We start from the raw sequence: 286,389 nt of genomic DNA, 5'->3' as shown, positions 1-286,389 counted from the left end.
GGGGAGTTGTCACTGTCATCACGCCTCCAGAGCCCGCCTGGTCTGCCCACTTACCTCCCAGTTTGTCTCGGGCCTCATTGTACCTCCTTGGCTGCCCGGGCAGCACCAGCCCGCCTTCATTTCCCCAAGGCCACACCGCCCCTCCACAGTGCATGCTATTCCTTCTGCCTGGAGAGCTCTTCTCCACATGTCACCTGACAGCACCTGCTTATCCTCAGACCTCAGTCCAGGTGTCCTCAAACCCATTCAGTCTCAGTCCTTCAGGGGCCCTGCCCGGTAGCACCACGGACCTCCCCATCACGGTGGAGTCATGGTGCATGGTGTCTTTGTGGTTGTTTGGTTAATGCCTATCTTCTCCCTGAGAACAGAGGCCTTGTCTGCCTTTGCTCACTCTTGTATCCCCAGTGCCCGGTACCCGGTCTGGTGCAGAGCAAGAACCCCATCAATATTTGTAGAGTGGGGGAAGCAAGTCCTGAATCTTCCACGGGTGCCACAATCCCATGACGCAGAAGCTCCCGATGGAGTGCTCACAGAGCTCTGAGAAAAAGATGCAGTGTGGCTGAGCCGTGAGCAGTTTGGTCCATTTGTAAGTGTGGGAGAGACACGGATGTGCATCCCGTGCTTATATCCCAGAAAGCGCGCGCGCGCACGTGTGTGTGTGTGTGTGTGTGTGTCTGTGTCTGTGTTTGCATCCACTGCAGTTATGTGCAGGCATAATTCCATGGCCTGAAATCCCGTCAGAAGTCCCTTTTCCACATAGCTGACAAAGGGTCACTAGCATCAGGCTGGACATTCCAGTGACAGGGGAAAATAGTATTTAAAAACACAGACCGTGAGGCCAGGCAGGCCTGGGAAGGAATCCCAGCTTCAGCGCTGAACAAACCTTTTAACATTTTGCTGCCTCAGTTTCTTCCCTTGAAAGGCAGAGATGACCATTTCTATCTCATGGGATTATGGTCAGAATTAAATGTAATAATACCTTTAATGAACTCATAGCAATTCATATCACTAAAACCCGTATTTAGCTCTTTTGCTATGAGCAAGCTTTGGTTCTTGTCCCAGGTCATTGTTGATCAGAAATCAAGACTTTATCATGTCCCTCGAGAGCAAATTTCCTGCCCGGTGCACTAGCGAAAGCCATAAAGTTCAATGAAGATTTTGAAGAAGGATGAAGGCAAGGTGCGTGTTATGCTCCACAACAGAACAGTAAAAGCCCCCAGACGTCCTTCTCTTCAGGTTTGCTCTCCCCAAGGCTTCCCCTCCCCGCATGCTGCAGTGTTACGCTTCCTCTACCCTTTCTCCATACAGTTCTTTTTTAAAAGATTTTATTTATTTATTTTTAGAGAGATGGGGAGGGAGGGAGAGAAACATTGATGTGTGCGAGAGACATTGACTGGTTGCCTCACACACCCCCAATCAGGGACCTGGCCTGTAACCCAGGCACGTGCCCCGGCTAGGAATCAAACCGGTGACCCATTGGTTCACAGGCTGATGCTCAACCCACTGAGCCACACCAGCCAGGGCTCCATACAGTTCTTAAATACTCTTTCTAGCAGTTCTTCTCCGGCCCAAACTTGCATTGCCCATGGAGGGAAATAAAAACTCATGGCTTCCCAGACCTGCCTTCACCAGCAATTATTGAGCAACAGTGATCACATTTTTCTTATGGAAGTTTTCCTCATGGGGGTTTATTTCACTCTTAAGTCCAGCTTCTTGTCTTTATTGTTCTGTGGTAAATACAATTGTCTTTAATTTCTAAGCAAATCATGAGTTTATTTCACTTTACATTGGGTCTGTCATAAAGTTCTTTCTTATGCTTGAGCTGAAATCTGCCTCCGTAAATAACAACTACTCTCTGAAGCAGCTCTTCTGAAGTCCGCACTCTCCTTCACAGGACAAGTCCACAAATATCTACATCAATTTCCTTCAAGAAACATCCCTCAGTTTATTCTGGTCTTCAGCCTTGTTAAGAATTCTACATCATGCTCTTGCATTTGTTCTTGGATATGTCCTTTTCCAGTTGTGGCTCATAGAGTATCTGATGCTGCCATACTGGTTTTGTCAACCAACTTCCCTTAACCACCAGGTCCTATCTGACCACATTCAGCTAAATTTTCATTTGCCATAATAAACTCAAGACAAAGTCTCCTAAAGTGACAGCCACTTGCCCCTACATTGTCTAGGGAGATTATTAAAAATATAGATTCTGGGTTTCATCACAGACCTACTAAAACCCCGAGCCTTTGGAGATAGAGTCCAATAATGGCGTTTTTATTTTTAATCCTCAGCTGAGAACATTTTTATTGCTCTTAGAGAGGGAGGAAGGGAGAGAGAAAAGCAGAGATCAGTTATCTCCTGCAAACCCAGGTATATACTCTCTCTGACCAGGGGGCGAACCCACAACCTTTGGGTTCAGAGGACAACACTCCAAGCCACTGAGCAATCCCAGGCAGGGTTAGGAATGGTGTTTGTAAACAAATGCCACAGGTTAAAATGGCAAACCATGGCTCTAAGGGAACCCGAGATGCGCCTGGTAAAACTGAGATCCCTTGTATGTTCTATTGTTCTTACGCCCCAAGTGGATTTGTCTCAAAGAACAAATGATGGAATTCTTGATGGGAATTGGTGGTGGGGAGAAGAAAAGTGGGTTTATTTTCTTGATGAGAGGAGGCCGTTCCTTTCCTGGGACTGGAGTAACACCCTTTCTGGAGCCATTAGGGTTTCCAGAAGCTGATGAATTGAGCTACTTCTAAAGCCACTGGCCAGTTGCTCCACCATACTATGCATTTATCTGTGTTCAATAACATTTACTGAGTGCCTACCTCGTGTCTGGCACTGGGGATGACTTGGTGAACAAAGCAGACAGATATCTGGCCCTCGTAGAGCTTACTTTCTAGTGAGAAAACATTAGCCCACAAGGACGAAGAAGAAGGAAGGAGACAATAGCAGGAGATGAGTGCTGACAGCTCTCCTATCAGGGAGTAAACTACAATGATACGGGTGACCCATGAGGAAGTCACAGAGGTGATGTCTAAGGGTATAGAAGGGATGAGGGAAGTGGGGGCCTCTGATGGTGGTTAGGGACCATGACAAGATGAGGCTGGATCTTATGTCAGACCAGAGCGGGCAGGATCTGTGTAGCAGACCAACCGCCTATAGGTGGGTAGTGGCTGTAGGTGGGGGTGTGGGACTGATACGTAGGGAAGTGAGCTATAGAGTCATGCGTACAGGGAGATGAGGCAACCTGGACAGGACCGGGAAGCCTCTGAAGAGAAAATGTATAGGTCTGGCTCATCCTTCCATGGGTTTCATGCCTACAGAACATGGTGCGCCAGTCCTTCTTCTGACGAAAGGGATACGACAGAGTGGAGGAGGGCCTGGCTGCAGCACTCACCAGAGGTGCAAGTGAAATGTGTTCTGAACACCCGATGGGAAAGGGAGGGACATTACACACAGTCTCACATGCCCATGCAAATGCGCCTGTGCACACACGCACATGTGTAATGTGCACACAGTCACCCTCTTCCATTGTCATTCCAAGATTAAGCGTGGGGTGCATCTAGGGCCGCAGAGGCTGCTGGGCGGTTGGTTGAGACATCTGATGTGTGGAGGTCAGGGGAGGGAAGAGGCGTGCTGCTCGCTGGCGTCCGAGCAGAGACCAAGACAGTCCTGTTTCGGTCCAGCCCGCCTCTGCTCCGAGCCGGCAGTCAGACCTTTCACAGTGAGTTAGTAACAGTAGCATCAACACAGGAGAGAGAGAGATCTTCAAATAGCCCAGACTGGCATTTGTCCTCCTGAAGAGTGGAAAACACATTTTTGAGGTCAGATTTTTTTATAGTCGGGAATTCGTTTTAACCAAAGCAACTAGCCTCATGATGCATCATTTTGACAATACACAATTTTGCTCTTTATATTTCCGCAGTATAATCTTTCCTTCCATCCTTCAATAAATATTTATCTTGCCTCCCTATGTCTGAGGCACTGTCTTAGATGCCCAAGGGGAAAAAGACCAGCCCCAGCCCTCTTGGAGCTTATGTTCAGGAGTAAGATCAGCACAGGAGTGAGAGGCTTTGTGGTGACCAGAAGGGCTGAGAGTCCACCCTGAGCTACTGTGCACTTTGTAGAAGAGCAGCCTTCCCTCTGCCTCGGTCCTTCCCAGGAGACACTGCTGAGCCAGCACCATCATCACTCACAGAGAGTGAGGTCACGGGTGTGCAGGGATCGGGGAGGCCCCAGGGCTGCAGAGTGGGGAGCGGTGCAGCAGATATCCGAGTCTGCTGCTGTCTGTTCTCAAAGCCCAGACGATGCTCTTCCTCCTCGAGCCCTCTCTCCCCAGGAAAGTTCTCCCTGCTTTCCCACGGTGACTCCCCATTGTCCTGGGGGTGGAGTGGAGAGAGGTCCCCTGTGGATGTGATCAGCTTCCCATGGAGCCTCGGAAACCAAAGTCACACCAGTCTGGGAATGTATTTGAGGTGCTAAAGTCACCAGGCTTCTTCCGAACACAGCCTCCCTTCTCCCTGCCCCAGGTCCTTCTGGTTGCCTGGCTCCATCCTATACTGACTCCAGCTGTGTGCTGAGTAGTGTGCAGGGCACTGGGGACACAGACACAAATGAACCAATGTGCCCAGTCCCCATGAAACAGACACATGATGGTCTGATGGAGTAAGGGCAGGGGCAAGAGGAGGCCAAGGTCTAGAACACTTACCTCTGGGAGGGAGACGTGCCCAGACTTTAACTAATGTCATCTCTGTAAGGAAGCCCGCCCCCAGGACAGGCCCACTGTCATACACAGGTGCCTCGGATGGAGCCTAGCACATAGTAGATGCTCACTAATTCTTTGTTGAGTGAATGACTAAGTACAGTCAGGCAGTACATGCGAATAAAGCCACTGGTCTTGCTGCTCTCTGGTACCCTAGGTTATGTGACCAAGCTGTAGTTTTCCCTTCACAGGGAGCTCCAGAGAGGTGCCACAACTCCCACTGGTTCCCTGCTGGGGGCGCGGGAGAGGGTGTCTCATTACTAGTGACCTCAGAAGAGCAGATTGGCTTACGCACAAGCTGTGGTTCTGGACATGATGGACAGAGGTGCTCATGAGGCCCCAGCACCCCTCTCTTTCACAGGACCTTCCCAGGAGGTCTGTTCTCTGCTGGGGGTGCAGGCTGGCTGTTAACCGGTGCTCAGGCAGTGCCCGTGCCACCCCACAATCCATAGAGATCCCCACGCCCTTCCTCACCCAAGGGATGTCATTGAACACGTGGGCTCTGCTTTTAATGCCCATAGAGAAGACTCCGAAGGTGACACCACTACAATCAAGGCTTTACCATCACCCTGCTCCTCAGGTACCTGTCCAGAAGGTTGATGACATTTGGGCTGAGCTGGGCCTGGTGCCCAGGCATGACCCCCGCACACAGCAGCCGAACCAGACATTTCAGGGGAAGATTGTGTGCGTGTTATATTATCAGTAACACGAGCTGTGAGGTCGGCTATTCCAAACTATCAACAACACAAAACACATCTGATAATCCAGGCCAGAGGGCAGACTAAGTTCTTTCTTTGCACAAGAAAATAATATTATAAAATGCTTATTATGTCAAGCATGACCAAAGAGAATACCGTCAGAAATGTTAAGATATGGGGGGAAAGGATCAGTATTGTTCCGGTGTGTTAAGTTGTCAGTTATTATCGATAGAAAATATTATGTTCTTTAAAAATATTATGTTCTTCTGGATTTTGTGAGTTTTGTGCTACATTATTAAAACTTGCAACTTGCAGTTTCTAATTTACATAACTATTTACTTTTATTTCTGGTTTTATATTTGAATTTCTGTATATTTTTTTCCTTGAAGGGTCTCATCTCCCCAAATCATACGTTTCACACTCTGCCCAGTGTGAATACGTCTGTGTGGTCCCTGACATTTGCTACGTTGTCACTGCTGTAGAACAGCCAAGTTTTTGTGTGGGTACTCACTGATCACCCTTGAACTTCCCATCCAGGACCAAGAATGATAACACTGGTAGCTTATTCTTCCCGCCCCATCTTCCCGCCTCCCCCATGGACATAACCACTGTCTTGAATCTTATACTCACCATTTCCTTACTTTAAAAACATGTTTGACAAATTAGTATGTTGCATTGTAGTGTGGTTTTGTTTTTAATTTTTATAAAAGTAGTATTGTGTTGCTGTGTTTTTGTGTGTGTTTATGTTCATGGATTGAGGACTCCATGTGGTAAAGATGCCGATTCTTTTGAAATTAATATATAGGTTTAATGCAATTTCTATAAAAATCCCAGCAATATACTGTGCAGATATAGACAACATTATTCTGAAATTTATATAAAAATATGAGTGAACTAGAAAAGCTAAAATAATTTTGAAAAAGATGGATATTGGAAGACATCAGCTCACCCAGTTTCAAGACTTACTAAACAGCTACAGCAGTCAAGGTCATGAGGCGTTGACAGCAGGACAGACACACAGAACAATGTAATGGGACAGAGAACTCAGAAATGCACCAGCACAAAGACACCTGATTCATTTCTGACGAAGGTGCAAAAGCAGTTCAGTGAAGGCAGGATAGCATTTTCAACACGTGCTTCTGGAGTAACTGAACAGCCACAGGCAGGAAAATGAACCTTGCTCCAAACCTCACACCTTGGGCAAGAATTTTTACAGACTTAAATGTAAAGCGTAAAACTATAAAACTTTTAGAAAAAATAGAGGAAAGTCTTTGTGATCTAGGGTGAGACAAAGAATTCTTAGACTTGACACCAAAAGCATGATCCATAAAAGGAACAATTTATAAGTTGGACCTCGTCAAAATTAAGAGCTTTTACTCTGAAAAATATCTTGTTTCACCCTGTGGGAAAATATTTGCAAGCCACATAATTGACAAAGAACTAGGATTTAGAAAATCTAAAGAGTTATCAAAACTGAACAGCTAAAAGCTCAAACAATTCAGTTAAGAAAAGGGCAAAATCCCGCACAGACATTTCCCTGGAGGAGACACACTGGTGACAAATGAGCACACAGAGATGTTCACTCTCATCGGCCATTCAGGTCATGCAAATTAAAACTACAATGAGGTGTCGTTGCTCTCAGGATGGCGAAAATAAAAAAAACTGTGACAATGCAGGGACTGGGTTGCTCGTGTGGTGCTGGTGAAGACGGAGAATGGGAGAGCCACTCTGGAAAACAGTTCGCAGTTTCTTTAAAAACTAAACATGCGACCGTCGCAGGGCACCTCCGGTGGGCTCCTGGGCCCTTATTCCCGAGAGATGAAGAGTTGGGCTCACATAAAACATGTACAGTAATGTTAACAACAGCTTTGCTTGTAATAGCCAAAAACTGGAACCAACTAGCTGTCCTTTACAGGCGAATGGTCAAACGCACAGTGGACCTCCACGCCACAGAATGTCCCTTGGCGACAACAGGGGACAAGCCAGCTGTCCATGCAACAACTGGGCTGAGTCTCCAGGAAATCACACTGAGTGGACGAGGTCAGTCCCCAAACGTGTGCACGTTGTATGATTCCATGTGCACAACAGTCTTTAAATGGCAAGATTCTAGAAACAGAGGACAGGTTGCTCTCCAGTGGTTGCCGGAGTTAAAGAGGAGATGGGGGCGGGAAAAGAGCGTATGTGGCCAAGAAAGGACAGCATCTGACATCCCCGTGGCTAGAAATGCTCATGTCTCCTTGACTGTACCAATGCTAACATCTCGGTTATGATGCTGTGCTATAGTTTTATAAGGTGTCACTATTGAGGGAACCTGGGTAGAAGATACGTGGGATCTCTCTAAATTGTTTCTCACACATGCATATGAATCTGCAACTAATCTATGTGTCTCGTAGTTTTCTGGGAATGGGGGAGGAGAGAGTGCTGGTCAAAGTAATTTGAAAGGTTGGAGGTGCCCTATGGATTTAACAGCTGCCATGACTACTGATGTTGACCATGATGGTGTTTCTGGTGTTAGCTAAGTGCTATGGATCACAGCTGTGGTGTAGAGGAACTGACTCCTGGCATCAAGACAGCAGACCTAGGTTCAAGTCTCAACTTTACCATTTACTAAGTGCTTGACTTCTAGCAAGTCATTTGTGGTTTAGTCCCTTGGTCTGCCCGAATCCTCTCCTTCACTCCCTGTGGTTCAGGTGGGGCTGACCTTTCCAGGTGTGGGCACGATGCCACGGCCCAGCCAGTCAAGGACTCATCCATCTAGCCAAAATGATTGGTTCTGGTATTGGGCTATGATCAAGGCAGAACCAATCACAGTTTTCCCTAAGCCTCCTTTTCCTCCTCCTCCTTCTTCTCCTCCTATCAGAAAGGGCACTTTCTTTTCCTCTGGGACCATAATTCTAAGAATGACATGGGGACTACTGGGATCTTTTTTCCCAGCCACATGGAAGAAGCAATTACTTGATATTGTTAGAGTTCCTAGATCCAGCTGGGCCTGAAGCCAGCTACTGCAATAAATATCCTTTTTTACGTACGCTAATTTGAGCAAGCTTTCTGTCACCGGCAGTTCAAAAAGTATAGTGTGGTTAGGAGGATCAAATGGCTTGATGCATATCAAAGCATTTTGCACAAAATGTAAGAAAATAGTTATTATCTTACAAGGGGCTTGTGGTCTGGCAACAGAGATAAAAAACAGTCGAAGAATTATCTAGGCCGGGGTTCTTAAAATATAGTGTGTATGAGAATATCCTGGGGAGTAGGGCAAGCTGATGAAAATGTAGGTCTCCTCCTTCATCCCAGGTCATTGTGGTGTCACACTAGTGATCAGAAAAAAGGACAAGAGCATGTGCCAAGGGAGCACTTCAGCGCTTGCTACCGACAACCAGAGAAGAGTTTATCAGGAAAGTGCAGAAAAGGCAACTGGTCTGGAGTGGGGTTGGGCTCCTGGCAGAAGGCTTTGTATGTGGGGTTCTCCGAGAGGCAGGCCCGAGCCAAGGCATCAAGTGCAATGGACCGGCAAAGAGAGTGCTCCCACAGATGACTAGTTAGGGAAAGGATGAAGCAGGATAGGCTGGGGGAGAAGCCAAGCTAGGGGCAGTTACAGGTGGAGTCCACGCGCAGCCTGATCCCAGGGGTGTTCTGAAGTGAGAATTACACCTCAGGCTCCCACACCGATCAGTCACTGGCTATGGGACATGGGGGCGATGAGGGGTGAAAATCCGCTCCTGCACTATCTAGCCTTCCCTGCAGTGAGGCTGTTCTGTGTCCAAGAGCAATGTGCTGAAGGTCATGGGTGTTAGCCACTAGCAACGAAGCTCCAAAAAGCTGGAGAATGGAAGTTGAACGAACCTGGGTATGGCATCAACTCGTCTAGTCCTGAGACCTGGGGTAGCACCTTGAGGCTAGATGCACGGTCCAGGCGGAAGAAGGAGAGACCACTTCAGAATCCAATAAGCGCCAAGAAATGGATTCCGTGTGGCTGGAGCTGCCATTCCTGTGTTCTTATTTCTCGTATTCCCAGCAAAGCACTGAGAAAAATCCAGAGCATTTGGGAATGTGACCCACCTTCCCTCAGCCCCCGCCCCAGCCCCCCACCACACATGAAAATGGAATATTTTTAGCTGTGCTCATTTGCTGTCTGTGTCTCCAGACAGGGTTGCATAAGAAGAGGCTATTTTTCTCTCCATGGGATCGCAGCGGGGTGGTGGAGCTGCGCGTGGATGGTAAAGCCATTTACACTCGGAGAAGCAGCCAGCGTGGTTTTGCGGGGTTGGCAGGTCCCAAAGTTCTCGGCACATAAAGGGAAAACTTGACGAATGCCAGGGAGGCGAGGTGACTTCACACAGGGGCTGATTTGCTGCAAAGAATAATACACAAGCCGTCCCACTGCCCCTGCCTTTTTGGATTTTTGGAATCACAGAGTGTTACAGCTGCAAGGACTTTTCTAAATACACCGCCTGGCCTGAACTGATCACTGTGAAAATGAGAAAACTGAGGCCTTAAAGTGGGGAAGAGAAAGGGACTAATACTTGTGAAAAAGAGCCACTCCTGGGCCCAGACGCTGTGTTGGGCACTTTTCCATTGGAGCTTACCCTGGCCAATTTTATGCCCAGATGGGCATCTACCCATTTCAGTCCCACGACAGCATCATGGGGTGGTATTATAAACACCACTCTGTGAGCAGGGATACCAGCTCAGGGAGGTACCACAGCTTTCCAGAGGTCTTCCAGGTCTAAGCAGGAAGCTGAGGTTAGAACCCAGGCCACTCTGGTGTGCAGACAGAATCCTTGTTCGATTTTCTCAGTCTTCAGGGTAAGGTGGGGAATGACTTGCTAGCCAGCCATGAAAGAACACGGGCCTGCTTTTCATTAAAGTGACAACAACCAAGGGCGAGTCATCGTCTCTTTTGTTTACTTCTGTATCTCGGTGCCTACAACAGGGCCTGTAGGGGCTCAATGAACATTCGCTGAATGAATGAATGAATGAATGGATGAATGAATGAAGCAAGCAAGTATTTATTGCACCACCCCCTTCGTGCAGACACCATCCCATGAATGAAGAAACAGCACTGGCCAGAGGTGCTGGTGCTGGAGGTGATAGGACAAGAGGCACACGTGAAAAATACCAGGAAAGGGTCCCATGCGCTGGAGTTGTCCAGGTGGGTCTGGGTTCGGGGCAGTTTGGGGGGAGGGGTATTTCACCACTGCTCTGCCCTCCTCCACCCCACCTGTGCTCTGGTGAAAGGAACTACTTCTCATGCCTTCCCAACCAGACCCTTGGCCTGAAATGGGCTCCCTCTGATTCACTTCCCACGTCCAGGTCTCACTGTCCTTCAAGGCTTAGCGTGCGTGCCATATCCTTCAGGGAAGTTTTCCTGATCCCTTCGGATTGGGGATGGGGCGCTTCCTCCCTCCTCTGAGTTCCCAGACCACTTGACTGGTACCTCCCTCTCAGCACAGGCCTTATCTCCTATACTGATCCCCAAGACAAGGTCAAGTTCACCACTGTAGCTCCAAACACCGGACAAAGAACCTGCAAGCACAGGTGCTCTCCAGGTGTGTGATGAATGAGTGAAGGAAGGAGAGCTGGGTGCCCGCAGAGGGGGCTCCTGATGCTTTTTGGAGCAGGCGGTTGCCTTTGTGACATGACTTGAGGAACGCAGGATCCAGAACCTCTGAGTCAAACAATTCTCAGTGTGGTGTGGCCCTCACATCTACTACTAGCCATTTACTGCTTTGAATGGAGGCAGAGAAGTAAGAAGACTCTGTTCCCCAGTTTGGATGGAGAAGCCCTTGGCTTAATTTCAACTCATGTATGGAGCAAGTAGCAAAACGTGATGTCCCCGTTTGGCACTTACAATCATAAAAAAGGCAACGTCGCTATGAACCCCTTTGGTATAACAGCCTCGGAAGTGGTTCTCAAACTGTGCTGAGTCACTCCCAGTGTTCCAGGAACAACTTGCTTCTATCTTCCTTATCGGTTTTAGGTTTCTCCCATTCCACTTGCTTGAAAGAATTTCACATTAGGAAGTTTATGGATCTCTAATAGGGAAGCATCCATCATACTCTGCGGCCTGCCTGCCTGTCATTCTCTGTGTATCTGGGTCCCCTGCAGCCACCACGGGTGCCGGGACCCTCAGAGCATTCAACAAGCTGCCTCAAAACTCCCGCTTCCTTCTCACCGAATCGCCATCTCCAGGAAGGCAGGCACCCATGCACTGTGCCAGGCTCACTGCCGGCTCCGCAGCACCCAAAACCTTGTCTGCACCCAGTGGGTACTGAGTGTTTCTTCTTTAGTTTCTTCACCCAAGAGGGGGCAGTAGAATGGCTGGGTTAGGTGATTTGAGGAATTGGAGTATTCAGTAAATTGACTGATGAACATTTGACAGGTACTTTTGGACCACTCTGGGGAAGTGGTGTGCTAACACAGAACACTGAGTAAGGGGAGGGGTGGGGGGACTGGAAGAAAACCATTATCAAGACCAATCCTGCTGTTGGCAAGAGGACAAGTGTGCCAAGGTCTGCCCCCACATCCTGCCGCAAGATGGCCTTGTCCATGTGTGCAGATGTGCCAGCCTTCAGGTCCAAGTTCCATGTACACCTCTCCAAAAAGCATCCTCTGGGCCACCCGGGACCTAAGGCTGTGCACCCAGCAGTGGGGACCCTGCTTGGGAGAGATGGTTCCAGAGAAGACTCCCTGGATGTGGCTTGAGCCATTTGACCAAGGAATTCTGGGGTCCTAGGAGCCCGAAGCAAGGCCTAGAGAGGAGGGGTGTGGGTCTCAGGAAGGGACATCCCTTTGGCCCTGGAAACTGCTTGGTCCTTCCAGAGAAATGCAGTAGGAGCAGGGCCAGCGTGGGGCCCAGGGTGGAACCCGGGAGGCCCAGGTGTGAGGGACAGATCCAGGGGAGGCAGAGTTCTGTGCCGAAGGACGCAAACGCGGTCACGGGTGGACCCAGCGGGAACAGTTTCTACGGAGGTGGAATAATGTGAACACTGCCCACTGATGTAACGAAAGACTGCACTTGGGGAAACACGAGAGCAAGGGAAGTGGGGGAACCGCAGCTAAACGGGTTAAATCCCAAAATGCCATGACAAGAAGCCAAGAGACTCTGCTAAAACCAAACAATTCAAGAAATAGCAGTATAAACACATATATATTTCTTTTGAAAAATATAAACACCAGAAGGGCTAAAAAGAATGGAAAGTTGGTGCTGCGAGGGAGAGGAACCAGAGGCAGGGGCAGAGGGCTGCAGGGTTTCGTCAGTTTTTAGCACTATTTAAAAAAATAATGTGTATGTGCTACTTTGATTAGACACAAATTAAAAATGAACGATGGCTTCGGTAGCCATGTGGGGGAGGGGTGCTGGCAATGTGACTGGAGGCAGGGAGGCTGAGGGAGGCTGGGGGAGGCTGGGGGTGGGGGGCACAGGGCAGGGCCTGTGAAGGAAGCTTCCTGGGGGAGGGCCACCAAGGTAGGACCTGAGTAAAAAGGAGCAGGTCTCGGCCCCCAGAAGACTCGAGTGTTGGGGCCCATGGGGTCAGTTGAGGACAAGAACACAGGGCAGCCGAGGTCCTGGGCTGGCCTGGGAGTGAGGCATGGGGCAGGGAAGCCCAGTCCTGCTCTGGCTGTGGCTGCTGAGTGGCCTCTGAGCCCCTCTGTCCTCTCTCTGACTGTCAAGCAGGCACCTTCATGACAGCTTGGGAGGGGGGCCAGGGTTCCCATGGCAACAGGGCAAAGAATCTCAGGAAAAGAGGGGGGGGTGGAGATGATGAAATCGAATCTGGCCCTGAAATAAAAATAGCCAATAGTTGAGATTTTTAAGAAAGGGGAAAAACAAAAACAGCATTTGATACATGAGTCACACCAACTTCTCCCAATTACCAGTGTTTAGGCTCCAAAGAAAGCTTCCGACAGAGGAGCCTTGGAATGTCGGTGGTGGGAGGGCGCTGAGCTCCAGCCCCTCCTGCCAACCTCACGTTTGGCTCTTTCCAGTGGAAATCGTCAGCCTGTCTGCCCAGAGCTGAAGGCCTCCTCTGGCCGCTGAGTGCCAGAGAAATGCCAGCGGGCTGGGAGCCAGGAGAACTGGTGCAAGTCACACCCCTTTTTGGGCCTCAGTTTCCCCCTCTGCAAGTGAGGGGGCTGGACTGAACCGTCTCAGGCCCATCTGGCTTCTCTGGGGTCTGCTGTGCTTTGGTGGGGGAGGAGCTGCAGAGGTCACCACAGCCATCCCCCAGGGCACTTAGGCCATTTTGTTAGGTTTCGGGGCTTTGGGGTTTTTTGTCAACAAACTAATCGAAGGACACTGAGCCCTGGCAGGGGCTCCTGTTCAGAACAGTGAGTGGAACTCTCAGGGGAAATTCCTCCACTCTGTGCGTTTGGCGGAGGAAGGGGTGCTATGTACGGGAGCTTCCGGGCTAGCTGGGGAGGCTTCTGGCAGTGCTATGCTTGGAGAATCAGGTGGTGGCCGCCTGCTTGGGCTGGTTCAGGAAAGGGTGCTGAGGTACAGGGGGATGGTCCAGAGGACCTCTATGGAGCTCCCTGCCCACCCGTGGCTTACTAGTAAGGTTCCTCTCCTTTGGGTCTGCCCACCTTGCTGCATCTGCACATACCCTTCCCTAGAAAGGCTTCAGAACTTCCAAGATTTAAAGTATAATGCTCAAATGACTGTTGATAGGAGAGAATTTGCCTGATGTTGGGTGATTGTGGCTGCCCCCTCACACAAAGAACACTCGGGACAGAGCATGAGATGCATGGCAGTGATGTTCTGGACCCTCAGTCAGTCTCGTGGCTGTGAACTTCACCTGGTGCGAGCATCCTACCAAGCCCAGCACACCTGGTGTGGCACATTCCTCATTGACACTGACCTCAGGGCCCAGGCCAGTCGGACTCCATCCTACAGACCCTGTTGTGCAGCAGGGCAATGGGTTGCTGCCCTTTATTGACAAGAGGCTCCTGGTGGCCTGCAGCTGGACAGCCCGGGTTTGAGTCCTGGCTCTGCCTCTTACTAGATGCTGAACAGGATCCGGTAGGAAACAACTCCTTCGCAGGGTGTAAGTGAGCAGTTTGCAAAAGGGGCTATTCACAAGGGCACGCACGGGGGTGAGTGAATCACAAAGCATAGGGCAGCCTTAATGACCTCTATAGAGGCTATGTGCCACCTCTGGGATGAAAGGGGTGTGGGCAGGGAGTGTGAGATGGGGACTGGTGAGAGCTGTAGTCCTGGGAGAGAAGCTGAGGATGGGAGCTACGGCCAGAAGAGGAAGCAGTGTCCAGCAGGGAGGAAGCCAGGTGAATGCCCTGACCTCCCCCTCCTCCTGCCAGTGCCCCCATTGGCCGAAGCCAACTAGGAGCCAGAAGGCAAGGCAGAGGCAAGGTGACTATAGATCAGCCTCTGGGGCAAAGAGCAGAGGAGATAAATGTGAAGGGTGGGTCTCGAGGGGCAAAGGCCAGCATGTATGACCATTCCGTGCCTCAGTTCCCTCATTTGTAAAATGATGATGATATAACAATGCACCATGGGACTATTGTCAGAATTAAATGAATGTATGTCTCTCTATATATCTATATTAATTGCTTGGAATGGGGCCTGGCACTTAACACGTGATATGTCATGGTTGCTATTACCCGTATTATTACCACGCTCCCACACAAATTTGTTCCCACCCTCTAGGCGTCCAAGTTTCCTTTCTCCCTTTTATCCAAATCCCTGCCAGCTGGCTCCAGAGAGGGCCTATTAATCAGTTCATGCTAAGGTGTGTGTAAGTAACAAAAGCCTTAGGAGTGGCCTCTGCCTGGGAGCACTGGCGTTTTAACAGGAAACACAGCATCATCCTAAGAGTGTGAAGCTCTAAAGCTGGAACCTCGGGTCTTTTGTTGTTTTTGCAATCGCAGGTGAGTGGTCTCTCATCCTACACTGAATAACAATACGGCTCTGGAGCCATGAGGACAATGGAGCTTCCTGTGACCCCTGCCCCCAGACGAAGTGTGAACGCCTGGCAGAAGGAGGTGGCCAAGCTTCACTGGTTGACCACTTGCCGATCCCTGAGAAGCCAGCCCTAACCCTCAGCTGAGTGAGGGAGACGCTTCAAAGCTGGGAAGAGCACCTCAGTTCCCAGACAACCAGACGCCCAGAGAGGAGTGATCTATGCCCGTCACCCAGGAGCCTGATGGTGAAGCCAGGATTTGAACCAACAGTCCTGACCCCTAGGCTGAGGTCTTCCTTTACCCCCAACTGTTCACTCTCAAGTGCACGCCCTTGGGTGGCTGGAGACATCCCAAGGCAGCAGTCTGAACTCACCAGCTGGCCCAGGAGCAGCTTGGCCTTTCATCCAAAGGGGAATGTATGACCCAGGAAAGCCTCCAATGTGTGATTCAAGCTCTAAGTGTGGACTCTTCAGGTTGCTTACCCCCTCCTGTTCAAAGCTCCATCCAGCAGTTGTGACCCTCTGTCCTGGCAGGTGGCCTTGGCAATGATTGTTCCCACCTATGGAGGTGCCTCCCAAGTAATGTTTCCTTGACCTCAGAACATCCCTCTCTCCGCTCATGTTAGCCACCGGTCACATGCTCTGGGACAATGTGAGCGGACTGTTTATGCAGTGTTTGCTCACAATAGCAACAAGCACCCTTTCTTCTTCAGACCTCCGATGATAAGATGCTGTCACACTGGGAGGGGCTATAAAGTAGCTGGCAGAAGGAAGTATCCAAAAAACAAGTTCAGGCTCATGAAAGCATCTGGAAAACAAGTTCAGATATAAGGAAGCATCCCGAATAGTCAAGCTTGGGCTCAAGCTCTTTCCCCAGCTCCTGACTCATTTCCACAACCCTAGGTCTTGCTCCATGGTGACAGGGTCACTTTCTTTTTGCCAAATCTCAGTCTCATGAACCTTTGTGACCCCTGACCCAACATCACTCACATCCCGGTGCCCAAATTTTAAGGCTGAGAAGAGGAGGCCGTGGGCATCAAGGATCTTAGAAACACAGAGGAAATCTTATGGCATTAAAGTTGAAAGGTTCTTAACTTTGCATGAATGTGTGGATGTGATCCAAGCTTTTGTTAGATTCCCAAAGGGGCCCTGTATGAGTCAGGATAGACTAGGTAATGTTGTGGTAACAAATAATCCCCAAATCTCAGTGGCTGACGACACCAGTGGGTTTTCGAAGAGCTCCTGCTTGGAGTCTGCTTCCTGCCCCTACTGTCCTGCCCTGACACCACTGCCTCTCTGTATCAGAACAAACGAAGCAATGAAAGATAAAGGCGACCAAGTTGTTTTGTTAGATTACCCTTTGTGTGGCAGACACATAAAGAACCAGATGTTTCATAAAGTAAGGTCTCATTTGATCTTGTTATGCAAAGGAGGACCCTGAGGCTCACAGGGACACAACTCTACCTGGAAGGAATGACGCCTCCTGGGAGTTCAGGCTCCGTACAGGTTAGCCGGGGCTGTTGGGGAGCCTTCCATAGGCCCCTGCTTCCAGTGGGGGCCATGCAGCTGCCTGGGAGGAATTCTGGGCATGTTCCTGCATTACTGAGCTTCGGATGCTTTACTATTTTTTTTAAAGATTTTATTTGTTTATTTATTTTTAGAGAGGGCAAAGGAAGGAGAGAGGGAGAGAAACATCAATGTGTGGTTGCCTCTCACGTGCCCTCTATTGGGGACCTGGCCTGCAACCCAGACATGCCCTGACTGGGAATCGAACAGGTGAACTTTTGGTTTGCAGGCTGGCACTCAGGACACTGAGCCACACCAGCCAGGGCTGTTACTCTTATTATTTTTAACTGTGGAATCACATTAATCATTTTGTCTCCCACAGCATGGGATCTGGTTTAGAGAAGATGCCCCCAAATGTTTATCAAATGAATGAATTAACAAGTAAATAGATGAGTGGTGACTGGCAGTGAGCAAGCCCCTTCTATTCTCTGGGCCTCAATTCCCCCATCTGTCCACCGAGATGCTGTCCAAGGACCTCTTCACTGCTGACATCTGATGACTAATGTGACAGCAGGGTGCCTGTGTGTTTGGAAACCCTGCTTGCCATATCTGCCCAAATGGGGCCTGTGGGGCAGTCTCCAAAGCAGACTTCTGGGTTGGCTGAGAATTCACCCCAGAGACAAGTGCTCACATCGATAGTGTGGGAATTGGCATTGTGTGGAGTTGGTGAGGATTCTCCAGGACCAGGACTCAAATCCACTGTGGCCAGGCTTCATAGACAGATGGGCGGGACTCCAGAACACAGACAGAAAACGTCTTTCCCCAAACACCTCTTCTGCTGGTGCCTGAAATGCCACCATTTGCCATTTATTGCATTGGGTTTGGTGTTGTTCTTTTGTGTGTGTGCGAGAGAGAGGAGATGGTCCTCTTGCTAAATGCTAAAAACCTTGGCAGGAGGATGGAGCTTTTAAATTCAACTCAATTCTACACAATGGAATTCTGTGCAGCAAAGAGAAAGAAGGAACTTATACCCTTTGTGACAGCATGGATGGACCTGGAGAGCATTATGCTAAGTGAAATAAGCCAGGAGATGAGAAACAAATACCATATGATCTCACCTTTAACTGGAACATAATCAACAAAAGAAAAAAGCAAAACCAGAGACACTGAAATTAAGAACAATCTAACAATAGCCAGAGGGGAGGAGAGAGGGGATAGTGGGGAGAAGAGTTTTCAGGAACAACTATAAAGGGCACATGGACAAAACCAAGGGGGAAGGTGGAAGCAAGGGAGGAAGGTGGGTTTGGATGGAGTGCGGGGGGAGGGGTGGGGAGAAAATGCAGACAACTCTAACTGAGCAACAATAAAGTAATTTTAAAAAATAAAAATAAAAGAAAAGAAAATGACAAAAAATTTCAACTTAATTCTTGGCTGCCAACCTCTGTAGAGGGGCGAGCTGGGGTAGATACAAAGATAGTAATAGTGACATTATTATAACTAGTGTTTCTTGAGCATTTACTATGTGATGTGCTCTGCACATATTACTTAACCCCTTACCCAGTCCTGTGACTCTGAGTTTTTAGTCTCATTTTACAGATAACAGAACTGAGTCACAAAGAAGCTAAGACATCTGTGGAACGTAAAACCATTGGGTTGGTCGTATCTGTTTGAGTCTACTACAACACGCATGGCCTGTTGGGGGTGTTCTACGCAGTGGGAAGAAAGATACAGAAGTTGAGCAGCATCGATGTTAAGCAGAGGCAGAAACAGTGGGCCATGGAGGAGCCATGCATAGGTGATCAGAAAGGCTCAGGAGATTTTCTTCCAGCTGCTTCTTGAAGGGTAAGAAGAGTTTTCATAGCCCAAGAAAGGAAAGAGGGTAATAAAGCCTCGGAGAGTGTCCAAGCCACTTTGCTTGCCTGCTGAGCTGGGACATCAGTCTCCCGCCCTGAGGCCGAGACTACAGTTAGCTCTCCTGGCCCTCAGGCCTCTGGATGTGGACTGCCAAGCCACATCCAGAGCTGGCTGTTGTCGGTGTTGAGATGGCTGGAGAATGCAGTGGATGGAAAAAGAGGGTGAGTAGTGTGGACCAGGTCATGGCAGGCCATGGAGTTCGGCAGTGGGGAGGCACCTAAGGCTTTTGCAGAACGCGAGTCCATGAGGTCTGTTTTAAAATACTCTCTGCTGAGAAACTGTCACAGAACCGGAGGGGGCTAAGGAGACCTGACACCTAAATGCAATGAACACCTGTAACAGAAGAAGGACGTTTAGGGCAAAGCTAAGGAAACCCACACGGATGTGTGTGAATGGTGACGTACCAGTGCTGGTTCACTAGCTGTGACAAGAGTGATGGGTGTGTGGGAGCTCTATACACCATCTTTGCAACATTTCTGTTAATCTAAAACTATTTTCAAACAAAGATTTTATTTAAATAAATTTAAAGCAACTCCCTTTGCAGGCAGCGTAGGGGATGGAATGGAGCTGGGGGCGGGGGCAGGCACAGCATCCTCCCGGAGGGGAAGGCCTGTTCTCTGCTGGTGGCAGAGGGACCAGAGGGAATGGGCCAGAAACAAGGGACACACAGGCAGTGGGTGAGACAGGATTTGCCAACTGGTTGGATGCCAAGGGCTGGGCCATAGGCATGAGGCAAAGGTGACCGTCCAGTCCCGAGCCCAGTGCCAGGCACGAAGGAGGCCCCAGGAAAGAAAGAGGGAGGTTGCAATGGACCAACCTGTGCAGCTGGGACGGGGAGATGCCCCTCCAAGTGTCTCCCTGTTCCCGTCTCAAGGTCGTGAAGCGGGCAGCTGGCCTTTTCACGGCAGTGCTGCCCAAATTACAGGTGGTAAAGGACCATGTGCTTGGAACTTTGATTTTGTCTCTAAAATGTGTTTCTAATTCAATGAAGATCAATATTTTGGTCTACACCCTGTCCAGTGAGACAGTTCCCCTGATCTCGGGCTTGGATGTCGGGCAGTGTCAAAGTGCTATCAACGGTCCCGAGCGCTGACCCTCTGTTTCTGTTTTATTTCGCTGCAGAGGGGAGCTGAAAACACGGTTCACGGACAGGGACTGTCTGCATTGAACTTCACAACTCCTCAAGGGTCAGGGACAATGATTCTCAATTTACAGACGGGGAACTGAGACCCAGAGAGGTTTATAACCTGTCCGAGCTCACACAGAACTAGTAGGTTGCAGTTAGGAAAGCGGGGCTATAGTTAGTCTCTAAAAGCAATGTCCCCTCTCCTGTCAGCCCTCCTGTCCCAGACCTCCTGTCCTCGTGCCCTTCAGCTTGTTTTCAACACTCTTCTTTATTCCTCTTCCCTGGAGGCTAAATCATGGGTTACTTTGGCTCAGGAAAAGAAAGAGGTGGAGGGCAGTGCCTTTGCCAGAAGTGACCTCACAGCCTGTCTCCCCAGGGCCTGGCGGTGGAGCATGCAGAGAGCTCAGAGCCAGTGGAGACCTCTCCGAGGTAGCCGGGATCATGACCTTGACCTGATATCCTTCCCAGGGCTCTGAAGCCCTGAGCTGGGGAGGGAGAGAGGTGCCCTCAGCACCCCGCCTAAGGAAGACCCCAGGTGGCACTCAGCAGGAACTACTGGTGTCAGTGGGAAGCCTGGAGCGCTGTCACACGTCGGGCACAGGGTTAAGTGCAGAGACGCTCGTTTGTGTTTCCCTTTGCTCTGTGGCAGCACCAGGAGGATGAGACCTCCTAGGGTCTTCATTCTTCACATTGAGTTCTTTCCCACTCTGAGACTGAGGCTGGGTTTTTGAGCTCCCTCTCCTCAGGGACCATTGCAGGGATAAAAGAGAAGTGAATCTGAAACAATCTCCTTTTGAGCCTTCTGACAAAGGCTAAGCTGGTGGAGAAAAATCGGCAGAAGACGGGACAGGGCGTGACTGGGGTAGTCAGCGTGTGCACAGGTCTTCTTTCTCAATGTTCTGTCCCCTACAACAACGGACAGTGGAGATTCCCAGCCCTACAAACTAGGGCTGGAAGTCAGTGGGTTACGGATCCACTCCCTGTGGCAGTGGTCCAACTGTGGGCCTAGGGAGATGCATTCATTCATTCATCCATCAAATATTCACCCTAACCCATTGTGTGCCTGCACCCACCTAGGTAGGTTCTAGAGATACAGTGGTAAGACTGACTTTAATAAAATAACACATTTTTTTGCACATTCTGTTTTATAGAGTAAGAATGCCTTCTCCAGCTCTTGGCTGTACTCCTCCCCCATCCCTGAATTCTCCCCTCTGGCCTCTGCTCATCCTGTCCCTCAGCAGAGGGAAAACTCTCTTGCTCAAAACTTTGATATTCGGTAGCCCTGTTTCAGCAAAGGATGAAGTGCGCATCCTGATTGGGGCACGGAACACCGTGAGGATGGAGTAAGTCAGGCCCATGTGAGACCACCGCGTGCACTCGCTCCTTGGGATCTCCGTGTGCACCTTCCCCCACCGCCTCTGTGCCCAGGCTGGCTCCTCCCCTTCCGGCCTCATTCCCAGCACACCTTTCCCACAGGTTTCAGGCCCTGGCAACACACACCACTCCTTACCATGCACTTTTCAGGTCTTTGTTCCCTTCCTGATACTGTTTCCTCTGTCCCAAGTAACTTTTGGATTTTCTATTCTTTAGCGTATCAAATTATTCATCCCCCAAAGCCCAGTTCCCATGCCACCTCCACTGGGAAGGCTTCTCTGATTTCCACAATCAGACTGCATGCTGTCTATTCATAAAGGGTCTGACCGACACATACTCCTTACACCCTCCTCGCTGTCCACCAACACTGCACGCACCGCCGTGGGCCACTCTCACGTGGACACGGGTGTGCTGCTCCCAGCTGCACAGAGCTCGCTGACCAAGGCGGTCCTTCTCCAACCTGGTGGCCCCACTCGTTTTTGTCATTGCCCAGGGTGACCGATCCACACAGGCTGCATGGGTAGCTGGTTCAGATTGGAGCTGGAGGACAGATGCTCAAAAAGTCTAAGCTTTACAAGGTGGCTGGATTGAACATGGCAGGGAACTGTTGATGGTTCTGACTAAAAGTTTGGGGTGAATTTAATCCCAGGTTCATGGAAAGTCAACAAGTGCTAGGGGAAAGGCCGTTATTAACTCCTGAAAAAAACTGTTCAAAAAATAAGAAAATGGAATCATAGTTCACTATGTGTGCTGTGGTCATAAGTATGTTCATACTGAATGGAGATTTAGGTAAACATTGTGATATGACTACATTGAAAAGATGGGAGTTTGGGAAGTGTGTGTGTGTGTGTGTGCATGTGTCAGAGTTAGGAGAGAAGTGTAAGAGAACTCAGTTGTCATTTTTGACAGTGAATGGCTAATGTCTAAAACTGGAAAATCAAGAATCAGGATCATAAGCTCACGACGTAGAAGCCTGCAGGGAAGCACACTCCACGTGTTGAAAATGGTTGGCTCGCTTTCAAAATCAGGATACTGCTGTTTCGTTTTAACTATTACGGTGCTATTTGACTTTTTAAAACTAAACACACACATTGCTTCGATTAGAACTAAAATGTCAACGAACGCATTTTGATGGCAGGTAGAAGCCGAGTCGAGTGCCGCTCCTCCCTCTCGGCGGGCCTGGCTCCCCCGCCACCGCCAGGACACACGTGCCCGGGGAGCAAGCCCTCAGCCCTCTGGGCCACTCCTTTCCCACGGAGGTGCGGCAGGGGCCTCTCCAGGACTCAGCGGGTGCCCCTGGTCGGTTTTATTTTCGGGCCTCAGAAGCCCGGGGTGAACCAGCTCCTCATTAGACACAGGCCTCCTGGGAGGTGCAGGACGGGGCAGGCAGGAGGGGGCCTGGGTGTTTGTTTGCCTCCGAGACCCAGACACTTCTGGTAACCATTGTTCCCCAGTGCGGTTTTTTGAAAACTTATTGTTTTCAAATTCCACGGGCAGCCCAGACTGATTCGTCCGTCTAGGAATTTGAGGGGCAGAGAGCAGAAATAACATTTTATAGGAGAAAGGGGATCAAAGCCAACAGACTCTTTGCAGAACCCACCCAGGTCTTGTGCTTTCAGGATGGCACCTCATTAGCGGGAGGGGGAGAGCCTCTCCGGGCTGGTGTTTAACAAGCTGCCCTTGGCCTTCTCTGGCTTCTCTGTCCGTGTTTTCCAGGCAAACTGCTGGCACAGGCCCCCAGGGACCCCAAAGCAAGACCCGGGCCCTACCGTACAAGTGACAAGCTTTGCCTGTCAACACACGTAGGTCTTTTTTCTCAGTGGTCTTTCCCCTCGAAAGCAGCGGCTTGGATTTTTCTAACGCATTACAGTTCATAAAGTACCTCAGTCGACCTATGTAATATTAACACGGGATGGGCAAGAATTGTTGTTTCCATTTTGCAGGTGGGGAAAGTGAGGCTCAGAGTCATTAAGGGACATGTCCACGATCGTCACACAGCTAGGAAGAACAGAGTTGGAAATTGAAACCAGGTCTTCGGAAGGCCTCAGCCAGAACCCTGCACAGCACCAGGTAAGTCTGCAGTCGTCCCTCCCAGCCCCAGTGTGGTAGCCTGTGCACCCTCACCGCAGCATGGCCCCGGGCTAGCTCACCTGCCTCGGGTGGAGCCAGGTCTCCAGGCCTCTACCACGCCTACCCGTTCCCCAGCCTCTGCCTCTTTCCTAGACCCTGGGTTTCAGCTACCACCACCAGTTGGACAATCTGAAGCTGACTCACTCTAAAGTGTGAATGAAGGCCACCCAGCCCCTCCCAGGTCAGAGTAGACAGGGCCCAGGGCCTGTGTTAGGTATAAATCCCAGCTCTGCAACTTGCCTTTGGCAAACCTTACGTACCCAGGGCTTCAGTGTCCTCACCTCTGACATGCAGGCCATAATTCTGACCTGAGAGAGTTTTATAGACCAGACGACCAAGAGTATTTCTCCACTGTACAAAGGAAAGGGATTGATAATAACTAACTGCCTTAGGCCCTGTACCTGTACTATGAAGGATGTGTCATTCTCCCCACCTCACAGGTGGGGACACTAGCACTCAGGGAAGCATTTGACTTGTCCAAGGCAGAAGTTGCAGGTCTGGATCTTAGCTCTGGTCATTCCAAGTTTAATGTTCTTCCGCTCATCACAAGACAAATATTTTCATCCCCATGTAATAGATCTCCATCTTGTGACTGGGTCAGTTCACTGGTCTCTGCTTTCAGGGAGTAGCTAATAAATTCTTTCATTAAAAACTATTATGTGTGGCCCTGGCTGGTGTAGCTCAGTGGATTGAACATGGGCCTGTGAACCAGAGTTATCGTGGTTCGATTCCCAGTCAGGGCACATGCCCAGATTGCAGGCCAGTTCCCAGCAGGGGACACATGAGAGGCAACCACACATTGATATTTCTCTCCCTATCTCCTTCCTTTCCCCTCTAAAGATAAATAAATAAAATCTTTTAAAAAAACCTATTATGTGTATTAGGATGCTTTTGGCTGCAAATAACAATTCATAACTAAAACATGAGAAATGCATATGACTTTACATAATCAGCCTCCAGCAATCCTGGAGCTGATGAATTCAGGACTCAATGTCACTGCCATGGAGTGGCAGGGTAGGTGTGGCCATTCCAGGGGATTTGCACAGGCAGGGTGGAGTTCAGGGAAGGACATGAGCGCTGGCTGCTGACTGTCTCTGCTTATTAGTGAGGAAAATATTCCAGAAGCTACCTCTCCTTCCCAAGCATAATTCCCTTTCATCCTATTGGCCAGGGCTGTATCACAGGCCCAGACTAAAGCCATCACTGATAAGGGATCAGGAGTGACCACGAGTGGCTTAAACTAATCAACACCCACCCCTGGGGTAGCCTGATGCTGGGTGTTGCCTTCCAGAACACAGGCAAAGATAAATAGCTAAGCAGAATCGGGGCTCAGGCAAGACCGAAGAGCAGTGCTGTCCAGTAGAACTTTCTGCAGGGATGAAAGTGTTCCGTGTCTGGGCCGTCCAGGTCAGAACAGTATGCCCACCACTGCGGACTCGGCAGGTCTAGAGAGTGCATGTGTGCACCTGTGTCTGTCTGTCTGTCCACTGGATAGGTAACCGAGGGTCTGCCACAGAGGTAACGAGCTTCCCTGGGAATACTTACATTCTCTTTCCTTCAGAATGGAAAGAAAGGCTAACCGCAGCTCATAATATGGGGGGTGAAGGGGAGAGGTAAAAAGCTCCCAGAGCCCAAGGTCAAACAGCAGGTGGAGAGCACTTCTGGCCCAGAACCTGGGCAGAGAAAGCCCCACTGGGAGGTACTGGCTGTGCCCTGGGGCTTCCCACTAGGACACTCAGGACAGGGACAGGCCCAGGTCCTGAGAACCTGCTCCCCTCCTGTCCTTTCAGTCTCCTCCCCCTCCGGTCTCCCTCCCACTGCTCCCAACCGGCTCCCCCCGGCCCTCCTTCTTGGCCCCCCCCTCCTGTTCTCAGCCCCTCTGCCTTTCTTTCCTCCTGTCCCTTCACTTCTCCATCCCTTCTGTCCTGCACCCTTTCTTACTTCCACTTCCCTCTTTACTTCTCATCACCCTGCCAGATTTTAAACTCTGGTCAGACACATTCTGTAAGGCTCTTCTCTTTCCCAAGTTTGCCAAATTCTCCGAGGCTGCCTCCTTTGCCCAATTCCCTGCTCCTAACTCACCCCTCCCTTCCCTGGCACGTGATGCCTGCTTGGAAGGGGAGCTTCTGGAGACAGAGTCCCTGGACCTGAAGTTGTGAATCTGACTGTGGAAGTGCCTGGGCCCCAGAGCGGTGCTGTGGCGGGGGCTGGTGGAACCATTTGGGCAAGGAAAGAGGTTTCCTAGAGCCCCTCAGTCACACAGAGCAGCAGGGAGTGGGGACAGCTTGGGGCATGCCCTGGCAAGGACCAGGTTTTAGGGATCACTCATTTCTCTGCGTGGCCTAGATTCTTAGGCAGCCCACAGGGATGTGAGATGAGTAAAGACCTTAAACCCAGGCTTGGGCATCAAAGGGACAGCCACCATTCTCGGTAAGGACAGTGGAAGCAACTTGAAATTCTTTCCCTCCTCCCCCACCTTTGTTGGCCTGAAGGGGTTTCAGCAGAGGGTGCAATGTCAACCCAGGGCCCTAGAGCTCAGCTGGCCCATCTGCCCCCACCTCCTCCTGCGGCTGGAACACCAAGGCCAGACCAGAGTGAGACGGTGGGTCCCAGAACACGTGGGCAAGGGCCTGCAACTCCCTACTTCCAGCAGGCTGGCCTGGTGCCGGGGTACCGTGGGTCCCCTGCTCTGGGAGGCAGCTCTTCCCGACTGAGGACTTCCCGAGTTTCCGAAACCTGGGAGTCTTGTTAGGGCCGAAGCAGGTCTCTGGAAGAAGAAATAACGTCATCAGAGTTCTTTCCAGCTTCTGGTCTTCGTCGTATTTTTAAGGGCAAAATGCCATCCCCTAGACCCTTTCCAAAGCCCAAATGGCTTTCAAATAGGACAGAAAGGGGCTTCTGCTCTCCAGGAAAATCCTCCACCCCAAGTCATAAACAGCCTGGGTAACCCTCCCCCAGAGAGCTGAGCTATAAAGGCTCGCTTTGTTCAGGGAAGGCGCCTGGGACAGGCATGGAGTCTGAGAGGAATGATTGCTTTTCCTCCTGGGGTCTCTGTGAGCTGGCTGCCAGTGATCCTGTGCCAGCAGCACAGCCCACCCAGGTGGAGGTGGACCAGCCTGTGACCACCACCGGCCTTGAACACACAGAGATGGGGTGGCGGGGAGCATGGCCCGGCCTGCAGGACTTTATCATAAACATCCCTGTTCTGCTGCTACCTCTCGGAGCAAACACTTCCAAGTTCCTGTGGGCTCCTGCCCCACACTCTGGGGTCCTTTCCCATCCCTCCCTCCTTCTCTCTCTCTCTCTCCCTCCCTCTTTCCGTCCCAGCACTAACCCTCCAGTCACAGGCCAGCACCCCACACCCTCCTCACCTCCTTGCTTCTGTTTAAAATGTCTTCTCATCTGACTGTATGGCCCTGGGCTTCTGTCAAGAGCTAAGTCAAAAGCTGCCACTTCCTTGAAGTCCTTCCAGATTTCCACTCAGGCCTGAACAATATTCCCTCTGTCTCTGAGCACATGTCTGTAAGGTATGCTAGAACGAATCATAGTCATCTTGGTTTGCTGTATATATCTGTTATCCCACCCGTGATTCTGCTCTGCCCCTCTATCCTGCGCTCCTACCCAGCATGAAGAACAATGTCCTATTTGCACTGGTGGCTCAGCCACTTGTCCAAGATTTGACACTTTTCCAAGCATTTGCACAAGTGTAATACTAATAGCTAGAATCCACTTACTATGTATCCTAACAGCGCTTTGAAGTAGATGCTATGTTATCCTATTTTACAAACAGGAAAGCTGAGGCACAGAGACACTGAGTAACCTGCTTAGAGTCACGCAGACAGTAAGTAGCAAAGCATGGGTTTAACTCCGGGCAGTCTTGGTCCAGAGTCTGTGCCTTTTAACCCACTACTTTCCTTCTCTAAGTGGTTGTGAACACGGGGTCTAACTGGGAGGGGAGTTAAATCTGGGCTACCCCTTCCCTAACTGTGTGACCTTGATGAGGTCACTTATTTAAACCCACGTGTGAAAGAGGGGCAACAACAGTACCTGTCACAGCATTGTTACGAGAGTTCAGTGAAAGAACGTGTGCAAAAAAGCCGTGCACTGTACCTGGCACAGACAGAACACGTGCATAAAACGCACTGTGCTGACCATTCCCACCGTGACCCCTGGGCTCAGAGCACGAATTCAACCACCAGCTCTCAGGCCCAGCACTGACCAAGGGCTCCCACCAGGTGAGCCCAAGTATAGGGGCCACCCCATCCAGGACTCTGGTGAGGCCCGTCTGTGTGGCTTGGGGACGGTGGAGGTCAGGGCCAGTGCTACCAGCTGGCACTTCCCAGTCTTACATGCCCAGCATCCCGGAAACAACCCACAGAGTTGCAGGGCAAAACCCAGCATCGTAAAACCAACCAACCAGCCAACCAGCCAAAAAACACTCAGAACTACAGGATTGTGGGCAGATGGCCAGAGTGAGAAGATGCCTTTATGTCTTATAAGGATGGAATCAGCGGCGCCATGTCCAGCCTAACCACTGGAGAGGGACACAGGGGAGCTGCCCTGTGGCCACACCTGCCTCCAAGGTGCCAGCCCGGAGGTGATGAGCTAGAATGAAAAGAACGGTTGTGTTGGGTGTGGCATAGAGGGCGCTCTGTGTGTGTTTCCTGAACATTCTTTAATGGTGTGAGTATGTCCCTTTGCCCCATCGGAAAACACTGGAAGTAAGCAATGCTGCTTCAGGCACATTCACTGTGTTTGGCTGGGCTGCACCCACTTTCCTGTCTTCTGGGCAAATGTCTTCTCTTACGACTCTCAGGCCAAGTGGTTCTGCTGTTCTGACTCCGGGTCTGCCTCCCAGGTGGAGCCTTTGACCAGCTGGTGTTTTTTAGAGCATCAAATGCCCTGGGCCACAGAGGGTGACTTGAGGGTGAGCCTGAGACCCCAGGTACTCCAGCGAGACTCGTTTCTGGGACTTTTGTTTGAACAGCTGGGGCTGGTGTGAGCCTTGTGCCGCTGGTGGCCACATGCAGAGGCCCGGGGCGATGAAAGTCAGCACCAAGAGCTGGCTTTGAGATGACGAGGAGAGTGGGATCCTGGTGAAATTGTTTGAGCTTCGGGTGCAGGGATATCCGAAGGCACATGTCTTCTGAGATTTCCCTCTGAGCGGGGGCTTAGGACGTGGCTCTGGAGCCAGCCTGCCCAGGCCAAATCTTGGCTTCCCCACATGCCCCCGGTGGGATGTTGGGTGAGTCTGCTCTCTGCCTTCTATCCCTCATCTGTCAATGGGATGAGAATACCGATATCCAGGGTGTGGGGAGGTTTGAGTGAAAACTCATAGAGCAGATGCAAGCTCCGAATAAGTGTTGCTTACTGTCCACATCCATCTGGGTCTCTGCCTTGCAGATGAGAGAGTCTTCCCTGCTCCTGGTGCCGTGTTTGGAGTGCTTCCCGAGGCTGCCACAGAGGAAGACCGAACAATTGCCGTGCCGTGGCAGAACTGTCCATAGGGCTGAAGGCTCAGGCTATCAGTCCCACCTCTGCTTGACCGCAGCCCCTCAGGCCCTTCACCCACACCATGAGCCAGTTCTGGCCAGGCAGCGTGTCTTCTAGGATCCTCACCCCTGCTGGGTGAGGACTGGAACTAGTTGCTCTGGGCATGCGGGGGCCTGGGAGCCTGCTGTGCCCGCTGACCCGGCCACAGCTTCTTCCTTTCCTGACCCATTGGTCCCACTTGGAAACAGGCCATCGACTCACTGTCCTGGTTGTCCTGGTTGTCCCCGCAGTGTCCTGTGCAACCAACACATGCCCCATTCAGCCTGTGACAGCCTCGTCCCCAGGGATGCACTTTGTCCATCCATACTAGGCTTGCTCCAAACAGCTGAACCTTCTAGAACTTGCAAAAGCCTGACATCTTCTTACCAGAGGAAATCCCCTGAAGGGCCAAAACCAAGAGCAGGGCCCAGTCAGTTGCAGCCACGGCCACCGTGTATTAAACACGGGACAGGGTTTCTTGACCACGGAGGAGTGACACGAAGCTGTGCCCTGGCCAGGGACATGCCCCACCCACTCAGCTGGGGCCGTCCATCTATAGGGGCCACCGCCACGAGTCAGAAACAAGCCCAGGCTTGGGCTTCTTTCTCCTGGCTGTGCCTCCAGCGGAAGTAAAACCTGCCCCTCACCCTGCTGCCCCAGCTGGCAGTGCAGTGGCTGAGCCTGGGCCCCCTACCCCACCCAAGAGTCCCTGTATCAGCTATCTATGGCCGCATACCAAATCGCTCCCAAGCTCGGCAGTTTAAAATAACAAACACTTATTGTCTCACACGGTTTTCAGATGGCAGGAACTGGGGAGTGGCTTTGCTACGTGACTCTGCTCAGGGCCTCTGATGAGGTGACAGTCACACTATCAGCCCAGGCTGCAGGTGTCTGAAGGCTTGGCTGGGGCAGGAGGACCTGCTTCCAGTCTCATTCATGGGGCTATTGGCAGGAGGCCTCGGACCCTTAGAGCTTCTCTCGGCACACAGCTGGCTTTCCCCAGAGTGAGTGATGAGGAAGAGATACGGGGGACGGAGAGGAGTGAAGGGGAGAGAGAGAGAGAGAGAGAACCCCTGAGACAGAAGCTGCAGCGTCTTCTATAACCGAATCTCGGAAGTCTCACACCCTCACTTCTGCCGTACCTTACTGCTCACTCAGAGCGACCTGGCACCGGGTGGCGGAGATGACACAGGGTGTGAACACCAGCAGGTGGGTCACGGGGGCCATCTTGGAGGGGCGCTACCACAGCCTCTCCCCCGCAGGAGTGTTTGGAGTCAGAAAAGGGGGACACGGGAAGAGTGCAATCCAGAGTGGAAGAGAAGTTAGAACTGTGAACGGTGACAGCAATATTTCAGTTTGACTACTCACCCAAGACTTAGACTTTAATGAAATGATTAGATCCCAGAGCCCTTTGAACTGGGAAAACATTTTGGCAGGAACAGGATGAAGAGTGTGATTCTGCTCTGAGCAGATGGAGGGCATAGGGTGTCTGGGGATGTGAACAGACAGCCTCTGTAGATTGAAAACAGGGTGGGTTTGCACCTGAGCCTGCTTGTCGGGCTGGGCAGGTGTTTCCTGGGCTGCGCTCAGAGCTGTGGGCTGTTTGAGCCTGTGGTGACTGCACGGGGAGGTCGTGGGGATGTCTAAGGGCACGACAGGTCTCTTAGCGAAGGAGAAGCTCTTGAGCAGTACCTTAAAGGAGGGGGATCTGTCAGACAGAGTCAGTGAAGTGTCCTTACCTTTTCCAGGTAGATGTTAATGTCCGCTCTGAGCCCTGGAGCCCGTCCAGGCCCCGGAGGTTGCTCCCCAACCCCCGTCCTGCTCACTGTCTTTGAACCACGATCTCACTACCTCTCGTGTTCATTCAGCTGGCCCACATCTGGCCTGGTTCTGCTGGAAACTTCACCCCTGAGCAGGCAGGGGGAGTGGGCTACGCCTGAGCCAACAGCAAATTCCTGAAGCGTTAACAGGTTGGTTTTCATCAAAAGACTTGAAAGTTCTGAACAGTCAGGCACGTCTCTTTGGAGTAATGACATTTGCAGGCCCCAGGGCCGGTCTTCCAGCTCCCGCGCATGGCAGCTCATGGCCTCCTAACAGCCATCACACTGGGTTGCAGAATCCCTGAGCCAGGCTCCCTGAAGCCTTCTCCACCCTCCTGGAAACTTCCAGGGCTTGGGGTCTTACTGGATGGGACAGAGTCCAATGATTATAAACTAGGCCTCCAGCCAGAAGGTACCAGCCAGTGCAGGCTCAGGGCCCTGCCAGTGCGGCCCAGCCTCCAGCCTAAACTTCGGCAGGGCCGGCCTCTCCCTTCCCATGATTCCTGTCCTCTTGCCTTCCAAGGCCACTGAACAAATGAACTGATGCAGCATAACTGTATCAGATGCTGCTGCCTCAACCATCTGCAGAAGTTCGTGCTTCTTTGCTTTGAGGTTCCCCATACACTATTCGAGCCACCCCCTCAGCACCTCCCACCAGGTAATTTAAAGGGAGCGATGGTTCTGGATCCAGACGGGTTACCTGCTCTGACATCTGCAGTGTCACAGCAGAGTCCCAATCCCCTCATGCCAACCCAGGTAGCAGGTTAACGAGGGGCCCCGGCAGGCTTCTCCCTCGTTCTGGAATGTCAGTTTCACTCTCACTGGTGACATCAGTGAGAACGACTCACGGTTTCTAAATGAGAACCAGGCCAAAGGGGTTCACTTTTGCCCACGTTTCCCCCCCACCTCCTTCCACCGGCCCCACCTCCGACTCCGGTGGGGAAGCGCTCAGATGAGGAATCAGATGATGGTTTTGGGGTGCTGTCTGTGCGACATGACCCTGCCCTCTGAAAGGAGAGCCTGTGCAGCCGTGGTCACTGGGGCTGGGCCAGCAGCCCTGGCTGCAGCCTCCAAGTGAATTTGCAGGTGGCCCAGGTGGGGGTCAGGTATGTGCCCTGTGCACCTGTGTTGCTGCCGGGCAAGACCAGTTTGAGGTCACAGGAGTGGCTCACTGGACAGGTCACTGTCCATCCCCTTCAAACTAAGACTCCTCCATGGTGCTAAATGGGTGTGATGTGGCAGATACAATCAGATTCAAACCAGCCCGTCAGGCAAGAAGGAGCCAGTGAGCACAGTAGATGCAGGGATCCATTCACTTATTATGTCAGTGCTCAGTCACTCAAAAACGGTTCTATGCACTGTGTACCAGGTCTAGAGGTAATGGTGAGCGTAACCATTATGGCTCTGGCGTCACAGAGCTCATGTGCCGGTGGGGAAGTAGGCAGATAGACCAGCAATTGCCATGCAGCATGACAAGCTCTGCCGTGCTGTGGGGCAGGGACACTGCTATGGCTTGAATTATGTCCCCCTGAAAGATACTTTGAGGTCCTCCCACCTGGTACCTATGCCTGTGACCTTGCTTGGGAATAGGACCTTTGCAGATGTAACAAGTAAAGGGGAGGGCATTAGGGCAGGCCCTCATCTGTTATGGCTGATGTCCTAACAGAAGAGGAGGAGACACAGGCTCAGGGAGGAAGGCATGTGATCAGGGAGGCAGGGATCGGAGTGATGCTTCTATAAACCAAGAAGAGCCGGCAACCCCAGAAGCTAAGAGAAAGGCATGGAATAGATTTTCCCCCAGAACCTTCAGAGGGAGCACGGCCCTGCTGACACCTTGATTTTGGACTTCAGCCCTCCAGAACTGTGAGAGAATAAATTTTGGTCTTTAGTCAATTTGAAGGACTTTGTGACAGCAGCCCTAGGAAAGTAAGACAGGCACATCACCTGTCTGAAATCATTTGCCTGGAAAGCACCCTGAGGGAAATGAGAAAACGGCCTTGGACAGAACCCTGGATGCATCCAGCTGTACTGCATGATTGGAGGAAAGAAATCTGCAGAGAAGACTGGGAAGCAGTGGCTAGAGAGGGAGGAGGGCACCCATAGGAGGAGTTTCATGGAGCCATGCAGAGTATTTGACAAGGTGGAAATGGCCAGCAGTGTCAAATGCTGTCTTGAAGGCAAGAAAGCGAGGAAAGAAATATATGTCCCAATTTCTCAACAAGTAGGTCATTAGCAATCTTGGCAAAGGTCATTTCATTACTAGGGGTGGGGCCAAAGGCCAAATTGCAGTGGGGAGTGTGGGGTGAGCACCGTGTGCATGTATGGACAGCTCTGCAGAAACTGGGCTGGAGAAGGAAGGAGAGAGAAAGAGGGTTCTGAGATGGGGCAAGGAACGAGGCTTGAGGGAGATGTGTGTGTTTCCTGTCTCTGCTGTGGGAATGATGCGAATGGGTTGTGTCCCCAGGGTAATAAGGAGGAGAGGCTGAGAGCGGGAAAGGAGATGAACGAAGAAGCTGAGAGGTGCTGTGACCCGGAGCCCGCAGAGAGGGGAGCCCAAGGAGGAAGAAGGGAGGGAGGTGAGGTGGGCGAGGCTGCTCTTCTGGTAACAGTGCACAGCTGGGCAGGGGGCCAGGGCAGGGGGCCGCGGGGCACACAGAGGTCTAGAAAGAAGCTCAATGCCAGCATCCTCCAGACCTTCCTCTTGGCCCTGCTGAATGTCCTTCAGAGATCTGCTCAGACATCATATCTTCAGGAAAGCCATCCAAGCCTTCCAAGAAGGGACACAGTGCCAGCAACATCTACTCTCCCAGCAATCCACATTTCTTCCAAGCACTTTCCTGTAAAATATGAATCACAGAGAGTTGAGAAAATGATTCTCTTTGATTCATGTGATTCCAACATCACCTATCCATGCAAAGTCCCTGTGGTAGGCAGCGTAATGGCCACCCAAGGATGTTTGTGCTCCAGTCCCAGGACTGGTGACTATGTCACCTTACACGGAGAAACAGAGTTTGCCCATGTGACTAACATAAGGACCGTGAAGTGGGGAGATTGTCCTGGATGATTGGGGTGGGTCCAGTGTGGTCACAGGGGCCCTGTAAGAGGGAGGCTGAGGGTCAGGATCAGAGAGGGCGATGGGGTGGTGGGAGCAGAGTCAGTGAAGGGGATGGAAAGGTGCTGCACTGCTGGCTTCAGAGAAGGAGGGAGGAGCCGTGAGCCCAGGAGCGCAGGCTGTCCCTACAAGCAGAGGTGAAGAAGAGAAAACAGGCTTTCCCCCGGCGGCCTCCAAAAGGAACCGGTCCTGCTGACACCGTGACCTTGGCCCCGTGAGACTGATTTTGGACCTCTGACCTCCAGAACTGTAAAGTAATAAATTTATGTCGTTTTAAGCCACTAGGTTTGTACAAATGTGTTGCCAGCAATAGAAAATTAATATACCCCCTGTCTTGTCCTGTTTTATCCCCCAAACTAGTCTAGCTCCCCACCTTCCCACTGGCCCCCACTTCAGGATATGTCCAATATGTCTTTACATATGTGTGTCTCTTGCGGAAATGTATCAGGCTTTTTTATGTGTATATGTTTGAATTCACGTAAGTGTTATTGTGCTTTAGTTCTCATACTTCCTTATACTTTTTTCTGTCAATGCGAAGTCTTAGAAGCCCTGTCCTCACCACTCTGTGTACGTGCAGTGTGTGCATCCGCCTGTCTCTCGGGCTGCCCGGCACATGCCGCCCACGTCCAACTCAGAACATGAAGCTCTCTGCCGGTGCTCAGTGGCCACCAGCGCTTCTGGGGTGAACATCCTCACACGTCTTCTTCACGTACCTGTGAGGTAATTTCTCTGGATTGTCCACCCAGTGGTGTGACTGTTGGCCTGTGCACACTGAGTGTAGTTAATTCTTTCAAACACACGCTCCCACGTGAGTGAGTCCTTATACCCACTTCTCTAACAATGTTTCATATTATTCAACTTTCTATTTTTGCCCAAATTATGGGTATAGGGGGACATGTCATAGTTATCTGAGTTTGAATTTCTCTGAGGGCCATGAGCTTGCATGGATTCACACACTTCTCAGCTGTTTGGCATTTTTTTCCCTGTGAATAACATTTCTCTTCTTTGTCAATTTGTCCATTGGCATTGCAGTGTGTGTCTTAACTGGTTGATTGGCATGTGTTCCCTATGTGTCTTTCTCCCTCCATACTCCATTTTACTCCCTGAAAATATTTCCTCCCAGGCTGCCACTTGTTTAACTTTGTACATTGCATTATTTATTGAACAAAAATGGTTACTTCTGATGTAGACAAATCAGCACTTTTCCCTTTTAAGGTTTGTATATTTGGGGCTTTGTGTAAAAAATCATTCTCTACCCCCAGAGGAAAGCTATTCTTTTAGTATGTCTATGCGTTTTTCAGATTTACATTTCACATCCAGCTGGTGTTCAGCTTTGTTATAAAAATTTACAATTTTATCCACAAAGGATCTTATTAATTTTTCACTTGCTTAGTCCCTAGGTGATTTGTAAATTTGCTGCTGTTATAAATAGAAGTTTATTTTCTACTATATTTTATCGTTGACTATTGGTATTTTAGAGGAATGCTAATAAATTTGGTAGATTGATCCAACCATCTTGAAGAACAATCGATTTTAGTTCTATTCATTTGTTTGCTGCATGTTAGCTTTTATTTGAGGATAATAATATTATCTATGATTGATAGTTTTATATCATCCTTTACAACAGTTGTATTATGATCTTCATTTCTTTTTCTTATGTCATTGCATAGGCCAGAACCTCCAGTGCTATTCTGAATAGCAGCAGTCATGGTGGACAGCACTGTCCTAAACCTTAACATAAGAAGGTATCAATGAATTTAAAAAAAAAAGAAGAATGTATCTAACCTTAAAATTCCTTATCAAATATATTCACTGTAGAATTTTAAAAGAGAACCATTCTAAAGTTAAAGAAGTTCCCTTCTAGTTTTAGTCTCTAAGAGTTTTTTATACAAAAAGATAAACTTTTAAAATAACTTTATGCATCTGTTGAGACGTCATGTGATTTTCCTCCCTGAGTTTATGAATGTGTTGAAATACATGGATAGATTTCTTGATACTGGACCATCCCTACATTCCTGGCATCAACCCTTCTGAGTCATGATGTGCTGTTTTTAAAACAATATGCTGATGTTTTATGAAGAATTACAACTATAGCAATAAGTGAAATAGTCTGTAAATTTCTTTTTATGTCCTCTTCTTATTAAGTCTTAAAAGCAATGTCATAAAAAAGAAAGTTAGGCAGATTTCTCTGTTTTGGTCAGGATATCTGTTAGGTGATCTCCAGTGCTGTTGGGCCTGGAGGAGGCGGCTGAGACCATCTCACCATGTGATTTCCTCTGATCGAGGATGTTCCTCAGGGAATCCTGGTCACTGATGTGTTTGAGAGGTGATGCTGTCCCTTAGCCCCAGCCTTCTGGGGCTCAGTGCAGATGTGCTCGGTAAACCCGCCTGCACCTCCCTCCTGCTTGTCTGACCAGTGACAAATGCTTTAGGTCTGGCTGCTCCAGGGTCAGACTGGCCAGGGTGCAATAGTTCAGTCTGGAGCTGGGGTTAGAAGTCAGCCTGTGGTTAGTGTGTGGCTAATCCGTGGCAGTTAGGGGCAACCCTGGAGGACTGGGGTCAAATATGGTTTGTGCTCAGACGCTGTCTCTAAGTCAGCGTCTAGGTGGGGTAACTTGGTGGCGTGGTCAGCCCATGACTGAGGTTTGGAGTCAGTTTGTATCGAGTTTTAAGGGTCTCTGTGTGGCCAGAGTTGAGTTCAATCCTGCCTAGGGGTTGAAGTCAGAGTGTGGCCGGAGCCATGGACAAGAGAGCAGCCTCCATGGGGCCTGCACTGGCTCTGGCCTCATGGGCAGCTCTCAGTGGCCTACCCACTGCAGAGAGCCCCAGGCTGACCGCTTTGGCCAGGCTGCCTCTGCTCTTGTCCTCTGTGCATCGATGTGTTCTGGCCCGATCCTTCTTAGCAACTTGGCCCCCTGTAACCCACGGCCCCGCCTGCTCACAGGGCTGCTCCCCAACCTGGGGGTGGCCTGCCACTTTGCTTCCAACACACCCAGCTAACACTGCTGTGAGACGGCACTGCCCTGCTCCTCCGGAGCCAACCCAGGAAGATAGGAACATGGAGGAAAGTGTGGCTGCTTTAAGGCAACAGGCAGAGGGTGCTACTCAGCAGCTCTGCTGTGTGGAGGGAGGGTCCTGACTGTCCCACCACGGAGTTTACAATCTTGGGTAAATCATCATTTTCCCTGAATTTAGGTTTTCTTATTTGTAAAGTGGGAATCAGAGTTTCTGTGCGGATGAAATAAGATAGGCTGTTGAAATTTATAGTTAAAACTATAAGGCATTATTTAAAAAGTAGGGGATGGTGGTGATGATGATGGAGGGTGATAATTTTATTCTCCTGGAGTCTCCTGGTGGGGCTGCTGCAGGTACAGAGGGATGAGCTCCAGCTCTGAGGTCACACGCTCCCCAAGCCCAGGCTCGACCTCTCACTAGACCTGTGTCCACAGGCAAAGCACGTCACCTCTGAGCCTCATCATCTGTAAAGGGAAACACTCAGAATGGCCAGTATTTTAGGCATATTAGTTACATGCTATGTGCTTTACATGGAAGAACTCTTTTAAACCCTCACAAGCTTGTGCAGATGAGGATACTGAGGCACAGAGAGGTCAAGTAAATGGTCCAAAGTCACACGATAAATACAGAGTCAGGAGCCACACACCAGCCAGGTGGCCCCTGAGTCCTCACTCACAGCTACCACGCTTTGCTCACCCTAATCCAAGGGGCGCCCTGCACCTCCAGGGGCTGGATGGAGACTCCATCCCCAGGCCCTCTGGCTCTAAAGCTGGCCCTCATCCCCGCTGTGCTGTACTGAACGGTGGTGGCCAGGCTAGGAGTCAGACCTCTGCCTCTGGACCTTACATGGCCTGCCAGAAACACCTCTGTGTCACTTTGAACTCAACTAGCTTTCTCATTTGGAGAAAACGAGAACTTGCATTAGGCCGACCTCCTGCGGGGGGCGGGGTGGTAGTTGAGGGTCAAATGTGTGGAAGAGTATAGTTAAAAGGTCAAAGTGTTGCATAATTGGAAGAGCTGTTTGATGCCCTCCAAACTCTTTTGCTTTTCTCTACTTCTCCCTGCTTTCCTTGCTCCTCCTCAGACACAGAGTTAGGACAAAAGTGATGGTTATGTGAGGGGTACAGGCAGGTCTGTCCCTTGGAGACAGGAGCAGGTCTGCCTCTCTGTCTAGTCTCCTGGGGGTTTTCTAGTTTTCAGGCTGCTCTCGATGACCCCGAGAAGACTGCCACCGTTTCCCCTGCAGCGATGGAAATGATTAGCTTCTTTCTTCTATTTGGATGGCCACGCCTCGCCGGGCTTTTAAATATGACCTTTGTGTGCTGTGCATTTTCAACCCCGAGCAGGCTCTATTTTTACTTCTCTTGCTAGTGGAGCTCCAGGAAGACGATTCCAGCACAAAAGAGCCCTAATTAATTTCCCCTGCCTTTAAATATTTCTTTCAAAGTATGTGTTTGAAAAGAACATTTAAAAAGCTTCATGACTGTGGAGGCGGATTCCAACATATTTCTCGCTGCTTTCCACTTGGAAAGCCACCTCCCCTGCCAGTGGTGGCCTGGCTTGGCGGTCTGTTTTGCAGCTCGTGGCCCCGTTCCTCCTCCCTCTCGACCGGATGGACTGCCTTCTCCTGTGTCTCTCAGACAGCTGAGAGCTGCCTCTCGGGCCATGAGGAGGAGGGGATGGTCCTGGCTAAGGGCTGGGCAGAGGTAAAGGGAGCTTCCGAAGGCCAGAATCACAAAAGCATGGGACTGGGCCTTTGGAAAATCCATTAGGGCAGATTCCTTTGCCCTGAGTCCCCATTCCCAGAAGGACCACTGAGCCAAGCCATACATGGTGAGAGTGATTTATCATCAGTCTGGCTGCCCAGCTTTGAAATGATATTCCTCACACTGCCTGGGTCCTCACAAGGCCATGGGTGCCTGGGCACGTGGTCCCAGGGTGAGAGAGAGTCTCCTGAGAGCTAGAACAAGGGCTGGGGGAGGCAGTTTTCATCCTTTGAGAATGATTCTGGTTTTCAAGCTCCTCACTGAAAAGAAGTTGTTTTCAAAGAGCACAGGCTTTTTGAAAACACACATTTTCAGTTCTCCCATTCTCCCATTGTAGCTCTCGGTTGCCAGGGTTAGGCTCCAGCTTCCTGGGATGAATCCTAAACCAAGGCAGGGAACTTAAGGTCCCGGAGACTGAGGGGAGTCTCGGGCATTTGAGAGCCCTGTGCCTGAAATCCCCCACTAATTCTTGCTGTTTTAAGATAGGAGGCACCATCTCCAGCAACATGCAAACACTTCTGAGCCAGCATGTGAAAGGCGTGCGTGGCAGTGGCCTAGGGCAGGCCCCCTCCTCTCTGCCTTCTTCGGCTCCCTCATCTCATTCCCCCACCTCTGTCTTCCCAAGTCTGCTCCCTCCCAGTATCCTAGTCAGTCTTTTCTCTCTTCTCCTCTCTTCTCTCTCCTCCTGCCTTGGGGCTGTCTTGCCCTTGCCCCCAGCAAGCTGTGTGGGGTCCCTTTTTTCCACACAGTCTTACTTCTGGAATTCGGAACAATTGTAGCTGGAGACACACTTCGGGCTGCTTGCCATCCTAGGGTTTCCCAGGGGCTCCCTGGTAACCCAGTGATGACCTGTCTCGCTTTTTTTTTTTTGATGGGAGACTGGGTGGGGATTGGCTGGAGAAAAGAGAGGTCTTTTCCTTACAGCTGTAAATGCAGAGAGGTCAGGGGCCCCTACGGACACAAAGCAAGCCAGATGTGCTTAATCCTCAGGCTCTGGGTCTCCAGACCCTTGGTTCTGCGCCCCAGAATGACCTCAAGTCCAGGAGGAGAGGGCTGGGCCTTTGCTCTCCTGTCACTGATTTCAGACAGCACGCACGGCGGTCCAGCTCCAGGCCCCAACAGAAACGAAGGCAGTGCATACAGGGCCCTGGGGAGACCTTCACACTTGTGTGCACGGGAACCATGGCTATGGGGTTGTGACCCAATCCATCCCCACCCCAGGAAAAAAGTGTCCTGCAGGGGACTCCCAGGGAGAACCCAGTCCCAGTAGCCTGCAGAAAATATAGCCAGGGCAGAGGAGGCCACGGAGATCTGACTGCTCACGAAGTGTGAAAACCCGAACACGGTACATCCACAGACGCGTGTGAGAGGAGTCCCAAGAGGAGACAAATGAGGAAAAGGGGCAAAAGCCAGGTTTGAAAAGATGATGGCCCAGAATTTCCCAAAACTATCAGGCAGATTGAGTCTACCATATTAGCTTTACATTGTTAATTCCATGCTATTTTCTTTTTCCAGCTTTACTAAATATAATGACATACCCAGCGCATAACATTTTGTAAGTTTAAGATGTAGAAGGTGTTGATTTGATAAAATTACACATCATAAACTGATCGCCATCACAGGACTATCTAACACTTGCATCATGTCATATGATCACTATTTCTTTTGTGGTAACAACACTTACAATCTACTCTCTTAGCAACTTTCGGGCATGGAACACAGGATTATTAACTATAGTCGCTATTCAGTGTGTGAAGTCCCCAGAACTTACTCATCTTCCGACTGGAAGTTTGTGCTCTTTGACCCACCACCTCCTATTTCCCCAACCCCGCATCCCCCAGCAACCACCATTCTCCACTCTGTTTCTATGAGTCTGACTTTTTTAGATTCCACGTATAAGTGGTATCACACAGTATTTGTCTTCCTGTGTCTGATTAATTAATAGTTCACTTAGCATACTGCCCTCAAGGTCCATCCATGTCGTCACAAGTGGCAGGATATCCCTTCTTCTCATCTATGCTATTATACAGTCATAGACATATTGTAATATATCTGTGAAATATATTCTATTGTGTGTACACCGCATCTTCTTTATCCATTCATCCATTGACGGACAGCTCGGTTGTTTCCATGTCTTGGCCATTGTGAGTGACATTAGTTCTGTTTTGAACCTCAGAGACCTGTGCAGTCTGGTGCTGGAGACTGCGTTCTGAAGCAGCCTGCCAACTGGCCCGTATGAATTCACTGCGAATATTCACCAGCAGTGAAAATACTGGCAATGGCCATTTGAGCCTCTCTCTGTTCCTTGATCTGTCTTTCTAGAGGTTTATCAATTTCATTAGTCTTTCAAACAGCCAACTTTCGACTTCGCTGATTTTCCTTTGTCGTTTTGTATTCTATTCCATTAATATCTTAATGTTCTATCTGTTCTTTCCTTCCTACTATTGTCTTTGGGTATAATTTGTTATTCTTTTTCTAGTTTCTTGAGATAAATACTTATATAACTGGCTTTTAGCTTTTCTTCTTTTTAAAAAATATTTCACTGTTCACGCTAGTCCAGTTGCCCCAGTCGTCCTTTGCCCCCGCCCCCCAGTTTAAGCCTGTCCCTGTCTGAGTACGGCTTCAGATGTACCTTCAGATGAACATCAGATAAAGTGATTTCAGCTTTTGTTTTCTAACCCAGGCATAGTTACGTGGATAAAATTTCCCCTGAGCATTGCTTTAGCTTCATAAATTTTGATATGTCATATTTATCATATCACCCAGTTCAAACTATTCTCCAATTTCTATTGTAATTTTTAAAAAGCCATATATTTGAAGCATAATGCTGTATTTTCAAACATCTGGGAATTTTGTAGTTTTTTTCTTATTGTCCTAGATTTAGTTCACTGTAATCGAAGAACATATTTTTAATTATTCTGACCATTTGAAATGTGTTGAGATCCGTGTTAGGGGGGGCAGCATGCGATCAGTGTTGAGAAATGTTTCACGCACATGTGGTGTGTTCTCTGTCGATGTCAGGTGCAGGCCATTTCTTCCTGTTTGCCCTTTTTAAAATTTTTCCCACTTGGGGGTATTTTACTTCTGCCTGAATAATTCACTTTAGTTTTTATTTTTAGTGCAGACCTCCTGGCACTGAATTCTCTTGGTTCTCGTCTGTCTAGAAATAACTTTATGTTGCCTGTACTTTTGGAAGATTTTTTTCCCTGGGTATATAACTCTAGTTTGATGATGATGATGATGATAATGACAATTATTTTAGCAGTTTGAAGAAATTATTCCATTTTCTGTGGCCTGCATCTTACTGTGCTTTTGAAGGTGTGCGTCTTTTATCCTGAACACTTTAAGGCAGGTGGATCTTGTCACCACACCATTCAGATCTGCCTCCTTATAGATTTTCTGTTGCTTGTTTCATTAGTTACTAAGAGAGACATTAGAGTGCCTCTTATTTGCAACCTTTGTCTATTTATCCTGTTACTTCTGTTAACTTTTGCTTTCTATATTTTGAAGCTATGCACAAAAAATTTTGGAGAGTTGTATCTTCCTAATAGACTAGCACTTTTATCATTAAGAAATGCCTCTCTTTGCCTTGGCTGGTGTAGCTCAGTGGATTGAGCTTGAGCTGGGAACCAAAGGGTCGGAGGTTCAATTCCCAGTCAGAGCACATGCCTAGGTTGTGGGCTTGGTTCACAGTGGGGGCCACGTGAGAAGCAACCACACATTGATGTTTCTCTCCTTTTTTTTTCTCCCTCCCTTCCCCTTACCTAAAAATTAAAAATAAATAAATAAATGAATGAAAAGAAATGTGTCTCTTTGACTCTAGTAATTCTTGCCTTAAAAATGTACTTTTTATTGGTTCCTGGATGCACAGTATATTTTTTTTATCCCTTTACCTCCAGTTTTACTGTGCCATGATTTTTGGTTGAATCATATGAAATCACCATTTTTGTGGATTGAAAATGGTTGAATATTGGCATTTTCATATGGTTCGATTTAATGTTTAAGGTGTTTCCTATAAGCAGCATATATACATTCTTAAATCTAGTCTGAAAATCTTTGGCTTTTAAATGGAGTATTTGGTCCATGCTCTGTATGTCTTTATCTCTTCTCAGTATGTCCCCTTTTTACATTTAATCAGAGTACTTTGGTCCTTGGCCAACACATTTGGTTTTATATCCACCATCTTGACTATTTGTTTCTTAATTTTTCTATGTGTTTTATGTTACTTTTTCTTTTCTTACATTCTTTTGCATTAATAAAATATTTCTCACTATTCCATCTACTTTATCAGCTTGTCAGTTTTACATTCTTTTACTGTTATTTTACAGATTGCTCTTGGGTTTGTAATTTATTAGAGTCTAATATAAAGTAATGCTTTTGTAAATTCTTAGATAATGCTAGAAGCTTGGAACACTTTAACTCCATTTATTTTCCTCCTTTGTTCTGGGTTATTGTCATACATTTTAATCCCGTGTATATTTGAAACTTCATATTTCATTATCTTGTAAAGTTTATATCTACTTAGACTTGCCCACGCCCACACATTTAACCTTCCTGTTGTCCTTCATTTCTTCCTATTTGCCCTTTTTAAAAAGTTTTCCCATTTAGGGGTATTTTACTTCTGCCTGAAAGATTCACTTTAGTTTTTATTTTTAGTGCAGACCTCCTGGCACTGAATTCTCTTGGTTCTCGTCTGTCTAGAAATAACTTTATTTTGCCTGTACTTTTGGAAGATTTTTTCACTGGGTATATAACTCTAGTTTGATGATGATGATGATGATTATAATGACAATTATTTTAGCAGTTTGAAGAAATTATTCCATTTTCTGTGGCCTGCATCTTATTGCGTTTTTGAAAGTGTGTATTTTATACCCTGAACACTTTTAAGAATATTCTCAAAGATTGGTGTTCAAAGATTCACTATGATGTCCCTAAGTGAGATTTTCTGTATATTTAATCTGTTTGGACTTTATAACACTTCTTGAATCTCTAGCTTGATGTCTTGTCATTGCTGGAAGATTCTTGGTCATCATTTCTTTATACACCACCTCGCTATTCTTCTCTCTTCCCCTCCGTGTCTCCGATTCTATGAGTATTAGAATGTATATTTAAACTCTCCATCATGTCCTATGTGTGTCTTATCCTATATTCAGTATTTGTTTTGTTTTGAACTTCAACTTGTATATATTCTGATGACTTAACTATGCCTTAGTTAATCCCCTTCCTCTCTTCCAATCTGCTATTGAGCCATCTATTGAATTCTTAATTTTATGAGTTACATTCTCTTTCAGATTTAGAATTTCTGCTTGATTCTTTTTTTAAATGAATTACATTTCCCAAGTAAAATTCTCCATCTTGTCATATATTTTTATGGATCTTGATCACAGTTATTTTGAAGTTAATGTCTGATCACCTTAACATCTGTTATCTGTGTTTCCTTTTCTCTTGTCTGTTTTTGTCTCTGTCATCTCTTGGTCCTGTGACTTAGTACACTTAGCATCTTTGATCCAGTACAGGAGAGCTTACATGGAAACATGTGGAGTTTGCATGATGTCCTCCACAGAGGATGCCCCTATCCTCTGGCAGGGCCGTCTGTCCAGGCCTTCAGCCAAGGGCTGCACTGATGTGAGGCCTGGTTTCGGCCTTTGTGAGTTTGTTTTTCCCCTGGTCGATCTCTGCTCCGGGCCATGGCCCCGCAGGGGACCCAGCTGAGTAACTGGGTAATTCCTGGATCCTTTCACCTTTGGCGTAATCTCATTCAAATTTGTCTCTCTTCCGGATAGTGGAATTTTTTCCAGCCACCTTTTATTCATCCTCTTAGCCTCTTATCTTGCATAGCTAAGAACTGGAAGTAGCCTCAAGGAGCGAAGTGCTGACTTCCGGGCTAGCTTCTCCAGACCTCCCTGGTCTGTCGGATCCTGACTCCTCAAGTCCCGGCTGCCTTGGGAGCGCAGGCCTGTGTGTGCGGCTTCCCTTCTCTGTGAGCTGCAGCTCTGCTGGCCTCTCTGCCTCTTTGTGGGTGACCTCTCCCAGCCCCCCCCCACCTCTCACCCTACTCCAAATGTCCCAAGGGGAAAAGTGATGACCAGATGTTGGGATCTTTCAGAGAGCTTTCTTTTTTTTCATTTCTCCTTGGCCCTTTGAAGAGTGGCTGCCTTGGAAGGCCTATAATTCTTTAAAATTTTTTAAAAATTTTATCCAGCTATTTCAATTGATCCCAATGAAAATTTTGATCTGACACAAGCTTCTTCATTTTTGAAGTCTTTTCGTGATTTACAAGTTAATTGAAACTGTTGCTTCCCCGAAGCCCTCTTTGTTGTTCCATGAGAGCATAAACAAATGAATCGTAAATACGTTCCTGCATTTTTTGCTGTGTCATCTTGAGCTGAGCTCCCCAATCACATTCTAATAAATGATCTTTACAATTTATTGCATTTATATTTTGTAACCCCACATCCTAAGCATTATCTTCTTTGAACCTCAACCCAATTGTTCAAATGGAGATCAGTTTTCTTGTTTTAGAAATCATGACACTGAAGCTCATTAAACTTTACTTAACAAAGAAGTTAGATGAATCCTCGAATGAGCTGCGCTAACAAAGGAGATGAATCCTAACTAAAATTGAGTCACTGAGCTCAAAGTCCAGCCACCATGCAGGCTTCTTCTCTGAGTGTAGGCTTTCTGAAGCTACAGCCTGCTGAATGTGCCAACGGGCTCACCAAAGGCCCGAGTGCATGACGGAAGAGCGCGCAGTGCTCGCTGGGTGGATGTCTGTTCTGTTGCTGCAGCTCCTCAGAGGTGGAAGCTCCCGACCTGACCCGGGCCCCTAACTATTGCATCAGATTTTGTTTAAAAGGAATTGTGAACAACAAATTAAATTCTGGTGCCAAAAAAACCCCACAGGAATTTATGAGGAATACAATATAAATGCACTGCAACTCTTACTCAGTTTGTCTTATGTTTAGGCACATCTGGATGTAACTAAATCGGACAAATCTGCCCCTCTCAGACAGGCAGCCTAACCTAGCAAAACCCCCACCGACACGCAAATGAAAAGAAAACTGACATCGCTTAATAGTTAACAAGGCCGTTTATGATCTAAAATGACAGGCATGTGAATTGGAGTCATTTCTGAAATAAGTCATTCAAGATGCCAGGGGTGGGGAGGGGCTGGGGTGACACGCGTTCTTTTCAAAGTAATTTCTGAAGCATTTTGAAATGAAACGCTATCTGTGGAACATTGCTGGAAAAGTCAGCAAGGCCTACAAAAGGTTTAAAGCAAATTACTAGTGAGCTTGTCAAAATTTGGAAAAGGTTAGTGTCCCCTCCTTCCGGGTCATGGGAGGGTTCACCAAGGCTGTCCGGTCACCAAGCTGAGACAAACTCAGCCCTTGACAGAGCCTTTTGTGGGGTGTGGGGCAAACATTTTTTCATTCATTAAAAAGTAGAAACTCAATTTCTGTTACTTGTTCATTCAGTGAAGATCTCCAAACTCCTGTCTTTCAAGTTCAGTCTAATTCACATTTGTCCCCAGTGCAGATTGCAGCCACAACTCATGGTGAAGGTCAAAGTTGTCCACGTCGTTTACAGAATGGGCTGCTGAGCAGACAGTCAAGCTTAGTTTGCTGGGTTTTTCATATTATTTTAATCAACTTTATCGAGGTGTTTTATATATATATATACACACACACTTGTATATGTGTGCATGTGTGTGCATACACAGTAAAATGCACCCATTTCAAGTGTTACCATTCATGTGAACAACGTCAAGATACCGAACACCCCCTCACCCCCCAGAAGCAAGCTCGTGCCCTGCCCCGGGAAACGACTCTTCCAGTCAGCCTTAGGAAGCCACCAGCAGCTTCCCATCACCGCAGCATACATTTCTGAAAGTTTCTAAAGTAGCTGTTTCTAAAGTTTCTCAGGTTCCAAATGAAGGACACCCTAAGCATAGCTTTCTTTGTGCAGCATAATTATTTTGAGATTCAACCCTGTGGTTGCATATATCAATAGTCATTCCTTTTCGTTGCCAAGTAGTATTCCATGGCATAGATGTACTGGAATTTTTTAATCTACTCACTAGTTTATGAATGTTTTTTTAATTTTTAGTTTGCGGCTTTTCCTAAGCTGCTAATAAACATTTGTGTGTAGGTCTTTTGTGTACATATATTTTCATTTCTCTTGGGTATAAAAATAGAATGTCTGGGTCATATGTTAAATGTATATTTAACTTTATAAAAACTGTCACAATTTTCTGAAGGGGTCAGACCACTTTGTGCTGTCACCAACAATGTTCCACATCCTCCCAAATCTAGGAATTGTCAGTTTTTAACCTTAATCAGACCAATGCAATGAATATCTTATTGTGGTTTTTAACTTTCATTTCTGTGATGACTAATGATGTTGGCCATTCTGACATCTCCTTTTGTGAAGTATCTTTTGAATATACTGAACAGTTTAGTTGGGTTTTCTATTATTAAATTCTGAGAGTTCTTCATAGATCCAGGATATAGTCCTTTGTCAGATATCTGTAAAGTGAATATTTTCTTCCAGCCTGTGGCTTGTTTTTCAATTATTAAAGATGTTTTTCAAAGAGCACGGTTTTTTTTAAAGAAAGATTTTATTTATTTAGTTTTAGAGAGAGGGGAAGAGAGAGGGGAAAAGAGGGAGAGAAACATCAATGGGTTGTCGCTGGCATGCCCTTAACAGAGAGACCTGGCCCACAAACCAGGCATGTGCCTGACTGGGAACCAAACTGATGACCTTTTGGTTTCCAGGCTGGCACTTAACCCACTGAGCCACACTAGCCAGGGCTCAAGGAGCAGAATTTTTTAATTTTGATAAAGAGCGTTGTATACTAAATTATGTACCTGCTAAAATTTATATGTTAAAGCACTAACCACCCAGGGACTGTATTTGGAGATTAGGCCTTTAAGGTGGTAGTTAAGGTTAAACAAGGTCATAGGGCGATGCCCTAATCCAAAGCACTTGCGTCCTTATAAGAAGAGGCAGAGACACCCGGGATGTGCATTTGCACAGGGAGGCCATGGGAGGACACAGCGAAAGGCAGACACCTGCAAGCCAAGGAAAGGCCTCATCAGAAACCAACCAACTGGCACCTTGATCTTGGACTCCTGGTCTCCAGAACTGAGAAAATAAATTGCTCTCCGTGGTGTCTTGTTCTCAAATAGTTGTTAGTTGTTCTTCTTGTGAGGGAGAGTAAGGCCAAGAATGACCCATGTAGCCATTTCTGTGATGTCACTCCCTAAAAAGTACTCTCAAATTTACTAATTTATTAAGGTATTTGCTATTTTTATGCTCTTTGTTCCTTCCAATAGGTCCAAGTTTTCATCGAGTGTTGATTTTTAAAGTTTTCTTTATTAAGCTTTCTTATACTGTAGGTCTGTCAGTAATGCGTTCTATTGGCCTTGTATAACTGAAAAAGTCTTCAGTTTGTCTTCATTTTTAAAGAATATTTTTATGAGTACAGAATTTTTTTTAAGTTAACAGTAAGTTTTTTAAGATGCCTTTCACTGTTTTCTGGTGGCAAAAAAAGTCTGTGGTGTCTTTATCTTTTATTCTCTGAAATAGAGTGTCTTTTTTTCTGTAGATGCTTTTTAATAGTTTAATTATTGATTTTCAACAATCGTATCATAATGTGCCTTTTTCTGGTTTTGTTTACGTTCTGCTTGAGCCTTATTGAGGTTCCGGGTTCTATGGGTTTACATTTTCCATCACATTTGAAAAATACTTTTCCCAATACATCTTTACATATTTTTCTGTCCTTGCTCCTCTCCTCTGGGACTTCGGCAACATATGCATTAGACTGCTTCCTCCTGCCCCGTAGGTTTTTGTGGCTCTGCTTATTGTTCAGCCTTTTTTATTTCTGTGCTTCAGTTTAGGTGGTTTCTATTGCTAAGTCTTAAATTTCACTGATGCTTTCTTCTAATCTGCTCTTAACCCCATCCAGGGAATTTCTCATTTCACATGTTCTATTTTTGCCTCCAAAAATTCTGTGGTTCTTTTTTGGTTCTTGTTTTTTTCGTGTCTTCTATTTTTTATTATTGTGTCCATATTTTCCTTTAAGTTCTTGAATGTGTGGAGTATATTTCTGATAGCTAGTTTAAAGATCTTGTTTGCTAATTCTGTCATCTCTGTAATTTCTGTCTCTGCTTCTACTGACTTGATTGTTTTCTGGTTTCGAGTCACATTACCTTGTTTCTTGGCATGTTTAGTAATTTTAATTACATTTTTGTTTAAATGGGAATATTATGCAGTTGTGTATTTTCTTGTCTTCCTGTAAACGGTGTTGTGCCTTTTAGATCAGGAAGTTAAATTTGCCAAAAGACTAACTTGCTCCTTTCAAGGCTCACATAACCCTTTGACAGGGCAGGTTGGGAGCTGAACGTTCTGGGTGATCAATAAGAACTGCGCTCTGTTGAGTCGAAGCCGGAACATCTCCTCCTCTGTACAAACCCTGGAAACTTTCAACTCACAAATCCACAGTTATTCTTTGTGTGGATTCATGGACTTTCAGCTACTGTGTACATGACCTGGAATTCAGCAAACATTCAAGGGAACCCCTGTGCAATTTTTTAGATTTTTTTCTGCATAGCTCCCTTCTCCCTAGAACTGGAGCCACATTTCTGGCTACTTCGACATCCCTGAAATTTGATCTCTGTCTTCAACACAATGAGGCCACTGTGCTCTGCCTCAGATTTCCTTCCTGCATCACAGTCCAAAATGTGCCTCTAGACGTAAATCTGTGGACATCATTGGGTTCATCTCATCTGTTTCCCTTCTCTGGGGGATCATACTCCCATGCTGCCTGTTAACTGTTGTCTGAAAAAAATGTCTGACAGGCTTTGATCAGTTTACTAGTTTATAATGGCAGGAAGGGAAGCCTGAACTCTGCTGCCCTATCCTGGTCAGGTGTAGAAACCCTGCATGCTGAACTTTAATTCAGACACTCTCAGCTAGGCTGAGGGAGGCAGAGATGGATTAGAAAATTTGTCTATTAAACGGATATGTGATACATGGGCAGAAATATCGGTGAATGCCTAAACTGATAAACAGATCCACCTCTCCAAGGGGAAGCCGGTGGGGCTGAAGCACTGAGAATTGGCTGATGTGGGGGGGGGGTACTGCCCCTCCTTCGTGGGAAGAGGAGGGAAGTCCAACCTGAGCTGGTCCTCCCCTGGGCAGGGTCCGCGATAGAATGAGACCGGGAAGGCAACAGCCGTGGCTCCCCAAGCACGGTCTCAAAAAGCAGCGTCTTCCCAACATTTTCAAAGATTACATTTGACATGACAGTTGTTAAGATAATAATAAAAATTTGTTAGGGTAAGCAGTATGAAATATCTGTGCCCCCAAATCTGAGAGCTCGTGAAGGCAATCAAAGGGTGGGGACCTCATCGCGATTGTTTGCTCACCACACCCCACATGCTTGTGCGGAGCGCCCCACCTCAGGACCTCACGTGCCATAGCTTGCTGTTGCCATCGTAGGCCCGGCAGGACTCAGTCTGGCCCTGATCTCCCTGCTCCCTAAGCTTCCCACAATGAGCTCTGTGTCCGTGGCAGGCAGGAGTCCTCGTGGTTCCCCATCACATGCTTTGCTCCAAGGACACAGGTGTCCTTTCCCCTGGGGCACCCGTGTGTCTTGCGGGTCCTCTGGACGGAGGGCTCCCACACTTCTGCAGTGTCGCCCCACGCAGCAGACTTCTTCTGTCTTCACAGATGCGGCTCACCGTCTCCCTCTCCGTGAAGCCTGCTTCTCTACTCACCTCTCTCTGCATGCAAGGAGGGCTCGCGCGCACACACATGCGTGCCGGCCTCCCACGACTGCACGTAAGCTTGGTTGTGGTTCGCCTACCTGTTCATCCAGGTGAAGTGGGACTTCTTAAAGACAAATACACCTGGCTGGTATAGCTCAGTGGATTGAGCCCGGGCCTGCGAACCAGACAATCGCGGTTCGATTCCCAGTCAGGGCACGTACCGGGGTTGCAGGCCAGTACCCTGCAGGCCAGTTCCCAGCAGGGGACGCACGGAAGGCAACCATACATTGATGTTTCTCTCCCTCTCTCTTTCCCTTCCCCTCTAAAGATAAATAAATAAAATCTAAAAAAAAAAAAAAAAAAAGACAAATACAGGGTCCGGCAGAAGTGATGCCTGCTTGAGTGTGGTTGATAGGGTAATAATATGAGTGTAATAATTTACCATTTTAACTCGAACATTTCACCTAAAATGCCGGATGGTGTGCTTGAGTGTGATATTGTTATGTTCCACAATTATAGGCTTATAATTTTGTTATAAAAGATTTCGTCATTAAAAAGGTGCGGTATTTGTGCTGGACCCTGTATTTTTGCCTTATACATTTTAATAGTATTTTCTCTCCAAACCAAGGAACATGATAGAAGCTTAACAAATGACTGCTGAGTGATGTACTCACTTCCACCTTAGGAATTTGCCTGCCAACCAGAGTACGCATGTTGGCCAACCCAGGCATCCTTTTTCTCTACTCACAGGGGATAAAAAACTGCTAAATTACCCTTTGAAAATGCGCTGGCGGTTACAGCCCCTTTGCCAATGCCTCTGTTCTTCCGCATGTGCCAGCCCCGTGAGTCTAGTCACGTGGTGCTTCCTGACCTGGGAATGCACTCCAGGCTGCCCAGCCACCTGCTTAAGATTTGCGCCTCCCCAGATCTGCTTGGCTCCAGGCTTCCTACTCCCTCCCAGAAAGGATCGTTTCTGTAGATGGCTCCTTTTATCACTTTCCTGTTGAAAGTTAGTAGTGTTTGATCTCGGGAGTGGGATGGTCTTTTCCTTATGCTTTGCTCCAAAACTGGCGGCATCTCCCAGCAGTCCTGGAGCAAACAACCAGGCTTATGATTTTTAATCTACCATTTTATCATGGTATGATCTTAGGCAGTTACTCAACTTTTCTGGAACTGAGCTTGATCATGTAAAAATGACAGCATTGATGATAATTATTAATGATGTTAATTATACTGATACTTCAAAGGGTGGCTGGGATAATTAAATAGATAAAATATGTCAAGAACTAGTATGATACATATAGTATGGTGCTCTGATTATTATTCACCCTTCATACACTGATGATGCCACCTCTCTGCTCCTCCTGCCTCTCACAAATATATAAACACTTCAAGAATCTGTTACGGGTTACACGGCAGCTGGAAAGGCCTGCTCCTGGCATCGGACGGGGGAATGTTTTGCGATTCCTAACTTGAAAGCAGACATAGTCAACTTCAGTGGCAGCTTAGTGGTCTGCTTAGGAGCTGGAGACCAGGAATGTCACCTGTAGGAACCTGAGGTTCCAGAACTCAGGTGAAGAGCACTGTATGACTCCGGAAACTTGGTCTTTGAGAACCGAATGGGTTTACGGAACCTCAGGCTTCAGGAATGCTGTGTGATCCTAGATCCAACGGCCCAAAGAGCCTTTGGGTGACTCTGAAACATTGGCCTGTAAGAAGGCTCTGTGATTTGCAGTATTGGCTTACAACAGTATTATGCCACTTCATAAGCTTGTGTGATTCTGGAAATCTGACACGTAATAAACTTACATGATTTTGGAAACTTGATTGACTGAAACATTCTGTGATTCTGAACACTTGGCCTGAAAGAAATATGCTTGAATCTAGGCTCCTGGCTATCAGAATATTATGTAATAACACTGTGTTATTTCAGAAACTTGCTCAAAAAGATTATTGTGTGATTCTGGGATCCTAGTCTGTATGAAATTCAGGGTAATTATGGAATTTGGATGTTCATGTACCTTGGCCACTAGGAATCTTTCATAAGTTCAAAAGCTTGTTCTGTAGGAATCTTATGTAAATCTGGATATGTTGATGGTTTGGAAAACTATTAATTATTTTAATTGATTACATCACATAATGGCAGTCATACTTTCATGTTGCAGTTTTTGTGCCTAAACTTAAACACTTGTATGTGCTTTGTATGTGCATTATATATGAATTGTATCGTGCTATTTAATTATAGGTTTCTACAACATAGGAAATGGCTCAGGGGGCAATAAGAAAGTTTAGTCACCATAGAACAGAACTGGGAACTCTAGAAGCCGGAACTGTAGGAGCCTGCCAAGGGAGCACACTGAACCGGAGGAAGACCCCTTCCTGCTGAAATGTCTCTCTAGCACCCTCTACTGGCAAACATTGTGCCAGCTGGCAAAGAAAAAAAATATTTAAAAGGCCCAGCTCCATTTTTGCAGAGCTGGCAGTGAAGAACTTAGAATCAGTAAACTGCTAACAGGTACATAAGGTAAGCTACAATTACCTTGTTGAAAAAACTGAGAAATCTTTGAAGCTTTTATTTATTTAAAAATAACAACAATAGACCCATTTTTATCAAAATAACTATTTTCCAAAATAAATTAAATTGTGAAAAGAGTAAGATTGTTTTAGACTTCTGGAAATCTTTTTGATGTTTGACTTAATAGAAGACAGCTGGATTCTCACATCTGCTTCTGCAATCAGTCTGTTATGATATGTTGTTTTGGTTGAGGTATACAAAGAAAATCTGCTTCTCACCACGCACATATGTACACGCACACACACAGTGGTAACCGTGTGAGGTGATGATGTGTTAATTAGATTGATGGTGGTGATCTTTTCACAATGAATAAAACAAAACATCAAATTGCATACCTTAAATATATACAATTTTTATGTCAATGATATATCAGCAAAGCTGTTTTTTTTAAGATTTTATTTATTCGTTTTTAGAGAGGGGAAGGAAGGGAGAGAGGGAGAGAAACGTCAGTGTGTGGCTACCTCTCACACGCCCCCTACTGGGGACCTGGCCACAACCCAGGCATGTGCCCTGCCTAGGAATTGAACTGGTGACCCGTTGGTTCACAGGCCAGCACCTGATCCACTGAGCCACACCAGCCAGGGCAGTAAAGCTGTTTTTATGAGCTTTTTAAAAGCAAATCTGGCTTCACACAGCTATGGAGTTGGAAAACAGAGGAGTATTTCAACTGTTTTTAAAGTTGATTGTGACTGCTCTTCTTGGACAGTGTGCCAAAGCTCAACAAGTGGTAGCTCCTTAAAGGTGGGCTGCACTGAGGAATCTGAAATCACAGCAGCGAACTTTTGTGCTCTGTCACATCCTAATCCACTTGTCAGCCTTGCGCTTTAAAGGGACCTTGTCTATGCATGCTCCTAAAATATTATTCATTGATCATGTGCAAAATGTTGATTCATTGAATTGTTATGTAGAGCTTCCAAATGTGGATACCTTTCATTATACAATGTTAAAAAAAATCCTAAATATCACGACCAATCACAATGTATTGAAAAACTGTCATCCTTACAATGGCAAATGCAAGTTTTCCAAAATTCTAACTTGTACTTGAAAGCTTGACTTTTCTAATTGGCAACAAGTATTTAATTATTTTTCCTTGAAGAGGTAAGCTCTTCATTCATTTTCAGAATTGTGTCTGCCAAACACCTAACTCTGAGCAGCTGCACTTTGTCTGTCTGCGGTAAGAACCCTAGTACCCAACACAAGAGCCGGGGGCTCACAGCTCGGCCAGGCGCCGGAGGCCTCGTCTCCAGGCCTCGCCCCCACCCACGCAGGTGGCAGAGCTGCTCCACGCATTTTCCCACTACCTCACACAGAGCCAGAGTATTAAATAGACATGCACTCAGGGTTCAGTATTTAATAAAATAAAAAATTTCTGCTGCTTCATCAGAGACATTCTTAAGCCAAACTGGCTTTTCTTTTTTTGGTCTGCAAGCGCATGGCGATGAGAAACATAATCAGTGGTTGCTTGCACAGGTGGCGCCGCTACGTCCCTCGTGCTGAAGCGCCAGCAGTTCTACCCACCTTGGCTTTCTCACCATCAGTGCAGATTTGAACGTGGAGAAAGGTAAAAGCACTGTCTGTGTGTTATTATGAACATGGTTTTCACTCTGTAGACCCCCAAAGGGTCTCAGGAACCGCCAAGATTCTGTGGCCAACAGTTTGAACATTGTAGATCTATTTAAACATTTTATAACTAAGGACATTTATGTGATTTTGGGGCCCTATTTGAATTGAGAATCCTGTTGGAGCCCAGTAGTACCATGTTGCCTTTAAGGGAAGGTGAGACTAGGAGTGGGTATCCCACACTGATGATGAGTTCTTACCGGGGGACATCAAACTATGGGAAGAAAGATTACATAGTACAGGGTTGGCCAAAAAGTCTGTTTACTTTTTTCTGTAAAATATAAGGCAACATTTTTCATTTTCACTGATAACTTCATTGATTTGGATATTTTGAGTATGTCAGTGACTCCTGTGTGGTAAAACATTGATTGTTACCAATTAATGTCTTGATTTGATCGCTATCAACTCCACCTGGTCTACCCAACTGTAGAGCATCATCTAGCAGCTAATCTCCAGCACAAGACTTCACGAACCACTTTTAACACGTTTGATCAACTACAGCACCTTCTCTGTACACTGCGCAAATCTTTTTCTGTCTGTTTCAGTTGTGTTTTTACCTTTCTTGAAATATTAAAGCATAATATGACAAAAAATGTTGCATATTTTCTTCCATCTTCAATATTACAATAGCTACACAAAAATTCACCAATGTTGATGTTCTTTTTAAAATGCATGCTGATATGACAGCTGTCACAATACGACCTAACAAAATTGTTTTGAATGAAGTTAAAGACAACTAAGCGCTCCTAGAGACATCTTACAGAAAAGCCAAATGAACTTCTAGGGCCAACCCAGTGGTGAGTGAGTGGGGTCATCACAGGATAATAGGATGCTGACCCCAGAGGAATCTATACCACCGAGGTCAGTGCCACAATCATAGTGCCAGTGGCGATGTAGTTTCACCCAAATGATGTCACTGAGAGCTGATTATGCCCCACTGAAGCAAGACCCTCCTGAGTGCTTTGCCCGGTGCCCTGTGAATTATGACCCAGTTCAGTCGGCTTGGAGAACAAGCATCATTCCCGGCCCCGTGTGAGCTTCTTCTGCTACTGTTCCCTCAAATTCTTTCAGGCGGTTCTTCCCCCCGCCCCCTGCCCGCGCGGTTCCAACGGGTGTCTCAGTGCCCTGCTGAAGTCTGGAGAGAGACCCCTGTGGATCTCTGGAGTGCTTTCTCTGTGTGGCCCCTTCCTCTCCAGTATGTGCCCTGTGACTTCCAGCTGCCGTGGTCTCCCCAGAGTCAGTTCCGCCTTCTCCACTTGAGAGCCTTCTGGGATCGGCCTCTGTCCCTTCCCCCTGCACTGTGGCCCGGACACACTCTCACGGCGGCGGGATGGGAACTTGTCTCATTTGTTTGCTGTGTTTTAGGCATCCTTGTCCTCTGTTGCTGGGGTTCCAATGTATTGAAAACCACTGTTTCACATTTTTAGTTGTTTCGGGTAGGCCGGTCAACCCAGTTTCTTACTTCTTGGCTGGCACTGGAAGCCCCTAAGTGTTCCAGATATTATCCCACGGTGCACCCATGAATTAGGCTGACCCACGCTTAACCACGCAATTTCTGAGCTCATCACTTTTTTGCATTGCCTCGCCAAATGCAGCCAACACTGAGCACATCACTTTTAACTTTCCGTCTTCAAACTTCTTTCCCTAGAGTGCATTCCAAGCAACCATAGGCAATAGTTTTACCAAATGCTTCTCCACGGCAGGATCGCTGTCTTCCCAGCCTCCAAAGCCAGTCTCCTGCCTGCCTGCCGTTGAACCTCTAAGAGAATGCTGCCTCTTTTAGTTGTTTCCACTGCATCCCACTTCCGAAGATAAGTTTCTGTGTCAGTCAGAATAAGATAGGCCAAGCTATTGCTAACACTCCCCAAATGAATAGGAGTTCACATCTGGCTCACACTGTATGTCTGATGTGGACCACAAAGAAGGGACTTCACTCCTGGGAGTCACTCAGCAACCAGGCCATTGGAGGTTCCGTCTCAAGTCCTGATTCCATAGTTGCTGAGCAAGAAGGGGACACGGACAAAATTGTACACTGGCTCTTAAGGCTTCCCCACATGGTCGTATGTCACTTATGCTCACATTTTATAGGTGGGCTAAAGTCATATGGCCTTACTTAGCTTCCAAAGAGAGCAGAGATGTCCAATCTTACCACGTGCCAAGGAGGGAAACAGGGAAATTTTCAACCAGCCCCAATGCCTACTTGATAATCAGCAGTCAATATGTGATTTGTTGAGTCATGCTTTGCATTTAACAAATTTAACAACAAAAAAGTGCCTTGTCCCAAACTTCTCCTGGATCGTCAGGGTTTATTGTCAAACAAAAGAAACTCTAGGAAAGCATCAGACTGGCCCGGAGGCAACAACTCAGGAAGGCTTCCAGCAGGGGGCAGCACTAGGAATCAAAAATGCCCACAATCCCAGTGACCCGGGCCTAGGTCTCACAGAGGTGCTCTCCAACACTGGCTCTGCCACTGCCAGATGATCTGGAACAAGTCATGTCTCCTCTGCGGGCCTCAGCTTTCTCCCCTCTAAAAGAGGGACAATGCGAGTGGAAATTTCCAGAACAGTGGCTGGCTTGTTCCCTTCCCCTGGCTAGGAAATGTCTGTCCTGGACCAGAGCCTGGTGCTGATTCACAGTCACTATCAGCATCATTCTCAGGCCTGTGCCAGGTCAACAAGTTGTTTATCTTGGTGTCTGAGCCCATTCCTGACTCTGCAGACACACAGAGAGTAAAAGCGTCTCAGGGGCTGCTGCACCCCCGCCCCCACCTTTTCACTGTCTCCCCTCCTTCCTCTATCACCCCAGGGGCTTGTGGGAATGACAGCAATTCAACTCTAAGGCCAACAAGGCCAATTTCCCAGAGGCGAACTCGACAGTTCCCATACAGACCCTCCCGTTTGCTCCCAAGGACCCTTCCCTTGTAAGGACTCTTGTGCCTTTTTTCCAGCCCCCCTGCCTGCCTCTGGGCTCAGGGCTTCCACTCCTCCCCTCAAGACAGCGATAGAAATCTCTGGTCTGTCTGCTTCCTGCCCTGGTCTCTCCCTCCACCCTCCTCATCCCTCCTGCTTGTGAATGCCAGTCCAGTCTCCCCAGCTTACCTTGCGGTCTCCTGCCCAGCAGCCTCCAGCAGCTGCCCGGGTGAGGGGATGATGCCCAGTGCAACCTCGGATCCTCTCTTTACCCCCCCCCAGTCAGAACCAACAGTCTGCTGGACCAATTGTGTGCTTTCTTCCTGGGTGTTCTCCCACCCCTTTCTCTGATTGTCAAAAGGCCGACCTGGTGACCACCAGCCCAGCCCACGCTCTACGGCCCCCATTGTAGACAGCCAACTGGAAGGGGAGTGTTTGAGAGCTGAGGTGCCAGCCCCCAACTGCCGTGTCCACACCCAGACTCCACCCCTCCCTGAGCAAGTGGCTTTCTCTCTGTGGCTCAGTTTCCCCATCTGCAAAAGGGAGACGACGACGGTACTTTCCTCAGAAGGCTGCTGGGGGCAGTAATTGAGACAACATGTAACAAGCACTGTGTGCGTGCTACTAGTGACCTCACCAGTCATCATTTAATCCATCTATTGACCCATCCATCTGGCACATGTGTCCTGAGCCCCCATTTCTGCCAGGCTCTGAGCTAGGAATGCCTATGGCTGGGCCTGTGCCCTCAAGGGGCCTCCTTTAACGAGGGGAGAGCTAGGTACACAGAGTCTGGACACCGTGTGACGCACATCTGCAGAACTGCGCCTGTGCAGTGGGAGCAGACCTTTCTGCCTGGGGGAGGACACCTGAGCTGAGTTCCCAACAATGGACAAAGGGGAGGGCACCACACCCCAACTTGACCCTAAACTCTTAAGAGGATGGGGCCTACTTCGCAGACATTGCTGTGCTTGGGTACAGGGCATTGCACACTGCAGGGCTAAGGAACCTACTGCTTTTGTAACTTTTCTGTGCCGCATTTTCTGCAGCTATAAAATGGTGGAACTAATCCTTCCTTCTTTGTGGGGTTGCGAGGATCGAAGGAGTTCTGATAAATAAAAGTGATGATGCCCGGCTCGTACGGAGTGCTCAGTACAAGAGGAAGGTACAAATAAGTGAAAACTGCCACTAAGCATCCATGGTTTCTTCTCTAACTCCTCCACCTTTCGAAAAAGCAAAGTTATTTCCACTTTTCCACTGAACTGATGTGGAAAGGCATTTGCTGCTGTAAATGTTAGGTCTCAGGTTTATCTGACTCCAAAGTTTGGGGCCTTCCTACCCTACACGCTGCAGTCCTGGAAACATTAGGTGGGGAATGCAATCCTTTGAATCAATCGTGGATTGTGTTGCATCTCCTGCGTGGGTGTGGCTGCTCTTCACATATTAAAGTTCTTGAGATAGAGAGTGGGGTTTCCCCACTGGCCTTTCTCACTACCCAGAAGCCCCTGAGGGGAAGCCCAGCCTGAAGGGGAAGGGGGGTAATACGGGGAGAGGGATCAGGGCGGCAGCTGGGGTGGCATCTGAAGGGCCAAAGAGGCTTCCCCTTCCTTAGGCACTGGAGGAAACACCCCTTTCTGGGGAGAGAAAGGTCCCGCCCTCCCGTTCACTGGCAGTAAAGAGCCAGGGTAAATGGAGCCTGTCTCAGAGGCTGGGACACCCCCGAGGGTGTGACAGGAGCTGAGGTCATTTCCTGGGCTCCGACCCAGACGTCCCCAGTCCCCGGCCCCAACGTTGTGGTTAGGAAAGGGGCACATAGCTGTTCCAGAGCCCGGAAAGTCTGCCACGGCCACTGGCCACCCAGGGAGTTGGCATTTCCTCCGACAAAAGTTCTCATTTCCTCCACACGGGGTCTCCTAAACCCCCAGGCCTCCCCCACTCTGCTCTCCCTCTTTGGCCAACTCGTGTCACCCATTCTCCAGAGCAAAATGCCAACTGGGATTTGTGCTTGCCACCCTCCGATCTCTGGGCAGTGAACGGACTGACTGAAGGCTCTTTTCCGAATATATTGTTGGTGGTCCATTAAGTTCCTGTGCCCTCCACCCTCACATTTCCTGCCAGGAGGGTGACCAGACAAGGAACTGCCATGTTCCTCCTGCAAAAGAGGACACCCGGCTCAGAGACACTGCGGGGTTTGCCACCGGGCCTCCCAGTGCTGGGTTTAGGGTTCTGCCATCCCGTTTACACTTGTTTTGTTTCTCCGCCTTCCTAATACTATGCACCAATTTGGGTGTGCGGAATGAGTTTCTGTACATTGAGCCCTAACTCAGCTACCCCAAGGGCTTCCAACGTTTCCATGGAACCGGCAGGGAGTCCTGTCTAAGTGGGAGCAATTGGCCACTTGCAGCCCAGATTCTCTGGCTGCTCTGTGTCAGTGTCCCAAGCTGGGTTGTGGTTCCTCTAGAGCCAGAGGTGCCTAGATGGACCCCCAGGAGCTGCTACCAGCCTCCTGCCTGACCCGCCCTCTTTGCCCAGTACAGTGCATTTTCTTCTTCCCTGGTGCACAATACTCACTGAATGAATGAATGAATGAGTGAATGAGAAGGAAAGAGGAAAGGGAGGGAGGACGAACCAAACTGCCCCGTTCTGCTCTTGATCCTGCCTTGTTTCTGCCTTTCTCTGGTCTTATGCTGACTTTCCTCCACTGACCTTGGCCTTGACCTTAGCTGACTAGTGTTTGCCCCCTGTCCACTCCATTACCTGGTCCTTTAGGTCGGAACAAAAAAGAAAACACAAAACTACAAAAAAACCCTACAAATATTAGCTAACATTTTAAGTAAGCACTCGGGATATTTTCTTCCTCTCTTATTGGATCACATCTTATCTACCTGGTGGATCTGAAAAAATAAATTAACTTACAACCAGATTCATTCCAGAAAAGACTCAAATCAGTTTATAAGTTTAAATATAACACAAATGAAGTATTATAGAACAAACAGGTACAAAAATTACAGCAAATGGAAAGCGATGCTAAAAAATAAAGTTAAACATAAAGAATGTCATAAATGCAAACTTGGAGTTCCAGTATAATTTCTGGAGATAGGGCAGACACCTGCCCCTGAGCTTCCTAACAGCCAGTGCAAAGGGGACGACCTATGACATGCACTTAGGGAATGTCCTAGTGTCCCGAGTAAAGACGTGTTAGAGACTCCCAGCTGCACCTGGAGTTACGCTTCCTCATTAAGAGAGTCCATGTGAATTAACTGCATCCATATTTGTGGCCTCGAGGACCGGAAGTAGAGCCAGAAAGTTCACAGCGCTACCGCCTTTATTTTAAAAGGGGGGGATGAAAAAAAAAAAAAAAAAAAAAAAAAAAAAAAAAAAAAAAGAAGGAGGAGCTGGGGGGGGGCAAAAAGGGGGAAAAAGGGAAAAAGGGGGGGGAAAGGGGGGGGGAGGGGGGAAAAGTGGGGGGGGGGGGGGGGGGGGGGGGGGGGGGGGTGGGGTTTTCCTGCCGAGAAAAAAAAAAAAAAAAAAAAGAAAGGAGAGAAAGGAGAAAGGGGAAAAGGGTTTGGCGGCGCAGCAGGGATATGGGGATGGAGGAGGCTCGGAACTGCTGTTCTGGGCTCCACTGGGTGGAATAACATCTCCCAATTTTTAGGCCAAAGGGCTTAAAAATTATATTACTAAACTCTAAAAACATAACACTGCCATTTGATTATTGGCCAAGAGGGAGGCGAGAGCCCTGTGGCAAGCCCCTGCGTGTGGCTGTCCCTGCTCCACAAGGCTTTGCGGTGACGGACAGCAGAGGCCACATTCTTTCCCAGATCTCATCCCCCATCCACCACCCAAATCATGGATTTCTAGAGTCCTGGGAACCACACGGCCCTAGATGGGGCATGGCCTGATCCAAGCATTCCAAGACACATAAAGAAAGAGCAGAGGGTTGTCCAAAGAAAATGGAGATTAAGGAAATCGTCCGATCAGACCTGCAAACAGATGAGTGCCCAGGAGCACAAGCACCAGTCCCTGGTCACGCACAGCCCAGCCCACACTTGGCCTCTAGGCTTCCCCTGGGGGCAATTAAGTGAGTGAATGAATCAGAGAGGTAGCGTCATTCTTGATCTTGGACAATAGTTGCTTGCAGGCTTTGATTACTCATCCAAGTGATGCTTTTAAAAACTCTATCAACAGGACGTTAAATTTCTGTTTCCTGAACATATTACCCTGAAGCACCCTAGTCCCACTTGCTTTAGACTCTCGAGCTGCTCCTGATCGTAGGACTGGAGGGTCCCTTCGGCAGCGCTGGGATTCCCAGGGGGGTCATCAGCCTTGGAAGACTTACCTGAGCAGAGGAGGGAGGCTCCGTGTAGGGCGAAGGATCAGTCCCACTAATGCTCCAAACCCTTGGTAAACCAGGGAGATAACTTAAGCTTAACCTAGTGCTACCTGCAAAACTGTGATACCTCAACACAGAATTTTCTTTTCCACCTTGAAAAGAAAATAATAGCAAATATATGGAAAGTGGAGAAATCATCACAAATACATGCCACCCCTCCATTTACAATGACAACATTTTACAATGTAGAATGTTTTTATATTGTAAATGTAAAAATATTTACAATATTTTACAATGTACACCATTTACAATGTTAATATTTTGTCAGCATTACTTTACTTATTTTTTTTAAGATTTTATTTCTTTATCTTTAGAGGGTAAGGGAAGGAGAGACATATCAATGTGTGGTTGCCTCTGGTACATCCCCTGCTGGGAACTGACCTGCAACCCAGGCATGTGCCCTGGCTGGGAATCAAACCAAGATCCTCTGGTTCACAGGCCTGCACTCAGTCCACTGAGCTACACCAGCTAGGGCTGTCAGCATTACTTTAAAAAAGAAAAGAAATAGAACACCTCAGATAAAGTCCTTTATCTTTTTTTCTCACCTTCCTCTCTCCACAGGAACTACCATGATACATTTGGTGTTTATCCTTCCAGTCAATTTAAAATACAGAAATATATTTCATATACTATATTGTTGTTTTTAGTCTACATAGCCATATCCTACTGAATATTTCATTGTCACTTTTTAGCTTAACAGTATATTTTTTGGATCAGTCAATGTCAACATAAATCTAATTCTTTTAATTTCTGTATACTAGTCCATGGAATAAACAGGGCACATTTTATTAACCTATTCTCCTAGAAGAACATGTAGATGAGCCAATATCAGAGCTGCAAAGAGGGTACCTGCAGTGGTATGCAGGTTAATGTTTAACCATTAGCTCTCTGGGGGAGGAAAGCACCCTGGTGTGTAGGGTTTGCTAATTTCCATGGTGTAAATTCTCCCACCTTAACTGATTCCAGGACACCAACATAACATCACTGAATGCAGAGTTGGGGGGAGTCGAACAAAATCAGGGCTTGAGAACTGGTCCAAGGCAGCTCTGGGGCACCACAGCACACTTACCTCCCCCGGCTGTCTGGAAGCATTTCTCTAGGGATATGGCTTAAAGTGAAGCTGCTGTTGGCATTCTCAGCTTTACCACTCATTGCCAAGTTGCTCTCCAAAGTGGCCTTTCTCAGTCACACTCCTTCCGGCAGCACGTGGGAGAATTCGTGTCTCCACACCCTCACCAGCACGGGGCACAGCGGACTCCCATTTTTGCCAATATGGTGACTAAGGAATGAATGGTAAGACGCAGTGAGACTGCACACCTTTTCATGTGTTTGTTGATGACTTGGATCTCCTCTTCTGCGAATTGCCCATTCACATCTTTAGCCCACTTTATCTCAAAATTTTTTTTATCATTTTCTTAATGATTCATAGGAGCTCTTCCTACTTCATATCTTCATCCCTTGTCTGCTTTATGAAGAGAAAATATTTTTAGTCTTACTTTCTAATCTTTTCTCTATTGATTTATGCTTTTTTTATTTTAAGAAATTCTTCCTCCTCTTCCCCAAATCATAAAGATACTCTCCTCCTTGCTTCTTTTTTTTACAAATTACTTTTTGTCTTATTACAGGAGCAATACAGTCTTTGCAGAAAAAATTAGAAACTACATATAATCAATAAGAAGGAAAAGCAATGAACAACACTGCTACCCAGAAATGAGCACTGTCGGTACCTTGGTATATGACCTTCCTCTCCTTTATGTACATAAGGCTGTTTAGACTGACCCTCCGCGTGGGCCAGTGATGTCAGCCCCGCAAGGCATCTTGCTGTGGAGTACTTAGCCCTCTGAGAATGTGGTTTAGCAACTATTGATCTGTCAACATTCCTCCCTGGCATTTTAGATCTGGACCTTTTTTTTGCTTTCTGATTGGTTGTTTTAATGCGTCTGCTCTTGTGGCACCAAAACCTCCTGCTGTTTTGGGCAGTCTTCCAGCCCTTTCCCTCCTCCTCCTGCGCTGCCCTCAGCTCCGCCGAATCAGCTCAGGCCTTCTGTGGCGCAGGGTGAAGGGGCCACAAGGAGAATGAAATGGGAAAAGCCCTGAGCTGGTGATTGGCTCACGCCGTTGTAGTCCCAGCTCCTCCAAAACAGCCGGTGAGCAAGGGCGACTCACTGCGCTCTTCTCAGTCTCCGTGAGCTCCTTGATTCCGGCTTCCTGGAGGCCGCAAACCACCTGTGGTGGGTTTTCCAGACCTAGAAATAGGTAGAGTCCACCAAAGAGGGGACAGGGGAGATGCCGGGCCCCAGGTGTGCCGGAAGCTGAGGGTTCTCCGGGGAGAAACCTACGTGCCTGAGGCTGATTTGGAGCTACTCCTTTCTTGCCAGCATGAAAATTAGGAGTTTCTCAGACAAGTCCCCAAAGCAAGCTGGGAGGAGCCCCTGGGGTGTGACGCACCTTCTCTGATTTAGGTTCTTCCCCAACTTTGTCATTGACTTGCCACGTGGCCTCGGCAAGCCAGTCGGCCTGGGCCTCAGGACCCCTTCTGGAAACAACCCCTCACGGGGTTGGGTGGTGGTGCGAGGGGCTGTGGAGTCAGAAGGCCAGCGCTGAAGTTTAGCCCCGCCCCTTACCAATTTAGGCAGGTTATTCAACCTCTCTAGACCTCAGTTTAATAGTGTACAAGATTATAAAGCAATATCGCCTACTTCACATTATAGTTACTGTAAAATTTTAATGAAATAATCCAGGTGCAAAGTAAGACTCAACGGGTACATTCTGACAGCCTCCTTACCCGTACAGCAAGTTTCAGGGATTCCGGAGCACCTGGAAAGGATGGGCGTCTTTTCCAGAATGGCCAGCAGGTGGTGCTGTCTCAGAGCAAATCTTCCAGCTGCTTAGCAGAAAGGTTTTCTCCAGCAGGCAGGGGGGGCCTTGGACCCAGAGTAAGGCCGAGATGGAAAGGGCTCTGGAGAGTGCAGCTCCCTCGTTTTCCAGAGAGGGGCCCTGAGACTAAAGTGGGAATGCTGTCTTCCTGCAGTCACGACAGGACTTGAACACAGGCCACATGCTTCCCAGAAAGAGATATTTTTCTCTCCCCACACCTCCAATCTCCCCCCACTTGCCAGCTGACTGCTTCCCATGGGTGGGGGTTGTTGGGTGGGTGAAGCGTGCTGGGTGTGTGTCTGGGTGGAGGGACAGATGGTTCCTGACTCTCCAGGGGAAAGGGGACCAGGTCTCCACCCCTTGGATGACCCTGAGCAGAGTTCCTCACTCAGCAGCCCCCAGCCACCGTCAGCCACAGTGGGCAGAGAGTGTGCAGTTGGGAGAACCTAAGGCCTGATGTGGAGGAGGCGGATCAGAGGGCACAGAGCCAGGATGCTCTCAGGGACCGATTCTGTGTGTCCAACCCCAGCCCAGCCCAGCCAGTTCCTCACTGTCAGTGTATGACCCCCAGAGGTTCTCTACAGGCTTAGGGTGCAGCACTAGAGGTAGCTCTTTGTGTCTTAGAGATTCGTAGCCCCAGGTCCCCTCAAGGGCTGTGCACAAGGAGGCGTCACTCTTGTTCCCAGGAGGACAGGGAGCAGAGATATGGGGGGCGGGGGCCAGGGCCCTCCTTCAGCTCTGCCTCCCCAGCCTCTTTTACACACCTCAACACTTGCCCCCCCTACTGCAGCCCTCCCTAAGACCTAGAACTTAACCACTCCCTCTGCCAGTCCAGGTGGTCTCCAGGCAGCCCCCATGAGGGACACTGAGTGGCCCCCACCCTCCTTTCCTGGAGCCGGTGGGGTCAGGGCCCTCACAGACAGATGGGGGCTGGGCCACTTCCACACCATTAGCTCAAGGTACATTTGAAAAATGAAGAATGGCAACTAGACTTACAAAGACCACAGCTTATTTTAAATGCTAGTGATTACAGATTAATGCTTTTTGCTTATAAAACATGACAGTGACTGTAACTTTGTTTGAAATGACATCTAAGGTCCAGATTTTGGGCCCTTGGTGAATGGAAGGCCCAGAGGGAAATGGCCCTTTCCCTTCCCCCAACGGGCCATGGCCAGACGCTGCAGGCCTGGCGGGGTGGGGGGTGGGGGGGTGCTTCTGTGAAGAGACCTGGCTGGGACTCGAAGCCCCGCTTCCCCTCCATCTTGGTCCTGAGGTTCCGTAATCACAGAGGGGGCCATGGTGGTCAGCTTGCCCCAGCTCTCCCCTCACAGATGGGGAAACTGAGGGTCAGAGAGAAGTCCTTTGCTGGTAATGCTCAGCAAGTGAGAGGCAGACCTGGCACCCGCTCTCCTGACTCCCAGGTGGCTGTGGTTCCTGCTTCACCTCAGTAAGAACAGAAAAGGGAAAACGCCCAGCATAAACAAAGGCTGAACCACCACTTACTCCCTTTTCCTCACCTAGACCACTGAGGCCCTCCTTTCTCTGGATGCTGAGTCGGCGGCCCCAGCCAGCACAATCACAGAAAGAAACAGGGTTCCTTTACCCTGCTACCCTCGGTATTTGGACACAGAAGGAATGTGGTTCCAGCTACACATGGGAGCGATCCAGGAAGGGCACAAGACTCCCGAGGGGCAGAAATGGCCCTGGGAGGGATGGAGGAGGCAGGGTCTCGTTGCTGGGCAACCAGATTCATTTGTTGCCTCGGTGACAGCCCCATTAGGGGGAGGCTGTGTGCAGAGTGTGTGCCTGTGAGTCTCCAGGTTTTTCAGCACCAGCTGGTTGGAATGACCTCCTCCCCGCATACACACACACACACCTCAGACTAACCCCTGCCCACACTGGACTCCCCCACCACCCCGAACATGAACAGGACTCTTCCTGCCTCATTTCCTGCCTTCTCCCCTGTTTCCTTCTCACAGTCTCTCCAAAGAGAACATCCTTGATCTTGAACAGATCTTTGCCTCCTCCCTCAGGCAGCCCTCCAGCTCAGACCCCTTCTTTGCAGATCTAGCAGGAAAAGCAAACCAGTTCTAAGACCCCCCCTCCCGAGACTACCATTGCTCAGGCTGGGGCATTTGACTAGATTCCTGGCAACATGACCCTGCCCTTTTGCCCCCCTTTAAACCACTTGCAGAGACAACCCCGCTCCCTCCTGGTGGGAAGGAGACCCATGAGAATCTTCTCCCCCCTCCTTTCTTCTCAGACCCAGTCCCGCGCAGCTTCCTCTCAAGGACCGTGGGTATAAGCACTTCCAGCTTTGGAAACAAAACCCCGAAGGCAGATGTGGCTGCTGCTGGCAACTCCTACCTTGGTCTGCCCCTGACTGTCCCCTGGGGCAGGAATGCCAAGTCTAACTGCCTCACGGAAGTGCAGGGGTGGGAATACACGGCTTGACACATGATCTTGACCCACTGACGTTTTCTCCAACGCTCTGAATTGGGTGCACAGAGACTTATAAGTACAGTGTAATCCTGACTGAAACCAGGAAGGGCTCCCAGTGAGGAAGCTAGAGTTCAGGGCTAATCCACCCAAGAGCACCCGGGGGATGGCGATGCAGGTGGGGAACCCAGGTCATGCTCATCTTTGCAGAAGCGGGGCAACACCTTTGCCAGAAGAGCATCATCTCCAATCGATCACTGCAGGCTGGGCACTGGTCTGAGCACTTGACATGCTACCCTGTAAGGTAGGTGCCACAATTTTCACCATCACTGGAGGTGCAGAGAGGTTAAGTAAGTGGCCCAGGTCATGGAGCTGGTGGGTAGCAAAGCTGGGACTTGAACCCAGGCAGCCAATATCAGAGTCTGCACTACCCACCAGGATTCCATCAGCCCGAGTCATGGCATTCCAGCAGTATAGCAAGGACAGGGGTGCAGTGAATGACGGATGGACAGTGGTATTGCACACCTCCCAGGTAACGTGTTACCTCTGTCCAGTTGGACTGAGCACGTATCTGGGAAGCCCTGAAGACATGCTTCCAGTGGTGGGCATTTGGACACTATGAGAGGCCTTTGTGGGGTGTCCTGGCAGTTGAGGGATGTCTTAACTCAGTGGCTAAGAGGGCAGCCAGACAGGTACTTGCTGGCACCTCCTTGAAAGGAATGGCAGTGTGGGCACAGGGGCTTCTTCAGGGGCAGGTCAGTGGTGGGGGAGGGGCCAGCACCAGGGGGAGGGCAGACAAGAAGCAGCTGCTGGGTGAGGCTGGCTCCCTGTCCTCCGTGGGGATACACTGTGGGGGTCCGTGGAGACCCCCATGCATAATGCATTTCTGGGCTAAAAGCCCAGCTTCTCCGGAAGCTGTCTCCTGTGGCCACTGCTTGCAGGGCCCGGGGATCCTGCTGGAGCTCCGCATGGCTGGGAGGGTGGGGGTGGGGAGGAGAAAGCAAACTCACTTCCCCTGGACTCCAGACAGGATGCGGTCTGCAAGATAAAAGGGGGAGGAGGATGTGGAACCACTGACCTCCTTCCTAACTCCTTGTCAGTGGCTGTAGGAAAGATGCCAGGAGACACATGGATCTCAGAGCAAATCTCTGCTCTGCTTTGACTTGCTGTGTGACATTTGACAAGTTAATTCCCCTCTCTGAGCCTTAGCCCCTTATCTGCAGGTCCTGGTACTCACCCTACATAGGAGTTGTGAGGAATAAAATAACAGAGGAGGAAGTGACCTGTGTAGGCCACAGAGGAGTGAGCACGTTTCTCTTTTGCTGCTGTATCATCTTCAGTTTTATTAAGTAAATAACACTGACCACGTGTTACTTGCTGGACGCCATTTTACGTGCTAAGAAGAGGGGAGTGGGTAGACGTGCGTGGGAAGTGGCTGTTCTTACCAGGATGGTACACCAGAGGGGCAAGGGGCACCCCTGCTAGTTAAAAGTGGCATTGTGTTTTATTAATACTTTAATGTACAAATTACTCTGTGCTTTGTTTTGCTGAAAGCATTTGCATAAGAAAAAATAATAAATGAATGAATCTCCCTGCTCACTGGCAGGAGGAGTGGCGGTCTCTGAGGGAGGCCGTGGCTTCCTTGCCCAGGGGGCATGGAAAGCTTTTGATGAACTTCCACACATGTGTTTACTTTAGAAGTTCAAGGCTTTCTTTGTCACAGTGTCGCCAAAAGAACCCCCAACCCCCAGATCTGACGGACCCAAAACCCTTAGTTAAGCAGATTCCCAGCCCCCACTTCTACTCTACTGAAGCAGCATCTCCGGGGACAGGGCCCAGGAATCTGTATTTTAGCAAGCTGCCCACGAGATTTAGAGCATATGGAGGTCTGAGACTCGTTGCTAGGCCGCTGGCGGGACTGGGCTGGGCTGCACCAAATGTGGGATCGGCACTGTGGGCGCTGAGGGCTGGTGTAGGCAGTGGCCCTGCCTGGGGAGGTCAGACTCCAGGCCAAACACGGCCCCAGCGCCTCAGAGGGGCAGCCTTGGTGAGCTGGGGGACTCGCAGCTGGCTGGGGGGTATCCCAGGAATGGGACCATGGCTCAGAGGGGTGGCTCTGCTCTCTGCAGCCCCTCTCAGGGAGCGGTGTGCCCAGCAGGAAGGCAGGGGCAGCAGCAGACAGTCATCTTGAAACAGCAGAGGAACTCTGTCCTGGGGAACAGGAAATATCAGGAGGCCAGGAAGTGAAGACCAGCTGGCTAGGAGGAATGCAAAAACGTCAGCAGCCCTCCATGCCCCACTCGAAAACGCTGAGGTAGTTGATTTTTATCTCCCTTCTAACCACTTGCTGAAACTACTGACCCGCATGCCCAGTCGACCAAGGTTTGCCTGCAGCCCGACTTGCCTGTGGTGGTGGTAATGGGCGGTCCACCCTCTCACCTCTGCAAGCTCAGGCGCCAGCAGTTAGCGGGCAACACAGCTGGAAAGGAAGCCACCCAGACCCTGAAATGGAAAATTCCGCAAGCCTGAGGCTCAGAGACTGAGGGAGAGTGGAGGGCTTGGAGTGGGCACGGGAGTTCTCAGCCCTTGCCCTAGACCTTGCCCTGTGCATCTCTTCTGTCTGGCTGTTCCAAGGTCATGTGTTTCTATACTAGACTGGTAAGCATCAGTAAACATTTCTCAGTTCTGTGAGCTGCTCTAGCCAGTGGATCACAGCCAAGGAGGGGTCCTAGGAACCTCCTATTTATAGCTGGCAGGTCAAAAGCACAGGTGACAAGCTGGGACTTTTGATGGGTGTTGGTAGGGTGGGGGGAAGTCTTGTAGGACGGAGACCTTAACCTGTGGGATCTGATTCTATCTCTAAGTAGATAGTGTCAGAATTGAGTTGAATGTGTAGGACACTCGGTCAGTGTCTGCTGAGAATCAGCAAATTGCTTGGTGACGTGGGAAAAAACAGTCCACACTGGAATGCCTCGGGAGGTCGGTTGGGCTTAAGACGATAAAGACCTGTCTCCTTTTTAACGGGGTGAAAGCAGGGACTGAGCCTTACCTACTGAGCAGTGGCCTGAATAGTGCGGCTGAATAATGAACCTCTGGAAGGGAGCAGCCCTGCCGACACCTTGACTTTGGCCCAGTGAGACTGATTTTAGACTTCTGACCTCCAGAACTGTAAGAAAATAAACTTGAGTTGTTGTTAAGCTACTAGATTTGTGGTAATTTGTTACAGCAGAAACAAGAAAGGATTACACCTGCCACTGGGGTAAAGATCAGCCCACAGTGGTCAGGGAGAGGGGACGAGGAGGAGGGGTATCAGGCGGGCTCTGAGACGGGCCGTGGGTGCAGCGAACTCAGTCCACATGGAGGGAACAGCCTCAGCTGGGCTGGGGGACATGGGACCTCTGCAGGTCCTGGGTGCTCGGTGACAACTGAACCAGAGTGAGGAATGAGCCAGAGGGAGGTGGTGCCACAGCGCAGGGCCCCTTGAATCCGGGGTGCGGTGGTGAGCGTTAGGCTAGAAAGGAATGGAGTCTGACTTGTACTCAGGAATGTCGCCTGGCTGCAGAGAGGTGGATGGGGCAAAGGGGCCTTTGGGGAAGCAGTCACTGTGGCCCCAGGGAGTGGGCGTGAAGGCCAGAGTAAGGAGGGGTGCAGGGTGGGGCTGGCTATGGATGCAGGGGAAGAGGGCGGAGCTGATATGGGCCCATAAGACAGGAAGAAGGAACAAGATGGGGGGCAGAGGAACAACGTTGTTGGTAACAAGATGTCCCCCAAATGTGTCTTTAATCCTTTCCCTCTATGGGTCTCAGTTTCCCCGTTGCTACAGTGATCCCTGAAGTTCTGTTAGAGAACAGTTTGAGCCAGTGGCTGCAATGAAACCATTTCATGTTCCCAGGGGCCTCCCGTTGGGGAAGTGAGGTTGCAAGGAATTTCCAGCAGGGGGCGGGTGGCCCATGTACTTAGGACCTTGAGGGCTGGGAGGAACACCATTAACACGTCTCTGTCTCTCAGTCTCTGTCTTTCTCACACACAAATACACACACGTTGGCATCTCGGTCAGTTTGGGTCCTCTGATAAGCAGACACTGAAACAGAGTTTGGCGTGCACGTTGAGATTAAACTTGTGAGAGATACGGAGGAAGGCTGCGGGACTGGCAGGGGGAAGCATTTGTCAAATGCAAATCTGACCGAGTCCCCGCCAGCCCCTACCCAACAGGGAGCTCTGAGCCCAGGCTGCCTGCGTGAGGGGTCCTGGACAGGACCAGCAGGTCCCTGACACTCGTTGCTCTCAGTCATTGGCTGAGGGCCACGTGGGGAGATGGGGCTTCACATTCAGGGACAGAAAGTGCTGGAGGTTGTCCGATAACTGCACATTGCAAGGCTGATAGACAGGTTCTTTCTCAAAGAGGATTGGAGCAGCGGGCAGCCGCCCGCTGTTCAGATCATGGCCCTCCACAAACGGTCCCTTTTCTTCATCTCTTCCCCTGGCTGGTCGGGGCCCCTCTCTAGCTGCCCTCCCTAAACCTTCCCTTCCCAGTCCGGCTTTGAGGACCTCCAGGGCAGCGTGCCAGGCGTAAACAGGCCTTATACTAATGCACTTGGTATGGGGCACCCAGAGGAGCCCACGCCAAGCCCTCCTCACCCTGTTGTGAGGTTTGCACAAATTAGCACCGACTCCTCCGGATTTTCCATGGCACAGAGTGATCTTCTCCACCAGCCTCCAGGAATAAGATCCAAAACGGGAGGGTGGGAGGGGCCACACTTCCTCCTGTAGAACTGAACACAAAAGGTACAAGAGCCTGGAGGGTTTTAAGGGGTTTGTGCCCCTCCCCTCACCACCAACCCAACTTCACCTCTGAGTGCTGGTTGGGTTCCAAGGAAGGGAGCTTTGAGAGGGTTTTCCAGAATCTGTTAGATCTGAGGATGCTCTGGGAGATTAGGTGAGGGGTGGAGTGGGGGCTTTCCTGCGTAGGCCACACTGGGGGACCCCCTCCCAAGCCCCTCAGGCACCAGATGCCCATATGCCATTTTGGAGTCCTCGGGCAATGCCCGCAGCTCCACTCTCCCAGGTCCAGATGGTCATCCCATCCTGTCCTCTCCCCTCCCCACCCCTGTCCTCCCCCCAGTCCCACTCAGCAAGGGCCTGAGCAAAAGCCAGCACTGCCTCCTCCCAGAGTCGAGGGGCCTTGGTTGGCATAAAGAAAAGGCCTGCCCTTTTCTGCAGGGAGGGCTGCAGGCAGCTGGGGTGGGGGAGTGAAGGACAGACAGATATCCAGATAGAGAGGACAGGAGAAAGTGCATACACACACACACACACACACACACACACACACACACACACACACATCTGGAACCTGAGAAAGGACAGGCAGAGCATATGGGGCTGGTTGCGACTGCGATCTGTTACTGGCATGCAGGGCCGAGTTTGCCAATGTGCTCAGGGCTGTGTGTCTGTGGGAGTGGAGCGTGTTTCAGTGGGGCTGGGCGTACGGGCCTGTGTTTATCCTGCTAGTGGGCCTGTGTGTATCAGTCTGTCGGAAAATGTCCAGCCGTTGTTAATGTAATGGGAATGTTACATTTTTTAATGCAATCTTTATTGTATTTTTCCATTATTATTTAGTTCCCTTCAGCCTCCCCCCTCTCCCCAGCAATCACCACCCTGTTGTCCATGAGTCCTTTTTCCTTTTGGTTCAACCCCTCCACCCTCTAAGCTCACCCCCACCTTTGCTGTCAGTCTGCTCTCTATCTATGAGTCTGTCTCTGTTTTGCTTGTTAGTTCAGTTTGTTCATTAGATTCCACATGTGAGTGAAACATAATGTATTTTTCTTCCTCTGACTGGCTTATTTCATTTAGCCTAATATTCTCCAGGTCCATCCATACTGACACAAAGTATAAAAAAATTTTTTTTATACACAAGTAGTATTCCTTGTGTCCCATAGTTGTTTTATCCACTTATCTACCGATGGACACTTGGGCTGCTTCTATATCTTGGTGATTATAAATAACACAGCAGCGAACAAGGGGTATTTATGTTCTTTTGAATTAGTGTTTTAGGTTCCTTCAGATGTATTCTCAGGAGTGGAATCACTGGGTGAAAAGGCAGATTCATGTTTAATTTTTTGAGGTATCTCCATACTGCTTTCCAAAGTGGCTGTTCCAGTCGCATTCCCACCAACAGTGCAGAAGGGTTCCCTTTCCCCACATCCTTGCCAGCACTTGCTCTTTGTTGATTTATTGATGATAGCTATTCTGACAGTGTGAGATGATATCTCATTGTGGTTTTAATTTGCATTTCTCTGATAATTAATGACCGTGAGCATCATTTCATATGTCTACCGGCCATCTGTATGTCCTCTTTGGAGAAGTGTTTATTCAGGTCCTTTGCACAACATCGATGTAACCTGGCAGCCAGGGAGAGTGGACTGGAATGCACAGGCATGAACAACAACAACCTCACTGTACTAGTCGGAGGGGGTGGTAGACGCCATTGACTGAGCATGTGTGCTGTGTGGCCATCACATTCAAAATGACTGAGTGAGTAGAGCAACAAATTCTGCATCAGATTTTGCATTAAGCTTAAACTTTCCTCCATGGAAACTTATTCCGATGACCGAGAAGGCCACAGCTATGGGCAACTGTGACTGGCAGCTTCATCACGGCCATGTGCTCACTATGCAACACATCTCGTGCAGATTTTTTGCAAAACATCAAATCACCCAGGTGACTCAGCCCCCCTAGAGCCCAGATTTGGTGCCTTGTGACTTCTGGCTTTTCCAAAAACTAAAGTCACCTTTGAAAGGGAAGGGATTTCAGACCATTGATAAGATTCAGGAAAATACGATGGGGCAGCTGATCGCGATTGGGAGAATTCTGTGAGATCCCAAGGTGCCTACTTTAAAGGGAACTGAGATGTCATTGTCCTGTGCACAATGTTTCTTGTATCTTGTATCTTCTTCAGTAAATGTCTCTATTTTTTCATTGTACATGGCTGGTTACCTTCTGGACAGGCCTCAAGTGCTGATGTGTGGGAATGTGTGTATAGTAAACATGTCCCTGGGAGCGTGACATGAGTGTCATGTGAGTTTGTGCACATACAGATGAATGTGGATGGGTTGGGGGGAGTGCCTTGTTCTTCCACAGATCTTGCTCCCCAATGCAAACTGGCTGAGACTCCCCAGCTCCTACCTACTGGATGAAGAAGTGGACTTTGGGTGTTAGACACTGAGCGGACAATGAGGTGTGGGCAGGGAAACCTTGAGAGACCCAAGAAGGGGCCCTGCTAGGAAGGCCTTGCTAATGCCTCTCACCTTCCTGGTAAGATTGTGCCGTGTCTCTCCTTCTCCTCAGGTCGTCAGCTCCCTGTGCAAGACGTGTATGTCCCTCTTAAATTGGGACACTCTCCAGGGTAGGCTCTGGTTGTCACCCCTAGATAAGAAGTTCCCAGAGTGCAGGGCCTGTGTCTGCCTGTACATTCTTATTAGAATAGGGTACCCAGTCAAATTTAAATGTCAGATTAAAAAGTGAATGATTTCTTTTGGGGATAAATGAATGTCAAAAATTACTTGGGATATACTTATACTAAAAACTTACTCATTGTGCTTGAAATTCAAATTTAACTGGGCATCCTGTATTTTTATTTGCTAAATCTGGCAACCTTACATGGTAGCTCTCCAAAGACTCAAACAGGCTGAAAGTGAGAGGGTGAAAAAAGATATTCCGTGCAAATAATAATAAAAATAGAGCTGGGCTGGCTGTACTAATATCAGACAAAATAGGTTTTGAGCCAGAAATTATTATAAGAGACAAAGAAGAACATTATATATTTATAAAAGATCAATTCATCAAGAAGATATAACAATTACAAACAAATATGTACCTAATATCAGAGTCCCAAAATACATAAAGACAGAAGTGAAGGGAGAAATAGTTAAACAAATAGCTGGAGATTTTAATACTCTGCTCTCCATGATGCATGGAACAACTAGAAAATAAGATCAATAAGAAAATAGAGAACTTGAATGGAGCTATAAACCAAACAGATCTGACAGGCATGTACAGAATGCTCCGTTGCTAACAGACAAAATATACATTCTTCTTGAGTGCATGGGAAACATTCTCCAGGATCGACCAGCTGTTGGGTCACAAAACAAGTCTCCATGAATTTTTAAAGTGCAAATCATCTGAAGTATCTTCTCTGCCCCCAGTGGAATAAAACTGAAAACTAGCAACAGAAGGGCAACTGGAAAATTCACAAATATATGCAAATTAAACAGTGCACTTTTAAACAACCAATAGGTCAAAGAAGAAATCACAAGGGAAATTAGAAAACACTTTGAGACAATGAAAACAAAAACACAGCATACCAAAATTTCTAAGATTCAGCCAAAGCAGCATTTAGAGGGAAATTTATAGCTGTAAATGCCTACCTTATAAAAGAAGAAAGATCTCAAATCAATAACCTAAATTTAAAACATAAGGACCAGAAAAAGATGAGCAAACTGAACCAAAGCCATAGAAGGAATAAAATAATAAAAACTGGAGAACAGATAAATAAAATATAGACTAGAAAAATAATAGAGAAGTCAATGAAACCAAAAGTTGGTTCTCTGAAAAGATCCACAAAATTGACACTCTGTTAATTAGAATGACTAAGAAAAACAAGATAAGACTTAAGTTACTAAAATCAGAAATTAAATTAGAAACAGTACTACTCACTTTACAATAATAAAAAAGAAGATAAGAGAATATGAACAATTATATGCCCCCAAATTGGATAACCTAAACGAAGTGGACACATTTCTAAAAGACACAAACTATATACAAAACTGACTCAAGAAGAAGTAAAAAAAAAAAAAATCTGATTAGACATATAAGAAGTAAAGAGACTGAATCAATAATGAAACCTCCCAACAAAGAAAAGTCTATGATCAGATGGCTTCACTGGTAAATTCTACTAATAATTTAAAGAGGAATCAACACCAACTTTCTCAAATTCTTTCAAAGAATAAAAGAGGAAGGAACACTTCCTAACTAATTCTATGACGGCAATATTACCCATGTACCAAATATAGACAGAGATGTTACAAGGAAAAAAAACCCAACTATTGGCCAAATCCCTTAGATACATGAGCTGATCTCCATTCTAGTAACTGGTCTGTTTCTGGTTGAATGTGTAAGGGAGGAGTGCTTTGTGAGACAGCATGTTTTATGACTTACCCTTTAATAAGCATTGTTTTGAACGTCTAATTCGATTAAGAGAACCCCAGTTGTATGGGGAGGGGGCACACTTCACTAAGCTTCGACATGGAATTGGTGAGAAAACAATGTCATTGTAGTGAGATCTGTCGAACGTTCTTCTGGCTCAGTTTTGGGTCTCGGTAGATTCAGAATCACCGATGAGCAGTGTCATGTAGTCTGTTGCCCTTCCGGAGCAGGGGGTCAAATCACCAAATCACATCCGTGTTCTCTGTCAGCCATTTTCTGTAACTTTTTGAGAAAAAAATAGTTTCAAAAGATTTTACCAAATGGAGTGAAAAAATTTTCTGGTCAAGATATTTTACTGGAAATTCCTGACTACAAGAAACATTTGAAAACCACTGTAATCAATACCAAAGAAAGACAAAAGCCATATTGCAATTTCTAGAATTTTTTGTGACATGAAAGTTTTAGAATCTCTACCAAATCTATCCTTATATTTAAGACTTTTCCTAACTACTTATTTATCAGTTGCTTCATGTGAAAGTAAGTTTTCAGTTAATAAAAGTGTTCTTTAGTGAATGATGAGTAAGGATAGATGGGCAAACACAGCTTTACTGTCCATTGAACATGAACTTGAGAAGGCCAGTTTGGACACCAGTCACAGGTAGGCAGAAGTGGTAATGTTATTTGCTACGGTGACAGACTAATAGAGTAATATGTTTCCCCCTGTTTTCCAAAACACCTTGGGGTAATTAAAACTATTAATCCATTACTATTTTCTCTTTTCATACTTTTATTGGCATGAACATATATATAAAGTTTTAAAAAAATGTCACTGTCTGCATTTCTTTTCCAGCCATTTTTATGACTTCCTTCATTGTGAGATCATAACTGAAAGCATTTGTTGTATGGGGTTAGGGTTGGGGTGACGGATGGTCCCCACTCTGGGGCTGGGACGCACTAGGAGGGCCCCTGACTGGGACAAGCATTTGTCCGTGGTCCTGAGGAGCAGGACCTTCTGTGCTTCATGGTGGCTGCACCTCTCCCTGGGCATCCAGGAATACTACCTGCTTGGGCTCAGTGGGTGGCTCCACCATATGCCCCTCTCCTCAAGCCTGGCTGCTTCCTCTGCCACGTAGTCCCAGGCCCCCAGCCCGCAGGGAGGCAGGCCAGGGTGAGAGCAGAAGGAGCCTCCCTGTGTTAATTGGTGCTAACGAATTAACCTGCAGCCCCATCTCTCCCCCACGGCTGTGGGAAAACGGCTGAGAGCGATGCCAGCTTTGCACTTTGCATCCTGCAGTGGGGCAGCCCCCTTGCCCAGGCCCTAGGTGCCCTGCCTGGACTAGGAGGAGAGGCGAGGAGAGAGGATATTAATAATAAAAGGGTCAGCGGTTCTCTGTGCCAGGATCCTTCTGAAGCATTTTTCATGTCTGTTACTCATTTAACCTTCACAACAAGGCAGGAACAAATAGAAATCCATTCTACCACTGAGGCAGCTAATAATGTTCTGAGTCCTTACTCCGTGGCAGCCCTGACCCAGGCCAGGTACAGACTTTGCCTTGTGGGGTGGCTGCCACCATTACCGGCATTTGATAGAGGAGGGAACTGGGGCTCTCTCACTCAGGCTACGGAATTCAAACAAGGTCACCCAGCCAGGGAACAGCAGAGACGGGATTTGGACTCAGATCTGGCTGATTCTACGGCCTTGTACAAAACGTCCTCTGAGGAACTCCCACTCAAAACCAGGTCTCGGATCCGTGGGGACCAAGAGGAGGCTCCTCCTGTCCCCTCCAGACCGCCGAGTCTCGACACTAAGTGGATTTGCCTCCAGGCCTTACAGGCGTTGCTCCCCTGCCCCCTCCCCTGCTGTGGCTCCTTCCTGCTCCACAGGCCTCCTCCACCGTTAAGGGGCAAATTAGTCTCCATGCTCTCGACTTCCCTTTCCTGCCTGGCCTGTGGGGACAAAATGTCATTCTGGGGGTGGGGAGGAAGCCCGTGCTGCGGGGTACTCCTGGGGCCACTGCAGCAGGAGACAGGGCTCCGGAGGCCCAGGTGTGGCCTCTGACTGCTGGTTAGGTGGGTCTCGAAGGAAGCAACGCAGCCGCAGCACAGCGCGGTGTGTGTCACACACACACACACACACACACACACACACACACACACACACCCCTCGGGCCTTGCTTTAGCTGCAGAACCTGAGGACACCCCGGGGGAGGCAGACTGTCCCACAAAAGCCTGGGAGCGGCTGAGCCCCACGCTCCCTCTTGGGTCTGACGTCTTCTGTTCTTTGAGTCCTACACGTCATTTTTCTCATCTGTAAACGCACGCAATAACAGTACCGACCTCTGGGAGTTATTGTAAGAGTTCAATGAAGCGGTGCGCTGATACAGGCTGTCCCGGCTCACAGGAAGTCCTACAGAAAGGTCGGCTACGATCATCGTTTGTTATTACGAAGCCAGTGTCCAGTGATGAGGCAATGGGCCGTCCCTGTGTGCCTCTGGGTCAGCTGGGCAGTGTGGGGGTGAAGCTGGAGGTTGAGTACAAGCATTGAGTCTTCAGAACCCGCCAGGCCACTGACTAGCTCTGTGACTTGGGCGAGTTGCCTGCCCCCCACCCCCTCCTCTTCCCCCTCTTCTCCCAGCTCCATGCCCCATCTGTAAAATCAGTTGTAGGGATTAAACGGAATAATGTGTACAGAGTGCTTATCACAGTGCCCTGCCATAAACGGCGACTATCGTCATCATTACCACTCCTTGCCACTTACATTCTGAGAGGTTATCATGGGGATGGGAACAAAAAATGAGTATTATAGTCTTTGTTTGTAGCCGAGGACGTTGGGACCCAAACAGTTAAAATGACCCTTGTGAACTCCCACTGACGTTTTCTGGCACAGCCGGGGCTTAAAAACTGAACGGTGCCAATCCCTTGTAACAAAACCAAACCAACAAAGGGACCGGCTTGCCCTCCCCCACAGCTGTTTCTGTGGGCATTAGCTTGTTTCTCCAGGCCTGAGACCTGGTGGTTTTGCCCCAGTTTTAAAACTAGATTTTTATTTTTTAGATCGGCTTTGGGTTCACAGCAAAACGGAGCAGAAAATACAGTCCCCATGTACCCCTCCCCCCACGTGGACATGGCCTCCCCCACTAGCAACATCCCTACCTGAGTGGGACGTTTTTATAGCCTATGCACGTCACGATGACCTGAAGTCCGTAGTTTACACTGGGGTTCACTTTTGGTTCTGTGGGTTTTGGCAAATGTACAACGGTGTGTATCTGCCCTCACAGTGCATGCACAACGGTTTCACCGCCCAGAAACTCCTCTGTTCTACTCACTCAGCCCTCCCTCCCCACCACCCTGGGCGGTTTCTGAGCTCCTTACTGTCTCCATAGTGTCGCTTTTTCCAGAATGTCGTGTAGACAGAGTCATAGAGTATGTAGCCTTTTCAGATTGGCTTCTTTGACTTCATGCTATGCATTTAAATATCCTCTGTCTTTTCATGGCTTGACAGTTCATTTCTTTTTAGTGCTAAATAATATCCCATTGTTTGGATGTACCACAGTTGATTTATCCATTTACCTGCTGAAGGACATCTTGTTTGCTTCCAAGTTTGGGCAGTTATGAATAAAGCTGCCTACTACTATAAACCCATGTGTAGGTTTTTGTGTGGATATAAGTTTTCAACTCCTTTGGGTAAATGCCAAGGAGTGCAATTGGTGGATTGTATGGTGAGTGTATGTTTAGTTTTATAAGAAACTGCCAAACTGTCTTCCGAAGTGGCTGTGCTATTTTGCATTCTCACCAAGAGTGAAAGAGAGAGCTCCTCATTCTTGCCAGCATTTGCTGTTGCCAGTGTTTTGGGGCTTTGCCCCCATCTGGCAGACGAGGGGACCGTGGCACAGAGAGGTAAAGGCTTTGCCCAGGAAGCAACGCGTTGCCCTCCCTCTACACCTTCTTCCTACACACATAACCCTCCCAGTGTGCAGGCTGATGTGTGTTCTTTGGTTAAGGAGTCACTTCCCTGGAAGGGGGGGGGGTCTGTGCCCTTCCCTGCAGGCCTGGGGAAGGGTCTCACCTGCAGGGAGAGGCTGCTCTGGTGAGTCACCTGACCAAACAGTTGGGCAGAGCTGGTACTGGAACAAAAGGGCAGATCTGCAGGGTCAGCTGTTTCTCTTTCCCTGAGTGGACGGCTGGGTGGTGTGGCAGGAGGAGCTGGGCTGGGAGTTGGAATCGTGGCTCTGCCACTCACTGCCTTCGAGTCCCTTAGCCTCCAAGTCTTAGTTTTCCCTCCTGAAAAATGAGTTAACTTCATGGGGGTGTTGGGAGGATCAACAGAGACTAGGCATATAAAGTGCCTCAGGTAACTCAGCAATGATTTAGAACTAGACCATCCGTATTTGTAAGGGGTGTTGGTCTGAAGTTTTCTTTTCCTGTAATGTCCTTGTCTATATTTGGTATCAGGGTAATTCTGGCCTCATAGCTAGAATCAGTAAGGTTGTATTGTGGGTCTTTTTTTCAAGTATATTTTATTGATTATGCTATTACAATTGTCCCATTTTTTTCTCCCCTGCATCCCTTCTCCCTCCAGCAATCCCCCTCCCTCAGTTCATGTCCATGGGCCGTACATAAAGTTCTTTGGCTCCTCCATTTCCTATACTGTTCTTAACACCCACCCTCCCCCCGTCTTTTTGGTTTTTGTGCCTACAAATTTTGCATCTTCTTTTTACACTAATTTTTAAAATTTCTTTATTTTAGACAGGGAGGGAGAAGGAGGGAGAGAAACATCAGTGTGTGGTTGCCTTTCACATGCCCCCCACTGGGAACCTGACCTGGCCCGAAACCCAGGCATGTACCCTGACTGGGAATCAAACCAGTGACCCTTTGGTTCACAGGCCAATGCTCAACTCACTGAGCTGCACCAGCCAGCCAGGGCCAAATATGCTTCTTACTCTCTCCACTTTTTCCCCTCATTCTTGCCCTCCCCTTCCCCACTGATAACCCTCCATAGGATCTCAATTTCTGTGATTCTGTTCCTGTTCTAGTTGTTTGCTTAATCTGTTTTTGTTTTTTTAGGTTCTGTTGTTGATAGTAGTGAGTTTGTTGTCATTTTACTGTTCATAGTTTTTTATCTTCTTTTTCTTAGATAAATCTCTTTAACATTTCATATAATAAGGGCTTGGTGATGATAAACTTGTTTAACTTGACCTTATCTGGGAAGCACTTTATCCGCCCTTCCATTCTAAATGATAGCTTTGCTAGATAGAGTAATCTTGGATGTAGGTCCTTGTCTTTCATGACTTTGAATACTTCTTTCCAGCCCCTTCTTGCCTGCAAAGTTTCTTTTGAGAAATCAGGTGATAGTTTTATGGGCACTCCTTTGTAGGTAACTCTTTCATTTCTCTTGCTGCTTTTAAGAATCTCTCCTTATCTTTAATCTTGAGTAGTGTAATTATGATGTGTCTTGGTGTCTTTCTTCTTGGATTCAACTTGTTTTAGACTCTCTGAGCTTCCTGGACTTGCATGTCTATTTCCTTTGCCAGATTGGGAGAGTTATCCTTCATTATTTTTTCAAATAAGTTTTCAATTTCTTGGTCTTCCTCTTCTCTTTCTGGAACCCCTATGAGTAGGATGTTGGGACGTTTAAAGTTGTCCTGGATGTTCATAAGCTTCTCCTCATTTTTTTGACGTCTTGTTTCTTCATTCTGTTTGGGTTGGAGCTTACTTCTTCCTTTTGTTCCAAATCACTGATCTGAGTCCTGTCTCCTTCCCTTCACTGTTGATTCCCTGCATATTTTCCTTTAATTCACTTTGCATAGCCTTCACTTCTTCCTTTATTTTTCCGACCGTACTCAATCATTTCTATGAGCATCCTGATTACCAGTGTTTTAAACTCTGCACCTGATAAGTTGTCTATCTCCTTGTTTCTTAGTTCTTTTTCTGGAGCTTTGATCTGTTCTTTCATTTTGGCCATATTTCTTTGTCTTGGCACAACTGTTATATTGTAAGGGGTGGAGCCTTAGGTGTTTGCTGGGGTGGGGCAACCCAAATTGCTATGTTGTGATGCTGTGTGTGGGGGAGAGGTCAGAGAGGAAATAATGTTCCTTGCTAGCTTCCTCTGCTTTTGCCCCACTCTCTGTCACTTTCCTCACTTCCCACAAGCGAATTGTGCCCTTTCAGGTGCTGATTCCTGGGTGGGTGGGCTTTTGTATGTTCTAGAATCCCACGGGCCTCTCCAAGAGACTGTACTGTGAGATTGGGAGTTTCTCCCACTGCTGTAACCCCCACAGATTTTTGCACCCAGAGGTTTTGAGGCTTTATTTCCCCATGCTGGAATCCTGGTTTGTGTGGTTTGTCTCACTTCCCACTTGTTCCTCCACATCTGAATGTGGGACTACCCAGTCTGCTAGCCACCACCTCACCCTCCCTGGTCCACCCAGCAGCTGCCTTGTTGTGCTTCCCATCTCTGCTCCTCTTACCAGGCTGGATGGATATTTCTTCTTCAACTCCTTGGTTGTCAGACTTCCATACAGTTTGATTTTCTGGCAGTTCTTGTTTTTTGATTTTAAATTGGTCGTTATCCTTCTTTTGGTTGTGCAAGGAAGCAAAGAGTATCTACCTATACCTCCATCTTAGCTGGAACCTAAATAATGAATCCCTATTGTGGGCCTTGATCATGAAACTCTAAGACATCAGGGGAAACTTCTAGGTGGTGAATAAGTCAGTGTCCTCTCGCTGAGATAGGACCAGGGACTAAGATGACGAGAAGAAGCAATGTGCCCACAGAGGTGGGCTGGTCCAAGGCCCTGAGGAACCCAAAGTGGGAAAGTAGAGGTACTTTCAAGCTCCCCTTCTGTTCCCCCCTGGGGTTCAGACCGTGGAAGCTAGGCCTGTCCCAGCTCTGCTGAGGGAAACACCAGGGAAGGATCTGTGTCCTTACAGGCAGAGCCCCGCATGGTGCAGCAGCAAGAGCCCAGGGTGGAGCCAGGCTGACCCACAGTCCCATCTTGCGGGCATCACTGCCTCTTAGGATGGCCTGTAGCTCCAAATCTCTGAGTCTCAACGTTCTCATCTGTAGAACAAGAGGAACCCCCTCCAGGATTACAATGAAGACAGACTGAGACAATACACCTGGTGCATGGAAGTTTCCCGGAACTGGTCCCTTTTTGATTCTTGGTCTTGGGTCCCCATTTCTGAAGATGGAAGAATGCATTAATCTTCCCACTTCAAGGGGACCCTAGCAGGATTTTGTCCTTGTGGAAGGAAGTTTCCGGGGAAGATGAAGAGAGGTAATGAGTAGTCAACATCTAAAAGCTGGGCCCCACGCTGTGGTAGAGTTTGGGGATAGAGACCTGATGGTGAACATCTATTTAAAAGCTGCCCTAGAACATTTACCTGGCTTCTTTGTAAGCTCCTGATGGGTTGCCCGGCAACATCGCTGAATCCTTCTCTCCCATTCTGTCCAGCCACATGGGCCTCCTGGGCTTCCTGTTCCCAGACATTCGCAGGACTGCTATCCTGGCCTCCTTGGGGATCTACTCAAGTGTCACATATTAATGAGGCCTCCCCTGACCATTCCAGAAATACCCCCACCCTACTCCCTGTACCCCTTATCTTGTATCATACTTAGTTCGCCCTGATATGTCCTTACTTAGTAATTTGCACATTGCCCCCAACACACCCACAGGAAAAGAAAAGCTTACAGAGGGGCAAGGATTTGGCTTTGTTCCCACCAGCATCCCTAGGTCCCAGCACGGTGACTGGTACAGATTAGATGTCTGTTAAATATTTGTCAAATGAATCTTCTAATGAATGCCATTATCCTGGTGGAAATAGCAATAATAGGAGGGAGGCATCTCATGGGGAAGGCAAGATTTTGAGGCAAAGTCTAGCCCACACAGTCCAGCCTCAGCCCTCTCCTGTAATGGTCCCTCCCAGGTTAACGGTGGGGTGGACTCTTGTTAGGCTCATGTGCAGAGTAAGATAGAATAAGGCTCAGGTCCTCTGACCCCTAGACCAACATCCTCTCCATCACCCAAGCCACCTGCACAGTTGTCTTTGAAAGTAGGTGTTGCCATCTCAGAGGTAGACCCGGACCTGGGAGCTTTGCTGCTCACAGTGTGGCCTGCAGACCAGCAACAGCACCTGGGAGCTTTTAGCGATGCAGAGTGATACAGTCCAGCTCGGGACCTACTGAATCACAATGTGCACGCTAACAAGATAGGAGGCCCAGGGGATTCATTAAAGTTTGAGAAGCCCTGCTTTACAGAATGTTTTACAGAGAGACTCTCCAGCTAGCCTTTCCCTGGCTGGCCCAGCCAACCCACAAATAGTCACAGAGCACAGAAGAAAGCCAGGATGGAGAGGGATGGGAAAAAGTAGAAAGCAGCCCTCCCTGGGAGGGCAAAACATCTGCCAGGGGCCCTTCTGCTGACCCCTCAGGGGTCCCTACAGTGGAATGCCTTCTTTTTAAGTTCCCTTCTGGTACTTGAGGTCAGCTGGGGCCTGTAATGCCACTTATACAAGGTGCCTGGGAGTGTATCTGAACCCCACCTGGGCCTCAGCCCCCCATTTCTCTCCTTTGGATACTTTCTGACCTTGACCCCAGGCATGGGGTTGGCTTGGTAATTCCTCACCAGGAGCTCTGGGACTCACACTTGGAGAGCTTCCCTAGAATCCTGTGTCCAGGCTGCAGTTCCAAGAGGGTGGTCTGGTGAGCAGGCTGTTCCCACAGTCTGGCTGGTGCCACAGGGCCTTTGCGGATCGAGGTCATGAGAGATTGGGCCACTAGAATGGTGCCGGCATGCTGATTTCAGTGATTACCACATCAGAATCACGGCAAAGTCAGACCTCTGGGCGACCATCAGTCTAGGGGCTGTGAGGTGGCTCTTGCCCCTCTGTGTTTCAACCATGGTGTCACCTCTCGCCAACAGCACCAAGAAGGGCAGGGGTGGTGGCAAGCACCCTTCTACCCGGTGCCAACCTCCACAAGCACCCGTTGCTGTCTTCTACGGCTACAGGGTTTGTCAGGTATACTCTTACATTTCATGGTCAATTCATGACCAGGAAGCCAGTGTTTCTTCTCATCTCCTGCACGTTGGGTAAGACCTGCATTTACGGCCATCCGCAATGAAGCAGACGAAGAGCATTTGAGAGAGTCATTGGAATCCAGTATTCACGAGCAACACAGTGGCTGATCCAGTGTCATGAGTGATAGTGCAACCAGCATTTAATAAACAGTAGCAGGGAGCTGCAGGAGCGAGAAGACCCAAATTGTTTCAATGCAAACAGGTTCCTAAGAGTCATGGTGTCATGAATAGAAACAGCATTGTCACCTTTTTCTTGTGCTGAGAGATAAGATATTAGCCAGGAATGACATATTTGACAATAAAGAACATGAAGAGCTGGTCCCTGGACCTGAAAAGGAATGGATGATTCTTGGACCCAGCAGAGAGTCTTCCCATGCACTGATTGGACAATGCACAGATATACTAGTACCTGTTCTGTATCCATTATTCTATGTCTTCATCAGTAAATCACAATACTGCATATAGGCCAGGGGTTTTGTATTATATTTTAAAATCAAATTATTTATATAGACGTGGGTCCTGTCCCCCACACACGAATTTGCCCAAGGCTCTGAACATGCTAAGGGCAGCCTTGCCCGGGGGTGAAATAAGCCTTGTTCTTGTGACCCAGAGTTCAGAACATCTTGCATCACACAGAGGAGACCTCAGCAACCATATGGTCCAAAGCCTGCTCTTTATAAATGATAAGGAACTGAGATTCAGTAATGACAGGTACCTCAGGGGTATTTAACAAGGACAAGCTGTAAGCACTGGGAACCCAGTGAAGAGAGAGGCCTGGGTAGTGGTAGGGGGTCTCCCTGGAATGAGAGGGCTTTCTGCTGAGCCCTGAAGTGTAGCCAGATCAAAAGCCTGGAGAAGACAGGAGGAGAACATACTGGGGCCAGCTGTACAGGGGTGGGGAGGGACCTGCAGGACACTGCCAGGGACTGGTCTGGCTGCAGGGCATCTAGCGAGGGGCTGCTGGAATGTAAGGGGGTCTCAGAGACCTTCCTCCCAGTCTCTGAGGCCTCACCTCTGCTCTCCAAACCCAGAAGGGTGTCTCCCACGAGGCAGCCAGGACACTGCCATTCCCATTCCTGGGGGCACCATCATGTCCAGCCTCAGAGGGGCATCTGCAGCTCAACCCAGAGCCCTAAGTTTGCACGCAATTTCGAGCCAGAGAGCAAGCTACCAAAGCTCTGGCCCCTGCTGGAGTCGTTTCCGGCCTCCTCCCCTCACCTTTCTGCTCCCTGCCATGCTTGGAATCTCCTCGTCTTCTTCAGTGGGGAGATTTTTAAAGGCTGGACATCTAAGTCCCAAGGACTACAGACAAGGGTCAACTTATGCCCTCTGTTGGTGGTTGGCAGCATCGCCATCTTCTCTCTCTCCTCCCTAACATTTTTCATCTTAAAATGTTTGCTAGTTGATAGTTCTTAAGTGGATGGATTTCTGTAATTCTGTCCTACAAATGAGTGAGCCATGACTTGGCTACGCTGTGGGGCTTTGGTAAGCCACATGCTCGTATGTGGCAAAGCCAGACAATAGATAACTCTCAGGGCCTTGGGTTCCCTCCCCTGTGCCTCCCCAAAGAGCCCTCCTCCACCGGTGGCCCAGGCTGTGGGAAGGGCAGCAAAGGTGCAGCCAGACCTGGGCCCTGGGCCCCTTCTGCTGTTGGCTGAAGCACACCTGAAAGTGTGTGCTGCACACTTTCTGCAGCACACCTGTCTCGGAGCTGCACATGCAGGGTCTGACAGGGAGCCCAGCTGGAGAGAGTCATTGTCCTCTCTGGGCCTGAAAGTGCCTTTTTGCCATCGGGGTCCAAAAGGAAGCTGGGAGGGCAGACCTCTGAGCAAGGCTGGGCCCCGGGTTCCCTCACTGAGCTCACTTCTGCGGCTCCTCCCTTCATCGTCCGTTTCCATACACCCCACAGGTGCGTACATACAACTATGCATACGTGCAATCCCATACATGCCACACAGGCTCACAGAGTGGGTAAAGGACAAAGGTCCTGGCGTTTGGGTGAGGGCATTCACAGTCAAGGACGTAGCCTTCAGAGGCCCCCAAAGTACACGCTTTTAGGTGGCTCACCCATCATCACCCCTCAGATACGCGGTGGAAGTTGACAGCCCCAGGGCTGGGCCCGCCTGCCCCAGCACACCCCCAAGCCAAAGTCAGCATTATGTGTGCTGTCTAGAGGCCAAGGAGAAAGGTGGGGGTGGGGGAGACAAAGAAAGAGAGGGTGAGACAGAGGAGAGAGACAGAGACACGTCCACGGAGACAGGGAGATGGACACAGAAACACACAGAGATGAGAAGGGCAGGGGGACGAAAACAAGCAGATGGGATGGGAGAACAGAGCTGGGGAGGGACAAGGGGAAAAGAGAAAACACAAAGTCCAAGAGAGGGAAGGAGACCCCATACCAAGGCATGAAGAGCAGTGGGGGGGCGGGTATGGGCAGATGAAGAGGGCAGAGTGGGAAAGGCAGGCATTAGGGGCATCTGCGGGGCATGTCTGTCTCCAAGACAGACATGGAGATTTGAAGCATGGAAAGGTAGATGCAACAGAGAAACAGGTGAGGAGAACCTGGGGGTGGAGACATGTAGAGGGGGAGGGGGTTGAGAAGACAATAAAAAAGAAGAGACAGAAAGGGAGAAAGGGGAACCAGGAGATTACATAGAGGGAAGGGGACTGGGCAAGGCCCACGCGCTGGAGTGACCAAGCTAAAGAGCCAGTCCCTGTCTTCAAGCAGCTCATCCTCTGCAGGAAGTCAAACACACAAACGGGAGATTATGAAACAATGCACAAGTGCAGAGAGAAGGAAGCTCAGGGAATTACGGAAATTACAATAGTACAAAGACTGGTCATGGTCCAGGAAGGCTTCCTGGAGGGAGTGACATCTGAAGAAAGAATGAGGAAGACTCTGGTAGGTGCTGAGAGAGATAGAGGCAAGAGTGTGATGGGACAAGGAATATGGAGAAGCGAGGGCTGGACGGGACTCTGAAGACCCTGTTTGGGTCTCATCCTGAAGACAGCAGGTGCCCCTGATGGGTTTCAAGGATGCAGGTCTCTGTGTGTGTGATCGCAAGTGAAATCAAATGCTGCACTAGGGCAGTATTAGCAGAGATGGAGAGGAGGGGACAGATTTGAGGGGCAGTGAGATCTGCAGGGCCTGAAGGCTGAACACCTGAGAGCAGGTGGAATGTAGATGTGTGTCCCGGGGTGGCAGGAACGAGGCAGCCGTCTAGGATTGCAGGGTCTCCACAGCCTTGGGAATCTCCCTCTGGCCCCTGCTGAAGGGCAGCACCCACCATGGTCTGAATGCGTGCCATGCCTGTGGGTCTTTCCTAGGAGACCAAAAACGTTTTGCAGGCAAGGACAAAGCCCTCTTCACTTTGTGCAGTGGCGCCCGCTGTTACGGGGCCTGGGCAAGTGAACGTGGTGGGCAGGGCAGGACCTGAGGTCAAGATGCCTGAGGCCTCCCTGGGGGGTCTGGGACTTGAGACAATGGATTATTAAGACAGAAGCTAAAGGTGCCCGTGGCAGCCTTATTTGATTGGACAGCTATCTAGCATCTCCTATGTGCCAGCTACTCCTTGCAGTGAGAGAGAGGGAGGGAAGGAGAGAGAGAGAGAGTGAGAGAGAACACCTGGTCACAGGCCATCAGAAAATACAGGACAAGTATATTTAATTTTGATAATGATAATATGGGATGAGTCAGGCCCCCCTGGAAGTAGTATCAGGAGAGCTGTGTAGAGGAGATGCCCCTGAGCTGGGCTTTGAGAGACGACTAGGAGTTTGCTGCACAGAGAAAGAGGGGTAAAGGCACTGGAGGCTGGGGAGGGGGCCTAGGCAAAGCCTGGGGCCATGGGAGTGTCCAGAGCAGACCAGAGCTACTACTGCCCACTCTTGTCTACTCCACAGTTTGTTAACACATGTCCTCCGCCTCCCTCTGGTTTCACCTGCAGCTCAGGGGATGGTTGGAGGACACTCAGACTTGAGCTGACAGCATCCCACCTCAGGTAAAACCCTCAGGGGCAGCCCTCAAACTTCGGGGAAGAGAAGCCAGTGGATGAATGCCCATCACTGACTCCCAAGGCCAATCCTGGACTCATCCCAGAGGTCTCTGGGGAACTGGGCCCTGTCTTCCAGCAGTGACCTTGGAGCCAGTCTTTATATTGGCTCTTCCTCCTGCCCAGTCTCACTACCCACCCCCCGCCCACTCTTCCACTCCTGCTTCCTGGGACACCTGCCAATTAAACCACTGCATCCAACCCCTTTCTCAGGCTCTGCTTTGGGGAGAGTCCAAGCTAAGATGGGCCACATTGCTGGAGACCCAGAGTGGGAGGTGTTGTAGTATGCACACCACACCACACCATTTCTGAGGATCTTCTGCGGACCAAGCCCTGAACTCGACAAGGTGACACAGTCTTTGAGAGGGCCTCTCCTCTTCCAGACCTCCGTTCTGACTGGGGAGACATGATAAGAGGGGTGAGTCAGCAACATGTAAGAGATCAGAAACGTTTTCTTTCTGCCTTTGGAGCATGTCATGTGGGTTGTGGGCAGCAGATTGATGTTCCTAATTACATTTGGCTCGAGCTGATATTAAGTATTTGTCTCATCCCCCAGAGCTACAACGCTGGCAGTTGATGGGGAAGGCGCCAGGAGACGTGCTGGGCAGCTGAGGGTGACAATCTGGGATTTTAAATCTCCATGGGAGATAAAAGTAGACAAGTCACAGCCATGGGGGAGGAAAACTAGTGTCCTTGAGGTGCCCTTTAATGGCTTCCAAGTGTCCTGGAAGGACCTTTAGGGACATCCTCCTGTCTTGAGGCTGACCTACCCAAGACAGTCCAGACTGGGGCTGTGCCCAGTTTTGAGGCTGGACAACATGCTTTTGAGGGTCCAATCTAAATTTCTTCTGCCGCAGGTTGGAGGTTTATTTGGATTGACTTGTTTTTGGTGGTCGTTAATATTTGCTGAGCACCTACTGAGTGCCCAGGGCTACAGGGTAGGAGGAGATATGTCCTTGTGCTCAGGACGCTTCCCAGCTCAAGGTCTATACTAACAGGAAGCTTGTGAAAATAAGCCCAGACACCCAAATGCAACAGGTGGATCCAGGGGGCTGGAGTGGTCAGGAGCAGGACAGGAGATGGGATAGTGACAGGTGAAGTGTTTGGATTAATGCAGAAGGATGAGGAGGGCACTCTGGGCAGGTGAACGAGGTGGTCGAAGGCATGAGGTCCAGCATGGGAACACACCTAGGAAGAGTCTGCACAAATGAGATGCCTGAGGCCTGGGGCAACATCTGCTCCCCTTTGAGTATGAGACTCAAAGCCTCATATAGGAAACCAGGACCAGCAGCCATCCAACCAGCTCCCAGGACAGGCGGGAAGCTCCAACGAGGCAGCAGGTCCCCGCTGCCCTGGACTGCTCAGGTCCAAAGCACAAAAGCTTTCTGCTCATGTCATGACTGTGTGATCTTGGGCAGGTCCGCTCCCCCCTTGTTCACTCAACCTCAAAACAAGGGCGGTCATTCTTCCACACACTGTTGCATTTAGGATTCCAACAGGAAATGCAAATAAAAATAGTGCGATGATACACAAAGCACTCTACAGATGCTGTTATTTCTGTACTATGAAGTGTTCTTCTTGAAGGCAGGCATCATTTTGTTTCTGTTCCCTGGTACCTTGCACACACAAGTGTTCATCCACCGCGTCATGGACGACGTCGGGATATACTTAGTTTCACTGTAAAATCTCCGTGTAGCAGGAAGCCAGCACCTCCGGACTTGCAGGGAGGTGGTGATGCACAAAACAGCCCCGTGCCCTCCATCTCCGCTAACCCCTCCCCTGCTCAGTCTACGAGGCTCAGTGTCGGCAGAAACCGGTTCTGCTCAGGTATGCAGGACGAAGCCTTCCCACTGAAGAGTGGCAGGGTCACCGTCGGGTGACTGTCGCAAGTCCCTGCAGCAGCTCCAGGATATGGTGTGACCCAGGTCAGGGTTAGTTCACCGCACAGGACACACCTGCATTTCCCTGATGAGCGTCGCACGAAAGGCGGTGCAGACACACCTGCGGCAGGGCCCGTCCTGTCTCTAGAATGCACCTTTTGTCACCAGGGCTGCGGTGGAGAGTTTGCGCGCCGCGAAAATCTGCGGGCGTCCGGAGAAACGCCGGGGGGCAGTCCGGCCGGCCGCGAGCCCTTGTCTAAGTCACTTTCCACTCTAGGACTCTGTTTCTTCTTGCATAAAATTTCCTACGATCCCTCCGGGCCAACTAATCGCTCAAAGAATCAGATTCAAACGATCGCTTAAGCAACCGCATTCCGCGACCCTGCGCCTCGAGTTTGCGGGAGCCCGGGCGGCGGCCACGCCCCTCTCCGTCCGCCCCGCCGCGCTCCAGGCCCGCGGGCGGGCTTTGCGCACCTCCAGGGGTCGAGCCCGGCGGTCTTCTCGGCCGGCGCCGCGGCTGCCTAGCGCGTGATTTCACCAGCGTCCCGGCCAGTGGGGCACCAAGAAGCCTGGTCGCCGCCCACTGCCCAGCCGGCAGGTGCCAGGACCCCGCTTCGCCCAGCCGCCGGGCGTCCGCGGGCCTGAAGAGGTTAAGGCCGCCGGCCTGGACGCCCGGCCCGGGCCCCCCGAGCGGCGGTGCCCGGAGGCCAGCGATCCAGCCCGGAGGCGCGGGACTCGGCAGCGGGCGGGCCGGCGCTTCCTCCTCCTCCTCCCTCCGCCTCCTCCTTTGTAGCGAGTTCCCGGCCCCTCTTCCTCCCCCCGCCCCCCAGCCCAGGCCCGCTCCCTCGCTCCCTTTCTTCCTGCCTCGCCTTCCTGCGGCGAAAGAGGCTCATCTATTATAAATGCACATTCGGGGCTGACATCAGCGAAGAGCGGCGGGCGAGCGCCGACGAGCCGTCCCTGCGCTCTGCCCGTCCGGAGCGCGGGCCCCCCGGCTCGGCTGAGCCTCCCGCGGGGCGCGCGGAGCGCGCCCAGAGCCGCCCGGGCCGCCAGCGCTCGGAGACGCGCGGGACCCCTTCCCGCCGCCGCCCGGGCCCCCCATCAGACCCTGCCGCCGCCCCCGCACGCCGCGCCCGCGCCTCCGCAGCGCCCGGGAGTTCCTGCATGACTGTCACAAAGGTAAGCGCCGCGGACCCTCTGGCGTCCGCAGCCCTCCGCCTCCGCTGCGAGGGGCGCAGGGGTGGGGTGTGGGAGGGGGCACTGGTGCGGGGAAGGTGCGGCGTGCGCCTCCTTAGCTCCCCCAGTCGCTGGAGTGGCTCCGGCCCCAGAGGACCGCTGAAGGATGGGGGAGGATGCCTCTTTGGCAGCCGCTGTGGTTTGGACAGCATCCCTCCGCACCAGCCCAACCCCAGGACTGCATTTTTAACCCTTGTTTGGGGTGCTGCATTTTTAACCCTGGAGAGCAGAGTTGGGCAGCTCCTCGGTGTCCCCTACTGGAGCGCGCTTCTGGGGGAGCCTATGGCAGGGGCTGGTGCTGGGCAGTGTGGTGTGGGAATGGGCTTGTCGCCGGGAGGAGGCCACCGAAGGGGAAAGCCCACCACACCTGCTGGCCTCTGCAGCCAATCCCAGGGACTCTGGCCCTCTGCCAATGCCACGCACTGGAAGAGGGGCTCCCTCGTCCCGGGAATTGCTACTGGGGATAGGAAAGGTTCTGAGGTGATCAGGTGATCGGCTTGAAGATATGGGAACATTCTTAGACCTTGCCACCGGGGTCCAGGTTTACTGGAGCACTTTGGGGCTTCTCTGTTGTGAGGAGGAAGGAGTTAAGAGCAAAGCAGACAGGGTAGTGGAAGGTGCCCAGAATTAGGAGGCTAGGGAGACCTGAGTTCGCTTCCCAGCTCTACCCTAACTCCTGGGTGATCTGGACTGGGCCCTTCTGCTGTGGGCCTCAGTTTCCTTTTGTGGAGTGCGAGAATGATCAATCCTTGGATCCTGGAGGGCAAGCTGGGCAGTTGAAGAACCAGCAAGATCAAAGGTGTGAAGGTAGTTTTGAGAGAGCTCTGTCACCGTAAGGAGCTCACAGCCTGGCCTTGGCCTTGGTTTTGGCCATCCATGCACCAAAGGGCAGAGTCCACTAGCGGTCCACCTGGCTCTCAGAACTGAGGTGTTGGGGGCCAAAGTGGAAAGGGCAGTTTGCTTGTGGTCAGCTGTGAAGCAATGAGAGGGATGGTTCTGACTCCTTCTGATGAGCCAGCGGCTACTGGTGCCCCCTTGAATCTGCTACAAGACAACATACTCATTCAGGGTCTTTGGGCTCATTGTAGGAAGATGAACTTGGGGCTGCAGGGGCTACCTTACCTCTGGCTCCTCCTGGTGGGGCTGTTGTGACCCACAGGGGATAGGATGCTTTGTGTTTTAAAATGCTACAGATGCTTTTCAGCTGGGAAGCATTATTATTATTAAGGTTATTAATGTCAAGACACAAGTCGGCCAGGGAAGAAGAGTAATGGATGGGCCTGGATGAGAGGTAAAGGGTGTGAAATTTGTAACAATGGCACTGGGATTTGAATTCAGTGCTTCCCCTGTGTCTCTTTATGCACATGAGCTGAGGCTTCCTACCTACCCAGGAGGCCTACAAGGAAGGTGTGCTTAGCACCCTTTACAGAGGAAGAAACAGGCTCAGAGCCACGAGATGCTTTGGCTAAGGTCATACAGTGAGGAAGCAGCAGAGCTAGGGTTTGCCTTGAGGGCTGTCATAATCTGTGGCCTGCGACCTTCCCATTGCTGAGCAGCCTGGAGATTGTATTATTTCCATGGTAGAGGGTCACTACTTGGAGGCCTGGCCGCTGAGGTAGGGGGTCCATGAAGGTGGGTACTTGTTTGTTAAAACCCATTGGCAGGCCTGGCCTCTTCATATCTAGTGATTATTCACTAATGCCACACCCCCTCCACATACCCCACCGTTCCCCACCTGCTCTAACCAGTGTGGCATCAGTTTAAGCCAGCTCAGGGGATTAAATAAAATCCCCACCTTAACCCTATCTTCTCTCCCCTGGCCAGCCCTCTACGGACTAGCAGTGCTCCTGTGTAGGGCTGGCAGAGCAGAGGGATGCAGGAGACAGGCCTGGGTACAGTGGGGCTGCTGGAAAGCCTGCTGGAAGAGGGGCCTCCTGGGGTCCTAGAAGAGACCACAGTGCTCTGGGAGTCTGGAGGCCTGGCGTCTAGTCCTAAATCAGCCACTGACAGACTGTGGGACCTTGGGCCAGTCAGCTCCATCTCTAGGCCTCTGTTTTCCCATCTGTGAAATGCAGGAATTGCTTTTGATGATGTCTACGGTCCCTCCTGCTGGGCTTTGGGTCATCTTCAGCTTCGGCAAAGAAGCCAGCTGTCATGGAGATTGGGGGCACTCTGTTCTCTTGGTGGTCTGGGTAGAAGACAGTTATGAAGAAGAACCCTAAAGGACATCTGGGAGGTGGGATCAATGACCACAGCCCTTGCTCTTCCTCCTGCAGGTGCAAGGTCATGCCTTTTGAGGGAGCCTGGTTTCCTGCACCTTGCACTGAACCTTTGTGTCAGGCCTCCCTAGGACAGGGTCCCGGGGCCAGGGTTGGTGGGGATTGCAAGAGGTCATCCTGTTAGCCCAGAGAGCCTGGAAAGTGGAGGAGAGGAAATCAGAGGAGCAAGCTGCTGGATGATCAGTTGTGCTTTCCGAATGGAGGCAGGCCTCTGTTTTCCACCGACCACCCTGCTTCTCATACACATCCCCATTCTCCTTCATTGTAGGGTATACAGTTGGTGCAGCTGCATAGAAATCCTGGGGAAGGGGGACCTAAAGGGTCTCCCGCCCTAATCAGTCCTACAAGTAGCGAGCCCTGCAGATTGTGACCTTCTAGCCTGAAGGCATTGTTCCTGGTTGTGATGTTTTCAACTCTGTTTTTATTGTGTGTTTTAATAAGCTACCTAAGTTGCTTTAGGTAGTGAGGAGGAGGAGAGAGGAAGAGAGAGACAGACAGTAGGGGAAGGGGCCAGAAGCAGCTTCCCAGCCTGTGATCATCCATAGGAGATAAAGACCCCCCCCTCCTCTCAGTTTTAGTCCACTTTCCTTCCGTAGGGACCAGTCAGGGGTGAGAGAAGGGTGGCTACTTTCCTAGTAACAAGAGGATTTTATTCCAGATAATTTTATTTTGAGTTCTTGTGCTGCTTTTTATAATTTTTCTATCTCTATTCCATTGCAGTCATATGCCAGACTCACAGTGCGTCTCCAGTTTTAAATATCTGTCTCTAAACTGCCATCAGCTGGGAAACCGGAACAAATGCGTTAGCACTGTGCGCAAAGCACAAGCCAGTGGGCTGTAAGAAAGGCCTGCAGGCTGTAATGTAGGACTTTTCCACCTCCTTTTTCCTGCTCAGAGGTCCTTAGATGTGATTTCCTGGCTTTTGTCTGTGATGTGAGCAGAAATGGGGCTTCTAGGTGCTAAAGGTGGTGACATGAAATGACAGCTCCCTTGCTCCCAGGTGTGCCTTGCTGGGTTACATGCCGGTGAGCTCAGTGCTTTCCAAGTTCACGAGGCTAGTTTAGTGGGTCTGCTGTCCAGGAATAAAATTGCCTGAGCAGCAGAAATACCTGCTGCCTTTCAGAAGGACTAAGCAGGAGGAACGTGAGCAAAGAGAAGACCCTGGGGGCCAGCTCCCTCTGTAAGCAATCCGTTTCAGGTCTGCAAGCAGCGTGTCAGCCAGAGCCCTGTCCCTGTTTCTGCAGGTCAGCCTTCCTCCTGCCCCTGACCCAGCAGAGCTCAGCTCACTGCTGGGAGCCCTTGGGCCCTGCTGATTGGGATAGGACTGAGGATGGTGTTGCTCTCCCAGGTAACTAATAACAGTTAATTGTTTGACAAAGACCACATGTCTCTCCCTGTGGTCTGATCATTTGACCCTTTGCCTTGACAGATGAAGGTGCTGAGGTCCAGGGAGCAGAACTGTGACCTGTCTAGAGTCACTCAGCAAGTATGAGGCTAAAGGTTCTGGAACCTGGCTCCTCCTGACTGCTGGTCAGTGCTCCATATGCCTGGCTGCCCTGTGAGGGCGATTCCAGGCAGCCCAGCCAGGGGCAGGTGTCTTGGCCCCACTCCAGTTACCCCATCGTGTGGGCCCGACCTGGACTGCTGGTATCTGGCTTCCCCTCTGCTGGACAGCCTCTTCCCTGGGAAGCAGACATTGGGATTCAAAGTATATGGGAGCCCTTGCTACACCTAGGATCGTGATGGGGAGGGAGGGATGGCAAGGCCCTTCTGCCTCCAAATCCTTGACCCAGAATCTAGCCTACGACCCCATCCCCCTACCCTAGACATCCCCTCTGCCAGCACCTCTTTCCTGTCTGGCTCTTACTGGGAGAAGAGATGTGAGTGCAGCATGTCCCACAGCCTCAGGGAAAAGGCACACACCCAACTCCCAGACACTTGGGCTGGAGTGGAGGTTCCGCCTGCTCTGCTCCATGCAGTCATTATACCTCTCCTCCCCGCCAGTTCTTCCAGATCCCTAGCACCCTCATGCAGAAGATGTGAGGCCAACATCACTCATTTGTTTAGCCAGCACCCTCCAGAGCCCCTACTCTGGGCTGCACCCTGTGTTAGGTTTTAGGGTGACAGAATGCATAAGCCATTGCCCCTGCTGTCCTGGACCCTTGAGGAGATGGATATGGAAAGAGATGTGTCCAAGTCCCGAGTTAGGAGTCTCGAGGACCTGGGGACATGAGCCAGGAGAGAGTCTGTCTTGCCTACATTCTGTAAGTGCTCAGTAAATGCAGGCTTTTTCCTTCTGGGCAATGAAACTCGCCCTCCAGGAGCGCTCTGGTGAGTTATTTGAGGGTGCCCACCTTGGCATCTATGGCAGCACTTCGGGGCATGTGGGAGGGATTCTGAGGCTCCCCAGGGCCCCAGGATCACCCCACAGTTGGTCTGCCTTGGGGAGTCAGCATAGACTTGAGCTTAGGAGTGTGGACGCTGGCTGGACCAGTGGTCTGGCAGCATCAGGCCCTGGCAGCTCAGTGATGGAGTGAGTTTTTCCATTTCTTTCCTGGGCTGGCTAGTCTGGAGCAGACATGGCCTCAGCCGCTGGCGGCTCCTGGCACTGGGGCGTCCCAGATTCTGATTTGGATATGCTGGCCACAGAATTTGTCTGGTGTCCAGGAGATGAGACATTCCCTCTGTGCACCACCCTCTCCTTTTCTCTTCTCCCGGTCAGCTCGTTCTGTCCCCCTTCCTTTCCCTGACTGTAGACCTGAAGGCTCAGGCCCAGCCCTGGCAGCCTACAAACTCAGAGCAGCTGGCGCGGAATAGGCCCTGCCAGGGAAGGACAGATGCAAATCCAGTGGCTTCTGCATGAAAAGAAGCTGTTTCAAATGAGCCTCTCCTTTGTGGGCCTGGAGTGTGAGACCAACTGTGAAGGAGCACAGGCGGGGAGGAGGGTGGGAAGGAGGGGAGGGGCTGGCACCCACCCTCCCTTGCCCTCTCCTCTCTGCTCCCCCGCAGAGGCCCCTGGAGGGACTTCGTAATTGGTTTCTGGCTGGCACCCTCCTTCCAATTAACTGACACAGCAATGGGAGGCACCCAGGTTTGCTCAGAACTGTCTGGTTTGCATACTTTATCGGGGGTTATGTACTGAATCCCTGACGGTCCCATGGCGTGGGCTCCCCCATTTACCGATGAGGAAGCGGAGTATGAGCGCAGAGGTGGCCACACGCGGGTTGCAGAGCTAATGTGGGCACAACTGGGGTGCAAACCCAGGCTTTCTGACTGTAAGTCAGAGCAACGTCAGTCCAGTTGCGTAGTGGTCTACACCGTGCGGAGAGCCATCACCCTCATCACGAGAACAACTGCTACTAAGCAGGCAAGGAGCTCACATGATCGTACCTACTCTGCACGGCCATGTGGTTGATTCTGTCACCGGATGATGGCATTGTCCAGAGGGGGAAGTTGAGGCTCAGCGAGGGTGGGTGAGCCACTCTCAGGTGTCAGGTTCAATGGGCAGGAGAGGAGCAGCCTGAGCCTGGGCCGTCTGACCCCAGAGCACACACTCACCCGCACGCGCTCCAGGCCTCTTCTGCTGGCGGTGCTCTACCCTCCACTCCCACCACCCCAAGGTGCAGGGCTCTCATTGGTGCGTCTGTGGTCCGGGCAGTGCTGTGGGCTTGGTAAACGCTGCTCGCCTTGATGGTGATACCCGTGGATGCGTCCTGCTTAGACTTCCTGTGGCCTTCCTAAATGACTTGGGGAGGGGTGCTGGGTGAGGAGGGCATCCGCACATGGCATCTGGCCTCAGGTAGGGCTGCTCGGGCATGGTGGCCGGCTGGGGGGCAGACCAAGGTGTGACTGAGGCAGGACCACCTCTCCATTTCCAGGAAGCTCGCTTTTACGTAGGGAATGCAGGTCTGTGGCCCAGGCCTGCAGGTCACCGGGAGATGATACCCTTCCCTTGGTATGGCCCTTGATTCCCAGGGGGTGGTGACTCCAAAAAATGCCAGCTCTAGAATCAGATGGGTAGCATTGTATCATTTACTTGCTGTGTGTTTTTCAGTAAGTTGCCTAACCTCTCTTAACATCTGTTTCCCCATCCGTTAATTGGGATTGATAATAGTAGTACTTAAAAGAATTGTTATAAAGATTAAATGAACTGATCTGCATGAGGCACTTAACACATGCCTGGCGATTCGCATCCAGAAGAAAGAAAATGAAAGAAATGCTGACCGTGAGCATCCTGGGGATTACGAAATGAGAATACAGGGAACTTGAGGAATACTAGCAGGGTCCTGACCTGGTCAGGGGAATCAGGAAGTGACTTTACGCTGAATCACGACAGACAGGTGAGTAGGAGGTGGCAGGTGAGAGGAGGGAGTTGAGGAGAAGATAACGGGCTGAGGGAACAGCCCGGGCCATGGCTGGAGTCCAAACCAGCAAGCACACCCGGACCGCTTCCTGCAGCTCTGTGCGGGCTCGGGACGTGCGTGAGCTCGTTACCCTCAGAACCACTTCATGGCATTTGTTACTGTTGCTGTCCCCACGTCACTCAGGAGGAAACAGGCACAGAGAGGACAAGTAGGCCCCCACAAGTCACCCAGTGAGGCGGAACGGAGGCTGGTCCCCACCCGGGGCCTTCTCTGTCTGGCGCTCCGTCCTTCCTCCTCCCTGCGGTTTGGTGGTCACAGGGAGGGTGGTCTGTAGCTGGGACACTTAAACTGACCTGGGAGGAGGGGCGCAGAAGTGCCACGTCCAGCTGTCCAACCGTCTGCCACCCTTCACGAAGCCTCCCCGGGCTGGGTGAGGGAGGGCAGGGGCCCTCCTGCGTCACAGGCAGCTCTGGGGAGGGGTCATTTATTTTTCCAAAAGGAAATTTTGCTCTGGCAGGAAAATTTCCATGTTATATTTTTATGGGGCCCAATTATGACCATTTTTATCCTTTAAGTTTTTCTGATGATCTGGTTTGGGCCTTGGTCTTTAAAGTAAAACTGCAGGGATATATATATATAAAATCTTTTAATGTTAAAAGTCCATTAGGTACCTGCATTTGGTTTCTGCCCTGCCTGAGCTCAGGGAAGTTGGACATTTGACATAGAGTTTCTGCCACGGACTTAAATGCACGGTAAGACCCTTGGAGGCCCTGGCTGCCTGGAGAGAGGGTGCGGGAGGCTCTGGCTGAGCAGGTGCTCACACAGGTCCTTGGGAGAAGCCCCCGTGCTCAGTGCTTCATCCAGGGCCAGCTGAGGTCATCAGGTCCAGTCCACTGCCTCCATGCTTTCTAGGAACATGAGAGTGACTCTTCATCTAATTTAGATCCATTTAATCAATACTAATTTACGGGTAAGCAGTTCGAGCCTTTTACCAGGTGTTAGGTTTCTGCTTTTAAGGAACTGTCAGTGAAATAAACAATAACGACAGGAGTAGCTAGCCTTTCTAGAGTGCTTAGTTTGTGGCAGGCATATAAAAAGTGTTTCGTATGTGTTTACTCATTTAATCTTCATGACAACTCCTGAGGTCTGTGCTGTTCTTGGTCCACTTTCTACAGTTGCCACAACAGATACCTAGAGAAGGAAGGGAGGTGACAGTTACTGGGATTTACGAAGCTGGTGAGGGGCTGAGCCAGCCCCCAGGACTTCTGCCTTGCCACTGTCTGTCTGGAATGACCCTGAAACATGTGGCCAGAGCTGGGGATCTGGTGGCTCTTGACTCTGTTCCTTACTGTGTGGCATTGGGCTAGTCCCTCAACGTCTCTGAGCCTCTTTTTTCTCACCCACAAAAATGGAGTTAGTACTCAGCCTCACTAGGATGCTGTAGTATGGAAACGTGTGAGTAGGGTGCTGTAGATGTCATGGAAGGGGGTGGTTTATTGCAGGGTCGAATTTGCAGCCCCTCCTGCCCGCTCCCCTCCCAGTGTTCCCTGGCCTTCCCCGCTAGGCAGTCGGTCCAGCAGCTGGTCCACTTCTCCCCTGCTGCAGTCCTGACCTTGGAACTGGTTCACACTCTGCTGGTGGAAGAGACAACTTTGTCTCTTCTGAACAGCCTCTATGTATTTTTCCTCTGACAGGCGAGTTTGGTGCAGATGAAAAGGTGCTTTCCCTGTTTCCTCTTCTGGCTGTTTTAATATCTGGGACAAATAATCTGGCTATACAAACTGGGTGTCCTGCTTTTGTTTGAAAAGGGAGCCAAATAAAGCCTTACTCCTTGATCTGAATCATCCTGGCCCTGTGGAAGGTGGCGTGGAGACAGGCTCCAGGGTGCCTCAGTCTTGCTCAGGTCTCTGGGCAGAGAGACCCAGTCCCCACTGGCACATGACCCTGACCTTTGCTCCAGACCCATTCTGACACCCTGGGGGCTTGGATCTACTTTTTTGGGGCGTTATAAAAGGGATATCTGCGACCACCTGAGGCATTGGCAGCAAGCCCTATAAACACCTGAGTGTGATTTCAGAATAATAAATAGCTTTATGATCTGGGGCCCAGGGGAATTTCCAGGATATGGAACAGTTGGAAAAAAGGGTGTTGGTGAAAGGGGACGAAACAAGTTAATTTCTGAGTTTTTCTGTTCAACTGCATGAAGAAAGTGCTGTTTACGCTTTCCCTGCCAACCTCCAGGTAAAAGGTCGGTTTGCAAGAATGCAGGGGAAATTTTGGATTCCCAGAAATATGGGATTCTGGGAAAGGGGATTTCTATGTACCTCATAGCATTTTATTATCACAAATTTGTCCTTCCAAGGCCCTGGGCCTGCCTTCCTGCCATGTCATCGGACTATCTGAGAACAAGTTCAAGTTGTTGTGGATTGAGACTATTTCAGGGTCTGAACAGGGTCCGGTAATTCCTCTGCCTCAGAGCTCAAGCAGCACCCCGGTCTCCCCGACGCCCGTGCAGCCGAAGGCCTACGGTGTTATGTTGTTTGCTGATTGTTTTATGAGCCTGAACCGTGACTCCTCAACTTAGCTGTGAGCTTGATGAGGCCTGGGGATCATGCCGGTCCTTTTTGGGACCTATCACAGCACTTGGCAAGGGTGTGGTCCGGATTTAGGGGGCCAGGTGGGAAGATACAAGATTGGGCAGAATTGCAGCAGGCCTGACCGCTTCCTTGACATGGCTGCTTGGGCAAAGTCCTTCTTCTTACAGATCCATGGATTGCTAGAGCCGGAAGGGACCCTATGGAGATGTTATGGAATCCCCCACTTTGCAGAGGCCTCAGAAGCTGTACCCAAGTGGGCACAAGTGGCCACGCGAGACCTGGAGCTCCCTTGGGTGGGTTCATAGAGGGCTCAGGTTTTATGAGATTCAGTGTAGGGGTTTTTTCTGGGCTGATTTCTAGGAGAAATCAGGCCAAGGATTGATTCAGAAGTGTGTGGTGGGGGAAAGTTGCAGAAAGGAGACTTTGAGAACTTAGCACAGGGGGCACCTGAATGGAGAGGCTTGATCCCCCAAGTCATTAGCCAGGAGTGGCCCACTCTGTGGCCTGGCCATGGCGGTGGCAGAGGCAGGAGCAACTTCTGAGGTTCTTCCTGCCCAGGCGGGGGTGGGGTGGGGCTGTGATTACTGAGAGCTGGCAGTGACATGTTTTGCGTGCCAGGCCACCACCCTGGCCTCCAAGGCAGCCTGTGAACCCCTCTCTCCCTCCTGGAAGCTGGGGGAGAGCCGGCCCTCTTGGCACCCTGGGCTGAAGGCGATCTTTCCCTCCTTTGTTTCTCTGAAACCATTAGAAGGGCCTCTGGGTTGGGAGCAGGGTTGCTAAGAGCTTTCCCTGGCCAGACCTTATCACGGGCTTGAGAAGTCTCCAGGCAAAGTTTTCCCTGGAACTCTGGCTTGGAGGGAGGGAGGGAGAGAGGGAGGAAGAGTGGGCGGAGGGAGATAGAGGAGGGGCTCAAGAGCCACAAACAAAGCACCATCCTTGTGTCCCTGGAGAAGCAGGCAGGAGCTGGCTGTGGGAGCTGCAAGCTCTGTGGCCGGTACAGCTAGCTCTCCTGAGTTGCGTGCCAAGCGGGACACATAAGTCATCTCATGTAACCCCACAACTCTGCTGCTGTCCCCACTTTACAGAGGGGAACCTGAACCTCAGAGAGGGTGGCACTTGCCCTGGCTCTCACAGAAGGGAAGGGTGGCCGAGGAGGACCAGCCCTGGTGGGTCTGGTCGCACAGCCCCGTGGACGCGCAGCAGCCCGCTGGCCCGGCAGAGCCGACTGGTTGCACTGTGCCTGCTTTGTCCAAAACGCTGTCCCAGTCATTGCGCCCAGGAACCACTACTGTAGAGCTCCATTCCTGTGGGCTTTTTGGATGTTATTAAAATGTGAGTCTCCCTGGGAGAGATAATACCTTAAATGGGTGCCATGGGCTGATAGATAGCAGGACCCTAAGTGATGAGAATCAGGAGAGGTTCCCGAGGAGGACAGTGAGGCAGGAGGGGACAGCTGGTGACCAGGAGCAGGGAAATGGGGCTGGAGAGGATGGCCATTATTTTGTGTACTTCTCTAGCCTGGCTGCCCTGCTCCCGGACCTCTGAGCACCCTCCCAAGCCCTCACCCCTAGTCGAATAAAAATGAGTCCCCCAGACTCATTAAAAAATCATTCGCTGAGCCTTTGTGTGCCAGGCCCAAAGCACGTGGCGTGGAACGTGCATGGATGAACCCAAGCCGTCCCTTCCTCAGGGATCCCAGTCTAGTCGGGGAGACAGGCCTCTCAGGAGGAAACACGGCTGCAGGAATGGAGGGGTAGGGAGCTGGAGAGCAGGGGTGTGGGGCGACAGTGACAAAGATGTGTGCGCAGAACTCTGGAGTCTCGGGGGACCAGATGGGGAGGCCAGGGAAGGTTTCTGGAGGCAGAGATGTGAGCTCGCGTCTTCAAGGATGAGTAGGCAGAGGCAGATGAAGGGTACTCCGTGTAGAGGGGGTGGCACGAACAAAGGCGTGGAAGGGGCATGGGTGTGGCTTATTCCTGGAGAGACAAGAGTTGGGTGCTGCTGGTGGAAAGGGTGGGACCCTGTGGTGAAACAGGCTGGAGAAGCAGGTAGGAGCCAGGGCGGCTTGGGCTCACCCTGTGGTGCTGGGGGAGCCGTGGGGGGGTCTTAAGCAGAGGAATGACATGATCCCACTTGTAATTTTGGTGTTCTGCACCAGCCCGTGTGGCCCTGGAAGCGGAAAGGTGAGTGGTCATTGTCAAATCCCGTGTGCAGTGAGGTGGGGGTGTGGTTCTGGCCCCCAACCCAAATTTCCGCAGGCATCTCCCTGTGCCTGGGAATGGGAGCTGCACATGTCTCTCTCCATCAGGGAGACAGCTGTGGCTGGGATGACTTCAAGGCACTGGCCTCTCCCACGGTTGGACCTTGGGGTTGAGAAAACAGGAGGAGATAAGGGCCGTAAGTCCTCTTCCAAGAAGACTTGGTTATGGCATGGTGAGGGACTGGTGCAGTGGGATTTTGGAGGCTCCTGCCTGGACCCCAGCTCTGGCACTGTGGCCACATGATCTTGGATAGGTTGCTTCTTAGTCTGGTTGGGACTCAGTTTCCCCAACTATCTGAGACTGACATCACCTGGTTCAAGTCTGGGTGCAGGAGTGAGCTTGTGGATGTGCTTATGCCCAGAGCTTACGCCCTGTGGCTGCCCAGCCTCTGGCCCAGCCCCGTCCTCCTCCCTCCCCCGGCTTCCCCAGGCCCTGCAGCCAGAGTCTCCTCCTGAGCTGTGTCCTCCAGCACATGCCTGTGCACACACAGGCTCGTTCAGACTGCGGAGGACTGTGGAAGTTCACAAAACTCGGGAGTTGAGGACCAGAGTTCGAGTCCTGACTCTGCCACGGGCTTGCCCATAACTTAGAGCAAGTCATTCAGCCTGTGTGAACCTCCCATTCAGTGTAAATATCAGCCCTTCGCACATATAAGGGGATTTTACATCAGCCTCCTTCAGCTGGACGTCCTTCCCTGATGAAAATTCTATCCAGTTTTCACTGGTGACTCGGGTCAGGGGTTGGGTATGGTATTAACTGAGACAGGGCTCGGGAGAACCTTCTGGAGCGACGGTGGTGAGGGGAATGTACGCATGTGTAAAAAGTTTTCAAGCTGAACACAGTAGGCCTCTTGGATATATTTCAGTATTTGAATGTTAATATTTTATTACATAGAGCAATTATATTTATATATAATAAAATAATATACTTGTATTTAATTAAAAACCAAACAGACCTAAGGTCCTTCCCAGCTGCCTCTCCATCCATCCCGTACTCGTTCACTGTACCCACGGCCGTCTGTGCCCCCGGCAGTCCAGGCACACGCAGGTGAGGGAGACGCAGACGCGTGGGCTGTCGTGGGAGCTGAGGTGCAGACCCTGAAGTGGCTCCCCGTAGCCATTATTAGTGGCTGTCAGTGCTGGCTGCAAATCACCTGGGGACGTGTCAGTGTTTGTCCCCAGGGCTAGCTTCCTGAGTGTGCAAACTATGGGCAGCTCATTCTGATACTGTCTTGAAATTCATTTTTTTCATTTATTAATTTTAGAGAGTGAGGAGGGAGAAAACATCAGTTTGTTGTTGTTCTTATTTATTTATTCATGGGTTGATTCTTAGATTCTTGTATGTGCCCCGATCAGGGATTGAATTCGCAACCTTGGCATGTCAGGACAGCGCAGCGACCAACTGAACTAGGACCTTGGAATTTTTTCTAATTGTTGTGTTGGTCAAGGGGACCTACAGATTATGTAGTTGGTCCTTTCTTCCCCACTTCCCCCAGAACAAAGGAGTCAGAACCTCTGGGAGGTGAGGCCTGGGCACCAGGGTTTCTTTAAAGCTGAGTTTCCTTCCACGTGCAGCCCTTACGCTCAGACACTCGGCTGAAGCAGAAGCTGGAGCCTAGCTCTGTAGACACTTGTAACCAAGTTGGAATGACAAGACTTCATACGCAAGAGTGTCTCAGGAGCAGTTCCCAGTGGCAGTGGTGGCAGCGATCCATGAGGGAGCTCGGGGTGGGGGGGGATCATTGTTGTGGGGTGCAGTGGTCAAGGAAGGCTTCATGGAGGAGGTGGCACATGTGCCATCCTGAGAAGGGCAAGAGAAAAGAAAGGGAGAGAAGAAAAGGCAAAGGCAGAACAGCACTTAGGAAAGGGAAGGACTCATCTGAGGGAAGGGAGGAGCCAGGCTAACTGGAGTGGGAGTGGGACTTGAGGGGAGATGCGGTTGGGAAGCTGGGGCGGGACAAGGTTGGGAGGCGCAGGAAATGACAGTCTGGGAAGTCAGAATCCTGTCGGCAGTGGGGAGCCGCTGAATGTTCCGGGTCCAATAATAATGTGCTCCATGAACGAACATTCGAATGAACAAACAAAAGGAATGTTTGGGGGAGACTTACAGGGGACCAGCCCACTAAGTCCCCAAGGTTTCCAGCCAGAACTGCAGCCCACCCACTCTTGGAGGTGGAGGCTCTGCACCCTGTTCCCCGTGGGCAGTGCCTGTCTGTGCAGGAACCTCGTGTCCCCTGCTGTCCCCAAGAACAGACGTGGAGAATACCATGTCCTCTCATTTCCAGGAACAACAAGCAGTGGGTGGTGCGGTGTGGGGGGTGCGCTTCTGGCAGAAACGGGACTCTGCTCTCTAGCCCACACTGTGCTCCCCCACGAGGTGAGCGGCCCCTGCATAAAGGGGGCTGTCCCTGCCACCTCGTACTTCCCATGGCTCGGTGGACACTCAGGTGCCTGGAGCGGGTGAGGGCCCTGCAGGGGATGGAGCAGCCCCCATTTCTGAGTGGCCAGAAGCAGATCACACGCAGATCTGTTTGTTTCTTCATCTCCTGAAATATTTATGCAGGAAGATGAGAAAGGGGTTCTGTTTATTGAACGCATCCTCTGGGGAAGAAGCCACAGGGAACGGGCTGCTTCCCGTGTCTGCAAGCCAGTGAGCAGAGATGGAATCTCTTTGAGTTTAAAGCCAGACGGAGCCTGTTGTACTTGCAGAAGGAAGGGGGTGGGGTGGGATTTCTGGAGGGGACGGAAAGCCCTCTCAACCTCCTGCCTCTAGTCCCAGAAAGGCCTTTTAGCACATGCTTTCCTGGTGACTCCAAATAACTGAAATCTCAGCCTCATTTCCATTCTGGGCGCTGTCTCTAACATGCTGTGCGACCTTGGGCAAGGAGCTTAACCTCTCTGGGTCTTTGTTTCCAACTCTGAAAAGAGGGAGGTATCGATCCAGTTCTTCGTGCCCCTTGATAGTGTTTAGAGAGTCAGATGAGCTGCAGAGTGGCTTTGCTCTGAGGCCGTGAAGGGGTGGGAGGGGATGTAGGAAGCAGTGGACCATGCAGAAGTCCCAGCTGCGCAGCCTTCAAGGACAGAGAACTGACTGGGAGCAAGACTGTGTGGCCAGCCCAGCTGGCAGTCTCAGCTGTGGCCGAGGGGGTCAGCCCTAGACCCTGGCCTACCCTGGGGCCCCTTCCCTTCTTCCTCTTCCAACTGAGCCCTGCTGTCCCATGTCCCTGAGAATTCTGGCAGGATTTCCTCCCAGGAAGGAGATGCGAGTATCCGGTTTACACCCCCTGGGAGTTGCAGGCACCAAGGAGAAAGGCAGCACTTGCTTCTGACAATGGGACTGGCCTTGTCTTCAGATGTGAAAGCCCATGGCTCTGTGCCCCAAGCCGTGTGGATCACAGCTGTCCTCACTCAGGGCATGGAGACCTCCTGCCCAAAGCGTGGCCCGTGGTGCAGAGCTTCAGGGCTTCTCCCAGGGTGGGGGCTCCCAGCTCTACAGCTGGCTTGCTGCTCTTGTCTCTCCTGGTAGGCCTTGTTAGAGGTAATAGTTAATAGCAATTATTAGCATTCGAATAACCTGAATCTTAATAGGAACTACCATCTCCTGGGCCCCTGCTCCCCGCCAGCCACTGTGCTGGCTCAGAGGACACGGCAGGACTGATTTCCCTGACCTTTAGGGAACTGAGTTCTGCTCGGGAGGCAGGCTCAGGCCCATGCTGTGGGCGCTGGGTGACTGGACAAGACCCCCAGGAGGAGGTGGGGTCTCGGTCTGACTTTGAAGAGTACGTGGCGTTTGGGGAAGGGCAGGACAGGGCGAGTGCAGCATCAGTAAAGGCAAGGGCAGCGGTGGCCCTTGGGTTTTCCGGAGCTTGGGGGTCATCCAGGGAGGTTCGAATGTGAGGGCTCAGGGGCCCCCTGGGAAGGTAGGGAGTGGGCTTGAGGAGCAGGCAGAGGGAAGGGGAGGGTGGAGGCTGGGGCTAGGGGTGCATAAGTCAGTAAAGAGTTTTTTATGAGAAAGAGACATGATCGAGTCATTAAATTCCACCATAATAAATTCTCATTAAGCACGTCCTGTGCCACTACCCTTCTAGGTGATGGGACACATCAACATCAGTAAACAAAACAGAAAATGTCCCTGCCCTCGGGGGACTGGCCCTGGAGGGTGGGGAGACCATGCAGAACACAAGTACACGAATGTTAGGATGTCCGGCGGTGGCGAGCTGTGTTCAGACACACACAGTGGGGTCAGGGGACAGAGCAATGGGAAACTTAGACAGGATGGCCGTGAAAAGGGGACACTGGGGCCCAGAGGGGAGTGAGGGAGGCGTGGAGCAGAATCTGGGGAGGTCTTTCTGGCTGAGAGAGCAGCACCCTCACGGGCTTTGAGGAGGAGGCCGCCTGCCCCTGAAGGTGCAGCCGCCACCTCTGGGGAGCACCAGGGAGAGGGCTCGGAAGGAGCTGAAGCTGAATCTGGTCACAGGCGGTCCTGCCTCTCACAGGCTGGCACTTGCTTCCTGCGCATGTGTTTACTGACTGACTATTTGAGAGTGGCTTCTTAGGGGAGGAAGGACAGGAGCAAGGAGAGGCTGCAGAACAGGATCCTGGCAGCCACTTTGACCCAATGAGGGTCTGAGCGAGGGATCACAGAGCAAGTGGCATGCAGAAGAGAGATCTGCAGGCTTTGATGATGGGGTGGGGGAAGGAAAACAATAGCCAGGTGGTACTGGAGCTTCCCAGAGATCTGGGTCTGTGAGTCCAGGAGGGGTGACCACAGCAGGAATCCCACACCCCCTCCGATGGGGCCCCTCGGCCTGCTGACCTGCGCTTGTGGAGTGAGCCAGAGCCTTTCTCTGGAGTCTCTGCCCTCTAGAGAATGCTCCAAACTGGGCTGCGTCCTCCTGCAGGGCCGCCAGGATGCAAGGAAGTCCTCAGGGGCTGCCCTCCCCTGCCAGCCTCATCTTGCATCCAACCTCATTAGTATTTTGAGCAGAAGCATATTTATTTTTTTCCTGCAGGGAATTGGTGTCCTGCTCGTTTCAAATTGAGTAAAACCAAAGAGCAATTAAGAGGCACAGTCTTCTTGGGTCAAGGAGAAGTGACAGAGGGAGGCGGCGGTGCTGGCAGCTGGGCACATCTGCTCTGGGCCGGCTTGGGTTTGGAGCGGCACGGAGGGAGGAACCGTAGGGTTTGTGTTCACCGGTAACGAAGTACGAATGGTTGATGTTTAGGTGCCGACCACGTTCCAGGCAGGGACGGTGCTGTTTTACATGCATCCTTCCACCCTTTCGGCAGCCTATGAGGCACAGGGTGGGTGACACTGTTATGTCCATTTTGTGGATGAAGAAACTGAGGCTCAGAGGAGTTAAATAACTCAGCCAAGGTCACACAGCCAGTAAACTGAGACAGAGCCAGGGTGTGATTGTATCCCTGTGATTGTTGCTTTCGGAGCTATGCCCTTTAACTACTTGGCTGTTTGCTTCTCCAAAGCATTGCACTTAGCCAATAGCTTCTCCCTAATATCTGTTTCCCTCTCATTAAAAAAAAGAAAAGAAAAGAACGAACAAAAAGCCCCCATTGCTACAGATGCAGAGGCTTCAGTAGAGTCGCTGAGGTAAAGCAGGACAGAGAGGAGCCACTGGCTGTGCTGTGGCTCTGTCCCTGCCCCTGCCCGGGACCTGCACAGTCGGACCCACTGCCCTCGGCCAGCCTAGCAGCAGCAGACCTGCTAGGAGACCACTGTGGTGGTCTAGGCGAGGCCTAAACCAGCCTGGTGGGAGAAGCAAGGGCCGGAGAGGACACAGGACACAGGGTGGTGTTCGGAGGTTAAGGAGTCAGTGGATGAGGTAGAAATCAGTGGATGACCGGGGCTCCTGGCCTTGCTGTTGAAGGAGATGGAGAACCTCCGAGGAAGAAGTGGGTCTGGTCAGGGGCCTGAGCTCCACACCCAGCTCCGCCCCACGTGACCGGGGGGACCATCTACCTGGAGCCACAGAGCTGGTAGCTTTTCAAGCATTTTCAGTTTCAGAAAATGAGATCCTGCAGAGGCCGGAGCCCGGTGCCTCCGGCTCGGCAGGCAGCATCCGGGGAAGGTGGCTGGCAGCTGGCTGCAGTCCGTGTGCCCTGCTCCCGAGGAACGGAGCCGGGTTTCTGGAGAGTGAGAGGCAGGGGCAGAAAACAAACAGGAAGCTTTGTCATTTCGGCCCCTGTGTCATGCAGGGTCAGTGATTTTTGCTAATGACCCCCTGGAAAGAAATTGATCCCAGGACAGAAATCTCGTTTTCTCAGAAGAGTGGGCCTGCTTTCTAAAACAGCCTGGACTTTAGAGAAGCAGGGGGTTCAGGGCCCCAGAGAGGCAAGTCCCTGCCTGGTGAGCTTCTCCCCGGGGCTGTCAGACCTGGGTTGTGCCTCTGGAGCAGCCCACTGTTTCCAACTTCTCGATCCTCCTTTTAACTCTGCGACAGACCCACCTCGCTCCCTCCCTCTGCTCTCTGTGTTGGGCACTGAGGGGCTGATCTGTAAACTGGTCTGCATTTAGGACACTGGGGTTTGTACGCAGCCTTGCTGGGAGAAAGTTTCTACTCTGACCGGAACTTCTAGAAGAGCGACACTGCTTGAAAGAAGCTAGTGTGCATGGGAACAGGGGCGGCCATGCTGTGAGCCTGTGCTGGGACCGGGGCGGCCCTGGAGCAGGGGGAGGGGAGGGGACCTACCAGCCTGTGCTGCTGGAGCCCGTTGCCCACCTGAGTGGCAGCATTCTTTGGCCCGCCACTGCCAGGCACTCAGAGCCTTGCCTGCTCTGGCTTCCCACCGTTTACCTCCTTGGCCCCTGCCCAGAGCCTGCCCTCCAGCCACCCTTGTCTGCTTGCTGCCCCCAAACCTGTACTTTTCTGTTCTGTCTACTGGAAAGGTCTCTTGATCCCTGCTTTTCAGGCCAAGGAAAAATGCCACTTCCTCCACGGAGCCTTCTCTGATCTCTCCTCACAACACACTCTGTCCTTCTCATGTCACAGCTGTGTGGAGATGGCTGTGGCTGCCCACACCCTGTCTCCCCAGCCAGAGGACAAGGCCAGTGACCTGCGCGGGAGGGAGCATGCGATGCCACGGATCTCAGGGCATGTTCCCTCGTGTTTGGCTCATAGATGTTCCGGCAAGAGACTTTCGAATGACATATTTGTCTTTTTTGCACGGACAGAAGAATCCATTCTGTGCGTGCAGTGTAGCTTCAGCCGTGTGAGATGCATTTGCTGGCAGATCCATCAGAGGATGCAGAAGAAAGGTTCCCGCAGGGCCGGGGACCTATACAGGGGACCTATTCTTCCTTTCTCCCATCCCCCCAGCTCTGCGCACAAAGAGTCTGTGCTGCCCTTGAAGAATTCTAAAGGAGGGAAAGTGCTCCCCAGTGCCTCCCAGACCTCCTGCCCAAGACAGGCTGTGGCCTGGTGACCTTGTGACAGCAGTGTACTCTCCTGGGGCTCTGCCCTCCCCTGGGCGGTTGCCATATGCTTTCCGGACGTCCGGGTCTCATTAAGCTCCAACTCAAAAATTCATCTCGTCTAATTGTGCTTGAGGCCTGAGTGAATTCAGGGGCTATTAGCTGGGCTCTGTGGGCCTGGAATCTCCATGGCAACAGAGGATGCACCCTAATGAACTTCGTCCTTGAAGACTGGTTCAAGGGTCCCTGCCCACCCTTCCGTGTGGACTGCTGCTTAGTGGAGGCCCTCTAGAGGGGGCCTGGGCTAGGAGAGGGGATGGAGGCAGCCTGTGTAGCAGCCACTGAGACGCCTGTGCTTAACCACAGTTCCTGCCAGCACTGCAGAGATAAAAGACACTCACAGCTGATCCCAACAGCCTTGTTGCCGGCCAGAGTTTCCCTCACACACAGCCCTTCATCTAACACAGGCACGTGCATGCACACACACAGCAAAAACCAGTGATTTGAGAGCCATTCGTTCTGTAAATCTTTAGAATGTGGAAGTTGCACTCCTCCTTGGGGGCCAGGCCCGAGAGCCGCCTCATTCAGGAAGCCTTCCTGGAGTGTCTGTCTCTCTCTCTCAGCCCCACTCTGCCACTGTGCCCGGTTTGTGCCTCAGCGACGTTCTCAGCACATTCTGCCCAGAAGTGTTTCGCCGAGTGCGCTTCAGGCTCTTTGCACCAGGTGACAAGCCCTAGCATGTAAGCCCCGCCTTCCTCTCTGGAACCCCAGACCCAGACCTCCGTGGGGCTCCGTCAGAAAGAGAAGGGGGTCTTTGCTAACCTCTCTGTGCTTTCAGTCCCACCCCAGGGCCCAGGCTTGGCAGTTTCTCTGTTGATGTGGCTCAGCGGCCTGCAGAGACCCTCCTGCCCCCTGTGACTGTGGCTCGTGCCAGGAGGCCAGTGCTTGGCCTTCCTCCCTGGAGAAAGAAGGGAACACCCTAAAACCGGGACTTTGGGGAAGGAGTGCGAAAGGAAACGAGACTTGAAGTGAAAACAGTAAGCTGGGGGCAGCTCTGGCCCAGTCCCCGGCTTCCTGGTCACTGGGCCCCGCCACGGCCCCTTGCCTGTGGTCCCCTCAGCCCAGTCACCCACAGGAAGACTGTGCAGTGTGGGAGGAGGGCTGGTAGGCAGAGATGCAAGCCCAGCGATTTCTCTACACCCACCGCACCTCCCTCTCAGCTGTCCTGCTGACCCTCAGCTCCAGAAATGACCTGGGGAGACAGGAATGAGTGGGGAGGAAGCCGCCTCTTTGACTTTTAATTAAAAAGGACAGGACAGCCTCTTGCTTTAAGGTAGCGGCACTCCCTGAGGTGTTGTGTGTCTTCGTCAAGGGGGACAGGTGGTGTGCAGGTGTGTGAGTTTGTGAACAGCTGACAGACCCAAGTGGAGATTGAAAATCTATCCAGAAAGCTGAGTTTTTTTGTTCATTTCTCCACAGCCCCTTCCCTTAATACAGCAAACATTTCTTGAGCACCTGCTATGTGCCAAGCCCTGCACCAGGTCCTGGAGAAGTAGAAATGGACGAGATGCTGCCCTTGGCCTCCTGGGCTGTGGGGAAGGCCAGCATCAAGAGGGGCCTGCCCGTCACTAGGCCTTGGTTCCGCCAGCATCCCCTGAGCGCTCCTGTGTGTGCGGAGGGTAAAGTGATAAATGTGGCCGAGGTTCCAGGCGCTGGGGAGCTTACAGTCAAGGGCACTGTGGGCAGGGGTGGGGTGGGGCACAGGGTCTGAGCAGGCAACTGTCACAGCACTGTGTGCTGAAGGCTAGGAGCGGGGAATTACATGAGAACTCAGAGGAGGAGCAGCTGACACAGGCTGGGGGGGGAGGGGGATCGGAAGGCCAGCCTGAGGAAATGGCTCTGAAGAGGAGACCCAAAGGAGGAGGGTGTGGCCACGGGAAGAGTAGCTGAAAAATGATCAAAGTAGAGGGAACAACAGCAGGTGTAAAGGCCCGGAGGAGAGACACACAGGCTTTGAGGAACGGGAGGAAGTCGAGTGCTGGAGGAGCACAGAAGGGCCGGGGCGGCCCCCAGGCTAAGGAGGGCTGACGTAATCCAATCTACAAGGACCATGGACTTGACCCCGAGGGTCAGGGAGGGAACTGTTCGGGGGAGTCATAGCAGATTAATGTTTTAGAAGGTCACTTTAGCATGTATTTTTTAGGATAAAAGTTAAAATATTCTCAGTTTTTCATTCAAGGCCGCACTTGGTGTCTTGGACGGGAACAGGTAGGAGTAAGGCAGGTGCTGCAGGGTTGGGATATTTGGCCGGTTAGAGGCTGACCTTGACATGCACATTGTCCCTAGATGTTTTCATTCACTTTGCTGTAGAAATTTCAGGCCACTAAGAGAGAGACAAGCCAAAAGAGGCCCGACTGCTCTTTATAATGCGTGACTCTAACCCATCTATCCCTGTCATGTACAGAGTGAAGCAGGATCCAGCTTATCTCCCTGGCTCCCAGGGCTCTGGTTGGTGGGGTCCCATGGTTCTGCCTGCTCCGGGGCGAGGATGGTAGGTGTGAGTTTCGTGGTTTTCTGCATCAGTGAAGGGAGGTCCAGGAGGACCAGCCACCTGGGTGCACTGAAGGTGAGCCCTTTCCATTTTCTAAGAGAAACATGTCCTGGCAGCATGCGTATGTCCTGAGTGACGAGAGACTGCTTGTGTCTGTCTTGCAGGCACACATTTATTTCCTTTCTTGGGACAGGTGTAATTTTATTCCCAGAAGGGGATGTACAGCTTTGCAACCCCTTGCCTAGAAACAGATGCCCCATAAGATTAACACCATCTGCTTCCCCCGAGGAGGAGGGTGTTAAAAAGCCTTCTGCCTGCTCGTTTGTCAAGGGAGTGTTAGGATAGGAGGCGAGAGATGTCCGGTGGACTGGGCCCAGGAAGCACAGCGGGGAGAGAGCAGTGGGCAGGCTGGCCGAGTTCGGTTGCAGAAGTGTCGCTGTATCTTGTGCACCTTTGGAGTCTCAGGCCTGACACAGCGCCTGGCTCCAAGGAGGTACCTATGAATCTAGTTGCTGGATGGCTGAGTGGCTGACCAAATGAATGGATAAGCTGAATCAGTGAATGGAAGGGTATGTACGGGTGGGTAAAAGTTGGCCTGTAACCTCCAAATAACTAAAATCTACTTTAGAAGAAAGCATGCTTGTCATTAATGCTAACATGAGACATGATGACAAAGGAGACTTTATGGAGGAGGAGCTGCAGGGACAGTGCAAGGTCACCTGGAAGATGTACGAGTCTGAGTTTCTCAGAGCAGAGTTCGGTTGATGTGATATTACGGACTGAATTGTGTCTCTCCCAAATTCATATATTGAAGCCCTAACCCCCAATGTGACTGTATTTAGAAATAGGTCCTATAAGGAGGTGATTGGGGTTAAACCAGCTCATAAGGGTAGGCTCCTAACCCCGTAGGTCCTCATAAGAAGAGGAAGAGACACCAGGAGTGTGTGGTACATGGGGAAAGGCCTTGTGGGCACCCGATGAGAAGGTGGCCATCTGCAAGCCAGGAGGACAGAGGCCTCCCCAGAAACCGACCTGCTGGCACCTTGGTCTCAGACTCCAGCCTCCACAACTGTGAGGTTGTTTAAGCCATCTTGGCTTTGACACTCTGCAATGGCAGCCCTAATAGACTAATACAGGTGGGGACCATGGACCTGAGTGTGGAAGTCAAGGTGGGAAGAACCCAGAAACACCAGGCTGTGTCACAGAATTCAGAAGGGCACCTGGTGTCCTTCGGAAGCTCCCACAGAACGTGCACACCCAGGAGATTCAGAGTAACGGCCCTGGCTGTGGAGGCAGCTGGCCGGGGCCCAAGTGCTGGCCCTTTCCACCGTCCAGGTGTGAGGTCCGGGACAGGTTTTCAACCCTCAGCTTTCTCATTTCTACATGGGAATAATAATTATAATTACTGTGATAACTCCTTGTACAAGTAGCATTGTGAGCCTGAAACTTCTCTTCCATATGCAAAACAGCACAGAGCCAGGCTCGGCGAGTCCTCAGTAAACCCGAGCCGCCCCTCTTCACCCTGGCAGCGTCTGCTCCTCAGTGGTGCCGCCCTGGGTGCCCCCTTCTGTCAACACATTCCAAGGGCAGCGGCCACAGTTCAGAATGTTTAGGGACCTCCTTTCAGTACCCAGCTTCTAACGTGGAGAACTCAGTCTGGCACTTCATGGCCAGCCTCCCCCTGCCCCTCAACCATCTTCCCCACCTTGAAAGGACCAAGCTTATGTCTGAAAGATTCTGTCCAGACTGTGCCTAAGGAGAGGAGCATTGTTACTGAAGGACAAAGACGCCCTCACTGAGGGTGTCCCTAAGAATAACTTGCCAGTCCTAAGCGGGATTTCACGGCAGGAGTTTAAAGGTTATTTTTTTAATGTGATGGTGAAGGGGTGGTGTTTGATCTCCGTGGTGTGACTGGAGTGCGTGCACGTCCTTTCCAGGGGGCGTCTGTGGAAAGGCAGGGTCTGCTCGTGCCCGAGTGTGTGCCGTGGTCAAAGACCACGGGCAGCCTCCGGCTCAGCCCGAGTGCGTCATCCCAGCAGCTGACGCTCCGAAGTCCTGTCTCCTAAGAATCTCTGGAAAGGCAGAATTACAGCTGCTTTTGTTTTATTTGGTCACACAATCCCATGTTTGGCTTTTTTTATTGTGCATTTATTACATTGATAATTAGGACAAAGTTAGTCTACGGCCATACCACCCTGAATGTCCCCAATCTTGTTTGATAATTAGGGCAACATTAAGCCAACATTAAAACATTTTTTAATTTATTGATTTGAGAGAGAGAGAGAATTTGTTGTTCTACTTATCCATGCACTCATTGGTTGATTCTTGCATGTGCCCTGAGCAGGGGTCAAACCTGCAACCTTGCCTGTATGGGACGATGCTCTAACCAACTGAGCTACCTACCCAGTTGGGCCTTAAGCAAACTTTTAAAAATCTCTTTTAAAAAAAGGGAAGGACTCCAAACTCCCAGGTGCCCAGGACTCTCCCAGAAATCGTAGGTGGCATATTCCAACGTTGTGTAAGCCATTATCAAAGGAATATCACCTTTTAGAGAGCAATTTGGCAACATGCATCACAAGCTATAAAAGTGTCCGTCTGCTGTGACCTGTCACCCCACTGCTGGGAGGGTGTCCAAAGAAACAATCTAAAGGCAGGAAAGGCTCTGTGTAGCAGGATGCTCATCATGCTGTTATTTGTAGCAATTGAAATGTGGAAGCAGAATACAGGCCTCGCAACGTGGGACTGGCTAGGTAAGTGAGGCAGCTTTCATTTGGTGGAACACTGTAGCCCTGAAAACCTCTGATAGCAAATGTCACTGCCGTGTGAGATGTGTGTGTTAAGTGGGAAAGGTGGCCTACGAACTCTCACGCACACTGTGATTATACCTGTGTCCAAGTTCTTTGGCAAATATAATTGCTCTTAGAAAAGTGAAGGGAGACTTTGACAGCCTGGGGGTGGGCCCAGGAAAAAGGGGGTTCACACACGTCTCTCAGGTTTGGGTGATGAGCGTCTGAGTAGGTGAAAGTCCCATTCATTAGGAGTCATGGTGGCAGAGGAGGAACACATTGGGGTGGGGAAAAGATCAGTAATTAGTTGCTGACGTGTTAGGTCAGAGATGTCAGGGAGAATTCAAATGAATGGATCTGAAGCTCAGGAACAAGGCCCAGGCTGGGGGTGGAAACTCGGGACCATCAGCTCGTAGGCAGCATTTAGATACCTGATTGCAGATGATTTCAGCAAGGAAGAGGTGGGGCAGTGTGTCCCACCCACAGTTACTGTTGGGACCCCTCCAGGCAAGTGAATCAGAACCTCCGGCGGGGGGGGGGGGCAGATTGGGGTGGGTGCTAAAGTGAGAGGGGGTGGTTGGGTAGGAGCCAGGAGCTCCTGATGGCAAGCCTTCGGGGAAGGGGTGGCCAAGGACGAGGGATTGGTCACCTGCACCAGCTGCCATCCAGAGAGCAAGCTCGGGCCTCAGACTCTGGACTCAGCCGTGTGGCTGAGGCCCTTCCAGCTCTGGGATCCCATGGATCTGGGTGCCGCAGAGCCCAGCGCCAGGCCTTACATGCAGGCGGCAGGCTGGAAGCGTCCATTCTGTTGAACTGAACAGAACAGCTGTTCGTCGGTTGCTTTCTGTAAAGTAAACATTTTCCATACCCCAGATTCTGGCACACGGTCTGTGGGATTTTTGCGCTGCTTCTGGGTGGAAGAGGCCATGTAGAAAATGCAGTTTGGATACAAAAGCAGTGAAATGGCAGGGATGTTTTGATGGCTCATGAGTACAGTGTGGCAGAGTGTTTGGAACTGGGACAGATGCAGGAAAGTCTGAGCAAAACTGAACATGGAGTGACATTTCCCCCAATGTCTCTGATCGGCCTCCAGCCTGGCTCCAGATAGAGAGCAAGTTTCTGGAGCACAGAGGGGTGGGTCTGGAAGACATTCTTGGCATCCCCTGGAACTGCTGGCACAGAGCGGGGACTTTGTGGGTGCTCAGTATGTCTTCCATCAGCTAGGATTAATTCAGAGCCACAGAAAGGGCACCACACGCAGGGGCCTGCCCCAAACGTCCCAAGCCCCTCCTGGAGTTCCCTCGGCTTGCCAGGCTGGAGACAGAGACTGGGGCTTTGGAACAGGTAGAGGGGTTGGCAAGGGGCCACGTGGCTTGTGGGTCAGGCATCCAGAGAGGGCACCCAGGGGACAGCTTGTCTCTGTTTCACAATGTCTGGGGTCTTGGCTAGGAAAATGCAAATGACTAGGGACTGGCTTGAACGTCTGGGAGGCTGGGATCATCTGGAAGTTTCTTTACTCTCACATCTAGTGCTGGGACCGAGATGACTCAAAGGCCGGGCGCAGCTGGAGCCGTGGGGCAGAGCATCTACACAAGCCATCTCTGTGTGGCACGGCAGCCTCGGGGCAGCCGGACTTCCTGCATGGTGACTCGGGGGGCCAGGGTCCCACAGAACAAGGCAGGAGCGGCATGACCTCAGACGACCCAGTCCCAGAATCACATGGTGTCATTCCCACACTAGAGAGGGGACGTGGCAGCCACCTCGGAGTCCTCTTCAAACAGCACATCTCTGGCTGTCACCTCAGCCTCTCCCTAAGGGCGATCAGACTCAGTTTCTAGGAACAGACATGATGTTCATGTCCCTGTCTTCCTGAGACCTCAGGGTCTTTATCATCTTTCAGTCAAAACCAGAGGCCTTCTGGCCTAGCATTTCATGCAAGAGGGGCGTGGAAGTGAAGGACCCTGGGTCCACAGAGGCCATCCTGGGGCTCAGCTGCAGCTACCGGCCTACAACTTGGGAAAGGTGGTGTAGACTGTGCAATACTGCCCTCGCCAGAGGACTTGTCACACTCTGCCTGCACCCTGCCTCGGGGCCAGTGTTTCCATTCCCTTGGACCGAGGCAACCAAAACCAGACCAGGCGGCCTCCTCCCGACCACTGCAGACCCAGCTCGGGCAGCCAGCGGCTAGGCAGTGCTCGGAGAGAAGTGACCACTTTCTGGCCTCCTACAGCTGGCTGCCCATGACCAAACCTGACGGGTAGTAGTCACAGTTTGCAGGCTCCTGGGAAAAGGGCCAGCAAGGCAGATTCTTCCTCCCCGACGCTCTGGTTCCTGGAAGACTTCAGCTTTGGGGACAGGTCCCCTAGCCAGGCCAGTCTGGATGTGCTGGCTGAGGGCAGGTAGGGGGTGCCTAGCTCTCTCTACGTGTGTGTGTATGAGTTGGTGCATTTTTGTTTTTCAAGGACTTGGCTCTTTGTGCAGTGAAGGGATTTTTGCAGAAGGATATGAGAATCAAAGGTGTGGGGACATCTCTCTTTTTCCCAGTTCCTCCTCTCCCAGAGAGGGAATGCCCCCAGAAACCAGAATTTTTGAATCCTGAATGGGCGGAGCCTCGAGGCTTTGTTCTTGGAACCTCTTTGTTCCTGTCCAGACTCCCAAATGCCCTATTTGAAACTTCCCACAGCTGGAGGGATGGGGCTCCGGGGGAGACCTTGGAATTCTTCATCCTCATCCTCATCCTCTGCCTCCCCTGAATCACCATTCTAGCCCTCCATCTATCCATTCAGTAAGTATTGCAGCCAGTATTTATTTGCTGAAACTCCTGTTCAGCGCCAGGCATGGAGAGAGAACTCAAACTCAGGCCCTGTCCTCAAGGCAAGAGAAGAAATGGACTTGCAGTGCCAGTGGGAAATGCCAGCCCCAGGGTGTGAGCGCACCTTGCTGGAGAAATAAGGCAGGGCTTGAGGAGAAGCAACATTTGAACTGGGCCCTGGGGTGGTTGGGATCTGGCCCCAGCGGATAGGGCAGCGAGAGGGAAAAGGAACGAGGGTGGCAGGAAGGACCTACATGTGGGGCCTGGTCAGGACTGGGGTGCAGCTGCCCTGCAGGGCACAGGTGCTACGTCAGGGGACCTTGTTTTCATCCTCCAGTGCTCCCTGTCTTGAGTCCTTGCTTATCGAGGGGAAAGAGGATCTGGGGGGTCACAGAGACCCTTAGGAACAGTCTTCCTTCCTTCTCCCACAGCCCGTATTTCAGAAGAGTGCCCTGACTGTGTGAGCTTTGGGACAGAGGACCCATTTGTGGTCTACTATGGGCTTCTAGGCATGAGGTAATGAGCCCAAACCAGAGTGGGTCAATGGAGAGGAAAAGGAAAGGAGATCTCTGAACTCCGGGGCCAGGCCTTACCTTCCCCCTGCAGATCCTTAACTCAGAGAACCAAACTTTTTGATGGCAGATTTCCCTGGAGATGGGGAGTAGGTGCAGAGGCTGGGAGTACCTGGGGTCTCCATCTTCCCTTAGCTGCTGTCCTCCCAGCTCTCTCTAGTGCCAGGCCTGAGCCTGCTGGCCTGGCCATTCTCTCTCTCTCTACTTTGTCCAGAGTGTTCTGTGTGACTTAACCAAAGGCATGAAAGCTACTGGGGGAAGGCTGCTGCTCTGGCCTCCCAGGAGTCAGCTGAGGTCAGTCAGTGAGGACATGGGATTGGAGAGCTGTCTTCCACCACACGCCATGAGGACGGGCCTTTTGGGCCTTGTCACTGGCAATAATGGCAGACAGGGTGGAATGGGGTGGGGGAGTGTGAAGAGGCCCCATTCGGAACATTGGCGGGACCTGGAATCTGTATGAGTCATCCAGATTGGCCAGCCTGCCTGTCCCCGAGGGCCCTGTAATCGTGCAACCAGCCTCTCCCTTCCACCCCCCAGTTTTCTTGGTAGAAACCAGGCCAGAGACTCAGGCACAGAGAGCAGATGTGGTGATGATTTCATTTGCTCTTCAAAATTAACTAGTGGAATAATTATTGAGCACCTCTTACTGGGTATTGAATTTCTGTCCGAAATGAGCAAAACCAGTGCTGCCCCCAAGGAGCCTGCCGTCCTCTGGCCACGGCACCAGTAGGCCACAGTAAACGTGGATGGATGCGGCTTGAAAGAGGAGCTAGGCCTCCGCAGCATAGCAGGGGTCTCCAGTGCCTGGTTTACAAAGCGAGTGCTGAGCCACTGCCTACCCTGAAGTTCTGCATCTTACCTCTGACCCTGAGGAGGAAGGGGTGGGGGCTGGCTTAGGTCCCGGTGCACCCCTTCACTGCTGCTCTTAATTTGACTTCCAAGACCCCTTGCCACCTGGCCCTGCCCATCTTCCAGGGCTTGTTTCCCACACTGATTTCCAGACTCCCTCATTCCGGCAACAACAGACTCCTTGCTCTTTCCCAAATGGCCCATGAACTTTACCCTCTCCCCATTCATGCCTTTGTTTGTGCTGTTTCCTCCCGTCCCTCACCCCTGGTTCTGCGCTCAAATCTGGAATCTGAGTCAAGCTTCAGGCAGACTCCCAGGCCAGACTCCCCTCAACTCCGTCCCCATCTCTCTGTCAGGGTCAATCAGGCATTGTTCTGACGCTTGCGCAGCACTGCCCGTAGTTATCTGGCGCAGACGCTCACTGGTGTGTGGGCCCTTTGAAGGCACAACTGGTGCTCTTTTTTCTGAGAGGGAAGATGAGGTGCAGTGAGCTAACTTGGGTTAGCCTCTCAACTCAACCATTAACCATTCTGTTAGGGCAGGTGACCTAACAGGTCTGAGCCTCAGTGTCATTGCCTGTCAGATGGGGAAAATAATACCTGCTGCCTAGGATTGTCACTAATGACAGGGTAGCTCCGTGCCTGACAGTATTAAGTATTCTGTAAGAGTGGTTCCCTTCACCCATTCCCCTGTGCAGCTCCTGTGGTCCTCACTGCACAGGTGACATGTTCGGTAATTGATGAGTAAAATGAGTGACCTGAGCTCAGAAATACACTGAAGCATATATGGTCAATTGATTTTCTGTGAGGGCCCCCAGAATATGCCAAGGGGAAAGGATACAGTCTCTCCAGTAAATGTTGCTGGGATAACTGGACATCTACAAGCAAAAGAATGAAATTAAATGCTTATCTTACAGCATACAAAAAACTAACTCAAAATTAATTAAAGACTTAAATATAAGACATGAAAACAAAACTTCTAGAAGAAAATATAGATAGTAAGCTCCTTGACGCTGACCTTGACAATGACTTTTTGGATCATACCAAAAGCTTAGGCAACAAAAGCAAAAGTAAACAAATGGACTGCCTCCCATCCCTCCACCTGTCCAAACTCAAAAGTTCTGCACAGCAAAGGAAGCCATCAGCAAAATAAAGGGGCAACCTAGAGAAAAGATATTTCCAAACCATATATCCAATAAAGAGTTAATATCCAAAATATAAAAGGAATTCACAGAACTCAAGAGCAAAAAAAGAAAAGAAAACCTAATTAAAGATTGGACAAAACATCTGACTAGATATATTTTCCAAAGATATACAAACATCCAACAGGCATATGAAAAGGTGCTCATCACTGCTAATCATCAGGGAAATGCAAATCAAAACTGCGGTGAGATACCTCCTTGCACCTGTCAGGATGGCGATCATAAAAAAAAAAATAAGTGTTTGCAAGGACTCGGAGAAAAAGGAACCCTTGTGCACTGTTGGTGGGAATGCAAATGTGTGCAGCCACTATGGAAAACAGTATGGAAGTTCCTCAAAAAACTAAAATTAGAGCTACCAGATAGATGACAGATACATGATCCAGCAATTCCATTTCTGGGTGTATCTAAAGGAAGTGAAATCAGTATCTGAAAGAGCTATTTGCATCCCCCATGTTCACTGCAGCATTATTCAAAATAGCCAAGACACGGAAACAACATAAGTGTCTGTCAGTGGATAAATGGGTAAAGATCTTGCACTTGCGACGACATGGACGGAACTGGAGGATATTATGCTCAGTGAAATGAGCCAGACACAGACAAAAGCTTCAGGATTTCACTGTAAAAAAGCCAAATATCCAGGTGCTGAACGGTGGTTACCAGGAGCAGGGCTAGGGGTGCGGGTGGCGGAAATGGGGAGACGTTTGTCAGGTGTACAGAGCGTACTTGCGCAGAGTGAATACGTCAGAGACCTGATGTAGAGCACGAGGGCCGTGGTTAATGTGCTGTATCGAGTCCTGGGGATTCACTGAGTGTAGATTTTAGGTCTCTCACCACACACAAAAAATGGTAACTTGAGAGATGATATATTAATGACTTTGACTGTAATAATCATTTCACTGTTTTATGTAGATGAAATCATTTTTACACCTTAACTATATAAAATTTATTATTAAAAATAAATTTTTAAAAAACCAATGACTGTCATCTCTTCTAGATCCATAAGATGTCCAGATAAGAAGGGACTCTACAGGTCACTTGGTTTATGTTCTCTGTTTCATATTTCCTGAAACCGAGCACTGAGGGCACAGAGGTGCCGAAAGTCACTGGGAAGAGTCGCGATCCAAACCTGGGTTGGCTTTACCTAGTCCAAAGTTCCGACAGTTCCTGAAGGTCTGGCCGGTCCAACCCTGGGGTTGCTGGGCATCAGCAGCTCCGGGCACATCCTGACGTGGATATGGATTCTTTGTGAGCATCCTCCATGTTCCTACCCCGCATAACTCCCACCTCCTCCTGGATTTCTTCCTGCTGGTCCAGATGCCTCCAGGGAGCTTGGTGTGGCAGCCAAAGGTGGTGGAGACAGCACTTCTCTGGCCCTGCAGGAAGGCAGTCCGCAATTCTAGCTTGCTGCTCGATGTTGCTTTGGAGACGCTCGTCTCCTGCGCCCCAGGTCTCCTCCCCTGTGCCCTTTCCTTTGGTGTCATGTCCCTCTGCGTTTCCCTCACCCCCTCCCTTCTAACATCTCCTCCTTCTCTCCCATCCCTCCTCCTCCTTCCCCACAAGCACCCTGTTTGCGGATACCCAGTTTCAGACTAGCTTCTACGTCCATTTCTGTCCTGAGGGTACACACCTCTCCCAGCGTCCCATCTCAGAGAACTAAGGTTTTTGTTCTGGTTAAAATGGCTTATCACCTTGCAAAGTACAACACTCAACTTACCAGTCAAAAAAATTCAGGCACCGTGAGGGGGGTCTGGAGGCTAACAGGGCCTCGGGTTGGTCCGGAATGTTCTCACACGGAAACGGAACACCAGAGTGAAAAGGGGCCTCGGAACTGGCCTGTCCCCGGACTCCAGTGCACAGGGACACCACCTAACACCCGGGGACATCAGGTTGCACCTTCTATTCTATGCCCTGAAAGCGGCCAAGGAAATGCACCCCCCAAAAAAAAATAAAAGGTGCATTTTGTACAGAGATTCACTTGTCTTAGCAGAAAATTGGGAAGCATTCCATGTCCTGAACAACAGCTAGGTGAAGCCAACTGTGGCTTTTCAGCGCTGAGAGTCCATCCCCGCCAGAGCACGGCTCCTGGGAACCGGCTCCCTGCAGACATGCTCTTGCGGACTGCAGTTTTACCTGTTCATTCTAGATGCTGGGAGAATCAAAAAAGTGTAAAGATGGACATAAAATATCAGCCTTTATCCTGCCCTCCCAAGACCACTGGTGGGCGGCAAGGCTCTCCCTGAAGGATTGAGAACAGACACAGGATTGTAAGCACTTCCTCGGGTTTTTAAGAGACAATGTAACACAATTTCACAGATTTTTATTTTAATACACAGCCAAAGGCTGCTTAGAAATATCCTCCTGTATCCTCCTAAAGAAGGATTAGCAAACCATGGCATTCATAAACCCAAGTCAGTGGTCTGTGGAATTTGTTGGGGCCCTGAAATCAGCATTCTACAAAGGTAGCTGGTGCCTTTGCCACGTGGCATGTGCACGGATTGCTGGCTCTCCCAAAATTCCCAGTGAGGACACTGTGCCCTCAGTGTCGTCTTGAGTTGGTTCCCATATTCAGTGACTGCCATTCCTGCTCTTTTGTGATAAATAGGTACGAGTTTAGGCCCTTCAGTATTGACTTGGTTTTTGTGGCTTGTTTAGTGCTGGGGTACTTATTTGCATATTTGAAACATACGATTTTTCTTTGACCACTGCGTCTTAAAGTATCATCCGCGCACCACCCACACTGGGATCTCTTATGGCGCGGGTGGCAAACACAAGGCCCGTGGGCCAAATCCGGCCCTCCACCTTGTTTTACCTGGCCTGGCACCTTGTTTCTACCTGGCCGCAACCCCCAGCTCTCATTTCACTGTTAAGGAAGAGTTGCATTTATATAGTCCTAAAATTACTTTCGGCCCTTTGAAGGCAACCTTAAGGTTGATGCGGCCCCCAGGGAAAATTAGTTTGACACCCTGTTGCCTTAGGTGCTTGTTAAAAATGCGGATTCCTGGGCTCTTGCCCAGACCCCTGGAATCATAATCCCCGGGAGAGGGCCCCAGCACCAGCATATCTGTGCCAGCAAGAACCCCTGACCATGTCTGTCTCTAGTGTGTTTGCATGGAGGTTCAAAATGAAGTCACCCAGCCCTATTGCTAAAGTAACTGTGCTTATAATTCCCCAATTCTGCTTATATAGAAATGGGTTGCATGTGGATTTATTCTACTTAAATATCCTGCCAGAGAAAAGGTGTTGTCTTATCACATAAAATTGTGCGTAGCTTATTTTAGGGAGTATGTAGTAGGTGATTTGTAACGCCCCTCTCTTAATCTGTGCTAAATCCCCATGTTATTTTTCCCACTGAAACATAAGCATGGGTAGATCAGGGGCCTGTGGTCCAGCCAAGATTAAGGAGCCAAGACCCCAGCGGGGCAACACTTGGCTGGAAAAGCTCTTAAAGAAGGAACATGGGGACCAAGACAGGGAGGGGTTCTGGGGACTCCCCACGGGTCACAGGGCGAAGCAGCTGAGCCTGAGAGTCAAGGATGTGGCTTGAGGCTGCACTGGAAAGTGGCTGGGAGGATTTCAGGACACCACCACCCACCCCTCCTCAAGGGGGGCGCCCTCTGGGTCCTGCCTTCCTCTCTGCCTTGCCCCCTACTGTGCCCTGGGGGAGGGGCTGGTTCCAGGGTCCCCGCAGGCCCTTTATCCACTGCCCTTAGTTCTGACTGGAGCACATTGTGTCCTGGCTGTGCCCCTCACAGCCTCTTAGTGACGGGCCTGGATGGGCGCGCGGCTGGCCCGGGCCTGTGCCCATGTATTATGCATCAGCAGCTCAGACAAAGCTTCTGTGTATGGGAACTGGGTGGGGTGAGGGCTTGGCCCCCCACAGAGTTTTATTTACCAGGCACTGGATGCCCAGAGGGTGGGATGGTGGGGGGTGCTGCACACAGGAGATGGGCTTTGCAGTGGTGCCTCTGAGAGGAGAGGGGTGAGGTGTCATGGTGCCGCTACAGGCCTTCCTGCAGGAATTCTCTGGGGTACCTTCGGAGTGGCCTGCGGGTCTCAGGTATCCGTGAGACAAGCCTAATTCTGACCTTCCTAATCAAATCACAAGCTGCCATCAGAGAATCAGTCACTCCCTCTGGACGAGGAGCCTCTTGAGGGGTGCAGGCGGGTCTTGCTCCTCTCTCTAGCTCCTAACTTGGGGGCCTGGTGCAGGGCAGCCACACAGCAGATGCGTGCACAATGAGAAAGGGTTCCCAAGCCTTTCTGGCTGATTCCTGAGCCAGAAGCCGTGGCCCGGGCTTAGAGGAGAAGCAGAAGGAAGATGCACAGCCCTCTGTCCTGGGCACTTATGGCCTGAAGGAAGACTGAACTTCACCCAGATGAGGAGGGGAGGGGGGCTGCCCTTTGTAGAGCCATGACCATGGGCCAGACCCACCAGTCAGTTGAAAAATAAAGGTCAGTTGACAGGCAGGGCTCACTTTCTCCTCCCGGCAGCCCTGTCCCAGGAGCCCTTTCTCCATTCTGCATGGCCAGAACCCTTTCTCCACTGCCCTTCGCTCTGTCTGGAGCACAGTGTTCTGGCTCGGGTTGGCTGGGCACCGTGTCCTTGGGCTGCCTGTGGGCTAGTACAGCCCGTGATCTGGTCGTGAGCAGTGACGTGGTGGGCATAACTGGGTTGCTGTGTGTCCATGAGTAATCAGCATTACCTCGGGGGCCTTTTCCACTCCGACCTTCCTTTACTACCCCAAGTCCTGGTACACGGGAACCGGGGGAGGAGGGCTCAGAACCTCGAGCAGGGTCCATGTAGCTTGATAAACTCTCTAGCTGTCCTAGTTTCTCTCAGACAAGTATTTAGCCATATTTGTAGTGTTATTTATAGGTTTCAGAATTTTGCTAGGAGTCCAACAGAATGGGAAGAGTTTGCTCAAGGTCACTCATGCTGCCTGGCCCACCGGCCTTGCTGCCCAGCTGCACTCCCTTAAATCAGGTGGCCACCCTGCAGCCAAGGTCAGACTGCCTGCTGGACGCCCAGGCAGCCGTGCGAGTCTTCCAGGCTGCAGCTTGTGTGACTCTGATAGGCCATGTGTTCAGCTGTCTGCACGTGGACCGGGACACGCTCAGGGAATCCCACCGTGCAGTCATCCGTGAGATCCCCATGTGCAGGGGCTGGCCTCACCCAAGGGCCCACGGTCTGCAGCTCGCCTCCCAGGGGCTCACGGTCTCAGGGGAAAGACAGGCAGGCACACAGGGAGCGGAGGGCGTTTGGGTCCGGAGCCCAACTCACGCAGGCAGACTGGCTCCAACCCCACAGATCTGCTTTCGGGGCAGGGTTTTGAAAGGAGGATGCGGGACCGGCAAGTCAGAGGGGAGAGCGCTGTGTGTGTTCGTTCTCTGCAGACTCTGTGATCCCAGGTGACAGGTGACTGCCATCTCACTGATGGACAAAAGGGCTAAAGAGAGAAAGAAAGACGATCCAATCCATGAAGGATTTTGAGTGTTGGGTGGGGGAGTTTGGACTTCGTTCTCTTAGTGAGGGGACAGTGAAGGTGTTAAAGCAGAAGGAGGTGGTCGGAGGTGTCTAGTTTTTATCTGGGAGAAATTCCTGAGGCTGAAACAACAGGTTTCAGGGCAGAGGCGGAGGGAAGGAAGTGACACACACACTTACCGGGTCCGTATTTCACCTTGTCTCACTCAGTCCTCCCATGAACTGTGGACGTGGAGAGAAGTAGCCTTGGCTACCCGATGAGGGCCCAGGGCTGGGAGGGTTGAGGAAATGGTTCTTAGATTGTTGGGACGAGGCGACAGCGGGTCTGTCTGTCTCCAAGGCCGTGCTTCCACATGACATAGGTTCCCTCCAGCTTTACAAGTCTGGCCAGAGCCCAGAGGCAGCTTGGGGGTTTGTAGTTGAAACTTGGGCACCTGGAGCACCCCAGTAAGAACTCTATTCCAGACTGCTGGATTTTCAGTCACTTAAATAAGTGTTTATTGAGGATCTACAATACTACGTGCCAGGCTCTGTGCGAAGGGCTAGGGACACAGAAGTCAGCCTGGCTCCATCCCTGCCCTCCAGGAAGCCTCGGTCAGCGCTGTGGCTTTCCCGTGTGTTTGCGGTACACCTCTTAGAAAATGAGGTTCTGTTGTGACCGAGACCAAGAGCACGTGCACACACATACACATGCATAGACGTTATATATGTAAAACCAAAATCCTGCCGGGCACTCCGATATTTTATACTCTGTTTCATTTTTTTAAGGCTGACAGCAACCTACCACTTTGGTTTCATAGCCTGCTAACAGGAGGTGACCCTCCAGTGTGAGAAACACTGGTGGAGTGTTGTACACTGTATTGCATTTATTGTCTTGCACATACATAGTGCGATGTGGGAAAAGAGAGCTAGGAGTGGGTTCTTTTGATTGGGAAAATCAGGGAAGGCGCCCAGTTCAAGTGGCACTGGAGCTGGATCAGGATGAATGATAGGATTTCAGTCAACAGACAAGGGGAAAGGCAGCCAGGTTGAAGCAACCGCGCGATTACGGCCAGGAGATAGGAGAGTGCACCACGCAGGAGCCCACACCCACATGTCTGGCGTGTGAGCAGCGCTTTTCCTGGGTTACCACATTCAGCCCTCATAATAATCCTGTGAAACAAGAACTTTTAAAAAATACATATTTTATTGATCATGCTATTACAGTTGTCCCATTTCCCCCCTCACTGCCCTCAGCCATGCACACCCCCTCCCACCCACATTCCCCCCCTTTAGTTCATGTCCATGGGTTGTACATATAAGTTCTTTCACTTCCGCATTTCCTATACTAGTTTTACCCTCCCCCTTTCTATTCTCTACCTACCGTCTATGCTACTGAGACAAGAACTCTTCATGGTACAGATGTGGAAGCGGAGACTTGGAGAAGTTGTGTTACTTGCCCAGGGTCATGCGGCTACTAAATGGTGAGCCAAGATTGGAACTCAGACAATTCCACTGAGATCTAAATGTGAGCTTCCTAAATATGTGACCCTAAACATATTGGGTGAATTCATGGGGATGCATGAAAACAGCCTGGAAATACTTAATTTCATTTTGGAGATAAGAGAAAAACACACATTTTTGAGAAAGGGAAGTGACAATATCAAAACTTTAATTGGGGAAGATCGCAGTGGCATTAGCATAGAAGACTCGGGCTCAAGGTCGGGGCACCTGTCAGGAGCTGGGAACAGCAACTTGCTGTCCAGGTTAGCATCCTCAGAGACCATTATGTCATACTTGTCATAGGGATGCATTTGAGGACATTAGCACATGCTGATGAGAATGAAAGTATAACTCATGTTTCCCTTTTTACTTTGGCTGCTAGGAAGCTCAGGGCTCCGATATGTAGTACTCTTCCAGGGAGCCTTTTATGTACTTATGTTTTTTCTTGCCTTAGTTCTCCTACCATGAATTTTCTTTCATCTGAATCCCACCACTTACTAAATTTTTCATCCCATTGAATGTATGCATTTTGGTAAAATGCCTTAGAGTATACTTCAAATAAAACATGAAGTCAAACACACTGAAGCAACAAGAGAGCATTTTTTTTTCTGCAGACAATATTGGAAGGTCCTGGAGAGTGGTGGTGGCTATCTTACCATCTTCTGGGACTTCTGTCCCAGGGCTGGGTGCCAGGTGGTAGGCGTAAACCTTGCAACTGTTGGAGCTGGAAAGGGCCCAGAGGATCCTGTCCCTCTCTCTCTGTTTCTCGAAGAGCACACATGGACCACCAGTGGTGCGTGAGGCAATTTCAGTGGGGCCTGGATGCATGGGGTTTGGTGTAGTTGCCACATATTTATTTAATGTGTGCTGGAAAATTGCTTAGAATGAGGCTCAGGCAGATATTTAAGTTTTATAAAGAGTCAATTTAAACCAAATTCTTAAATAAATATGATTCAGGTAATTTGTAGAGATGACAAAAGTGTGTTGGTACACAAATTATGAAGTTTGGAGACACTGATTCAGTTCAACCCCTCGCCTGGAAAGTGATGAAACCTTCGCCTAGAAAGGCCCTTGTCTGTGGGTCTTGTAGGTTATTTTAAGCCATAGGAGTAAAGAGTGCCTTTCCCTTCCAGCCTCATCTGGCCCTGCATCTTGCTTTGAATCGTTTTTATATTTCCCAGTGCCTTCTGTCTTTCACTGCCTCGCTTCCCTGTCACCCCAGTCCTACAAGGCAGACACGGCAGGGGTTCCTGCGCCTCCTGTTTTCTTGAACAGACGGAGCCCCAGAGAGAGGGTGGGCCCGCCGTCACCCAGCCAGCCGTGGCGGAGCCAGGCCTTCCTGCCACGTGTGTCAGGCAGAGTCGGGAGGGGAGCCAGTTTCTGTGACGAAATCCCCCAACGCATGCTAGGGAGTGGGCTGGGTGAAAGCAGGGCAGGCTGCTGGCCGGGCTCCACTCGGGAGCGTTGCAGCCCGTCCCGCGGGCTCCCCGCTGCTCCCCTCCAGGAAGCTATGGTTTCTGAAGGAGCCCAGACGGTCTCCTTGCCTGCTTGCTGATGGACTTGTCACTGAGCTCGGTGTGGACGGATGATGTCAGCGGTGAACATTCTCAGCTATGTGACCACTGTGAACCCTGCCAGTGCCCTGTGTGGACTAGAAGTAATGAAACCACAGCATTTACTGAGCGCCTTTACGGTGCTCACAGATGGACTCTCACCCTGAATCAGACACTGTTCTGACCCCAAGGGACCCAGTCTGGTGAGGCAGGCAGACACATAAACAACTAGCCAGAGAACAATGCAGTAAGTGCTGGAACGGAGCAATGGACCGAGTGTTATGGAGGGAGCACAGGGGAGGGAGGGAGCGGCGCTTCTTCCTGCAGGGATCAGATCCTTCACAGAGAGGGCAATGTCTGAGCTGTGCCTGTGACTTCGCACAGGCTTTGTCGAGAGGAGAAGGCGCTCCTGACCTGAAGGTGACCAGGAAGGGTCCAGTTTGGCCGCGATGCAGGGCTGAGGGAGGCAGTAGCGAAGACAAGCTACAGAGGTGGGTTAGAACCATCCTCAAGGAGTCCACAGCTGGCTGGGGTTCACACTTGCATGAACGTAGTAAGACCTAACCCTAATGTGCGCCTGAGGTGAGAACGTGCCCTTGACCTCACAACTTTGCCTTTCCCAGTGGGCAGGCTGCCCAACTGGTTCCACCATCCCTGCAGACTGGGACGATGGCTGGGCTGGGAGCAGCCTTGTGAGAAGCAGTTGGGTGGGCTTTGGTGTGGTTGTTGGTTTGTGTTTCGGAGGAAGTGTGGCTCAGGAGGAAGGGCTTTGGAGTGAAACAGGGCTGGTTCAAAGCCCATCTCTGCTCCGGCCAGCCATGTAACCTTGGGCAAGTCGTTTTACCTTCTGACCCTTGGTTTTCCATCTTTAAAATGGGGATAATGAGCCCTCCCCCTTAGGAGTAAGAATTCATTGAGACCAAGTAGGAGGGGGACTTAGCCCACAGCCTCGCTTGTTGTGAGAGCTCCTACGTTAGCTGTTACCGTTTCAGTGATCATGGCGTGGCAACTGCCCGGTGAGTGTCTGCGTGTGCAAACTGGAGTGCGTGAGTGTGGACAGGAGGATGTTGCTGAGACCGGCCCTCTCGGTGGAGAATGGGACCACCGTATGAGGATGTGACAGTTGGTTTTACGTTCACCTGAGTGTGAGTTGACTAAACAAGACTTGACTGAGGGCTGTTGTGGTCTGGAAGGATCCTCTCTGAGCTGGAGAATCTCTCTGAGCTGGAGAGATGACACCTCACTCTTGAGGTGTCATCCAGTCCAACCCGCTGAACCTGTTGTGTGCATCCTATCTCTGGCACCTGTGCCAAGAGACCTTCTGATTTCTTTCGTTGCCTCCAGAGATAGGAAGCTCACCACTTCCAACACAATCCATTTTGTTGTTGCGCATCACCGACCACTCATTAGAAACAAAAGCAGCCCACCGCCATGGAGTGCCTTCAGAGTCCCAACATGTATCCCCACACCCTGTACACCCACCCACCCACCCACCCATCCATCCATTCGTTTGTGTTTGCTGAGCACCTACTATTTGTAAACACCATTCTGAATCTTGGGGATGCATCAAGGAAACAAGGCAGACACAGGCCTTGCCCTCCTGGAGCTTGCAGTTTTGTTCACCGTCTCTCACAGCACCCCTCTGAGGTAGGCAGGGCAGGGGTTAAGATTATTCCCATTTAACAGACCGAAAAACTGAGGATGGTCATGGTCACCATGATAGCTAAAGTTTACAGAGTCCAAGAATGTGTTGGGTGCTGTGTTTCTTTATGGAATCTAAACTTCACAGAACCCTATGTGGTGAGCACTGTTCGTGTCATCCTTATGTTATCGATGAAGAAACTGAGGCTCAGAGAGGTGATGTTACTTGCTTGGGGTCACCCAAGCAAGGAGATGGCCCAGCTTTTTAAACCTCCACCCGAGGCCCTGAGCCTTGCCAGAGCAGCAGCACTGGGGCCAGAACTAGAGCAGCAGGAGTAAGACTGCGGGCCCTTGGCACATTGTTGGAAGGTCACGTGGGAAGCTGGGAGTATCTAACATGTACAAGCAGACGCGAGTGACCTCCAGCCCTCCCCGACCACAGCCTTCCTCCTCAGCCCCACCTTGTCCCATCCCAAAGGAAAAGAAGGGGGTGAGGCCAGCCTCTCCCAGCTGCGATGTGGACTGAGGCCATCTGGGATGACGTCCAGGAGTTGTCTCAGGCAGTGAGTGGGGCAGACTCCTGGTGGGAAGGGCAGCCTGCAGGTTCCTTGGCTCCAGAAATCCTGCTGGGCTTCTCCATCCGGCACCCAGGAGGTGGGGGCGGTAACTGCATCTGGCTCATAGCTCCGGTGACCCCAGTTCGTGCCACTTGCTGAATGAGATTGGAGGCAGAGCCTTGAGCAGCCCCACCCCTCACTGCCTACGTCGCAGATCCAGCACTCACTCTGCTATTGGACTCAGGGGGCACAAATGGGTTTCTTGGTGGCCGACCGAGAGGAACCCCTTTCTGATTCTTCCCACTCTGCCCTGCCCTCTTTAGTTCTGCCTCTAGCAGGAAGGAGGATTTTGAGCTCGTGGGGCGGGGTGATAGAAGAGAGGAAAGATGGACTCAAAGGACCAGGGTCGCAGGTCCTGCCCCCGCCCCATCTTGGCAGGCTACGTAACCCCTCTCTGGTGCTGTTTGCCCATTCAATAAATGGGGGTGAAAAGAGCCAGGTGCCTGGCCCAGAAGACGGAATCCATGTCAGGGTGCTGTGTAAGCTTGAAGGACCCTACCAAGGTAAGACAGAACTGAGAGCAAACACAGTTTCTAACACAAATAATAATAATGAGGCACAGACGCTCAGAGTCTCGGGAAGGCAGTGTCTTGCTTGGCCTGGAGCTCGTGAGAAGAACTGCTGTCTCTGGGGCCTAAAACCAACATGGGATGCGTTTCAAATACTGGTTGTGCTTCGGAATCACCTGAGGCTTCTCACACGTCAGACGGCGGAGGTTCTAGTTCAGTGGATCTGGGGTGGGGCCAGGAGTTTCTCTTTTTAACTTCAATGCCGGCGACTGAAGGTCACACCTGCCCAGAGTAGGGACACTATAGGACAAGTGGCAGCCTTCCCAGGAACCCTCACTCTGCACCCCACTGAGGCCCCTTGCGGTGGCTTTCAGAGAGTGCCACTGGGCGGGTGGAGGGACCCAGGCCTCCTCAGGCCACCAAACGGGGTTTAGGAGTCTCTAAACTGGAAACTTCCCACAGTTTGTTTTATGAGAAGCTCTTTATCGAGGATCAGCACAAACATTTTTTTAGGGAATTTTTAAGTCAGGTTTATCATATAATTTACATGCAGTAAGAGCCATCCTTTTGCATGTGCAATTCTGTGTGTTTCAACAACTGTGATTGTGTAACCAACCACCCATCATGACCTAAACCTTTCTGAGGGGCAGTCACCACATGCTCCCGGAGTCACCACGTGCCAGGGACAGCGAGACAGGTCTGCCTGCAGCTTAAAGAGGGAGTAGGGGAGGGTCCCTGGGACGATGGTTTGGCAGGAGGCACCGTGAGAAGCTGGGCTTTTCCCTGCTGGGCAGTGGAAGGAAAAGGGGCCTGGACAGACCTGGTCTGGGACCTTACTGCGGGGGTGACTGGGTGCTGAGCGGACCCAGGACCGGGGACGGACGGACGGGTGGGCAGTGATGCTGCCCTCCTGCTGCAGAGGCAGAGCCTCGTCATAAGTGGAAAGGCGTGGCAGCCTCTCCCACTGTCCCGTGGCTTTCGGTGGGACCCTCCCTCCCTGCACCTCCCAGGCCAGCTCTGAGGGCTCACCAACCACATGGCTGCTCTGCCGTGATGAGGTTCCAGGAAATAGAGTCCCAAAGCAGGTGGGACCTGTGTGTCATTCTTTCACTAATCACTCAGCATTCATTAAGCCTCGACTGTACATACAGACATTACAGACCTGGTCCCTGCTCTCCAGAAGCCTACAGTCAAAAAGACATTCAAGCTCTTTATGCTGTGAATCTGAAACAGAGCAGATATCATATGGACAGGGCAAGGCTGGGCTTGAAATATAAAGTTTTCTGAGAGCAGAGGGGAGGAAGGAGTTGATTCTACTGGGACATCTAGAAGGGCTTCCTGGAGGAAGTGGCATTTGTAGTAGGCCTCAGGAATTACATTAGGTAGTTTACTTATCATTTGATGAGTTGAGTCTTGAAGAGGCAGCCTGATCTTCCATCTGCTTCCCTTCAGGGGACCCCCCCCAGACTTCCAGGCTCCTAGGGATGGCTTCCTTTCTGCCCCAGACCTGGCTACTTACCCCCAGATTCCAACCCTCTCTTGTAGCCAACATGATTTGCTCTGTGCTAAGGTACCGCCAGTTTGATGAGGCTCTGGGCTGAGGGTGTTTATTTGCCTTCTCCTCTGTACCCCAAATCTTCTCTCCCCACCCCCTAACTGGAAACCCAGCCAAGACCCTCACCCACCACCAAAACAGCCATATCGGCGCCGGAGGGAGGGAAGAAGGGGCAGCTCAGTTTCGGTGGGCACTTTGCACAATGAGTAATAAAGTGAAACGTTTAACAATAATGACACTTTAACATAATGACCATGTGTTGAGTGCCCTCTGTGTGCCAAGCATGCTTTATCTCATTTCATTCCCACAATAGCCCCATAGCTTACTTGTTAAGCGATCAGTGGAGCTGGAAGGCCTGGGTTCAAATCACTGCTTTGCCTCTTCCCTAGGTGGCTTTGGGCAAGTTACTTAATCTTTGTGCCTCAGTTTCCTCCCCTATAATTAGGTGAAGATAATTACACCTACCTCATCAGGTTGCTCTGAGGACTGAGACCTCTCACCAGAGAGGAACAAGAACCTGGGGTGGGGAGACCCCATGTCTCTGGGGACAGCTGTGAGAGTCACCTCCAGCCAGGGCAGGGAGGAATGAGCTGGAATTGGGAGGCGCTGTGACTTTAACTAGTGTTAGCAGAGGAGAACCTAGGAGGTGAGTCTTGCACGGAGGTACCCGCTGAGCCATTGGATTGTGCTGGGGAGTACGGAGGAGGTTGTGGTGCTTTGGAAGGCTGTTGCCCCCTGAGCTGGGCTGGTGCACGTTGGAAGTTCTGTAGTCAATGTCTGAGACTGGCATTCAGGTCAGAAACCCTGGAAGGTGTAACTAGAAAGACTCCATGCATGGCTGCCCCATACAGGTGTGGAGCTGTGCCTGCACGAGGGCAGCTGGGAGAGGAGCAAGGGGAGGCCGACCTCCGCCCATGTTCTACGGGCTCACTGAGCTGTGGGCTCTGGCCCCACACTGCATCTGCCGACAGGAAGGGGCACCTTTTGCTGACTTCATAAACGTGCCCTACAGACTGGGGTGGTCCTGGCTCCAGAGGAGGGGTGATAGAGAGACTCTGTCTGTAGAGGTGTCTGCAGAGGCTGGATGATGCCAGTTTGATTTGCATGGTGACCAGGAGGGCCCGAAGGAGAACACAGTCTGGGGCCAAGACTGGGAGGAAATGATGTGTATGGAAAGGCTGAGCAACGAGCAACTTCAAGGGCTTCATAATGTGCCCATGAGGTGGGCAGGAGACCAGCAGAAGGGCAGGAGCCAGGAGTGCATGTGTATGTGTGTGTGTGCGTGTGTGTGTGTGTGTGCGTGTGTGTGTGTGTGTGTGTGTATGCCATGAGGGAAAGGAGAAAGAGTACTTCAGAAAGCAAGAATCCCAGCAGGACGGACACACCACCCCCTCTAGGGGCTGCCCAACGGCTGTGTTTTGTCACCCACATGGCCACCATGTTGGAAGGGGATGGGAACGGTGCTGGTGTTTGCTCATTGCCCCCCAGGCCCACACGACCTCATTTTCAGCTCTGCTCCTCCTCATGGCTTCTGTCGTAATGACAACACTCTGAGAAATAAAGGAAAAAAGTCGGGGGAGATCTCCTTTCAGTTCTCAATCGTGTTGCTGGGCCCGGGAGGTGCCGTGTGGGTGGCTGTGCAGCACCGGGCAGTATGAATCGGATTAGTTCTCCCCCGCACACCCCCACTGCCACCAGGGCCATCACCGATACCCCGGAGCTGTGAGCTGTGCATCTCTTCCACAGCTGCATGGGCTCACCCAGTGGAGCTCTGCTGAGACATGAGCGGAAAACCAGAAAGGGAATGGAGGGGTGCGGGTTTCCTTTGACCTGCTGGGCATGGGCAGGGCTGTGGGGTATCTGAGACTCCTGATAATTTCTAGCTTATTGGCTGTGGGGGCAGAGCCTCTGAGACAGAGACCTCAAGGAGATAGGTCAGAGGGAGTGAGTGTCCAAGCACTCAGACATCTGCCACCTCCTGCCCTTTCTTCTTCATCCTTTATCCTTTAGGCTATAAGTAACAACAACAAAAAAAACCAAACAAGAATAACTCAAGTTATGTGCATATTTATGTTTTACTGAACAAGAAGCCTGGACAGAGGCGTCCCTGGGGCTGGTTTTGTGGCTCAACAGTGTCATTAAGGGCCCAGACTTTTTCTATCCTTCTGGTCTGCCTCTTCAGCATGTTGGCTTTGGATCCTGGGCTATCACCTCATGGGCCCAAGATGGCTGCCACTGCCCCAGGCTTTACAGTCTCCAATACAAACAAAGGCAGGAAGTAGTGTATCAGCCAGTGCGTCAAGAAAGAGACTTTCTTATGTGTTTTCTTTTATTAATACGAAAAAAAACTTTCCCAGGAGTCCCCCAGCACAGAACTGGACCACAGGGACTCTCCTAAATGTGAGAGTCCTCCTTCAGTGAATGGGACAGTGAAAAGCCCTCCTTCAGTGAATGTAGATGGAAATGGCTGCTATGTAGCCTGTCAGCAGCGTCTGCCACACCTCCCTTATCCGGGAATAACTTGTTCCACGGCTCCAAGGGAACACCCACATGGCGGGGTCTGAAACAGCTCTGAAGTTGATGCTTGACTTCAAAAAAGCCAATCGAGTCTTACCCAACAATTGGTAATTGACAGTGTGTGTGGGACACTCCAAGGGAGACAAGGGGGTGGAAACTGCCCCAAGGAGCAGGCATTGTTATTCTCCATTTTTACAGATGAGAATGCAAGTTCCAAAAAACAATGGAACTTGTCCAAAGTAGGTAGGGTACATAACTAGTAAGTGATGATATTAGAGTTTTGACCCAGGCCTGTCTAATTTTAGAGTCCCTGCTCTTTCCAGCCTTCAATGCTGGCATGTGGGCCCAGCTTATGGACTTCTAGAGCTTTCTCTCTCACTTGTAAAGAGAACCGATCAGACCATCAAGGATATGCCGAGTGCCCCTGGGAGCTGCAGCCAGGAAGCACTACAGCTACTCGAGAAGGGCAAGTCTCCAGGAACAAGGTGCTCAGAGATGCCCCCGGGCCAGCGTATTAGCCCTTTGACACCAACAGACACACTGGAGACAGTCCTGACATACCTGTGCAAGGAGAGCTCTTCATCTTGAGTTGTCAGGGATGAGTCGCTTCCACTTGCTAGTGTAGACACTTGCCAGTGTACACTGGAGGTTGGAATGGCCCAGGGCAGCTGCCCCAGGATGGCCGCATGTCCCTTCCCATGACTCAAGTGGGTTCCCTTGGTTACTAGAAACAGACTTCCTCTGCCGACCGTTAGGAAGGGGGTGACCCGCAGGCCTCCCAGACTCCCAGGGGCGGCAGTATGACTAGGCGTTAGAAGGCTGGAATGGAGTTTCAGAGCTACCAGTGTTCAGGGTCCCCCAGTTACCTTGTCTGCGCAAGCCTGGCCTGTGGGATGGCGGTGAAGCTTTCTGACTCTGCCTCCTGCTTCTGCAGCCACTTCATCGTGAAAGGACTTGCAGCCTCCTCCCCGCTCCCAGGTTGCATAGCTCCAGGGGCACAATTCACATGGTCGAGCCATGTAGGGCACAGCCTTCCTGGCCTTGTGGGGAGGCCCTGACCACTCAAATGTGCAAAGGAGATACGGATTCTTTACTTCCTCTGAAGCTAATCTGGTCTCATTCAGGAGTCTTACCTCTCAGGGTCTCGGTGACAAAACACATTCAGCCTCATCCAATGGTGTCAGTCTGAGTCGGTAATTTAACTAGTCCTGTAATGTAAAGGCTCAGCCTCTGCAGTAATTTGGCTTCTGCTTGGATGACTCCAAAGGGTTCATCTTTCAGAGCTGCTCCTCCTCCCCTGGCTTTTTTCCAAAATGGCATCTGGGAATATAATAGATGGGGGTGGCTTAAGTGACTTCAGGTACCAGGGGCAGGGGACCTCTGACTCTGTGCTGGTTCTTGGACGTGTCCTAGCTGACACCCAACTGAGCTGTGGCTGGCCCGTCCCATCCCAGGGTATTCTCTGGGCATTTGCTGCTGAAGTCTGCAGCTGACAAACTCATGGCCCACTTTTTCTTGGCCCAGGCGTCTCCTTCACGGCCTCTGATGCCATTGGCTTGCCCCTCACCATGGCAGCTGTCGGTGGCCTGTGCTTCTTGGATCATCTCTGGGCTGAGCAGGGGCGGCTGGGTTCTCTCCACCAGCCAAAGTGTGGAGGGGGCTCAGAGTGCATGCCCGGCCCTCTCTGTCGGGCCAGCTCCCTTGGCCGTCTTAATTCTGCGGGGCTACCTTTTATGTGGCCCAGGGCCATTTTGAATAGTGGCCTGTCTCCTAGAATCCCAGCAAAGAAGTTGGAGAGAAACTCTACTGTCAGTGCCACTTACCCAGCACAGGTCCACCAAAGATTTGGGCCCAAAGTCTGGAAAATCAGGACGCACATCTGAACGTGCACTTCCCTTCTGCTTCCCTCTCATCCTCTTTCTGCCCTCCGTCTTCCTGCCCTCCGTCTTCCTGCCCTCCGTCTTCCTGCCCTCCGTCTTCCTGCCCTCCGTCTTTCTGCCCTCCGTCTTTCTGCCCTCCAAGAGCGTGCTCCCCTTCCTCCAGGGTCCAGCTGGGCCTCTCTGCCAGCCGTCCAGCCATTCAGGCCAGACGCCTCGTTTGCTGTCAGAGGCAGATGGGAGTCGGGAAAAGCCTCTCCAGCCTGGCTCCTGAGATGGTTGTGGAGCTGCAAAATCCTGTGTTGGATGTCAGGACCTGAATTCTTTTTGGTTCCTGTTCTTACAGTCCTAAACCCTCTCTGGGTAAACAGATGCTATTTAGAGGAGGGAAGGCCACAATTAGTGAGCGCAAGGGTAAAGCACACAGACGTGTCTGAAAAGCAAAAAATGACGCTCCTCCCAGCTTGTTCTCTCCTCCGGCCCAGGCCCCTCTTTCAGCCATGGCTCCTGCTTCAGCCGTGGCCAATGCAGCTCACATTTAGACCCTCCGAGGGAGGTGCTGTGTGGTTGAGCTGCAGGGGCCACTGAGTGTGGGTGCCTCCTATGGGAACCGAGCTGGAGGTCATGTGGGACACAACATGGCCACCTAGAGAAGTCAGCACCCCTTGTGAGTTCGGGGAACAGGAGAGGCTGTCAGAGGGAAATTGTTGGCCAAAGGTGCAGGTAGATTCCCCTTTCCTTGCCAGTCCTAAATTAACTGATAGATTCTTTTGTTTTTGTTTTCTTTTAAAAAATTACTTAATGACTTTTAAATAGGGAGAGGGAGAGAGACATCCACTTGTTGTTCCACTTACTGATGCACTCATTGGCTGATTCCTGTGTGTGTCCTGACCAGGAATCCAACCTGAGACCTTGGCAAATCAGGAGGTTGCTCCAGCCAACTGGACTACCCAGCCAGGGCCTAGGAGATTCTTTTTACAAGGCAGTGAGTGAAAGGTAGAGAAGAACATCATGAGATATCATCAGTCAGAGGGTTTTCCAAACAAAAGCCACTTTATTTTCTCAGTAACATGCAGTTTAATCAAAAAGTGTCTGCTGCAGTTTTTAAATACTCAGCTGATGAGAGCCCTGGAATTGTTATCAAAGTCCAGGAGAAATGGTGACTCCTACATACGCACACAGTGTATACCACACACCACACACATCACACACACACACACCCCGTGGCAACAGTGTGAGGTGGGCCTTGCAACTTGTCTCCAAATAAGCCCTGTGCATGTGGCTGGCATCTGCTTCTCTGCTTCTCTACGAAAGAGCGCTTCTCTGCCCTCTTTCATACTCAAGATGCCTAACAGTAATGCAAAAATTTCCGTTTTTTCTTTCTCATCTGGGGCACTGAAGGACGGGCTGGCTTCCTCTGAGTTCCAGCGGACACACTATAACACAGCACGCAGGCCACCCTCCTCCTCTGTGCCCTCCCCGGCTGCAATTTAGATAAATTATCTCTTGGGAGCAGAAAGGCCCAAGCCGAGCTACTGTGTTCTCCAGGGACAGTTTATCAACCCTTCTTTTTCCTGCATTGCCAGGTGACATGGAGCCAAAGTCCTGGTCCGTGAGTTAGCGGTCTGAGAGACCCCAGCTACAGGGACCGATAATTAGAAGGGCCCCTCAGCAGGATACAGCTGCGATTGCCCCCTTCCTGGGCAACACACTGGGCATGTTGTTTCAGGGGGTGTCAGGGAGCCTTATCAACCCATGTGAGGTCCGCATGGCTATAAACACAGGAGCCCTGGCATGCCCTGGCTGAGGGGTGCCTGCGTGATAGGACTGCCTGGAGCTGGCAGGGAGGAGGACCGCTGCAAAGAGCGCGCACACACCATGTGTCAGGGCTGGGCCAGGCATGCACTCTGAACTCAGGGTCCCAAGTCATCCTGAGAGTCAGGCAGGCCCTTCCCCGGTGATGAGCCTGCAGGGTGGTGGCTATGCCTGGATCTACTCGGCTCAGCCTTTGGACTCAGCTATCAAACAATCTTTGTTAAAAAATTTGCTTCACCTTACCTTACGGAGAAAGATTGCAGTGGAAAGAGAATTGGGCTGAGAAGCAGGAGTCTTGGGTCGAATTCCACTAGCCCTTATTGAGTACTACGTGCCCGGTCTTGTGCTCGGCAGCCTAGGAATGCAGAATAAAGCTCTCCCGCCGACTTGCTGTAAGGCAAGGAGACTGTCAAGGCCAAATAAGATCACCTGAAGTCTCTTTGAATTGGTTAATTAAGCAGGTTGATTTATAGAATAATATTTGTATTGTAGTTTACAGAGTACTTTCAAACACGTTGTTATTGCACTGGAGCCTCACAACTATCCCAGAAGGGTATGAATTATATGTCCATTTTACAGATGGGGAAATTGAGACTCAGAGAGCTAGAAGGACTGAGGAAAAGCTGCAGAGATAGCGCTTCAGAGGGCCCCATGCTCCCTGTAGGTCAGGGACTGAAGGGGCTTCAGAGTCACCTGGCAGTCTATAAGAAATTAGCATTCTCAGGCCCCACCCCACAATGATCTGTTTTAACAGCCTCCCCAGATGATTGTGATGTGTGCCCATGTTTGAGAAGCCCGGGTGGATGTCTGCGATCCCTGGGGATCTTGTCAAACTGTGGACTCTGCTTCCGTCCCAGGCGGGTCCCAGGATTGTGCATTGCTAACCTGCAGCTGAGCAACGCCAGTGCTGTTGGTCTGCAGACAGTACACTGGGGAGTTTGGGGGAAATGCACATTCCTCGTCACAGCCCCAGAGTGTGACCCTGCAGGTCTGAAGTGAGGCCCGGGAACCTGAATTTCTGCAAACATCCCAGAAGACTCCAAGCAGGATTCCTTCCCCAGGGTCCAAGCTTGCAGGTATCCACCCCGGGCTCATTTCCCAAGGTTTTCCTCCTCCACTCCCTCTCTCCACTGGCCCCAAACCATCCATCTGATCTTCTGCCAAACTGTGGGTTAAGGGGTATGAGTGGGAAGTAATCCCTGAGGCAGCGGGGCCCTCAGCTCCTCAAAATAGGTCAAAAGTCTGGCAAGACCAGGCTCAATGACTGCAATAGAAACCATCTGTTGGGCCTGTTCTCTGAGCTCCACCAGCCCTCCTTTGGTGAGCAGAGGAATGCAGAGCTCATAACCCCAGTGGACAGTGGATGCAGGGAGAGGGGGGCCTGCCAGACCCAGATACTCCCTCTGGGTCTGTCTGCTAAGCTGCGGCAGCACCATGCCCTCCCCCTCCACCTCCTCACCCTGCCTTCCACTTCTGGAGGGTTACGGTGTGTATTGGGCATTCAATGACACTTTGCTGTGTGACCTTGGACAAGTCACTTCCTCCTCTGGGCCTCAGTCTGTGAAATAAGAGGCTGAATTTTAGTGGACCCCAGGGTCCTTTTCTGCCCCGGCAGGCTATGCTTCCACAAAAGCCTTTCTGTGTGTGTCAGGAAGGAAAAGTTGGGCCCACAGGGAGGCAGACATTTCTGTCCCGGCTTTCCACCCAGGTTGGATCTCGATAGGTGGGAGCTCATCCTGCAGACCCCATGAGGCGGTGGACGAGGTTTGTGATCTGGAAATACCAAGGGGGCTTTTGAAGGATTTGGGGGGAAGCGACAGTCACTCTTTCTCATTCCTGTCCTTTTATTCCTTCTCTCATTCATGTAGTTAATGAGTATGGATCAATGATGTATTAAACCTAATGAGAGGCCCTGGAGAAATGAGGAAGGATGAGACGCAATCTGCCCTGGAGAACATCCAGTGTGGCGGTCAGCATGCGAAGCAGAGATCCTGATGTCAGACCTGAGTTTAGATGCCAGTTCCTCACTGAAGTGGCTTTGGGCAAGCCCAGATGCATCTGAAAATGGGGATAATGGTTGTAGCTCTTCCTTGGGGTTGTTATAAGGATTATAGGATGTAATGGATGTAAAATGCTTGGCTCATAGCCAGCACTTAATAAATGTTGGCTATTGTTGTTAGTGTGATGAGCCAGGAAAAGCATCAATGAGATGAAGAGACAGGGCAGAATCTGGGGGCTTCAGGAAAGACTTCCCAGCTCGGGGACTGTCTCGGGGAGGTGAGAAGCTCCCCTGAAGAGCTTGGAGGAGATGAGGCCGGCAGCCCCCCCTCACGTGTCCAGTCCTGCTCAGCAGAACAGGAAGACTGCAGGGATTCGGAACGGAAGCCTGCTCCAGGAATAGACTTCGTGTCTGGCTGGACTTGTGTTGGGTGATGGGCAGAACACAGCATCCATGGATGCTGGATCCGCATCTTCCCACCTGCAGACTGTTGAGAAGGCACCACCCCAACATGTTCAGTTCTGCTTGACTTTGATCTGCTCCCTGATAGCATGAGGGAGGCAGGGTGGAGCCAGGCAGAGGTGGGGAATCCCGGTGTCACAGTTAAGAAGACTGAGGGGCTTGTCCATGAGGCTCTGTGTTGATGCAAACACTGGCCCGGAACCCAGGCATTCGGTATGTGCTCGGGTGGCTACAGACTATGACCTTGCACGGTCCCCATGTGTCCCAGCCAGGAACTCCTAGGTATGGGGTTCAGTATGATTCCTTTCTTATAGGGCACGACTTTTGGGACTAATTGATATTCTTCCATTGTTGCCCAACAGAATTTTTTTGCACGATGGAAGTGATCTGTAACCTATGTAGTTCACTGTGGCAGCCACCAGCTACATGTGGCTGGGGAGCACTCAGAATGTGGTTAGTCTAATTGAGGAACTGAATTTTTTTTCTGAAGAGGTATTTTATCATTAAGACATAGTTTACCTAACGTGCAACACACAGATCTTAAATATCCAATCAGTTCTGACAAATGCTTATGCCTGTGTAACCTATACTTTTATCAAGACATAGAACATAAAGGCACTGAATTTTTTATTTGATTTAATTTTAGTTCATCTGAATGTAAACAGCCACTATGACCAGTAGCCATTATACGAGACAGTGCAGCCCAGGCCTGTTCTTAGGCACATAAGCTAGAGCGGGTTCCCTCGAACGCCGGGGTCTGCAGGCACCTGCCTTTACAACGTGCTCCTTGGATGACTCCGTTGCACAGCCTGGTGAGAGGACCCCCAGAGCAGGGGTCTGGGAGATGCAATACCGAGGGGAATGTAAAGACCGCAGAGTCAGTGCAGCCTCCCGCTGCACTCTGTCTGCCCGCCGTGGTGGACTCCGCCTCCTCTCTGGTCGTCCCGTTTCCATTGCAGTTTAACTGTGACCTAACCGCACACTCAGTGCTGCCGTGTCAGTACCTTGAAGTCAGCCATGGTGGCAGTTGGCAGACACTGCAAACCAGGGCTCCCTCCCCTCCCTCAGGGAGCTGGTTGTTTGGCCTGTGCCAGCCCACCACTGCCCTTGACCTGCTGGCGGCAGGCCAAGGGCACACTCTTCAAGTGTTCACCGTGTTCTACGGACCGTTGTGGGCACTGCTGACGTAGCAGTGAACAGGGGAGACAAACCCCTGCCCTCCTGCAGCTGACGGTCTAGTGGAGGAGAAGGTACACACCGCACAAGTAAAATACGTGGCATGGTTGATACGTAACCTGTGCTTGGGGAAGGTCTCCTTGAGAGGTCGCCTTTGAGAAAAGACCTGAAGGAGGTGAGAAGGGGGAAGAGCATCCTCACAAGGTCATGTCACAGATAAAGGGAGGTGCATTGCAGAGGGGTTTGGCCACTCGTCCAGGTTGGCCTGGGTGAGGCGGAGCCGGGATTCAAAGGCAGGCGTAGCCCTCCCTGCCATCCACTGCAGTGCACTGAGCTGTGAGTACCGGCCCACTGGTGGGACTGGGCAGCAAGTCAGCCCTCTGTCCTGTGCCCCTGCTGCCGTTGGCCTTGCTGCAGAGGCCAAAGAATTCAGAGGCAGACCCTGCAGGAATTCCTGGGTCCCTGGAGGCCCAAGCCCAGTGGGCCCAGCCATCAGAGAGCACCTAAGAGAGAAGATGTGTGGTCCAGCTTCTCTGTGCTGGGAATTTCTTGAATGGCTACAACATCTTCTCAGAAGTCCTGGAAATGAGTGAGAACTCAGTGTCCTGGGCTAGAACATGAAACGGCAGAGCTAGATGGTGGGCCTTCTGGCCCAAACACCCCCCCGTGGGAGGGGGAGGGGTCTGCCTGAGGGTCCCCAGTGAGTTCGTAGCTGAGCTGGCCAGAACGCAGATTCCCGACATCTTCCCTGACACCAGAGGGTGTCACGTCAGGTTTCCCAGTGCAGCCCCAGGACTGTGGCTTGAAGACCCTCCTGGTTTCCTTATGACTTGAACGCAGACAGCTCTGAGTTGGTCCGTTTCACATTTGGAGTTCTGAGTAATACTTCATTGGGAGAAAGAGTTCTCCTGCCACAAGGAAATGATCCTAAGCCTTCGTTTTATGGAAAAGGAAGCTGAAAGGTAGAGCCTGTCAGTAATTACTGCCCATCCTGGCAAGCTTCTCAGGACCCTGAGCTGGTTCATGTCTGCTCCCTCGTTTGGGACCGTGGACTGTGTCCCTCCGTGTGCCCGGACCTGGGCTTGGGAAGCAGAGCTGGCTCAGCAATGGCGGGGGCCGGGTGGTCAGCCATTGCTCACGGACCCAGAACATTATGGGCGAATGCAACAGACGTACTGATGGGAGTGTCTGGCGCTCAGCAGGGAGGTGTGCCATCTGCAAAGCCCCTGTGCTCTGTGTTCTCTTGTCCTTGTCCTCACAAAGATTCTAGGACGAAAGTGCCGTCGACGGCGCCTTGTCCCAGGCCACACAGCTAGTGACCCAAAGGAGACTGCCAGTGCCGCCTTCCTGCGGCGGCACACAGGCAGGGGCGGCTGTGGCAGAGGTGTCCTGGGCGCCCCGCTGACAGCTCTCCGGGACGGAGTCGCGAGCTCCCCTCTCACCTGAGCCGGAGAAAAGAAAACACTCCCTCGGACATTTCTGTGTTCCAGCTAAGTGACTGGAGTTTAGTCGTCATCACCTAGAAAATGCTCCCGCTGGCCACAATAAATCATTTTTGGCATCGGAGGACAGGATACCATTTTCTTCCATGTGGGGTGTACGCAGTGATTATCTCAGAGGAGAGAAAAGCCAGCCTTAGTTTCTCAAGAGGCTATAAAGGCCATTCAGCTGCGAAATGAATACTTCCTTCCGGGCCCTCCCCTTCTCAGAGGGAGACTAGGATGGCCCTGGGCCCGGGAGTGGGCCCAGCTGCTGTGCACATCTGGAGGCCAGAGCCTCTCCCTCCCTGCCGCTGACCCTTGGCCCAGCCCAGGCCCCGCCGCCCCCTGGCAGAGCCTGGCCTCCCCAAGTAAACACTCAATTGAGGTCAGAGCCTCTCCCTTACAGGAGAAAGGAAGAGGGTAGAACTAGTGTAAGGCAAGCAGCCACCCTGTGCCAGACACTTTGCCAGGCGCTTGCATTCTGTCACTTCAGTGCATTCAGTGAGCCTGGTGACATTATTCCATTTTACAGTGAAAGAAACTGATGCTCAGAGAGGCTGAGTAACTAGTCTAAAGTCACAGCTAACAAATGGCAGAGGCAAGACAGAAACCTTTGAAGTCTTTCTGACTCAAAACCCTCCCTGCTGTACAGTTTTTTACACTGTTGTGTACTGCCCTGCGTTATATGGAGCAACGTGGGGGGCGGGGTATGGGTTTGGGCGGAGAGGCTGAAGGAGGAGAGCTGAAGACCAATAGTCAGAGTTCTTGGCTGAAGTCTCAGCTCTGCAACTTGCATAGCTTGTAACTTTAGGCTACACTCTTACACCCTTTGAGTCTCTAATTAGTAACATAAGCCGTATGTTTTCAGTGGGACCATAGTGTCTGCCCAGCTCTGCCCCCTGGTCAGCTGGGGGTAGTGGAGAACAAGGAGGTGTCTAGAGAGGGTCATGGCTGGGGCTGTGGGTGCCTTTGCAGGCAGGTCCTCAGATGCTTGTCCCCTTGCTGATACTGAACTCACTAATCTCCAGCCTGCGAGCTGTGCTGAGTTCCCGGGCCTTGGTGTCCTGGTGACAAGTTGTTCATGGGAGATGGGGCTGCATGACCACAGGGACAAACACTGCAGAGAAAGGTCTTGGACCCCAAAGTGGTAATGGGGGGATGGTCAGGACCAGACCCTCGTCTTGTGTGCAGAGGTGGAGCATCGTCCTGACAATGAAACTCAAACCCTCAGCAAACTGAAGTCACAGCCCTGAGGGGAGGCTCTGAGGGAGACCGCACCCACAGCGTCCAAGGAACAGCGCTGGTGCCTGACCTCGTCCTGCCCTCCCACCGCACTGAGAGATTACTCAGTCAGAGTCACTAGCAGGCTCCTGCCAGACAGGAGTCCTGGACCGGGCTTGGGGTGGGCTGGGGCTGGACAGGGGCCAGGAGGAGGCAGATGATCAGATAACTTACAATCTAGTAGCAGAAGAGAGAGCCTGGTGCCCAGGGAGCCTGGTGTCAGGGAGTCAAACAACACACTCACTGGGCATGTTGTTTCAGGGGGTGTCAGGGAGCCTTATCAACCCATGTGAGGTCCGCATGGCTATAAACACAGGAGCCCTGGCATGCCCTGGCTGAGGGGTGCCTGCGTGATAGGACTGCCTGGAAGTCCACATCTACCGCTTAAAAGAAGTGGCCAAGCATTAATCAGCTCTGGGGGATGCCCTGGGAGGAGATAGCATTTGCCATGACAGCTGTGTCATTCGGGGTCATAGCAGCCCAGCTGGGGAGGCATCGCGATCCCTGTTTTGTGGAAGACGATGGTCCCTGGCCAGGGTGGCCAGACCAGGGCTCCTGCTGGGCACTCCGACCTCTGTGCCCCTCTCTGTCTCCACACAGTGTTGTTGTTCATGAAGTAGAGGAGTGCTGTTTCTCTGGCTGGAAGGCCGTCTAGTTCCATCCATTTTTACACGTGACCTTCAACTAGAGGTCAGCCACCTGAGTCTTGGCCCTCCCAGGGACGGGAAGCTCACTAGCTACCAAGGCAGTGCTAACCATTAAAAAAGTCTTTTCTTTTGGGAAGCTCAGTATGTCTCAGTTTTGCCCTGAAAGGTTCAGAGAGTGTGATCTGCCCTCACTAGAACTAGTTGGGGCAATTCACCAGGATTTGGGCTGGGTTTTTGGGGCAAGGGACAAAGGGCAAAGGGCCAGATTTTCGGATCACCTCTTGGCTCTCCCCACCAATTACCCTCTGAGGTCTGGCAGCTCCTCCAGTCCCAACCTCGGCAGAGTGGGGAGGAGCCTTTTCTGTTCCCTGCCTGCACACCCATGTGTCTGACCTCAGAATGAAGTCAGTCCCTTAGTAACTGCGGGCGGGAAGGTCAGACCTCCCTGTGGACGCCCCACTCTGGCCACATTTTGCACCAGGGCCTGATCTGACCTCGCAGGTCTTCCAGCTTTCAACCCACCATCCTCCCAAACAACCCTCGATACTGTTCAGCCGACCCCCTCGCTGCCAGTGGACATGTACATGCTCACACGTCTGCTCTGCCCCCACTGCCAGCTTCACCCCCAGCAAAGCCAGGTAATAACAGGAGGGTCTTCAACATGCATTGGATCGAGGCTTTGCACCCAACTCCTGAAGTTTTCTAGGGAATACAGGAATGGTTTTGAAGATACCACAAAACAACATGAGACAGATCACTGAAACAATTAATTTATAAGATAACTGACTTAGTGTCTTTAAAAGCCTGTGTCACTTAAAAACTTTTTTTCAAAAAACATGATGGGACTGTTCTAGATTTAAAGGAGGCAACAGAGAGATCACGACCAAATGGATCACATGGAAGCGGGGGCGGGGGGGGGCGGTGGTTTGGGGGGGACCCCACCCTGGCTCACAACATGGGGGAGGAATCACGGTGAAAGGCGTTTTGGAGAATCTTGAATAAGGGCTGGGTGTCAGATGGTATCAACGAATTGTTAATTTTCTTAGATGTGCTAATCATGATGTGCTAATTAGGGAATTGTCCTTCTCTGTAGGAAATGCATTCTGTGCAACAGGGGCTGGAGGCGTGAGGTTTGCAACTTCCTTTCAAAGGACTTGACAAAAGAAAAAAAGTATACACACACACACACACAAAGAAGTATGGCAAAACAATGATTCATCTAGATGGTCATTGATTGTTGTACCGTTCTCTTGACTATTTTTGTATGCTGAAATATTTTATAATGAAAAGTCAGAGAAAACAATATGGACTTCAGAGTCAGAAAGAACAGGTTTGAATCAACCTTGTGCTTGCTGTCTGGACTTTGGCTGAGTTCAGACTCTTCCTGATGGTGGGTTATGAGACCAACCAATGTGTGCACAGTGGCTGGTGCTCCCTCAAGTTCAGGCAGATGGACCCCTCCTCCACGAAGCCTGCCGTGATTACTCCAGCCTTCCCTGGCCTCTCATTCCTGTAGTACTTACAGTCCCTCCCTACAGTTTGTTTGCCACCAAATGTCTGTTGAATTTGCGTTGGTTTTATTTCCTTCCCTGGCTTGTAATATAATACATTTGAAAGCAGGGTCTGTATCTGGTGCTTTCCAGGTCACCCCTCAAATAGAAAGGGCCCTCAGGAGCAGCAGTGATAGTCTATCTTGAATGGGACCTTGCACCTACATCATCTTACCTTGATTCTTCAAACAACCACATGCAGTGAGAAATTATGGGTCTCATTTTAGAAATGGAGCACCTGATACTCAGAGACATGAAGGGTCTTCTACGGGGTTAGTAGGAGTGGAATGGGGAGTGGAAACACAGGACTGTGAAGTCCCTCAGGACTCTGCCATGCACACCTGCTCCGGGTTCCTGTGGGATGAAGTGCGGGCTCAGGGAGGAAGAACCACTGGTGAACAAAGGCCCAGCCTCCCCCAGCAGCCCTTCCAAAGGCCTAGCACAGAGAATCTCTATGGAGATCCAGCCCCGGTCTATCAGCCAATGGGGAGAGGCCAGCACCAGGCTTGGAGGGAACAAAGCCCTTAAAAAGACACACCCCATTTTCTCCTGAAATGATACAGCCTGCATCATTCCAGAGCCTGCTGGGGGTGGTATGGAGGGGAGGTGTATGGTAGGGGTTGCATGGCTACCCCAGGAGAGGTACTCGCTGAAAAAACATGTCAACTGAGTGCAGTCCCTGAGGGCTCTGGCCCCCCAGGATGCAACATCCAGTTCAGAAATGCTAGCTGGGCTGTGAGGGGCAATGTGGAATATGTTCAGGAAGAATGCAAGTGTGTCCACTAGGAGCCTTTCCACAGTGGGACACTGTGGAAAGAACAAAGAAAAGAGGAAGGAGACTGGTGGAAGAGAGGTGGAGGAGGAAGAAATGAAGTCCACGATAAACCAGCAAAGGAGCGAGCATTGAGACAGACCGCGCAGGCCCCAGCAGCGGGAAGCAGCAGAGGGGACAGCTATAGCCCCGCTCTGACCCCGCCCCCACATACAGCGTCACAACCCAGCGACCTGGGTGGCCCCGCCCTGGTGAACGCCTGGGGCTCTGCTCCTCATACGTAACAGGCACGAACAGACCAAACGTGGCTCAAGAACTCAAAGTCCCAGAGCCCATAATTCTAAGCAACCAAGAAATAGACAAACTTTCAGATGCACAGTTCAAAACACTGGTGATCAGGATGCTCACAGAACTGGTTGATTTTAGTCACAAATTAGAGGAACATATGAAGGCTAAATTAGTTGAAATGAAGGGCAATGCACAGGAAACCAATAGTGATGGAAAGGAAACTGGGACTCAAATCAAGGGAGTGGACCAGAAGGAAGAAAAAAATGACCAAACAGAAAAGGATGAAGAAACAAGAATTCAAAAAAATGAGGAGAGGCTTAGGAACCTCCAGGACATCTTTAAACGCTCCAACACCCAAATTATAGGGGTACCAGAAAGGGAAGAGGAACAGCCACAAGTGGAAACCTTATTTGAACAAATAATAAAGGAGAATTTCTCCAATCTGGCAAAGGCAATAGACTTCCAGGAAATCCAGGAAGCTCAGAGAGTCCCAAAGAAGTTGGACCCAAGAATGAACACACCAAGGCACATCATAATTATATTAGCCAAGATTAAAATGAAGGGGAGAATCCTAGAAGCAGCAAGAGATAAGGGGACAGTCACCTACAAAGGAGTTCCCATCAGACTGTCAGCAGATTTCTCAAAAGAGACCTTACAGGCAAAAAGGGGCTGGAAAGAGGTATTCTAAGTCATGAAATCCAAAGACCTACAACCAAGATTGCTCTATCCAGCAAAGCTTTCATTTAGAATGGAAGGACAGATAAAGTGGTTCTCAGATAAGATCAAATTCAAGGAGTTCATCATCACCAAGCCCTTATTATATGAAATGTTAAAGGGACTTATCTAAGAAAAAGATTAAAAAGATGAACAGTGAAAGGACAGCAAATTCACAGTTATTAACAACCACACCTAAAACAATAGCAAACTAAGAGGACAGCTAGATCAGGAGCAGAACCATAGAAATGAAGATCACATGGAGGGTTAGCAACAGGGGAGTGGGAGGAGGTGAAGGAGGGGAAAAGGTACAGAAAATAAGTGGCATAAATGGTAGGTAGAAAATAGATAGGGGGAGGGCAAGAATAGTATGGGAAATATAGAATCTAAAGAACTTGAGACACGTGGTCATAAACTAAAGGGGGGAACGATGGGGGAGGGGTATGCAGAGTGGAGGGGAATGAAGGGGGATATAGAACAACTGTAATGGCATAATCAATACAATTTTTAAAAATTTAAAAAAAAAGAAACGAAGTCCAGTGGGATAACAGACCTGGAGATGCCGGCAACTGCAAGCTTCCCCAGGGAACTTGGCATGTGGTGTGGAGGGTCATCTTGTCTGGATATTCCAGGAGCTCTGGGATGCTACATTTCCCAGTAGGCCCAAGTTCAGTCCCTTCCCTGAACTCAGCCCGAGTTCAGTCCCAGCCCCTTAGCCTGCAGGGCTCTGGAGTGTTTGGATTGGACCGGGTGTGGGGAGGGCGGCACAGTGCCCAGCCTGTCCTATTCTGCCCTATTAAATGAGTGTCCAGAGGGGTGCCAGACATCACGGCAACTTGGCACTGACTCTTCCACACACTTGGAGGCTGTGGAGATCATTAGCCTCCTTTTCAGTAACTGGAGGCAGCACAGAGCGGTTCAGTGGCCTGCCCAAGTCACACAGCTGGACAGTGCAGAGGCTGCACTTGCATCCAGATGTGTGTGGCTCTCAGTCTGGGTCTTTTTACCTTGCTTCTCACTGTTGCCCATGAGACCCTGCAAGGAAGTCAGCACAGGCCTTGTTCAGCCTGTCCCAGGTGCTGGCCATGGGCTGTGCTGCAGGTGGAGAAAGAACTCATGGTCCTGCTCACCAGACTTGGGTAGGCAGTGGCTCCAAACCTTGTCTACTGGTGGAGGCTGAACTGCACCCGCCCGTCTCCCCACCAGGCTGGGTTCCCTTCGAGCAGCCTGTCATGGGGCCAGGTGCCCAGCAGGTTTCCCCACGGTATCCATGACCCACCTGGGCCCCCAGAAAAGCAGAGTCTTCAGTCCTGCTCAGAAGCTGTGGGGTCATTGCCATCGCAGAGCTGAGACCAGCCCCTCAGGACAAGAGAGCCTGGGACAGGCATAGGCTGGGAGCTGAGGAAGAGGTGCTGGTTGTCCAACGGCTCCCAGGGGGCCACTATGGGCTGTGGAGTCAGGGTGAGCTGGGCAGGCTAATGCTGTGCTGGGCAGAGAAGAGGGGTGAAGGCACTGCAGGCCAGAACTGCACCAGCAAGGAACAGGAGGTTGGAGTGAGCATGCTCGCCACCTCCTTTCTCTCCCACGGAAACTCTGGAATCGCACGGTCTACCGGGAAAAGGCAGAGCAACTGCCAGCACTTCGATCAGACTGAATCTTTGCTAGGTCCATGGACCACCCATACTATAATTTTCATACAATTTGTTTCTTCGAATTGATTCATTATTTTTAACTTAGCCTTATTAGCAATAATATCCGCAACATCATGGATTTGGCATGCCAGTTATATTTTTTAATGGAAATTAAAATAAACAGATAATGACCGTAATTATAAACTTCATCTCTGCACCGTGTGAAGGGACTGTAGGTGTCCAGCTGAGGCCCGTCCTGGGAAGCGCTGATGGAATCCTGCCGAGGAATCAGATGCTGAGAGAGTGGCAGGGGCTTGCAGGAGGCCGCGCAGCCGAGAGCGGGCAACCGGGCAGCTGTCCCGTGGGCTTGGTCACCAGGACTTCGATCTGAATGGTCTTGGGCAGAATTCCACAGAGAGAGGAGAAGGCAGGCAGCGATGGGCTACAGAGAGGGCAAGGGCTGGGGGGATGGGAGGAGTGGAGAGTAGGGAGACTGGCCCTGTGGGGCGGAGGGGGATGGGGCGGGGGGAGTGGAGAAGGGGTGGGGAGTAAAGGCGAGGAGCCTTCCCCGTGATTCTCCTCCTGGGCTCTGAAATTCTTCCTCCAGTAAAGACTTGTGGGTGAGCTCCTGGCTTTATTTAAATCAAATGCAAAGCCTTGTTTTCAGTCAAATTCCCAGAGTTGGTTTCCTGATTCTGTGGCTGGGTTTCCTTCTGTTTTCCTCCCCTCGGAAAGTTCATGTGAAGAAATGAGCCTGCTGCTTTCTGTCCCGAGATAGGTTGGGAGACGCAAGACACATCAGGAGGTGTGACAGGAAGGGGAGGTGATGGGTAATGGCAAAGTCAGGTGAACAGCATATTCATTCTGCAAAGCATTTATTGAGCTCCTGCTGTATGTCAGGCCCTGGGCCGGTGCTCGTTTATGGCTCACCTCGCCGGATGTGTGTCTGCCAGCCCCCCCCCCCCCCCCCGCCCGTGATGGCATCCATTTGTAGTGTTCCCCGCGGGGTGCCGTCCCACAGGGAAGCTGGCTCCGTTGTGGGCTGCCCGTCCAGGCCCCGCCCAGCCTCTGTGCACACAGGGGATGGCCTGCAGGAGGAACCAGCTGGTCGGTCAGCTGGCCGCTTGGTTGGAGCCTGTGTCATGGATACTGGACAGAGAGGGGTGGGGACAGGCACCACTGCACTCTCCAGAACACAGACTCTTAAACTTCAGTCTCACTGCAGGGCATTGGAGCTGACTAAAATGCTAGTTTCTGGGCTCCATCCTCCAAATATTGAATTCAGTAGGTCTTGACTGGATCCCAGGATCTGCATTTCCAACAGATGATGTGGGAGGGAAGATCGGAAATCCCCCACCCCCGCCAAATGAATGATTCTGGTACAGGTGACTGGTGGGTCACACACTGGGAAGCCCTTCTCCGAAGGGTGGCCTGGCGTGGGAACACTTCTCAGATTTTCAGCCTAAAGCACGTGTTCCTGGTCTGAGCCATTAGCTGTGCAACTTTGGACGAGTCCCTTCACTGCTTTGTACCTGACAACAGTGACGGTGACACGCAGACTAAACGATTTCTGAGGGTGCACTTGTGGGTTAGAAGGCCGAGAGAATCAGAGGAGGAGATGGCGAGGGGTGGTTGTTTGCATGTAGAGGGGACATTGTCCTCCCGCCCCTGGCCATCAGCCATGTTCTGTCTGTGAACGCCCGGCCTCCTCTGTCTGCACCTCCTGTGCTGAACTGAGTGGTTTCTGGCTTGTGGGAGGCAGCCCATTCGGGTTGCTGGGGGTGTGATCTGCTCGGTCACATGGCGTGATCCTTGGCAGTGAAAGGACCCTGCGTCCTTTCTGGAAGGTGGGATGGGCATGTGTACCAAAAGCAGGAAATGTGTGAATGCCCCCAGCCAGTCTTCGCCCCTGTAGGACTTTACTGAAAGACTAACAGTCCTCGGCACAGGTTGGCACGCAACTCTTGGAGGTTCCTTCCCTTCTCCCTGTGTTCTGAGGGTGGTGCCAGGGCTGGCCCACCCCCTGCCTTCCTGGGGAGCAGCTTCCCTCCCCTGCTGCCCAGCCCAAGGCAGTGACCAGCCTGACCGTTGTCTCCTCTGGCCCCTCACAGATGTCCTGGCGTCCGCAGTACCGAAGCTCCAAGTTCCGGAACGTATACGGAAAGGTGGCCAACCGAGAGCACTGCTTTGATGGGATCCCCATCACCAAGAACGTGCATGATAACCACTTTTGTGCCGTCAACGCCCGCTTCCTGGCCATCGTCACTGAGAGCGCGGGAGGAGGGTCCTTCCTAGTCATCCCCCTGGAGCAGGTAGGTGCCCGCCGCTCCCTATCCCTGGTGGCAGCCCCAGGGCTGAGAGAAGCCCTCCTTGGTCACTCTTGGGTGATTGCCTCTATTTCTCTCTGCACCCCCACAACCGCCTTTTACTTCCTCATCCTGTGTCCAGTGTTGGTACCTTCCCAAGGTTTTCCTGGGATTCACAAGAACAAGTGCAGGCTGTGGTCCAGAGACCTGAGATCTGGTCCCAGAACTTCCCCAAAGGTGTGCTTATGGAGAAGTCACTTTCCTTAGGGTACCTGGGGTTCTCATTAACCCGAGGGATTGGAACATCTGATCTCCAAGCCCAGCTCTACTATTCTGTGTCCTGGACGTTCTTTTAGTTTGGAGCTGGAAAGGAGCTGGAAAGGAGGAAGACCTGGCCATAGGTACATTGGGCATCTGCAAAAATGGCACACATGTAAAAAAAAGAAAGAAAAGAAAACCATTGCCAGCTCTCTACTGAGAGACTGGCAGTCATTTACCTTCTCCCTCATCCCCCACCTTCTACCTAAAGGTTTCCCTCCTCCGTGACTGCCTTTGTGAATTTAGCAAATTCAACCTGCAAAGCCTGGATCATGACATTTTGAGGCTCTGCCATTCAGGCAGAGTCCCCAGAGGCCTGTGGGAGGTCATGCGCCTCAGGAAAAGCACTCGCTGTCAGTCCTGCTTGTTTATGGCTGAGCTCTTCTTCTGACTCATCTCCACTCCCACCTCCTGCCAAACTGCTCGGGGGAGGAGGAGGTACATAAGGAGGAAGGCCTGGTTCTTGAAATCCACTGTCAGCTGGTGGTGGAGGATGGCTTTTTCCAGTCTCTCCTGCCCACAGTGGGGGAGCGCAGATTTGGGAAAGACTTGGGCCAGATCCTCCCTTCCACCAAAGGGGGCAGCTGAGGTGATACTGAGGACAGAGCCCAAGGCGCCGATAGGTCCAAGGAGCCCCGGCCTTGGCAGCAAGAGGTCTGGGTTCTGGCTGGGCCGTGCCACTTACCGGCTGTGTGACCTTGGGCATATCACTTAACCGCTCTGCACTTCAGTTTTCTGTGATGACACGATGGGGATTCAAAGTCCTCTTCTGCCTATGTCCGATGTCGGCATTGAGTGGGATAATGGACGTGAAAACTTCTGAACCACACGACATGTTTAAGATGTTTTACTCTTTTCTTGGGGGAATCATCAGCTCTGCTCCTCAACTTTGCAGATGCCCTCAGTGGCTCTAACACATTCGAAAGGATTCCGAAATGTAGCTTGTCTCCCCTTTCAAACCAGATGGGCTCAGATACGTGTCTAACTAGCTCAGCTCCAGCCTGCAGGTCCCTAGCAACATCCCTACTAGGCTCAGGCCTGTTGCCAGGCCCCTGCCATACTGCCCTTGCTGGCTTGCAAAGGTGCCTCACATCACAACAAAAGTTATTTCCGGCTGGGTTAAACATTAAAAGAAAACAAAAAGAAAAGCTGCAAGTATGTTGGAGGAAAATGAAGAGCATTTTTTTAATCGTGCAATAAGGAAGGGCTTTCTACAGCAAGACAAGAATCTCCAAGCCATAAAGTAAATGATTAATAGATTAATTCTTTTCAGAAGGGTGAAATGTACTGCAATGAGACATGTAAGCAAAATGAAAGGCAAACCACGTAATTGAGTACAATAGTTAAAATATACAACAGACAAAAGATTCGTGTCAGAATATATAAGGGCTCCAGAGGAACCAATAAGAAAAAGAACCTAGTAGAAAGTGGGCTGAGGAGATGAGTAAGCAATTCTCAGAAGACAAAATGTATCTGTTAACTCATTACTGGGCAAAGAGTTAACAGAGCAATACTCCTCGGTATTGCCGAAGTTGTGAGAGGGTAGGCGCTCAGGCACGCTCTCCGCACGCTGCGTGGTGAGGTGTCAGTGGAGGCGGCCCGGCGAGGTCCACCCACAAGCGAGGGTGCACGTTGTCACCGCCCGGCTGCTCCGCCTCCAGGGCCCGTCCCACAGAAATAGTCTCCAGGAATGTGTGCAGCATTTCCTAGTACTCGATTTTTGTTTACAAACATCATCTTTTTCTTTCCAACAAAAACAAAGTTTATCAAATTACATAAAAGCTTCTAAACTCTTCCTGTCGATTTCTGTAATGGTACCAGTGTTTCATGCTCTCGGTAGCCCTGGTCTCGAATATGACCAAGTTCTGTCAGCACTTCAAGGACAACAGAAAAGTGAGTGCTCCTCACAGGGTAAGTGTCTCCATGCAGAAACATGTAAGGTTTCTCTCTGTGCACACACATGTAGAGTCTGGTCCATGCACACACAGCTTTCCAACTTTATCTCTTCGCCTTCTCCCGTACATTTTGTTTAATTTGATTGATAGTGGACGGGGAGGGATGGTGCACACAGCCCAGCCACCAGCTGGGTTCTGTTGCTTTCTCTCAGCTCACAAAATGTTCTCTTTCCGTGAGTATGTGCTGATGTACCCGGCACTTCTCGAACAGTGAAAGCTGGACACAGCCCACAGGCTCATCAGCGAGGAAATGGGCGGACAAATTAGGGGACCGTGGCACAAGGGGACCCCGTGCAGTCATCAAAACCGATGATGTAGCGCAGTCCTCAAGTGTCAACCTCAGAGTCACCTGCCTCTCAGAAATTATTTCGGACCCCAAAGAGCCTTTGCTTGTACGGGCTGTATCTATCAATGGTTAGCATGTTTAAAATAAAACAAAGGAATTTCAAAAATATGTATGTTAATTTACTTAAAATAACAATAATAAAATTAAGTCATGTTCTCCAACAAACCTGTTTTTATGAAAAAAATAATTGTCTTCCAAAACAAAAAAACAAACGAGAAGAATGGCATTGTTTTCAGGGCTTGCACCCCTGTTGTCAGTCTGTGCAGCGTCTGCTTTGCATCCAGCCTGCTATGACGTCCCGCGTCAGGCAGCCTCCGGAAGACTCCGCCGCGCACTCCGGAGAGAATGGGCTGAGAAGGCAAACGGTGGCTCCGTGTGATTAGGGAAATGGCTTTAAACCAGCAGACCCCCTGAAACAGCCCTGGGGATCCCCCGAGGTCCCAGGTCATACTTGGAGAACCACTGGTGCAGGAGAATATTTAATGAGGGAAAACTGTTTATAACATACTGTTAAGTGGAAAAAACTATCCCGTTTAAAAATACCTATGTATCTATCTACCTGTCTGGGAAGGACCGAGAGAATAGATACCTAATATTACAAGGGGTCATCCTCAAGTACTGGGGTCATGTGTGCCCTTTCATCGTCTGCATTGTCCTTGACAATATTTTTTCATTTTTTGAATAAACATTAATGTTTTGAACTTTAGGGGGAAAAAGTCTCATAAAAGTAATTTGCTGCTGTGAAGAGGGAGCCGCTGAGGTTTCCCAGGCCACACAACCCAAAGCTGGTTCCCGTCAGTGCCCCTTTATGTGCCCTGCAAACGTTTTCTCCCAAATAACACACACTTATGAGCTTGTTGTAGAAAACGCAAACTGAATCTATAGTGAGGGCAGGGGGTGGGGGTGGGGGTGAGGGTGAGGGTGAAGGGGTGGCTGGGAGGGTGAGGCAGCTCCTAGGTGGTTCATTTATTAGTTTGAGCTAAGATTCCGATCGTACTGGAGCAGGGTCCCGCCCCTAGAGGCCTTGGGGATCAGGGCCAGCTCCTCCCTTCCCCTGCTGCCAGGGCCTAGTCTGTCAGTCTCCTGCCCCCTGTGGTCAGAGCTGGGTCTGCAGGCAAGCGCCCGGCTGGCGGGGGCGGGGAGGTTGGTCTAGTAAACAACAATAACAATAGTGGCGAATTCAGAAACCCCTCATTATCTCCGCAGAGATGAGCTGTTCCATGCTGGTCGATTTTCTGGGAAGGTTATATTATTTCCACTCTAGGTTTCCCACCTCAGTTTGATAGAAACCTCTCTAAAAACAGTTTCCTGTGTTGTTCAATATAAACAGAAAAGATCTGGGCCTTTTCTTGGTGAATCCTATTCATTGCTTTGAGTGTTAATTATGAGCTATGAACTCAGGCGGCACACTTTTGTCCCTCCTCTACATTGTCCCACAGTGGCTCCAGACCGTTGTCCTGAGCAAGCAGAAGGTCACAGAACATTGTCCTCGTTCATCTTTTCCAAATTGTTTTCCATCTGCTGTCTGTGTCCTCCTCACTTCTTTCTTGCTTCTCCAAGAGGTTTGGGCTGGATGAGCCCAGGACCCCCAAATCCTGAGCCTTTGGAGCAAGGCTTCGGGAAGTGAAGCTTCTCTCCCTTTGTGCCGTGTCCTCAAAGCCAGTTGGCCTGTGGATTTCAATGTTTGTGAGTAAAAACTCGTCTGTAGTGTAGGAGCCGTGTCCCCAGCAACCCCAAACAACCAGGGCGATATCTCAGCCTCCTACAGTGCTCTGCAGTGATCAGTCCTCTGAGGGGGGGGGGTAGGGCCACCCCCTGGTCACAGCTGGGGGAACAGAGATGAGCACACAGCTGGTCAGCGCAGAGCTGGACCTGAAACCAGCTCTCTCATTTCTGAACCCAAGACTCCTTCCACGGCCCACGACGCTGGTGAACAGCTACGTTCTGGCTGGTTGGCAGATCTCGAAGGAGTGGATTTGTCCTCCCGGGGGCTCTTGTTCAGACTGTTGTGAAGGCCAGGGCCTGGTTTTCCCTAGTTAACATTCAGCAGCCAGCTTTCTCCTCTCTGGAGTGGAATGTTAAGCTGCAGATGGGGGAGCAATCAGCACCCTGATTGCCTGGCACAGCTGGAGGGGCCTTATGAATATTCCAGAGACCAGGCACTGCGCCCAGGCCTGATTAACCACTTGGGCCCCCCCAGGTGCACCACCTCTTTCCTGCCGCACTCCACCAGGGCTGCCCGATCCGGGCCCAAGAAGGCCAAAGCTGTAAGCACAGTCCTGCAGGCCTAAGCTTTAGCCAGCTACCTAGTACCCCAGCTGGCACCTGGGAAAAAGGAGAGAAGCCTGGCCTGGAAATCCGGAGCCTGGGTTCTCCCCAGCGGTTCTGAGCCCCGGCTGCACTCTGGAGTCACCTAGGGGGCTTTTGGGGGTCTAACACATTTGGGCTCTCTCACTCTCACCTCTAGTTGCATGGTGAAAGCACAGTTATTCTCGTTTTACAGATGAAGAAACAGAGGTTTGAGGGAGTCAAGCGACACCTTCAGGATTGCGCAGCACACAAAGGGCAGAATTTCAGCCCAGGGCCCTCCCAACCACACGCCTGCCCACCTCACCGAGAGTGGGGGAGGCGGGTCTGCAGATGTGCTTGGTGTTATTACGCCGTCATTTGCGCGTCTCCAAGGACTTCCTTGAACATTAACTCAAAACGAGTACTATGTGAGCTTCTCTGACGTGCTGACACCACCGGTGTCCCCCTCTTCTGGAAGCCAGCAGAGTAGGCATTTTCTAGACTCTGTGGGCAGCCCTTTCTCTGAAGGACTGAAGCCACAATTTCAGTCAGCAAGGAGAGGTGGAGAGAGGTGGCCAGACAAGAGAGCATCATTCCTTGGGTCCTGGGACGTGGGCTGAACACTCAGCCCATGCCAGGTCCTGAGGACCCAAGTAATAGCAGGCCCGGTGTTGGAGGCCTGGGCACGCCCCACTGGCAGGCGAGACAGGCAGGAATTCCTTGCAAGGGTCCTGCCCATGTTTTGCTCAAGGAACCAACTCTGTCTCGTGGAGGGAGCTACTGAACTGTTCCTCTTACCTGCTCCAGGCAGTTCAAAGTGATGGGACATTATCGCATTCTCTAGAAACTGGAATCCCCAGTTCATTCATGTTCAGTTTAACTGTATTTTATGAAAATAAGCCAGTCCTGGAATTGGGGCGCTGGGCTTGGTCCTCAGTTGAGGGTCACTCCTACCCCCCGTATAAGCCCTGTGGCCTCCGCATCCCCACACCTGCTCGGTCTCAACCTGGTCGCAGAACATTTCCTCCTCAGTCTCAGGGATGGGGCGCTGCATTCTCTTCTCACACCCAATCCGTGTGCTCATTGTTCCGTGCCCAGTGTTCTTGGCGGGGAGGCCTAACGAGGACTGGGCAATGGCTCCCGGTCTCCGCGGCCATGCAGGGGTGTGTGCATGTGTGGTGGAGGTGGGCTGGGCCAGAAATGGTAGCAAAAACCCACGGGAAGAGCAGAGTCCTGGAACAGGAAAGCAGCAAGGGACAAGGGCTAAGAAATCAAGCTCTAGAAGCAGACAGACCTTGTTTGAATCTCTGCCTTGCCACGTAGTTTCTGTGTGACCTTCGGTGAATCACTTGACCTCCCTGTGCACTGCTTTTCCCTTGTGTAAAATGATAGGGTTGGACCACATGAGCGCTAGAGTTCACTTTAGTTCTTACACTCTCTTCCCTTCTAACACCATTTTAGTGAGATATGTCCTCACCAGTGTGCTGGGAGTTACTGTGCAGAATACAAGAATGGCTTCTCATTTCTCAGGGCCCAGCTCAAATGCAGTGAGCTTCATGAAGCTTTTCCCACCCCAATACCCCTCCTGACGCATGTTGTATCTGTCGTTGTTAGAGTACTTTTTATATGCTTCTTTATTCTCCTAGGTGGTCAGTCCATCCATCCACCCATCCACCCACCCACCCATCCATCCAACAAATGTATGTGTTCTGGTCACAGGTCCAGGATCCATGCTGCAGCCGTAAACAAGACCAAGTCCCTGTGGGCATGGGGTGTGTAGTCCTGGTAGCTGCCTTGACTGGACTGACAGCCCCAGAGTGTGGGGAACGCGTCTGACTTGCACTGGGCCTGTGTGCAGTAGGCATCCAGCAAGGTGTGCTGGCCTGAGGCCAGGTCCTTGGGGGCACATCTCCCCAGCTGGGTTTTTCCCTTCGTGGGTCCTGGGGTCCCCTCCCCTCCAGGCCCCAGGGACACTGTGGTACCTGCAGGGGCTCCCCAGACTGCAGGGGGGCTGCATCCTACTACCCTTGAAGCCCTTAGAACAGCATTGCCCCACCCAGCCACGCTCACTCTGGAACGGAACCCAGTAGCTGGCAAACCAGTTAGCTCCATGACTCACAGTATGTTGGAGGCCTGATATTTTAAAAAGGGTGTGGGGGGAGCAGAAAGTGCCCAGCTCAGTACCGAACACTGTAATACAATCAGACCTTTTTGTTCCTCTGAAGCCTATGCTTCCATTCCAGATTCCTCTCCCTCTCCGTCACTCCCCACGGTCACGGGGCTCCTCGGGCTTCTCCGGCCCGTGAAATCGCCCCAGATCTTCATCACTGCTCCCCTCCGCGGGCATGTCTCCCCATCTCCCGGGGAGATTCAGAGAGCCTTTTCCAAATCCATTTTTCCATCTTTCCTCAATGGGTCTTTGTTCTTCAAGCTGCCTTCTGTTTGCTGTGATTTGCATCTCAAAGGCTGTGACAGCCCAAAGTACAGTAAGTGACTTTGGGAAAGGGGGAGAAGGCGCAACTTTATTCCATTTGTCTGAGGCCCGAGATTGACAGCCTTGCTTTGTGTTTTTCCCTTTTTTGGAAGAATGGCTGCTTATTTTTGAGAAAAGTGAAGGCAGGGCCTTCAGCAGAGGTGGAAATGTGGCTTCCTTGCTTTTTTTCATGGTGGGGCATCCTTTGGATTCCAGGCACAGGGCGGGGGGGGGGGAGGACCAGGGACACAGCCTGGCTGATGGGTGGGCTGGGAGGTCAAAGAATCCACCCCTCTGCCTGAGGCCAGGGCCTCCACTAGCTGCTCCTTAGCTTCATTCCTCTGATCCTAGCGGGGCCAGGGAGACAGGGCTGGTCCCAGTGAACGGCAGGGCTGGTTCACTAGGACCCTGCGAACTCGGGCTGTGAGCCCTGACTCTGCCCAGGGACACTGGCCTGGACCCAAATCAATTTGGCAGTTAGCTTCTCTGCTCCCCATTTTCTTCAAAGGCCTGGAGACTCCCACACCTTTAGAAACCATAGTTCTGTCCCTCACCTCTGAACCCCTGAGCACGGACCCTCTCAGTGCCTCCCTTTCTCTGTTTCTGGAATGACAATGATGGCACTTGTTTCTCAGGGTGCCGTGATGATGACGTAAGGCACTGGCTCAAGCCCTCAGCACCCAGCCTGGCATGTGATGTGTGCTCAGTCAGGAGGGGCTATGTGATGCTGGTGGACGTCCCCATCCCCTCCCCTTTCTTATCCACCCAGGCCCAGAAATAGCTTATGGGCTGCCCAGCCTGCAGCCAGTGAGGGGGAGGCTTATTTTTGGCCCTCTTGCTGCAGTCTCTCGTGTCTGGTACAGCCCCTGAGCTTCCTAGCAGTGAGCCCCACCCTGCCTAGAGAGGAAGGCACCCCCAGCCCACAGTCCCTGTCATCTGTGCTCAGAATCAAGGGGTGGTGGTCATTGTCTCCAGGGAAGCCTGACTGGTGGGACTGTACCAGGCTGAGTGCCGGGAGGAAGGAGAGTTTGAAGGGGAGGAGGGCTCGGCTCGCTTTGGTGCTGACCATGCACCTCTGAGGTCAGCGGGCCTGCTTATCCACAGTCTGCCTGCCGGCCAGGGTTAAGTGAGATAAGGCATGCAAAGATTAACCACAGTGTTTGGTACACAGCAGGTGCTCAATAAAAACTACACTGCTGTTATTTCTGTTATTGTACCTACTAGGACAAGCTCCTGGTTAGTGCAGGAAAGAGGGTGCTGGAAATGAGGAGCAGGGGCTTTCTGGATCTGCCTGGCTCATCGGGTGGGTCGGCCTGAAGCCACGTGATGCCCAGAGTTCACACCCCCATCCCCGGGCCCCAGCTCCTGTCTTACGCTGACACAGTTGCTACACGGGGCGACTCCAGCAGTCACATGTCCCGAGTGACACCCATGAGAAATGCTGGCCCCAGAGACGAGTGTTCCTCCGAGGCCACACAGCCTGCCTGGACACCCTGGGTGCCCTTTCCCAGGAATTCTTGTCCTTGGCCACTTCTCAGAGTCCAAAACTCAGACCTGCTATGGTGTCAGTGATAACGGTGGCTTCCCTTCATAAGGAATTTGCATTTGGTTAAGGTTAGGGTGAGATTTAAGGAGACCCAAAGGGATGTGTTGCTAATAGAGGAATTCCAGCCTCGGAAGCTCCCTCCTCCTGTGTCCATGGGCCCCTAGCACTTCAGGGAGCAAAAGTGATCCAGGGTGTGTGGGGGCACTGTGAGTGGAACTAAAGTGACCGGCTTGAAACAGCATCTCCCCAGGGGCCACTGGGGCCCTGAGGCCTTGGCCAAGACCCCTACTAATTGACCCTTCCCATGGCAGCTTCCAGAACAATGAGTATGTGTTTGCCTTGCCTGAGAAACTCCAGGCCTGGTTTAGTCCTAAGGGCAGTTTCCTTTTCAGGATAGCCTTCCTCCTCTCCCTGACCTCACCCCCATCCCAAGGCTCTTAAAGGGCCAGGTCACTTTAATGGAGGTGGGGGTGTAGATCTCAGCACTTACATCCTCAAAACGAGAGAGGGCTCTGTGGCATCAGCGAGGCACGGTGCTAGCCCATCCTCCACCTTTTCCATTCCACTCAGCCAAGACCTTGATTCTGGTTGCTAAACAACCTGTAGCTAAGTCTTTAAGTGGGTTGTCCCTCAGGGGAACACGGGAGGGGAAAGCAGAGGTGACGCTCACTTTTACAGGTGGAGACAATGAAGCCCAGAAAGGGCAAGGGACTTGGTCACGTTTGCACAGCTAGTTCGTGTCCCATGTGTCAGACGATCAGCTGGGGCAGCAACCCCTTCAGAATCCTATTTCCCACTCCCCCACCCCACCCCCACCCAGAAAAGCACTCAGGCAGCATCCACACCTTAGGGACCCTCCATGGGAGACTTCCATCTACCCAGACAGGGAGGCAGGATGCCCAGTGATGAGGCACAAAGGCTCTGGGGTCAGTCGGCCTGGATTCAAATCCCAGCCCCATCAGTCATCAGACACCTAACTGTCTGTCTCCGCTTCCTCGGCTGCAAGATGGGAGAAATGCTAGGCGCAGCCCAAGACTGCTCTAAGGATCCGATGAGGCGTTAAAGCCTGGGAGGGTGCCCGGCACAGGGCGTGCACCCGGGCTCCTCACCTAGGGCCCCTGCACCCCTACCTGCTCCCCCCACCCCACCCCCATTACTTCTGTGAAGGCAGTTCGGCCTCATTCTTACCAGTCTTATGAGGTTACAGGTGTCAGATAAAAGTTTTCAAACTTTTAACATTGGAACATTGTGTCCAAAAAAATATAATAATACATTTTTCACTTTGGAAGTGGTACATAGATGCCTTTGGCTGTCTGTAAAAGTCCATGAACTTCTTCCCAGAGTAAAATTTTTAAGTACATAAATAAAATAAATAAGATAAGAAAGGAAAGAAATTATATTGAAATGTAGTTATCCAAATGCATACCACAATTGTAATATAGAGGAATGTGTGCTTTTATACCCATATATTAAATAGCACCATCGAGCAGAGAACCTAATAAGTACCGTACCTCCTGAGCAGTGGTGAGTGCAGACAGCCTTTAAGAGAGCGGCAACAGGGCCACGTGACCTGAAAATATCTGTGCTGTCTGTTGGTGGAAACGTTACGGGTTCAGCTAATCCTGCCGAGGTTTGTTGCCTACATTTATAAGCAAAAGGAATATTAAATTTTATTTAGAGGCTAGTAAAAATACAAATGCAGTTTTTCTGGTATCCCAGGTTAAAGACAGACCTCTGCACGTAAGGGCAGAAGGGAAATCGTTGTGTAAAGTAAAGATGAACAGCTGCCCTGGCTGAAGCTTGGTGGGGCACTGGAGCCGGCCTGAGCGCCACTCGCCCTGTGGAGTGCCCCCCACGTCCTAAGCTTTGCTGGCAGTGAGGAAGCCTGACTTTTCTGCTTGGTTCTTTGTGATCGTGGGCAGGTCCCTTAGCCCTCCTGGGCTCAGTTTCCCCATCTGTAAGAGGTGATGTTGGACCCGGTGTCCCCTGACGTCCTGTTCAACTCTGCTGTGCTGGGACTTGGTGTCTCTCCCCCACTCCCCAGTGGCCAAGGCCTCAGAAGTGTGGGTCTGCGAGAGCCCTGGACCAGGGAGAGGGAACAGCTGGGGCCAGGCTGGCTGGCTCCCAACTGTTCAAAGCAGTGGGAGGAGGAGGTGCACGGTGCTCTCCAACTCGACAGCTGGGTGAGCCTGGCTGGGGGCCTCACCCTCGCCTGCCATCTGTGCCTCCTTCCTGCAGTCGCCGGCTGGGGGTGGGTAGGGGGTGCTGATGGGGCCCAAGGCCAGATAGCAACCTGGGTGCGAGGGGGAGGGGCTGCCCCAGAGAAAGCTGTGGAAGTGCCTGGTTGCTTACTCTTGGGTGCTTAACTCTTTCCACCCTCCCTTTTCTCACCCTGGTTTCCTAGTGTTCTGGAGAGGGGAGGATACACAGCCCTGGGACTAGGTAAGCCACTGTGACTTTCAGCAAGTCACTTAACCTCTCTGAGCTTCACTTTCCTCCTCTGTCCAATAGACAGCATTTCTAAGACTGCCCTTTGGGATCAGAATGAAGTTTAAATGACACAGGGTAGATGAAGTGTCCCCAACACTTTTCTGCAGGCTCAGCGCTACAGGCCATCCAAGACGGCATACCTCCGGGGACGGGGACGATGAAAGCCCCTGGAACTGAAGCCCAGGCCGAGATGAGAGCCTGGGCGGAGGACTGTGAAGGGCTCCTTCAGCCCCAGGCCCCCGAGTACGCAGGCGGCTTTGCCTTGTCCCTTCCCACCGCCCTCACTCACCAGGATCCACTCACGGAAAATCTTGCCCATGCAGAGTAACATCTATGTATAAATAAGTATTTATCTGAGATAGTAGAACCTTCAGATGGTTTAAACTTCCAAAGCAGTCAAGGAACACACAGTTAAAAGTCTGTCACATCACAGTTCCAGTCACTCGGCTCCTCTCCTCTCCTCTCCAGGAGGCAGCCAGTGTTAACACTTTCTCAATTGTCTTCCCTGAAATTATTCATATGTATATCTTTTTATACAGGAAGATAGCACACTACTTACATTGTTCTCTCTGTGTCTTGCCAGTTTCCCATGTAATTATACATCTTGGAGATCTTTCCACATTAAATGTAGAAAGTTTCCTCGTCCATTTTTAAACATTAAAAAAAATTTTTTATTGATTGTAGAGAGGGGAAGGGAGGGAGGAAGAGGGAAAGAAACATCGATGTAAGAGAGAAACATTCGTTGGTTGCCTCTCGTATGCACCCCGACTGGGGACCCACACCCCAGGCATGTGCCCTGACCAGGAATCAAACTGGTGACCTTTTGGTTTGTAGGATGACACCCAGCCACATGAGTCACACTGGCCAGGCCTCCTCACCCATTTTACGTTACACATATTCCACTGTTTGGATGTACCCTCTTTTGTTGAGCCATAGATACAGCCTACTGATGGCTACTAGATTATGTCCATGGTTTCGCTGTCACAAACAGTGCTGCACAGAATAATTAAGGACACCCCTTGTTGCACACAGTGGTGGACTAAATGCCTAGACATTGCGTTGGTGGTTTAAGAGGGATGGACTTTGTCCCGGGGAACACTTCACACAATCACACACGCGGAGGAGAATTTCTTCCTGACATTGCAGTAGGCAAAGATTGTCTCACGGGACACAGAAAACAGTAATTACAAAAATACCTGATAAATTGGACTTTATCAAAATAAAAAATTTGCTCATCAAAATATACCATTAAGAAAGAGAAAAGGCAAACCATAGACATGAGAGCAGTATTTGCAAGGCATATATCTGAAAAAGGACTGGTGTCTGTAATATATGGCTGGGTTTTAAAGTGGACAAAAACATTTTAAGACAAAACTTAAATGGAAAGCGAATACCCAAATGGCCAAGAAGGCTGTGAAGCAGGGCCACTTCATCGAAGCAGTTTCAATCAGCACTTTCGTTAAGACTGAGGCTGCAAATCTCTTTGTATGTTTAAGACCTGTTTGCACTTCCCTTTGTGGGAGTTGTTTATCTCTGTGTTGTGGCCATTACTCACTAGGAAAATGCAAATTAAAATCATGAGTTACTACTATATACCCACCAGAATGGCCAAAATGAGAAAGACTGACAATATTAAGTGTTGATGAGATTGAGGAGCAACTGGAACTCTCATACTTTGCTGATGGGGTATAAAATGTTACAGATACTTTGGAAAACTGTTCTGAGATGTCTAATAAAGTTAAATAAGTGTATACTCTCAGACCAATCAATTTCACACATTGGTTTACACCAAAAAAAAACAACGGGTACACGTATTCACAAAGAAGGCTTGTATAAATATGTTCATGGCAGCTTTATTCATAATAGCCACTAACTAGGAACAATGTAAACATCCATCAGCAGAACAAATCATGGTAGTAGACTCATAAATGGAATAGCACACAGCAGTAAAAAAGTAACTGTACATACCCACAGCGGTGTGGTGAATCTTTAAAACTTGTTGGACAGATGCCAGACACAAAACACTACCTACTGTATGATTAGACTTATGTGTACTTATTGTACACTAGCAGGCAAAACCGGCCTGTGGTGACTGGAGTCAGGACAATGGCTGCATTTTGTGCTGGCATGAGGGCACTTTTAGAGTGATGGAAATGGTATTTGTCGTGACTGAGGTGGTGGTCATGGAGTGTGCGCAGCATGAGAACGTGGAGAGCTGGACAGCTAAGATCTCTGTATTTCATTGGAGGTCAACATACCTTATGAATTTCAGGAGAGGCAGGGGATAGTACACGCCTTTGAACTTTGGGTAGACATTGACAAAATTGTCTTCCCAAAGGCCGCAACGATTTACGTTCTCACTAGAAGAGTGTAAATGGGCCTGTTTCCTGACCCTGTTGGAAATGGAGTGCCACCGTACTGTCTGCGTTTCTGCCAGGACACGTTCTCAGAGTAGGCTCAAGTAGAATTCCTATTTAAAGTGAGGTCGAATATCTTTATATGCTTGAAATGTATTTCCATCTCCTTTTTGTGAGAATTGTCTGTTCATATCCTTCATTTGCATAGGGTCATTGGTTCTTTTCTTAGTGATTTAATAAGTTCTTGTATATGAGGAGAAATTAGCCCTTGGTTTGCAAATATACCTTTCAAAGGTTGTTGTTTGTTTTTGGTTTTATTTTGCAGTGCAGTTTTCTCCTTTTAAATCTCAAGACTTCTAACTTACCGGTCTTTTCCTTCATGGCTTCTGGATCTGGGGCCTTGGTTGGACTAGCCTTCCCTTCTCCATTGTTATAAAGTTGTTTTCTGACAGGCCTTCCAGTACTTTTATAATTTTGTTTTTATGTTTAAATCTTTGATACCTTTGAAATTTATCTTGATATTAAAAGTATGAGGTATATATTCAACCTAATTTTTTTCCACCCAGTTGTCTTGATACCACTTAGTGAGTGATAGGTCTTCCTTGCACTGTTTGAGGTGAAGTCTTTGTGACACACTACATTTCTGTATGTGTTCGGGTTTATTGACGGGCTGTCCATTGCAAATCTCTATTAACATATTAGTACCACAATGCTGTGTTACTGGGGCTCTATAATACATTTTAATATTAATACTAAAAAAGGGAAAAACAAAACCAAAAATATCAATAAGGTTACTCATCACTCATCATGATCTTTTCTCAGAAGTTAACTGCCTCTTCTGGCTTATTTATTTTAATACTTAATTTTAGAATCTGCTTATATAGATACACAATATCTCTTATTTTCATTGGGATTATGTTAAATTCACAGAGCAAATTAAAGGAAGTGGACAACTTTGTGATACTGAGTTGAACTATCTAAGAACCTTGATTACTTATTCTAGTCTCTTGTGCCTGTTGTGGTGTATTGATTTTTATCTGCACATAAACCCTATACATTTCCTGTTACAAATAGTTACCATTTTGTTGGTATTATATATATAATATATAAATATAAGCAGGGCCTGTTTTCCATTGTATCTTCTGTTTGGTGATTGTATATTTGAAAGCCATTGGTTTCTGTATGTTAATTTTTTATGATGCCGTGTTTACTAAATTCACTAATTATATATACTGCAGTTGTTTTTTTCAGTGTTTTCTCTTAGGTTCTCTAGGATACTCTCTTTACTGTTTTAAGCAAAGTAATAATTTTACCTCTTTGTAATTTTTATACCTCTACTATCTTTTTCTTTTCTAATTGCATTGGATAGTTCCTCCAGGAAAGTGTTAAATGATAGTAGTGTCTTATTCCTAACTTTGATGGCAATACATCAGATGTTTACCCACTAAATATTTTGGGTAGATAAGGATATCTTTTGCCTCATTTTTTTATTACAAAACTTTTCAAACATACCTGAAAGTTTAAACAGTTTTGCAGGGGACACCCCCTAGATTCTGCCCTAACAGCTGACTGCACTTACCACTGCTGCTGCCCTGTTTGAGGTGGGGAGGCAGCTCAGAGAATTCCTTGGGACATTCTGTGTAGCTGGCCCAGCATCTGACCACAAGATGCTAAGTCATCAGATGGTGCTCAGATGTACATTTTAGCACATGGGTAGGGTGATGCCCAGGTGAAAGGAGGCAAAGGATGACAGCCTCCCCCACCTGCACTGTTCCAAACTTCTACAGGACCCAGAGAGGAGGATAGCATTTCCAGGAGAGAGTCTTTCCTGGCAACCAGTGGGAGTTTCCTTTCTTCCTTTCTCTGTCTCCTGCTTGAGTCCAGCTGACCCCTCTTGGCATAGCCCCAGACAAAGAAAAGGAAGTGGCTTGAGAAGGTGCTTCCCTCCTCCCCTGAATGAGCTCTTCCTGGACAGCTGGAGCTGCAAGCACAGTGGGGTGTGGGGGCTGGGGGTTGGGGACCAGTAAGGAAGGGGTCAGGGTAGCTTTGTATCTCTCTCAACCCTGCGGTAGACAGGAGGCCTCTGCATTGTCATTTTTAAAAATTTGTACTGTTGTAATCACACCTTGAGTTAAAAAAAAACAGATACAAAAGAAAGTACACTGTTTTATCATGAGGTAAATTTGGGTTCAAATCTTGGAACCGTCAACTAGCTGCATGACCTTGGGTGGATGGGCCATGGCTCTCAGCTCCTCTGGATGGTACCAACAGTCGCAATGGAAGTGCCAGTCTGCACCTGTAGCAGGAAGGTCCTTGGCAAACGAGCACTGAGTTTCCTCTCCCAGCCTCTTCTCTCCCAGATCTTCCCTCACTCTCCTAGGCCCTCCCCTTCCTTTCTGGGTTAAGTCCATCCCTACCCTGACTCCAGTGAATCTCCCACCTCTCCTTCAGGACCCACACTGCCCTCCACCCCAACCCTGAGCCTGTGCTGGTCCTCCCCACTTCCATGCCCTGCTCTGTCATCATTCTTGTGGACAATTCCTGCCTATCCTTCCTGCAGAGCTCCAAGCCACCAGCTTGGAGAAGCCCTCCAGAACCACCATGCTTCTTCCTCTGGTCTGCCACCAGGTTCTGCTAATACGCGTGAGAGGAGGGTGGAGGGCTCAGTCTGTTTTCACACCTGTTCCTGCTTTTACCCACTGGGCTTCCTGAGGCTGGGAAACGGTGCTCACTCATCCTGTTCCCAACATCCAGGGTTCTGCCAGGATCCTGGACCAGATCTTTTCAGGCAGGATAACATTTTGAGGTTTGGGGTAGTAACAGGTGTTGGCCAAACCCCCAAGTCTCCCAGACTACAGCACTTTGGCCTTGAGTGAGGGGTGTGACGGGTGAGGCCCTGTGGACAAGACAGAGGCTTCTGGCAGATTCCAGCCAGTGGCCCGCAGTCATTTTCCCGCTTGGAGAAGCAGCCTGCTTGGGTGTCTGGAAGGATTTCCAGTGAAGCAGGTTTGCTGTGGGATTCTCAGCCTCAGTTTGCCCCACCTGTGAGATGGGAGAGAGCATTGAAGATGGGGTAGTGTGGGCCTTGCCTCATGCTGCATGAATGCAGAAAAAACTACTTCTGTGTGTGGGGCAAGGGAGTTGCTGGAAAGGGGAGAGACTTCAGGCCGGTTTGCTCCCCTGGAAAGCAGAACCAGAACGTGCGGCTGTGACGTCATGGTTCAGGGCTCAGAATCCGGCTCAGTTACTTCCTAGCTGAGCTACTAGCACCTAAATCCTTGGCTTTCTCACTTATAAATGGGAGGTAGTAAATCCTACCTGGCAGGGTTGTCATGAAAACAATCAGTCACACCTGTCGAGCACATAAACGGGCCAGAGACTGTTCCTTGTCTTACTGAGTACTCACAACAACCCCATGAAACAGGGGTTGTCCTGTGTTACAAATGAGGAAACCGAGGCACAGGAAAGTCAGGTAACTCACCCAAAGTCACACAGCTTGAAAGTGATAGAACCAAAAGAAAAAAGAATGATGCAGCCTAGAGGTCGGCAGGACCTGGCAGGTAGGAGCCTCAGTCAACAAGATGGCCTGGGGCATCTGCCCCGCCCCCAGTACCCAGGCTTGGCAATTCGCAGGCACAGCTTGGGGGCTGGGTGTGGGGGAGGGAGAGCAGCAAGGGGAGCTACAGAAGATCAGAGAGCTTTCTGGATCATGCAAACAATATAGATAAGGGATATAGGCAAGCTTCCTGTTCTTGGGAGCTATGTGGGCCAGTCCAGGAGACAATAAACAAGTAAACAAACCAGTCATTATGATTATTATATCAGAGATGTGGGGAAAAAAACTCAACTCGGTAATGTGATAGAGACTTGGGAAGAATATATTAGACAAAAGTGTCATAAAAGACCTCTCTGAAAACTTGGATGGGAAGGAGCCAGTCATGTGAAGACCATAGGGGAGTGTCTTAACAAGAGTGAATAGCATATGCTAAGGCCCAAGGCAAAAAAAAAAAGATCAGTGTAGGCGGGGCATCACGGGTGAGCAAGAGAGCAGTGGGAGGTTCAGCTGGAGCCATGGGAAGGGGTTAGATGACCCAGCATCCTGGAGATCACACAAAGGAGTTTGGATTTTCACCTTGTGCAGTGGGAAGCCGTTGGAGGATTTCCCACTTGAGCTAAGCAAAGAAATACACATAATAATACATTCCTTAGAAAGTTTGAAATAGGACTTGACCTTGAGAAGCAGAGCTCCTTGTTCACAGTTGGGCCATGGCTTATTTGCATCTGGGTGTTTGAAATCTACATGGGCAGCTTTGCAACCTGCAGATGGGCAGAGTCCCTAATGGGAACCATCCAGGGCCTTTCTCCAGCCAGGGCGAAGTGGGTGTGGGTGAGAGGAGCGTGGTAGGTTTTCCTGGACCAGTGTGTGGGATGTGATCTCTGAACGAAACCGCACTGCCTTGCACAAATACCTAGTGGACCAGGGCCAGGAGTGCTGACAAGAGGAACCATTTCTGTGGCTGCCCCTGCCTCGTGGCCCTGTCCTATCGGAGAGCAGTGAGGGAGGCCACCTCTGAGCCCGCTATGATTTCATGCCTTTGAGGTCCAGGAATCAGCCTGAACTGGCTGGTGAGGTCATTCCAAAGGTGGTATGAGAACTCCACAAAGAAACTTCTCTAATAAAAGGTTGTTTACAGGTCACCAACTAGGGAGGGCACTGAATAGGGACCAAGAAGCCAAGTAGAAATATTCAGAATCATTAGGTTTTGTAGAAGGATCAAAAAGGAAAATAAATGTGATGAGGAATTAATACAAAGTTAATATCTCTAATATACAGAGCTCTTATCAATCAAGAAATAGATAAACATTTCATCAGAAAAATAATGGAATGCCTCATATGCGTGTAACAAGGGAATTCACAAGCAAGGAGGTGCGAATGTCCAATGAGCAGTGAAGACACAATTGGCCTTACGGGACACCCAGGCCTTCCACATGAAAACAATGAAATCTTATTTTTCATCTAAATACACGCAATTTAAAGATATTCTAATATCCTGTGCTGTCAGGGGTATAGGGAAATGGTCATTCTCTTGAGTCGCTCATGGGAATACAAATTAGTATAAGCTTTTTGAAGGGTGTGGAGTGTCCCCTCTTCTGCCCTTTCAGTGGTGAAAGAGACATTGTTCAGGGTGTCAAAACTGAAAGGAGGCTTAGAATTAATTCATCCGGGTCCATTTCTTATAGGTAAGGAATAAAGACACAGAGAAGGAAAGCGTCTTGCCCAAAGTCACACAGCACTGTGGGTGGCCAACTAGGAAAGGGACTTCAATTCCCAAGAGCTGGCAAAGCAAGAAGTGCTTGACTTTTTCTGCGTGGCCCCAGAAGCAAAGCCAGGCAATTAAGGCAAGAATTACAAGGAGGTGGACTTTCATTTCAATTTAAAGAAGAATTTTCTAGTCAACTGAGCACTGGGAGCATTCAAGGCAAGGTGGGGAATGTCTCAGTCCCCCCCCCCCCCCCCGCCCGTCTTGGAAGAGCTGGTGGCCAAGTTTCTTTCCACACAGTCCAAACTTCTGAATGCTGCTGAGAGCAGTGCAGCTACCGCCCTCTGCTGGTAGAATCTCAGTAGCGCGGCTTCCTCTGCTTGGTCACTGTGTTGCCCTCTAGCCAGGGAAAGATTTCTAGACAGGAAGCAACCTTTTGGGGTCTGAGAGCTTCATGCTGGAGGGCTTCAGGAAGTGGGTGGGGTTATGCCCCCCCCCCAGATGTGGCAGGAAGGCAGATGAGACCAGCGGCGTGCTGCACAGGTGTCTGTAACATGGCAGTGAAGCCAGTGAGCCACAGCGCCTCTAGACCTGACAGGGTTGGGACTGGACACTTACCTGAGTGTCTGCAGACCTGGGTGTGGCCCTGGACATAGCCATTGCCTACTTACTCACAGGGCGACCTAGAGCAAGTGCCCTTCTCTCTGGGCCTCCTGCTGATGGTGGGGTGAGGAGCAGGGACTCTGACCTCCAGCAAGCTCACAGGTAGGGGCTCCTCTGTGAGACACAGCCTGAAAAACACCGAGTTCAGTGATGCCCAGTGGCCTTATCAGGCAAGATCTGCAGTTAAAGTTTGCATTGACCCCATGCAGCTTTTCTTCCTTCCTTCCTTCCTTCCTTTCTTTCTCTCTTTCTTTCTACCTCTCTCCACATTTTCCACTAGTGTCTTCATGCTCCTTTCCCTCATATCTGCCTCTAGATAGATCCCCAATTTCATTCAGAATGACCAGCATTTCCCATCACTATGCCCTTCTCAGTGGTTTCCATATGTTAAGAGCATCAAGGTGTAGCACCAAAGGAATAAATCCCTAATTGTGGAACTTCAGATATGAGTCAACTGGGGAGTCAGAGATTCTTCTGTAAATCAGCAAAATCTTAGAGTCAAGAGAGAAAGAAGAAACTTCCCCCCTCCTTCTGCACCGGTCAGACCACGGGCTGGAAGTACAGTGTTGTTCTTAGCTCCGTGAGCCATCCTTTAATTGGGAAATAGAGCGGAAGGTAATCCAAAGAGGGCAGCCATGATGGCGAAAATGCTTCTAATCCAGCATGAATTGGAGTGTTTGTACCCTCTTCCGTGTGCTCAGGAGTGCCGCTTTCAGCATCCGCCTTCTGCCTGGCTGTCAGCCCTTTGTGAGGGTTTTGCAGTGACTGAGGGGAAACAAGCTTATATTCATTCCCCTCCTCAGTCAGGTCAGTCTCCACGTGGGCCTGCAGACCTGTCCCGTCCTCTTCCCAGGGAAAATGTAAGCTGCTGAGGGCAAGAATGGCACTTTCTAGATACATGGAGGGTGGCCTTGTGTCTGGAAAGAATTGGGAACTTTGGAGGATATGAAGTCCTAGGTTCTAGTTTCAGCTCTGCTGCTTTATTTTTTTGCTACATGACCTTGAGCAAGTCAAGTACTGGTAAGTCTTTTGAGACTCAGTTCTCTCATCTCTAAAATTAGGGAAATAACACCTCCCCAGGGGAGTGGTAAGACTCACATAAGGTGTTTGTAAACATGTTTGTAAACCATAAAACCAAGGTCAGTAGTAGAATAATGCAATACACACACATAACACTTCCAGCCCTTGCAGGATGGCTTTGAACTCTGCCTCTCCTCCTATGCGACCTTAGACAAGTCCTCTGTAAAGTGGAGGTAACAGCAAGTGATGCATATTTAAAGTGCTTAGAAGGCACTAACACATAGTAGGCAATCAGTTATGTCAGCCATTATCACATTCCCTGGGAGAGAATTCGTTCACTTAGCTGATTTTTACTGAGCACCTACTATGTGCAGGCACTGTTGGAAGCACTGTAGACCCAGAAGAGAACAGAGGAGACAAAAGTCTGGACTTTGTGGTGCCTACAGTCTAGTGAGGGAGATATAATTAAGTAAATCATTGGGATAATAGAAGGTAATTAGTGTTAGGAAGAGAAATAAATTGGGGAAGGGGACGGGGGTGGGCGGTGGAAGGTGGATGCAACTTCAGACAGTGTGGTCAGGGAATATAATTGTCTTGCACTTGAAATAGGTGTTCATTCCGAGCCAATCCATTTGGCACATGTGGCACTGGGGGGTGGCTGAGGTGGCTCTGAGCCTTGGCACCTGTGGGTGAGGGCCATAGTTTGGGAGCCATTATGAGCTGGCACTCTAAGGGAGGGCCCCAACTTCATGCAGTACCTCCCTCTGGCCCACCCTGGCCTTGGACTTCCTAGGACCAATCTACTGAAGGTCATTGTCCTCAGTTGTCAGCACTGAGATGACAGAAGGTGAGGGGCTGCTGTAACAGCAAGGATAACTGCCCCTCACTGAGCCCACCAAGTGCCAGACACCTCCACACACTCTCTCTGCTCCCCTGTGGGGCAGGGCGATGATTTCCAAAAAGCCACAGAGGCAGGACTTGAACCCGGGTCCACGAGACTCCCAGGCTGGGGCTGGGGCTTCGGCTGCTGCAGCACTGGCTCCCAGATGCCTGTTGGTCCGGGCACCTCTGAACCCCTGGGGGAGCACATCTGAAGTGCTTGTCCCCCAGAAACTGATTCAGTAGGTTTGGAGGTGACCCAAGATCTGTTTAGTGGCACGGTGGGGCTTGTGGTCCTCCGGGCCACCTGTCGGTGACCCGCCCCTCAGCCCTCCCTGCACGTCCTTCCCGTCCAGCTGAACTCCGCTCACTGCCTGCCCCAGTGAGCCTGAGTGGGGTCCCGGAGTGGGAAACCTTCAGAACCTCAGCGGTGGCCCAGCACGACCCCTACTGTACAGGTGGTGTGAGTGAGGCCCAGACCAGGACAGGGCGGCCCAGTGCTGCACAGCGGGTGGTGGCACTGAGACCCTCCCCTTACCAGGTGTGGCTGAAGAGCACAGGCCCCTTTCTAGCGAACTTCCTTGGGCAGCCGGGAGGGGGCTCTTCTAGGCAGGGCCAGGCAGGGAGGGATGACTAAGCTGTGGCCCAGTGGGGTTTGAGGGTTTGCTTCGAGAGGCAAAGATTATCTGGGAGAAGAACACAGAGGAATAGCTGTTCTTGCCCCAGGCCTCGGCGACTGTGTGTTGGGAGGAGTCGGGCAGAGTGGCCCAGAGCTCCGCGAGGTTCCATAGCACAGAATGTGGGCTCTGGAGGACCAGGGAGCCCCACTTTTCGTGCAGATGGGGGTCCTCTCCACCCTCCTCACACAGAGCCCACAGAAGGCGGCCACCGGGCCACGGGCGACCGTGGGAAGCGCAGCAGCTCCTGACAGTGTCCCGGGGGTGGGCAGGTGGGCGGCCAGAGCCAGGCTCAGAGGAGCTGCCCACACTGCCTCCCGTGGGAGCCCCCTGCATGAGGGCCTGCGTGCCCAGCCCCCGCCCCGCACCGCAGCTGCGACTCCCGGAGCTCGGCGCTAGCCAGGCCTGCTTTGTCTCCCCTGTATCGTTTGAGAATTAGAATGGCCCCAGGTGACTGGAAAGCTAATGGATCTGACTAGAAGCCAGGTGACAGGCATGAGAGAGCTGCGGTCCCCTCCTGGCAGCCTGGCTGTGCGTGACAGTGGGAGCTGGCCCTGCCCTGGCGTTCTGGAAGGGTCACCTGCTTCCCACCCAGGGATCCACTCAGTAAATATTACTGAGAGTGAGTCCACTGGGTGCCTGGTGTTGTGCTGGGTGTTGGGAATATAGTAGTGACCCAAACAGGCAGATTGTCACGAGTGGACATTCAAAGGACAAGTTTCGCCCTGGCTGGGAGGAGAGGCTGGAGCTATTAGTAGGGTTGCAAGCGGTCTGAGGAGTTCTAGCAGGGGAAACTAGAGGAAATACATTGATGTTTCTCTCCCTCTCTCCTTCCCCTTTAAAGATAAATAAATAAATATTTAAAAAAAAAAAAAAAAAGGACGAGTTTCATCTCTAGGTGGCCTGCGTGAAACCCAGGGGGCCCTGCTCAGTGTTTGATGAGTGGATGCGGGGACGCTCGGTTTCTGACCGAGACCCTCAGTGCTACACGGCCCCCATGTTTCACTGCTCAGCCGACGCTGCTGAGCATGTGTGTTCGGGGCTGGCTGCACAAGGACAGGTAAGACATGTGTCTACCCTCAGAGCGCTCACTATCAGGTGGCGGAGACAGAACCGTGAGACCCTGAGCACAGCACGGGGCGGGGGAGTGTGCAGAGCACAAGGGCTGAGGGGAGACACAAACCCTCATTTTGCAGATGATAATGATCAATAGTATTTGCTGAGTGACTATTTGGTGCCTGGCACTGTGCTGGGAGGAGCTTCTGTTCGTTGTCTCATGAGGGAACTGCAGCCCAGGGAGGAAGGAGCTTGCTCATCACTCATTGGCGTGGGGAGAGCCAAACTAGACCCGGTTCCTAGGAACTTGGAGTGCAGTCTGTCCCTCCTCCCACCACCCGCCAGAGGACCACCTGACCTCATTGGACACAGCAGGGGAAGGCTTGGGACCAGGTGGGTACCTTAGGATTGGGCTACTCAGTTTCCATTTAAAGGGCATTTTCAAAGCCACCAAGGTCCCAAGGCCAGTGGTGCAGCCTTTTCTTTGACCTCTTGGAGGCCCTTGCTGGAGCAAGGCGGAGGGTTTGAGCCAGAGGTCTCCTGTCCTGCCCACAGATTCCACAGGGTCCGTGTGGGCAGGGACGGCCCAGGGCTTAGTCTCAGTGGTGTCCAGGCGAGGAAGATGGTGTGCAAGCCATGCTGAGGCCCCATGCTCCTGACTCGTGCTGGGTCACTCAGTGGATGGTCCCAGAGGCCAGACAGACGAATGGTTCAGCCAGGGGGACTGTGGATGGCGCACGCTGATACAATCCCACCGCCGACAAGGGCAGCATCTGTGCAACTGGCAACATGTGGCTGGGGAACCATTTGATCTGAATATAGACTGGCGTTGTGTTTGGGGCCAGAGAACCTCAGAAGCATGTCTCATGCTTCTTTGGATTCACTTGTGTCCCACGCCCTCCTAGGAACCCCTCCATGATTATCTTAGTTCAGATGAAAGTGCTAATAATCTCTCGTGGAAGGTAACCCACACCCATGATATAAAGCAAACAACAGGAGGCAGTGCTAAATTGGGAGCCAGGGCAGCATCGTGGGTCAGTCCAGGGCAGCAAAGGAGGCCGAATACCAGGTGACTGGCTGGTAAGCCTTTTGAATTGTGCAATGCACAACCTTGTCACTGTGCAGAGGAGCCCGGTTAGATCCACAGTTTATGGCATTGTTGATTCAACACAGACTTCATGAGAGCTACCATTGTTCCAGACACTGGGGTTACAGTGTGGAGCACTGCCTTTGTTCCACAGCCCCGTTTCTAGATAAGGAGTCTAGCAATAGGGAGCCATGGGAAACTCCGGATCAGGGGCACATGGCAGCGCCGCCGCTGCCCTCTGCAAATGAGGCAGGTGTGTGACATGGATCGGAGAGAGAGCTGATGAGGGCAGACCCTGGAGGCAGGGAGACAAAGCAGTGGACCCAAGAAGTCCCCAGGACAGTCCTTCAAGGTCCAGGGTACACACAGATCTCCCCCCAAAATAGATCTCTCGGCAGACTGCCCAACAGGCAGGAAACCTGGGAGGGTCCAGCTCTGGGTGAAACCGCTGACTGAGTGGCTCCTGTCGATATGCACACACGCGACCTGCAAGGAGAACGGGCTGACTCCTTCCCCCCAGTGCCCCCTTACTAGGCTTTTGCTTATTAGATTAGCTGGCTGAAGAGAAAATGGCCCTGAAGTGTAGGTCGCGTGACCAGCATGTTCTGTTTCAGACGCAGGAAATGAAAGAGCAGCGTCCAAGGCCTGGGCAGAAGTGGCCGTGGAGAGGAGCTTGTGTGGGAGTGTGTGTATAACTGTGCAAGTATGTGTGTGTGCATGTACGTGTCTGCATGTGTGTTGGGGACAGTCACTGGCAAATCGGGCACACCCTGGGGTGGGAGCACCCACCCTTCAGATGGAGGGCACACAATATTTAGGAATGTGAGACACCCCGTCACCTCTGCTGAGAAGGCCACGGGGGTGCCCAGAGCTCGGAACCTGCACAAGCCCCCTTTGGCTCTCATTGCCAGCTGGGGCAGCCGGGGGTAAGTCCCCTCAGGTATTGAGTCGCACCTTCCCTGGACAATCATGAATTGAGACCTTGTAAGTGCAAGTGCTTCGAGTAGGGGGCAAGACCTCCTTCAGACCCCAGAGGCTAGGACACAGAGGGCCTGACCTTTGCCCCCGGTTGGGGGGGAGAACTATGGTGACTCACTCTCATTTAATACCAGCTTCCATCCAGAGGAGAGAAAGCAGAGAAGACTGTGAGCATTCTGACCAGATGGTCCGGGATGCACGGGGTGGCTCATGGAGGAGGGAACTCAATGACCAGCGGGGCCTCTCCAAACTCATCTGCCACCTGGCAGCTTGGGGTTCCACCATTAGGTCACCCATCACCTGGGTTTGGCTTTATCCGTTACCCTGCGTCCTCCTGATGCGACTGTCATCCTCCTCTTTGCTTTCTCTGCAGTTTCTGCAAACAAGTCTGTGTTAAGCGTGCAGTGATGTTCTTTGATTTCCCACCTCTGTACCCACACTGGGCCACACTGAGGCAGGCAGCCGCTGAGCCTGTCTTAAAATGTGTGAGTGTTGCAGGGGCTTCCCTGAGGCCCCAGCAGAACAGGGAGCCTCTGGGGCAGGTAGTGGTTCCCAAGCTTTGCTGCCCTTTGGAATCACTGGCAGATCTTTAAAAAATACTGATGCCCGGCTCCTATTCCCAGACCTTGTGATTAAAATGATACAGGGTACAACCTGGGCACTGGGATTTTTTGATCTTAGCCAAACATTCAGGGAGCAATGGGCACTGAGATTTTTTTTTAACTTCCCAAGTAATTCCAAAATGTAGCAAAGTTTGGGAACCTCTGGGGGGAAGGATGAGCATGAGTGAGAAAGGAGGAGGGGAGGGAGAGTCTCCAAGAGCAAGTTTAAGGGGCACACAGAGTTGCCAGCCAGCCCCTTCTTAGAACCCCTCTTTCCCCACTAACTTATCAAGTGTCTCACCCACCCACACTCCGAAATAGAAGGCAGCAACGCCGAGGTACCTCAGAGCCAGACAGTGCCAAGTGCACATTGTAGCTCCTCAGTTCCCAGCAGCGTCACCTTCGGCAGGTCCCATCCCAGAACTCAGTCTTCTCATCCAGAAAAAGGGTTGCTATGGGAGGGTTAAAAGGGTTTTGTGAAATTATGTGAGGTTGTTAAAAGAATTAAATAAAATGATGTATATAAGTTGCTTAGTCCTCTTTATAAGTGCTTGTCTAATTGTCTGTTATTACAGTGATTTTTATTAGCACTGCCAGCCTGCATCTTTCTGACAACAGGCTTGGTGTGGCTCTCTGTTACCAAAGCCCTCTGGCCGCAGGGGCGCCTTGCTTCATACAGTAAGAAGGGCAGCCGTCAAGCAGAAAGGGCATTAGCCCAGGGTCTGGGACTCTGGGAAGCCCAGAGAGGCCGGGGTCATATTCAAGGTCATTCAGCTAGTGAGGTGGGTGTGGAACTGTGTCTAGAAACCCTACCTCCTGTTCAGAGTCTGTTCTTTCTGCCTTGCTAAGCTGATTCCCCAGGTAAGAAAGCATTTTGCTTCTGTGTACGAAATTCAGCTTTGCAGAGATGCAGGATTCTAGAACGCTGAAGCTGCAATGCAGGTTGTTGGGAAAATATCTCATCTTCAGTCAGTTCACTGGGTTCAGATAAAGCCTGAACTGAGGCCCACAGCACCCGCCGCTCCCCTGGGCAGCCTGCGGGGTGAGACACCCCAGCGACCTTCCCAAGGGGGGCCTGGCCTTGGCTGTCCCCGCACACACACACACCACACGCTCTCGCGATGCACACATACACGCTGAGACCCCGCTTTCAATTAGTTATATAATTGTATTCGATTTAAAGGATGTTCTTTCCCCGCCCAAACCGTTCTTGTGGTAACGAGGGAGGAGAGAAGCCTGCCTGAGCAAACACATCAACGCTCCACAAAAGCCCCTGCAACACGGAGATCTGGTGGGCTCCAGCCCGCGCCTCGTTTCTCTAAAAGCTGTTTGACCCAAACCAGAGAAGAATATTTTTCAGTCAAAGCCATAAGGGGTGTGTGTGTATGTGTTAAATGACATCTGTCTTGCTAATAAAAGCTTTAAATGTCCATTGTGGAAAAATTGAAAAGCTCGAATGCCCACCGAGCAGGGATCGCCACGACTAACAGTTTGATGTGTCTCCTTAACTGTGCGTGTTTTTAATAGGTAGACGTCGTTTTACGTATAAACTTGATCTGACGGTTTTACCACCCAGTGGATCTTGAGCAAGTCCTGTGTCATTACACGGTCGGTGAAAACACGGTTTTAAATGCACTTGCAAGGTTCCATTATACTGGTGTGCTGTGACTCACTGCGGTGACGTCCTCGTTGTTGGGCATTTTAGAAATTGTTCCCTATTTATTTATTTTTTTAACATAACAAGGCACACAAGGTTATGTGCCACTTTGTTTGTTTCGAAATTTTATTTATCTTTAGAAGGGAAGAGAAGGAGAGAAATATCAATGTATGGTTGCTTCTGGTGCATCCCCTGCTGGGAACTGGCCCCTGCTGGGAACTGGCCTGCAACCCAGGCATGTGCCCTGACGGGGAATCGAACCGAGATCTTTTGGTTCGCAGGCCCGTGCTCAATCCACTGAGCTACACCAGCCAGGGCTTTGTTCCTTATTTTAAATGAGAAGCAGTGGATGTCTCAGTATGTTTCTTTGTTGATTTCTCTGGGATAAATCCCCAAAGCGGAATCATTGGTCAAAGCCTACGAACCTTTTAAAAGTCTCTGAGAACCTGTCAAATGGACCTGTGGCAGGTTACACATCCCTTCAGCCCCCGCCCACCCTGTAGAGAGGCGGGTCCTGCCCCCCCAACTCTGGCTTTGGCAGGTGGGGTACATTTGAAACACAGCCTGATCCCCAGCACTGGGCTCCTCCCTGAGATGCAACAGCTGCCAACAGTTGACCTTGAAGGTCTGGCCCACAGAAGAGAGACCGAATTTGTCCTTTTTGTTTAGGGTGGGGGGATTTGTCCCTTGAGGCCTTTAGGATGTGGCCCACCAGCAGTGTGAAGACCTCCCTGGTGATCCCAGATGCCACACCACGGCTCCCCCACCCCACCCCTGCAGCAAGGACTCCGCCGTGACTCTGCTGAGGCTGAAGCTCTGAGGTTCAAGGACCAGGTGGCAGATGAGACCCAGGACCCCTGAGAACCCTACCACTGGGACAGTTCTGTGAGCTGACCATCTAAACAGTGATTCTAAGTTATGAAACATTGGAAAGTCTTGACTCCACTCATCAAACCTCTGTTTTCTCAGCAGTAAGGTAGGGTTAGGAGGATTAAATGTGACTGTATTAATATAATAAAGTAACGGTAGCCATGAGTGTTGGTGTGACCGGGGGTATGTGTACAGGTGTGAGGAGGTAGCATTATGGAGCAGTGAAGAGCCAGGTCCGCTTTTCTCTCTGGTCCCACCGCCACACAAACCGGAGCAGAGCTCAAAGGCATTGGAGGGGGAAGGTTCTGGGAGAGGATTGTTCACATTTTTCTCCACCTTTTTTTTTGATTGTTCACATTTAAAAAATTTCAAACCAAGCTTCCTTTAGAACACCTAGTACATACACTTTACTTGTTTGCGCTTTAGTTTTTCCGTCTTGCAGAGTAACGATTACACAGGGTTCCTAAAGTCTAACAGGACGGCAAGGCCCAAAGCACCGCAAGTGATGTGCTGGCGTCCGCCTGCACGGGCTTGTGACAGCATATTGGTAAAATTTTAGGAGTTCTGCAAGCTGGTTGTTAAATACAGCCATTATTAAACATTAAATTATGCAAACTTTCAATTAAGTAAATTCTATTAAAAACAGACGTACTTCTTATTAAAGTCAGTACATTCTAATTATTTTACTACAGTTTGCGCTCTTGAAATGATTTGCATCTATCACGCACTCGACGTCTGGTAGGAGGGGGCTCCGCATCCACAGACGCGACCAACCGCCGATCTGAGGCGTTTGGAAAACTGTTACGTTGTTGCTGACGTGAACTGTGTAGTTAGGTTTGTGGTGGTTACGTCTGTACGCAACCACCTGCAATAACACCTGCAGACTTTTTCTTGTCTTTATTTCCTAAACATGGCAGTATAACAAGTATTTACACGGCATTACGTCATATGAGGTATTATAAGTAAGTAATCTAGAGCTGATTTAAAGTAGACAGGAGGATGTGTGTGTATGATAATCAAGAACTACGCCACTTTATATAAGGCACTTGCACAACTGCGGATTTGGTATCCACAGGGGTCCTGGCCAATTCCCCACAGATACTTAAGGATGGCTGTATCTATAAGACAGAAATATTATATAACACGTGCTATCGTGAGTCTCTTCTAACTCCGCTTTTGGTGAGATCTCCCCACAAGTTGGAATTAGCCGCAGCGGGACTATTTACACCACTCAAATGGGCAAATGCTACAACCCGGGGCCTCTTTCCTACTGGGGAGCTGGTGGTCGGACACCTACCAGCACCCCACGGCCTCTGCCCTCCACCCCGTCCCACTTCACCGTACCTCTCATTTCCCAGTGCCTAAAGGTGGCTGCTTTTGTTGCTTTTAGCTGTTTTTCTTTTTGCACTTATCCTCATATTTCTTAATTACCTGCTTTTACGGCCACGTCTCGATTTTTTAGACATTATCTATTGACTTCCCATTATGGAAGATGTGGACCTGGCTGTCTTCCCGCTCTGCCTCCCTCTCACTCACACACACACACACACTCCCTGCCTCTGTCCTCCTAGCATATTAAAGCACAACTCGTTTAAATAAATATTTGGGTTTTCCATTATTATAACTATGTAAATATTGTACAAATCACCATGCATTATGATTGCACTAGCTTTCTTATACATCTTTTTCTCCTGGAATTAATCGTTGTATTTTTAATTTGCTTGATTTCTCTGTGGAACACTGGTTTTTAAACTTTTCTTCTCAGCAATATAATTGTTTTTCTAGCAAACATTTCTGTGAAATTCTACTGTATAAAACAGGAAACCCAGACCTGCCAGGTTGAAAGCCTTCTCTTCAGGGCAGCCACAGAGGTTGTTTACTACAGAACTCTAGGGGCCATTCACGTAAACAACAGCGCGATTAAGTCATGATGGTTATAATTACCTGCCCCATTGGGGGATGCAGCCATTGTACAAAGAGAGGTCCGCCCAGACACGTACACTACATCAGGATTATTCTGTTTTCAAAAGACTTACTCCCTTCCCAACACAGGGCTCTGACCTCTCCCCATTCTGAATAGGTTCCAGGGATGTTGCTTCACTGGTCCCTCTAGTGCATCACCCACAGGCTGCTGGCCAGAGCTGCTGTTAGCTGATGGCCACCTATTGACTGATTCAGTGCCCCTCAGATTTGCCTGGCCTGGGCTGGGTGCCAAAAGCTTAATGCAAACAGCTTTGCTCAGGGATCATTCCAACGCAGCCTCTGGGATTCGATGTCAGAAATGGCTCTGTCAGAGACAGTGCAGGGCCCGTCTGCCCAGGGCCATCGGAGCTGGAGGAGGGGAGCTGGCCAGCCGTGAGCAGTGGGGTTCAAAAAGCTCAACCTTGATGGTCTCCCCTAGGTAGGAGTCAAATTCACAGGGTTGTCATAAGAGTTAAATAAGGTAAGGTGCAACCCTCATAAATCCCAGGGCCATGTATGGCTCAGTCTCTGCTCAAAGTCTCACCTAAAGAAACGTCGTTCAACAGTCTGAAAGTAATTGCAAAGACGTTCCAATTTGAACTGCATCCCTCGTGTGATGTCAGAGGGGATCCCATTCTTTACTGATACCCATCGTCCCCAAATCCTTTTCCTCCACTCTCTGGTTTCCCCGCCATGTCCGCACCAGTAAAGCTTTCTGGAGGGCAACCCCTGAGGCTTTTTCCCACTCTTTCTCTGCCTCCTTCCTCACCCACCACCCCACTGCCGTCTCCTCCTAGGGCTCTTTTTCCTCCACCCCTGCTGTCATCGCCAGGTCACCAAAAAATAAATAAATAAAAAACAAAGGATCTGGAATTGAGCCAACAGAGATGCAAGCAGGAAGTGGGGGTGGGGTGCGGAGAGGTGACGGCAGGACCCACTCTGGTGAAGCAGAGGGCACCGTGGCAGGGCCACGGCAGAAACTGGTTCTCTTTTCCAGTCCGGGCACCTGAAGGGGCGTGAGGAGTAACCCACCCAAGGTGCCTCTGACCACCTAACCACCATTAGCAGGGGGGCGGTGATCAGAAGAACTCTCTCCATGTCCTCCGACTCCCCCAAAAACTAGTATTAAAAAGGCGGAGACACAGTTTCTGCCTTGTTTCCCTTCCCTGCCCTGCCTCCTTTTATAGACACTAAGCATGGACCTACCCTTCCTGTATCCTCCACCGCCACATCCCTTGTTCCATCTTTTGTGGACTCGACTCTGCTCATAGGATGTCTTTCGGGTCATGTACTGAGCACCTACTATGTGCCGGGCTTGGTAAGAGCTGGAGAGTCAGAGACAAGGAAGACATCGCCCTGCCCTCAGTTGCTCACAAATAGAAACAGACCACAATTCTATGCGATGACGTTATGATGAAGAGAAACCCAGAACGCCGCAAGTGCACAGAGGAGGAGCTCGTGACCCACTGAGAAAGGTCAAGGAAGACTTCCTGGAGGAGGCGTCCTCTAATCTGTCCAGTAATAATAACTACTATCATATATTGAGCAATCTTTATGATGATACTCTCCACACTCAGCATTTTGCTAAGCACATTAGCTCATTTCATCTTTACAACAATGCTAAGAGGTAGGTGTTGCTATCCACATCTCAGAAATGAAGCAACTAAGGCTAAGAGAAATTCATTGACTTCACCCACCCCTTATAGCTGAAAGGTGGCAGAGCTGTGATTCAAACTTGGGCCTGCGCGACTCCAAGGACTATGATTTTAACCACAGGGCCCCGCGTACAGGTGTCGGAGGTGTACGCTGAACAAGCCTGCCATATCTGGGGGCAGCACTGTTCACATTGCTGGCAGAACAATTTATGTATATGACAGTGTTCAGGTGGACGCTGAGGCTCGGGCCTCTGCACGGAATCCAGGCCTGATGCAGCACCTCTCCTGGGTGCAGCAGGGAGTGTGGGCACGGGGGACAGTGTGTACCCACCCCCATGTCTGGGTGCACGCTCGCCAGGGCAGCCACCTTTGGTCATTCAGGTGGACAGCAGCATCTTAACTTCAAACGTTTTCACTTGAAGAAGAGGCCCCTTTTGCTAATTTGCACAAAGGTGTCATGTGGACCAGCAGCTCCTCCCGCCCCACCCTCTCCCTTGCCCCGCCCCATCACCTGGGGAGATACAGGGCGCTCTGGCCCATCCTGATGCAGGAACTCAGAGACGAATGCTGTCCTTCCAGGGCCAGCCCAGGGCCATCAGACTAATGTCCTTCTCTCTCTCTTCCCGGCAGACAGGCAGGATTGAACCCAACTACCCCAAGGTCTGTGGTCACCAAGGGAATGTGCTGGACATCAAGTGGAACCCCTTCATTGACAACATCATTGCCTCGTGCTCGGAGGACACGTCGGTGAGCAGGAGGGAGGGTCCGGAGGAGAATGGGCCACCGGGGTGCCTCCTGCTCCTGTGAGGCCTTCCTCTTTAAAGTCTTCCTCCCTCCCCCTTCTTTGCCCTTCGTCTGACCCAGGATGGGGAGTTAGGATAAGGACTGATCAACAGATCTTGTGTCATTAGAGTGCTTTTGTTTGGAGGTATTCTTTTATGGGTGGCAAATTAGAACACAAAGATTAAATATGTGATTCAGCACCTATGTGTGGTTTGAAGAGGAGAAGGGCAGGAGGGGGAATATGGACAAGGAGGAAGGGGACAGGGAAGAAAATGGCTGAGCCATATGGAAAAGAGCCCTGTTTCTGCAGGCTGGGCATGGCAGATGCAGTCTGGCTTTGTCCCCTGGGCGGAGGAGGGATGATTGGATGAGAGCGAAAGGATAGATGGGTGAATGGAAAGATAAGTATGTGAGTGAATGAATACGGCCCAGCTAATCGGTTATCCAAAGAGAGTCACAGTACATAGTCCCCACTGATTAATAATAAAGGTGGGGTGGGGAGACCAACTGGCACAGCACGTATTACAAGGGAGTAGCGGGGCAGGGCCTGAGAGAGTGGAACAGGCTTGACCAGCTCCGGAAGGTTTTCAAAGCCCTAAGTCAACCCAAGAGGGTCGCTGAGAGCAGCAGCAGCAAGAACAGGGCCCACGTGAGCAGAGGACCAAGAATGGGTGGTGACATGGGCCATTAGGTTCAATTACTTTGTTCAACTAAATGGGGACAGTGACCTGGGGCCAGAGCACAGGCAGGCCAGAGGATGGACACGAGGTGATGGAGCCCAAGACAGGTCTGGAAGCCCGGGAAGAAGGAGGTTGCTGGTTGCTTCCTGGCTGGGGGAGGAGGCAGCTGGAGCTGGTGGGCGCTGGAGAGGTCAGTGGTGAGCGTGGGTAAGGCCGGGCTCACCAGGAGAGAGGGTAGCTGGCGATGCTGCCCATCCCCCTCTTCCAGGCACAGGGAGGCCAGGGGGTGCCGGCAACCACAGCAGCCCCGTTGGGGCCGTGCAAAGTGTTCAGCGACTCTCACCATCCACCAGGGAGCAAACCCCCTGAAACTCAGGGCTGCCTTGTCTGGACTCCTTCACCCTGTCTGAGCTGGACACTGACACACAACAGGCCCCTGTGGCCACCCTGTGAGCCAGGCACTGCAACCCCCAAACTGAGGCTTGGGGGCAGGTCACACAACCGGGAAGCTGAGGAGGGCTCGTGGTCCCCAGCCCTTCCTGCTCTACGAAGTCTCAGCATGACGTGAATCCAGAGTCCTGAGGGAGCCTCAGGCCCCTCCGGCGGCTCCTGTCTCCGGGGGAGTCAGCTGGGAAAGAGGAGAGCAGGGTCCAGCTTGCGATGGGGAGGAACAGGCTAGGCCAGAGCTCCCCAGGTCACCGGCCATCCTGGTTCCACCTCAGGTGAAAACTTCTGCTCGAGTCAGGGCAAGGGTGGCAGGGGTCACTGGTGTCCACAGCCCTTCCCTGTTCTCACTGAGCACCCTACGTCACCTGGGAATCAGGTACCTCCTGCTGCAGGACCCCAGCTAATGAACCACACATCTGTGCCATGTGTTCAAGAAGAGCACAAGCCCCAGCCCTGGCCACAGGAGCCAAGTGCTCCCTCCCACAGTGTGCCCGCTGTGCTCCTGGATGCTGGGCTTCAGAGCAGGCTTGGCCATGGATCCGACTGCCCTGGGATTGAATCTCAGCTTCACTTTTCACCAGCTGGGTGACCGAGGCCATGCTACTCACCCTCCCTGAGCCTCACTTTTGCTCATCTTTGTAGTAGTGATAATAACGGTACATCCCTGTCAGTTGCAATGAGGACAAAAGGAAGTCTCTGCTAGTCTCAGCCCTGCCCTGGAAGCTCCCCCAGCGGAGGGGCAGCGTTGCACCCCATTCACTGAAAGGCTGTACAGAATGAAGCCACCGCAGCCACTGAAGGTCAGGCAGGGCTGTGTGCCCAGGCAGGAGAGAATAATTAATTTTGACCAAGACACAGGCAGGACAGAGTAGGGGAGAGAGCTGGGGCCTGGGGAGGCAGGACTTCGATGGCGAAGGGTAGAAGGATGCCCCGGGGGGGGGGGGGCAAAGGCACAGGCCTGAAGGGAGTGTGTCTTAGTCGTCCTGGACCAGTATGACAGCATGCAACAGACTGGCTGGTCCAGGAACAGCAGATGTGTATTGCTCCGAGTTCCGGAGGCTGGGAAGTCGGAGGTCAGGGTGCCAGCATGGTCAGGTGCTTACTGTGTCCTCACACTGTGGACAGGGCCGGGGAGCTCTCTAGAGTCTCTTTCATAAGGCACAAATCCCGCTCCTGAGGCCCCACCCTCATGACCCAGTCACCCTGCAAAGGCCTCAGCTCCTGCTTACATCACCTTTGGGGGTTAGGATTTTAACATTTGAATTTTGGGGCGACACGAACATTCAGACCATAGAAGAGTGCGTGCGTGGAAAGTGGAGGTGTCGGGTGTGGCTGCAGTGCTAGGGAGGTGGCCAGGGAGGGGAGTGGGCGGGAGAGGGACATGAAGGGAGGCTGGGAGCAGGGAGAGACGGCTCGGGATGCCGGGGGCACAGCTGCACTTTGAAGTGAGGCCTGTGCGACTCATGCCCTGTGAACATGAGCCGGGACACCGGCGGGCTGTGTGTGGGAGTCACTGCATGGTCTGGGGGGGGGGCAGGGGAGGGGAATTAGTGGGGCTGAAGGGTCAGGACTGGCTTTGTGGAGGAGTGGGGCCCAAGCCAGCTGGACAAGTGCTGGAATGTGGCTCCACAGAGAGAAGGGGAGCCCCCAGGGGAGGGGGTGAAGAGAAAAGGCACCGGGTTTGGGGGACAGGGAGGGGGGTGGCTGGCCCAGGCTCTGATCCAGAGAGAAGGAGATTAAGTCTCCAGACCAGAGAGGAACTGAGAACTCTTGCTCTGGTGGCCAGCCCAGCTACCCCAGAAGCAGCAGCTCTGAGTCCTTCTTTGTCCCACGAGCCTCTGTCCCCCCCCCCAACCTCAGGGCTAAGGGTCTGGGCCAGGAGCCAATAGGCCCCTGAGGCTGGAGCCTAGCCCCCCTTGGAGAAAAACACACTGAAGCCCCAGGGACAGCGCCTTGTCCCAGGTCACACAGGGAGTCTGTGTCCCAGGCAGGGCTGTGACCCAGGTCTCTTGACTCCCAGCCAGTGCGCTGAGCACCTCACCTGCAGCTGCAGCGTTACACGTGAGGAAACAGGCTCAGCATCATGGAGGGCCCAGATCCCTCAAACGCTAGGTACTTACACCTGGCATTCTGTCTGTGCGAAGCCCACGTGGCGCGCCTGGACCAGGTCCTGGGAGGGTGTGATGCACAGGCATTGCAGGCTGCAGCTCCTGGGGCCGGAGAAGGCCAGTCTGTCTGCCAGGGCAAGCACCTGAAGGGAGGGCCTCTGAGAGGCCCCGACCCACTCCAGCCCAAACGGTCAGCTTACTACACGTCAGAAATGACATCCAGAACCAGGGTTCAGAGGTCCATCAGCAAACCTACTGTGTGCCAGGCACTGTGGCCAGGGAGGGAACTGGCCCAAGGGGGCCCAGGAGAAGCTGCTCACAGTGGGTCTGCCTGTGCGCCCACTCCCTGTCCCCACCCCCCACCCTCGTGCTCTGCTTGTCTCGAAACATTCCGAGGACACTGAAGGGGTCTAGCAAGCCTCCCCCCCCCTCAGTGCCTTTCCCGTATCCCCCATCCTTTCAGAATCTCTAGTGAAATCCATCCCGCCTGTCCCCGAGGATCAGGGTCCCCTCCCGCAGACTGTGGGAAGATCCCTGGGAGTCTAACCCACCCTCCAGGACCCTGTGGAACACACCCAGGCCCATTCCCAAGGGCTCCTGTCAGGAGGGAGGGGTGGGGGCCGTAACTCTCTGGCATCTGGCAGAATCCAGTTCTTTCTGCTGCTGGGTGATGTCACCTATTGTTGAAGGGCTGTGCTTTTTATAGCTTCTGCCGCAGCTCCGGAGGGCGGCTGGCAGGCAGCAGGGAAGGGCGCTATGGGCTTCCAAGCCTCCTGCTCTCAGCACTTCTGCAGCCGCAGGGAGAGCTCTTTCTTCCTTTCTTTCTTTCTTTCTTTCTTTCTTTCTTTCTTTCTTTCTTTCTTTCTTTCTTTCTTTCTTTCTTTCTTTCTTTCTTTCTTTCTTTTTCCTTCCTTCCTTCCTTTCTTCCTTTCTTTCTTTCTTTCTCTTTCTCTCTTTCTCTTTCTTATTATTTTATTTTATTGTTGTTCTATTACAGCTGTCCCAGTTTTCCCTCATTGCTCTCCCTTGCCCAGCCCACCCCCGACCCCCCTCAGTCAGTCCCCACACTGTTGTCCTTGACCATGGGTCCTTTATACAGGTCCCTAGACTAGACCCTTCCCCTCCTGAAGGGGGGAGAGAAGGGAGAGTTTTCTGACAACTAGAGGAGAGGAGGGAGTGGTCTCAGAGGAGTGAAGGAGGAGGGAGAGGGAGGCAGGCCCCGCTCCCTGGTGGGCCGAGCTCAGCACCTTTCCTTTGCCTACTATCCCTCTGCTCCTCAGTCCAACGGCTGCCCTCAGCCACCTCATCTCACCCCACCCTCCTCAGAGAGGATGCGCTGGGGGTGGGATGGGGCTCTACCAGGGGCAGCCTGAAGCCACCCACCACCCTGCCTCCTACACACTTGAGAATCAGTACCTCTTGGAGCTGGGAGGGAACCACAGACCCTTTTTAGAGATAGGAGGACAGCTGACCGATCCACTGGGCAGCCACGGAGACACTGGCAGTGTGTCTCGGATGTCAAGCAGCCAGGCTGTGCAGGCCACAGGCCTAGGCTCAAGCCATGATTCTGCCAGTCTCCAGCTGTGCGACCTTGGACCTGTTCCTTTACCTTTCTGGGTCCCAGTTGCCCTGCCTCAAATTGGGAACCCTATTGGTTCTCAATCATGAGAACCAAATGAATATAAAAATGTTTCATGGCTCCTAAGAACTCCATAAATATTAACTGCTACTTTCTTAGCCTTAGGCTTAGTGGGGACTAAAAAGTTTAAATAACTTGCCCAGTGAGGGGTGACCAGCGGGCTGGAAGCCAGACACCCAGAACACGCTCTTTCTGCTACCTCTCACTCTTTGCCCATTGAGCCCCCAGATAGGCCTTGCATCCCTAGTTTTCCAAAAGGACTAAGCTGGATGCTGAGCTCAAAATCCAGGAAAGAAATCCAGCCCCGCACCATGCCCCTCTTCCAAACCAGCGTGATTTCTCCTCTATCCGGTCGTCTACCACCAACTGGAGGAAAGGCCGGGGGCCAGCCCACTCACCCCAGGTCTGGGGTGACTCATTGCTGCACTTGCTGATGGCCTCTGGGCTTTCTCGGGTTCTTCCAGTGATTCATGCCTTCAGCAAGTGTGTCTCGAGTGCTTATTACGAGTCAGGCACTCACTGTTCCTTACCCTGGAGAAAGCACGGTGATTAAAAGACCCCATCCATGAGTCGACCATCCAGTGGGAAGCCTCGCTGGTTGTCTGTGCCCCGGGAAGGATGATTTCTAGATACTTGGGGCCAGGGAGCTTCCTAGAATAGATGAGCAGAAGGGCAGACCATGGCCTACCCACGTTGTCAGATCCCAGCCAGGGGAGAAGGAAGGGATCGGGCAAGGGCAGGGATGCAGAAGAGAGGAACGGGGTAGTTTGCCTGATTCCAAGCCTGTGTTGGAATCTCAGCTCCTCCCTTCCTGGCTGTGCAACCTGGGGCATGTTTCCTGACCTCTCTGTGCCCATTCCCTTGTCTGTGTAAGTAAGAGTAATGATTAATGAAAATAATAACAATGATAACAATAATATTGCAATAATAATGGTAATAGGTAGCACAGATCCTCCATGTGTCTGGCTCCACATTTACCATTTCATTTGAACCTCCAGCAGCCACCTCATGAGACTGTCAGCAGTAGACGCTCAGTCATGCTTCCTTCTGGGCACTCAGGTGGCCTCTCGCACCTCCCTGGGTTTGAAGTGCTTTGTTTCTCACTTTGGGAAACAGTTAGGTGGTCAGAAGATACCAACATGCGGGTAGTCTTGGAGATTCTACCTCTTGTTTAGATGAGTGATGACAAAGTGACTTGTTTAGATCAGTTTCTAGTAGTAAACAGAATAATTGGCAAGAAATGAGGGGAGGGGAGGAGCCTCCTGGCTCTGGGCAAGACCCTCACAGTTCTCTCTTCTCCTTGTAGAAGACGTGAGCATTGCCATGACTGTGGACCCAGGCATGGTATCCACAGAGGGGTGGGATGGAAATCCTAGGACCGATGTCTGTGCCATGTAGTGTAGGCGCATCAGATGCTTCCAGAGGGCAGAACCCATATTGTATACTTCCCTGTTTCCCCGCACACTGCTCCGAATAGAGTGCTTTTAATAAGTAAACACTAAGTAGTTGGAGTGCTGAGTATCTATGTCTTCTCCGGCTGCATAGGACCAGGGTGCACCTCCGCTCCTTCTCGGGCTGCTGTACTGCAGACACGGGCTGTGCCTGTGCAACAAGCAGGCCCACCCTTGCGCGTCTTGCCTGCAGGAACGATGTCGCGAGAGGCCCTGAGGAGGCCTCGCCAGGCGCGGGCCCTCCTCCGCAGCAGCCCAGGCCCTCAGCTTGTCAAAAGCAGAGACAGGCCCGACCAGACACCTTCACAATCACAACGTAATTTTAAAAAGGGAACATATGTGTTGTGTTCTGTAAAATGGAGACCAACTTTATACCATACACATTGACTACACAGGGTTCAGCCAAGTGCACATGAAAAATATAAATCCCATCTAAAATTTGACCTGTATAAAACTCTCATATGATTTTTAATATTTAGCAAAGTACTATTAAGTGCTTAGTAATCTACTTGGTAGGACATATGTTTTATTTTTACTTAGTCTTCATAGCAACTATAATTACAGGTGTAATTATTCTCACAGAGGAGAAGACTAAGGGTGACAGAGGCTAAGTGACTTGGCTGAAGTCTCACAGCTGATAAGTTCAGAGCCTGGTTTTTTAAAAAATATGAATTGTGTTAATTTCCATGATTTTTTTTAAAGATTTTATTTATTTATCTTTAGAGGAGAAGGAGAGAGGGAGAGAAATATCAATGTATGGTTGCCTTTCATGCATCCCCTGCTGGGAACTGGCCTGCAGGGAACCAGCCTGCAACCCAGGCCTGTGCCCTGACTGGGAATCAAACCACGATCCTCTGGTTCGTAGGCCTGTGCTCAATCCACTGAGCTACACCAGCCAGGGCTGATTTCCATGATTTTTAAAAGATATTTTTTTAATTTATTTTTAGACAGGGGAAGGTGGGGAGAAAGAGAGTGAGAGAAACATCAATGTATGGTTGCCTCCATACCATACCGTATGCGCCCCCTACTGGGGACCTGGCTGGCAACCCAGGCATGTGCCCTGACTGGGAGTCAAATAAGCAACACTTTGGTTCTCAGGCTGGAGCTCAATCCACTGAGCCACAGCAGCCGGGGCTCAGAGTCTAGATTTCAGTGGAACTTGTCAGACCACAAAGCGCTCTGCCAACCAGCGTCTCCCTCCTCTGAGTGCAGAGACACTGGTTTTGCTGCTCTGTTAACAGTCGTTATCGGCTGCCTTACCTTAGCCTGGTCTGCACAAGTTTGCTGTCTCCCTTACAAGACTGGGAGCTACTTGAAACCAAGAACCACACCCTGGTATCTGCAGTGTGTGGCACAGGGCAGGACTGAGCATACTATGTTGGATGACTATAACTGAGATAAACAGGGCTCTGACCCATGGACCTAGGAAGGGGACGGTCCCAGGCACAGCTGGCTTGCTAGAGAGAATGCTTCTGCCACTTTCCCCCTGCCGTTCCTTTCAGAAATCCGGTTCCGCAGACCCTGTTGGGTTTCCTGTTCAACTGAAGTGAGCTCCCAGAGCAGCTTCTGGGCAGACCCACCGTGTTCCTCCCACACCCATCCATTCTTTTCCTCCAGCAAATTCCTTGAATACTAAGGGATTGGAATTCCTTTTCCAGCTCTTAGACCTGCTGTGAACTTCATCTCCTCCTCTTAGCTCCTAGCGCATGCGACGCCAACTCTTTGCAGAGTGGTGGATCAAACAGCGTTAGTCTCTTCCCCCAGAGATACATTCAGTGATGTCAACAGCAGGACAGTTTGGAAGATCAACCCCTGAAGACTCAATGTGTGCATGGAAAACCAGGGCCCTGGGGGCAGGGGCGGGGAGTGGCTGATACCCAACGGGGATAAGGTAAGGCACCTCTTCCCCCTGCTGGGACGTTTTTCATCAGGGTCCCCAAGCCCTACCTGGGACACTACTCCAGCAGTTATTGGTGAAAACAGCCAATAACTGTGGCCTCTCCCTTGCAGCCCTTCATGCCACAGGATGTGGACCCAGTCTGAGGCTGAGCCTGGGTGTGGACGAGACCTGCCCTCCCCGCCCTCTTGGCCAAGCCAGTTAGTTTCCAGGCAGAGCTGTCCCCCAAACCAAGGCTCAGACTCAGGAGGCCTCTGAGCCCAGTTTACTCTAACTCATGCACCTTTAAAAGGTGTACACGTCTCAATTCATCATCTAGACAAGGAGCGTGACCCTCAGAGAACTTAACTGGCTTGTCCACGGTCATCCAACCCGTCAGTGGGATCAGACCCTGGGTGGACCCTCACTTCACAGCTTCCCCTGTCTCTACCTTAACCTGGCCTGTGGCGAAATCCAGGGACACCTCTGTTAGCTGGCTAGCTGGCTGCTCAGGAACTAGGCTGTTCTCTGGGAAGGGAATTTTTGTGAGATTCCACCCAAGCAGCACTCTTTTGAGCCTCAGCGACCAGGTGGGACACACTGGGCCTCTGGCCTCCTCTGCCAGCTGCCAGCCTGCCGCACACCAGCCAGGCTGACCAGCCTGCAGTCTCCCCCGCACTGTGCCCGAACCCACATACACGGATCGTTTTTCTGTCTCCCTGCCCTTATCCACAGCTCAACCTGTTTTTTGTAATTGATTTGAGAGAGGGGAAGGAACATTGATTTTTATTTTCCACTTATTTATGCATTCATTGGTTGATTCTTGTATGTGCCTTGACTGGGGATTGAACCCACAACCTTACCATAAGGGGACAACCCTCCCACCCATCACCTGCAAGACAGGATTCAAGTTCCCCACTCTCTGCACCCTGGTGGGTGCTCTAGTGCATCAGACCCACTGTACGCTGCTCTAGGGCAGGCACGGAGCAAGCTTAGCACCCACCCTATTGGCCGGCAAGGGCCTGGCTCATAAGAGGCAGAAGTGGAAGTAATGAGGCTCAACTCTCTTTCAAAGATCTTCCTCGAAGACCAGAGAGCACTCTCCTGCCTCCGTCTGCCTGTCCTTGTGTCCAGGTGCGCCATCCTGAAGAGGCAGCGTGAGGTGTCCACGGACAGGATCCTCCCTCCCGAATGCCTCCACCTGGCCGTCATCCTACCCCTACAGTCTCAGCCCCTTGAGTCTGAAAGCTTCCCAAGCTTCCCAACTGCAAACAACAATGCGGGGAGGGGGGGTGACTTGTATTTCTAAGAATCAAAGAAATGCAAATCCAAACAACAATGAGGTGGCACTTTTGATCCAATGGGCAAAAATCCAGTGTTGAAAATACAACTTCAGAGGCATAAGTAAAGAAGCAGAGTCTGTTGGAGGAAAACGGAACGGTTTTGGGACCAATTTTACGGTAACTATAATGAAACACTTTCAAGCATGTGTCCTACAGAAACACTCACAGCCACTCACAGACTTGTAATCCAGGGCTGTCATCGGGGACCGGGTTGTGATCGTGGAAAAGTGGGCAGAAGCCAGGTGTGCGCTGTTAGGGGTTGGCTAAATCCACTGTGGCACACTCATCCAACAGATGTCCCTGTGGCCACTTAAAAAGATAAAGGTAGATCATATGTAACCATGTGGAAAGATGCCCCCTATCCGCTGTTACATGCGAAAAGCAAGTTGTACAAGTACATGTATAATAATATCCCTTTGTGTAGAAAAGAAAGAAGTGTGTGTGTGGTATGTTATTCATGTGCTCTGTGTCTGGTGTCTGTGTGTGTGTGTCTAACACAAACATTGGTCTCCTCTCTTCAAGGGTCACCTTTCTCTGGTACATTTGGGGTCAAGAGTAATATGTCTTCTAACTACTGAGCCGTCTACCTGGGGCCATTCCCAGACTGGATGGCACCCCAGCAGGCGCTCACACAGTGCCGCTGGGGATGGGACCCTGGGGCCTGCTAGGCCCCGTCTGTGTCACCTCCCTCCCCAGGCCTGCCTCCGTGCAGGGCTCTTGGGGAGGGCCGGGGTTAGCTGGAGAGCTGGAGTAACAGAAGGAGATGACAGAGAGGGTGGGGAAACGTTCAGCTGTCCTCTAATGATTAACTTTTTCTCCAGTGTGTTTTTGAAACAGAGAATGGTACACCTCGGGGTGCCCCCAGTCCTGGACTAGACCCGCCTTTGTCTCCCTGATGGCTCCCACACCTGCATGTGCAGAGCCGGGTCTTCAGGGGGACACGCGAGCAGGAAATATTTCTGTAGTCGGAGGGGAGAGTGCCAAGGAGGGGAGCCTGCCAGGGGAGTTCCCTTCGCGCACCCTGGGTTCCCAGCTCCGCTGCCCTGTCCCAGAGACGGCCCGGAGCTGGCTTTCCGTGACGTGCTGTCTGTGTTTATTCAGAGCCTTCAGGATTATAATCAAGGGGCTGATATTCCACATTGATATGACATATTAAACAGTTCCCCTCAGGTCGGTCATTTAGAGTGTTTCTAAGTTTTCTGTATTGATGGTGTTACCATGAACATATCATACATAAAGATTTTTGCTTATATTCGAATTTAAGAGTGAAGTCACTAAGTCAAAGAATATAATATAACTATCTTTATGGTCCCTACTAAAGATGGCCAAATGGCTTGCAGAAGATGACTCTGATTTATGACCCTGCCAATACCGGTGACACTACAGTGGAAGTCACCAGCGCTGGCTTGGTTTTTCAGTTGGCTGTTTAAGACGATTGTAAGTGGTACCTCAGCTGTTTTCCCAGTTTTTCCCCTTACTAGCAAGGGTGGAGTTTCGATTTTTAAAAGATTTGTTTTAAAAGTGTCCTAAGTTCTAGTCACAAGAGTTCTTTCTCTTCACCAGTCAGATCATAATAAATAGCATTAATGATGCTAATAACAACAATTAGAACAAGAATTATAATCCTTAGTGCTGCAGAGAACTTGACAGTTTACCAACTTTTACAAGCAGTATGTCTTTTATTCTGGCAGTAGGCGAGGCCAGGCAAAGATTCCCCATCCCCACCCCACCCCCTCCATTTATAGATAAAACCGTTGGAACTCTGCACAACCGGCTTAGCTTGAAAAGCAAGCCCACCAGAGCAGCTGTAGCTACTTGGGGGCGTGGTCTCTTTTCTCTGCTTCTCTGCGAGTCCCCGCCTCCTCTGCAGATCATCTTTTCTGCTTCTCTGTCAGCACCCGGGAGCCTAGAAATAGCAGCTGCCTCCGGGCTCTGCCCGTCTCTTCAGCTCAGGCTCCAACAGCTAATCAGGATCCCTGCCCCTCGGTTTACGTGTCGCAGCAGGGGCTCTGGACTTCCCAGCCTCCCAGAGTGGTTCCCCTCTGCTCAGGTGTCCATCCTGGGTTGGAGACAGAGTGGGGGACAAGGCCCTGTGGTACAATCAGAGGAGCTGGGGCCGAAGGCAGATCTCTTCGGAGGCTGTGGGAAGGGAAGCAGAGGCACACTTTTTAATTCAACACTGGCTCAAAGCTATCAGTGTGTGGGCCTCTGGGCCTGGCTAGTCCATAACAATAACACGCCAGTGATAATAGTTGCTGAGGTCTGCAGAGACTTCTCGGAGAAAACCCTCCCACAGGAAGAGAGGAGATGGCCTCTTTCCTCTCTCATCACACCCTTGAACCTCTGCGCAGGCCTCACTCAGCTCTGCCCACCGCCCTGGCCATGAGGTGCCTCACCAAGCAGGTCTCAGAAAGCCTGATGTCAGAGGGATAGGCAATCGGGGCCTCTCTCTGCTGCCCTGCCCACCAGGCTCAGACCCTCCCCTCCCCGCTCTGTTCCCCTGCAGGTGCGGATCTGGGAGATCCCGGAGGGCGGGCTGAAGCGGAACATGACGGAGGCTCTCCTGGAGCTGCACGGGCACAGCCGGCGCGTGGGGCTGGTGGAGTGGCACCCCACCACCAACAACATCCTGTTCAGTGCCGGCTATGACTACAAGGTAGGCAGCCCAGCAGGCTGAGGGCATGCGGAAGGAGAGAGAAGGGCATCTTTGGGGGCCTGCTGGAAGCACTGTTACTTTCCTGAGCATGTTAACCAGTATTGTCTCATCTGTTCATTTCTTCATTCACTACACACAACTGAGCATCTTCTGTGCACCCCATCATTTCTGGGGTTCACAGAGGCTGGAGGCATCTGTACTGCCTTCTCTAGTGCCGATGGACTGGAAGTGAATGCCACTCCGTGCCCACACTCTCCTGCTGGGGGAAAAGGGAGCAACCGGAGCTGCTGGAGGGAAGAGAATGGAGCCCCAGCCCCCACCCCCAGGCAGACCCTCAAAAGAGGTGTGCCAGCCACTGGAACCTGGCAAGGAACATTTACCCTTCTTGATAGTTGCAGAAACTGAGCCCAGGCTGGAGCTGGGATGTGCCCGAGGATAGTGGTGGATTTGTGTGACGGGGACACGTCGGCCTTTTATACAGAGCTCAACAACAGCATCCTTCATCCCAGCACACTCCGACCCTGCACGGGCATCTCTCCCAGCACCACTGGGTGTGGAACGGGGACAGGCGCCCTGTGACAGCAGCAGCAGGGCTGACCCCGACTCCTGCTCGTCTGCTGTCCCAGGTCCTCATCTGGAACCTGGACGTGGGTGAGCCTGTGAAGATGATCGACTGCCACTCGGATGTGATCCTCTGCATGTCCTTCAACACCGATGGCAGCCTGCTCACCACCACGTGCAAGGACAAGAAGCTGCGTGTGATTGAGCCCCGCTCCGGCCGTGTTCTGCAGGTGAAGCCCCGCTTGTTTTAGGGGAAAGGAAGGTACTGGGGCCTGGGGCTTAGCATCCAGCCAGGACCAGGGAAAGGCCGAGCCACCTCCCTTCTCCCATGCACCTGGCCAGCACCTCTGCTGACCATCCGGGTCTGGGCCCTTCTCAGCTCACAGGAACCCTGCCCTGTTCTGGGTGAGGAGGGGCTTTAGAACCCTTTCTTGTCCACTGCACTTGATCCCCAGAGGGGATTCTTCTGCTCTGCTCTGGGGGCTGAGCTGGCGACATCCTTCAGCCCGTGAATCCTTGGGTTTCGACGGTGAGGCTCACCATGGGCCCAGGAGGAGGGCATTTGGACCCGCTGCCCAGCCACCTGTGTGGGACGGGCCTGGCGGAAATGGCTGAGGCTGCCAGCCCCAGGGACAACTCCAAGTGAGGAGGCAGATAGTGAACTTAACTCCAGTTTTGGTTTTTTAGTCTCCTGGGTCTCGACTGTGAAGAAGGGTTGAGATGCCACTTGGGAATAGGAAATGAACATCCCCTGAGCTTCTGAGGCATGCCAGTCACCGAGGGGGACAGAAAATTTGGGCTGAATTTGAGATTTACCTACTACACTGGAAAAGGTTGGGGGTGACCTGGTTGTGTTCATCTCGGAGGAGTCCACTACTGTGAGGCCGGAGAGGCTCTGCCACTGCTTCTGCAAACAGTGACTCCCCGGGCATCAGCATCACTGGCAGCACGTACCCAGAATCCACTGTGCAGCCTATGGTGGGTCACGGCCCCCACGTCGTTCCATTATTTAGTGCTCCCGACAGTCCTCTGAGGTGGGTCCCCTGACTCTCCCCATTTCTCGCATGGGAACTCCGAGCCTTGGAGAAGGTAGAGACTTGCATGTCACAGTCAGGGAGGAGCTAGAGTTCAGTCCCAGCCAGATGGACCCAAGAGCCCATGCTGAACAGAAAAAGGTGTCAGAGAGCAGAGAACCCAGCCTCCCCCTCACGGCCATGGACACGAGCCCAGAGAGGGTGAGGGTTATGCTTTTCCTGGCAGAACTTGGGACTGAAATGCAGAGTGAGTGACGCCAGCCTGGGTCTTTGCACTGCTCGCCAGCCTCTGTTTTCTACCTGATGCTGACTCATGCCGGCAGAGGACGGTTGTGCATTGGCAGGAAAAGAAAGTGTCATGAGTTGCGAGGCAGAAGTGGCAGAGGATGGGTTTGTAGGAGCCCCTGGTGAAGCGAGTCATGAGCCAGCGAGCCAGTGTGAGCCCCCATCCTCCTGAACCTCAGGAGCCTCACCCTCCAAGGTTCGTGCCAGTAGGTATTGCTCTGCAGGTTAAAAGGGCCCTGCTGAGAGCCCTGGCACCCAGGGCGTTGCAGGCCCTGCCCAGGACTTGGTCAATGTTAGCTCCCCATTCTCCTGCCCCTGCCCTTTCTGGGACAAGGCAGAGAGGCCTGTGTCCCAGTCTCAGGGCTCCACCGCCCCTTGGCCCCTGTATGTGTTTCCTGGGGCTCCTGTAACAAATTACCACACTCGGGTGGCTCACAGCAAGAGGAATGGGTTCTCTCCCAGTTCTGGAGGCCAGAGTTCTGTCGGCAGCCACACTCCCTCCCGAGGCGCTGGGGGGGCGCTGGGGGAGAAGCCTCCTCCGGCTCCTGGTGGCTGCTGGCTTCCTTGGCTTGTGGTCACATCTCTCCAAACTCTGCCTCCACAGTCACTTCACCTTCTCTTCTCAGTCTCTGCAACCTCCTTATGCCTGATCTAAGGGCTCTCGTGACAGCATTTAGGGTCCAGTCGAATAATCCAGGGGATCCCCCTATCTCAAGGCTCTTAACATTACATCTGCAAAGTCTCTTTTTCCAAATAAAGAAACATCCACAGGTTCCAGGGATGAAGACATGGAGTGTCTTCTGGGCGCCACCGTTCAGCCCACCACAGGACCCTGGTGCCTGGGCCCTGGCTCACCAACTTTTTGTTCCCCCAGGAGGCCAGCTGCAAAAACCACAGAGTGAACCGGGTGGTGTTCCTGGGGAACATGAAGCGGCTTCTCACGACAGGGGTCTCCAGGTGGAACACAAGACAAATTGCCCTCTGGGACCAGGTCAGCCACAGGGAGGCCGGGTGGTGACATAAAAGGGTGGTAGCTCTGGGGACTGTGCTGGACTTTGGGAAGGTGAGGTGCCATCCTCCCGGACATAGGCTGATCCTGGCCCCCTCCCCGCAGGAGGACCTGTCCATGCCTCTGATCGAGGAAGAAATTGACGGGCTCTCTGGCCTCCTGTTCCCTTTCTATGATGCCGACACCCACATGCTCTACCTGGCTGGAAAGGTAGTGGAGGATGGGGGTGGGCCCGGGGCAGCCTGTGGGAGATCCCTGCCCCCATTGCGCCTCTGCTCCTCCCCTACACTTCTAAGAAGAGCCAGCCTAACCTGGGCCTTCACCAAATCCAACCTGGGTCTCCCTCTCTTCCATTGAAACCTACTCTTAAGCCTGACACTTACTCTTACTGAAGTGTCAATGGCTAAGAATTCCTTCAGAGGTGAATTGGAGAGGGTTTTACATCGGAATAAGGATCTGAGCCTGAAGTGTAGAAGACCGGGACTAATGATGGAATTTGAGGCGCCTGCCAGGAGATCTCTGACAAACATGGCCTTGTTTATCAGAAAAGCAACATATTATACACACACACCAGCAGCAGCAACACCACCACCATCACCCCTGGCAAGTCCCCTGTGGCAAGCCCACCAGGGGCCTAAAGGCCAGGCCTCCCTGGTCTTTGACCACCTTGGAGGCACAGCAGAGGCTGTCTTCAGCAGACCCCTGGACCAGGGCTACTCAGTCCTCCCCTCTCCCTCTGTCTTCCTCACCTCCCTCTCGCCTTGCCCTCAGGGGGATGGAAACATCCGGTACTATGAGATCAGCACAGAGAAGCCCTACCTGAGTTACCTCATGGAGTTCCGCTCTCCAGCACCGCAAAAAGGCCTCGGTAAGGAGTCAAGACACTGCGTGACTATTAGACTACAGAACAAGACACTGGACATTTGGCTCATGGGTTACCCCCCAGCCCCAATAAACTATCAGACTCAGAAGGCCTCAGCCCATGGGCAGGTCAGAATGGAACCTACAGGTACTGCCCCTGTGAATGTCCGCCCGCTGGCCTTCAGCCACCTGTCAGCACCCACTCGACTGGCTCATCCTTACATGGTGTTGGGCGTCCTTCACCATCTCTGGCCATCAGCAGCCCGCAGGGATGTGACTGTGTCCTCATTCTTATTTGCAGAGGGGGAGGCTGAGGCCCAACATGGTTCTCACATTGGAGGGTTTTCTTTCTCATGGGTGGGTGAGTAGGTTAAGGGACAAGATGATGTGATCTGGAAGTTTAGTTGACGATTGCTCTGGCTTCTGTAGGGAGAGTGGATTTGGGAACATGGATTTTGAAAGGGCAGGAAGGAGGCCACTGTGAATGTCTAGGCAAGAAACAGGAGTAGCTAGGGGGATGGCATGGCAATGGAAGAGGAGGAAGAATCCAGGAGATGTGGAGAAGGAGGGCCAGCGGGACCTGGGGAGGAGAGGAGGCAGAGGGAGGGCCCAGGGTACCCATTTCTCATTCTCCTCACCTGTGGCCACTGTTGGGCCAGTACCATGAATGGGCCGCTTTCGAAGGTTCAGAGTTACTACATAAGTCATCCCAGGCAGATCACGTAGCTGTTAAGTGGTGGAGCCAGAGCTCATAGTCTGCTGGCTCCAGATCCCACTTTGGTACCTACACCACTTCCCCCCACCCCAGCTCCTGGGACTCCCTTATCTGGAGGAGCAGCCTTCCATTCCAGCTGAGGGGAGGTAGAACCTTAACTCACATTCACATCATGGAGACAGAAACATGTTATGTGCTCTTCACCATGCTAAGCAGTTCATGAGCTTCTTCACATTCAGCCCCTGACCATCACAGGAGGGGCTGCTACCTTCTGCCACTAGCCAGCCAAAGACCCTGAAGCTCAGAGATCATCCTGGGCCCAAGGACTCCCAGTCATAAAGAGGGGCAGAGCCAGGATTAGAACCGAGGTCTGTCCTACCCCCTAGCTTGTGTTCCTGATGTCACACTGGACTGCTCCCTCAGTAGGGGATCAGTAGATGTGGCTGTTAGGGACTGTGCAGCCAAAGCGCAGGCACAGACAATACATGCATTCGCGCATGCGTACATGTGCTCAGTCCTAGGACTATGACAGAACAGCAGTCCCGCTGCACTTAAACTTCGGGGGTGCATGGGAAAGGGATTTTTCCTTCCATCTCTCTGAGAACCAAGGACACCAATGCTTCAATAAGCCAGTTCATTTCAGCTCTGTGATGTTTTTGTGACAATATTCTTTGACCTTGGGCAAGCTCCTTCCCTTCTGACCCTTAAGAGTCTTGTCTGTAAAAAGGATGGATTCAGTCTCAATATTTCTACAGCTTCTTCCGGTTCTACACGGTACCAATTCTAAGCCATGCACTTGTGTGAGGCAGGTCTGGCCCACAGGGCTTGAGTAGTCACCCCCCAGACACAGAACTGACTCAAGAAGCCCTCGGCCCACCCCCTGCCCTCTGCATGGGCCATTGCTCCAAAGGTATTGCTCCTCTGTGGTCTTTCCCCCGCCTGGGAACATCACAGAAGAGAGCGGCACCAAGGGGGGGATCCCCTGGGCCCCAGAGAACCGTGTGTGCCTGTCCGCAGGGGTCATGCCCAAGCACGGGCTGGATGTGTCGGCTTGCGAGGTGTTCCGCTTCTACAAGCTGGTGACTCTTAAGGGCCTGATCGAGCCCATCTCCATGATCGTGCCCCGGAGGGTGAGTGGGGCTGGGCAGGGCTCCCAAGGGCCCCATATTGAATCCTAGCCCGCTCCATGGTGACTGGAAGCCTTGAGGAGCCCAGAAGAAGGAGCCCTTTTCCTGTGGACTGGCTGGGGTGGGGAATGGAGGACATGCCAAGGTGGGGACAGTTCTGTCTGCTGATGAACTCAGGGCGGGAATTCCAAGTGGGAGACACTGTGAGTGCAAAGACTCGAAGGCAGGAGAGCAGGGAGCGTGGTTGGAGGTCGGCGAGGAGAAAAGTCTGACTGGAAAGCAGGGCTATTCTCAGCAGCCCCCCATCTGTTCCCTCTTCTGCTCCCCACACTATAGTCAGATTCCTACCAGGAAGACATTTACCCCATGACGCCAGGCACAGAGCCAGCCCTGACCCCCGATGAGTGGCTGGGAGGCATCAACCGAGGTAAGTACTGTTAGGGGTGGGCTTCACAAAAGAGGCTGAGACTGCGTGAGCTTTGCCTTCAGTCTGGCTCACCCCATGTCCCCCACACATGCTCCTGCTGGGACTTTGCCTCATTCTTGGCCAACTGTCAAGCATGGGGTAAATGAAAGACTGTCATTTCACAGTGCATCAGTTGTCAATGTGCCCCTTGCCTTTCTTAGATCCCGTGCTGATGTCTTTGAAAGAAGGCTATAAGAAGTCCTCAAAAATGGTATTTAAGGCTCCCATCAAAGAAAAGAAGAGCGTTGTGGTCAATGGAATAGATTTATTAGAAAATGTCCCACCCAGGACAGAGAATGAGGTAAGGAATAGAAGTTCTTTCCTGCACAGGCCCTGGAAGAGTGAGACCTTGGTGTTTCAACTGTGGGCTGCAGGCCTTCAAGCCAGCGCCATTCTGAGGCCTTTTTCTTTCTGTAACAAACACCCTAAGTAGCCTGGTGTTGGCTTCCATTACCCTGACCCCGATACAAAGAGGCTGGGGTATGATGCCCCCCTCCAACCTTCAAATTCACTCACCCACACAGTTACGCATGAATTCAGTCTCCTTGTGCATCCGCTCCAGAGTGTCGCTGTCACTTGGTGTTACAGGAGATAGAAATCTCTGCCTCACAGAGGAAAACCAGTCTCATGCATTCCAGCACTGTCTTCCTTCCTGGCCTTGTAGCACTGATGCCATCTCACAGCTTCCTGTTTTGTGGAAGATGCTGGATGTTTATGGAAATGCCGTCTGTGCCATTTGCAGTGGGAACATTCAGGGGCAGCCATAGCTGGGCCTTGTCCCTGCCCCCGAAGGCTCCTCTTTCCAACCCTACCCTCAGTCCCTGGTGCCAAACAGCTCAGCTCAGCTCAGCTCCGCCGGGACTCACAGAATGCTTACTGTGTGCCAGGCACTTGGCTTGATGCAGCTGAGGCAGAGATGGCTGCATAGACCCACCTGCATGTGAATCCTGGCTCTGCCTGAGCAAGTTTCCTGACCAAAGTCCATTTCCTCATGGCAAAATGGAGATATGAAATGCTGTGAGCGTGAGAGAGATACTCTATCTCTAAGTGTCTACACTCTTCCTGGCTCACACTAAGTGCTCAAAGAAGCTGACTGTATTAGCTATCCATGGCCATGTATCAAATTACCCTCAATCCTAGTGACTTAAACCCACAAACATTCATCATCTCATAGTGTCTATGGGTGCCTGTGGCTCGAGGTCTCTCACGAGGGTATGAAGTGTCAGCCAAGGCTGCAGTCACATCTGAAGGCTCATCTGCGTCCAAGTTCACTCACATGGTTGCTGGCAGGACTGGTTTCCTCCCAGCTTGTTGGACTGAGGATCTCAGTTCCTCGTAGGCTGTCAGCCAGAGGTGCTCCCCGGCTCGGGCCCTTGCCCCGTGGACCTCTCCATAGAGCGGCTCACAAAGCGGCAACTGGCTTCCCTTGGAGTGAGGAAGAGAGGGTGTCCGGGATGGGATGCCACAGTCTCTTTGTAACCTGACCTTGGGAAAGACATCTCATTACTCCTGCCATATACTACTCATTCGCTAGGCCCAGTCCACCGTGAGGGCAGGGGAGAACGTGGGGTGGGGGCATCTTAGAGGTTTCTTATCACAACAACTTATGGTTACCACTGTTACTCACAAAAATAAGCTATTCCTGACCTCTGGGACCTCACAGTTTTAAAGTGGAAATTCACAGGTAAACAGGCCATTATTATCCAATATAGTTATGTGCCATTATAGAGGGATGTTGAGATGTCTAGGGCTGGTTGAAATCATGTGATAAATAGGATTTGCTTCAAAATAACCCCTGAGGGGGGTGGTGCCAGGGAAGTGGGCAGGAGCCAATACCAAGAATAGGTAGATATCAAGCAGGAAAAGTGGTAACATGTCATTCGTTGAAGCTGATTGATGAGTACTTGGAGATTCGTGGTGTTAATCTTCCCACTTTTGTATGTATTTGGCATTTTCTAATACAAACTTTTTCGTGTACTCTGAGAAGGCAGAAGCACCCGAGTTGCTTTGCCAGCCCACGTGGGCCACACCGGAGCCTGAGCTCAGTTCTAGTGCTGGTGCGCCGCAGGCAGCAGGGACTGGCGGTGAAAGAGAACGCCACTAGCTATTGTCCGTGCGCATCAGAACCCAGGAGCCAGAGGAGAGTCGTACAGAGGCTCTGAGCAGACAGAACAGATGCCACAGTCTCCCTGCACTAAGGCCTGTGCCCGGTCCTCACTGCGAAGAGAGTCCCTCGGAGCCTGCTGACTCTGGCTTGACCTGCTGTTTTAGTCTTCACAGCAGCTCGGACGCAGCCCCATTAGAAAGGGGGCTGCAAACAGCAGACACGCCGATCTAAGTGCGAAGAGGTAACTGCAGGGCCAGGCCGGCCCCAGGGAGGACACTCAGGGGTCTCCTCTGTAATGTCACCAAAAGTCACTGGATGGCGTGCTTAAATTAAGGGAAAGCATGGAGTGTCAATTACACCCCCAATAAGGCCTTTCTAAACAAATACTGAAAAATTACACAAAGAAATGTTGAGAATTTGGAAGGCACAGGAGTATACAGAAGCACATAACGTATCTTCCCTCAGACAAAACCAGGGCTGTTTTGTTGTTTTTTTAAAAAAAGGCAGTTAGCCCTGGCTGGTGTAGCTCAGTGGATTGAGCACAGGCCTGCGAACCAGAGGATCACGGTTTGATTCCCAGTCAGGGCACATGGCCGGGTTTCGGGCCAGTTCCCAGCAGGGGACGCACAAGGGGCAACCATACATTGATGTTTCTCTCCCTCTCTCCTTCCCTTCTCCTCTGAAGATAAATAAATAAAATCTTTTTAAAAAGGCAGTTAAAAGAAGACATCATAAAAATGATGTATTCTTCAAACCACTCACTTTCATTTAAAACAAATACATTCATTCAACACATTTTGAAGCAGGACTGTTCCTTTGAGGACATCTCTGGCTGGGCTGGGCTGTGTTTTTCTCAAATTAATCACACGTCACCTCCAGTTTCATTTCTGTTACGTAGAACAAGTACTTAAAAGTCAATCTGAAAACAAAGCCCTAGTTTTTTTTTTCCAGGTTTCCCCCAGTTCTTTAAAAAGGAACGTCACCGAGGTTCAATTCACCTACAGTAAAATCCATCCTTTGAGGTGTGCAGTTCCCTAAGTTTTGACAAACGTGTAAAAGTTCTGATGCGCATGTAACCACCGCACACAACCCAGAGACAGAAAATCCCCCAGTGTTTTGTGGAACGTCACCTGCGCCTCATTCAGCAGTAGCATTTTTAGCATCACCTTTACCAAGGTTTTTCTAAAGCATTCCACTTAGTTTTATAGAAACAGCAACTGTCTTATTGTACTCACACTTCATCAGTTTATAACCTATTTAATCACATTATGCAATTACCAGAACAAATGGAACTCCCACCAGGAAGTTTGAGGATGAACCCAACTGCTTGTTAGTAACTTTCAACTCAGGCGGAGGGAGGGGCCTTCCAGGCCTCAGTGTTCTGTGGCCACCTGCCGTCTGTTTTACAGAGGAAACGGAGCGATGGGTTAATCCAGGGGATTGTCTAAGAGAGGGCCTGCCCTTGCCTGTGCCCAGCCTGCCGTGGGTCACTGCCTGGCACAAACTGCGGTGCTCCTATGGTGGTCCCACGTCTGCAGGAAAAAGGCCGGATTCCATTCTGTATCCGGAGCCCCCTTAGGCAAACATTTTAGAAAGGTTTCCATGCAGAACGGTAACTAAAAGTATTGGGTTTGAAGCTCTAAAAGGGTGAGGCCGGGATGTTTGGGGAAATGGCCTGCGTGGACTCCCCCCTTCCTCAGCGATCCGAGTCAGGCCCGGGGCAGGTCTGTCTCTTTTCTCTGCCTCACAGGGGAAAGTAGGAGTCGTGAGAGCTGCGGTGACATCAGGCATCTGGGACACCGCAGGGTGGGGCGGTGGAAGGTCTGGGGGAGGTGGCAGAGGCCACGATGGGGATCTGAGCAGGGGCGAGGGGTGGGGGTACCCACTCTGGAAATCACCTTCTTACCTCCTTTCTCCCCGCCCCTCTGTGGCCCCCTCTCTCTGTCCACCCAGCTCCTCCGAATGTTCTTCCGGCAGCAGGATGAGATTCGGCGGTTGAAAGAGGAGCTGGCCCAGAAGGACATCCGCATTCGGCAGCTACAGCTGGAACTGAAGAACTTGCGCAACAGCCCCAAGAACTGTTAGCTCTCGGTGGGGCTGCTTTCTAAGCCGATCTCTCCATGGTTTCTACTCGTCTCTTACCTTCCCCTTATCCTGTGACCCCAGAGACAGAGCCAGGATGGGAGCTGGGGAAGAGGCTGAGGAGGAGAGCCCCACCTGTCACCTCAAGAACTGGAAGCTGATCTTTGATCTCTTGACCTCATGCTAATAAAAGGTCCCAGCCTCTGCTGGAGACCCACCACTGGCAGCCCCATCTCCTGCCTGCCACTTTCCTGGCTGGACAAAGACCATGGATTCCCTGAGGGGTGGTCTCCACAGACCAGGGAGCAGAGGAGGAAACTGGGACCCCCGTAGATTTAGAACTGGAACCTTTCCCTTGCAAAGGAGGCTGCTGCCATGACTTCTCAGCACCCACTGCTGGGGATCACAGCACCCTGATGGACCAACCTGGAAGGGCTGGACGGCAGGCATCACCTGTTCTCCCTCCCCTCTCCTCCCCCCCGCAGCCCTGGAAGCCAGATTCATCTGACAAGGGTTGCAAGCAGCCCCGCTCCTTTCTGTCTCTTGCCCCCTCTTTCTTGTCTTCAGGGAATTAAGAGGATCGCTCGCCAAGGCCATAATGACCCCTTGCCTTCCCATGAATCTCTTCAAAGCTCTTGCAATACTCCTTCCCCATTTAACTGGTGAGGCAGGCAGCGTAGGGAACAGTGTCCCCATTTTACAAATGCCAGAACTGAGAGCTGCACTGGCGAAGTGACTTACTAAGTCACCCAACAGGTCAACAGTGGACCCAGGTCCTAGGGTGTCCAGACCCCAGGCCAGGGCCCTTCCCACTGCATCAAGATGCCAATCCTCTGGTGGCTTCCCCAGTGCCCAAGTATGTGTGGAGAATGAGAACTGGAAGCCACTTCTATCGTCTGCCCAACACCAGTAGTGCCAATGTGTCACACTGCCCAGTTGAGGCCCCTCACACTCAGTGCCCCTCCATCCCCTCGGCCCCCCTGCCCTGTTCCCCCCCAGGGGACTCCCTCTGAGATGAGGCCTCTTCCTCCTGGAAGCTGAGGCTGAGGAGGGGGAGTTGGGCCCCGGAGAAGGCACAGCAGGGGTCTGCTCACTTGCACCAAGTGGATGATGCCCTGTGTGTGTCTCTCACCACTACTATCTCAGCCACATTCAGCCTTATGCTCGTAGAATGACCACAGCCCTTCACGCTGGTGTAGCACTTTAAAGTTTACGCAGTTCTTCAATACATCGGATCTCACTGGAGTCTCTGGTCTGCTCCCGGAGGTAGGGAGCAGTCTTTCCATTCTGTAGATGAAGAAACTAAGGAGTGGCCTGAGGTCACAGACTCTTTGGAGATGTCACATTTCATTTGGTCTTCTACACATTTTCTTTTCTCTCTTTTTCTCCATTTCCCACCACCCACAGTGTCCATAAACACTGTTCTCCACAGAATCACCACAGTCTGGGGGTGAGATCCGGCCTGGGAATCAAGTGGGTGCCCTCCCTGCTCTTGTTCACTTGGATCTGCCGCACACATTGTGCCCTACACCTGCCTTTCCCGTGGCCACCCTGTAGGACATCCACCATGGGGGGCCAGGGTTCTGTAAGCCCCTCCTGGTGACCCAGGCATGGAGAGCCCTCCGGCCCTTGGGGTTCCCCCCGCCACCAGAACCACCCATCCTCTCGCCAGCCAGAGCAACATCTCACCCCCGCCCGCGCAGCTGGACAGTGTCAGCTCTCATTGCCTCCTCCCCACACTTCTTGCGCTTTTTTTTTTCTTCCCCATTGACCTTTGTGGTCTTCTGTGATTATTTATGCTGCCTCCCAAGGGTAGAATTGAAATAAAATGTTTTCAAATTACCAAACCTGCTTCTGGTCACCACCGTATCTTGATGGCCAACTCCCCCACCACAGCTCCCTTGCCTTTCTGGGACAACAGACCACATCTGTCTCTACAGATACAATTTCACACTTTCACTCACCTCAGCAAGGCTTCTAGACCTCAGCACTATTGGCGTCTGGGGCCAGATAATTTTTTGCTATGGGGCTGCCATGTGCAGTATGAGGTTTAGCATCACCCCTGGCTTCTATTGATCGGATTCCATAGGAACTCCTACCTGGTAGTGATAAACAAAAATGCCTCCAGGCATCACCCAAGGTCCCCCGGGGTGTCAAAATAGCCTCAGTTGAGAACCACGGTTCTGTAGTTATGCAACAGGCATCTGCTCTGTATCTAGCCCTGTGTTAAGATCTGGGGGACTCCAACATTTTACACAGGAATGATTTCACAGTTCACAAAGCACTCTTCCATGTACTTGACTCTTGCTCTTCATTCACAGCAGCTTTACGTATGTTCTAATATTCCCAGTTTCAACAAAGGGGTCAGGTGCAGTGTGGTGACATGCTCAAGGTTGCTCAGCTGGTATAGTAGGGAAGCCACACAAGGATGTGAATCTCATGAGCCAAAGCTAGAGAAGGCACACGCTCCCAGTCTCCAGCCAATCTCTGTGCTGTGGGCCAAGTTTGTGCTGGGGGAGGTCTGGGCCCCATCACAGACACGGGCTGTTGGATAGGGGCTGCCGGCCACTGGGAGGCCCTCATCTCTCACCAAGCCAGGGTTGTCATGGAGCAGACATGTCAGACTGCAAAGTGGACAGGCACATAGCAGTGTGGGCACCACAGAAAACTCAACACAGCCAGAGGAAAGCAATGAAAATCTTAAAACAGAGCTGGAGAGAAAACGAATAAAGGGCTGCAGCAGAGCCGTAGGCAAGACACCAGACACAGGGAGGGGTTATCCCTGGCCCAGCTCTGCCTCCAGCTGGGTATGCAACATTGAGTCTCACTTCTCTCCGAGCCTCACTTTCTCCACCTCTAAAATGAAGGGATAAGACAACTTCACAGTCCCTTCCTGGTCTAACACGTTTCTATTATACTAGCAGTTGTGAGATTGGGACAAATCCCCAAGACCACCCATAGTCTAGCACGAGTGGTGCAAAGAAGAATATCAGGGGAAGGGAAGCAGCAGGACAGCTTCCTCCAGGGGTTGGTGCAGAAAAATGCTCTTGCTACACGTGAATTCAAAGACACCCCTGGAGTTTCTGCTGTAGATCAGCTCACAAAGCCCTGAGCCTGAAAGAAGCACCGTATCACTGAGAGTCCTGCTGCTTTTCTCTTGGGATGCTGAGGAAGATGGAGCTAGTTCCTTGACTAGGGCTTCCCCACACATCCATCCTTGCGCCCACCTGGGCTCAGGGAGCAGGCGAATGGGCCAGGTGATCTGTCTCATGTTTGTCTGTCCCATTGAATCCCCAGTTCTGAGCTTAACTGGATATCTCTGTAATCATTACTCATTATGAAAAATTGTCTACGGTCAGGGTCAAACACGATTGCCCCCCAGTTGGCCTATTTCTCAACTGTATATGTTAAGTAGGGATGATCCCTCATTGGATGTCTGTGTGTCTTGTAGTCCTTCGTATACTAAAGCATATGCTGCCTAGTCTGCTGTGCTGACCCAGCCATGGCCTGGCCAACCACACGGCTTTGATTATTGAAACAATGGAGGACGCAAGTCCCCTCTGGCTCTTTGAACCTGCTCTTACTGCCATGTTCCCCACCAGGTGCTTGCTCCCCTCTTTTCTCCAGTGAAGATATAGGCTAAACTCCGAATCCTTCTCTTCTAAGAAGAGGTCCTCCTGGGCATGCCTGCAACTCCTTGTCCTGACCATCACACCAACTTGGATTTTCAACTCAATACTTGGGTAGCTAGATCTGCTCAGTACTTGGTGCTGGGAACCCAGTGACAGGAAAGAATCAGGCCTGTCCTTGGGGGCCTATGGCCAGTGGTCCATCCGTTGGCATCGCGTCATCTAGTGGTACAAAGAGCCCCTGGAGGCTGGAATGAGCTCCACCCTCTGCTTGGTTCAGCATGGAATAGGCAGTCGTGGGATTTGCTGACTCCCAGGGTCTCTCCCAGACAGCCTCCTGAGATCCCAAGGTGGACTCGGGCATTTTCAGTCTCTCTCCTGGTACTGGGCAAGCGTCCCAGACTGCCAGTGGACCGTACAGAACGGTGCTGCTTCTTCACTGTGGGAAATGACTTCATATTGAAAACACTCCTCTACACACAAGGCCTCCACCCCTCAGCCTTGCTGCCTGCAGCTGGAGCAGACACTTACCTTGGCCACGGGAAGCATTACCGCATCCCTCCTTGTCCTCCCCTGGGCTGGCCAGCCCAGGGACTGCAGGCCTGTGGTGCAGGGAGGGAAGGGGGCCCTGTCTGGGATGCTGGCAGAAGCACCTTGTGTTCTGTGCAGTGTGTTTCTGTTTGGGAACACCCGCAGCCTGACTTCCCTTGGAATTTTAATTCAGTAACAAACACAAATGGGTCAGCCTTCCTTAGAAAAAGGGAGCATCTACAGGGCTGGGTCTGGGGAGTTTTAGGAAGCTCCTGTTCCATGGCCTCTGCTTATACCTACCTGGCTGTCACCCTGCCTGGAATCCTCCCACGAGCCCACAGTCATTGCCCAGACCAAGCCCTCTTCACACTCAGACCCCTGGGATTGGGGTACTAATGTGAAAAGGGTTAACAGATTGAGTGAAGGAAACAAGGACAATGAAAAGGAGGGGGCCCAAGTGGGAGAATGGGGGTGAGGACAGAGATCTGGGATTTCAAGGTCACAGCGATTAAGGCAAGATTCAAAGACCAGAAAGAGTTTGCTCAGAGCTTGGATCCAGCCAGCAGGTGGCAGATTATGGCCTTCCTATCAAGCCCATTTATTTCCTAAATGGGGTCTCTTCTGCCACCTGCCACCCCACCCCAGAATTAATGACCCAGCCAGAAGCACCAGGGCCTGGTGGCAAAGCAGGCCCAGAGAAGAGCCAGGACCTGAATCGCCCCAAGTGTAGGAGAAGGGAGGCTCCAAAGCCAGCAGCCCACCCTCACACTGCCCCGGGCCCCTGTCTCCAGGGAGTGGCCAGAGGAGGGCGCCCACCACTCTGTCTTCTGCAGAGGCCACCTCCCCAGAGTAGTTGGAAAGAGGCTGGATCTAGGTTCACATCCCAGCCCAGCCCTGCGCCTGACCTGCTCTGTGACCTTGAGCAGCTTCCCCACCAAGGGACAATGATAGGGAGGAGCCCCAGAGACTGCAATTCAATTAGGCCTGGGCCCGAAGAGGTGGCCAAAGGAAAAGCTGGGAACTTGATAGGGAGGAGGAGCAGGGGCTCCGGCCAGCTCTGAGCAGCCCTGGTCTACTCAGTGTCCAGGAAGTTCCTGATGAGACAAACAGGAGCAGCGCCCCAGGCACGGACGCAGGCCTGGGACAGAGGAAGAGGGGTCGCATCCAGGCTTTGAAGCCCTGAATTCTAGACGGGGAGCCAAGAAAGGACTTGAAGCAGGAATGGACACCTCCCTCTGGCAGCTGCAAGGGAAAAGGGTTTGACAGCAGCACTGAAGCAAGGAGCCGGGTCAGAAAGGGTGAGACACCAGCCCAGGGGGAGATGGGGACTGGGGGTGTGGGCCCAGGGCAATGGTCAGGGCAGACTTCAGCGTGGACATTTGTGGTCAGGGGTGTGGGGGCAGGAGGGGGAGGAGGAGAGGGACAGGGAGAGCCCCCAGGCATAGAACCAGGGCTGGGATGGGAGATGAGCCACCCTCTGCCAACAGATGGGGACCCGTACATGGTTCTTTATACCTTTCTCAAACCAGCACCACCCCCAACGGGGGTGGGGGGCCTCAGACAATGCTGGCTGCACCCTGCTTAGCAAGGGTCCTTGGGACCAGCTGACAGAGGAAAGGCATCCTTAGAAAACGCATTGGGATCTTTTACTGCTGAAAGATCTGGCTGTGCCGTGGGGCTGCCAGGCACTGCCATGTGGAAGTCCCTCCCCCGCCCCACCCCCAACTCGGCCCGCACCAGACTCTCATCCATTTGTTTGTCCTATGGCTGGGTTGTCCACCATGATCATAAAAATGGGTTAATTTCCCCCCCTCTTTGCCTACTGGAAGATCTGAGAGTTTTCATTCAAAAACTATTTCATCAAGTGCCTGTTCTACACCAAGTGTTGTCCTAGGTGCTGGGACTGAGGAAACAAACAAGACGTGGTTCCTGCTCTCAGAGAGGTTCCGCTCCAGTTTACACTTAAAATTCCGTGCAGGGCAGAGGAATGTGCCTGGGAGCCCCCAAATGATTCACAGTGATTATCTTGGGGGGATGGGATAGCAGATTAATTCTGCTCCTTTTTAATAGCTGCATTTTTCTACAATAAACAATCTTTCTCAATAAGAGAGGAAGGTACTGTTCAGCTTTTAAAGATATTCCAAAGACATATCAAAGCTTAGGATTTGCCACCAACTCTTTCTCCTGGGATGGAACTTCAGGCTTGTTCTGTTCAGCTCACCAGCTATGGGTATGGGGACCTTTCCTCCCCCATCGCCACTGCCCCTCCGGACCAGAAGAGATTGCCCACGTGGGTAGCTGGATGGGATGAGCAGACTCTGGCCAGGGGTCAATTCCGCTGGACACTGACAGGTGGAGTTCTGGCAGGAGGCTCCCAGCGCTTACCCCCCACCCACCGAGCTGCACAGCTCACATGGATCCCTGTACAAGCAAAGGTGGCAACAGGTTCACGCTGGGGCCCTGGCTCTGCTTTCCATGGATCCAGCTGAGGCTGACTTGGCCTTCCCTGGTCCCTCTAGGTCTGTCTGGCCCCACCCACTGCCCTCCTGCCATACCACCCTACGTGGCCCCGGTTCCTAGTCTTGCCTGTGGAGGAGCAGAGTGCACCAGCTCTTCACCTCCATGGCATAAACCCTGTGGCCTGCTTCCTCTGGCATCGAGTCCTTTCTGCTCCAGTCAAAGCCCTTGGATTTCAAGACTATTGTGTCAGCCATGACTTTTTAAAAATTCCTGCTATCAGAATCCTGATATGCCCTTTGGGAATAAATACCTCTGGCTGGGGTGGAGAGAAGTACCCCAGGAAGTAAAGATAGACACTGTTATTTCCCGAATCCACCCTCTCCGCCCCCCACATGCACACGCACTCGCGCACACACACTGCGTGTAACTGGATCATTCAAATGGCCAGAGAGACTAAAACCATATAAAACGGAAGACATTTAATTAATGATGTGGCACCAGAAAACAGTGTTCTTTTGCTAATTTTAATCAATATCAGGTGGACAACGGCATTGTATTAGGTGCCGGGGATATAAAACAAAATGAAACGCACAAGTTGTAGGCCCTGGGATTACTGAGGGATGCAGACATGTGAAAAATTAATTATAATTCAGTATGGCAAATACTGTATCAAAGTCACATGTTATAGGAGCAACCAAACACAGACGACAGAGGAAGAGCTCGTAGTGATAGGTGACCTGAGCCCTATTTTTACACACTGAGATGTTAAGTGGCATATTACGTTGCGTGAATTTAAGCTGTATAGCATGTTGATGTGATACGTTTACACAGAGCAATGTGACAATCACCATCGTATTAGCTAACACTTTCATTCTCGTAATTACCATTTTTTGTGTGTGTGCTGAGAACATTTAAGATCTGGTCTCTTAGCATTTCTTTTTAAAAGATTTTATTTATTTATTTTTAGAGAGAGCGGAAGGGAGGGAAGAAAACATTGATGTGTGAGAGAAACATCAGTTAGTTGCCTCTTGTAGGTATGTGCCCTGACTGGGAATTGAATCGGTGGCCTTTTGCTTTGTGGGACAACACACGACCCACTGAGCTACACCAGTCAGGCTGGTCGCTTAGCACTCCTGGAGGATGTAACACAGTGTTGTTGATTGATCGCCATGCTGTGCATTAGCTCTCTGGAACATACTGATCACCAGCTTGTACCCTTTGACCGACATCTCCCATCCCAACCCCGAGCTCTGATAACCATTATTCTGTTCCCTGTTTCTGTAAGTGCTATCACGCAATATTTGTCTTTCTCTGTCTGACTTATTTCACTAAACATTAAGCCCTCAAAGTCCATGTTGTCCCAAATGGCAGGATTTCCTTCTTTCTAGTAATCTGAGTTTTTGAAGTGAAAGCAATGTTCCACCAGAGGGGAGAGAGGGGGCATTTCAGTCAGGGAACAGCATGTGCAGAGTCACTGAGAAGGACAGCTGGTGTGTCAGTTTGGATGGGGGAGAAGTCACAAAGGCCTTGAGTTGCTGCAACCAAGGAGAATGTGGTGAGTGGACAGTCTGCAAAGGATCTTAGAGCCAGGCTATTTATTTGAAATGCACTTTTAAGCAATGGAAAGCCTCAGAAGGGTTTTAAGCATCAGAATGGTCAAGTAAAATTTGCATTTGAGAAAATCCATGGGGAAGATTGAAAAAAGAGAGAGAGAGACCAAGGGCAATGAGGCTGGTAAGGAGTATTCAGGTGGCACATGAAGGGAGCTGAACTTGAAACTCGGAAGCAGTAGGAAAGGTGATGGGGGGGCTGCAGTAAGTAATAAAATACCACATTCTGAGTTGCAGAAAGTCTAAAGAAATAATTATTCTAAGTGGGTCATAAAATTGACTTAGTGGGTCGCAACAAGCATTTTTTAGTAGGATAATACAAGATGAAGTAGAATAGAAAAAAAAGAGCATGTGTCACACAAAATAAGAGTAAATATCTGTGTTCGAAACTTTGTTCAGTAATATACATGTGTGTATTGCTCTGTGTGTGTGTGTGTGTGTGTGAGAGAGAGAGAGGGTGACACATGTGTCTACTGAGATACAAGGGAAAAGATGTGTTTTTTTACTGTGGGTCGAAATCAGCTAGTTTTGAAAGTCACTGATCTAGAACTCACCAATGATGCAAAGCAGAGAGTAATTGTCACTGGGATTCCAAGGGGAGGGAGATATCATCCTGCATGGCTGTCAGCGATGGCTTTCCAGGGGATGCTCCAGTAGCGAGTGGGCCTTCAAAGAGGATGGGGTGGGTGAGAGGAGAGGAAATGGGCTCCTGGCAGAGAGGGGCCTTGAGGTGGGTCCCAGCGGTCCTGCCGGATTCTGCCCTTGCCTCAGCCATTCCTAATGGCCTCAAGATAGTTATCTTGGGCGGATAACATTTCGGTCTTGACACAGAAGAGCATTTGCTGACAGCTTATCTTTTCCTCCAGCACTTATGTAAAACCTATCTGCCAAATAACTCGTGTCTCTTTTGACCTTCTTCACAGGGGCACCAAGTTCATTCTCAAAACAGCTCACTTGACTAAGAAACCAGGGACATTTTCCGTTTTCATAAGAATGCTCAAGGGAAAGAGAATTCAATGAGCTGAGATCTCGGTTCAAGTTCCAGTCAGAAGCTCATTCATATAGTTACTGAACATTCCTACACCCCACCTTTGCCCCTCGTGATATGGGTTAATCAGGACTACCCATTTTTACTCCCAAACTTGTGAGCATCAGATCGAGTGACATAATGGCTGCAAACCTAAATTACTAGGAATGAGGAGCGGTTCCTTTTCCCTGGGGCCAGAAGACCCAATTAATGTCAGAGCTCCCGAAGAATAAACATGATTAGGCAACCTTGTCATTGTTATAGCAGATTACAGAAGTTATTATTTTATCAGCTGGCACCAGAGTTCCTTTTAGGAAAGGAAGTGTCATTGTTTAGGAAAATCCTTGGATAGGCCCCTTGGGGTAGAAGGTGAGGCTCTGAGGAGATGGGTGGGGAGGAAAAAACAAAGATAGCTTAACTGCTCCACCTAAGAAGTGAGCAAGAAATTCAGGATGAGGAACAAAGGAGAGAAAAAAAGGAAAATAAGCAATAGAGCCAGAGACTAAAGCCTTAGTGGGTAGAAAATAGGGGAGGCTTTTTAATAAAGAGAGATGTCCAGTCTGCAGTTCTTCAGTCCAACCCTCTTTTACAGTGTAACCCCTTCCTCCAAACCTCCGATCAGTGTCTGTCACACGAAGCTGCCTTGTGGGAGCAGGTGTCAAAGAGAAAGGGCTGTGTTCAGCTCTTAGCAACTCTGGCATAGAAAGGTGTGTCCACAAAAAAGCAAAGAAGGAAACTTAGAGTCAGTGGTGACACAGAATTATAAATCCAGGAAATTCACAGAAATCTTAGAGAAAGCTCGTTCCTACCTTGTGATATGGGGTTTGGACTGTTAAAGAGAAAAACCACAGTCTCAAAATGATGTCACTCATGTTAAAAGCCTGCTACCCGAACAGCAAGAGGGGTCCTGCTGCCAGCTGCCCGCTGCCCCCTTCTAGGTGAAATTTGGGAGGCAAAGGTTTGGTGATAAAGGAAAGGAGTCTTTATTTAAAAGCTACACAATTTTAGAATAGCAGCTTTCCACATGCATTAGTCACTTACCACTCTAACCACTTAAGCCTATCAATTACAGCTAAAATCTTTAGCACCTGAGCTCTTATAATTTCCCTGGTTAGTTTTTATCTTATTTCCATAGGATTACTTTACAAACCTAAAACAACATAAGATACAAAAAGCTACACAATTTTCAAAGCTTATCCCCTGTAGAACAGCCAAAGAAGAATAACCCTGCCACCCTCTGCCTAGGCTGTGCCCGGAATTTCTTCTCCCATCCAAAATCCATCCAAAACCCACCCAAAATACTGTCCTTTGGGCAATGCAGGCAGCTGCAGCATGATCATCCAGGCATCCTTGAGGAAGAAGAGCCCAGAACCCATCTCTGCCGTCTTTCTATTTTAAATCTTCTGGTCCCTAATTCCTGGTGCTCTGGAGGCTTTGAGCTTCGCAGCCAATCCTGCCCTGGACGGTTTACCACTGTCCTGGCAGCTCCCTCCCACAGTCCCTTCCTCCTCCTCCCCAGAGATCTGATCAGATCTCTCTTATCAAGTCCACAATAGTAATTCTAGATTTAATACTGAATCTAACTGCAGTGTCGACCTTTCCCAGAAACATACGCTTAGTCAACGCTTCTCCCCGTAAAAACCTTCCATTTCTAATACCCCTGGGACCCCCCTTCTAGTTGCCCAATTGGTGAATCACTCAATAAAGCCAATTAGGTCTTCAAATTTACTCAGCTGAATTGTGTTTTTTCAATAATACCTATCACATACGAAGTTGAGGTGTTAGAATTACCCCAGTAGATATCTGAAATTATCGGTTATCCAATTCTTGCCCATTATCAGGACAAACATTTTCCAGGCTTCTCTCTGGGTGAAGTCAGTGTTATTTGGCTAGTATGTCTTGAACTTCAGTCACAGTTTGAGAATCAGCCACACAAAAGAGACTACACCAGCTTTTTTCTTCTCTTTTCTGACTGTATCCTGACCAACTCAGAACAGTGCTAACCTAGTGCAGTTAGGTAATTCCTTTAGGACAATAATCTATTGCTTATGCATGTTATTTAAATTCTTCATCTGACCTCATTGAACACTGGGTCTTCAAAATAGCCCCATGAAGTGGGAAAGCCATGGATTATCACCTCCATGCTAACAATGAGGAAACTAAAGACCAAAGGATCAAAAAATTAGATTTGAATTAGCTATGAGAGGTAATCTCAGGTCTTAAGGAATATTGGAGAGATAAGACATAAATGCATGAAAAGCCAAATAACAGCATTTTAAAAATAGGAATAAATATAAAAATAAAAGTTTTAAGGAAGAACACATTAATCGCTGGAAGAATAGTAGAGACCACAGTGCATTTCAAATTACGTTTGGACCAGCTCCACCTTCTCCTGACCCACTCCCTTCTTTCCACCTTCCTGATTTCCCAAGGCCAACCTTGTGGCCACCAGGATTACAATAGATTGTAGCTTTCTACAACAAAACAATCAAACAAGCAAAATATAACCAAAGACCCTGAAATAGAGAACAGGCTGACAGTGTCCAGAGGGGAGAGGGGAGGGAATTTCAGGGGAAAAGGGGAAGGGTTTACAGGAACAAGTATAAAAGACACGTGGACAAAAACTAGGGGGGGTGGAAATGGGAGGGAGGGTGGAGGGCTGGGTGGCTGGGCTGGGATGGGAGTAAAAGACAGAAAACTGTACTTGAACAACAATTAAAATAAAAATATGTGATAGTAAAAAAAATAGATAGTAGCTTTCTTACTAGTTCCTCTGACGCCAGGCCAGCCCCTCTAATCAGTTCTCCAGCCCAGGTGACCTTTACGACGAGTGAATCTCATCCTTGCCACTCCCCCATTTAAACCCGGACAGGCTCCCCAGTGCCTTAGGCTAAAGTAGAGATTCTTTAATCTCATCTACAGTTCTTTCTTGTCTCTTAGCTCTCAGGCCTCATCTCTTGCCATTTGTTACCTGAAAGTCTGCTTTTTGTAGAATGCTATATAATAACATAAATATTTGTTTTTTGTTTCTTTTCTGGAAAAAGATCTCTTAAAATGCCTTGGATTTCCTGAGCGAAAGGCATAGCTTCTGTTGCTCATAAGGAGTCACCATCTATCACACCTGAGTTTATACTGATGTAGTGACTCAGAAGGGGGCCCCAGGTAGCCAGAGGATGGGCTAGTCCACTGGAGACCAAGTGGTGAGGGGATGGGAACCTATGGCTCCACACACTGACCTCCTGCAAGGTGAGGAGAGAAGGCTGGGGGCTGAGGTCTATAAAAACTCTTGAACAACCGGATCTGGAGAGCTTTGGAGTTGAAGACTATGTGGGTGTGCTGGGAGGGTGGTGTACCCCAACTTCATGGACCCTGAAGTTCCTGTGTTGGGATCCTTCCTGGCCTCCCTATGCACCTCTTCATGTGGCAATTGATTGTATCCTTTAAAATAAATTGGTAAGTAAAGTGTCTTCTTGATTTCTGTGAGCCGATCTAACAATTGATCAAACCCTCTTCTGACAGCTGCACCATTCTTTCCTAAAAGCAACTTTGAATCTGGGTTGGTTCTTTTTTTTTTTTTTTTTTTTTTTTTTTTTTTCTTTTCTTTTCTTTTCTTTTCTTTTCTTTTCTTTTCTTTTCTTTTCTTTTCTTTTCTTTTCTTTTTTTCTTTTTTTCCCCCCCTTTAAATCACACGGTCCATAGGCCCTATACACCCAATCACTTTTGGTGGTTTTGATGATATGGGTACAGGGATGATATAAAATTGTAAGAGTCTAGAATTAAATGCCTTTTTAACAACAAGCTCACACAAGAACACACTCATCATTTAAAAGATACAAATAATGTGAAAACATACAAAATGAAGGCCCTTTTTCCTACTACTCTCTCACACCCAAGAGTATTTGGAGTGAATGTTCTTAATTGTTTAATTATCCTTCTAGACTTTTTAATACCCATCATCTACCTATCACGTATCTATCTGATTGATTCGTCATTCACTCACCTACAGTGATGTGCACTCATGCTTTGAAGACTGCTCTGCAGCCTCCTTTTAATTTTTTACAAGACAGTAACATTATGGACATATGTTGAGGTTGGTATTTGAAAATCTACTTCATTCTTTATCACTGTTGCGTTGTTTCCCACAGTGTGGGTTTATCATAATATTAACTAACTCACTTGAGGACATTCGGTCTTTTCAATTTAATTTTTTTACTATTTTGAAATAACATTTGTATAATGCTTAAGAGCACAGGCTTACACCAGGCTGCTTGGGTGCAGCCCATTCTTTACAGCTTTCTAGCTTTACTCTCCTTGTGTCTCTCAAGTCCATGTTGGTGAAGCTGGGATTGTGGTCCTACCTTGCAGCACTGTCAGGACCAGATGAGTTCGTATCAGCCAAGTACATCGCAGGTGCTTGTCCTTACTGCATATGCCTTTGTAACTTGTGTTAGAGTTTCTGTAAGATAGTCTTCTAGAAGCAGAATAGAGAGATATGCCAAAACAGCTTTCGAAAATCCGACCAATATACAGGACCACCAGCAGTGAATGAGAGTGTTCTTTCTCCCACCCCTTTGTGGCCAGAATCTTCTGTGCCCTCTTATTTAGTGCAACCCTTTTAAAACGTTCTTGACCCATGGTTTTGGGGGGGGTTGTGGGGGAGTGGGGGTGTACTTAGTTTGAAGTAGCCTGGCAACTTAAACTTGAGCTTAGAAATACCTGCCAAAATTTCAAAAAGTATATTCTTTGACCCAGCAGTGCCTGTTCTGGGAATTTATCCTACAGGTATACTACTGGCAGACTTGCAAAATGACATGTCTGCAAGGTTATTCATTGCGGTATTGTTTGTAACAGCCATAGCCTGGGAACTAATAGGAGACTCATTAAATAATTTATGGCTCATCCACACAATGGATTACTATACAGTCATTTATTAAAAAAAGAAAAGAGGCTCTCTTTGTACCAGTACAGAACAATATCCAAGATGTATTTTTAAGTGAAAATAAAAACGTGATAGCTAACACTTGTATCCTGTATTTCTTCAATCCTGAAACATGCTTTTTTTCACTTTGTAACATTTTTGAAATGAGGACATGTTAGAGTCAAAGGCATGTCATAATTTAATTGGAATGGTTTTCCTTTCCTAGTCTACAAAATAACGATGTGTTTTACAGTCCCTGGCATCTTGGATTTGATAAAATGCAATAGTGCTTACCAACTGCGAGGCACTGTTCATTCCAACCTCACAATGACTGGGGAGAGCAAGTGCTATTATTTTCTACATTTTGCAGGTAAAGAAGTGAGATCTGGCCTTTGGCCAGTCCTGCTGCGGAGCCCACGTTCTTGACACCACGTGGCATATGACGCAGAGAGAGTTCACTGTGGGCCAGGTCCTGTCCTAAGGGCTTCATACATGTATTTGCTCATCTAATCCTCAAATGGCCATACGAGACAGGGGCTGTTATTATCCTTATTATACAGATGAGTAAACTGAGGCACTATGAAGTGATGAAATTTGCTTAGAGACACACAGCTGCCCTGGCTGGTATAGTTCAGTGGATTGAGTATGGGCTGTGAACTAAAGGGTCTCCAGTTCGATTCCCAGTCAAGGCACATGCCTGGGTTGAGGGCCAGGTCCCCAGTAGGGGGCGTGTGAGAGGCAACCACACAATGATGTTTCTCTCCCTGTCTTTCTTTCTCCCTTCCCCCCTCTCTAAAAATAAATAAATAAAACTTAAAAAAAAAGACACACAGCTAACTAGTGGGAAAACTGCAGTTAGAACTGGCAGTCCTGCTTCAGAGAACATGCTCTCAGTGCACGTTATGCTACTTTTTGTGTAAAAAAAAATTAAAAGGAGGGAGTTATACTAATATCTTCATATTTGCAAGCAAAATCTTAGAAGGAGTAATAAAAGCAATGCCCCAGAAAAGGCAATGCAAGTGTATTAGTAGGTAGTGGGTAGGAACTGAGTAACTGGGGAATGGGTGGAAGTAAAACTTTATTGTACACCTTTTTTATGTTATTTGATTCTTTAAAAAAAAACATTTTCTTTATTTATCTTTAGAGGGAAAGGGAAGGAGAAAGGGAGAGAAATATCAATGTATGGTTGCCTCTTGTGCATCCCCTGTTGGGAACTGGCCTGCAACCCAGGCATGTGCCCAGACTGGGAATTGAACCACGGTTGTTTGGTTTGCAGGCCCGCGCTCAATCCACTGAGCTACACCAGCCAGGACTGTTATTTGATTCTTGACCCAGGTGAATGTATTACCTGTTTGGACTAAAGCAAGATAGCAATTTTAACTTTGCTTCAAATTAATAGACCAGTGGTGTGAGAAAAGTGGCCCTGAGTACTCAGTTAATGAGATTTCTGTACCCATTTGCTGTTTTCATATTTATCTTTTAAGCCTCAGAAATATTTTTTTCATTGTGTTTAAAGTAACAACAGCCCTGGCTGGTATGACTTAGTGGATCGAGCACCAGCCTGCAAATCATAGGGTCTCTGGTTCGATTCCCAGTCAGGGCACATACCTGGGTTGTAGACCAGGTCCCCAGTAGGGGGGCACAAGAGTTAACCACACATTAATGTTTCTCCCCCTCTCTTTCTCCCTCCCTTCCCCTCTAAAAATAAATAAATAAATAAACCTTTTAAAAAATTAATAACAGATAACAGATGAAACCCTCCATTAATCCCAATCACAAATACCATGATTTCAAGGCTTGAATCCCATCGTTACACATTATATATGGATCTGCCCGAGCAGGCCAACTGAAGGTTGGTAACACATAACCCAAGCATAGCTCCACCCTTCACTTTGATCAGTGTGCGGTCTCGGGCCTCTGCCTCCAGTGAGTGAACTGGATTAGCATGAACGTCAGCTGTATTGTATATCGATTTTTTAGGTCTTTTAACTCACTATAATGTTCAGTCTAGTGAGGCCATTGGCTCTCCCAATATTTCCCGTCATCAGAATTCAGAGGATCTATATCTCTTGAATATCTAGGTTCCCCAGGAATCCTATCTTGAAGGACCAGAACCTGGACCACCTGTATGTGTATGACACAGGTGCAGCATCAGCTTGCAAATGAATTTTGAGTAAGCTTTTGGCTTTCCAGAAAAGATGGTAAAATATCTCCTTTTAATTTGTATTTCATTGGTGAAGCTCCCTCCTGCTACCACTTACATGAAGGATAGGACATGATGCATTTTGGTTTGGCTAAATGGTATTTGAGCTGAGAGATTGTGGGCTCATGTTTAAGAGGTTGGGTAAAGAGCAACCATCCTTCTAGTGTTGACTCTCCCAGGGTGCTGTTCCAGTGCAAGAGAAAAGCACCTGGGTGCTGTTTTTCTAGATAAAGAATTAGCTGATATGAATGAGTTTAGTCATCAAAGCTCTGGGCACGCTCTACTCAAAAGACTCAGGGCTCACCAAAGACTCCCTGAGCCAGGGGTGTCAAAGTCATTTTCACGGGGGGCTGCATCAGACTCACAGCTGCCTTCAAAGGGCCAAATGTAAGTTTAGGACTGTATAGATGTAACTACTCCTTAACAGTTAAGTGAGAGCTCGGTACAGCTGCCAGGCAGAAAGAAGGTGCCGGGCCGGATAAAACAAGGTTGACGGCTGGATTCGGCCCTCGGGCCTTGTGTTTGCCACCTGTGCCTTAAGCCAGCAAAAGAGACCTCAGCTAAGGCTTTTTTTTTTTTTAATTCCTGGTAAATTAAAAAAATGAAGAAATACCCTAATGAGGACACAAAAATTACAGCATATTTTAAATATCTATACTTTTAAAATTGGCCTCTTTAATATTAAAAAAACAGAAATAAGAAAATTCACTATATTTGTGTTATTCAGAAGATAATTACAGAATTCATAAAAATAATAGTTCTCATAGCACATGATCAGCAGTGTGGGTCAGTGAAGGAACACCAGTGTAAAGTTCCCGAATAAACATTTTCTTTCAGTTTTGTTGGCATGTCTGTGTGGTTATGTGCATATATAAATTTATTTGGAAATATGATGACATTTATATTTAAGATGTTTTGTGAATGTGATGAGGCCTGGTGGAATCTAGCAAAATTCTATAGTTTGGAGAGAATTGTTCTCAGAAATTAGAAACTAGGAGAAGACTTCTAACTGTAGTTCTGTTCTTTGCCGTAAGATCTGCAAGGATTGATATAAGGCAGCTTTGAGTCAGGCATATCAAAGTCACTAAGATTCATTTCTATTCTTTTATTCATTTGTTCACCGACAACAAGGCAAAGAACAAAATAAATGGATTCAGCAATGCTACTTGGTGTTTGAATTTTCAGTTTCTTTTTGTCATAGATGACTAAGAGTTTACTATATTGTTAAAAAGATATTTAACTAGAATTCTCACCATTTGTTTTCCATTTTAAAGATGCTTTTTAGAAAATAAACCTCCTGTATGTTATTCAAAAGAAAGAAGGAGTAGCAATATTAAAATCAGATAAAAAAAAATCATACAGTTATTCTTTGAACGCAGTGGAATGAAACTAGATATCAATAACAAAAATATAACAGTAAAGTTTTCAAACAATTGAAAACAAGACACTACTAAGAAAAAAATCCGTGAGTTAAAGATATCCCAAAAGTAATTAAAAATACATTGAACTGAAATCAAATGGAAATAAAACATCAAAATTTGTGGAATGCAGTTTAAGCAGTACTCACAGAGAAATTTTAGCACTAAATGCATACACTTGAAAAGAGAAAATGCCAAATCAACAATCTGAACTCTCACTTCAAGAACCCAAAAAAAGAGCATACAAATTCAAAGCAAGAAGAAAGAAGGAAATAATAAAGGCAAGAAATCAATGAAGTTTAAAACAGAAAAATAGATAAAAATCAATGAAACAGAGCTAATCCTTTGAAAAGATCCATAAAATTGACATAAGTAGGAAGACAGAGAAAAAAAAATTAGAGGAGACATGAATTACCAATGTCAAGAATAAAATTGAGGATCTCACTACGGACTCTGTAGAGATCAAAAAGAAAATAAATACTATGAACAACTCTACACTCATAAATTTGACAACATTGATGAAAAAAAGACAATGGAAAAAAAACACAAACTAAAAACCCTAATATAAGCTTCACACCAAACACAAAATGAACTCAAAATGGATCACAGACTTAAATGTGAAACTATAAAACTCAAAAAAGAGGAGAAAATCTTCCAGATATAGGGGTCACCACAGAATTTTAAATCTTAACATAAAAAGCATCAGCTATAAGAGAATTATCATATTCTGCCACATGTAATGTGCATTTTTTTGCCCAATTTTTTCAGGCAAAAACAAGGACACACGTTATACATGGGTAGTACTTCAAATACCTCACCTCTGCTCTTGTGTTTTGTAATTATTTATTACATAAAATTTCTTGGACCACAATATGTTCAAAAACAAGTGCTAAAATTCTTTTATAATACAAAAAGAACTATCTAAATAAAAATAAATAAATAAATAATTGGTTGATTGATTTAAAAAATTAAAAGAAAGATTTTTGTCCTGAAATTTTGGGTCTAAAATGGGGATGCACACAATACATGGCAAAATACAGTAACTGGACTTCATCAAAATTGAAAATGTTTGCCTGCAAAAGACCATGCTAAGAGAATTTAAGCAAACCAAGCCAGAGACTGGGAGAAAATATTTGCAAACCACATAATCAACAAAATAACTAGTAATTAGTATACAGAAAGGACTGAAAATTTAACAGTAAAAAGAGAAAGAAGTAATCCAGTTAGAATACAGGAAGTATAGGAGACATTTCACCAAAGAGGAAATAGTGACGGCAAATAAGCACATAAAAACTGTTTAATGTAATGAATCATTAGGGAAATGCAAATTAAAGCCACTATGAAATATTACTATATAGCTATCCAAATTTATAAAATAAAAAATAGTGAAAACCCCAAATGCTGGCATGGATGAGGAGAAACTGGATCATTTATACATTCCGGGGTGGAAATGTAAAGTGATATAGCCTCTCTGGAAAAGAGTTTGGCAGGTTCTTTGAGAAACTGAACATGCCACTATCATACAATCCAGTTATTGTATGCCTGGGCATTCATCCCAGAAAAATTAAGATTTATGTTCATGTAGAAACCTATACATGAATGCTTAATAGCCAAAAACTGGAAACAACCCAGATGTCCTAGAACTGGTAGAATGGATAAACCATGGTACATTCATAGTAGGGAATATACTCACCAATAAAAAGGAGCAAGCTATTGATCCCTGCCACAGCTGATATGAATCTCCAGAGAATTATGCTGAGTGAAAACAGAAAATTCCAAAAGGTTACCTATTGTATGGTTTCATTTGTATAATACTCAAGTGACAAAATTATAGAAATGGAGAACAGAATATTGATTGCCAGGGGTTAAGGAGGGACTGGGGGCAGGAAGAAAGTGGGCATGTTTATTAAAAAGGCAACACAAGGATCTTTGTCATGATCAAATGTTCTGTATATTGACAGTATCAATGTTAATATCCTGGTTATGATATTGTATTATACTTTTGCAAGATCTTGTACTGGGGGAAATAGGGTGAAGGGTGTACAGAATTTTTCTGCATTATTTATTTTGACTACTTGTGACTCTACAGTTATCTCAAAATAAAAGGTTCAGCTTCTGGTCAAGATGGAGGTGTAGGAAAACATGGTGTGCCTCTTTGAATTCCATAGCAAAAAATTGCCACTAAAATACAAAACAACTGTCATCTGCAATCATCAGAAAATTGAGTTATATGGCAGTTCAACAACCAAGGAACTACAGAAGTCACATTCATTCACAAAGATAGGAGGGATGGAGAAATGGAATGGGCAGCACCACACCCACGTGTGGTAAATAAAAACCTAGAAGGTTATCTTGTGAGCGAGAGATTCCGGCCCAACACCAGACTGACTACACAGCCCAGGGTTCCAGTGCCAGCAAGATAAGTCCCCATAACTTCTGGCTGCAAAAATCAGTGGGAGTTGGGGTGGTGGAAGAAAGTATAGGATTCTCAGGTGTCTCCTCTTAAACACACTTAGGACTTCATGCAAACTCACTCTTTCTGGGCTCCAGCACCAGGGCAGCAGCTTGAGGGCACCAGTGGCACATAGGGAGAAACTGAAGTGTCTGACATCAGGGCAAGTGCCAGAGGACAGCTTCCTCCCAGACAAAACTCCAGGGGCCAGGCAGCAGTCACTGTCCCTTTTCTGAGCCCTCCTCCATCAGAGCCACAGAGCAGCAGCACCATATCTGAGACTCCATTAACCTGGTTCACATGGGTTACCCAACTTAGGCAATTACCGACAGTTCCTCCCCAACCAACTTATCAGTGTGCTTTTCTACTTTGGGCTACACTACTAAGACAGGGAGTCAAAGCAGCTCTACCTAATACACAGAAACAAACACAGGGAGGTTGCCAAAATGAGGAGACAAAGAAATATGGCCCAAATGAAAGAACTGAACAAAACTCCAGAAAAAGAACGAAACAAAATGGAGATAAGCAAGCTATCAGATGCAGAGCTCAAAACACTAGTTATTAGGATGCTCAAGGAACTTGTTAGATACATCAACAGTATAAAAAAGACCCAGATAGAAACTAAAGTTACACCAGATGAAATAAAGAAAAATTTATAGCAATCAACAGTGGAGTGGATGAAGCTGAAAATCAAATTAATGATTTGGAACATAAGGAAGAAAAAATATTTAATCAGAACAGCAAGAAGAAAAAAGAATAAAACAAACAAACAAACAAAAAACAAATATAAGGTAAGGAATCTCTGGGATAACTTTAAACATACCAACATTTGAATCATGGGAGTGCCAGAAGAAGAGGAAGAGCAAGAAATTAAAAACTTATTTGGAGGAGGGGGTTGGCTGGGATGGGAGTAAAAGACAGAATACTGTACTTGAAAAATAATTAAATTAAAAAATTTAAATTTAAAAAGTAAATCAATAATTTTTTAAAAAACCAAAAATAAATCAAAGCAAAAACTTGTAAAAAAAATAAAAATAAAAACTTATTTGAAAAAATAATGAAAGAAAACTTTCCCAATTTGGTGAAGGAAATAGACATGCAAGTCCAGGAAGCACAGAGCCCCAAACAAGATGGATGCAAAGAGGCCCACTCCAAGACACATCATAATTAAAATGCCAAAGGTTAAAGATAAAGAGAGAAACTTCAACAAGAGAATAGCAGAGAGTTACCTATAAAGGAGTGCCCATAAGACTGTCAGCTGGTTTCTCAAAAGAAACTTTGCAGGCTAGAAGAGGCTACCAAGAAGTATTCAAAGTGATGAAAAGCAAGGACCTACAATCTAGATTACTCTATTCAGCAAAGCTATCATTTAGAATGGAAGGGCAGATAAAGTACTTCCCAAACAAGGCAAAGCTAAAGAAGGTCATCATCACCAAGCTATTATTATATGAAGTATCAAAGGGACTTATTTAAGAAATAGAAGATCAAAACTATGAACATTAAAGTGGCAATAAATTCACAACTATCAACAATTGGATCTAAAAAACAAACTAAGCAAACAAGCAGAACAGGAACAGAATCAGATACAGAGATCATTTCAATGGTTAGCAGTTGGGAGGGGGAAAGGGAGAATGGCAGAGAAGATACAGAGATTAAGTACAAACTGGTAGGTACAGAATAGGCAGGGGGATGTTAAGAACAGCATAGGAAATGGAGAAGCCAAAGAAATTATATGCATGGCCCATGGACAGGAACTAAGCAGGGGGTGGGGATGGGAATTGCCAGGGGGAAGGGGGGTACTTGGTGGTGGGGTTAAAGGAGTTAAAATTGGGACAACTGTAATAGCATAATTAATAAAGTATATTTCAATGAAAAAGAAGCAATAAACTATGAAAGATATCTGTGGCAAAAACAAAGTATGGGGTTAGTAGCTCATTTTGCAAAAAGTCTTATCAATATTTTAAAAGCCTTAATAACTTAATGTTAAAATAATAAAAATTCCCCCAGAAAAATAGGGAAAAGGATGTGGACAGATAATCTAGAGAAGAAATACAAATCACTAATAAGAACTTGGAAAGAAAAATGTTTAATAGTATTCAAAGGAATACAAATTAAAATTATAATAAGATACAATTCCTCCTATGAAATTGAGAAAAAATAACTGAATTAAAAAAAAACAGATTAAAAAAAAGCACTCTCCTATACTATTTGAGATGTATAAATCACTATGACTTTTCTGGAAAGCAAATTGCTAGTACTACATGTAAAAAAATATTTCTAACTTTTGACCTAGTAACCCAACTTCAAGGAATCAATCCATCCTTAGGAAAAAATCAAAATGTGGTCAAAGACGTATGCACAGCAATGCTCTCCCCAGCTCTGTTTGCAATAGAAAATCTGGGAAACAAGCCAGCACTTAACAATAGGGAGTGATTAACAATTTATATATAGTACATGTATACAATGGGATATAGTACTATCTAAAAATCATGTTTTTAAGAATATTTAATGACAGGGAAGTGTTCAAGATAGAAGTAAAAATATGAATATGTCACTAAGTGATTTTCTGTGAGTCATGAGATTACAAATTATAACAAATTTTCCTCCTTTTCTGCATATTCCAAAATTTCTATAATAAGCTTTCCTTTTTAACTTGGTAATACCAGAATGATGTCACAGTATTTTAGCTGAATGTAAAATAGAAAGTTAATGTTTTAGGCAATTTTAAAAGTCATCCATAATCTTACCTCTCTAATGTGTATGTTTGTTTTGCATTTATCATTATTTCATCCTGAAATGTTCTGTACATACAGAATACCTTTAACAATGTACATTAAACACTCATATAATTACCACATAGCTTCTATAGTTAACATTTTGCTATATTTACCACTTATCCATCAACCCCTCTTACTGGTTTATGCATTTAAAAATAAATTCTGGAAATCAGTCTTTCACCTCTAAATACATCAGTATACATATCATTAGCTAAAGTTAAATATTTATGTTTCTTAATTTTTTTAGTTAAAATTTACACCAAGTGAAATGCACTGATCTTGAGTTTAATGAATTTTGACAAACGTAACCCACACCCTAATCAAGACAGAATAATTCTGTCGCCCAGACAGTTCACTCGTGCGCCCCTCCCATCGGTCTCCACGCCCTGTGCTTGCTTGACTTCTTTCACCATGGATGAATTGTGCTTGTTATTAAATTTTATGTAAGTGAAATCATACAGTATGTGCTTTTATGTCCAGCTTGGTGGTGTGAGGATAATAGTTTTTAAATTTTTTTAAATTTATTTTTTTAAAGATTTTATTTATTTATCTTTAGAGGGGAAAGGAAGGAGAGAGGGAGAGAAATATCAATGTATGGTTGCCTCTTGTGTGTCCCCTGCTGGGAACTGGCCTGCAATCTGGGCATGTGCCCTGACTGGGAATTGAACCGTGATTCCTTGGTTCGCAGGCCCGAGCTCATTCCACTGAGCTATACCAGCCAGGGCTAAATTTATTTTTAGAAAGAGAGGAAGGGGGAGAGAAAGAGAAGGAGAGAAACATTGATGTGAGAGAGGAACACTGTTTGGTTGCCTCTCGTATGTGCCCTGACCAGGGACTCAACGCACAACCTTGTCATGTGCCCTGACCCGGAGGTAACTGCCACCTTTCACTTTGCAGGATGACTCCCAACCCACTGAGCCACACCAGTCAGGACAAGGTTATAGTTTTGGTATTCTTCTGGAGCGTTGTTTTTATTGGTACTTCATTTATTTTTATGCAGGAAGTAGTTACTGTTATATGGATATGCCAGTTTCTTTATTCACCTGTTCTGGGACATTTGGGTTGTTTTCAGTCTTTGTCTGTCACAAAGATACTGAGAACATTCTTGTTCAAATGTTTTTGTAAGAGTGTTTTATTTCTACTGAATAAATATTTAAGCAGAGAATTGCTGGGTCAGAAGGTGGATTGACAATGATAAAATTAAAAGCAATGGTGAGAACTTGTCCAGGTTGTGCCCTCTGATGCACCCACTGAATGTATAGGGAAGTCTGGCTGCTCCACGTTCTCCCCCCTTTTTGGAGTTGTCAGTCTTTTTAATGTTAGCCATTCTGGTGGGCGTGAGTGGTAACTCACTGAAGGTTTAATTGGCGTTTCCTGATGGCTATTTCCCGATGGGGCACTTTTTCATGTGCGTATCCACCATGGGCGAAGTCAATGGGGAGGTCCGCTGTGAAGTGGTCTGTTCGCATAATTTGTTCATTTTTTTCATCGGAGTTTTTGTTTTTATTGAATGGTAGAACATGTTATTTTTTCATTGATAATAAACTTTACATGCTGTTTTTACTTATATACATGTTGTTTTCTGTTCTTTTCAACAAATATTGTGTTATAACATTTCCTCCTAGAAACTTGGTTGATTTTTTAAAGCATCAAAAACCTTTTCCCATTATGACACAGTTATAAGAATTGTCAGTTTGGGTGGCCACTGATAAAATCTGGCATAATTTAATTTGTCACTATAAACTTTCAAGGGATACCTCAAACCCACACTGTGCTTGTCTGCCATCTGGAACAGGGTAGAAGATAAGCGTCCCAATCAATGCCTTCTGCTGTGGCCAGCATGGTGGTCAATAACTACTTGTTTAATATTTTCTGTGGTCCGTCTCACTAAATACTGATCTTTTGGGGAGAATTTGACGCTAACAGAATTGTTGATCTATCCTCCTACTTAAGGCCCCTCATTGTGAGGACTCCATATTTCTGTTCTTTTTTGCCTTCTAAAGAATTGAAGGGCTACAACGGAATATTATTTGGCCATGAAATTCTACCATTTGGGACAGCACGGGTGGATTTAGAGGGTATTTGCTTGTTCTCAGTCAGCTGGAGTGCTGGGAAGTCTACCCCACGGGCCAAGACAGTGGCAGCAGGAAGCTCTTACACTGAGTGGGTTGAGAGCTGGAAATAAGAATGGGTGGGGCCCACGCTCACCCAAAGTGGGGCCGGTGAATGGAGAGGGCTGCAAGCGCGTCAAAACCTGGAGTGATAACCGGATAGGGAAAAATGGCCTCCTCTCCCTATCCCTGAAAGAACCTCTGGCTCGAGCAGAAAGGCTGGGATGGGAGCCCACCGTCCTCCCAGGTTGGGTGGCACTTGAGTGAGCCTCCTTCCCTTTGCACCGGCGCCTGCCTCATGGGTTTGCTGCCTCTTTTGTTCGGTTACATGCAGTGAAGTAAGTCAGTCGAGGAAGGTAAATACCACATGGTTTTACTTACATGTAGACTCTAAAGAATGATATAAACAAATAAAACTGAAACACACTCATAACTACAGACAGAGAACAGTGGTTGCCAGAGGGGGGGGGGGTTGGGGTGAAAGGTTGGAGAGATTAAGAAGCACAAATTGGTGTTACAGAATAGTCTCGGGGAAGCAAGCATAGGAAGTATAGTCAATAATATTGTGAGAACTATGGATGGTGCCATTCGGGGCACTGGAAACATTGAAGGGAACTCTATATAAATTATATGATTGTATTACCACTAAACTCTGTACAAAAAACTGATACATAATGAAAAATTTAAAAAACTATATGCTTAGACTAAAAAAAAAAAAAAAAAAGATACTTTACTAGAAACTCTACCCCCAGCCCCAGCTTTTTGGGGTATAACTGATATGGAAATTATGTATACTTCATGTGTACATCTTAGTGTTTTGATACATTCATATGCTTTGAAAAGATTTTAAAAAGGATTGAATGGCAGCAGCTTGGAACTGATCAGGAGCAGAAGGACTGTGACAGGAACCTGAACTGTGGCGTCAAAGAGACTTCCAGAGGCCAGTGAGGGCAGGCAAGGACATGCGAGAGGCCTAGAGTACGTGAGTGTGGGCTTCAGAGCTCAGACTCGGGTCTTCAGACAGTCCATGTAGCCTCAAGTGCTTAGCATGCCCACGGCCTCTGTGGGAAAGAAGCCCAGCCTTTCTGCACTGTTCGTAGTGCTTCCAGAATAAAGCTGGAGCACCCTGGCCAGACGACTGGAGTGGGGATTGGTGACCAAGCCAGAACCTGACCAGTGGAAGGCTCCCTGTTGTTGGTGACTAAGCAGTTCAGGCACCCCCTGCTTGCCTGGGGTGGGGACGGTGGGACATGCAGAGAGCAGCGGGGTCCACCGAATGGCTGAGGCCCCGGAGCTGCCATTATAATAAATATCTGAGGGCAGAGGAGACTTTTTGCTGCAGTTCTCCAAGATGCCTGTGAGTGGCTGGGACCCGGGGAGGCTGGGCTGTGTGGGGGTTCCAGCTTTCCCCCTGCCATCTGAATTCCAGGGTTGAAGTGTGCAACACTGGCCGAAGGGGTATGAGTAAAAGGGGATGTGTGGCTTAGATATCAGGCTACTGGTTGCTAAATGGACACTCAGTTGGGGAGCTTCTTGCCAGAACAGTCCTCAGGGTGGGTAGGCCTGAGCCCATGTGCACAGACTACCACCTCTACCTGGCTAGAGCAGAGAAGTCAGGGGTGTGGGGTCACAGGGAGTCGGCAGCCTCCTGAGAGGAAGCCAGCAAGCTCCAAAGAGTCTGACATGACAGACAGCTCCTTTGTGGACACCCACAAGCACCCAAGTGGGAAAGACCTGGCCCCTTCACCTGCCCCAGTCCCCCTTCTCCACCAACTTGAACATGCAAGGAAGCTGCATTAGGAAGAAGGGTGCCCTTTCACCTCAGACCTTCTGGATCCATGTATGGTCCACCAGTAAACTGGCTGTAACCTGATGAGCCCACTTCCCTGGCAGTCTTCTGGGCCACGAGGGAGGCTGACCCCTCCTTCAAGCACCCCAAAGCCTGCAACTGGAGAGTCATTCTTGCTCCCCTCAAGGCTCCCATTTCTCCTCCCTCCTTTACAGTGGTATGAATGCCTCTTTGCTCCTGTTACCTGCCTCCTCATTAGTGAGGACTCTAGCAGTTGGTTTACTATCATTTTTTCTATTTTTATTTCTATTATTCTCAGTAACTTCAATGACCTCAAGCAGGAACCATCCAACACCTTGGCCTCTCAGTTTTTCAATCTCTTCACCTCTGATAACAATCTGTTCCCTCATCCCACCTCAGACCCACCCCCACAGTTACAGCCTTGACCTCCTCACCTACCAGTACGCCATTGGACTTCTGCACTCTCTGACTGCGGCCCTGCCTTCTTTGCAGCTCGCTTACCTCGGTACTCCCATCCCAACAGTCCATCGACTCTAGCAGTTCTCCACTCTAGTGACCTTCTCCCATGTTCCCCCTATCAGTCACAACTCACTTCCCCTCTCAGCTACCTCATAATTCAGGGTCCATCCTCACTAATTAAAGTCTTGTAAAGTCTTTTAAACACCTGCCTCGCCTCCTGCTTTATGCATCATTGTCACCTGGTTAGGTAAACCTGCCGTCTGCTGCCTCGATGAGTGCACTCAAGCAGCTGAGCCACACTGACTGGTCACCCGGTCAAGTCACAGTCACCATGTGCCCCTCCCAGGTGTCCCAGAGAGGGTATTTCCCCGCCCTCTAAAACAAGCATCTCAGCCTTCTCTTCTCTCCTGCCCTTTTGCCCCTCTCTGCCCTCAACCGCCCTGACAACCTTGCCTCTTATTTCCTGCAAAAGCAGACCAGAAGTCTGGCATTTTCCCTCCACCAAATCTCCCCATCTACCTGGATCTACATCTTTCTCTCCTGTGACACAGGATGACGTGTCCTTTTCTCTACCAAAGGCTAAGCTCCTATTTAGTTACAGGGCCCCAGACCTCAGATTTTCTCTGAGATTCCTTCCATCTCTTCCACTGCCGCCTCCCTCTCCACAGGATCATTCCCATCAGCATGCAGACGGGCTCTCTACCTCCCAGCAGCTCTGGGAGGAAGACGGTGTAGAGAGGAGGCTCAGCCCAGGTCCCGCAGGCCTCCTGGCTCTAGCCCAGTGCCACCGGGCAGGCTGCCCCTTTCTGTGTTTCAGTCATTGGAAGGAGCTGCTGTTGTCCTTTCTAAACATCTAGTGTCCCTCTCTCCAGAGGCAGCAACCAGTTCTCCGTGTTCCCGAGGTTCAAGTCATTTTTGTTGCAAGGCATCTGTTCCCGGGGACTATGGGGAGACTGGTTTTGTCACAGTCTGAAGAACTGTAGAGATGAGTGGGAGGACTGTGCTGGGCCTGAGAGCTAGATTCTTCAGAAAAGGTGTGAGATTAGTCAAACCAAGATTTGGAGGAGATGAATCTTGCTGCAGTTAGCTGTAGGCTGCTCAGGACCCGAGAACTGAGGAAACATCTCCATGCTTCAGGCCAGGAAGGGATGGGTGCCGATACCAGCTCGTGCCTTCCTGGCTGTGAGATCTCAAGCAATTTTCATAATGTCTCTGAACCTCAGCTGATTCATCTGGAAACTGGGGAGAACAACTTCCTCAAAGAGAATTCTGCGGTCAGAATGAGATGAGATTACCTGTGCGGAGCCGTTTCATCTCCGCTTCCTTACTGACCCAGGCAAACGTGAAGGTGCATCGACCGCGCAGTCCACATGTTCAGACCTCAGAAAGTTGTTTTGCTAATTTTGCATCAGCTTTTTAACTAGGCAGCAGCTTTCTCCTGCCTCAGCAGAAAGGCTGTTTCTCCCCCCTTGATCCTTTCTACTGCCATCCCGTAGATTTGCCAGGAAACACCTTCACTAAACTTCCTATTAATATAGGCCCAACTGAGGGCCCCAGGGCAGTGGGGAAAGATGGTAACAACAGACTATTGACTAAGGCTACCGGCAGCCATGCAGTCTGCATGGCTCTCCTACAGGACACACAGGTGACTTACATGCGGTCTCCAGCTAGTGAGTCTCAGAGCCAGGAGGAGAGCCCAGGTCTGGGTCCCGAGCTCTGGTCAAGACTTGATGGCCTTCTGCAAGTTTTAGTGAAAATTTAGTTTTTTAAGAAAAACTAAGATCATCCATGAACTATTATTATGACAGTGTTTTATCGTATGTAAATTTTAAAAGGGAGGGGGAAGTACTTTTGTGTATATTATCTTAACTAGAGTGGTAAGACTGTTTTCTTCTTACAGATAATATTTGAGTTGCTTAGCCTTCTTTTTCATAAAATTGGCATCCTTCTCAATATCAGTTTTTGCTTTCTATTTGGTAATGCTCCTCCTCACTTTCCCATCGTCTCACGACCTGTGAGACACACAGGTAGTTGTCATCATCCCTTTCACAAGGAGTATGAAGGTCCTGTAGACCAGGTTCAAACCCCAGCTCTGTCGCTCGCCACCCGTCAGCTTGGGCAGGTTAGCTCTCCGAGCCGTACTCAGCATTGAGTGCGCATGGCCACAGACCTTCCTCTTTGGCCTGCTGTGGGTATTGAGTTTAATGCAGCATTTCCCAAACATCCCCCATGAGAATCCTGTGGGCACTTGTTAAAAGATAGGTTCCCAGACCCCAGTCCAGAGTCCAGAATCAGAATTCCCAGGGGTGAGGCCTGGCCGTCTGACAGGCCCCAGGGACTTTCATCACGGAAATTTGGAAAACACTAGGTTGATTTCTATAGAACACTTAGCGTGTGTCAGGCACTAAGGAGTACATATTCACCAAGCACTTACATGGGCTCAGCCTTTGGAATGGGGATAAAATGACTGCTGGATAGGGCTATGACGAGAAACAAGCAATGCCCAAATCTACGATGGTGCCCTCACTTCATTGCATCCATCGGGACTCTTTTCAGGTTGAAATGGGATCGTCGAGTCTGTCCAGGCGATGTTGCCCCTGCAACTCCTTGTCTCCATCCTCCCAGCCTGGTACCCACAATAGGAAGTTTCTTATTTTCCAAATTCTAGGGACTAAGCCTCCTTAACCAGTTTGTGTCTCAGGCCCTTCCTTGTACCAGTCACTAGGGTCAGTTTGGAGTGTGCTGACTGCTCAGGACCAGGTCTGCTCACCCCAGGAACCAGACAGATGGTGGTCGGCCCCATCTAAACTTCAGGAATGGGGATGGGCTGTATTCACGTACCTGTGGTGGCTTCCTGTAGCGTTGTTGCCAGACCAAGAGGAGGTGATGCTTGGCAGGTAACTCCACAGACGTCCCCTCCATCAGCTCCCTAGGCCACAGTTAGCAGTCTGCAGACATACCGTCAGGTCTGAATCTTTCCCATCTTCCCTTCGGGCACATTCAGAGCCTGCACTGTGGGCCACAGTCAGGCTGATTCAGTCGCAGACCTGCCCTCATCTGTCCAACCATCGCCAGCCCTCTCCTTGCCCCACTCGCCCTTGGGCCCAGCTTGCCACGGGGGCCTATCTGAGGGCCAGTCCAGGGACTCAGGTACACCATTGTCCAAAGCTGCTTATTAGGGACCCACTGTGGGAATCCTTCCAACCCTGAACAATGAGTCTCTGAACCAGGATAAAAACAGCCTTTGCAAATCAGCAAATGTAACAAACTGAATTGCTCATCTCCCTTCCCTCATCTGCCTGGCTTTTAACCTAGTGGATAATAAGAACAAGTTCTCGTGTGAGACAGGCTTGAGGCTCAGCTGCCATGTACTTGCTGGGCTAGTCATCTAGCTTGTCTGAGCCTTGGGTTCATCTATGAAATCTGTGTGAGGACAAGGGAGGCAATGGATATAAATTATGAGAGTAGGAGCTCATAATCTAGAACTAGCACCACCATTCTCTCCAGGCACTTGTCTGCATCAAGAAATGCCCTTCTCAGGGATGGCTAACTGGACACCACTAGGAAGTCAAGCCATGAATACTCAAAAATATAGGATGCACTCCAAAGCCACATAAAACAGATACACTGTGGCGCTCACTGCATCCTGACCATCCGAGGCTTGGCTGTTCTTCCTGGAAGATACTACACTGTGTATCTTCTGATTCTCACAAGAGCTGGCCTCCTGCAACCATACAGTGAGCTCCGTAATAAGGTGCAGAAGCCCCGGACCAGGAGTCCTGGGCTCCTGGGTTCTGCCACTGCTTTGCACGGTGACCTCATGCGCATCACTTACCCTCTCTGGCTGATCTTCTAATGGCCCTTCCTTCTCAGGGATCCAGCCTTTGGCACCTGCTAGCACTTGGCGGGGAAATCTCACTCACCAGAGGTTTGCTGGGCAAGGTAAGCAACAGCCGCAGCATGCCTGGTTCCTATGGGTGTCTCAGGGAGCGGGAGGAAGTCCAGTGAGAGGTCAAAGGGCTGGGTCTGGAACCACACACCCCTGGTTTATTCCTGAGGCTCTTCTCTGGCTGTGACCAGTCAACTGAATACAGGGGCATGGCACCTACCGGAGGAGGCTGTGAGGATTCAATACAGAGACACTGCCTGTAAAGCTCAGTCCCCGGCACACAGCGAGGGCCCGGCCGAGGCCAGCTCTCCCTGGCCCCACGCCCCTGCTGAGCTTCACCCTCCCTGCCACTCCTGACTAGGCTCCGTAAAAACAGTCCAGACCTGAGGCTCCCCTTGGCTCCACTCTTCTCACCTGCAAGCCATTGGACCTTGGTTTTCCTCATCAATAAAAGAGCTACGAGACTACATGGGTGTCGATGTGAACATTCAGTATGATTCAGACAGGGTTTCCCTCCCCCACTCCCACCAGCATTAACCCAGTTGTCACCCATTTTGCCTTACACTTAATAGAATTCCGTATCTGTGAGTCAACTGGTCCTTAAAACCCCCCTAAAGGGAGCCAAGGCCGGAAAACCTCACACGGCTCCCAGGTTCTCACCAGCTCTGGGAGGCACAGAACACCTGCCTCGCTCATCCTCACAGCCCCTGTGCTTTACACAGCACCAGGCCACCGGGAGGCTGCCTCCCAGTCCTGCACAGGAACCAGGGCTCAGAGGTGGGGGGGCCGGTCCAAGGCTGTAAGGCTGAGAACGAGTATGTGGGCGCATGTATAAACTATCACGGAACATTAGTAGATCCCTTCTGGAAAGCATGGAATCTTGCACACAAGTCTTATAAAGGTCCACCTTTGGTCCAAAGACACTACTGCTAAGCATTTGTCCTATGAAATCCACAAAAAAGTGTAACAGAATGTCCACTGCAGTGGTCCACAGGAAACAGCCCAAACATCTCACCATTTGGTTAGGGTGAAGCAACTCAGAACAGCTAATGGACCACTACACAGCCTTTTTAGATGGCTTTTGAAGACACGTTAGAGGTAGAGAGAAGACTGTTAATAATGGTTACGTAAAAAAGGAACGAAGCTGCCTTATGCATTCCTGAGGTTTTAAACATCGTTTCTTTTTCACAGTCTGAACATCTCAATGAAAAGATGCTTAGAATAAGGTCAGGTCCCAAGTCAGCCTAATTTTTTGGCTTGGTGTTTAGCTTTTTTAAATCTTTATCACTTTACAGGTTTTCACCTCAGAAATGAAGCTTCGAGTGAAAAAAAGCACACCACCGAGTCTTGCTTTGCGACCCAAAGTGTCCAAACTTAGTATCGGGTCACATTTCCTACAAGAAAAGCTATTCCATCAGCGGGTTGTCTGGAATGCATCTCAGAAAGACCAAGGGCCTGTTGGACTCAAAGAAGCCATCCCCAAAAAATTGTATAAAAAGATTTATTGAAATTTATCAATGACAAACAGACATAAAACTCAAAAGTTTGGCTCTTCTGAGGGGGAGGAGAGAAACCGGTGCGGATGTTCTTTTGTACAGATGAAACGCGGGCTGGGAAACAACACGTCACTTCTAAAGCAATCCAGAAGAGGGACATGAAAGCAAACCTGTACATTCACTAGGAATCTGCAGTCATTTCAGATTTCCACTAGGTAAGAAAATACAATTTTGCGTTAGTTTTTCCGTGCTCGGGTGTATGAAAAAAAACAAACAAACAGCCCAGCCGACATGCAGCAATGTCTCCCGCACTTAGGTTCGTAAAAATGGTCTAAGCACAGAAGCGCACGTGGAAGAATTCTCTTGCCATTTTGTAAAACAAAGCGTTCTAATATCTTACAGAACAAGATAGGACAGTTCTTAAAAAAATCTTTTAAAGAGGTTGACGTTTAAGGGTTTGCTTCTTTTTTAATCATCATCACTAAATCCATTTTACTCTGGGCCTGCTGTTTCAGCTCTCTGGCTTGTATCATTGCTCATAAGAGTGACATCGGAGTCTTCTTTGTAGAACGAAGCCCACCACCATCTGTCAAGAGGGAAAGGGAATGAGAGATGGGGACTGTCCCCCAACCAGTGCCAAAATACGCCTTTAGGTTGCTATTTAAAACCAGGGCGTTGGTTGCCTCTAGCAGGCCGAAGAAATGCAGAAACCACGTGAACCAGAACAAGAGGTAAGATGTGGCTGGTGCTCAGCCCTTCCTGGGCTTTGAGAAACCAAACTGAGGCCAGCCATGGCCTTCCAACCAACTCGAGAGACTCAGGAAACACCAGGAAATGTACGAGACTCCAAACCATCCTCTGAGAGTAAGGAACAAATGCTCACTGGGTGTGTACTCAGCCATTGCAATTACAGGGACAAAAACAGACACAAAAAAAAGTAGGGGAAAAAAATAAAGAGTGGCAGTAAAAATAGTATTTTATTCCACCCCCTCCCGCCCACCCTCTCCCCACAACCCCCAGTACACTTTTCCCCTCTCGTTCCCACAGCAACGTTACAATCAGAAAAAAATAAGTTTCGGGGGGCGGGATTTGGGGGGGGGGAGGGAGATACGGGTAAAAACAGTCAAATCACAATAGGAATTTTTCAAAATAGGTTTTCCACTTAGTCATCGTCTTCTCCCTCATCTTCAGGTTCTCGTTTTCGCTTCTGACCCCTTTCTTCTTCTGGAAGAGTAAAGAAAAGGGATTTAGGTTAAACACTGGTCCCACCCCTAACAGACCACCCACTGGAAAACGGGACCATTATGTCTAGGAAGCTCCGCCATCCCAGTACTCCGAGGCAGGACATCAGCAAAGCCAGGCAGGTGGCCGTGGCCTCGGAAGGGCGTGTTCTGCCCATGGCCAGGTCCTCAAGGCCTACACAATCTACTGTCAACCAAGGGGCCAGCCGCTACCAGCCAAGAGTAAAAGGGCTGTCATACCACCAAGATCTTCTTCATCTTCCTCATCGTCTACTTCCCCGTCGTTATAACCTTCTTCATCCTCCTAGGAGAGAAGATGCACACCACGCATCAGAGGTGCCTCCGGGGCCCAGACCTGCTGAGGAAGCCACTTTCCCTACACTGACCCCAAAAGAGCCTCTCAGAGCCCACACTGGGGTGCACGACCTCAGGATGACTCTAAAGCAGACTTCTTTTGCATCAAGGACCCCTTAAAGACTCTGTAGAAACTTCACCCTACCCTAGGAAATAGTCCGATCACATGTAATATGTGCAAAAAATGTCAGGGGGGGTTGTGGGTTCTACCCCCAGGTTAAGAACTCCTGACCTGGTCCCAACAGCTTGGGCATCTTTCTAATCTGCCACTCCCTTAGGGGAATGAGTTCCTAGGCCGACTCTGCCATGTAAACTAGGCCATCCTTTCATCTGTCCTCAATCTAGTTTCAGCTTCAAGGAAGACCCCAGTTTCAGCAAGCCCAGATTTTGCGGGCAGGTCCAGCCTCACCCGACCTAGCCTGTACCCTCTTGCAAACTTGGACTGCTTGGAGGGGAGAACAAATTCAAGGACCCCGAGGACATCACCCAGCTCCTTGAGATCCAGCAAGATGTGTGTGACTTCAGTCTCAACACAGGACTCTTGCTTTGTGCTGTTCCTCATGTTAGATGCCAGTTAAAGCTCTGTTATGTTGAACACTGCTGCTAAGACATTAGGCAGCCTACTGTTTAAAAAGAAGTTGGTGATAGACTTCTTTTTTGTCAAGGGTAGAGTACCCCAATCAGTCTGTTTGCCGAGAGCCTCCGTGAGTGTATGAGCTCTCCTTTACCGGAAGCTGGAAACCTGCAGATGGTCAATGAGATTACACGCACCACCCCCACCCCCACCCCGCACGCTGCAGCTCCTGTGACAGAAAGAGCAAAATGAAAAAATCCATTAGTCAAATACTGCTCTGCCCTGGGCGGGGGGCTGTTTTCCTGAGGTGTTAGAGGTTAGCCCAGAGCCTTCACCTGGGAGAAGAGAAGCCCCAGTGCAGACCAGGCAGGAACCCAGCCTATCTCAGCAGCTCTGCTCGTCACTTGCACCTGCCAGCCTCTCCCAAACTGAAACCAGGCGGCCAGGAGACCCTGCCCAAGCGGGTCTGCGTCTGTGCACTCCGTGCAGAGACAGAGGACAGGGAGAGAAACCAGGTGTCATGTCCGGGCTGCGGTCATTTTAAACCAGCTTCGCCAGGTCTAACTTTCGTAATCAGCCAAGTAGGCTGTTGTAGAATTCTGAGCAAACTGTGGAAAATGACTCCAGATACACAGAGAGAGACTCAGAACACCCAAACACAAAACCCAGCTTTCTGGGCCAGCACCTTGGAGAAGGAAGGGTGTGAAAGTCTAAAATGGTTAGGTGGTCAGACGCCCTTTTTATGAGATGCTGTCCTTCAGCATTTTACTTATAAATCATCCTCTTGCTAATCTGATGAGTTGATCCATGTTTACAACCCAGACGCTTATTTAAGAGATGAAGAAACAGGCTCAGAAAGGCCAAGGAATGTGTCCAGAAACACGCGGTGAAATCCCTGTGCTACCTTACACTCATGGACCTTGTCGGAAAACACTAGAACCCAGCCGATGTGTTGGGAAAACGGCACTACTGCCACTGCGTGCATGACACCCATGTCGCCGACTTGGGATCCAGCAGTGTCTTCGACTACCCATCAGTTCAAGACAGTCTGATTTTCCCCAGTACACTGTGAGTGCTCAGCAAATGAACACGTGAACGCAAACAGGCAGCGATGGGACATGGGTGCCATAAGAACTAATTTTCACACAGAAACAAGAGCTGGCCTTAACCCAGCAGGCAAGATCCCCTCTTCACCTGCCTCCAGAATTCCCTCCTACCCCCTCCTAATCCAATCTCACAGCACTTGCTACAAGTCTGGCCTCTCTCAAACCAACGCAATAAAAGGCCCTGAAACAGACCCGTGTCCCCAACCAGGGCTCCCCGGCTGCCAAAGGCTGGTCACTGAGGATTTAGTGGGACTGACTCAGAGGCACCAAGTAACAGGGACTTGAGGAAATGGTACCCCCACACAACCCAGCCACTTACCTCTTCCTCTCCACTCACATCTTCTTCTTCACCTTCTTCTTCCTCTTCCTCATCCTCCTCGTCTTCCACTGCCTGAGCATCCTCATCATACTCTTCCTCTGTGCAGTGGAACGGGGAAAGAACAGAACTGGTGGTGAGCTGGCTCCTCCCTCGCACAGCACAGCCCCCAGGCTGAGGGGCCTGGCAGGGTGTGGTCCTCAGTGGGGAACCTGTGGCCCTCACAACCCCACCTACACCCAGGCCTGGATGCCTCAAGGTGACTGAACAAGGCCTGAAGTGATCCGAGTGTTAAGCCGTCCTCCTCCTCGAGCTTTACAAAAACGAAAGATCTTTCGTGGAGGTTGAAACCACAGAGAAATTGCCACATCAGAGAAACAAGTTACAGGGCCGGGGAAAGCTGAGAAGTCAATTCTCAGAAAGAGCACCTAGCCAAACTCCTCACTTTAAAAGGGAGATACTTAAGGCAGAGGGAAGAAGTGACTTGTTCAAGGTCACACATCAAATTAGTCTGAGCCTAGACATCTGGCCTTAGTTAGTATTCCAGTCCTGGGTCCTTTATATGGCATCACTAAGGCAAACAAGGCACATGAATATCTCACAAATTACTCTCATCTAACAAGGAAAAACAAAATATTGCATCTGAATTAATCGGGCAAGTGTCTCCACTCTCAACTTTACTTTGGCCATGAAGACCTGCAGAAAGCCACATTGCATTGGTGACATGGCAAAAAAAGAGGAGGCGCCCTTTTCTTTTCCTTCCTGTAATGCTGGCTGCTCGCTGCACTGCCAGGGGGCCAGCGTGCCACCCACAGACTCTGCTGCCAGGGCCCCTGGGTCCACACCCCACAAGTCCTGGACTGTGGCCCCGTGGGCTGCAGCAGCCCTCTGGCTGGACACCTAGATGGGGAAAAGAGGACCCTCAGACCATGTCCCACCTTCTTCTACCTGCTCACCCCCTCCCTAGGAGTATCCAAGTGTAGGGTCACACTAGGGGGACACTGTAGAATCTCATTCCCAGTGGGATTTCTGGGAAGGGGGGCAGGAATCAAAGTGAAGCTTCACCTAGATGGTTTTCAAGGAATTACAGTACTATATGGTCTTAGGTTGCTTCCTTGAGGCTCATGAGACTTTAAGAGAGTCAACCAGTTACATAACTAAGGACACCACTAAGCAGCCCCCTCCACAGCTCTGGAAAGAGGCTGACAGCCATATTCTTCGGCGGCTGGTGGGGGCCTCCCAACACCCAGGCCACCCCTCTGCCACCCACCATCCTCCTCATCCTCGTCGTCATCCAGGCCCTCTACATAGCCCTCGGCGTCTGAGTCAGGGGCCTCCTTGTCGTCTCGGTCGTAGCCATCGAGATACGTAAGTTGTGGGAGGAGCTTGAACACGTTTTCTCGGTAGTCGTTCAGGTTGGTTACCTCACAATTGAAAAGGTCTAAGCTCTTGAGGTTTTCTAACTTCTTCTGCAAGCAGAGAAATAAAGTCAACAGTGAGCGGTTTGCGGGAGGCAGGAGAGGAGGAGATGGGGAAGGTGCGGGGGGGGGGGGGGGGGTGGAGAGAGAAACAGCCCCGGGAAACAGGGAGGGATGAAGTGAGACAGTGTGAGGAACAAGGCCACAGGTTTTGTAAAGAAACCCTGATTTGGTCCTGCTCAGCCACAATGTCCACCTAATAAGCATGCCACCCTTGGCTGATGAGCCTCAGGTACTTCACCTGGAAAACAAAGGGCTGGACTTTAATCTTTAAAATCTTATCCAATGCGAACACTTTTATTCTGCAATGACAGCTGTTGCCTTCATAGTGACCAGCCTGAAATTCAGGTGGGGTTCTCCTGGAGCATGAAGTAAGAATTCTGCTGCTTGCCCCTGTGACTAAGGGGCCAGGGGTGACATAAGCCAACAAACTAACTCCTGCTGTGAATCATGATAATTATAATCATAGTTTACACAGCACTTCGAGGATTAACTCATTTGTCCTCAGAACCTCAATAAGGTAGAAATAGTTATTGGTTCATTTTACAAATGAGGAAGTGCAGGGCAGAGAGTTGGGTTTAATCAGGCAGCCCCGCTTCAGACCTCCTACTCTGCAACACCGCCTAGCACAAAGGACAAGACGGACGGAGGAGCCAGACTGTCCATGGCTTGCAGAGTGTTTGCTTTGCCAGAGCTCTTCCTTAGAGGGTTCTGGCTCATCTCTTCCCTGTTTGGTGTCTGTGGAAACTGAAGCCCAGAACTGCAAGGGTCACACAGCCAGCAAGAAACAGAGCTGCACCTGGTCCTCCCACCTGACATGTCTTCAAGGCACAGGTACACGAACACCCTGTCCCAGGCCAAGTCCCTGTTCCAATGGGGCCAGGCCTAACTGGCCACTAATATCACTGTCCCTCAGGGTCAATGCCAGAAACTAGGTTACCCTCTCAAGAGCATATGACCGAGACCTGGTCATTCTCAGCAGAGTGTCTAGGGCAAGAAGGGAACCTGGGCTGTGGTCTGGGTGGATGAGCCCATCACCTCCAACCAAAGCAGTTTCCCACCCTTTGGAGGTGAGTATAACACATCAGTCACACTGATAACTAGGGAGGAGGAAGCTACAAAAACATGTGTGGTTGGGCAGGAGGGGCATGGGTTGTGCGTGTGTGTATCTACAGCTGATCTCTAATGGGGACTGGTTCAGTGTTTTATACCCTCAGTCTCTCACTTCCCATACACATATATAGACCTTCAAGAATTTCGCTTTGTAAGGAAACTGACTTTCAGTTATATCAAAATAGTTCTGCTTTCCCTAGAAAATCAGTGAAAGACTTGAAAAGAAGTTCTATGGGAAGCATATTCCAGTGGTTGACCCCATGCCACAGATGGGCAGATAAATCTGAGCTTGAAAAAGGAATGCCAGCTTTCTGTTCTGTCACCTGGCCTACCTACCAGGCCCCCTTGAGTGTCTACGGAGGGCACAGAGTGCTTCTGGACAAGAGCCCTGCAAACCCAAACTGGAGAACACCCCAGCACCCACCCAGTAAACTCAGAAAAGGGATACATGCTCAACTTGGCAAAAGATCCTCAGGGCTCTTCCCTGATTCTAAGATGCATGGTTTATGATGTGATTCTTAGCTGTCCATTTAGAGTTAAGTGTGTTTATTTCATGTGGTAGTACTTCTCTTTCAAAAAAGTCTATTACTGAATCAGCAACACACTTACAGGTGACCCCCTTAAAAATCAAGAGAACACTGTCACTCAGATTACGTAGAGATTGTTGTTCTGACCACGACTTCCCCCTTCTGGCTAGTAAATCCTGAAGCTTCGGGTGTGTTCAGTGCAAGAGACAGTGGATGACCCCCACCAGGGTCCCAGACCACACAGTTCTCAGCCAGCCCAGGGGGCCTGTGTCGGGGCCAACACCTCCCCCTACTTTCAGAGGCACCAGCCTCAGGCCAGTGGCCCAGGAGAAAACAGGCTGGTCATCTCCAGGATCAACTAATTCCTGGATGGATCCTCCCTCCCCAGAGACAAGAGCCTGAAGAAAGGACAACTCCAGTTTCCAAAGCAGACACTGCACGGGGAAAAGCACTAGGGCCAGAAACTGAGACCAGGGTCCTGCCCCTCTTCGCCTTGACTGTGTGACCTTGGCCAACTTACTTAGCTTCTCTAGTCCTCAGTTTCTCTGGGGACGAAGCAGAAACAGTTGCACAAGCTCCACCTCACAGTACACAGGGACAGTTAAATGAAGTCAGAAAAGTAAGGTAAGTGAGAAAAATAGAAGAGGTTGTAAAAACTCCAAAGCAGTATTCCCTGATATCAATCCCTCCCGCCTCCTGCCCTGTGCAGAGAGGGGAGGACCCAAATGACTCACCAGTGGCTCTATTGTGCTGAGGTCTTTAATTTTGTTGCCACTTAAATTTAGATGCGTGAGGTTCGGACACTTTTCTGCCAATACTTCCAGGCCCCCTGAGATTCTGTTATCGCTTAGTTCAAGCTAAACAAGGCAGAGAGGAAAAAGCATAAACAACTCTTAAAATGAAGGCTCTGGGCTCAGAGCGTCCTGGCTCCCAGCAGACGACAGGGAAGGGAAAGTTGCCTGGTGAAATCTTGGGTCTTGGACTCTTCAGGTGTGTCAGGCAGGTGTCTGGTTTCATCTCTGATTATGTTCCCCAAGCTGGGTGATGACCCTCCCTCCTCCCCACCCCGCCTCCCTGCTTGAGAATACACACACCCACATTCTACCTACCTTCTTAAGTTTGTTTAACTTTGGTAAATTTGCGACTGAGGTGAGGCCTACGTTGATTGTACTTAAGAACTCCAGTTCTTCAAATTCATCTGTGAGGCCTTCGATTTTGCCTTCATTAGACCGACAGTTGTCCAGGACAAGCTCTTTCACCTGGAAAGGGAAGGACTGTGTGAGTGGAGGCAATGAATGGGGCTGAGGTGTGGGCAAGGTAGCAGGCCTCCTTTGAGGACAGACACACCCGGGAAGCAGTCCGTCCTACACAAGTAGTGCTTCTGGAGCACTGCACCGCACAGACCCACCCTGTCTTTTCCGCCCGGGTGGGGTTAGGTTGACATTAGCAGAGCTGCAGAACCAGGGGCTTCTCCAGATTGGAGAAGTAGCTGAACTGCCCAAGACAAATTCAATAAGCCCTGCCCCCAGCCCACCCACGGGCAAGGCTGGTGGTCTCACTCAATACCAAAGCCTCCAGATCCTAGCTCTACCACTGTTGGGGGTGTCCGCACCTCACCCCATGCCCAGCATGGCCCCAGACTCACCCCGTCCTGAAGCCAGCTCCCTACTTCCCCTCCTCAGCCCGTGGTCCCTTTACCTCCACGCCTGTGACCTTCTTTCTGCTGGTGCACCTCCCCCTCACTTGCTCTCACCCCACTCTTGACACCAGTCAAAACCTGTCCACCTGACCTGGAATTTGTCCCCATGGTCACTGCTCGGCCTATCCGGGGAAGGGAGAGCCAACGAGGGCTCCTCCAGCTCTCTCTTCGCTAGACCAATGTTGTCCTGTACAACTTCCTGCGATGACAGAAATCTCTGCACAGTCCAAGAGTGGAGCCGCAAGCCACGTGTCCCCACTGAGCACCTGCACAGTCGTTGGCGAGACCGAGGAACTGCACTTTAAATTGTATTTAGTTTTAATTAAGGTAAGCGTGAAGAGTCACATGTAGGCTACCACATCAACTGTCACAGCTCTCGACTTAGCCCTTCCCGGGTCCTGAGTGGACGTGGAAGGAGAGAATGGAAATCCACAAATCAGGATGGACTCACAACAAATGCTGAGGTAGACAAAGTCCAAAAGTTGGTCTTTGGAGGCACCTCTGTGGCTCTGTCCCCCGCCCAACTCTCTGGAGGCAGTTCATCTTATTAGGGTCCTTAGATTCTCCTCTCTTGGGCTCCAAATCCTTTACTTTTAGTAAGTAGAAAAAACTGATAAAAAGCTACCCTCTTGTTAGGTTTTTAGAAGGTAGACTTGGCTGAAGGTGGAATGCCAGGCTTCTATACAGAGGAGCTCAGGAAATGTAACCACGTCTCAGGCCTAAACTGACTCAGGGAGTCAACCAGGGCGGCCAGGGCCCTGGCTGGCCCTCCAGGCAGGTGCTCAGGGTTCCCCACTCCCGTCCCTGAGCAGCCGGGCAGGCACCTTAAAGGCGATCCCTCTCGGCCACACCTGGTGCCTGACACAGCACCCCATCTGCTCCCTGCAGCCTCTGGGAACATGTGCCGCTACTGCCTGGACATGCTGACACCTGGGACTTCTACCCAGAGGCTCTCATTTTCACCCTCGGGTCATATGGTCCGAGTCCTTCCCAGTAGTATCCCACAGTGTTCAAAGGATCATTCCTGCCCCTCAGAGCCTTTTCTTCTCAGGGAGAAGCAGGCGGTCCTTCTAATCTGTCCCAGTCCAGGGCTGCCCTGACCCCTCCCTGCAGCAGGCCAACTGGCTTAATTTCCCCCTGCAGGGCCCAGGGTGACTTGCCTTGCGACGGTCCTCCAGGTGCCCCTCCTACTGGGGGCATCTCTGGGTTAAATGCCAACTTGAAGGAACAGAACAGAACCTACAGCAGGCCTGTGGTTGGCTCCTGATGAGTTCCTTAGTCCACTCTTGCCACTTGGCAGACCAGGAGAGTGCAGGGCACATCTGGGCCCCAGCAGCCTCTAGCTCAGCACAGGACAGTGGCAATTTGCAAGGAGGGGCAAAGCCAGGCAGGGCATTACTCTAACACAGCTAGGGAACTCTGGGCCCAGGCACTGGCGCCGAGGTCCACCTCTCTGTGGTCCTTTCCTGTCTTTTCTCGTCCAGCAAGCCACCTTCTCAAAGTCAGTGACAAGAATTTCTGGGAATAAATCCTATCCTAGGGCAGGAAATCAGCGCAGAGCCAGGAAGCCAGGCCTCAAGGGAGGGGGGCAGAGCCGAGGAAGGGGGATCAAGGGTACTGGGGGAGGGAGGACCCTCCATCAGTCTGCAGTGAGCAAGGGAGACATAGGCCCAGCTTTTTTTTTTTTAGTTACTGTTTCCTTGGAAGGCCCCGAGAGCTCTTTAAGCCCCACCAAAGAAAGATAAATAAGAGAAGGGATTCCAATCCAGATACCCTCAAAGATTTCAGATAGCGGTTTTTCTAACAGGGTCAAGGGTTTTTCCTCTTATGGCCGTTAGTCCAGGAGAAGGCCCCAGAGATGCGGGGGAGGTGGTGCTGAAGAGTCAAGGGAATTCCTCCCGGAAGTTGACCTCTTCCCCAGAGCAGCACAATGTTGCCTGGGAATTCCAGATGGAGATGTCAGTTCCAGCACCACACCCAGACAGGTGGCCCTCCCTCTCAGGACCAGTATGCAATTACCACCACCACCACCACCACTACTTAATAACAATCACAGGATCTTTCCTAAGCCCTCAGCAGGTACACTCTACCATGCTTCACTCACAATGGCTCAGCTACCCCTCCCAACGTGTCCATGGGGCACTCTGCCATCTTACAGCCACGTCAGAACCACCTACCTGTCCTCAAGTGGCAGAGCGATCGTAGGAGGGTGTCTATTAGACCGAGGTGGTCAGTGTTGGCTCCTGAGGAGTGCTCTGACACTCGGGCATAGGCTTTCTCAGACCCCCAACTCAATCGGACAAGCTGCCCTGATGGCCACCTGCTCCCCTGGAGCCCCAGCAGCCAGTGGGGGCCTCTCCCAGCAGTCCCGCACCCTAGTGACACTTCCTCAGTAACCAAAGCACCAAACCCAACCTAGCCCTGGGGCAGATGAGGCTGAAGTCAGGGAGAACGGATGTGGAGATCTCCCCAGGGAGCAAGGGGCTGCTTCCAGTAACTGGGAAGGGGAGCCTGTGGTGTGGTCTGCGGGGCCTCCAAGGTCCCAGGTTTCTGCAGTTCCTTCCCGGCAGGAATTCAGCACTGTCTGGGGTGAGATGAAAGAGAAGGGGCAAGGTCCAGGCTGAGACCCCCGGGTTGATAATATCACCAAAAAGCCCAAACCACACTGGGGGAAATCCACTGCTTTTTTGAGAGGTTATGTGTCACATTGGGGATGGCAGATAAGCTGCTTGTGATGTGTCTGAAATGGACCAAACAGGAGAAAACAAAAATGCCAGCCCAACAGCTGAAATCATCAGCTGTCGACTGATGACTTCAGTCCACCGCCCATCCCCAGCCTTCATACGTTAGAGCTCCCTAACAGGGACAGGCTACTGTGTTTCACTCCCCCTAACTCGCCCCAAGTTCCTTCAATCACTCTAAACTGTTGCAGTTCCAACCTGCTTCCTCCCGTCTCTGCTTGGTGACCATGCTCTAAACCCTTCCTTGCCAAGAGAGCATCCCTTTGACAGTGGAGGAGTGTTGTGCAAAGGGGAGGGGAGTGGAGGGAAGGGGAAGGAAGGGGAGGGAGAAGAGAGAGAAGAGAAGAGAAGAGAAGAGAAGAGAAGAGAAGAGAAGAGAAGAGAAGAGAAGAGAAGAGAAGAGAAGAGAAGAGAAGAGAAGAGAAGAGAAGAAGGGAAGAGAGAAGAGAAGATGAGAAATTTAATGCCCATTTCCTCCTGCCAAATCCTGGGTGTGAGCTAAGTGTAAAGTTAAAATTAACCTAAAAATTTGTACTTTGGGTTTAGACTCACTCCCAACTCCGCTGGCCATTTAAAAATAACTGAATGTGGTTATTCTCTCTAGTCCAACAACCGAGATGGCACTGCTTCTACCAGGAGCTCTTCAAATCCCACCAACAACAAACCTGCACAGGATCCTATGCTTTATGCCTCCTGCCAACACCCCGGAGAAGACTGAACATCCACGCTCAGCCCCGGGAGATGTGAGTGGGACACTGAGAAGTTCCCTAGAAGTCAGACTGCCGGGCTCCAGTGTTTCCTGGAAAACCTGTCGCCAAAGCAAGAACACAGCAGACGCTTCTCACCAATGGGAGCAGAAAGGTCAACACAAACACATTATTATCTGAGGAACAACCCACTGACTATTTCTAAACTATGAAATTGTGTCTTTACAGATAGCTCCAATTTGACTGTTCCTCTGTGTTCCCAACACTGCAGTCCTGGTCACAATCAAATAAGTCACTGGAAGCCTGCTCTGCTCCCAAATGGGGCCTCTAGGGCAGCGGAGACATTGGACTACTGGGAATAGAGCTTGACTGGGGGCCAAGGACCTGGCCAGCTGGCTGCATGAACCCTGACTCTATCCCCAAGATCTTAGGTTCTGCCTCTACAGACAGAGGATGGTACCTGCTTAACCTATAAAATGCAAACTACAGCCTAGAAAACATTCCTGGCTTCCTGCCACCTGGGGGAGAGGGACTTCAAGTTCCTAAACTGATCTAAGAAGCTTTCTACTATCAACCTCCCCCCACTCCTCCAATCTCATTGCTCCAGGGTCCCTCAATCCTTGTACAAGGTCCCTCTCCCCAGGAGGCCTTCCCCCCACCCAGCTCTGAGCATCCCAGGGCACCAAGGGAAGCTGCTACATGAATCATTTAATCGTGTATTAAGCATCCGATCCTCCTAGAGGTCAGGGACTGTCCTCCATAATCAGCCTAGTGAGTGGGGAGTGGACACTGGAGCAACTACTTAACCAATGTCCTGTCTATGGTGCCAGGTTCAAGACTAGGTATGGGGCATAGAGTCAAATCATCGTAAAATTTACAATGTAACTGGTCCAAGACGAGCTGAATGACCCCTACCTTGTACAAACAGCAGTGGCAATATTGTTCTGTATGTCTTGTATCCCCAAGACAAGCGTAAGCCCCTAGGAGGCAGGCCAGATGTGCACGCTCCTCCTGACCTGACCCAGTGCTCTGCCCACCAGATACCCCTCTCTCCAGCCAGGACGCTCCTGTGACACTGTTCACTGAAGCAAATGCTGAGAGGACAGGAAGGCTACAGAGAGCAGGAGGTGTGGTGGCTGGCTAGGAGACAGACAGCTGGTAAACAACTACAGTTCAGCGTGCCAGGCAGTAGGCCTGAGGTTGAAACTGCATTTTTTTCAAATGCCTCCATCTCAGAGAGAACCTAGAAAGACCAAGAAAGGGGACACACTGTATCAAAGCCAGCATGGGCCTTATCATTTGTAAGGCCCAGTGCAAAATGAAAATGTGAGACCCCCTGCTCAAAAATTATTAGGAATTCCAAGACAGTAACAGCAGTGCATTAAACCCAAGAGAGCAGGGCCTTCTAAGCCCGGGGCCCTGTGTGACTGTGCAGGTCACGTGCCTGGGAAGTTGGCCCTGATTTAAGTGGACAGCTTGGGCCTAAAACTGAGCCCTCTGAAGGCCAGAACCAGAGAGAAAGCAGCTCTAGTGAGAATTACTCTTTACCGTCCAGCACTTCCTGAGGCAAGGTGGAGAGGTGGACAGAAGGCAGGCTCTGGAGCCCAGACAGACCTGGCTCCGATCCCCACTCTCCACTCACTAGCTCATCTCACCTCTCCTGGGCTTCCTCCAGTAACCAGAGTGCCTATCACCTAGGGCTGGATTTAATGGCATACGGCAGTCAGGGTATGCCCAGCTTTGGGAAAAAACCCTTTCCTTCCCCTTCATCCACAGTCCCCTTTACTGCTGTGTGCCCTGTCGAGGTACAACAAGGGAAACAAAAGTAGGCCAGGAGATCGATCAGTCACCTCAGCTGTTTGCAAGGCATCCTCACAGAATATATGAGACCTCTTAATATTTTGGAGAATTAATGTGGTGTGCCCAGAACACACCCCTCTTAATTTTACATCCACACCTTGTTTTGGTTCTTTTTCCCCACTAACCTCAACCCTTGATTTTCTTTTTTTCACTGAGCAAGAATTCAATAAATATTTGTAGCTTTGGTTTCAACCTTGTCAGTCCCTGACCAATTTAGTTTTCAGGTTCCAGCCTTGCACAGAAAAGAAGACAAATCAAATTGACCCCGTGTTTTTTTGGTGCTCATGGGTTTTAAATAGGTCAGCTTTTAAATGGGCCATCCCCTGTTGCAGATTTCTAGCTAGAAGGCCAGCCTGTTTGAGACACCAAAACAGAGGGGAAATGGGCTTCTTCCCAAAGGTGTTCGATTAGAGTGACAAATGCTTGTGATTGTCATTTTAACCATAAAATCCAGTTTTGCTTCAGTCACAGTGTGATGAATGAAACCTGCAAAAATCAGGGGGTTCTATGGGGGAAAGTCAGGCTCTGGGAGAAAAGTCAGACATTTCGAAAGCTGGAAAGGCCTTTGGGATCATCTAGGTCAGTGGCTTTTTGACCACAACCCACAGTAAAAAAAAGTACATTCGTACCTTGACTCAGCACACACGTTTTTGTGTGCACGTAGACGTAAGCAGTGAAACAAAACCTACCCTGTTAACATTACTCTTTTCTATTACATTAAATAAATTTTACACACGGCCATAGTTTGCAAAATGCTGGTCTAATTTGGCTCTTTTTCCAGAGTAAGAAACAAGATCCAGAGCTGGCCTCGAGCCCAGGAACCCTGGGCTGGGGGGATTCTTTTGCCATACCGTGTGCACTGACCACTGCGCTGATCAGAAACCACCGTCCCCAGTGGAAGACCCTGGAACCATCCACATAGCTCTCGGCACCTGCTAACAGGAGGCTATTTCTGCAGCCATAATGGTAGCTAAGACTCGGATGTCCACACCTCTTAAAGATCTTTTCAAATCACTAAGGGGTGAGCCCCCACATTGCTTAAAAAAAAATCTCTCCAAGAAAAAAAAGCATCTGAGTGTCTGGATTTTATCTGTTGCCTACAATAGAGCTCTGGAGCCACGGGTGGGAGCACATGGCCACGGGAAGTCGGTGACGCCATCCTTATTATTTTAGGGAACCACGCATCGCAAGCCTGAGTATGCTGCACCAGAGGTAATTAAGCTGTCGCTGGCCAGGCTAATAGGCTGAGTGAGAGCTGACTGGAGGAGGGCTTGCATTAACATAAACCCTGTGACTGGCTTCCCTTGCCACCTGGAACCAGCTTCCTACCTCCTCTGGTGGGTGTAGGGAGGACTTGGTGTCCATCTCACCAGGACAGAGGAGCTGGTTCCACTGCAGATGCTTCCTCTAGGCAGAAGGAAACTCGGGGCAGTCACCACCCCAGGACTGGCCCGGGTACGTGTGGGACCTGTGGCCTGGGCCTGGCCAAAGGGCCGGTTCAGTCTATGAACTTTAGTTTGGGTCCCTCACATTATGCCTATGAACTTTAGTTTGGGTCCCTCACATTATGCCTTTGCTTTCCTCCCCTTAAACCTCATTCCTCCCTTCCACGGCCGGTCCACTTCACTTCAAGGACTCGTTAGTTCCACATCCTGCAGGAAGCTTTCCCTGACTGCCCACCCTGACCTAGCACTGCCTGATTTAAGAGCATGTGAAGGAAAGTATTCTCAAGCAGAGGAAAATAAGCCCAGAAGGCTGTCTGGGAGTCAGGAAGCAGGGAGCAACAGTTTGAAGAGGGAGAGATGAGACTTTGGCACCAGTAAATGACATGATCAACTGAAAAATCGAGCAGGCTGCATCATCGAAGTGGTTGCCCTTTTCTACCTTCCATGGGTGCTGGAAGGTCTGAAGAAGCTGGAGTTGGAAGCACAGTCCAGTGAAGACACTGGCCCTAGCAGGTGGCGTGTGAATGGTGACCAGAAGGAAAGGGGGACAGAAGCAAGAAGGCACAGTGCAAAGGACACTTGACAAGCAGGCAGACCTGGACTCTGGTGCCCATTTTGCCACTAACTTGCTGTGTGCCCTGACAGAAGTCATGCCCACTCTCTGGGCTTCTGCCAGTTTCCAAATCCATGGCACTGAACAACAGGGTCTGAGTGCAGAGATGCCATTCCTCTGGTTCCCAAATTCTGCAGTCCACATTTTCAGTCCTACCCATACCCATACCCACCTACTATTCCCCAAAAGTAGGTGGGAGATTTCATGGGCTAAGAAGTCCAGGATCCATCACTAAGGGATGCCAGAAAGGAAATCGAGGACACAGGGCAATTACCCCAATAATTACTGAAATGCAAAAATCAATCATGTAGTTTCTTAAAACACACCTGGATCACAAAAATGGCCCCCAGAGGTCTGGGGTGGTGGGTCCCAAACGTGGAAGCGTGGCTGCCTCCCATGTGCAGTCGACCACCTCACAAAGAGGCAGGGAGCAGACTGCTATTCCCTGCTCAACAATCCCGCAGTTCATAAAAAAAGAAAAAGCCACGAGGAGACTGAAGAGGAAGACCTGGAGAGCGGGGGTGGGGTAAATCCTGGTCAATCTTCCTAAAATGCTGCTCTGATTGTGGCTCATGGTGTCCCATCACTCCCTGTGCCAAAGCCTTTAATGGTCGTGCGGATCAAGTGCAAATCCAGAGAGATTTCTAGCCCTCCAACCATCAATCCCCCTGACCAATCCCCATGCTCCCTGTGATGGTACTGTCCCCACTTCACCCCTCTGCCAGGCTCCCTGACCTGCTGCAAACACAGTGACACCACCTGGCATTTCTTCCCCATGTGACGGTTTACAGAGTGCTTCCTGAGGCATCATCTCATTGAACTCTGCCCAGACAACTGGAATTCTACCCATTCCATCCCTCCCAGGGAAACTGTCCCTGTCCACCAGGACCCTCTGAGCACTGCTGCTGGGCCACAGGACATCTGGCAGTCTTTAATCCTGCTGTCTCTCCTCCAAACACAGCCTCACTGAAGTCCGAGGTCTCAGTGTCCGCCTGGTGCTCTGCCCAGAAGGGCTGGCTTTCCGTAAACACAGGTCACTCGTGCTGGAGGAGGGGAAGGAATGGGGGCGGGCAAAGGCTAACACTTTATTCACTTTCTGAAGCAAAGTGCCCCGCTAACTTCACTCTTGGGCAAGTCAACAAAAATATTTTTAAAAATGGTTTCCAGGACCTCCGCCTCTGCTGAATGATACCATTGATGTTGGCTCTGAAAAGCAGATTGAAGGATTTAAGTGTGGCTGGGCTGGGACAGCTTGTGGACAGCTGGGGCTATCCGCTGCAGAGACCCCCCCCAGAGTCCTTGGGTCAGCAGGGTCTGAAAAGGGTGCACAGCCCAGGGTCTCTGCCATGAGTGTGGTGCAGACCTTGCCAGTTACCTACTCCCTGTGGGTCCCTGAGTGGAATAACAGCCTGCAAATCAAAAGTTAATTCATTCCCTTAGTTCTACTCCTCAGAGATCCACCAGCTGGCAATTAAAAACCTCTGTCCAGCCCTACCCACCACAATAACCCACTGAAGATACCATGCCAGTCAGACTTGGAGGCTGAGACACTTTCCACAGCCTCAGAGTGAGGCCTCTGCTGAATTTCCAAACTAGCTTTTTAAAAATGCTTTGGAGAATTAAGGGATCCCATCTAGCTTCTTGGGCAACTGAACAACTCAGTGATTCATGTAAGGTCAGAGCTAGTTCACTGTTGAATCAAATCTTGGGCCCGTCTCAATTCTCCAAATTCAGTGCTCACTCCCCTAAGTTACAGGCCTCTCCATAGTGAATTTCTTGCAGGCAGAGGACACGGAGGAGGAAAAAGAAAACAGGTGTTGGCAAAAGAGCCCCAGTGCGCAAACTCGGTCCTCCTCCCTGCCTCCACGCTCACATCCATGGGGCTGGAGTGCAGAAGAGGCAGGAAAGGCTAAGTGGCCTCAGAGATGAAACCCTCAACCTCAGCCTCCTTCCCTGCCACCTCTACCCAAAATGACAGAGGCATTGGCAGTGACAGAAACAGAGCAAACACCACTGCACTTAAGCGCTAGTGTCCAACCACTAGTCAGAAACCGCTGATTTGGGCAAAAATGGAAGCCAATCATGCAAAAGAACCTAAGGCTAGGGGCTGACAGTTCCTTCTGTCCAAGACCACTAAACAAATCAGCCAACAGTCACACATAGGAAGCAATTTAACCTCAGTTCTTTCTCCCTTAGAGACACACTCTATGTGCAACCTGCCTAAATCTGTAGATGAAATGCTTATGGTCCAAGCATTGGAGATGGAAGTGTAAGAAATGCTAATAAGTGAATGCTCCATGCATCTAATAACTGCAAGGGGGAAAATGGAAAGCAATGGAACAAGAGCACGTAGGGAAGGAATGGGGAAGTGAGGGGCCGCTGGGAGGAAGGAGAGAAGGGGAGGAAGAGGGGGAGACAGGCAGACCCAAGAAAAGACACAGGCAGTCAAGAAGAGGGAAGAAAGGAGGAAGTCACAAGGCTTATAGGTGTTGCTTTACTTTCCAAGTTCCACCCTTTTCACTTGCATTTTGGTGATAGTACATATTTTAACTGTTTTTTTTTTATTGTCATTCACTAGTCTACAATTGCTTTAATCTCCAAAAGCTAAAAACTAAAAACTTCACCATCTTTCGAATTCTTCAAGAGTCAGGGAGGGGCTCAACAACTGGAGACACCGTAAGCAAGAATCTAATGATACCAGTCTCTGGCAGAAGCTCATGAAGGAGACAAGGCAGTCAACACAGGCAAGGCCAGCCTGGGCCCGTGTTGACAGAAACAAGTGGGATGCACCCAACGCTGTTCCTCCGTCAGGGTCCCCAAACACTCTGCCCTAGAGTACCGAGTCTCAAATTCTGAACCTTCGAGCAGGACAAACTCGAGGAAGGCAACCGGAGTGGGAAGGCAGCTTCAAACTGACCCAGGAGGAACAACCGAAGGACCAGCGATGTTTAGGCTGGAGGGCCGGGAGAACCCTGGTGGCTATCTTTCTCCACCACCTATTTGAAGGAGTGTCATATATGAATAGAAATACTGAGAATTACAAAGAGGTAGTTTTTGGCCCAAAATAAAATATGAGGGTATTTTAAATTATTACACTTCCTCACAAAAGAATGGCTGCTCTGAAAAAAAAAAAAAAAGAAAAAGAAAGAAAGAAAAAATTAGTGAGCTTCTGTCCCTGTAAAGTGCTGGGATTGGAGGCTACTAAGTGACTGAAAAGATCTGCAAAGAACTTGACAAATAAACAGTGCTGAGTGATTATTAAATGAGTACTATTGTATGATGAGGCATCACAAAGAGATACGCCTTGGGTCTTTCCTTCTCTTACAATGCTGTAGTCTCATTCTTTGCTCTTTAAAGACATGTATTTATTTAGGCCACAGGCTCCCTCTAATTCACTTGACAATATTTACAGTATCTATTAGATCCTGAGCATCCGTGCTAGGCATTAGAGATACAGCAGTAAACAAAGCTAGGTGCCTGGCTTCACAGGTTTACAGTCTAGTGGGGGAGCAAAATAATAAACTAATAAATGTATATAGCTGTACATAAAATATACATATAAATGCTACCAAAAAAAGGGGAGGATGGCCAACAGCAACAAGGGACACTACTTTAGAAGAAAGCCTATTCAAAGTTGAGCTTTCAGTGGGGAGTTGAAGCCAAGTAAGACCAAGGGAGGAGCCTTTTGGGCAGAGGGAACAAGGCAAAGATCCTGAGAGCGGGGAGTGTGTCTGGCCATTCTGGGGAACAGCTAAGAAAGAGGGCAAGTGGCAATGACAGAGTTTGTGGGGAAAAGGAAGGAAGGGGAGTGGTGGTGTGAGAATGGGGTGGGAAGCAGGCAGCTGTCTCCCATGCATTTGGAACAACTGCATAGGGCAGTGGGTAGGGCATGAGTTTCACAGGCCATGAAATTAGCATTGTTTGGACCACAGCAAAAGGGGTAAGATCTAAGTCCCAACCATAACCTGGGACTCCCCTTGACCTTCCTTAAAGGAAAAGAGAAGAAGCTTGATTCAGGGTTGTGCTCACCCAATGCTTCCAGGGAGAAATGGGATTCACCCCTGGGAAATATCCTATGGCAAAATGTTGGTTATGAGTGTTTGGGTGCATGTGAAATAGTTAGAAAAACCTGGTTTGGTTCTGGGATTTACCACTTAGGAACTGTGAACTGGGGTTAAGACTTCACTGGGATTCACTTTCCTCATCTGTAAAATGGAGAGAACTCCTACTAATCTCTGTGGGACCAGAGGAGGTAAACTGCTATACGTGAAGGGAGCAAGAGAGAAATTTTACAAGTTTCTCACCAAAGACTACACCCCAGGAAGCAGAGACGAGGTGTTATGCAGCTCTGATTTCCCCACACTGCCTTGCATGTACCTTTCAATAAATGTTTGCTGAACTGAAAAGCATTAAAAATAATCTGGGAAAACATTCTGTCATTTTTTTCTTCCTATGAAACTGCAGTTTGCAAGAATGCCCCAGAACAGTCTCTTTTCCCTGTAATCTTTCACTTTGGGGGAAGAACCACTGAATCACATCAGGGGAGGGTTCTCAGAGGGTCAAGTCCCAGGAATGGGGACAAGAACAAGGCTTGCCATCTCTGCAGAAGACTCCTTATTCTTTGTACCACCCCAGACTTCCTCAAACAGCCTGACCTGATCTAGGTCCCAATCAAAGGAAGAGACTATATATCATCCTAGGACAGGATCATGGTCTCCTGAAAAAGCTAGCAAACACCAGAGATATACAATATATGCAACATATATGAAAACTCCACATCCCTGATCTAATCCAATTGACTCAATGTAGGGATCGAATCCAACTGCCCAGATAAGTAAAAGAGCTGGTCCAAAGTCACTTCTGTTGTTTAGAAAAAATTGTTTTAAAAAGTAACACTTGCATTCTCATGGTTTCAAAACCAAAAAGTATAAAATAAACAGTTAATTCTCCTTCCCACCCCATTCAGTTAACCATCCCACCAGGGTTTGTTTACAAATACAATAACTACTTCAGAATCTAATGTTTCTCCTTTTTACCCAAACTATGGGTAAGATTATGTATAGATCTCTGCTTTGCCTTTCCCCTTGGAGTTTTGTGTATTACGGTTCAAAAAAGCCATCCTTGTTTCTTACTTGCATTGTGTTCCATTGTATGGATGTGCCATCACGCTCCTTGACCAGTCCCATACCAATGGCTATTTGGATTGCTTCCAATCTTTTGCTATAATAATTCTACTTAAGTCACTTCCCATTAGCCTTGCTTATTAACCAAGAAGCTGGAATCAGATCCCACTTCTGACCTACAGGGGCAGCAATCATAGAGCCTTGCAGTCCTCCGATCTAATGGACTCACTGCTGTGCCTATGTGGGCAAGTTACTTCACCCTCCACTCATTCAATAAATACTACTCCAAACTTATCAAATGCCAGTGCACCAGGCACTAGGGATCCAATGATAAAGGTATCTTTGCCCTCTGCTCCCAGTGTCCAATCTTGGAGAAACAATACACAGGTAATGTGTACTGTTTCTACACCTGTACTACAGTGTACTGTACCTGTGTATTGTGCTACAAGACACAGGTGCAGTTAGTTCAGGCACCTTGAAGGCCATCTGATTCTTTGTCTGGAAATGGGCAGCCATACTTTGACCCAGGAGATCAAAAAGAGTAATGCTTGCTAACTATACCTAGCATGATACAAGGCTCATAGTAGGTGCTCAATAACTTCCGAACCCAATTCCTGTCCCAGAAGGGTGTCTTGCTGATGGCAGGGCAGCAAGGTATTATAGGCAAAAATGCACAACAGCATCACCACACCTGCTCTACGACTCTCCTCACAGGTTGAAATACACTGCTCCTGGCTTCAAAGAAGCACCCAAGTCCCTAATTATGTCTTAGCCTACTGTTACTGGAAAATGATTGGCCTTCTCCCACTTTCCAGACCCTTTCTAATGCCTCCGAGGCACCCTGGGCGTGCTTCTCATCCGTGTACACAAGCCCTCGTGTGCGAAGCTAGTCACAGAGGAAACCCAGACACATTCATTCAGGCCTCGGCACAAAAAAGGCAAGGGCAGGCACACAAAAAGTGAATTTTACTGGGATCTCCCCCGACAGTGTAAACTAATCATTTACAGGAAAAAAAATCCAAAGGAGAAAAACCACTGAACCTCATATTTATTTTGTTTACTTTAATGCACATTCTAGTTCAAAATAAAACATTTTTTAAAAATCAGAAACTTTGGCATCATGTCTTCTGCTTTCCTAGGGAAACAAATGCAGCAAGATTTTATGACAGAACAGAAATGGAAGTCAGGAGTCCAGAGTATTTCCATATCACCAGCAGCCCCAAAGTGGCTGGGAGAAGGTGAAGGTTCAAGGTTCTGGGTATTGCTCTGAGGTCAAGGACCTGGCTTTGCACCCAAGCACAGCTCCTCAGTACTATGTGACCTTGTGCTAATTACTTAAATAGCTTTCTGAACCTCAGTTCTCTCCTCTCTCAAAGTAGTAATAATCCCACTCATGTTGTAGTATTTTTGTATTGATTAAATAAGAATAAATAGCCCTGGGTGGTGTAGCTCAGTGGATTGAGCACAGGCCTGCAAACCAAAGGGTTGCTGGTTTGATTCCCAGTCTAGGGCACATGCCTGGGTTGTGGGCCTGGTCCCTGGTAGTGGGCCTCTGAGAGGCAACCATACATTGATGTTTCTCTGTCCTCCTTCCCTTTCTCTCTCTCTAAAAATAAATAAATAAAACCTTTAAAAAAAGAATAAATAGGTGTCTGGCACATAGACATTCAATAGTTAAAAATAAACAAAATATAGAAAAGATACTACCTTTTCTCAGTATTTAAAGGATGAAAATCTAATGCCTTCCCTTTAGAAGCTCAAATCAGAAGAGTAGGCATCAAATTATTCAGCCCCCATAATAATGGGATGCTAGTTCCTTAACAGGCTAATTAATGAAGTCTTACTTCACCAGAGCTCCTTTCAAATTCACGAAGGACACCTGCTTCTAGATGAAAACTATCAGCCAATTAAAACTCATCTTTGTCCCTGGAAGAGGTGGGTCAGGTTTGGGCTTCTCCCCGTCAAACATGCCCTGAGGGGCCTTAGTCCTGCTTCCCCATCTTTGGTCAGAGGTATTGGTAGGTTCTCCATAGCCCACCCAAAGGATCTGGACCCTCAAACTAGGTGGGAGGGCCTGAAAGGTCCAGCTGGAATCCAAGGTAGCAATGGGGGCCCTCCAAGAAACTGCCACTTCAATAAGACCAATGGAATCCCACTGTGACAGGTAGCGAGCGCCTGTGGTTATCAAATTTGGGCTGTATCTCTATATAGGCAGGAAAAAAAAAATCAACTCCAGGTGGTTAAGCCCTTGCCTCCAGGGCTGACAGTTACAGACATGTTTAACATTTCTGCCCCTAACACACCCAGCCATAAGTGAGAAAATAAATCCATTATTGTTAATAAATGCAATCTAGAAGTATAAATTTTTCAAAGCGTTGAGTGTGAAGAGGATAATAAAACATTCTGGGATGAAAAGGCCTCTGGTCAGCTGGCCGGGGAAAATATCTAAGCTTGTGAACAGAATACTGGCCAGTTATATTTTGTACCTCTTTTGTATCATTTCAACTCTCCTATTAATCACCTCATGAATTTGAATTTTATTTAACCTCACTGGGCCTCGGCTTGCTCATCAGCAGATGATTCAGTTACTTACTGATCAGATAGATACTTAAGGTTCTGGTTTGTGGGGGCTAGAAGTCCAGTGTCGATTACTCAAGTCTTTGCTCAATGCCACCTCCTTAGAGAGGTCTTTCTGGATCACCCACCCCCTTTAACATGGATTTGTCTTCATGGGACCCGGCATACCAGCAGTTTGACTTGGGCTGGCTTACTGACTGTCTCCCTCAATGGGAAGTACAGATGATGTGCTCATCTATTTCCATGCTAGCTACATGCAGAACACAGAGAGCAGAACCAGGCATGCAACAGGCGTTTAACCAACACAGACATGCCTCAGGCGTTTTGCAGGTTGGGTTCTAGACCACCTCAATAAAGCACATATCGCAATCAAGTGGGTCACACGAATGTTTTTGGTTTCCCAGGCATATAAAAGTTACAGTTACACTATGTTGTACTCTATTAGTGTACAATAAAATTATGTCTAAAAAAATGTGTATACCTTAACTAAAATATACTCCATTGCTACAAAATGCTAAGAGTCTGTTGGGAAAATGGCACTGATAGACCTGCTCAACACAGGGTTCCACAACCTTCAATTTGTGAAGAATGCAGTATCTGTGTAAAAACAAAATTTTCTATCTGCAGAAATCATGCTCATAACTCAGATTAACAAACATCATACAGGAGCAGGTCATGCTGCTCACCATCATGGACACCTATGGCCATAATAAGCCCCCTGCATTCACCCATACAGGTCTGGCTTACGGCTCAGTGGGCACCTTTTAGACCAGATCCAGACATTGTGGAGTCTAGGGCCACTGGTCAAACTAGAAGGTGCTTCTCTCCCATATCCGACCCTCTCCTGCAGAGGCCACGCAATAACCACACTGGCCACCTGAACTGAGGGGAGACTCCTGAGTGTCTACCTACCGAGGCCAGCTGCCTGGCCTGAACCAAGCGCACTTTCACTTTTAACAGAACAGCATTCCCTTTTAGCTCCTAGGTCTGCTCTGCTACCCCCGCCCCAAACGGCAGCCTTGGAAGGCCCTACTCTGAGAGAAGCCTCCCCAGACTCACAGACCACACCTAAACGTGCCGACAGAACACATAAGGGCATGTCTGCAACAGAGCTGCAAACTGGAAGGGGGCTAAAAAAAGCAGAACCAATCATTATGGCAGCAGGCCAGCCTCTGCAGATAGGCCTCTTCAGGCCTACAAGGGAGACAGCTGGGGAGCTCTGCTAAAGTACATGCCTGCCCACTCTTCCCAGGCCACACCCAGGGTGTACCCAAAACTCCATGAAGAAGGGAGAATGTACAGAAGTGGAAGGAACGCCCTGGGTGAGTGTGATGGCCAGCCCCTGGCCCTCCATATGGAGCAGGTCCCCGTGCCAGAACAGACAGATTCTCTGTACAGGCAGCCAGGCTGGAGACCAGATGACGTCATCACAAAGCCTTGCCATGCACCCAGCAGCAGGGGAGCTATGCTGGGCTCTGCAGGCTCTCCCCAGTGCCCTCCAGAGGGGGGAAAAAGAGGCACTGACCAACCCGATGGTGAGTGAAGCCACAGTGCACACCCCAGGGAGGTGCTACCAGAATTAGCTGACAAACACTGTGGCGTGACCTGGAGGCCCTGGGACTTCATCTTTACATCACCTGGGAAAGACACAATTTGCTCCCTTTCTTGACTTCCTGAAGATGGAGACCTAAGAGGCAGGAGGGGCTACTGGCAGAGAACCCCAACCCCTACGCTATGATGGGAAAGGGAGACCCTAGGGCAGGAGAAGTCCACATCTAGACAGATGTTACTCCAGCCCCACCTCAAATATGGGGGCTCTGTCGCCTGCCTGGGGCCCCTCCTGCCCCCTCCTACCTGTGTTAGTGAGGCCTCCTGCCGGGACAGGTAAAGACAGCTCCCCCAAGAACTACTCCTACCGTACACAAGCTCAGACACCTAAGAAGGGGCCTCCTTCAGACAGGCTGGCTCCCCCTGTCCCAACAGCTTGTTCAAGCCTGTGCTGGTTAGAATCTACTCACCTTCAGGGGCTGTCCACAAAACGCACCTGGCACAAACGTCATTTCTTTCAGTCTTAACAACACCTCCCAAAAGCAGATACTCTTAGTCACCATTTTACAGATGAGGCAACTGAGGCTCAGAGAGGGCACCTGCCAGGTATCTTTAAGCAGTGGAGCTCCTACCTCAAACACTGCCCACTATACCTGACTTACAGAAGGCCCACTGACCTGCTTCCCTGTCCCCTGAAAGTCAAGGACGGATCAAGTCCAGGCTTGCTCAACACTCCAGGAGCAGCCTCATGAAATACAGGTAAATGAGAAATTACAAGTGTGATGAGCAGGAATGTGCATGTATGTGAATTGTGCGGCCAGGCCAAGGACCGGATTCCCTGCCCCCAGCAGGTTAAGTTCTGCATCCTTCTTTCCTATTTCCTGTTTTCCTTGTTCCATTTTCCTCTCATTTTACTTCTACTTAGTTTTCTTCTTACCTGCTGTAAACTTCTGCGCCTGCCTCAGTGCAGTGGCTCCCAACTGTGCTTCAGAGCCCTGCTCAGAGTCTTCTAAAAATACAGACTGGGCACCACCCTTGGAGAGGATTCCTTAGCTGGGCAGAGCCTGGGAATTTCTTAAAGTGTGCCTCTCATGGTTCTGACATACAGCTGTGGTTGCAATCTGCCTCCCTAACCACACACCTGCCCCCCCACCCCATCTGTGTGCTGAGTTCTCCAGCGTCCCCCCAACCCCACCACCACCTTTCTGTGACCCACTCCCCCCAGTCCAGGACACAGGAACTGAGATACTCAACTAGCAGACTGAATGTATACCTCCATGCATCACACTGGAAGCAGGCCCTGCCAGTGAAAGTGGGCTCCCTCACCCCTCCCTCCAGTCACACCACTTCTGCCTGCTGGTGAGGCCAACAGCTAAGGTGGTTACATAATGTGGGTCGAGTCCCTCCCTGGGATGCATGCCCCTGAAAGTAATCTTTTTAATTTTACTGTCACAGGATCTTGCCTCAACCATCCGCTCACCCCCACCCTTTCTGTCTTCTCCCCCTCCCCTGACACACTCTCCCGTGACTTTTACAGGAGGCAGTGGAATTTGGCAATCCAGTCCTTCTAGACACCTGTGACTGCCAGGTCCCAACACCACTCTGCTAAGATGCCTCACACAAACACTGCAGGCCTCCCCCTCCAGCTTCACTCAGGCTCCCCATCCCTGCTCCTGCAGCCTGAAGCTGATCCTGCCCTTCTCTTATTCTCAGCCTGAGGATAAGCAAGCAAGAGAAGTCTGCTGATGAATCCTCTCACTGCAGACACTTCTGAGCCTCTCTAGACATCTGGCCTTTGTTGGACCCTAAGGCATAACCTGAGGGAGCTCTGGCAGGTAGGGGGCAGGGGAGACCTGTACACACAGCCTAACTTCGAAGCACGGAGCTGACACCCAGAAACGGACACTTGATTTGCTGGGGATCTCAGGCAGATCATTGTATTTCCCCCGTTTTTCAAAGAAGGGTTAAGAATGGTCTCTACTCCTACCCATCACACACCAGGCCTGGGAAGACCTTAATAAGGAAAAAGTACAGGCACGTCCTATGTAGCATGAACTTTCATGACTGAATTAAAAATAAAATAAGCAACTGATTAGACCAGCGGTCTCCTAAGTGGATCACAACAAGAATAATCCACTGGGATCCAGGAAGAAAATATTAGGACTTTTAATATCTCTTAACTTCCCCTTAATTTTTACTGTTGTTTTATAACATGCATATATTTATATGTAGTGTATGTGAATAAGCCATAACTAAATGGTAAACATACTGGGACTCAGGTTCAAATTATTTTACTATTATGGGATGTAAAAATCAGAAAAAGTTGAAGACCACAGGATTGAAAAAATATGAACTCACCCACCCAGTGGCAAAAGCTCCCAACCCACTCAGTGGGGAGCTAACAGCTCGGTGCTTGGCTTACCGAAGAGAGGGTGGTAAAAATGACAAGAACGTGCAAGTACATGGTTCCTTCATCCAACCAACACTTCTAGAGTGCCCACCGTGAGCCAAGTGCAGCGCTGAGCTCTGAGGAGACACAGAGCTAAGCAGAAACAGGTCCTTTAAATCAAGCAGCTTACCAGCTTAAGCAGGGGGAGAGATGCTAATTAAAACACTCACATTCAGGAATGTATAATTGCAAACTGAAGCACTTTGAAGGTAATTTCTGTAAGAGTTTCCTAACAAAAGAACCAGACCTAGGGCTTACAAGGGGTGGAGGATGAAGGAGATGGTAAAGATGGCTAGATGCTAAGTAGGTGGTGGTGGCAGTTACAGCATGGAATAGATTTGAGTCACTGAAAGGCAGCGAGTGAGGCCAGCACAACAGGAAGGGGGGCAAGGGAAAAGATGGGAGACAGAGGCCAACAGTGGCCAGCCCACGCAGGACCTTGTTGTTTTGCTAAGGAGTCTGGACTTTATCCTAAGAACAATGGTGTATTTTAAGTATGGGGTAACACAATTTCATCTGTTTTGGTAGGGGCATTCTGGCTGAAGTCTGAAGCATAGCTTCCAGGGGGCTGGGAGGCAGGGAAATTAGTTGGCAAGCAGTAGAAAGTATTTTGAGTTGACAGAACTTGTAATGGATAGAAAGAAGATCATGTGTGTACATGTTAGGAGGGGGATGAAGGAGGCTACACTGGTCATGTTCCCCTTTGAGTATGTTGAATATGAGGTGCTTTGGGGATACTCAGGTGGAGACATCAAGGTGAGTCCTGTGCCCAGTAAACAGCAGCTGCTGATGCCGGAGGATAAGCCTTTGTCGGGCGGGAATACAGAAAAAGAGGGCCCAGGGCCCAGGTATAACTGAGTCCAATACTTCATGGCTACAGAGGGCCAAAAGGCCACCAGAAACTGAGCAGCAGCCAGAGCTACAAGAGAAAGACAAGAGAAAGGGAGGGACAAGAGGGAAGGTATCTCTTGAAGGTCAGGGTGTAAACACTGCTGCTGAGGAGTCACACAGGAGAAGACAGTGAAGGCTGTTGGGGTTTTGGAAGTTGTTTAGGAAGCACACCAGACTGGAGAGGGTAGTAGGTGTGAAAGAAGGGAAGGCAGGAGGTCGTTACAGACGATTCACTAAGCTGCATGTAAAAGGGAAGAGATGCGCAGTTCAGCAATGAGATAAAAGAATTGAGGGAGCTTTTCCATTTGCTTAGGGATGGGAGAAACACCCCAACTGGAGCAGTATCCGTGTGACAGTGGTTAGGTGCCCAGAAGAAGACCGGAGAGCAGGCAGGGACGAGACCCAAAGAACAGGTGAGCTGGGCAGACTTGGTGTAGTAATTTCTTTGGAAACTAGGAGGTTTCAAAGTTCTCTGTGAGGAAGGAGGTTGTGGTGGGATGGGGGCTGAGGGGGTGGGGAAGGTTTGAGAGGCTAAGTGGGCAGTTGGAGAAGAGTCTGGAATAGTTGCTGAGGGCAGTGACAAAAGGAGTTGCCTGGGAGAGGGGCAAGTCATGACATTATCCTCGGCAGAAACAACTCGGCAGAAACAATCCAATGCTGGGGCTGCGCACGTATAGTTATAAACTATGGTATAGTTATAAACACATCTAGAAGCAACAAATTTACTGCGGAATTGCTTGTAGGGAAAAATAACTTCTGGCAATTTTGAATCTATAGCTTCTAACCTCTTTTCCCATTGAAACAAATGTTACTTTTTTTTTAATATATATAACATGTCTGCTGATAACGTGAAGTTTATTTTTAAGTGAATGCCAACTGTGGTGTTCTAACAGAACTAACCATAATAACAACACATAGTTTATTGAGTGCTTACTGTGTGCCAGAGACCATGTGGTAGGTACAACCACATTGTCACTTTACACAGACAAGGAAGGAAGGCAGGCACTGTGAGGTGAAGGGGTTTGCTTGCCCAAGTGCCACAGCTGAATGGGGTGGGGGTGGGGAGGGACAGGGTGAAACACCCAGCGGTCTGGGTGGGAGCAGTAGCCAAGTGCACTCCTCTCTACAACCTTTCTCCTCACTGGTAAATAAATGTGGGAGCCCCAGGCACCTGCAAGCGTGCAGGGCACCAAAAGATGGAGGGCAATGGGCAACGAGGGCAGAGAGAAGCAGGTGGAGGAACACGCCTGACCCACCACCAGCAACCCCAGACAGCATCCCACCAGGGTAGGAATTTAAGATAATGACTCCCTAATGCCATGAAAGTCTGGGTTGAGAAAGACCTAGAAGGAAGAAAGCAGCCTGAAATTAAAAAAAAAAAAAAAAAAAAAAAGGGAGGGACGACTCAGAGATAAGCTGGCTTAAAAGCAGGAGAAATCACTGACCTTCACAATGCTACAAATGGCATTCTCCCTATCAAACCACAAAATAAATACTTGAGTGTGAAAGAACCATAATATTCTCTTTTAAATGTCTTTCATACACTAACAAGTAATGAAATCAATTTATGGGTCAAAGCCAGCACACTTTTTTTTTCAATGAACGGATAGTGTGTTTTACATAGTAAGGGGCTTGCTGTCAGTTTTTCAAATAACACATCTGCTCACCAGGCAGTGGGGTAAAACACTTCTTACTGTTGGGATCACCAAGTCTGAAAGCCACGGGTCTCATTCTATACCCTTATTTCAGTGAAGAAAACAGACCCAAAGCAGCTGATCAAGGTAGTTAATAGCAAAGCTGAGAACAGCACTCAAGTCTCTAATAGTTCTCTGGTAATTTCCTCACCAAACTGGAATCTCCAAATGCAAATACTTCTGGGAAAGCCAGCCCTGACTTTATTCCACATTAGAGTAAAACATAGTGGAGTACAGTAAGCTGATCTTTTAGATCTGATACCTGGAGCACGTTTGGGTAAAGGAGAAGATAAAATGAGCATACAAGGTAGCTGTGGAGCTGAAGCAAAATAAAATCGAGTGAAAACATAGGGGTTGCAGGATGTGGCCCAGCAGGCACAGAATAGGACCTGGTGTGGCAGAACAGAGACCTGTATCTTGTTTACAAACTTTGAATTGACAAGTATCAGGACAACTGGTTCCATACAAGGAGGCTGCTTCCATTTCTGGGCAGGTGGCCCAGGGCCATGGGTGCTTTGTGCATCTCTTTCGACAAATTTTATTAAATGAGAAGTTCTGAACAACAGATGCCTTCACAATTCTCCATCCCTGCCAGACGCCATCTCTTTAATGAAAACATCATTGTTGGGTATTTATCATCTGTTGTAAAATTATATTTCAATGTAAGGTTAAGAGTCAGAGTCAAGTCCATGTTTCTCTACTTGTGGCAGGAGGGCAGTGGTGATGGGAACTAGTGGAGGGTACTTTCTAGGAGACTAGAAGTAGCCAGAGCAGGGAATGGTGAGGGCAGAAAAGGGGAAGGGGAGGGTATGGCTGCAAACATCTATTCGCAAAGGAGTGCCCTCTCTGGGCACCATAGTAATGAACCTTTTTACCAAGTCAGAATTCAGGGCAAACAAATGGGCCAAGTTCATTGTACCAGGGCTCATCACCACTCAGCCACAAATTCCTTGCTCCTTTCCTCAGTGACTACACTGAAGTAAAGAGGGCAGGCACAGTGGAAAGATGTCTGATGAATACCCTACACACCCTCCACCCACAAAGGATTACCAAAGCTCCAAGTTTCTATTTCAATGTGGTATGATTAATTTGAACTGAAGCTCTGGGATGACCAGCCCTCAAAGCTCAATCAGGTGCCTGTGTTAGAAATAAGGATTGTGTAAGTCACCTTGAGAGGCTGGTGGTGCAACAGCAGCTAAGACTGGAAACTGAGATTTGTTCCCTTGGATTTAGCATCTTCTCCCCCCAGACCTGGCCACTCTCACATCCATTCTTTCTGTTCATTAGCTCAGGCACAGGAGGCTGGAGTTAGAAAGAAGAGCTCTGAAACTCAAAGCCACTTTACTGCTGGTTTCCCCAGGAAACATGAATGGTGTAAGAGCGGCAGGACCAAACAAGAGATTCCAGGATTATCTGTGGTTTGCAACGATCTGTGCTCTGAGGGTCTGATGTCAGCCACTGAGTACACAGCTGCTGCACCTTATGCAGACCTCAGAGCGCAAACCGCTGCAGTTCAAAGCTCCTTCCCTCTAGCTCTGAGGAGACATCTAAAATATAAGAGCAGCCATTTAACTACAAGATGTGCAAAAGCCTTTTGAAATATTCTGAGTATGCAAGATAAATAATTTTAGCTGGTTACACAGAACCTCTGGGTAGTAGGAACGTTCTATTTTAAATGGGTAACAAGGGCAATTTGTCTTCTAATGCAGGTTCTTGGATTGAGTCAGATTTCCACTAGGTATCAACTAAAGGGCACACATAATAGAATTTGAAAAGCCCCCCACAACACCAACCAAATAAATGGCTTGCCATATGCTTGATAAAAAAAATTTAACTCAAAAACTCAAGATTCCAGGGTCCCTCCCCCTAAGCTAGTAAACCAGAGATTACCAAACTTTTTCTGTAAAGAACTAGATAGTAAACTGTACCTAAAGGCAAAACTGACAGTGTTACACTGGCAGTTTCATGAGAGAAAACAAATTTCCACCATTCTTTTCTTGATAAAATTAAAAAATATATAATGAGCATAATTTTCACAATTTTTGTAATGAAACTAACAAATAAAATTCTTTTTTGAGTAGGGGGATACGATTTATTTATTTAATTGGGATTCAAAGTTAAGTGTTCCACATCATCAAATTAAGTGCAGTGTTTATAGGCACAATTATTCTTAGCTCATGGGGCTGTACACAAAGAGGTTCCTCAGGTGTATCTGGTGCTGGGCCATGTTTGGGACCCAACGCACTATATAACTTCCAAGGTTCTTACATTCCCACTAAAGGGCCTCTGGTTTTTACGTCGGGAGGAGAGCCTAACTTTGCTGCGTGCCGGCTGTTCGGGACCCTCTCTCCCATCCTCAGTGACTAGTGACTCACTATCACAACAGGGAGACAGGATGTCACAGTGCTTGGCCTACCAGGAAGGAGTTGATGGGAGGATTGAAAGGAACTGAGAGGTGTTACTAGCATACTAGTCCTAGACACCGAGGACATGCCAATTCTGTTCTGTTTTTTGGCTGTAGACAAGATCCCATACAAACCACTGCCTAACAAGTTCCTGTCTGTCTTCTCATTGCCCCACACACACCCCTCAACACCTAAAAGGCCAGATTCGTTTCAGCTTAACCAGAGGTCTCATGCTAAACGAAACCCAGAAAGTGCACGGCTTCCTCCTTGAAACGGTCATCCACCAAGCTGCTGGTCCTGACCAACACCGTCAACATGTTTGACCAGGAGGCTTTCCAGTCTTCATGCCTTCAACCACAGAAAACTCACTAGCTCATAAGGTGAGTTTCAAAACCTCTGAAAACAAAAAAGCTCTTCCCTAAGGTATTTTACAAAAAAAAAAAGGTGCTTCCGAAGAGGCAGGTGAGAGTAGAGGTTGCGTACAGACTGCCTGCGGTAAGCTGTCTTCAATTTTCTTGTGTGTCACGTAAGAATAATAAGAGTATCTACTTCATAATGCTGTTGTGGGGACTAAATTAATTGATATGCAAAGTCCACTAAAAACCGTGCCAAGCACAGCATGGGTACAATGTTTGCATTAGCTGTTATTATTAGCCATTATTATTCTAACCCAAAGAGGAGCTGAGTTGTGCCTCATGACACCCCAGTACCTCTCAAGGAATAACACTGTCATAGACTAAGCACCCGAGGGCCAGATCAAGCCAGCTTTGTCACTTAACTCACTAAATAAGATTATTATTTCTGTTTTCCAGGTAAGGAAGCCAAGGTTCAAAAAGGCAGGTTAGGCTGACTGGCCTGAGGTCCCAGGAGGTTAACTTACCTTATTACCTTTCTGTGGCAGGGGGGATTCAATCTCAGGTCTGTGTGGTTCCAGAACCGAGATTCACTGTGGACTCAGCCCCCAGACTCAAAACTACCATCAGCAGCAACAATTCAGTAACAAAACATAACTGCCATGACTACCCTGAGCTCACGTTCAATTTTCTGCCTGTGAATTCCTGGTTAGCTTGCATAAACTGGAATTAATATCAGGCTACTTGAACCCAATTAGGCAGTAAGTCAGACTGGAAAACATCATGCGGTGTATTCCAAAGGTCAAAGTTAAATCTGGCTTACTGGGCAGCCTTTGCCCAGCACTCCTACGAAAGCCAGTCTCTATGCAGACACCAGTTTAACCAGTGAGGTGTTTAATCAGCACCCTACCAGCTTTAAAAAGTCCCAGAGAGATGCCACCTACAGGATGCATTGTCTTCCTCTGCAGTGAATAGCCAGAGAAAGGCAGTCGGCAGAAAGACATCACTTACTTTTTAAAAAGCAAACCGTATTCCCTTCTCTTGTTTATGGTTACATTTGCTACTGTAGCTGCCTTCCCTTTGGGAAAAATAAAAGGAGGGCACAGAAGAAATAAGCCCCCACCCCCACAGCCTGAAGGGCGCTGCAATACCCACTTGAAACACGGAACAAGACCTACCTTCCCCGTAGAGCCCAGCCTGAGGGCGGTTCCCCAACTACCCGACAACTCGTCCCTCCCGGGTAGCGCCTGCTGTCCTTGGCTTCAGTTGGGGGCCTCTAGAGTTGCGTGCGTATTCCCTCCCAAAAAAGAAATCTCCTGTTCAATTTCTTCCCCCACCCTGCTATCAGTTCCGAAGCGTGAATAAACACCAGGGCAATCAGTTCGTTAGGGCCACATTTAACTACGTCTAAACGCCTGCAGGAGGAAGGGCGAATTACTGAAGAGAAGATGGGGGAGGGAGCACCACTGGGGGGTAGAGGGAGCCCTGGAACGAAAGATCGTCGCCTCCCAGTGCAAGGGCAATTGCTAAGCCCCAGCAAAGCCTCAGGCCGATGGCACCGGAGGAAACACTCACAGGGGCCCCAACCACATCTGAGGGTCCCGGGGCCAGCTCCCCCTGCTGCCTTCACGTCCAGGCCCGTCGGGGTGATGGCGCAAGGTTCGGCCCGCCCCCCCATCCCAGCGACAACAGCCGCGGTGACAAAATGGCAGCCTGGCGCCCGCCAGTCGTGCCACAAGCAAGCAGGGCCCTGGCGGCTGCCCCTGCCCCCCAATAACGCTTCGGCACCCTTCGGTCTCGGCCTCGGGTGGGCCTGGCCGTTAAAGACATAATAAATAAAACACCTCGAGCTCCACACCAGCTCAGGACACCCAAAGGCCAGCACGGGGCCAACCAGCGCACCCACGCCCCGGCCGACCCGCACCAGGCCCAGCCACCCTCCCGCCAGAGCCCACAGGGAGCCCAGGGCCCGCATTCTGGGCCCGCGCTCGGCGCCGGCCGCACTATGGGGGAGGGGCGGGGCGGGCCGCGCGAGACCCGGGAAACATGGCTGCTCGTCCTATTTCAGCTTCGCGGCGTGGCCACCAGCCCCCGGACCAGAGTTGGGAGAGGCTCAGAAGGTGGGTGTGTGGGGGCCCCTGAGGGCTGCACGGTGGGCATGGGAGCAGGGGGCGCTATCCGGACGCTATTTGTCTTAAGAACGTTAAGAAAAATAGTTCCTCCTCCCCCACCTCTTTTGTCCCTCATTAGGTAGCTTTCTCCCCCTCCTCCCCAAACGTTTAGAAAGTGCCCCCTCCACTTTGAACCCAACCTGGCCTTGAGGCCCGGGGCAAGCGCGTGGGCAGAGAGCCTGGGTGGCGAGGGGGCGAAGCGTGAGAAATCACTCCCAGCCCGGCGCGCTCCCCTCCCCCCAGCACACACTCAGGGAAGTTTAAAGAGCCGGTTCGACCCGCTTTCTAGCTCGCTCCCAGTTGGCCAGCAGCGTGGATGGGTTGGCCAGGTGATCCGAGTCCCCACACACAGCCACCCGCGGAGACCCAGACCCCCTGCTCGGCGCCATTCCCCCTCCGCACAGGGGGCTTCCGGAAAGTACGCGGGAAGACCGAGGCTCGGGGCCCCCTCCCCCACCACCACACCCAGCCCCCAAATCCTCCGGCTGGGGGTTCGAGCCAGGATGAAAGCGGCCAGAAAAAGGCAAGCCGCCGGCAAATTGTTCGAGGCAACTCTTGCCTTTTCCGCTGGGCACCCCTCCCCGCTCTCCGCCACCCCCTCCCCGCCCTGCGCGCCATCAGGCACTGCACGTCTACAGTCCACAGCTGCGTTATGATGGGGAGAGGCACAAAAAGGATCTTGTTTTCAAAAGTCTCACTCAGGTTTGGGGGAGGAACTAGAGAAAAGAGGAAGCAAGGCCTGTCTTAGCCAGGGATTAGGGTTTTAACCAACTGGAGGGGCGACAGGTCACAGTGTTCCCCCAACTCTGGAACCCTGGCCACCAAGGCTGGAGCAAAGGCCCTCCCTCCGGTGTTCTCCTGGTCCCCCCAACCCTAGGGGCGACCAAAAGAGTCGGCCAGAGTCTCTGCCTCAGACCCAGGTTCTCCTCCGCAGAGCCGCCAACTCGCATAAAACACTGTTTGAAAGCGAGAGGGAGCCAGAAAAAACAAAACAAAACAAAAACAAAAAAACCAGCGTTCGAGTAACCCACCCTGGCCTTCCCCCTCCTTGAGGTGGGCTTTCACTGAGCCTCCCAGTTCCCAGCTGTGTAAGTTTCCTTCGGCCCTACTCCCGCTGCTGCCCAATCAATAACGGGGACGGGAAGGCAAACTCCCATCCCAAAGCTGCGTGTTCGCTATGCCCGCATCAATCTGGACCCAGCCAATACCCACCACGGGCACCAGCTCCGGGCAGCTCGCGTCCTGACAAAGTTTCCTGTGCCCATTTATTAGCCAGGTGACTGCCCGGGAGCCCACCCTAGAGAAAGACCGACCGGGGACACCAGGGTTCGAAGGCTGGCGTCCGGAAAGAACAGGGGCGAGGGGGGACCGGGACGTAGCCTTTGGGTAACTTGCAATAGCGATCGCTCGAGGTGGGGAGGCGCGGGGATTATCGGTGCCTTCGCACGTTCGAAAATCCCTCCCTCTCTCCTTCCCATTTATCCTGCCTTCCTAAGGAAAGGAAGAAATATCAGCATCTGGCCCGAAGGTGGGGTGGAAAGAGTGAGGGAGAAAGAGGAGGAGAGGAAGGAGGCAGAGAAAGGGAGGGAGGGAGAGAAAGGGCGCGTTCACGAACACTACAAAGTTACAAATATGGCTCCCCCGTCTCTCGCCTCATCACTGCAAAGAAATGAAGACGCACTTTAAACTCGAGCCATTCCCAACTCCACTGCAGCCCCCTCCCCACGCGCTCTCCCTGGGGGCCTCGGCCCACATTTATCAGAAACTAAACCGGACTCGCGGAGCCCAAAACTTATTGTGTGTGCGCGAGGGAGAGAGAAAGGGAGGGGGAAGGCGCGGGAGGGGGCTAGAGGGGGGTATTCATTTATAAAATATAACCCCCCTTTTTTGTTGTTGTTAAATCCAGGAGGCAGCCCCTCTCCTCCTCCTCCCTCGTTAATCTTTTCCCCTAGACGGAGTCATGGGAGCAGCGAGCTCAGAGGGTCATTTTGCCTATTCTCCCAGACCCAAACGCGTGCGCCCGCTGGCCCCCGATGGGTGCACACTTGCACGCACACTCGCACCCACACTCGCACACGCGGGAGCACACGCACAGGTAGTCACACACCAAGGGCAGCGGCGGCGGCAGCCGGAACATGCTCGGATGGCATTGCAACCCCCAACCTTGTAATTCATTTGCAGTCCGACCCCCAAACCGATACCTCCCGGGCTCCCCCCCTCAAAAAAAAAGTGCCTCACCCCGCAACGCACACACACACAGACACACACACAAAGTAGGAGAATGGACCGACAGAGATATTTTTGGCAAATGCTCACATCAGAGGGCGTCCTGTTCCGCAGCTCTAAATGAATCCGTTTGTCCATTTCCATCTCTCGCGCTCTCTCTCTGCAGAGGCTCCCGCGCCGGCGGAATTCAATCAATAAACCCCGAACCCACGGCCGCGCGTTTTAGGACTTTGAAGGCTCAACCAGCTCCGCTCGGTTCTCGAGCCCCCAGCACCCGCGGCGCACACAAACCTGATCACAGTGGAGGCGGGATTTGCGGCCGCGCGGATGAGCGGCAGCAGCTTCAGCCAATCGACGCCGAGGATCTCCGAGCAACAGCCAGTGGTGGCAGCGGCGGGGGGGGGAAGGGGCCAATGGGCGGGCTGCGCAGCCGGCCAGAGAGGCTCAGCCATTTGGTTGTGGTGCCGGAGACGGACCTCTTTAGATTTCTGGGCGGCTGAGGAACGCGGTTGCAGCTCCGTGGCTGAGCGAGGGGGGTGGGAGGAATGGCGGGGGAAGGGAAGGTGACTGCCTCGAGAGCCGAGCCGCCCGGCCTCGCCAGCCCGCCGCCGCCTCAGCGTTTGGCCGGGGGCGGGGCCGCAGGTGCGTTATACAAGGGGGAGGGGCGCGGCCGGAGGGGTCGGGTCGGGGTCCTGGCCGGACCGCGGGCGTCCCGGAGCCGCTCTAGGCCTGCGCGCGCCGCCCCACCGGGTCGCGGAAGGAGGCGGGCAGCGTGAAGTCTGCGAGCAGCCGGCTGCCGGGCGGGCGGATGAAAGGCATGGGAAGAAGGGCAGGGATATAGGGTGTTGTGTGTTTGGGGAGGAAGGTTGGTCGTTTTGGGGGTGCGACGGGCGGAGTTGGTGGTGCTTGGCTCCTGATCCGCACCGTCTTTGTGAGGTCCCAACTCCGGCCGTAGCCCGCAACCCGCACTTCCCTTCGCTTCCAGCCTCGTCCTAGTCCAGCCGCAGCTGCCGGCGTCCCTCGAATAAATAAGTAAATAAAAGCAAGTTGCGTCCACCTTTGGATGACTTACCTTGCGGTCTCCACCCTTTCCACGGAGGGGCATTTCAAGTTGCTGTCATATAATGTCATTTAAGAAGGAGTGATCACCAAAAGGCATCCAATATCTTGTTTAGTCAATAAATGAACGATGATCGTGGATTATGAACGGTTGGCTGGATGTATAGAATATTTAAAAGTGGAAAAGGAAGGTGCTTCTAACTCATGGTGTTCTGGACCAATTTATGGGCTTCATAGACCTAGTGAAAGAAAACGGCGCAGTTTAGTCTAATCGTCCACCTGAGTCATATGGTTCAATTTGGGTTGCCATAGAGGCTCTACTTGAAGCACTTTATCAGGTTTTTTGGTTTGCTTGCTTTGGGTTTTTCGAATCACATTAATTGTAAGAGACCTTAAAGCTTTAATTCCTGGTGGGTTACCAATTTCCTGTGGGCAGGCTTAGGATCTTGTCCTGTACTAAGTTGGCTGCCTATGGCTGTTAATAAATCATGGGGATTGTTGTCAACAAGGACAGATACATCTTGACCCTTCCATGCACTGTTGTTCAATGCTTTTATTTCTACACGTCTACACTCCCCATACACTTTAAGGTAGTTTTTCTGTTTGGCTACATGTGTTTTCAAGGAAGTGGGTTCAAGGGAGAAATAAGTCAATATGTATGTTGCAAATCTGAAATGTTACATAACACCAGTACAGTTTCATTCTTGGGCGTATAAACTTTAGGAGGAAATAAAAAGTGACAGAAAGTAAATCGCACATACAGAATGCTTACACTGGGGAGGAAAGTTGTAGTAACTTTAAAATTGTAACCTGATGGATTACAGGAGTAAAATCCTGCAACTAAGTATTTTACTTGATAAATTCTTTCAGATAAAATAAGTGCAGTTTGAAAAGTGGTCATGTTTATTCTTTGAGTAGCTAGGAAATGGGGAATAAAAATGGAAAGTCATTGTTTTAGTTTATATGGACATATATAGTATAGTTTATTTGACTTGACGGCTGATACATGTCTTCCTCGATCTTATTGAAGTCAGTGTGTGTAGTTGGAGTTTATTATTTTAAAAATTATACTGGCTTTGTTATATGAGGGGAAATTCAAAATACCAGAATTTACTTATAAAAAATTGTGTATTCTTATATGTTTAAACTTCAGTCATCTTCAAAATACTCTCCATTTGATGCAGTGCACCTATCAAGACCTTCTTTGAACTTGTCTGTTTTGATGCCTTTTAGTGCTTCTGCTGTTTTTTGTTTCACCCCTTCCACACTGGCAAAACGTTTCCCTATGAGGACTTTTTTCATTCAGGAAGACCACAACAAAAATAGTCAATTGGGGTGAGATTGGGTGAATAGGGAGGGTGGGGTGCCAGGATCATGCCGTGGGTTTTTTTTTGTCGTTGGTCAAAAACTGCTGAACACTGAGCGTGGTGTGGGCAGGTGAGAGTGATCATAAATCACCCATCATGAAATGGTCAAATGCTTTGAAAGAGTCTTCAAAAAAAAAATTTCATTGAAGCCAAAAGCAGCCTCTCACAACAATGCCTGTTGATACACTGATACAGATGGGTTCCTAGAACACACCTAGGAGGAGAACCCTATACCATACAGCAGGCCCATCTTCTGGAAGATAATTCCATTTTTGTTTGGGTCCCCATTCATAAAACATTGGACCCCAAATTACCTGTTTGCCAGAGTCAGTTGTTCTTTCTGGGTATGGTATTTAAGGTTGTTCCAAAACAGAGCTCTCCATCATAAAGATTAAGTCAATATGAGGTGTAGAATATGTAATATAGGAGTCCTGAAGTTTATGTTCTCTGATGGTAGATCCTTCCATTTAAATATTTAATCCCAGTTAAGTCCACACCTTTAGCAATGTGATTTAGGACAGTGCCTTTCCAGAGAAGTAATGCCTTAAAAGCCAACCAGTCAAATGCAGGATGTTGCTCATCCACCTCTGCTAAACAGAAGCAAATAGCTCACTTTAATTGTGCAAAGACTGAAGAAGATGCCTTGGAAGCCCAAACCTCCATTAAAGAAAGTGAACAGATACAAATTAAGATTAGGATTGAAAAAAAATAATGGCTTGATCACTAAATCAAAATATTAATGTAAGTGATTTTTAGAAGAACCTTACCTTTATATATTTTTGTAACAGCTTTTGTACTGGTGTTAGAAATGGAAAGAAGGCTTTGCCAGATGTCAATCATTACAGATGCTGAAATGTCCAAAAAATGTATATAACTAATTGAATACTTAACACCCCATCTTTCCAGCATACTTTAAAAGAAAAGATTTCCTCTCGTTTTTACAAATAGATTTATTTGTAGTTTACTTTAAATGAAATTTTAATGATTTTGATTTTATTATCAAAAGAAAATAGGAAGATAGCTAAAATTCAGTCATTTGCCCCACATTCTTAACCAAACGTTTTTTAAAAACTTGCTGTTACTGCTTTTGCTGTTATTGTTTTTTAAAAAACAACTTGTCTTACAGAGTTGTTTTTTAAATTACATTTCATTGCATGTCATAGTAGTAAATCGGTGCTCTGAATGGCTCTGCATATTGCACATCTGAAGATGTAGTAAGAAAAGAAACTCCCCATCAAGTTATCTTGGCTAAATTTTGATGTGGAGTGGGAACAGAGTGAGTGATGATTCTACAATGGAAGTTAGATTGTGAAAGATAGAGAGTCTGTAACCTCTGGAACTGGATTTGATTCACACTGAGAGGGATAAATGAGATACAATTCAAAGGTTTGAGCCCCTCAAGAAAAAGACAGACTTAAGTACTGAAAGGTATCTTCCTCCCTTTCAGAACACTTTCCATCAAGAGCCAGCCCAAACAAATAAGCAGCCTATCTTGTGCTGTAGGAGGTTTGAGTAATATGTGTCCTTAACCTCTTGATACCTGTTGGAAAGTACTGTTTTATAAATAACCCACATTCATCCTACTACTATTTTAGCTCGTTTGTTTTTGACCTCTAAAAATGGAGACCCTCTAGGTAGCATCCTTTTTACAAGTTAAACTAATGTAGTCACAGTCCAACTTTTTGTCTTCAGTTTGAGTCACAGACACCGGAACCTGGCCATAATACTTTTTCACCCCAAAAGACAGTGATACGGAAAGACTCCAGCTTTAATTATGTTCTCGTTATCTTTCCTTATAAATAGGTTTTAGAAATGGAGATTATTCTTTGAAATCCATGGTAATAAGTGTGAGACTGCTACTGCATTTTGGTTTGAGTGGCAAAGGAATGTTGAGGCCCAGGATCTAAAAAATTACCTGTTTGCTTAATAAAGCATTAGATGGTTTTACTTTTAAATTATTGAATAGTTAGTTACCTTGTCAATAGGTAACTAACCTAGGCAGGTCACAGAGAAAAAAGCACTTCTAGGGAAAAATAGTCACATGTGATTTTAAAATAGTGAAAATCTTAAAACCAACTTAAAGGTGAAAACAAAAAGACTTACCACCTGTGCACTTGTTTGGAAATCACTAGAAATTCTGTGATTCTAATTCTTAAATATATTTGGTAAAAGAAGTAGCCATAAGAGGATAGTTTGTTTACCACTCAGCAGGAAGAAAACCAGAGCCATAGGTTCTATTTTTAGTATTAAAATATGGCCATAAAGGAAAAAAGATGCTTTAAAGGCAGTGGAATGTGGAGTCATAGTTCAAGACCATAACTAAAGGCAATCTTGGTTGAAAAAACAGAAATGCAATTAGCTTAGAATCTACTAATTTGTGTCCATGTGCCTGGGGTTGAAGTATACCTCTGAAGAAGAAGTTACTGAAGTCTATTAAGACATGAGATAGAGAACAAACTTTCTAAGAACTTTTAACATATTTACTATTTGCAAATAGTGTTTATAATTTTAATTATATATGGTAAAATTGTTCTCTGAAATCATGTACTTTGATATAGCAGTTCTCATTTGTACCTAGAAGTAATTATGTAATTTGAAATATATACAACTCTTCTTGAATTAGACATCAATTTCATGCATTCTGAGAAATTAGTAATTTTTAAATGTATTTCTAATGGAAATAGTAGGTCCTCAGGACAGAATACCTGTACCCTAAACTTCTGCTGGAAATTCTGAATCCTAGCAACTTGAGTATAAAAATTATGCATTCACTCGTACATGACCAAATGAGATAGCCGGGTTAGGTGTTTGAGGACTCCTACCCAGCAGAGTAATAC

The 286,389-nt window shown here is 49.8% G+C and overlaps 2 protein-coding genes across 5 annotated transcripts; one reads left to right on the top strand and one right to left on the bottom strand.

The window, feature by feature from the left end:
- Nucleotides 1–69,670: 69,670 nt before the first annotated feature.
- On the top strand, nucleotides 69,671–212,966 carry CORO2B (coronin 2B). Of its 4 annotated transcripts, none has more exons than XM_037155715.2 (12): nucleotides 69,671–69,914; nucleotides 155,560–155,760; nucleotides 188,526–188,642; nucleotides 200,729–200,878; nucleotides 201,505–201,669; nucleotides 203,633–203,749; nucleotides 203,873–203,977; nucleotides 204,539–204,635; nucleotides 206,361–206,473; nucleotides 206,807–206,897; nucleotides 207,098–207,237; nucleotides 210,997–212,966. In XM_037155715.2, the coding sequence occupies exons 1-12, from the start codon at nucleotides 69,894–69,896 to the stop codon at nucleotides 211,126–211,128; spliced, it is 1,449 nt and encodes a 482-aa protein (XP_037011610.2). In that variant the 5' UTR covers nucleotides 69,671–69,893; the 3' UTR covers nucleotides 211,129–212,966. The 4 variants fall into 4 exon arrangements, with proteins under 4 accessions (XP_037011610.2, XP_037011608.1, XP_053526093.1 ...); XM_037155713.2 differs by lacking the exon at nucleotides 69,671–69,914 and adding an exon at nucleotides 91,613–92,642; XM_053670118.1 differs by lacking the exon at nucleotides 69,671–69,914 and adding an exon at nucleotides 96,488–96,508.
- A 30,940-nt stretch (nucleotides 212,967–243,906) lies between these two features.
- On the bottom strand, nucleotides 243,907–281,299 carry ANP32A (acidic nuclear phosphoprotein 32 family member A). The gene is made up of 7 exons (XM_037155613.2): nucleotides 281,217–281,299; nucleotides 251,734–251,883; nucleotides 251,359–251,481; nucleotides 248,777–248,975; nucleotides 247,510–247,607; nucleotides 245,397–245,460; nucleotides 243,907–245,139 (listed from the first exon to the last, which is right to left on the bottom strand). Exons 1-7 carry the CDS (start codon nucleotides 281,268–281,270, stop codon nucleotides 245,078–245,080), a joined length of 750 nt encoding a protein of 249 aa, XP_037011508.1. The 5' UTR covers nucleotides 281,271–281,299; the 3' UTR covers nucleotides 243,907–245,077.
- Nucleotides 281,300–286,389: the final 5,090 nt, after the last annotated feature.

The sequence above is a fragment of the Artibeus jamaicensis genome, unplaced genomic scaffold, assembly GCF_021234435.1.
Source record: "Artibeus jamaicensis isolate MK-2021 breed Jamaican fruit bat unplaced genomic scaffold, CSHL_Jam_final contig_548, whole genome shotgun sequence".
Classification (NCBI taxonomy): Eukaryota; Metazoa; Chordata; class Mammalia; order Chiroptera; family Phyllostomidae; genus Artibeus; species Artibeus jamaicensis.
The sequence above is the reverse complement of the archived record's forward strand: the minus strand, read 5'-3'. Positions and strand labels throughout refer to the sequence as shown.

Excerpts from the sequence above, each read along its gene's own strand:
- ANP32A (XM_037155613.2), bottom strand. The coding sequence starts at position 281,270 with ATGGAAATGGACAAACGGATTCATTTAGAGCTGCGGAACAGGACGCCC. Across the intron at positions 251,884-281,216 it reads GGAACAGGACGCCCTCTGAT|GTGAAAGAGCTTGTCCTGGA; the intron begins GTGAGCATTTGC and ends TTCCCTTTCCAG. Across the intron at positions 247,608-248,776 it reads CGACGAGGATGAGGAGGATG|AGGAAGAGTATGATGAGGAT; the intron begins GTGGGTGGCAGA and ends TCCACTGCACAG.
- CORO2B (XM_037155715.2), top strand. The coding sequence starts at position 69,894 with ATGTGTTTCTATACTAGACTG. Across the intron at positions 200,879-201,504 it reads GTGCCGGCTATGACTACAAG|GTCCTCATCTGGAACCTGGA; the intron begins GTAGGCAGCCCA and ends CTGCTGTCCCAG. Across the intron at positions 207,238-210,996 it reads CACCCAGGACAGAGAATGAG|CTCCTCCGAATGTTCTTCCG; the intron begins GTAAGGAATAGA and ends CTGTCCACCCAG.